Source organism: Grampus griseus, assembly GCF_964374135.1.
Source record: "Grampus griseus genome assembly, chromosome: 2".
Classification (NCBI taxonomy): Eukaryota; Metazoa; Chordata; class Mammalia; order Artiodactyla; family Delphinidae; genus Grampus; species Grampus griseus.
The window spans coordinates 8351838-8640195 of NC_139018.1; the positions used below are offsets into that span (position 1 = coordinate 8351838).

The window sequence follows — 288358 nt, forward strand, 5'->3', positions numbered from 1 at the left end:
AACTCAGAAAGCTGTGATATTCATCCCCATGGTTAGGTGTCTGTCAAAGTAGAGCAAGTGTGGCAAGCTCTATCCTGTAGGTGTTAACAATGGCATCGAGGGTGATTTTTACAGTATTTTCCCTCTTACTGAATAGTCCCAAAAGTTAAGTGTTATTTTAATAAAAGGTTATTCTGCATTGCTGTCATATATTTTTACATATACTAAAGGTATTAGAATTTGGAATTTCAGGAATGAAAATATGCACAATTGCATGTCCCTTGAAATAACCTAACATAAGGAGGTCCATCCCTCCATTCAAAGCATTTAAGATAACCATACTGAAAAGCTGGCCATCACATGCATACAGAGCAGTTCATTCCTAACCCTGCTAACCCACAGTTAAGTATGTTGACCATTTAAGGGTTTAAGAAATGTAGAATCTGATTTGCGTTTAGTAAAATGAGAAACAGAGGATCCTAAATTCACTGAAAAACAACAGTGCCACCTGCTGACATTGGAGATAAAGCACCAACTGCTTTGAAAACCGCCAGCTCTGAAAAGGAAGCATATCAACAGTACACTGTCTACATGCATGGAATAAATACAAAGAAAAGATACAGTGTCTATATAAACAGAATAAATATTTTGAAGAGTGGGTCAGTTAAAAGTTAATTATTAAGTACTACATTCATGTTTTCCTCCCTAATGATCAATTATATGAAAAACAAATACCTGATTATGTGAGATATCAATTAACACTAGGCTGCTGCTAACGGCACAATTAACCAGATATAGATCTTTTCTAAATGTAACCAAAGTAAATTCTTTCGCAAATCTTCACTTAGAGCTATAACTTACAAGTAGAAATAATAATATCACTGAAAAAACCAAAAATAGTCAAAAGAAACCAGCCAACTGTGGGATTGTGCTGTTTTTTTTTTTTTATTGTGTTTTCAATGGAGAAATACATCATCTGTTTACAAAATAGCTCTTGAAAAATACAAGGAGTACAGATACTATAAAACAAAGCAAACTCCAGTCATGAGACACTACGTACATCATGCGAAAGCAACAGTCTGATCTCCAAGTTATGAAAACTAGAATTAAAAAGTCACTACACAGAAAAGGTCCAAGTTCCCAGCTTGGCAAAACTTGGGTTCAGTTACATGAAACATTTAATAAACTGAATTCTTTTTCCCCAATGTGTAAACAAAATGACAAGACTAAGTCTGTGCCTGGCAATTTCAATCTAACTCTGAAGCTACACAGAACACACAGACACCTTGTAGACCTCACCTGTTAGTCTGACCATCTTTTCTTCTTAGGTGGTAGGAGGAAGGGCAAGGTGACTGTGCAGAGCAAAGATGTGGGAAGTAGAAGTACTGTATACTAGACATTACAAAGTATGGTGAAAAGAAAGCCTCAATTAATGCATAGCCTAAGGGGGAAAAGACTACACTCCAACTTCGGAAAATTAATTTAGAAGGATAGGGGAAGAGTTTAAGTAATTGCAGTTTAACATGAAAAATGCACGTGTGATAGAATGGAGCACAATGGAGGATTCATAAAACATGCTCATCAGAAAAATCTGTTAGGTTTGCTTTGTCCAGATTAAGAAAGAATAACTAAGCTTATCAACATCTGGCATCCCTCATATCCTGTAAAGATGAATGCTCTGCTGCTTAATTATGTGGAATTATTTATTGATAGGATAAAACAAAACGAAAAAAGGAGTAGAGAGCTGACTAGATGTCAAGTGCTTGCTAGAAATGATTTTTAAATGTTTCTACATGTAAAATTTACTGACAAATTTTGGTCAACCATTTAAAAATAAAAATTTGTTTAAAATTCTTGGAGAAAATGCCTTTTTGCCCACGTGTTTAAAATTGAAAATCAACTTTACTATGGTCAGGAGTTCTGTGGAGTGTACAAAATTCCTCATATTTAGAGATCAAATGGCCGTCCAAGATAGATATCATGTTTCACAGGCATTATTTTTAGTCACCCTAAAATTTCAGCCATGGGACCAAAATTTAGTGTTCTGTGCCATGTGGCCACAGGGTCACTGGTTTCACACCATGGCTTAAGAAAATACTGGCATTTTGTTTTTTATGAAAGAAGTCCTACCTTATGCATACAAGCAGAAAGGGGAAAAGAAAAAGAATGGGGAGGGAGCGAAACCTTTGTTTCAAAGACAAGATACTGAAGGCAAAAGAATACGGAGCTTTAACAAGCTCAAAGAAAAATATTCGTTGGCTGATCGCTGATTTGTATGCACTCTAAACAATTCTATAAATAAAACCAATATAGCATTTCTTAATCATGACCCCCATCAAAACGAAGTATCTCCTAATTATTCTTTCAATGTCAAATATATACCCTAGAGTCGACATTTCATTTTTAAAGGTTACAGCTACCTCATAGATGTACTCTTATCCTTTCTCTGAAGTATAACAGTACACCACTGCACAGTGGCATCCAATTTGAAGACTAATGGTAAAGGAAATTCTTCAGGAAAAAGTGAAAATCCATCAAGCTGAAAATCTAAAATTAGTTCTACTTTCTAATAAAAAAAAATACATAAAAGTGCATCATCACAATAAGGAATTCTTATGCCAGTTTGTATTGCAAATTTTCCAAACAATGCAGCAAACATAAACCCAGTCCAGATGTCAATTATGAATACAAATATAGCTTGAGGTTTTTTTTTTTTTTAAAGGCAGTAATTTTTTGAAATAGTTAATGTAACTGTTGCTAACACAATAATAATAGTACTCCTGGCTTCACATACTAACCTGGACTTCCGATCAAGTGCTGATTAGCCCAGTAAGGGAGGTCACAAAAAAAACCTAAATCCATTTTCAGTCGTGTCTAGTCTTGTACCCTCCATTCTCCTTTCTTAGCATTTGAAGACAACAGGTTGAGTTGGCAGATATTGTTTATGGACCCCTGAGGTTGTTTTTACCGATTCAATCTCAGTTTTATTGAATTCTTGATAACAGGAATAGGATTTGCAGGGAGAGCAGGGATATCAGAAAGGTCTGTACTGGATGTTTTCTGAGAATAAAAGCAAAGAACACAACATTGTTCAAAGTACTATAACTTAACAATGAGATTTACTTCCCACTGCTTTACTTCCTAAGAAATAGATAGGACCTTAACATAACTATTAAAAATTTAAAGAAAAACACTCCAAAATGTTTTCAAAATGGAGTGTAAATAAACATGCCTATTACTATGAAATTGTTTGTTCTAACACTTGTAGAAATTTTCAAGTAAGTAGCAATATTTTAGTAATATTTTAGCAATATACAAAAACTAATTTCAAATACAGCTTTAATAAACACACTCCTCCAACAACCACCTATAATATACTTATTAAGTTCATGTTAAGTTACGTTTACTTGTAATAACACTAACAGCTGTAATATTAACTGGCATCGGAGCACCCCCATGTGGGAGAATACTTAAAGTTCACCTTACACACAGGAGCAGCAGTAGCAGTTAACAGTAGGGAATGTATTATTTTCTGACCCTGTAAATTAAAAATTAAATCTACACAACTGAGCAATAATTTGATTATTCAAAGTTTAGGGAGGTTTTATTATGTTAAAAACAATTAAATCACAAAGCCTTCTTTAACATCCAAAAACATAGAGATGGCATTTTTAAGTGTTTTATTATGGAAAATTCCAAACATACACAAAAATAAGAGCATTATATAACGAACATCTATGTATTCATTATCCAACTTCATCAACTGTCAAATCAAAGCCAATCCACAGTCCTCACACCTTCACTCCCAGATTATTCTGAAGCAAATCCCAGAGATCCTATCATTTCATCTGTAAATATTTCAAGTTTATCTCAAAACAAGGATTCACTGTTAGACACAGTCACAATATTATAATCACCTCCCCAGAAATAAATATGACCCTTATATCACCAAATATAGGGATGTATTTTTTAAAAACTTTTTAAATCAATATAATCATTCCTTTTATATTATATAACTGGGTGATTTTTCTCTCAATGGCTCTAGGGATCTTTTCATTAGAAAGAAAATTCTAATTCCTTATAAAAATATCTAAAAGGCAAACACCCACGGGTACGAATCATGATAGTGATGAAGTCAATAAGACAAACTGTGAAAACAGTTCCCTAGAGATTAACGTGGCAAACCAAAAGGCATGCAATTATAACCACAGAACTTAAGTTTGACAAACAAGTTTGTCCATGTATCAGTATCAAGCACAACACTTCCTAATGTTGTTGGGAGTTACTCCACCCCACAAAATTTTTATTTGGTAAAGGCTATGAAAATAAAAGACATTTCAGAAAGTAGTCATAATATTTATATCACTAGGGACTATGAATGTTAACAGCCAGCAAAAACATGTTGTAAAATGATCACATTAAAATAACTCTGAACCACAAAGCAGCACAGTATCACTGTATCATCAGTTCAGCAGCATCACTGGGCGGCAGTTGTCATCTCAGTTATTTTGTAACCAGTCTAATGTCTACTTAAAGAAAATATTTCCTTTATGTCAGAGTTTGACCTAGACTTTGGAGTGTATTTAATTTGAAAGGATTCAAGAAGAAAACAATTATTTCACAAACAAAATGAAGGTTCACAAATCAATGAAAAGAGTCCAGGTGCCTACTGTATGCAAGGGACTGTCACAAGTAGAATTTCTAGGACAAATGAAAAAATAATTTTAAAGAACTATGGATTACACTAAATTAATAATTGAAAATCGGAGGTGAAAAGTGAGGCAGAAGCACATTTTGAAAATTAAAAGGTATTTTTTTAAAAATCCATGAAGAATGGTTTTAAGTTCTGACTTAAATTTCACTCTCTGACCTACGAACAAAACCTCTCCGTGAAGACTACACATTGTGCAGTGACAATTTAAATGATCTGCAATATCAAACAGCACGTAAGGGGAGGAGTTAGCATCCTGACAGTGCGGAAGAACGGTTCCATCATATCCAGTGCTCTACCTCTGAATACAATAAATACATCTGCAGGCTGGCAATTACTTTCACAAAGATAACTTTATTCAACTTCTGGATATGCTCATTTTAATTCATTATACAACACTAATCTTAACAACATTTATAAAATTCTCCTTGCTTTTTGCACTTAGTACCTGAGAGGCCAACAGGGAAGCCGCTGTCTGAATGGTTTCTGATTGAGTTGTACTTGTCTCTGTATCAAGTTGTTCCTGTGAGACAAAGAGGACGGGGGAGGAAAGAGACTTAAAAAAGGATAAAAGAACATAACTGGGTTTGGTGGCTAATAAAAAAGACAAATTGGAAGACAGGAGGGATCAAGAGAAAGATATGACTACATTACAAAATCATCTATCATCATCAAAGGGTTAATCATCAAAAAAAGCCTTGTAGGTTACTTAACCATTTCAGATACACATAAATGTCTATTTGCCTACTTAAACCTTATAAGGCATGGTCAAAATATCTCATGACTTTTCCAACCAACTCCAACTTGGACATTGTAAACAAGCACTAATTAAAGACACGTACATGCATATTATAAAACGTTGCCCAGACAATAATTAACAGAATATAAACCCAAGCTCAGCTTTAGCTATGTGGAAAAAATAAAACTCATTCAGTATTATTAAATAAAACTACCCAGAAGCACAAAAACGGCTCCCAGGCCTTTAATTAAAAGTAGAAAATGTCTCTAAAACATTCCTCCTTCCTTTTGGTTTCTCTTGCCCTTCTCAATAACCAATGCACTGATTCTACTCTAAGAATCATCAGAAAATACAGGGTGAACTGTTGTCATTCCACTGCTCTAACCTTTTTTAAAGCAGTGCCCAAAAATAATACATATACACACACACACAAATGAAAATAAACATACAAAAATTTGAATTTCTATAAAACTATATAATAATAATACAATGAAATACCAAATTTCTCCTATGAAATTGAAAAGGGTAAACAGTGTACTAGAAATGGAAGACTGCAGTCTCTCTGAAGCACAACTTAGCAATACATATTAAGTTTTAAAAGCATCTATTTGTCCCAGTAATTCCTCTTTCATTAATTTATCCTAATAAAATAAACATAAATGGATGGCAGGTATTTAGCTACAGCCAACGTTACAGTAGAAAAGGGCAACTTCCTTTTTTAACAGAAACAACTGCTAACAATAGGGAACTGGTTGAATAAAATATGGTAACAGCCTTAAGACAGCATTCCATGCAGCTATTAGTAATATTTGTCGATTATTCAATAGCATGAACAATTTTTCTTGGTTTACAGAGTGAATAAAGATTTGAAAGCAAAACGCACTGGTATATATATGCACACACAAAATCTATAAAGACACCAAAAGAATACTTGCTAAAATATCTATCATGGAAATCAGGATAATTTGGGGAAAGGAGGAAGATTTCCAGTTTTTCTTCAACAAGGACAAAAAAGTTAGAAGTCTTCAGTACATTTCAGTTTCTGAAAAAATGACGTTCAAAGTCTAATACGTTGGCTAAACCAATCTTTCCTACCCCATTTACCTTGATTCAAGCCCCTTGCGCCACAGCTTCTAGCCAGAACTGTGTGCCAAAAACTGGTTCTCTAAACATACCACACTCTTACCCCAATAGTGAGACGAACTTCTCATCCTGTCCTACCCCAAATCCTCTGTATCCTTCAAGGACTACCCCAAATCCTATGTCTTCCTTCTATGAAGCCTTTACTAATTCTGCAGTCTTGCCTCTCACCATCCCCACCATCCTCAATTACTTTTTCTCTGATAACGTAATTAACCACTTCTACCCCTTATCTTCTCTACTTAAATATAAGTTCCATTGAAAACAGGAACATCTCACTCATCACTCTATTCCATTTGGTATCCACCAGATAACCCCGCATCTAGTAGGACCTCATACACTTGAGGAATTAAATTTCAGTGCTACAAATTAACACTAAAAAGGGACAAACACTTCTCTAAAAACAACACTGAAAACCTAAAACCTATAGAACGAAATACAGTGCAATATTATAGACATTTCTATCACATCTCTGTACTCTTAATTGTGTATGTATTCCAAGGCTAAATTAGTATACCTTTGTTTCTGTTTTATCATGTCCACTCAAAGCAAGACAGTTAGCATCTTCACTTGTTTCATCCTGTTTTTAAAAAAAAAAGCTTTATTCTCTAAAATGAAAATTTAGATTATTTGCCAATCAATGCTTTAATTTATAAAATTTTTTAAAGTATAAAAATAATTAACCTGTAAGATCGATCAAGTATGTCCTTAAAATAGGTTACTGGTTCACTTAAATTTTTTTTTTCATTTTAACCAATTTGGCTTCAGTTTCTACCAAAATTTTAAAAAAGAACACGAGGAAAACTGTTATTGTTGATCATCACCACCTGAAGTATATTCCCCAAACCACTAAGTTCATAAAATATTTTTTGTAAGGAAGAGAAAAAAAAGAGTTCCTTAATCAAACAACTTAGGAACTTGGAATACTATCACCCCCTTTCTGGGAGATTCACACACATTAGCACATAAAAGGTTCTGAGAAGTTCTAGAAAGAATCTTTTAACTTTCCTAAACTTAACCACAGAATCCCCTGGCTTAGTATGTCTTATTAACATCCTGAAGGAGGTCTGAAAAATGTTCTCCTCAGGTCTTATTTTTTTGATTTATTATAATGCTATTTAAAACAAACAACATATTTTTTTGGTAAAGAGGGAAAATGGGAAACCAAAAATGGTTATACTTTCCCATTCCTGCAGTGACTTGCAATAAACATCACTTTCTTAAGAAAAACAATTTCGGCACTAATTTCTCTGCTCTCTTTACTAGGTAGAACTAAAATTTAATTTTAAATGTGGCTTTAAAACAAGACATAGAAACCACGGCTAACCTACAGAGTAGAAAAGATTTAACACCAATATCAACCAATTCCCATAAGAACTTTATTTGTATCCTGCAAACATACAAACTTAAAAAATACTAACATAAGTTACAACTGGGCAAATTTCAATACCGACTGGATATGTGACACTATGGAATCATTATTAATATTGGTACATATACTGATCGGTGTATACATACACCGATCAGTATATGTACCGATATATAGATCACACACAAATATATATGGTGATAATATACTGTAGATGTGTTTTTGAAATATTTATGGTTGAAATGACATGCCTGGGATTTGCTTCATAACAATGGGAAAGGGAGTAGATTTACAGATGAAAGAAGACTGGCCTTGAGTTGTTAACCATTAAAGCTAAGTGATGTAAATATAACTTGTTCATTACAATTCTGTACATGTTTGAAATATTCCATAACTTTAAATATATATATACATACATATAACATCATTTAGCCATATAATTCAGGTGACAAGGCAAACTTTTTTTCTATTTTTATTTTACATTTCTACCATCTATATGTATTTGAAAAGCTTTAGTATGTGATAAAAATTAAGTAGAACTAAAGTACTTGACAATACCTGAAACTCTCCTATCTGTATACATGTTAGTATATTATTAATTGAGTAGGACCAGTGTTTCTTTCTGGTTTACTAGAATTTTAATACCAAATACTCATTAACGGAGAATGAACGACCCACTAGGAGACCTTCAAAATCAGAATATTTGTAATAATCTTCTTCAACTTTAGCACCATGAGATTTAGGCCTGGGTTCTAATCCTGGCTCTGACTTTAATTAGCTTTGTAAACAGGAAAGCTATTGAACCTCCAGTTCTTCTGGGAAAGGAGATTAGTCTATGAGATAACCTAAAGTCCTAAGATCCCTTACATATCTTAAAATGCTATTTTTGTTAGTCAACTCCATGGAGCTGCCATAAGCAGGACTCAAACTGTGAGAAAATACATAGCACAGAAGATTGCTGGGGGCAGGGGGCGGGGAGTGATGAACCTATATTTTTAAAGATACTTAAGAAACATGAATCAAGGATCTTAATTTACTTACAGATTTGAACAAATAAAAACTATTAAAAAAAAAAAAGCAATGACATAATCAGGGACATTTGAGCCCTGACTAGATATTTGATATTAATGAATTGTTCACTTTTTTAGGTGGGTTTACTTTGTTTATTCTTTTCTCTTTGTAATTATTATCTTTTAGATACACGATTTTAAAAATACTAAGGAAATGATATGACTGAAGTCTGGATTTTGCATCTAAATAATGCAAGTACAGGGAAAATGGAAAGGAAAAATAATTAAGGGTATAGTGGCTGAATTCACTATACCTGAAATTGCATGATGGATACATGGGTACATGAAATGATTCTCTTCTGTATATTTAAATTTTTCTGTACTAAGTTAAAAAATCCTATATTCCTATTGCCTCTCTAAACTAGACATGGAACATGAGTGTTTTCTACCAAGGTAAGTGCTAACGAAATTATAAGCATTGTACTGATATATATTTTGGAACTCTCACAGGGTAAGGAATAAAGCCATTAACATTAAGGAAACAGAATGACAGGTATCTAGAGTTATGCTTACATATACCTTACTAAGGCAAAAAGAACGTGAATTCTGAAATGCTCTGACAACTCCCAACAAATATCAATAAACAGAAAGTGGCATTACACCAAAACTACATTCTTAGGTTGCTGTACAACACAATCATGTAGAATGGGGGCTTTTAATAAAAGATTACTAGGCCTGGAGAGTCTGATTCAGTGTATCTGGAGGAGGCCCTAAAATCTGTATTTTATAAAACAAAAACAAGGGCTTCCCTGGTGGCGCAGTGGTTGAGAGTCCGCCTGCCAATGCAGGGGACACGGGTTCGTGCCCCGGTCAGGGAAGATCCCACATGCCGCGGAGCGGCTGGGCCCGTAAGCCACAGCCGCTGGGCCTGCGCGTCCGGAGCCTGTGCTCCGCAACGGGAGAGGCCACAACAGTGAGAGGCCCGCATACCGCAAAAAACAAAAAACAAAAACAAAAGAAAAACAAAACAACAAACCCTGAAAAACTAATTCTGATGTACAACTGAGGTTGAAAATCACTGCCTTAAGAGATAATTACAGAGACAAATGTATTTCAGAATACATGGTGTAAGATATGATATACTATGCCCATTTTTCATTTGCATTTAGCATCATCAGAGTGACAAAATTCATTAAATTATTCCTGTGTAGTTAACAGTGACTGTTTCCAAAAATCTAAAACAAAAGGATTCAGAATAAGCTAGGAGTAATACTTATAAAGACAATAATCTTTCACTATTAAAAATCAAAACACTGCGTAAGATACCTAGTTTTTTCCACCATTCTAAAGAAACCTTCATGTAATGCACAAATTCCTAAATAAAAAATTATCAACCAAAAATCACAACAAAATTGGTGTTTTTTGGGCTATCATCTCTTGGACAATGGTGAAAGTTTAATTAATAGAAAAACACAATGAGAGTGACTCCAGGAAACAATGAAAGTGTGTTATAAGGCTACTTCTATTTTAACACAAACATCAAAATCAGTGTACACTTTTAATGGTTTTCCTAAAACTATCTGAGACTTTGACAAGGTAAACCAGCCACTATAAAAAGTGGAAGTATTGTTAGAAAATTTCCTGAAGGGCTGGAGGACACAATCATTCAAGGTACCAAAACTAATCTGACTTCGCAGCTTATGGTCAGTCATTCAATAAGAATTCCCTGAGAACCTCTCATATTCAGTGACCCCGTAATATCAAGTACAGTGTAGAGGCTCCAAAACTCCACCTGGATCAAAGAAGCAGAAAACTGTGTCCAAAGGGGCCACCAAAGAATTGGTACACATGAAACATACAGTTATGAGAGAATAATAAATTAAGATGAGATGTAAATCCATGCTAAGTTGTGTTACAGCCTAGACATGCTACAGAAATTTAAACAAGAAACACAGCTTTATGAAAGAGTTAGACACTGAAAAGAGTAGAAAAGGGTGAAAAGAACTCTGGCACTAAAGCACTACCTAAAAATAATCTAAAAGCTTTCCTCCATGCTGCCTCTCAACTTGGGCTCACAAAGGTTTTCTTCCACTGGATTTTAAAACAGGTAAGGTGGTATTCCCATGGCTAACTAACATATAGATACCTCTTCTGTTTTGGTTTTCTTGGGACTCTCCTCTTTATGAGGTGAGGATGTCCTCTTGACTCCTACTATAGGATTAGGTGTCTTTGTTGCTGCATTTCCTGAAGGTCTTGGTGGTGGGTTTACCAGACGTGTTGAAGAAACAACTCTGGAGACCGTAGGCTTTGGTGGTGACGAAATGGCTGGTTGTGTGGCAGTCTGAGGAATGCTTTCACTCGATGTACCTAAGTAGTAAGTACATAAATACATAAAAGTTAAATCATATCAACATCAAGTTACAAGCTTTTTTATTTTATTCATAAGTTTACAGGTAAATAATAAAATGGTATTAAAAAACTGAATTCAAGCTACTTAACTAACGAAGCCATCTTTCAAAATGAAGGCGAAAACCAAATATAATGCAAGTATTTTCAAATCTGTCAATCTCCTTACCCCCTGAGCTTTCACTGGAATTTACTTGTGGCACAGAAACTTCAGTAGCCTGTATGTTGGTCACAGATGCTGCTGTTACAGCTGGAGCAGGACTGTTTCTGCTAAAAATGGGGAAAAAATTAAAAAGTGAAAAAAGCAAAGAGAGATGTATAAAATTCAATAATAAAATGTAGTATGTGCAGAAGTTATTCTCTAAAGTAAATGATTCTTTAGTTTTACTTCTCATACATATATATACATCAGTAACTAACTTTATTTCATAAAATATAATCAACAATCAAAAACACAGAAACATTCTAAAGCAGTGCTAGTCAACAGAACTTCCTATAACTATGACCTATATACCTACGCTACCCAATATGGTGGCCACTATATAGATGTAGCTACTCTACACTTGAAACAGAACTAGTGGGAAATGGAATGTTTGATTTCATTTAATATTAATTACGTTTAAACTGCCGCATGTGGCTAGTGACTAACGTATTTGACAGAACAGCTAAAAAAAATCTGTTCTTATTTGACTTGGGGTAACTGACTTAAATGATTTGGGGTATAAGAAAATACGATCAAAATCTGTGCAGAAGAAAATGGTCTGAGAATTAGAAATAAGTTTCTGCATACAAAACGTAAAGGTTCATGAAACCCTAAAAGCCCATCCAGTGGCCCATATAAACAACAAAGGATCTCAAAACCCAATCCCTCCTTCAATGTTCTGGATCCCACTCACTCCTGTCATCTCAGGAAACTCAAATCACCCCTCCTTCACTGTCCTATCCATTCAACTTTTCTGTCTCAAATAAATCCTATACATTAGCGTTTAAATAATCTCATTTTTATTATCTCCTGAAAGAAAAAAGCGAAAAGTCCTCTGTGGTTATTCAGTCTCTTTCAACTACAGCTTATTCAACTCCCAACTGTTGAATGATGATGCCATGAAAAGGTGGGCAAAGCTAGAGGACTTAGATTTTTGGTGCATACATGACATTCACAAAGCTCCACAGAGCTTTGGAGCTCACTGGTATATGGAAGTAAATGAGGTCAAGAGAGTGGGTGATGCCACACCCCCAATAATACAAAGAAGGCATAAAGGACTAACGAGAGAGCCCCGAAAGGCACAAATATCTAACGATTAAACAGAAAAGAAGAACTGGTCAGAGAACAACCACAGATTCAGGAGAAAACCTGAAATAGCAAAGCAGCTAGTACATAATAAATACTCAGTATTTGTTGAGCAAATACACATCTATTTTACATTCATGTGCACAAACTCAAAAGTACAGAAAGGCTTTTATATAACTCCCAAAATTCTTGTTAAAATTTTTGCTTCACTCAAAAAAAAGATGATGAAACCATTAAAAATAAAAACCTAGAAGCTAATGCTGTACAAATGAAGAATTGTTTTAAAACTACAAGATTTAGGGGCCACGTTGATGCCTAAAGTCTTCGGGTTACATATGACTGGTCTAAAAACATATCACACATTCAAAGTCCAAGAGAATAAAACTAAATTCATCATCTACTGCACCTCGGCATGTTCTATTTCATACGAATCCAAAGATTCATCCCAACCTTCATCTTTGCCATTGGTTATACTTTAACAATCCAATTTTTAAAACTGCTTTTTTCAAAACATTAAAATATAACATGCATTCATAAAAGTGTTCATGGTTTAAGTATCAACTCATTGAACAAAGGGATGGGCATAACCGTCACAATTTAAAATAATAGCAGTACCACCAGAATCTATAATAAACAGCTCCCTTTGAAAATACAGTAGTATATCCATTAAAAAATAAATCTGCAATGATAACACTATAAGGATTTATGGAAGTTAAAGATAAATATGGCTTTTTGTGTTTTAATTTTTGCCAACATAGGCCATGTTTTTCTTTCGAAATAAAAATGTTTAGCTGCTTTAAATGTTCCTAAAAAGACACTTAATTCTTCAAAAGAAATTTCCACTAAAACCAGCCCACATAAATCTCACCTTCTTTAGAAGACCCCTAATATTTTTCATAGATATTTTCCCCCTGCTACACAGGTAATAAGCATCTCCAGGACAGAAACGTGATCTTGTCCCTCTTGTCTGGTTCTCCTTAGCACACCATACAGTTCACCACAGGCAGTAGGTATTTCAACATATGAAACTGGAAGGGTTATTCAAACAGCCACTCCACTTCCTTTCCCTTTTTCCTTACCCCTGAGAGCTGCCAGAACTGTTCAATGGACTGGTCTTCATAGCACTGGTAGGTGAAGGCACAGACATGCTGTTATCACTGTCCATAGACAAGTCGAGGCTGCTGTCATTCAGAGGTGTCAACCTGACACCTTCTGTTGAATGCTGCAATTAATAAAATATTTAATCAAATATACCTTTATTTTATCTAGACCTTTTAAAACATAAACATCTTTTACTTAACTGATAAATGATTTCTACTAAAGAGCACAAATCAATATGTTTATGATAATCAGAAGTGTCATGCTGACTATAAAAGGTGAAGAGCTGGGACACACATACTTCCTGACTTCTAAGGATGCTCAACTTAACCACCGTTCTTCAGTGGGAGAAAAAGCGAGGAAAAAATGCTATAATAAACCTACACACTGAATGTAAAATACACTGCAAATTAAAAAGCACTTTAATATGAAAACACATGTATCTTAAATCAGAGGACTATTAATACATACACACACTCACATATATATATTAGAAAAAAAGTCAATGGTAAAACACGATAGTAACAATGAGTATCTCTGGCCAGTCGGATTAGAAGTAATTTTTTGTTTATAGATTTCAAATTGTTTTACAATGAAGATAAAAATGTAAAATTTCTAAAAAAACTATCACGTAGGTACAATTTAGTGCCACTCCTAGCTATTTGTATGAGTCTCTCAAAAGCAAGAGATTTCCAGTGCTCTATCTGCAACTTAGGATTTTAACATGGTACATTTAATAGTGTTAACTATCCTGTTAGAATAAAAGCAAAACTAATTTTCTGAAAACTAAACTTCATGACCACATATAAATCCTAATGTTGGTCCTGCTTCTTAAAAATCAAAGCACTCAAAACCAGTTACATGGTGCAGGAAAAACCAAAAGCTAAAAAACTATAAATGGTGCTATGGGATAAAAGTTGATTTCTAAATTGACCAAAGTTTCTGTTTTTGCAATCAATGCTATTATAACATCAAATTGATCTCTTCACCTTTTTTTTTCAGAACACTTTTAGTTTCAAGTGTTCGCTTACCTACAAAAACATTTTAATGGAAATAATTTGCATTATTAATAAAAACCCATACCCCGTGTGTGTGTGTGTGTGTGTGTGTGTGTGTGTGTGTGTGTGTGTGTGTGTGTGTGTGTGTGTGTGTGTGTGTGTGTGTGTGTGCAGGTATACACCCACACTCCAATTCCCCAAATGACAAGATAATCTAAATCTTTGAGTTAGCACTACAGAGACACCACCTGCGTACATAAATCAATATTAATCAAATGGGGAAGATGAGATTTGGGAGAAGGGAGAGGAGAGAAAGGAATGCCTTTCGTCTATGAAGTCAGCTGTAAAACCAGTTTTCTTAATATTGTAAAATAAGCATCTTTCCTATGCAAAAAGCTACCACTCTCTCTCCCCACCAGACAAAAAATTTGTTCAGTGAGTAAATTATACTCCATTTCACACAGTTACCTGCCTGACCAGGTGATCAAAAAATAACCTGTGAAGTAACAAGCCAGTGTTGGGGATGATCAGTGAACATGAAGGTTTTAACTGGTTGGTCTGAACACATAACCTTCAAGCTGCTTTGCTTTGCCTCTGTGTCTATATCAAGTTTGGCACAAGAGACTTCAATGCCACAAAATCATAAATATTCTATCAAACTTTCTAATAAAGACAAACAAAGACAGAACATACTACAGAGAAATAAACACACATTCTTTGCATGCAGACTTAGGTCCAATTCACATCTCATAGTACATGACCCTGGGCAAATGTTTGAATCACTCTGTTTCTTCTATAATAGAGACAATAGCTACAGGTTACTGTATCATTAAATATAGAATACCCATCTTCTTTACTGGTACAGTGCTTTGCAAATAGCAGTTAATAAAAGGAAACTATTAATAAGAGTGCAAAGAAAAGATAAGAGTGCAAAGAGCATTTAGTGTGTGCCAGGCACCCATCTAAACTACCTCTTACAGGCACTGGCTCATTTTAACCTCACAAAATACATAACGAGGTAGGTAAAATTAGAATTGTGATTTTAAGGCAAATCAAGAACATGATATTTGTAATACAACTTGCCAAAGTCTCACAGCTAGGATGCAATGGAACCTGAACCTGAACCAGGTAGTCTACTGCAAAATCCTTGCCCTTGATTTAGCTACTTTTGTATCATAATATATTCTATGTTTTAAGAAACAAAACATTATGAAGTTATATTAACTTCATTCCTCTCCTCCCAATCCCAGCCCCAGATAATGAACCATCATCACAGAATGCAGCAGTTTTCATGCTCTAATGCATACTTGTATTTCATATTCTATCTTAAAAGATATATTGTAAACTTTATATAAAAGTATCAAATGATATATATTTATCTGTACTTTTTTTTTTTTTTTTGCGGTACGCGGGCCTCTCACTGTTGTGGCCTCTCCCGTTGCGGAGCAACAGGCTCTGGACGCGCAGGCTCAGCGGCCATGGCTCATGGGCCTAGCCACTCCACGGCATGTGGGAACTTCCCGGACTGGGGCACAAACCCGTGTCCCCTGCATCGGCAGGCGGACTCTCAACCACTGCGCCACCAGGGAAGCCCTATCTGTACTTTTTAACCCAATACATTCATATATGTATCTCTAACTCATGTATTTTCACTGATCTAAGTATTCCATTTTAAGAATAAGCCACTTTTTCGGGTTCAAGCCCTGGTCCGGGAAGATCCCACATGCCACGGAGCAACTAAGCCCATACGCCACAACTACTGAGCCTGCACTCCAGAGCCCGTGAGCCACAACTCCTGAAGCCCAGGCTCCTAGAGCCCGTGCTCTGCAACAAGAGAAGCCACAGCAATGAGAAGCCCGTGCACCGCAACGAAGAGCAGCCCCTGCTCACCACAACTAGAGAAAGCCCACGCAGAGCAACAAAGACCCAATGCAGCCAAAAATAAATAAATAAAAGAAATAATTTTTTAAAGTTATAAAGAATAAGCCACTTTTGAAACCACTTAAAGTAAAAATACTATTGTTATTATTTATTTCTGCACTAAAATTTCAATACAATTTCAAATTTAAAAGTCCAAATAAGAAAATCATGGCTAATAAGTTATACAACAGGAAGCATCAACACCAGAACATCATACTTGAGGTTACCACTGTCAGTGATCTTATAGCCAATAACTTTTAATTTTTAAATAATATACGTGTATAATCCTTATGAAACGAAAATGATTTTCATTCAAAAAGTCACACAACTTACTTGATCCACATATTACCTAATTGAACTTTCTTTACCTTTAAAAGGAAAGGAAATTACATACTGATGTGGGCTATTAAATGGATACCAATAAGAGACATTGAAAAGAGAATATAAATACATATAAATTAAGGATATGAAGCGTTGCCACTAATCTGAAGTCTGAAGGAAGTGTGTGCAAGAAACCTGATTAGGAGCAAGGTTTCACATAATGGAATTTCTCCATGTAATAGGTTTTCAAAATGCTGTGATCTATTTCAAATATGACTTATTAACTCAGCCTAAATTCTGAAATATTGATAGGCTGGATACATAAAACATTATGTTAGTAATGCTTTTTAAAGTACTTTCTCAATTTACCTTTTTCTTTTTCTGAAGCACATGATTAGGCAGTAGTTGATGGAGTTGCTTTCTTCTTACATGCATTGCAGCAATTTTCATGTCAACCTCAAACATCTTGCTGTTTATTGCTTGCCTATAAACTATACAATTAGGAAATTGTTACAAGAAATAGAAACATCTTCATAAAGGCAGTTAAACTAACCCAGGAGAAGCTATTCTAAAGTACGGATCCGTTTTCCATCAATATTGCCTATCTATAAAATTATCAGGTCAAAACCTATCTCACAAGTGTCTCTTACCACAAGGTGTACATAACGAATAAGAACACATAGTATATTAATTCTTCCAGTGTAAAAACTCTTCAAGTAATAAAAGAGTTAACTCCTTAAGAAATGACAGAACTGGAGGGCTTCCCTGGTGGCGCAGTGGCTGAGAGTCCGCCTGCCAATGCAGGGAACACGGGTTCATGCCCCGGTCCGGGAAGATCCCACATGCCGTGGAGTGGCTGGGCCCGTGAGCCATGGCCACTGAGCCTGCGCGTCCGCAGCCTGCGCTCCGCAATGGCAGAGGCCACAACAGTGAGAGGCCCGCGTACCAAAAAAAAAAAAGAAATGACAGAACTGGACAAAAGAGGTTTCTTAAATTCATACTTATTTATGCTACCAGTATAATTTAAAATTCTAGCTCGAGTATGTAACAACCACAGCAAAACAACAAAGTGGAAAATTTCATTCACTCAGTCATAAAACGATTTACTGGGCACCTATACTGTATCACGTGTTCTAGACGTGGGGGATATAGCAGGAAATAAGAGATCAAAAACTTCAGAGTCCACATTCTAGGGGAGAAACACAACAGAAAAAAAGGTAAAATATTCATATCAGATCGGTGATAAGAGCTATGGAGAAAAAATTTGAGTAGGGAAGACGACAGGAAGCTCAGCCTGGAAACTGAGATTACAATTGAGTGAAGACTCAAATTAAAGTGAGTAAATAAACTGTGAGTACCTGGTGGAATCTACTCTAGGAAGAGCAAACATCAAGGACAAAAGGTCCCAAGCATGCCTGGGATGTTTGAGGAGTAACAAAAAGGCCACGGGGAGAAGGGAAAGTAGAAGATCCATAATCCCTTATCTGCAATTGTAAAATCCCCAAAGCTCCCCAAAATAGAAGTTTTTCCTAAGATTGGCACCAAACCTCAACTGGCAACAAACCCTGATTTGAACTATTTGTAGCTATTTAATCTCTCTACCTATACCTTATGTAAATATCTTACAGAAATGTTACGGCCTTTGACTACCAAATGTCACTCCAGACCCCACTGGGAATATTATTTACTAACTTTGTTACCTTACTGGCCTCAAGACATATGGATAAAGGATTCTGAACTTATTAAGTTTTATATATGTCTATATATTTCTGATTATCAATATAAGAAATGAGGTCAGAGACATAATAAGACGACTAGATCACATAAAGGCTTGCAAACCACAGTAAAGATCTGGACTGATTCAGAGTGAGATGGGTAGCCATTATAGGTTTTAAGCAGGTGAGACATGATTTGGCTTAATGTCATTTTGGATGCTGACTAAGAATAGCTGAAGGCAGAACAAGAAAACTACAGAAATGACAGTAATCCAAAAGACCAGTGATAAGTGGCTTGGACTAGGGGTATAAACAGCAATTGGTAGCAGAAATCTCAACATACTCTGAAAGTAGGGACAGGAGGATTTTTTAATAGATTAATACCAAGTATGGGGAAAACAGGATTCAAGGAAGACTGCAAGACTTCTAGCTTGAGCAACTACAAGGACACAGTTGTCACTGCCTGAGATCAAAAAGATTTGAAGAGAAGCTAGAGGAGACCGGGAGTAAGAACTTTGAGTTTTCAACATGTTAAATATGTTTTATTAGAAAATCCCACAAAGTATTCCATTAAAATGTTTCAAGATACAGGACAACTAAATATTTCCTTCCCCAAATATCTGAAAGTTGCTTTAAAATCTTGACGGTTCATTAGCACAATCTTTGATAAGCAGTTCAATTAGGTATAATGTCCAAAACAAATTTTCTAGTCTAAATATCTCTACATGATTTGTTAGTTCATAAATAGTTTAAGTTGACATCAGAATTTTTACTTTGGAAAAAACCGCTACTCTGGTGTTCAGCAAGTGGAGTTTTCACACTCCAAATCACATCCTATAAAATCTGTATAAGTGCTTTTGTTGTCATAATGATTAAGGGCTACTACATGATAGAGACACTAAATATCCTTGAACGTGGACAGTTCTTTGCAATGCACTGTACCATGTCCTATTTACATTCCTAAAAATGAAAAACCTACTTTATCAATTATTTGAATAAGAACTCAACTCAATTTTACATAAAAACAAAGTATTTTTAAGCTGAATTTTCTAGGAAAATTCATGTCACCAATGGCAATGCTGCTGATGGTCTCTGAATCACAACAGGTAACACCTGTATCATAGGAATTCAGCTACCACACTGCTAGTGATTCTACATATAGCTGCAATTACCTACTTAGGTATGTCTTCTAGTCACTGTACCTAAGCATTTACATACTGAAATACATTCTTTTCCTTTTATTTCTCCTTTACATTTAGTGTATGATACTGACATTTAAAAAAAATGTACCGATTTTTGTCTCTCCTTCTCCAAGGAGGTAAAAAACTTTTACTGTTACGTCTGAATGTCCTTAGGTGAAGACTCCTTATTGTGGACAGGTGAGAAAAACACACACTAAAATTTTTTTAAATGGAAAGGAGAGATGTACGAAAGAAAAAATAATTAGTCCCTAAAGAAGACGCACATTCATCGTTGTCGTTAAGTACATTCACCATTCCCTTGAAAATCTGCGTATCTACATAGAGTCTTAGCTTCTGTCAACTATATCCACCATCTGGTCTTTAGTTAAAACATACTACCTTGTATCTCAGGGTACAGGTCAATCCAAAATGAAGCCTTCATCATTGTATTTCCCACCCATGAATTAACATTTGAGTCTATAAATGACATAGAGGATAAATTTTCTCATGTCACCAGAAGTTTAGCTTCACAAATTTCTAAGGTTCAAGATTATTAAGGCAATCAGACACAGATTCAGTCTTTTAAGACAATCAAATATTCAGGTGGTTTCTAATTTCATAAGTAATCGTGGGCAAATTAAAGTGGTTCAACCATTTAACTTTAGGTCTACCATAAGAGGAAAAAAATCATTTATATATTAGACATGACTGAAACTAATAACTAATCCAAAAATATTAAGGTAATTTTGATGATCATTGTAAAATATTCCCAAGTAATTTTAACAGTTATTGCAAATTCCACTATGGTACACATGAAGACAAATTCAAATATGCAAGTACATGTTTTGATTATCTAAGTAGAGATATACCTGTATCTGTGAAAGACTGAATATCGTAGGTGAGATCAACACTGAGATTTTCAGAGTTTTCTGTTTTTTTAAACACTAACCCAATCACCCACATCGTGCGAAATTCTTCCCTGTAAAATAAGAAGCATATTACTATAGTTTATCAGGATTTCATGAAAACAGTTATCAATGTGGTTGACAACCTGAGATACATGGAAATACTCAGAATACAAATATATAAACAAACTAAGTTCTAAACCAAACTGCATCAAAACTCAAATTCCTCCTCCATACCTGCCCTCTATATTCCTATTGCTATATAGAAAACTGGAGTCCTAGGACAAATATACTCTTCATTATCTATGTACTGACAGCCAATATTCTTAGTGATAATCCTAAGTACCAAAGGCACTGCAGAGAAAAATTATGTTCATACTAATGAATGACATGTTTTACAAAAATTTGAAACAAAGAAAAGTAGTGTAGATATAAAAATTTAACTAGACCTTAACATACATTCCTTAAACTTTTAAACTCAAATGAAAAGGCCACATGTACAGAAATCTGACCGCAGCATAATAATAATGGGTGATTCAGCTACTTTTCAACATTTAATGATATATCTACTGAATAGATCAGTCTTTTAATAATTTAGATCGCAGCAACAAAAAAATTTATAAAAAGCTCAAATGCCAACTCTTTTACATGAATGCAAAAGGAAATAATCTGTAGAATCAGAGAAATAGCTATTCTATTACAGCACAATCTTAAATGATCCATTCACTAATATTGTTCAATCTTTAATGCTACTGCATTTTTTTGAAAAAGCTCACTATTAAAACTCCCCTCACCCTCTAAATAAACCCAAGTGGTTATAGGCAAAGTAGAATTTCATATAGGTAACAACACAGCAACAATCAAACCAGAAATTGACCTACAAAAAGATCCTTAAAAGAATAAGGCAAGGCAGCTTTTAATAACATATCTTCTCAATGTTCCAGAACCTATCACAAATCAAATTTCTGCAAGGTCATATCAAAGCATGTTTTCTTTTTCAAAAAATTAAGATAAAAAGCAAAGATCGATGTTTGATATAGCAGCTATCCTGAAAACCACTCTACAAAAAAGGGGACGTGTGTTCAGAAATGCTAAAGTGCAGACCTACAGAATCTGAACTCAAATTAGTTAATAGGCACCTCATCATTACAACTTATTTCAGGGGTGATTTTTTGCAAAAAAAAAAGTGTTTCTCTTCAGTGTTTCTGATCAGGAAACCCTAAACCATAAATTTCAACTTGGTCTGACCCATATGTAATCAACAGAATAGTAACTTGAGTTAATAAAAATTGCCTATAAAACTTCCATGAGCAAAAGTTGAAAAGGGGATGAGGAAACTGGATTAAATTAGAGGACTGCTTACTTGTCAGGATTTTCTTTGGGTGCTGGAAATGACTGGGGATTCACATGAGCCAGTGTAATAAATTCATTCTTCTCCAAACTTCCAACCAGGATTCGGATTTTTGATTCCACCAAGCCCACCCTGAACAAATGTCACTCATTATTAATGAAAATTCTGGTTAATTTTAAAAATAAAATAAAATGCAGAAAATCAAGTATGTTTGTGTAAAGCTGTAATATGAAGGTCATAAAACACACATATAAGGGCAGTTCAACTGTCTAAACTCCCATAGATAAAATGAAAGCCTTATGTTCTACCCCAAAAATGAAGTGAAAACTGCTGGAAGAAGAGAATCAAGCCACATTTCAAGCCAGGAAGGTTACAAAAGACAACCCCACAAATATTTAAAGAAAAAAATCAGTAAACTAAAACAAAGCACTTTAAATATACAGTTAAGAAATAATACATGGATCTCTATAAGGCAAATAAAAACAATTGTACATATGGATCTCCAAATTCCTACACTTCCATTACAAGCAGTAAAGCTCCATTTATGAACAAAACCAAATGTGCTGTTTTAAGGACTTCCACCTCCTACTGTGTGCTGTGGCTATCTGATTCATTCTGAAGTTTTGTTTTTGTTGTTTTTTGTTTTGTAAAATCTAATCTTATACTCACCATTCTAGGCGTTGTTTTTCAGTTGGTGCACTTGCTAGAAGTACAATATAATGCCTTTGAAGATAAAGACAACATGCTATTTATTTCATTTAAGTGCTTTGTGCTGGATATTAACACCATAATGTAATAAGCTTTTTGACAGTTACAGATCAATTTAGCAAGAGAGAACTGCAATCTCAGTTTGCACATAAAATCATAAATGCTAAATTCCACAAGTTTCTAACTACTGGCAAGTTTAATTCTTCTGAAAAAGATAGTAATTTTATGAATAATTACCCAAAAAGAAGCTTAATTCAAAAACGATGACTAAATATCAACTGATAACTTGGTTCAATGATTCTGGTGGAGTGCTTTTTCTATAAAGAGCTACCTCACTAAAATATAACCTATTAAAGCAAAATTGCTTTGATGGAAATAAAGCACCAAGGCTTTAGCCACAAAAACAGGGTCACTAAATATACACACATCAGTAACTTAAAAAATAGTATCAAACACATCATGCTTTTTAATTCAAAGGTAGCAAAAATTAAACTGAATACTTAAGTTAGGCCTCATGATTTTTTTCAAGCAACAGTATGAGTTTCTATAACAAAGATGCAGACATCATTAATGTGAGAGCAACAAAGAAATGTGATTTCTATGCAGAATCCAATTCCATTCAAATTAGAGCAAAATCAAGTTTTCATTTCAGAAAAACACCATCATGACTGACTATTTTAAATCTTTTTGAAACAAACTATTTACAACTGAAGAATTTCGTAAGACTGAAAAAAAAAAGTCCAATCCAACATACTTTTCTACAAAATCCATTTTAGAAGTGATAGAAATCAAACTTCTCACCAGAAACTTTACCTCAAAAAGCAAACTGATAGTAGGTGGAAAAGTCAGAATTATGACTAAGAATTTTAAATTAACTTCAAGTATTTATAAACTGAAGGTAACAGAGGTAATATACATAAATATGAAAACACGTAGACAGAAAAGTAAATGTGCAGTCCAAACCCATACAGACCAACCAATACTTCGTTTCCTTTACCAGTTTAATCTGTTCAGCAATTATTTAGAGCAAACCAAATATACAGAACAAACACAGCCCAAATAAATAAAAGTTAATAAAAGCACTAAAAGCTCATGCATTTTACATATACAGAAAATGCTCTTGGGGCCCTAAACTCTCTTATAAATCAAACAAAATCCTAATAAGCTCAGTAACCTGATTTCCAGTTCCCTGGGAGTTTGAAAATGGACAACAGATTTTAAAAGGGGGGGGCGGAGAGGGGATAGAGAAAAAACTCTGACTAAAGTATAACAACTTATAAGAGGATAAGACAAAGTATAAAAAGCAGGCATGCACACAAAAACTCAAAACAGCAAAGCTGTCTGGGTTCACCTAATATGAGGACAAAACTCAAGTCTCTAAATCACTCTTTTAGAGAAATGGATACTCTTAATGACCACCTGAGTCTTGAACAAAAACTTAAATGATATATAATGTTCTCTACTTATGCAAAATATAAAATCCATTTGAACATAATCTTGTTGGTAATTCAAAGTTTAAAGTTTTAAAGCTTAGAGTTCAACTTTGGTTCTTACTGAAATCCAGTGGAAAGGGGGGGTGTCTACTCTGCACATCGTTTATGATAAAGACACCTGTTTAAATAAAGCTCAAAGTTTTAAACAGTTTAGCAAGTATGTATGTGAAGTCAAATGTCCTTCACTCAGCCAAATTTAAGCAAATGTGAAATGAGACAAAATACAGTAATCATGTTTAATAGAAATAACCTGTCATTAATTCTTAAGTTACCTATCAGAGCACAGAGACCAAGCAGAAATAGGTCTAAATTTAGACTATTTTGTTGCTGCTCCAAAAAACGCCATCCCCTACTTTACAGTGCCACTATCATGCTTCAGGTACTCAAATGCCTTCATGAAACACTGAAGCCAATTAAATAATGATTAACTTTCCCCAAAATTTAAAGATTATCAGTTTCCAATAAAAAAAATTTAACTATAAAAATGTACCACAGTTGAATTAAAACCTCTTTAAAAGCTTCTAAAAACACTTAATTTAGTTGCTATTATTACCTCACAAATATTTACTCCAAAAAAGCATTTTGTAAGTAGGTTTCCTGGCCATTTCATCACATTAATATTTTTCCCTGGGTAGGTAACAGCTCAGATATGTGCACCGAAAATCTAATTATCTTAGACAAAAATCCTTGCAATTCCATCTTCAAGTAACTCAGGTCCAAGAATTACAGTTCACTATTTTTAAAGCCTTTAAAACATTATGAGGTTAAATTATTCTATACATACATACTCCTTGAAATTATAAATTATTAATCCTATTCCTGAGAACATTTGGCTTTTTTCCCTAATACCTTTGCTTCCTCGTTTCCTAAGGAAATGGAACATCTGAAATAAGTATTCGCATTTCCTACGTCAATAATGATTTATTTTACTTCTGGTTACTTACTTATGTGAGCTTGAATATATTAAAGGTAAAACATGAAAAATATTTTCTTAGAACTATAAAATTTCACAAGGCAGTGTTCTCCCTTCTTCACAAGAACACTGATATCTTCTGAAACATGGTCTGCTTTCTAAGACAACTGAAATTTCCTTCACGGATTCTTCCCTTCCAAGAAAGGCAGGCAGGTACACTATATGACTTGAAATATTTCACATAACAAACACAATACTTTCAGGATATACTTGAAATAAGCTTAACCAACTCTGAATCAAGGCAAAACTAAGGATTTCAGTTCAGTTGTACAGCTAATCTTTGGGGTAATTCATATGTTAAAAGAAAAATTCAAATCTGGGAATACTTGAGTATAATGATAGCAATCACTAATTCTTTAACAGGAAAAATTTTTGAAATAAGTTAAAAACATAAGTAGAATTTGGTATAGGTAAAATTAGCTCATTGTTGTCACGTTTTCAAATCCTTTTTCGCAGGAGTCACAGCTGAAATTTAAATTTTCCTGATATAATTTCCTCTATTTGTTGCTACATCCTCATATCTAATTATGTTTAAAGTTGTTTTTAATAACCTAAAATAATTTGATTGTTTCAAGAGAATTCAGTAAAGACAGTAATCTATAAATCTTTTCATCAGTCAACTGAAAACCTTATATGTACTATTTGGCATAGACTGAAGGACAGCCTAAAAGTTTCAAAAGAAAGATTTAAGCAAGCTTTAAAAAAAAAAAAAAAAACTTCCAAGTTCTAGTTAATACAAATTTATTCAAATAGATGATATTATCAAGGTTTCTTCAATTTCAACACTAGTCTTTCTTAAAGTGAAAGAAACCAGTTAAGTGGGTACTTAGAAGAACTTCATTCTACCCACCTCTTACTCCTACAAGAAAGTGAGACAGGAAAAATTATCTAGCTTCCTCTTAGATTCTCGGGGATTAAGAGATGCTGGCACTTTTCTATGAGACCAACTTCTTTATTCTCCTTACAAGTAATCATGTACTCTTTCATGATGTAGTTTTTAAAGCATCAGAATATGTATTTATTAGTTTAAAAGTTCAAAGGTACTTCCTCAACAGTGGTTAAAATAAAAAACAATGGAAAATTATCTGCCAAATGGAAAAGCACAACTTATGGGGAATAAGTAATAAACAAGAACATTCAATGTTATGCTATTTAAATTTTTACTGACAATGCAGTGCTCCCAGAACACAACAATTAAGCTGGCTCCATTATTGCTTTTTCATGCAAAAGATACAGAAACAAAACACAGAGACATCATGAAGGTCATCATTCTTGTTTTTAATTGGGGAAATAGCATAGAGCAATCTTGCTTAGATTATTACAAAACACAATCCAACACAAGATCAAATGGTCAGGAAAATTTCAAGCATTAAAGAAAAAAAATTTTTTTAAGTGGGACTTTGGCAAGTTTTCAGCTCAGGGCAAATAAAAGTGCAAGTCCATTTTTTTAAAAGTAAGATTTATTATAACTTACAGTTTTCATCAAAACCAACACAATCAGGCTATTAACCTGTACTACGGTATTAAACCATTATACTAAAACCATTAGTAAAAAAATATTACACCCACTGAGATTCCATGAAAATTATCTGTAGAAATATTTGAAGGGGATTTATTAACATTAGGGGGAAATGGTAGGCCAATCATGTGCTGTAACTACTGAAAACATTTTACTGACTACATACACTGACATTTTATTAGCTTTGCCTATGTTATAGAGAATCTTAATGATAAATAAGTTTCCAGAACTGGCTGAAAATACTTACTTAACAGACACCATTAACTACAGATTTTAACAGTTCACTCCTTTGCCAAGGTATACAGATTTAGAGTTTTGGGGATGACTAACAAGCCTTCAGAACTGATGTTGCTACAAGTGTAGAAATTCGGTTACATCAGGCAGCAAAACTGTATGGACTACACTTTACCTTGATAAAGAAATAATAAGGGGTTTACTAAAAACAGTATGCCCTTTGTGACAGGAAGAAAACTTGTATAGAAGATGTTTAAAGGAAAATTCAAGACTACATTAGTCTAGCAAAAAGAGATGTCACGTATGCTACCATTAAACCATTACTTAAGAGAGCAACATGTCCGACATGCCTTAAAATACATACTTGTACTTTTGAAAGAAGTTTGGAGCTTCAAAAAGTTTGGACCACTCTGCCTTACTCAGCAAAATTTCATCTGTGATAGCAAGACCTAAATTAAAAACATATTAAAATGTTTGCATGCTTCAGTCTAAGAATCTATCATTTTAAAGATCTTAAATATACCACATGCATTCACTATATTCCTAAAATCATAATTTTAACATAGCAAGTTTAGTCTATGACTCTAGAGCATACAGATTCTTACATACACTCTTTTCAAAAAACCTGGAGGGTTCCTTTCAGATCCAGTTTTCTGGCAAATTGCCATTACTCTAAAATGCCATGCTCATAGAATGACTCTCTCCTAAAACTGAAGCACTGGAGTTACCCAAGAAAGAAAACTTTCCCATAAGCTTTGCTTCCTGCCTTTCTAAAAAACAAGTTTCCCATAAAAGGATAGCGACACCTTCCCATGAAGAGCCCCTGTAGACTACAGAAAAGAACTTTACACTTCTGAGTTTGACGCTGGCAGTCATACAGCTGATTCTATTTCCTTGACTTGTGTCAAATTAAACAATCCAGTTCTAGCTACTCCCCTTAAAGACCATTTAGCAATAGCTACTCCTTCAAATTAGCAGTACTACTGGGATTCAGAAGTTTAGAGGTTATTCCAAAACAGTAGGCAGTTTGGTCAAAATCCTGCTCAAAGCTCTTTTCAAGTATACTGCCTGCTAAAAGCCTCTCATGTCACCCACTAGAGAGAAACTATGACATCATTTAAAATTTCACATGGCAATAGTATGGAACTAAACCATAAAGGCCCAGCTAAGGATACAATTTTCAATTTTGGTTAATCTTCCAATATATAATCAAATATAAATTGCTTAAAAGAAATTAAACTGAGTTTTCCAAGTTAATTTTCAAATATAATCTGTAATCAATAAATAAACACCAAAATCCACTTCGGTGAATGCTTTCTCCAATTTAATTGAATACCCGACTACGGGGTATACAATGGTATGTAAATCCTTTGTGTATAAAGGAGAGCATAAGGATAAACACTTACCTTGTTTAAACTCCTCAACCATGACCATCCGTGTTGAAACGGACACATTGTACGTGGAGTTCTGTTGTGGGTATGCTGGTGTAATTATAGGCATAAGATGGTACCTATCACTGGGGTTTACCTACATACAACAACAGCCAATCAGTTTCTTCAAGTACATATGCAACAGATACTTGGACTTTTTACCCCTTGTTAAACTGAACCAATGATTAAATTTTATTTCATTTCACAGCTGGAGTTGAGAAAGAAAAACCATGTAAAGAGACACTGTTTTTACAGGAATTCTTTACAGAATCTGTGATTTGGTCTAATGTTTTGTTTCAATCATTTGGGCATGACTGTTTTGGCAATCTTACTAGAAATAGTGTGCCTGTCAAGCAAAAAAAGGTTCTAATTGGGCATCTACTGATGTTTAGTTTTTCTTTTTTCTACAACAGAAATAGGGATGTACACACAATTACACTTTTGAGAAATGTCATAGTATGTTCTGTGTAAAACGAATTTTAAACTTAGTTTTTAATATACCCTTAATTTATCAGGAGTAGAAGCTTATTAACACATGGTAAAACTACTTTATCCATGTTGGTATCATTTTAAGGTATAATGAAATGATTAATAACTATTAATTTTAATCTGTATACTAATGATAAAAGTGGCATATTTCCATAGAGGAAACTGTAAATTCACATCCCTCCAAAATTAAATGTCTTGAGGTTCGGAAAACTTAAAAATTCACAGCTTGATGTCATTAACAAAGCTTAAAACTGACAAAATTTTTGATGTTGTAATAAAATAGCAAATTAATGTAGAAAAATAGAATTTTATAAACCTAGAAAGCCTTATTCAAACCTAAATTTATTTTATCAATTAATAAAGTGCATGTAAAACATTTAAACTGAGTAAGCAGTAAAGGTCGTAACTTCCAAAGAAGCAGAATGGAAGCTCCTCTTCAGCCCAACCATGCTTTTGTAATCTGAATTAACCAAACCAATTTTTACAATTACATCACAGTAATTAAAGTGATATTGCTTAGAAGTTATCTGCCACGGTTAAACATTAAGCAACAGTTTTCCTACAATAACCCAATTTTAACAGAATATTTAGATCAAACAAAAAAAAATACAGGGATTTTTAGTATCCTTTTATTTTTTCTTTTAAGCACAAATGCCCACACAACTTTGACTTACAAGGTAGTTCTATATAGAATAAATTAAAATTAGTGATCTTGATATTATAAACTATGTACAATTAAATGTAGTTTACAGGGTACATAATTATGCTTCTCACATCAGAGGAAAATTATAGTTGAGATTAAAAAGAAAGTGTAATACGAACATGTCCACTCATACGTAACAGGATGGGAAGTCTCCCTGAAGTTTATGCAGATGATTTTTACTTGTTATTGCACAGTGTGAATTTGTAGGGGAAAAAATAATACACTAACCCTTGGGTCCCATACAGGCAAATTAAGATTGCATTCTTCAGGCTGTTTCAATAGGACTGGATTTGGCCATTCCCTGTTTAAAAAGATTGTAGCACTTGATAAGACTATTGGATATTACCATCTACACGTATTTTGTTAAACATACAGCATTTGTGAATGTGATCCTTCTTCATTCATTTTGCACTCTTGGTATATATAATCTTTTATTCCTTTATTCCTTTCTGTCGACGTTAGACTACTTGAATTACATTTCCTCTATGAAAGTAACTTAAACCATTTGGTAGCTTTCTCAGACTGAAGTCAAATATCTTCTCTGCCTCGCAGAGAAGAACTGATAAAGCACTATTCAAATTTAAAAGTACTATTCCGAGACATCTGATGTGTTCACCGCAAACTTGAACAGGATAAAATCTCCCTTGAAAAGACAAAGATCCTGTCTTTAATTCATTATAGGCAAAGGAGCATGAATAATTATAAAAATTGATTAGGAAAATTTTTCTCTATCTCATGACAAAGGTTATTAATGTGAATATGTGTAATGATGTGAACACACTGTTTTCAAGATATGTTTTGTGAGTTAGCTACTTCAGTCCTTTATAGAAGAGATTAAAAACTGGAAAACATTTGCCATCTTTAGTATCAAGGTTAGCTTCTTAAATATATTATTTGCCATGTATGTGTAGCATTAAGAGAAATTCTGACATTTTTCTCATCAAACCTGGTTATATATAATTAAGTGCTATCAAATCCATAATTACAGAATGTGTATTGAAAAGTGTGGCACAGTTCTAAATTATAAATTGTCTCCAATAACTCTAATTTTTATAAAATAACTAAAACTCTTTTTTCAGAGGGAGGAGGTACAGAGGTTGGCACAAATAGGGAAGACAAATCTTTCAGATCAATTTGATTAAAAACCAAGAACTCTAACCTTTTGGGCCAAAGCAACTAATGTGAAATAGCAATCTTTTATATTACTTAAAAGAAATAATGGTTGACAAATGTGACCAGGCTGAAATGAAGGAGAGCATTAAAAAAAAATCTCTCCTGGGTTAATGACTAATCTCAAAGGGATGCTCAATTGCTTTCCAAGCACTTACAGTTATCCTTAAAAGCTTTATATACATTTACATCCTTAACATTCTACCAAAGATAAATGGGCAGCTGAAAGCAAAAAACCACCACAGGAAATTAATGGTCTATAGATCTAGAAGAATTCAAAGAGTAAATTAAAAGAGGTGGTATATATAAAGCTTTATCCAAAGTAACTGATATCCCAACCTACCAACTCATTGGATTTTAGCAGACATTATAGCTAAAATTCAGTTTATTTAGAGAGTAAGTTTACGCATGGAAGTACAAACAGCACCTGCCTTGCTATCCCGGGAAAGCTAGGGAAAAGGAATGGAATTTAGGTTTGCCATTTTATACACAACATGATCTCCCCAAGGCTACCTATACTGCTACATCATGAACTAAAATTTGAATCTGAGACCAGCTGCAGAAATGTCATAGAAATAAGACTAAACTTCAGTGTCTACAATCAATTTTATTTTAATATAATCTAAACACATACCATTTAGAAAATACCAAGAAAAATTTATGTACAAGAGTTGATGCTATTGCATTTGGATAAAGCTGGCAAGTTCTTGCTACTAGCATAGCCCAGGAAACACCACCGAGGAAACCTAATATATTGGAATAGATGTTGTGGCCTGTTGATAAGGGAAAAGCAAAAAGAAAAGTTAGTGTTGAACAAAAGCTTAAACATTTTTAATAAGCTAGCCAACAAATTCGGAACTCACGTTTGGCCCACAGTTTGATAGCTCTCAGGGTTAACCTGAAGTTGTCAATGTTTGGTACTAGATGTAAAATTTCATCGGTTACCCTGCAACCTGATTAATAGGAGTAAAGAAAAAAAAAAACAGAACATTAAATTATCAAAAGTTTAATGATAATATTTCTTTTAAATTTTCTGAGACTAATGTCAAATTAAATAAAAATTTACTTTGTAAAATCAGTAATGTTAATAAAGAGGCAAATAAAAAATATAAAACTTTTACCTTCTATCACAAACACTACTCTAAAACCAAATAATCTGAACTGTAATCTGCTTTATTTCAAAAACTTTCAACCCATAATTAAAATGTGCTCCAGTTCAGAGATGGTGAATAGGGCTTGATCCATTTAAGTTTCCAGGAATTGTTCTTCAAGAGCATATTAACAAAACAATGCTAAAGTAAGTGTTCAAATGTAACCCTTTTAAAAGCACAACAGTTGAAAATGTTACAAAGGTTATCAGGATCAAAATTAATAGAGTTACAAGGTGAAACCTGAGCCACTAGCAATAGAGTACAAACGTCAGACAGTATTTAAACATCCCAGGAAGAAAAGAAATAATAATGCAAGATACCAATGATTTAACAAATTACTAAATGCTCCACTGCAGTCTAACTATTAAGCAAAAAGTTCATTTTATTTGACTCACTATGGATAAACAATATGGCCATTAAAAGCTTCATTATGAAGCTTGAGTTAAAAACTATTTCATATTTGACCAAAACTGCTACTATGCAAAAGGAAGTAGGTTTTTACATACCGTTAAGACTTCTTATGCATCTTATATCTAAATTTTTAAGCAGACTGTCATCTCTTAAGTCCAAGTCTTCTGGAATAGTCTGCAGTGCTAATCTTGCAAACAAAATATCAATCTAAAACAAAAACAAAACAAAACATTCCATGTCTGCCTATTTTTAAGGCATTTCTTTAAAAAAGAAAACACTATTAACTCCTTAAGACCAGGATCTTCTCATCAGCTGTTAACATGACAACACCTCCAAAAGTTCAAACAAAATTCTTACCACAGGTATTTTAACCAGATGTTAAAACATGGTAATACTAAATAAACAGAACTTGTATAAATAGCTACTTGTCATTTTAATCATACTAAGTTTGCTAAATGCAGATATACTGGATTATTTAAAACTGTTTAGTTCTCCACCTATATGAACTGTGAATTATATCCTAAAAGGTGCTCAAATATAAGGCCAATATAGTTACATGTAGCCCAAATATACCTGTCAGTAAAAAGGGAACTTCTTATATTTAAGAACTTATGTATCTATAATATTCCAGTCTGTTTCTCCAACTTAGTTTTGACTAAATAGAAACAAAACAAAAACTGGCTAATTTTGAAGACTTATAGAATGCAACTGACAAAATTTTTTTTTTCCTTTTTTTCAAGGAAAGGCTGGGGGCAAAAGAAATTTGGCACACATTCGGTAATTATTCCTGAGGGTCTGATTTCATGGTTCCAACCTTTGAATGCTGCTAGAGAAACAAGCCTTTTATAAGATCACTTTAGAAATCAGTAGTTTATATTTGCAAACGAAGCAACTGACAAAGGATTAATAAAATATAAATAAAATATACAAGCAGCTCATGCAGCTCAATATAAAAAAAACTGTACAGCTACATGTAAAAGAATGAAATTAGAACACTCCCTAACACCATACACAAAAATAAACTCAAAATGGATTAAAGACCTAAATGTAAGGCCAGACACTATCAAACTCTTAGAGGAAAGCATAGGCAGAACACTCTATGACATAAATCACAGCAAGATCCTTTTTGACCCACCTCCTAGAGAAATGGAAACAAAAACAAAAATAAACAAATGGGACCTAATGAGACTTAAAGGCTTTTGCACAGCAAAGGAAACCATAAACAAGATGAAAAGACAACCCTCAGAATGGGAGAAAATATTTGCAAATGAAGCAACTGACAAAGGATTAATCTCCAAAATATACAAGCAGCTCATGCAGCTCAATATCAAAAAAACAAACAACCCAATCCAAAAACGGGCAGAAGACCTAAACAGACATTTCTCCAAAGAAGATATACAGATCACTAATCATTAGAAAAAGGGAAATCAAAACCACAATGAGATATCACCTCACACTGGTCAGAATGGCCATCATCAACAAATCTTCAAACAATAAATGCTGGAGAGGGTGTGGAGAAAAGGGAACCCTCCTACACCATTGGTGGGAAGGTAAATCAGTACAGCCACTATGGAGAACAGTATGGAGGTTCCTTAAAAAACTAAAAATAGAACTACCATATGACCCAGCAATCCCACTACTGGGCATACACCCTGAGAAAACCATAATTCAAAAAGAGTCATGTACCAAAATGTTCATTGCAGCTCTATTCACGATAGCCAGGACATGGAAGCAACCTAAGTGTCCATCAACGGATGAATGGATAAAGAAGATGTGGCACATATGTACAATGGAATATTACTCAGCCATAAAAAGAAATGAAATTGAGTTATTTGTAGCGAGGCGGATGGACCTAGAGTCTGTCATACAGAGTGAAGTAAGTCAGAGAGAGAAAAACACTGTATGCTAACACATATATATGGGAAAAAAAAGGTTCTGAAGAACCTAGGGGCAGGATAGGAACAAAGACGCAGACGTAGAGAATGAACTTGAGGACACCTGGAGGGGGAAGGGTAACCTGAGACGAAGTGAGAGAGTGGCATGGACATATATACACTACCAAATGTAAAACAGATATCTAGTGGGAAGGAGCCGCATAGCACAGGGAGATCAACTGGGTGCTTTGTGACCACCTAGAGGGGTGGGATAGGGAGGGTGGGAGGGAGACACAAGAGGGAGGAGATAGGAGGATATATGTATATGTATAGCTGACTCACTTTGTTATACAGCAGAAACTAACACACCATTGTAAAGCAATTATACTCCAATAAAGACGTTAAAAAAAATCTGTATTTTAAGAGCTTGCTGTGAAAAATCATTTAAACGTGCACCTACAAGACAGGAAAAGATTGTACATTTACACAAATAAGTACCTGTGGTATAGCCTAAATTTTCCAATGATACACATTCCAAAATCCAGCATCGCTCCTAATTTAGACAGAAATAAAGACTATATGCTCACAGGAAAAAAAAAAAAAAAAAAAACCCAGGTAACTCAAAAAGCAACTCAGTAATAACAAGCACATTAAATATTTCTAGTAACCATTTGACTTTTATCTCCATCCTGAAAAGTTTACACAATTGAGTTGGTTCTCCACCCCAAAAAATCTCCCCTTTGTTGGTTAATGTTCTTTTCGGGAAAAAAAGGCATCACCTACATTATGGTTGTTTTATATTTATTTAAACACTGACAGTAAATCAAAGCTGCCTGAACTTGATAATCCTTTACTAAATTTAACATTTTATGTCTACTTATTAAGATTACTCATATTTCATACAAGATAGAGTTGGGCACCTTATGCAACAATTATAGAAACCACTTTTTTTTGCAGAACAATGAAGTATTATTCTTCCATTTCTGAAATTTTATAACCGTCATTATTACTATGAGTGACTTTCCAGCACCATTATGTATGGCAGAAGTAACATAAATAACTAAAGTTGCTTCAGGGTCAGCTTTGTTACAACTACTTTCATTACACACATTGAAAACATCAAAGAGAACTGCACATCATCTCAAGAACCTGAACTCAGAGCTTCCCAGGTGGTGGCATAGTGGTTAAGAATCAGCCTGCCAAAAAAAAGAATCCGCCTGCCAATGCAGGGGACACGGGTTCAAGCCCCTCGTCCGGGAAGATCCCACATGCCGCAGAGCAACTAAGTCCGTGTGCCACAACTACTGGGCCCGCATGCCCCAACTACTGAGCCTGTATGCCACAACTACTAAAGCCTGCATGTGGAGCCCGTGCTCCACAACAAGAGAAGCCACTGCACCGCAACGAAGAGTAGCCCCTGCTTGCCACAACTAGAGAAAGCCCGCGCGCAGCAACAAAGACCCAAAGCAGCCAAAAATAAAAACAAACAAATAAATAAATAAATAAATTTATAAATAAATTTAAAAAAAAGAATCTGAGCTCATATATCCTTCCCTATCAGAAAATATTTCAGCATACATGACATCAGGTCACAATTTTCTCTCAACTCTTAAATATTTAATTTAAATGAAGCCAAAGTTCCACTTGCAAAAATATAGTTATATTACCTTAAGGAGACTAAAAGCATATAAAATCTGCCTATGGAAAAACTATCAATTAAGCTGTTCTGTAGCAGCCACTTCACAGTCAGTACATTTCTGTCTATATTTTAACTCCTGGTTTCACTAGGCTCTTTTTTAAAAGAGACTACAAAGAATAGGCTGTCACTTCCATTTCAAAAAAAACTTAATTCGTATTAATATCATACCAACTCACCAATTATAAACCTTTGAAATAAATCAAATTTGTAACCTACACCTATCAAAATAACACACAGTAAGAACTGTTTATTTGAACCTTACCTCTATCCCATCAAAACACAGTTTGATAACTGGTACAAATGCCTCTTCAACAGCCTGTGGGAAAATTTAAAAATCAGTCTCTCTGAAAGTATACCTTAGGGCTACACTAGCTTTAGTGCTCTTAAATGAATGCAGTACTGACATAGCTTAAACATAATTTACCACAACACCTGACACAGACTAGGTTCTCAGTAAACAGGTTTAAGACTCGAGAATCCTAAGTCGCACAAGCCTAGGTTCAAATTCTTGATCTCTGCCACTCGGATATGTGACGGTGGCCAAGTTGCTTAATATTTACTTTGTTTGCCTCACTTCCTACTCTGTACATGAGATTACAGATTTATGATTTTAGACTGCTGTAAAGAATAAAATGCAAGCATACACATTAAGCTTAAAAGGGTCTGGCAAATTGCAAGAGTTCAATAAATTAATGGCTATACCATAAAACTCACTCAATTGACTAAACTGATTTTTATAACTCCTCCCCTTTCACTCTGAACATTTACGCACTCTTAAATCTTTTACTTCTTCCTGTAATTTCAACTTATCATAGAACGAGGTGAAAAAGTCACTTCGATCAACATGTCTTGGTGCAACACACAACGCATCAATATCGGCACCTAAAAAAAAAAATTAAGCCCATCAACCACTAGTTACCATTACAAGAAAATTATTTTGCATCTTATCATGGCAGTATTTGATGTTGAAAACCTGTTAATGTTACACTGATGAGCCTCTAAATGCACCCCTCTCCTTAAAAATAAAATTACCTGTCAGTATAAGAAAAACATGACCCTAATCGATGGGATATACTTTTTCCTGCAGCATCTTCTATTTGTAGTGGCCCAGGTGAACTGGGAGTCAAAGGAAGGTGACTCAGATAGGAACTCTTATGGTAAGAGAGGCAATTATGCAAGAATACACCCAACATCTTGGTGTCCTTAGTCACAGCCATGTTCATTAGTGAAACAAAAAAATACAGTTATCATTTATACATTGTGACTGGTGCTTCCAGGCTCCTACCTGCACCTAAATGGGACCTATGCACTTCAAGAAGGACCAATGGCAAGAATCCAAAGAGGCAGACCATGGTAAGAACAGTTGTTATTAATTTAGTGCTTGATAGGAGGCCAGCACTGAGTACATAGGGAGAGCACAAAAAAGATGATTAAAATCAATAACTGGGATCATAAAAAGAAGAGATCAATATGGAATCTGGTCAACATAATCATTTTCCTAAAAGACTCAATACCTGAGGCACTAACTCTGAAGGCTGTTTATCTGGCATATTCATGAAGGGGGAGAAGGGCATACAGTTCACAGGACACATCAAAAGCAAATGTACTACTTCCAGCACAGGGTAGTGGGAGATGGGGAGAAGGAATAATGCCACAACAGAGAGAACCAGAGACTGGCAGATACTTTTAACAGAGGCTAGTGGCTAATGGTTGAAGAGTACAGCCTCAGACTGCCAGAGTTAGAATCCTAGCTCTGCCAGGAGATGGCTGGGAGCAACTGTTCAAGCTGTATTGCCTTTTTAAGTCTCAGACTCCTCTATTTGTTACATAAGAATAAATAAGATTATGAAGACCAAAAGATTACTAACTATGCTCAGTAAAAAAGAAAGAGTTCAATAATATTCTCTGCCATGATAACATTCTTATTGTATATTTATTTACACAGGGGAGAAAAACTACAAATGTAACTAAGAAAGTATTATTAGTGATTGTTACTGTGTTGCAGATACACATTTTTTTGGTTTGTTTTTTCCTTAACTATATTTCACGACTATAATACAGATTTTTTTCAAGCTTTAATTCATTTTTCTTCTGATTTCCAGAAGAAGATATCATTATTTTAATATCATTTTCTTCTGATATTCTTCAGGTAGCGGAAACGATATACAGAGCAGCACTGTCCAAAATGACTCCCCAAGGGGAAAAGTGTACTTCATGCGCACCTTCCAGTACGGTAGCCACTAACCATATGTGATTATTTAACAATGAAAATGTGGCTACTACTACTGAGAAACTGAATTTTTTATTTTACTTAATACTGCACTGGAGGGCACAGGTATGAAAGGTATCATTTTATATCTTTCTTCTTTTACCAAATTTAGGCTCCCTGAAGTCATCTCTTCCATGCAAACCTAAGCTGTATAATACACTGCAAGTAACTGAGATGGATGTGTCATTATAATTTTTAAAAAATTAAAGAAGTATTCCTTCTCAAGATAATTAAAACAATATAAACAATATTTACCTTTTGTATGTACTCCTAATCTATAAGATCCAAATGTAAATATTTTTCCACCAACATTTTCAATTACAGATTGTGGAAGATTCTGTTGAAGCAAACAAAAAATAGTTATTTTGCCAGTGGAGCACAAAGGTAACTATTTCAAATAACACTACATTTTAAAAAAAAAAAACCAAGTAAGATTTCTATGCAAATTTATACAGAGGGTAAACAAACTATAAGCTCTACAAAATACCAGGCCTTCATAGATCAACCTAACTTGAAATTTAAGCAATTTTCAACTTTCAATTAGTGTTAGAATTTTGCCACATTTTTGGAAACTGCTACAAAGACTGTGGTAGAGGAAATCATGTGATTCCACAGAAGCAATGTTAGAATCAGAAATTTTATTCATGATAAGGTGCTGCATAAATCATGAATGTTAGAATATAACAAAAACACATTCTGATTGCTTAAAAGACTGTATTCAGTGATTATACCAAATATGTCGCAGTACATTAGACTATAATTTTACTGTATCTAAAGTGACTTTAAGGCCAATAAGGCTACGTTTAATAGTTTAGTAGGCTTTAGTGGGATGATTTTGAGCAGAACTAAACTTATTGATGATTTCTTAGAGTAAAAACACCAGGAATGAGGAGAAAGGAAAGCACTTAGAAATCATCTTTCTGACCCTGGTATGACTATAAAGTACTATGGAGAATACGTTTAACCACCCTTGGTGGTAAGGATAATGTCTGTCCACAAAAAAAAAAACCCACCAAATCTTAATGTGTGCTAGATCAATGTTTCTCTTTACTTTCTAATTCCTCAGTAAAGTCTTACTCAGTAGCAGAACATAAAAGAGACCACTCTTCCCCACCACCTCCCAAAGTGACATAAACTGTTACTTCATATTCCAACAACCCTAAAAATAAATTGTAAAAGGCTCAGGGGACTCCCTTGTTTTTAAGGGCACACGTAATCATCACTTATAGAAACAGGCAATCTACATGTGCGGCATTACATTTTTAAAAGGAGACGCCACCATCTCTTCCTATGTTTAGATATTTTAGAAACCACCTGTACAGCTGGCTTGGTTATTTAAGTTAAGCCAGCAAGGTGTGTACAGAAATATGCCTACAAAGGAAGATAGGAAAAAACTACCTGAGAACAATGTTCTGTGGACATCTCTAGTAAAATACAAATCTTTCGGATAAGCGCTCTCCAGGAGAACTGTCCAATACAGTAGGCACTAGCTATATTTCACTACCACTTGAAATGTAGCTAGGGTGGCTGAGGAGCTGAATGTTTAATTTTAGTTAATTTAAACTGAAATGGCTGAGTGTGGCTGGTGGCTACTGTATTAGACATTAGTATGTTTATAGCTATTACAGTTGTAATCCAGAAATTAAGATTTATTAATTAACATCACAGAAGAACTTTTCAATTGCAAATCTTTTTTAAGTCTCAGGATATTAGATGGCAAACAAATCAAACAACTTAAATAAAATTCATATTGTATATAAATTTTCCCCAAAATATTATAAATTAATTGTAACTATACATCAAAAACCAGTGGTTCTTAGGACTTTCCTGGTGGTGCAGTGGTTAAGATTCCATGCTTCCACTGTAGGGGGTGCGGGTTCAATCCCTGGTCAGGGAACTAAGATCCCACATGCCACCCCCAGAAAAATCAGTGGTTTGCTACTGATTTAACTGGAGATATTTTTGGTTGTCACAATCTGGGGAGAGCAGACAGGCAGTGCATCTAGTTGGAAGAGTGCTGCTTAACAGCTTCCAGGACAGTCCCTAAAAAAGAAATATGTGAGGAATTCCCTGGTGGTCCAGTGGTTAGGACTCCACACTTTCACTGCAGAGGACGCGGGTTCAATTCCCTGGTCAGGGGAACTTAAGATCCCACAAGCTGCGCGGCGTGGCCAGAAATGAAAAAAATACGTGGTCCCAAAATATCAATAGTGTCAACATCAAGACATCCTGTATCAGGTCTTAAAACCAAGCAGCTGAGGAAGAAATTCTCCCTAGGAAAACAGATATGAAAGATCAAACTTGTAGGGCTTCTCTGGTGGCGCAGTGGTTGAGAGTCCGCCTGCCGATGCAGGGGACACGGGTTCGTGCCCCGGTCCGGGAAGATCCCACATGCCGCGGAGCGGCTGGGCCCGTGAGTCATGGCCGCTGAGCCTGCGCGTCCGGAGCCTGTGCTCCGCAACGGGAGAGGCCGCAGCAGTGAGAGGCCCTCGTACCGCAAAAAAAAAAAAAAAAAAAGATCAAACTTGTAAAGCCCCTAAAGTCCCACTCTCTAACCAATTTACTACCTCCAGAGTTAGGCTACAGAGAAAAGAACACTGACAAATTTGATTAGGAATGAGCATTAATTTCATTAATCCAAATAATTTTTCTTACCCTCAAGAAAACCAGCAGGAAGAACTGTATCAAGAGTTACCAGATAGGGCTTCCTTGGTGGCGCAGAGGTTACGAATCCGCCTGCCAATGCAGGGGACACGGGTTCGAGCCCTGGTCCAGGAAGATTCCACATGCCGCGGAGCAACTAAGCCCGTGTGCCACAACTACTGAGCTTGCGCTCTGGAGTCCGCGAGCCACAACTGCTGAAGCCCACACACCTAGAGCCCGTGCTCCGCAACAAGAGAAGCCACCGCAATGAGAAGCCCACGCACCGCAAGGAAGAGTAGCCCCCGCTCGCCGCAACTACAGAAAACCCACACGCAGCAACAAAGACCCAACACAGCCAATTAATTAATTAATTATTAAAATTAGAATTACCGGTTAAAGAAACTAACCAGGCACTCAATTACTGAAACAAAACTATCAATGAGACAGTACTCGTTTCACATTAAATAAATCTAAGTTCTGGCCTTATAACAGTTTTCAACTTAAATGTCTAAGAAAAAGCCATTAAAAACAAAGCTGTGTTTCCTATGCAAGATTAAAGAATCACTAAGTTCAATAAATGAGTAAAAATACTTAAACCTGGACATCCTTTGCTCAGCTCAAAAAGAAATCCTTTTCAAAATATCATTTTTATCAAAATTCTATCAATGACAAACATGTAGTATACATGGAGTCCCCAGTTTAGAATATTCTGGCTGCTGAAGTTTTAATCAGTTGCTTTAAAATATATATACACTGCTTTAAGAAAACAGTATTATAAATTTGACTAAAGCCAGAAGACTTTAACTTACTTTTCTCCTACCTTGATACCTTCTCTCAGGTTTTCTTCTACCTCTGGTTCTCTTACTATCAATTTTTCAGCTGTATTATAGACTAAATATGCATTTTGTACTATCCTGGAAAAATGACCACTATTTACAGAGTTTTTAAAAAATGGCTTCTAAACACAACTTTACGAATACATTTCCAGAGAACAAACATATGGACACCAAGGGGAGAAAGTGGCTGGGGTGGGGGTGAATTGGGAGATTGGGATTGACATATATACACTAATAAGTATAAAATACATAACTAATAAGAACCTGCTGTATAAAAAAATAAATAAAATAAAATTCAAAAAACCACAAAAAACTACATTTCCTTTACCAGAAGCCTATTCATGGATTCAACAGTTGTATGATATTCTTTTAAAAAGTTATTAGAAACTCAAAGAATATTATTATAAAAAACTGAATAGATAATTCAGTTTGAGTCTAACATCTGAAGGCCTAAAAAATGCTCATCGTTGCAGAATTCCTTAAAAGGTAACAAGATTCTCAAATACTTAATAAACATGTTTAATACATTTTTTTTCCTAAGTGAAGCAAACGTTTTATCGAAATCAATTGTCAAATCACAATTTATCCAAATGACAATGCTACATTGTTCTTAAAAGAGTGGGCACAAATATGGCACAGACACAATCCAGCATCTATCAAAATACCATCTGTAAAGAACCTGACTTATTTCGTGCTGTGCGTGAATGTGGTCCAGCATATAAGGTAGACTCAAAACCAGTCAATTTTTTTTCTTGATAACATGAAAAACATTTCACTACTTTGCCTCAAAATTAAGCACACTCATCTGTCTGTAACAACCGTGTTTAATACATTTTTTAAAGCACCTTTTGTGGGAAACATTATTTCTGTAAAGCGTGTAAGTAATTACTGAGCTTTGAAGTGTTACAACCAAAAGTATTTATAAAATCACTGAATTCAGTTCAGTTTTTCCTGCTTTCAAAATAGCTAGGTACCGGGACCTTCCTGGCGGTCCAGTGGTTAAGACTCTGCCCAATGCAGATGACTCGAGTTTGATCCCTGGCTGGGGGACTAAGATCCCACATGCTGCACGGTATGGCCAAAAATAACCCCCAAAAAAGCTACAAACCAAATACAAATTCTGCTGTCAACAGTCTAAAACACCTTCCGCATTCAAGACTCTAAATACTTATATAAGACAATTGCTGCGTTCAGCTGGCAAATTACTTCCTAGACAATTAAGTCACCTTACCTTGATTTCACTGATTTCTCGTATCCACTCTTTTACCAGGTTATTTAATTTTCCCAAAATTAAAATCCTGTTGATAGAGCAAATATCAATCAAGTATCAAGTTGTTTGTTATTCTAGATCACTACTAATTAAAATGAAAAAGCTTTAATAGGTGGCTTCCTAAATTTTAACCAGTCTTTAAGTTATCAGAAAAGAAGTTTATAGTATTAGCTATATGTAAGCACTGTTACACTGGGTGAGGCATTCCTCTAGCTTAGCAAGGCATTCCCCTTTCTCCTGACAATGCTGTAATACTATACTAACCAAAAGTATCACAAATCAAAATTAAGGGAATAGAACTTTATATAGACGAAAAGTTTTTTCTAGTTATCACTCTTGTTTGAAATAGACATATATTGGGGAGAATAATTCTGACTTGCTGAGTTCCTCAAAACTAGTTTATTATGTTAATAAAAAATTGTAACTTAAAAAAAGATATACATATACACTAATATGTATAAAATGAATAACTAATAAGAACCTGCTGTATAAAAAATAAAATAGAATAAAATTCAAAAAAAGAAAGATATATACACACACTGACCTGCGCTGCAGTTCCTCTTCCTCTTCAAAAACGCCAAAAGGCTTCAGAGTCTCAATTAGTTTCTGGGTAAGTAGGCAGTCAGTCTCCTTGGGGGCTGCTAAGCTGATGGGAGAGGTAATGCCATAGTGCTTCTGTGGCGGCTGTGTTTGCTGTGATCCCTGCGTTGTAACTGGACTGCAAACAGAACTGGATAAAATTACTGTCAAAAAATTTCTACAATTTAAAACTAATCAGATGACTAGAAAAAAATGCTTTAGTAAAATGCATTTCTAAACATAGTTGGTTCCCTGCCTTACCCCAAAAAACTTTCAATACATTTTGTTCGTTTTAAAACAAAAAGTAACACAAAAATTAAGTGATGAAAACATTAGTTCTCCTCCCACTCCAAGGATTTTAACTTTGTCACTATCTAAATATCTAAATAAACTATAAATAAGAATCCAGATCAAGGAATTCCCTGGTGGCAAAGTGGTTAAGAATCCACCTGCCAACGCAGGGGACACAGGTTGAGTCCTGGTCCGGGAAGATCCCACATGCTGAGAAGCAATTAAGGCCGTGCGCCACAACTACTGAAGCCCACATGCCTAAAGCCTGTGCTCCGCAGCAAGAGAAGCCACTGCAATGAGAAGCCTGCGCACCACAACGAAGAGTAGCCCCCGCTTGCCACAACTAGAGAAAACCCACACGCAGCAACAAAGACCCAATGCAGACCCAAAAAAAAAAAAAAATCCAGATCAAATAAATTGCTAGAGAAAATGCAATCTAGGATATAGTGGACTTCTTAGAAATTTTACTTACTCCTTACTTCTTGAAAAGGAGCCAAAGTCTATTAAATTGTTATTTCTAAAGAGATGAGGATATATATAAAAACACTATTTTACCAATACAACAGACTCCCCAAATGGAATTTCACATCTGACTTGCAATGAATAAAACTCTAGATAATGAGGCAAATAACATAAACATAACTTGGAGGGGAAGAACTATATTCACACTAAGCTTGTTACAGAATTTTTGGTAAGAGATTTACACTTCAACAATGACTAATCAAAAGTTTTTCTGTTTTAAGAGCAATTCCTGATTTTTACAACCAATAGGGTTTTAACTGGTGAAAAGGTATGGCATGCTCTAAAGAAAGGTTTTAGGAAATTAATCTGACTCAATTATTTTTTGGTGAAACCAATTCTTGTTTTCTTTTTCTCCCTTTTTAAATCAATGGACAGGGACTCTAAAGATAAGCAGCACAATTATTAACTAAAAACTACCTGGTCAAATAACATACAGAACCAGGTAAGGACTAAGGAAGAAGCTAACATCTGAATCAGTTATTTGCCCCAAATTCTGTTCCTTAAGAAATAATTTATACACACACACACCTACTTTTTTTCAAGTTCTAAATATATATATATATACTTTTAATTAAAGTGCAATAATCTACTAAAGCAATAAGATGCCAGAATCCCATGGCAGGTAAGTCCCATTATGTATTTACTACCTATCCCTGGGTTCTGGTTTATACTATGACTGCAGGACTACGTTTTATATTGTCTTCTGATATCAACAGAAAACCTAAGAATGCCAGGAAGCCCATAGTGTTTGTTACTAATTAGTCACTAGGCTGTATAGCATTTAATCAGTGCTTCCTAAACTAGTTATACATTGTCTCAATTTTAATTCAGATTTTATAGTAACATTTGCTGAATAAATATGAGTCGGATTTATTATCTCTTACAGCAATTAACTTATGTCTCATCACTTCCTCCTACTACTTTAAATTGCACAGCTATACAAGGCTATGGTGTTAATTCAGAGCTGTGGATCCACATGAGCACCAAGCATCCTCAAAGACTAAATATCTTAATGTTCTATTTTTCAAATTTATGTAGCATCTCCCATGATTAGAATATACAAATTAACATTAAGTGTAAATGCATTCATAGTATCTTGGTTAATACATATTTTCGTCAATCAACAAATAGTTATCATCAGGTTCCACCAAGCTGACACCAAAAAGGTGGCCCTCAAAACTGCCTACCATTTCTTCACACCACGCTCTAATAGATTCCAGATAAATTATGTATTAAGTTTAAAAAAATACACTTAACACATATCTTAGTATAATTATATTTTCTTGCATTGTTCATTGCTTCATGTGAGTTTCTCCAAGTAAACTATAGCCCTTCATGACCACCCCAGGATTATGAATACTTTTTATAAATGATTTTAACATAAGTAGAGCCAGATATGAAAACAAGTGTAAAATCCTTTCTAGCTAGACTTGGTTCATGCAAGGAGAGCTTTCAAGTCAAATGTAAATTGAATTCATGTTTTCCTACCTTAAAATAATAAACCTCTATTGGATTGTTTTGTTTTGAGCAAACATCTGCATTCTTTTCCTTTCTGAAGGGGCTAAATTCATTACCAGTTGAGTTTGGATGATCACCAAAATGACTGCCCATTCTCTGTGGGGTTAAGCTTTCTTGCAGATTCCCATTTTTTCTTTCTCAAATATTCAGGTTCTTCATTGTCATACAAAAATCAATGCTTGGCAAGATCCTTGTCTACTTCACCTGTATTACCAGAATATTGGATATAGACTCAGATTTCTTTCTTTTTTTAAAAAATCAATTTATTTATTTATTTTTGGCTGCATTGGGTCTTTGTTGCTGTGTGTGGGCTTTCTCTAGCTGCGGTAAGCAGGGTCTACTCTTCCTTGCGGTGCGCGGGCTTCTCATTGCCGTGGTTTCTCTTGTTGCAGAGCACAGGCTCTAGGCGCACAGGCTTCAGCAGTTGTGGCACAAGGGCTCAGTAGTTGTGGCTCACAGGCTCTAGAGTGCAGGCTCAGTAGTTGTGGCGCACGGGCTTAGTTGCTCCACGGCATGTGGGGTCTTCCCGGACCAGGGCTCGAACCCGTGTCCCCTGCGCTGGCCACCAGGGAAGTCCTAGACTCAGATTTCTAAATTCACACCAAGTTTGTCTACTTTAATTTGAAAAAAAAAAAATTGATGTCTACATTAGTTTCCACATGAACATTTTGATGGGGAAACAAATCATACTCTGGTTGTAAATGTTTATTTATTCAAAATGTAGTCACATCATATAAAACCACATTTACTTGTCCCATCTAATTCAAAACAGAACATTATAGGGGGACGTTCCTGGTGGTCCAGTGGTTGAGAATCCGTCTTGCAATGCAGGGGACGCCAGTTCGATCCCTGGTGGGGGAACTAAGATCCCACATGCCTCAGGGCAACTAAGCCTGCACACCGCAACTACTGAGCGCACGTGCCACAACTAATGAGCCCACATGCCACGACTACAGAGAAGCCCATGAGCTGCAAGGAAAGATCCCGCCTGCCGCAACTAAAAAAAAAAAGAGAGAAAGAACATATGTATCACATATCTCTGTATGTATACATATCTAATACAAATTACATATAGAACATATACTAATTCAAGAACACATATGAAAAGAAATAAAAGTAAATCACAACCAAAAGAAGGAAAGAAACAAATACATGTTTTGAAAGGTACAAGATACCTGTGTCTCCAATAGAAATGGCTTAATCTTACGCTAAGTGGCTAGACTAGGAATTCTAGGCTGCCAGATGCTCTGAATGTCCAAAATGTAGAAATATTAGCTATGATTGAGCTTTAAATGGAAGAAGTCAAAATTTTCCATTTAATTTTTAATATTAGAAATTAAGTAGAGTGATAAAACAATTTAAGGATCTTTTTGTTGCTGTTCTGTTTCTAACAAAACAAATATACACACTCCAGTATCAGGTAATGTGAAGGACTCTGCTTTACAGACTTTCTCCTGGAACTATACACCAGACAGCTAGCTATCAATCCCAAGAATGCAAAGCTCTCCCTCAAATTTTTGAACACGTGAGACACCTGCCCATGTCCGTCACTTTCTAGAGACATTTTTACCAGTATTTAGTTTTCTTCAGACATGATTTTAAAAATAACTTCTACAATGATATAAAACAATGAGAAAAAAACTAGATACGGAGCCACAGTATTTGTGATCCACTGAAATTTCTTTCTGGTTTTCAATTTAAATATCAAGAACAGCTGTGCTTTTCCTGAGTAACTGGCTCATTTTCATCTCATGAACATATCTGTACTTACCTTTAGGCTACTGCCTGAATTCTTAGAGCAAAACTGGTGGCCATCCAGCAAGTTCTCTACAAAAATCCAAAAATCACTGTACTTCTGTAAGAACTGTTTTAGTACCCTAATTTCTTGCTGTTTTATATCTCTATCCTGATTCTCCCTTGTCATCCACCTTTAATGCAAACACCGTGCTAGTTTTAAAATGTGACTAAAGCACTCTTAAAAGTCTCAGTCCTTTCTGGGTCAGAGCAAGATATAAATACCTATACATACAGTACATATACGAATCTTGCCCCCCTCCAAAATTACAAAAGACAGCCAAACACTCTTCCCCCCACCCCACTTTTTTGGGAGTAAGGAGGGAGAAACGAAGAGGGCACAATACTAAATATTTTCAGAATTCTTCTCTCTCTTAGAACATAAGGCATTTTCTTTATAATATTTAAAATAATTTTCATCAAGGCAAAGCTTACCCAGGACATATACCCACCTTTCCTTTTTTATTATTATTATTTTTAATTTCAACAACATTCTATATAACAAATCCATTCCAACTACACTTGTTCTGCCTCTTGGCATCTTGGTCCCACTCTTTCTACTCCCCTGCTATGCCAAACTACCATTCATACTGCTACCAAGTGTTACCTTCCTAACACACAGCTTCCTTAAAAACCCACATGACTTCTGGTACTGGCATTCAAAACTGTCCACAAAAACTGCTCTCAACCCAGAAGCAATCTGAAAAGAGACAAAGCAGGCCTGATTTCACTTCTACTAGTTATACCACTCTGGTTTCACTTCTGCCACTAGTTATGTGATTCTTGTTAAGTTGTAACTCTATGGATTTACCTTAGAATTTATTACATCTCTTCTCTACTTTGGATGGCAAACTAGAAATTTAAATACTATAACATGTTTATGACATGAAAGTCCAGTTCCCAAACACAGAAAGTTTTCAAACCAATACTCAAAAGAAAGGTCCATCCTTTCCTCATGCTAGGCTAAGACCTAACTCTAATTAGTATAAATATTTTGGTACTCAGAAATGGCAACATTTTTGTGAAACTGGCATATGACTGTAGGCTGCTTATTTTGGCCAGATACTTGTTTCAAAAGTTTAGGCATCCAATTTAACCAATACATGTGCTCTGAAATATCAAGAACCACTTTGATTACAGTAACTATAAAGCTAACTCAAATAGTGCAAGTTCCTATGATTTGTAAACTATAGTTTAGTAGCCCTACATTCAAATAGTCGAAGTATGATCAATCTTTGGATGTATCATATTGACGACCACTTCAAGTCAGTGAGGAAAGTTAAGGAATACTCAAATGAAAGACCTATATTAGTACCTGTTTTCACTAAGTGAATGAAATCCAAAGAGGACTTTCACTTTTACGAAAAAAAGGCAAAAAGCAAAAGCACTCTTCGTTTGTTTTGCAAGCGGTTTCAGAGGCAGCGTGCGCCCTGAGTAGCAAGAGCGACACTAACAAGCTTCTTCCCCAGGATATACGTATACTCAGCATCAAACTACCATAGCCTGGAACTGTGTCTGTGAGCAGCAATGCTTTATCTCAATTTATTCTATGCATCTGTTAGCAAGATGTGTATAAGGTAGTTGCTTCTTCATTTTATGCCGTTTTGGCTTACAAAAACTTTCACAGGACCTTTCTACTTTTGGATAGGGAGGGAAACCTGTATTCTTAATATGTTCTTAAATCAACTTCTAAAAGTTTCACTGCAAATCAAGGAAGCACATTAAGACGATCACTTTTTCTGTCAGACTGGAGAAAAACAAAGCTGATGTACATCTGGTAAAAAATGAAAGACTTATTATAAACCTCCAAAAATGAGCACTCTTAGCCATCACAAAGGATGTGAACATGGTATATCATTTTAAAAAGCAATCTGGCAATATTCATCAAATTTTTTTTAAAGCTTATGTCTAGCAACTTCATCTCTAGCAATCTCTTACAGAAACACTAGGACACAAGGACTCAAACTGAAGGTCCTGATGTTGGAAGACATAGCCTCTTTAATTTACAACACATTTTTAGTATATTAAATGTGTACATTAAAGCACAAATTTCTACTGCTCCTGGGGTACGAATACAATGGCTTAGAAGACAGGCCAAATACGGGCCCAAAATCCTGTTCAGCAACAATAAGCTTGAAATGAACAATGTCTACCCCAGCATTATACTTTATAGAGGGAGCATGCTTGGTATTTGTAAATAAATACCTCTCTTGACCCTACAGATTCTGGAATTTGACCCTTATTATAGGAATAATACAAAAGATACCCAAGGCTGTTCACTGGAGCACTGTATACAATGCACCAACAAACTGGAAACCACCTAAATATCCATTAATATGATATAGGACTGGCGAATTACAGTACATTCTTACAACTTAATACTATGCTATATAAAAAGAATGAGGTGGTTATCCCATGTAGTAGCATGGAAACATGGCCACAATATGTCAGGTGAAAGAAGTTGTAGAATATAATTATGATAATAGCTAATATTTACTGAAACCTCAACATATTCCAGTTAGTGTGGCAAGCACTTTACATTATTCCTGACTATTCCAACGACTCTATTCACTGGGTCAGGATATGATCTCAGGCATCTGACTATAATCATAAGCCTCTATACATCTTTCACAACATACAGTCTTGTACCTTTAAAAGTTATTTGTGTATTATGTCTATACATGCATAGAAACACACGAAGCAAAACTGATTGTTGGAAGAATTCCATCTTCTAGGATTTTGTTTCCATTTGTTAAAGTACTTTTAAAGATAAATATTAACGAAGTCATACAAAAGTTGAAAATCATCTAATTCTACTATTCACCATTAAGCTTGTGATAGTAAAGAGACTAAAACCACCCCCTAAAATCATTCCCCAACAGCAAGGGACAGCAAACAAATGTTCAATTTAAATCAATAATTAGCTTTTTGATTATTAGCTTTGTAGTTTATGCTAATCAAAATGTTATTTTAAAGAACTGAAAAGCCTTAAAATGGATTTTTCAGTGTAACGCTCTGTGATTAGAAAATTAAATACAAAGCAAATCATGATTTACAGCTCTAGAAAACTGGTAAAGCACCAAAGCTATCTATCAAACTTCATCAATCCAATTTTCCTAAAAGCACCTTTTCCTCATTTAAGTTATTTTTCCCAGAAAGTATTTTATTAGGCTGAAATTTACTGAACTAGGATCCTAAATATGTATGAAAGACAATGCTAAAATCAGGAATACAAAAATAGTCTCTAACCTCAGTGACAATCTCAAATTTGGTCTGGGATTCAGATCTTTAAAGAACAGATCAGTGCAAAGTAAAAGCTTAAAATAAACATTACAGAAACAAAGAATCAAGGATATACCAAAGGAAAAGGTTAAGGAGGTATGCACTCTAAATGACTTGCAGAAGGGGAAAGGAGCAGTCTCTGCAGATGACTAACACACAAAGGAAAGGACAACAAATCACCAATGGTGTTTTCTGAAATAGTTAATATTTAACGACTTTCTTCCCAATTTAAACAAAGCTCATGCTACTGATGAATCTCTGCCTCCTCACACTGGGCATACAGAATTGGTGGCACGTAGTACTAAAAGGGTCAATTGCCTCAAAATATATAGATCCTAGCCAACAGAAAACACTGTCATTTCTTGCTAGTTTTAGTCAGTGAAGTTAAAACTGAAAGCTTAACTTACTTGATATTCTTCTTTAGAAGTAATCAGATAAATCACAGTAACACTTAATGGGTACATCCCAGGTGGTCCAGTAGTTAAGAATCCATCTTGCAATGCAGGGGATGCCGGTTCAATCCCTGGTCCGGGAACTAAGAACCCACATGCCACAGAGCAGCCAAGCCCACGCTCAGCAACTACTGAGCCCATGCACTGCAACTACTGAGCCCGCACGTCACAACTACAGAGCCCACGCACCACAACTAGAGAGAAGCCTGCGCACCGCAACAAAGAGACGGCGCACCGCAACAAAGAGACGGCGCACAGCAACAAAAGATCCCACATGCCACAACTAAGACCCAACACAGCCAAAAAATAAATATTTTTTTAAAAACCACAGTATGTAATTTGCTGTTCAAAGGCCTTAACCTTAAACGTAATGTGCCCATTCAAATTAAGCAGGAAAAAAGGACATTGAACAGAATAGGAATATGGGATCTCTCTAAAGTATCTGAATATGCATTAAATATTAATTCTTACCAGAAATAATACAATCTCCTCTTTCACAAGAAGTTTAACACATATTTAAATTTTACCTGTAGCTTAGACAAGACAACGTATTTGCTCACTAAGACATTATTCTAAGGATGGCTAATTCACCTGCCATCCTGTGTAACTGGTACTAAACATAGTCAGAACCTAACTATAGTCTTAAAATATGTATTCCAGGTGGATCATCCAGCCAATATTTAGCCAGCAGCAGAGGCTCAAGTATAGATGAAGCAATAGTTTACGCTCAAGGGGAATAAATTATGATGAATCCCAACGCCAAACTTCGGAAATAAAAGGTTGATTATACAGAGAAAGGGTACTTGTTACTGAATTGTAACAATGGCCAGGTTATTTTTCCTTCCTTCCTAAGGGCACTTCCAACTGTCCCTCTGCCCTCTCTCCAAGAGGGGCTAGAAGCAAAAACAAAAAACAGCCAAACCACAGCATTCCTGCATCAGTATTTGTCAAGCACAATTTGAAAATGAAAGAAATGTAACTAGAGAATCTAAAAAGTACAAAAATGTATCAGAAAATAATAGTCAAAAATATATTAAATCATAGTATTATAAACAGGAAATGCAATTTAGATGTTTCTGATAACCAAAATGACAGGAACACTATTCTTAAATAAAAACTTATTTAAAACTATAAAGACTACTGTAAAATGCAAGAAGCTGGTTTCTGAACGAAATATAGAGGGAACAGAAATGTGAGACAATTCTGTGACAGAAGAGGAATAAAAATATCAAATTTAAACTCCTACATTTTTTTCTTCTGCAAATCCTTAAATTTTCAAGTGAGAATGCTATAAAATTCTGCAGACCTGCAATCCAACGACTAAAAAACAACTATCTTCCACACAACTTGATCTTGAAAATTAAGTATACTTAAGACATACAAACAGACTCCCATTGAGCTGATGAAACATAGTTCTCAACAAGATACACAGTAAATGGCACACTACTAGAATGAGAATGAAACATGGAACCCAGAGTTGAATTCGGCTGCAGTCTATAACTTAGCACCCTTAAGACCTTAGAGTGACGACTTTGAGCCTCACTTTACAAGAACTAATATCTCCTGCAATGGTGCTGTTTTATGAATCACAGACTCAGATTGTACACTTATTTAAAAGCTGCTGAATAATCAGAACGATGAACATACCAAATAAAAGACATGCCTCTTCCACCAACCAAAAATGAAAAATAGCTGGGACTCCAACTGGCCTCATTTTGCCAGAGAGTAGCTTTTATAAACCTGCCTAGATGCAACTCAAGGTGAAATTTAATTGTAATGTTAACTTGAAGTAGCTTAGTTACCAAGAAATGGAATATTCTGATGAATCAAAAGTTATATGTTTTCAAGCCAGAAGGCTTTGGGGGGTTGAGGGAGGGGGTGTCAGGGAGTGGGAACTGACTTACAAATTCACTCAAATCCAATTATCTTCCCTCCCAACTTCTCCATCAAAAAGCATGAACCGACAACATGCTTAAAGTAAAATACCACATTTCAAAACCATAACTTTTATTAAGCAGCAAGAAATTCATTACAAAATCTCTGCATCTTAAAATCTGAGAATCAAAATCTCTCAGAAGTTACCTTTCAAAGGTTATCTAATACATTGTTTTTCATTGACAACAAAAAATATCTTTAAATCATGTGTGTGTCCATTCCTCCAGACCATTCAAAAACCACCAGAGATGCTGCACAGACACCACCACTGGAAACAGCGCAGCTTGGGACAGCTGTCAGTTGTTACTATACATCAGTTTCTCGAACTTTTGGGTCTTAGGACCCTTTCACAACTCTTAAAATTTATTGAGGACTCCAATGACCTTTTGTTTATATGGATTATGTCTGCCATTATTTACTACATTAGAAATTACAACAGGGAAATTTTTGTACAGTAACAAGAAATCTATTACATGTTAACATAAATGACTTTTTAAAAAATAACTGGTTTCCAAAACAAAAAACTTAGTGAGAAGAACAGCACTATTTTACATTTTTGCAGATCTCTTAACTCTGGCTTAATCAAAAATAGCTGGTTCCCGGGCTTCCCTGGTGGCGCAGTGGTTGAGAGTCCGCCTGCCGATGCAGGGGACGCGGGTTCGTGCCCTGGTCCGGGAAGATCCCACATGCCGCGGAGTGGCTGCGCCCGTGAGCCATGGCCGCTGAGCCTGCGCGTCCGGAGCCTGTGCTCCGCAACGGGAGAGGCCACAACAGTGAGAAGCCCGTGTACCGCAAAAAAAAAAAAAAAAAAAAAAAAGCTGGTTCCCACATCTGCTTCTGCATGCAATCCCTTTTGATAAGTTGTTTTGGTAGATGCACAGGAATAAAACCTGGCATTACACCATTATAACTAGAAAACAGTGTTCTAATAGCCTTTTCAAATAACTTTGGATATTCTTCTTTGATATTACACCAAAATGCCGCAAGTGGTAATTTCTTAGAGACTAGTTACAGTATGAAAGCAGAAACTACAGCAATAAACCCTTTGCACTCTTGCATTAAAATCGACTGGTCCACCTTGCACTTTAAATGTACCTTTACCCATGCATGATTTTATTACATCATGATTGGTGGTTTGGAAAATGTGGGTTCACTTAAGATACGCATATCTTCCAAATGTTGGCACATTATTATACAAAATCAAAAAAAGTTCACTAATATCACCATCGATCAAATCAGAAACATTTTTAATTACTGGGAGGCTGTCAAGCTCACAATGACAGAAACAAGCATTCTAAAATTCTAATTTTTGCTTGAAAGCTCAAATTTTATCACTGGCCACAAACACTGTCAGTTGTTCTTAAAGAGACAGGCTCCATTTTTCAAGTAAATGCTAAGTAGTCAAGTATGAACATCACAGTTCATCAATTGTTCTTTCAGGTAAAAACAGAGCTCAATGAGAAAAGCACTAGCTTAGCTCACAAATCAATCATACATGTGCTCTTCGCAAAACAACCATCCTACTTTTTAGCATACAGCTTTAAGTGTACTTCCCATTTTATCACAACATACTCAAAAAACTCAAGGGTCAAGACTTAATAAAATTAACATTTTTTATTGCTTCATCAAGGACTTTTTTTTCAAACTGTGTGTGTTTGTGTGCATGTGTGTAGTGAAGTAATACAATGACAACTAGTAGAATACAGTGCCTCTGCCTTGATTCTTCCTAAAGCATCACTACCCACCACTGCTTTTGCACCACTGGTGCAAATGTCAACAGACTAAAAAGACATAACATCTCAATATTATGAAAAGTTTGGATTTTATGTACTCCCTAAAAGGATCTCAAGGACCCCTGACATCCAGGCTTCTACAAATCACACTCTGAGAACCACTGCTACATGATATTACTACCCACCAAAAGGTCTCAGTTCTACCTCTTATCACTACATGAAACTACTCCAATTCCCTCTTTTTTTGTGACAACCCCAAAAATATGGAAGAAAAGCTATTGTCTCCCCCAAGTCTTGCTAAATATCTCTTCCAATAACATTCTACAAATGTGCCATGAATGCTAAGTCACTGATAATGTTTACTCCCCTTAAAGTCTTTTTTATTACCAGTGTGATAACTAGAACTGAGCTGATGCAAATAATGATCTGACCAGCACAGAGTAAGGCAGAAACTGGAATATAGTTCTCATACAGGTCTTATACACTGTATTAATGCAGTAGTTGTCAACAAGATGTTGGCCCCCAAGGTACATCTGGCAATATCTGGACACACTTTTGATTTTCATTACCAGGACATGGGGGGTGGGACTCCCACAATCTAGTAGGTAGAAGTCAGGCATGCTGTTAAACACCCTGCAATACACAGGACAGAATTATCAGCCTAAAATGTGAATAGTACCACCATGAGAAATCTGGTATTAACAGATCCTAAGACTACCAAAATTTTGGAAGCTTAATCACCATGGCTCTTAAACCATACCAGCTTTTCAAAACTATATATGCAATTACATATGCTTTTGGACAATATATGGAGACCTGCTCACAATGTTTTCTAACGACGTAACTTCAGTAATCTGTTTTGATTTCATCCATTCTGACAATTTACCTATACCTTAACCCCCCCACCCACACACAAAGACTTAACAGCCACACCAAACAGGAAAGTGGAAGTCAAACACAATACAGTCTGGAAATCACAATTCAAAACATCAAAGAAATAAAATTAATGACACCAGAACATGAAAAACAAAGAAAGCAAACTAATGAGAAAAAAGGCCTACTTAACTAGGCAGTCTATGGTCTTTTAGTTTACTTTAAAAGGACTATAGTACACATAGGGTTAACAGTAAGAGAAAAGCTAATGAGAAACTGGCCATATTGTTCACATTTCAAGAAACACACTAGAAAGACAATATCCGTGTGTGAGAATCTGCTGCCTTCACTTTGTCTTCCATTTTAAACATCTGCACTAACTTCCAAAGAATGTGAAGCACTTAGCTCTTTAAAGGAAAGGTATACCTCCCTTCCTCAAAGCATGCTGGGAAAAAGCAGGTATAAAAGAACTTTTAATTTCTAAAAAGACATAAATTATTTCTTCATTAAAGCCCTTTAAGGCATACATTTCCTATTACTGATCAATTTTTAATACTGACATGATTATCAGAAACAGCAATAAAATGTGAGCTAACACGAAGAAGTCACATGGCATTACTGCAAACATTTAGGTTTACTTTAATTGCTGCTGAATTGAAAAATGCCACAAAAATCTTGCTTAGACTCGGTTCTCCCAGTAACCCTTTTCATTGTTCCATAAAAGTATGATTCAATTAACAGGGACCTTGCATCTTATAAGATTTTAGGTCTGCTATATTTAATTAAAATTAACAAATATCCTCATTACAGAAATAATATGTTGATAGGCCTCTTAACAAAATGACTAGAGTGGGTGAGAAGAAAGGAGCATGAAATTCCTTTTTAAAATATCGTGTAAAATGGGACAGATGTCTTTAAAGCCTGTTTCAAACTTAGAGCCTCACCTGTAAACAGAGACATACACACATATACACATACATAAATAAAACAGTAAAACTATAATCAGTGATATTTGCAGAAAAGGTGTTTTTACTTAAAAAAAAATAAAATAAGCGTAAGGTGACCGTTAGGTGTCTAGAAACCCCAAAATCTTTATTCTGCGTTCAAGTAAAACTTCAAGGGTCAATTACACGCTTCGGGGCTACAAAGAGAACTCGGCCCCCCATCTCTCACCCTTGAATCTTCAAAAATGGAAGAAATGCAGTCTCACGATTTAGGCCTCTACTCTGCTGTATACACGCAGAAAAAAAGGCTGTAATCTTTCGATCAACAATGAGTTCTCAAGTTACATCCCATTCTTTGAGAGAGAAAAGAAAAGGAAAACTTCTTTGAAATACCCAACAAGGGGAAAAAAGTATAAGATACAGGCCTAGTGAGATTAGAAGGCACAGATGGACTACAATAAGAAAAAGTCTACCATCAGAAGAACAGAAAGTATCACTGCACATGGAAAGACGGAAGCAAGATGAAATCCGGCGACCCTATCGAAACAAAACCGGGAGAGCAACACGTAACGCAACGCCTTTCGACGGGGGGCACCCGGGAAAGTGCCCCTCTCCTGGCAGCCGAAAGGCTGGAGGGAACGGAGGCGGGGGGAGGGGATGTTCGAACAGCTGGACTCGACGCTCAAAACTGGGCTTTTAACTCGCGCTCAGGCAGGCTGGGACGCGGAAGTGGGTTAACACTGGCGTACGAAGTGGGCATCTAGGAAACGTGAGGGAGAGCTAGGCCGGGAACAGAAGCAGCGAAACGAGCCCGAGAGGCGCCGGGGGACGAGCCCGAACCCCGTGTGCAGACCCCGCGAGGAGCAGGGCCTTCCTCCCCGGCAGCTGGGCACCGGGTTCCCCCCCCCTTTCTTTTATCGGACGAGGCGGAGGACCGGGAGCAGTAAGGTTAGAAGCTCCTCCGGCCCTTCCGGAAGGGGAAGGCCCCCGGCCAGACAGCCGCCGAAGCCAGGAAGGGGTGGGGGGAAGCGGGAACCGAACACAAGGGGAAGTGCGGCGGCGAGTGGGAGAGGAAACAGGAAGAGCCCCAGTCCCGCCCGCCTCCCCTCGGGGCGAGGGCCCGGCTCGCGCGCCCCCCTCCCCCCTCCCCCCTCCCCTCCCCCGACGCCCCCAAGGCCCCGCCGGCGTGCGAGAGAAAACAGAATACAAATCACTTACAACGGCATCGTCTCCGGCGCCGGCACCGCCCAGTCACTTCCCCCCCGCAACCGCCGCCGCTGCCGCCCTGGGCATGATCCACTGAGGCGGGAGGGAGGGGGGGGGCCTGCCTCAGCCCTGGGTCCAACCCCACTCCCGCACCCGCTCCCGCCGCTTTAAGCGCTTCTCCTCCTTCCCCTTCGTCCTAACATGGCGCCCGAGCGCTACCACAGCAACGTTCTAGAACCGCTGACGCCGCTACACACGCTATGCGTGCGCCTGCGCAGCAGCCGCCCGGCGCGCCGCGAAGCCTCACGGGAAGGGTAGTTCGTGCGCCGGCAGGCGCTCCGGCGGCTTCCGCCGCAGTGGTGGCCGGCTTCCGCGGCATACGTAGCGGTTATGGGAGGTATCCGATTGGGAGGCTCTGGGCTCGGGGGTGTCCCTCCTGCCGGGCCGCTCTTGTCGCCGATGGGGGCGATGCAGCCCGGACGGCGCGAGGAAGGCCCCGGAGAGGCGCCGCTTCCGGTGCATTGTGAGGTCCCGCCGTTCTCTCCGCCCGAGGTCGCGGCGGCTGCGCTTCCCCTCGGACCGCGTCGGTGCAGGCGCTTGGAGGGGACCGAGGCGCCCACGCGTGACCCGGGCGCTGGGCTCAGCACGGGGACACTGGGTTGTAACAGGTTACTCAACCTCTTATTTTTTGCAAAGTGAGAGTAATGCCTGCTTCCTAGGGTAGTGGCGCCTATTTAATGTGATAATGCAATAAGGGTGCTTGGCACTGCGGGGGACAGAGGGCGCAGAGACGTCACTAGGACTCCCGCCTTACCCGCTAGACTCGGTTCCCCCGGTACGGAGCTTTGGAGTTGTTCTGTCCACTGAGGTGTACACAGGCGCTCAGGAAATATCTGTTGAATGAATAAATTTGCTGGATAGGATTGTGATGACAGCAGATTCGAGAACAGGAGCTAAATTTATTTCTAACAGCTGGTGCACTGGAACTCACTGTAAAGCTGTCATTCAGTAGAAACGTAGGTGGCAGTAAGCCTTGGGATATTAGCAAAGGCCGTTTCGCCCATAGTTTCCCTGAGGTGGTGTTTTGCAACCCCTTCTCTCCGTGGGGTGGGACCTGGGAGTTACCTGCACACCTCCAGCAAAAGTTGAATAAAGAATACCTGAGACTGACTTGACTCTGATATTCTTTCCCTCTTCGAATATAGAACGCGTTCCAAAGTGTCACACAGAAGATTAATGGAGGGAAAGGGGGGCATCACATATGGGAAAGTTAAAGTTCTAAATTCTTTAAATATGCACTTGTAACTCCTCAGGAAATTTGACAAAAGATTTCCATTTTTTCACAGAAAGTCTAGTGGGACTAGCGTTCTAGGACTAATGAGGGGCTCAGTGGGAAAAGCACAGGATCCAAACCCGCATTGTCCAATAAGGTAGCCATTTGTCACATGCGGCTTGCCGGCACTTAAAATGAGGCTCGTTCATTTAAGATGTAAGTTCAAATCACGCGCAGATTTCAGGGATCTTACTATGAACAAAAGAATGAAATACCTCACTGACAATTTTTTTATATTGTGTTTTGGATATAGTGCATTAAAGAAAATATGAAAATTTCAACTGTTTCTTTTTACTTTTTAAAATGTGGCTACTAGAAAAATTTTAATTATGTATGTGCCCATCATTTCTACGGAACAGCAATGATCTGGAGACAGACTTGTATTTGATTCTCAATTGTACTTATTCCCTTACCCTCTTGTGGCTTTAGGTGGGGGCCCAGCAATAGACCTGTCAGTGGAATCAATAAAATATTAAAGCCATGGTCTTAAAAATTGCTCATAAAGATAGGCACTGATGATTGTCAAATACTAACACTGTCCCACTTAGATTCTGTGGGGTGGGAGCAGATAAACACTTGAAGAGGTAAGGGAATTATAGATTGTAATAAGAACCATGAATAAAATAAATCAGATGATAAAATTACGGGGCAGTTCAACTTTAGATAGGGTGGTCAAACTAGGCCTCTCAGAGGAGCTGATCTTTGACCTGAGACCTGAAGCCTTTCTGAGAGATTTGGATTTTATCTTTTTGTGAATGGGGAAGACATTGGAAGTTTTAAAACGGGAAGATTACATTGATATTTGTGGGAAGATAAAAGGGTAGGGAATCAATTTGAACTTCCCAGACAGGATCTTCCCTGGTGGCGCAGTGGTTAAGAATCCGACTGCCAATGCAAGGGACACGGTTTGAGCCCTGATCCAGGAAGATTCCCACATGCCGCGGAGCAACTATACCCTTACGCCACAACTACTGAAGCCGGCGCACTCTAGAGCCCGTGCTCCGCAACAAGAGAAGCCACCGCAACGAAGGGTAGCCCACACACCGCAACGAAGAGTAGCCCCCGCTCTCCACAACTAGAGAAAGCCTGCATGCAACAACGAAGACCCAACGCAGCCAAAAATAAATAAAATAAAAGATAATTTTTTAAAAAATATGCTGTGAACTGCCAGATGTTTTGAAGTTGGAGGAAAGATGAGGTGGCTCTTGCCATATTCAGGTAAGAGATGATGAAGCTTGAAATAAAAAAGAAGGGACCAATTTGAGAGAGATTTAGGCAATGTGGTTAATCCTAGTTTCAAGAGGGGAGGGGAGGAAGAAGACAAAGATGATTACGAAGGTTCTGGCCGGGGTCGGGGGGGGGGGGATTAAATGAAATAGGAAACAAGAGGATAACGGGGCACGGGGATGAGGTTGTGAGAGTGGTTTGATATGGGTTGATTCTGAAGTGCTTATGGGACCTTCCGAAAAGTCTCTGAGGCTATTGAAAACATACTCCAGGAGCTGAGGAGAGAAGTCAGGGCTGGAAACAGAGATTCTAAACTCTGAAAGCAACTTGCTCATATTTCGGAATCCTGTTTCAGTTCTGGAAGGGCCTTACATACACCTGGCCACTACAATCTGACCCAACTCCTGTTTCACAAATGAGTAACGAGCTAGGTGGTCACAAATCCCCAACGTTTAGAACCCAATTAAGGATATAATTTGAGCCAAGGAAAGTGGAGAGTGAAATAAAGCCAGTTACCAGTGTTTTGGTTAAGACAATATCCACGTTGTGGTAGCCTTGCCGCACATGTTCTTAGAGTCCCTGCCCACTCCCTCCAGCTGCTGCTGAGGCTGCTTTATAGCTGCAGACTTTGCCCTGCCCCAGGGCCTGCTTTCCACCAGCAGCTAAGAGAAGGGGCAGATGTTTTCTACTGATATCTGAAGTATTCAGATTGCATTTTCCACACAACAATGTCATAAATAGTGGGAAGATTTCTAGGCTGGTTCTCTTAGGACCACAGTGCATGCAAATCACAAAAATGCACAGAAAATATTTTTGAATCTCTTCACATATTGGGAACTACCTGGATTGTTTCAGTGTCATTTAGGAGGTGATCGTTGGAGATACTGTACGATACGGAGATTTTTATCCGAATAATAAACTATAATGACTCATTTGGCTACTAATGGTACATACTTTTTAAAAATTTCAATCAGGGACTTCTCTCGTGGTCCAGTGGTTAAGATTCTGTGCGTCCGCTGCAGCGGGGGCGGGTTTGATCCCTGGTGGGGGAACTAAGATCCCGCATGCTGTCTGGTGTGGCCAAAAAAAAAGGAAAAAAAATTCCAATCAAAAAGCAGACTTATGAGTCACTAAAGTCAAAATAATAACATAAGCACTTCCATCTAATAGTTCTGTACTCATGAGCTGTCTTTTTATTAAATTCTCATTCCTCTTTTAGATGTTGATGTTTTGAAGAACGTGTCTTCTATCATTTGCATGAAAGGAAGTGTTACCAAAAGCTTGGCCTCTCTGTATACTGGTGCCAAATCAAATCCTGGAGACAGAGTTTTGGGTGAAGTAGAAAAGAATAGCTTTATTGCTTTGCCAGGCAAAGGGGGACACACCAGGCTTCTGCCTCGAAAAACTATGTGTCCCAACCCCAGAGGGTTTGATAAAGGGTTTATCTGACAAGATTCCAGCGTGAGCAAGGCTTGCACTCCCTTAATCTCGTGTCAGGTGGTCTTCTCTTAATCTTTTGTGGTTTTTTTTTTTTGACTGCATTGGGTCTTCGTTGCTATGTGTGGACTTTCTCTAGTTGTGGTGTGCAGGCTTCTCGTTGCGGTGGCTTCTCTTGTTGCGGAGGACGGGCTCTAGGCACGCTGGCTTCAGTAGCTGCAGCACACGGGCTCAGCAGTTGTGGCTCGCGGGCTCCAGAGCGCAGGTTCAGCAGTTGTGGCTCACGGGCTCCAGAGCGCAGGCTCAGCAGTTGTGGCTCGCGGGCTCCAGAGCGCAGGCTCAGCAGTTGTGGCTCGCGGGCTCCAGAGCGCAGGCTCAGCAGTTGTGGCTCGCGGGCTCTAGAGCGCAGGCTCAGCAGTTGTGGCTCTCGGGCTCTAGAGCGCAGGGTCAGTAGTTGTGGCTCGCGGGCTCTAGAGTGCAGGCTCAGGAGTTGTGGCGCAAGGGCTTAGTTGCTCCGCAGCATGTGGGATCTTCCCGGACCAAGGCTCGAACCCGTGTCCCTTGCCTTGGCAGGCAGATTCTTACCACTGTGCCGCGAGGGAAGTCCTTTGTCTCTTAATCTTGATGAGCTTCTCTGGTCCCTTTAATCTTGCCTCAGGTGGTTTCTCGGCTGCTCCTTCCTTGATTAGCAACTGTTCAAATCTGCCCTTTGGAAGAACTCAGGGAAGGTCACGGAGGCTGGAGTCTTGCCTATAAGAAATGGTGGACAAAAGGAGGCCTCCGTGCCCAGGCCTCGCTCGCTTTCAGTACCCGGGGGCCCTCTCTGCCTGCAGGCAGGGAGCACTGGGGGATGTCTTGCCTGCCATACCAACTAAACTGACTTTGTGCCACTCCCAAATACACTCTAAATAAAGAATTTGAATGGTGTTTTGATTAACTTCCTTTTTTTTTAATATAAAGTACTCCAAACAAATTTGATGGGTATTCAACTGGTATTTTTCTTTCCTGAAGTGGATCTAAGGAACTCTATGAACAAATCCATATTTTGAGGAAGAGTTTCTGGGTTTGTTATTTTTTTAACTTTAAGGAAACATAGTATGCTTTAGTATTTTTTAAGGTAGAGTACCAACTCCTTTTTAAAAGATTATTAAAGTACGACTTATACAGTAAAGTTTACAAATACTAAGGCATCTGTGCTTGTTCCCCATCTCTGTAGCACTCCCTACTTAGTGGAATGAAGTTTTATCCATGTACACTCCAATGTAATTATCACTTAAATCAAGATGTAGAAAATGTCCAGTCTCCCAGCAGGCTTCCTCCCAGCGGATAACCCTCTATTGCCACCAACACCACCATTACCTGGTAATCACTCTTCTGACTAGTCCACTATGGACTAGTTATATCTGTTTTTCAACTTCAGATACAGTATTTACCCTTGTATCTAACTTCTTTCACTCAACATTTCATCTGTAAGATTCTTCATGTTGTCAGAGGTAAGAGTCACTCTTTTTCATTTCATTGTGGTACTCTATACTACGATGATATATCTTTCTCCTATTGTAGATACCACAGCATATCTTTCTCCTATTCATGGACATTTTGGTTGTTTCTAGTTTGGGACTTTTGTGAGTAATGTTGCTCTGAACATTTTTGTACGTGTCTTTTTGAAGATATAAGCAGTCTTGGGTATATACCCAGGAATGGAATTGCTGGGTCATGTGTATACCCATATTTGACTTTATTAAGTCCTCCCAAATGGTTTTCAAAGTGAGAGCACCAATCTGTATTCCACTCTATAGGTGGGTTCCAGTTGCTCCACATCCTTATCAACACTTGGTGTTATCAGTTCATTTAATTTTGGCCAAAGAGCAGTATCATAACGGAATCTTATTGTAGTTTTCATTTGTATTTCTCTGATGATTAATGACTTTCAGCCTTTTTCAATAGGCTGATTGATCATTTGGATATTCCCTTTCATGGAGTGGAGACTCAAGTCTTCTGCCTACCTTTAAATTGAGTTTTCAGTCTTATTGACTTGTAGGAGTTTTTAACATATTCTGAGTACAAGACCTCTGTCATTTGTATGTATTGCAAATATCTTCCCCATTCTGAGGCTTGTCTTTTCACTCTTAATGTTGTCTTGAGAAATCTTTGCCCACTCCAGGGTTACGAAGAATTCCTCTTATGTTTTATTCTATTCTAGAAGCTTTATTATTCTGGCTTTCACATTTTGGTCTAAGATCCATCTCAAAGTAATTTTATATACACTGTGAGGTAGAGGTCAAGGTGTTTTTATTTGGGGGGTGTTGTTTGTTTATTTGTTTTTAATATATAGATCTCCTAATCACCTGCAGAATTTATTGACAAGACCGTACTTTCCCCGTTGAATTGCAATAGGGCCTGTGTTGTAAATCAAGTGATTGTAAATATGTGGATCTGTTTCTGGACTCCTTATTCTGTTCCATTGATCTATGTGTCTGTCTTACTTACTGTAGCTTTATAATAAATCTTAATATTTAGAGTGAAGTCTTCCAGGTTTGCTGTTCCTCAAAACTGTCTAGACTATTCTATATTCTAGGTCCTTTGCATTACCATATATATTTCAGAAACAGATGATCAATTTCTACCAAAAAGAGAGAGAGAGAGGAAGGGAGGGAGGGAGGAAGGAAGGAAGGAAGGAACACACTGGGATTTTGATTGGGACTGCATTGACTCTACAGATCATTTTGGAGAAAAATTGAAGTATTAAAACTATTGAGCTTTCGGGGCTTCCCTGGTGGCGCAGTGGTTGAGAGTCCGCCTGCCGATGCAGGGGACACGGGTTCGTGCCCCGGTCCGGGAGGATCCCACGTGCTGCGGAGCGGCTGGGCCCTTGTGAGCCACGGCTGCTGAGCCTGCGCGTCCGGAGCCTGTGCTCCGCAACGAGAGAGGCCACAACAGTGAGAGGCCCGCGTACCGCAAAAAAAAAAATATATATATATATATATTGAGCTTTACAAGCCATTAACAGTATATCTCGGGACTTCCCTGGTGGTCCAGTGGTTAAGAATCCTCCTTCCAATGCAGGGGACGCAGGTTCGATCCCTGGTCGGGGAACTAAGATCCCACATGCTGTGGGGCAAATAAGGCCCAGCACCACAACTACTAAGCCCTTGCATTCTGGAGCCCGTGCACCAAAACTAGAGAGAAGCCCACGTACTGCAACAAAAGACCCTGCATGCCACAACGAAGATCCCACGTGCTGCAATTAAGACCTGACACAGCCACGTAAATAAATAAATATTTTTAAAAAAACAGTGTATCACTCCATTTATTTCACTTTTAATTACTATCAGCAGTGTTTTTAAATTTTCAATGTAGAGGACTTATACATCTTTCTTAGCTTGTCCCTAGCTATGTTATTGTAAATGATACCAGCTCTTTATAAGTAATATAGGAATATGCTTATCTAAAATGTAGGTATATATAATGATGTCTATCAAAATTACAGGTATATAGGACATACTGTACAGCACAGGGAATTATACTCAGTATTCTGTAATAACCTATAGGGAGAAGAATCTGAAAAAAAAATAGATATATATGTATGTATAACTGAATCACTTTACTGTACACCCGAAACTAACACAACATTGTAAATAAACTATACTTCAATTTAAAAAAATTACAGGTATATACAGAGGAGGCTTAGCAGTGACAAGCTGGCCTACTCAGATTTGGGGAGGGGAGGCAGGAATTGACTTCAGAGAGCCTAATTATAAAATGACACAATGGATCAAACCAGAAATATGAAAAGTCACCTTAAAGAAAGTAAATGCCTCCTAACCTACAAAGACCTGGGAGAGTGAATATATTAATATACCTGAAACAAGAACATGTCAAGGGGAGTCACAGGGGTAAACATCATCGCTGCCCATCCAAACGACGTCTGGGAAAGCACATCTTGTCGGCAAGGACTAGAGCAGCTTGGCCGGCACGGCAGGCATGGATCTATCAAGCCAGCCTGCACTCATGCCTTGTCTTGGTTTTGCATTCACCAAGCACTTCTGATCATTTGGCTTCTGCTATAACCTGCTTCCAAGAAGAGAATGTACTGCTGAAGCGGGTGCCAGTCTCAGCTCACTCAACTATGTTTCTCATTGTAAATAAATTGGTACTCTGTCTTCTCTGCTGGTCTCTTAGGAGATTTGTTAAGACATGTCAGCGTCTCAGGGTCCTATCTATCCTTAAACGCTACTGAGATCACTCTTCTAAACTTGCATGGCTGAGGGCCAGACTCCATAGTGAATTCACCAAAATTGATGCCACTTAGTGAAGCATCTTGGTGACCCTCAGAGTTACTTAAGTGTTCTGTCACAGCCATATAGAAATGTAAATAGACTACGGACTTTGTTGAATAACTAGAGATTTGATTTAGTTATAAAAAACATAGCTGTGTAGCAAAATTTCAGCTAAACAGCTTCATGCACTGATATTTATCGTACCTCTACCATGTGCTATGCAATTTTTTAGTCTGTAGAGAGACAGAAAAACAAAACAAAATCCCTGCCTCCGTGGAGGCTACATTTTAGTGAGGGATATAGACAATAAGTACATGGGCATATAAAATGATGTCAAGTGTCAGCAGAGAAAAGGAACAGCGTGGGATGTCATTGGGAGGACAATCTGGGGGGCCTCTCTGAGGAGGTGATATTTGAGCTGAGCCGCGGATGAAGTGAGGGTGAGCTATGTGGATATGTGGGAGCCAAGTTTTCCAGGCCGAGGCCCCAACACGGAGTGCACTTGGCAATGAGGATTTTAGTGAGGAGGCAATGAGGTCACGAGGGGTCAGACTGTATCAGGCCTCGAAGGCCCAGGTCAGGACTTTGCCTCCCCATCCGTGTGAGATCGGAAGGCACTGGGGGGCTTTAAGCAGATCTGACTTGTGTTTTAACAAGATTCCCCTGTTGGGATGTTGAAAGAAGTCACAGAAAGGAGCAGGCCAGGACAGTAATGTTGGAGGGGTAAGAAGCAGACAGACTTCGGATATGTTTTGAAAGTTGGGCCAATGTGACGCACTGATGCATGGAATATGGGGTAAGAGAATAAGAAAAGAACCAGGGATGCCTCCACAGTTTAGGGCCTGAGCGGCTGGAAGGATGGAGTTGCCAATACCTGAGATTGGAAATTGTGGGAGCAGCAGGTGAGGGGAAGGAAGACAGGGATCTGCAGCTAGACTGGCTATGCTAAAGTTCGAGGGGCTGTTAGACGTTCAGGTGAGGGGAAGAGAGGGTTTCAGGAGGAAATGATCAAATGTGTCAGATGATCGGAGAGGGCAAGGAAGATGAGGACTGAGAACTAACAATTAGGTTTGGAAATGTGGACGTCACTGGTAACCTGGCTGTAAGGAGGACAGGAATTTTGGGCCCGTGGTTGGAGGAAGATGTGGAGGTCTAGGAGGGATTTTTCATTTGAATTGGGTTTTTGTCTTGTCTTGTTTTGACGTATGGGAGTTAGTAGGAGAATAAGTTTGAAGCTAAGGGCGATGATCCAGAGGAGAGGGAAAAATCAAGCTGCGAGAGAGAAGGGACGATTACAGAAGAAGAATTGGATTATGTGAGAAGCGGTGGGATTCAGGGCACAGGTTAATCTTAGGTGGGAGCACAGACCGTTCTCTGCAGCAGAAGGGAAGGCAGGGGTAGGTTTGCAGTGGGAGGATGTAGAAGTTCTCTTTCGGTTGCTTGGGTTTTCTCAGTGAACTGAGAAGCAAGGTCACCAGATGTAACCACACTGAAGGCCTGAAAATGTAACTATTATAAAGACCAGTGATTTCAAACTGTCCAAAAGGTATTCTCTTTAGTTACTTAGTGTTTTCGATTAAAATAAGGATCAAAAATAGTGCAGTGAAGTAAAGGAAAAATAGGTAAATTGACTTCATCAAAATTTAAAGTTTTTGTGCATTAAAGGGCATTATCAAGAGAGTGAAAAGACAAGCCACAGAATGGGAGGAAATATTTGCCAATCACATATCTGATAAGGGTCTTCTATCCAGAATATATAAAGAACTCTTACAATTCAGTAACAAAAAGGCAACCCAAATAAAAAGTGAGCAAAGGACTCGAGTATAGATTTCTCCAAAGAAGATACACAACTGGTCAGCCAGCACATGAAAAGATGCTTAGTTACAACGTGGTACTGCTACACACCCACTCGTCTGGTGGTTCCCCATACAGAATTACCGTATGATGATATTTCCACTCCTAGGTTTCTACCGAAAATTGACAACAGGGGTTCAAACAGGAAGCTGTACTCAAATGTTCATAGCCGCTCTATTCACAACAGCCAAAAGGTGGAAACAACTTAACTGTCCATCAACACATGAATGATTAAACAAAATATGGTCTATCTGTACAGTGGAATATTTTTCAGCCATAAAAAGTAATGAAGTATTGATAGATGCTACAACATGAATGAACTTTGAAAACATGCTAAGTGAAAGAAGCCAGGCAAAGAAGGCCACATATTGCATGATTCCATTTATATAAAATATCCAAATTAGACAAATCCATAGAGACAGGAAGCAGATTAGTGTTTGCTAGGAGCTTGAGGGGAGCGGATAATGGGGAGTGACTGATTAATGGGTACAGGGCTTCCAACTGGGGTGATGGAAAAGTTCTGGAGCTAGATGGTGGTGATGAGTGGACAGTATCATGAATGTACTTAGTGCCACCGAACTGTACACCTTAACATGGTTGCAATGGTAAATTTATGTTGTGTGTATTTTGCCACACAAAAAAAGAGTGCAGTTATATTCAGATTTCATTATTTAAAGAAATGAAATATATATGCCATTAAGATCAACCTAAACTGATTTCTCATCCAGTGTAATTCTGGGAATTATAGGATTTTTAGAGCTGAAAAGGCCATAGTGGTAAAGTTAGTTGGTTAAAAATATTTAGCAACTTTCTAATTATCACAGATATGAAAAATTATTCATCTTGTTACATGAATCTTTCTACCAAGCAGTTTAGAATTCTCTCTGACTCATAGGTTGGGTGCTGACCTTGAACTCAAAAAGCAACCTTGCAGAAAACAAACATGTCTGACTTATTGTGACTCAAAAAGCATAAACTGTTCTAATTTATTTCCGTTTCTAACACCACTAGTATTGGGGACATAACAAATCACATAAATTCATTAGTTTACATGTTAGAATAATACACAGTCTGATTTTCTTCATGCTATAAGTTAAATTACTATAAACATTAGTGTACAGAATACTCAGACAAAGAATGAAATATTAAATCAATATTTATCCCATGAGCTATGCACAGATACTTTAACAATTTACCTCTCAAAATATGGTTTTAATGAAGTAGTGACTCGTTGCCATAGAGCTTTTTATAATGAATCTACTTAATAAAATATTTGTTTGCAGGGAGAAAAAAAGAATTTCCCCAAAACCAGAAAATCATTTTTTAAAGAAATTTTTCAAATTACAATGTTAAAGTCATCTCCAGCTCTGTAAAAGTATATGACATGAGATCTTTAAAATTTCACTGCATTTCAGGATTGTTCTTGAAAAGATACTCTGCCTGTAATTGAGAAAAAAGAAAAAAAGTCAACAATTTAGAATGTACTATTAATTTAGAATTAATAGTACATTAATTTGTACTATTAATGTTTACAATTTAAAAATGAAAGTGCACAAATTTTTTCTTTGAAATGAGTAACAAAAACCTTATTATAAAATGTGATGGAGGTGTTAGAGGCTATTTCCCAAATAACCAGACACACAATTTCTCTGTCTCAACTGGCTTTTCATTTAGATTTGGGTATATTTTATTTTCAAATTGATATAAAAAAAAAGCCTTCAATCTCTTACCAGAAAATCAACAGGATCATCGGGTCTGATCTTACAACACTCATTCAGACCTTGCATAAGCGTTGGCATGACGTGGGTCATTAAATAGTTTCTCAAGGGAATAGACTGGGCCTCCAGTAATTCTTTTTCTTCTCTTTTAACTTCCTCTAGTCGTTTACTCTACAAATAGAACATTTGGGGGTGCAATAAATAGATGGAAAAAGAAGAACGGTTTCATACGACTCACCCCAGAGTGCACTAGAAGTAGATACTGCTATAAATGTTCATCATGTTATGATAAAGATGGTATTTCCAATCGACAGGGAAAATATGTAAGTGGTGTTTTAACAACTGCCTAGTCATATAGAAAATAATAAACTGGACCCCTACTTCACTTCTTTTTTTCTTTTTTCCAGCATGATTTATCTTTATTAATCACCCCTTTTGTTCACTTTCTTTTCTTTTTCAACATCTTTATTGGAGTATAATTGCTTTACAATGGTGTGTTAGTTTCTGCTTTATAACAAAGTGAATCAGTTATACATATACATATGTTCCCATATCTCTTCCCTCTTGTGTCTCCCTCCCTCCCACCCTCCCTATCCCACCCCTCTAGGTGGTCACAAAGCACCGAGCTGATCTCCCTGTGCTATGCAGCTGCTTCCCACTAGCTATCTACCTTACCTTTGGTAGTGTATATATGTCCATGCCACTCTCTCACTTTGTCACAGCTTCCCCTTCCCCCTCCCCATATCCTCAAGTCCATTCTCTAGTATGTTCACTTTCTTAATTACTTAGGCAATCCAAATCCCTCTAGGACAGGCAAAAAGATGATGCTGATGATATGATGATGATGATGGTGATGATGATAATGATGATGATGATCCTACCTCACTTCTTAAACCAAAATAATTTCTAGCTGCCCAGATGAAGCAAAGTGAGAGAAAGAGAGAAAGAGAGAAAGAAAGAAAGAAAGAGAGAAAGAAAGGGAGGAAGGAAGAAAGAAGGAAAGAAAGAGGAAGGAAGGAAGGAAGGAAGGAAGGAAGGAAGGATCACAGAATCATAGAAGTGCTAATAGGGACTTCCCTGGTGGCCGAGTGGTTAAGAATCCACCTGCCAATGCAGGGGACATGGGTTCGAGCCCTGGTTGGGGAAGATCCCACATGCCGCAGAGAAACTAAGCCTGCACGCCGCAACTACTGAAGCCCGCGCACTCTAGAGCCTGTGCTCTGCAACAAGAGAGGAGCCACAGCAATGAGAAGCCCGCGCACCTCAATGAGGAGTAGCCCCCGCTCGCCGCAACTAGAGAAAGCCTGCGCGCAGCAACGAAGACCCAACGCAGCCAAAAAAAAAAAAAAAAAGTGCTAGTAGAAACTCTCGAAGGTATTGATCTGGTGGACTTGTGTTATGCTCAGCATACAGCCCCCCTCTCTCAGGACTAATAATTCTAGATTTCCTTTGAGAAATCTCCCTTCTCAGCCTAGTGGATTGGGTGGGACTTAAGCCCATCAGTCCGGCCCACTCCTGGCCATGGACATTAGTTAAATGTGCAGCCAAAAGACAAGAAACAAGATAAAGATATAAAATACATTTACTGCCTTAGGTAGAATAAATGCAAAGAGGGAAATCTATTTTTTTTGTTTTTGTGTTTTTTTGGCATGCAGGATCTTAGTTCCCCCACTAGGGAATTGAACCTGTGTCCCCTGCATCGGGAAACGAGGAGCCTTCACCATGGGGCCTCCAGGGAAGTCCCAAGAGGGAAATTTAAAAGTATAGAAAGGGATAGGGCGTGTTATGCAGTGGGACGGGTGCTGAAATTTTAAATATGGTGTCCAGGAAAGGCCTCATTAGAAAGATGACTTTTAGCAAAGACTTGAAGCAAGGGAAGAAGTTAATCACACAGATGGAACTTTATTTAAATGCACGGAGATGTCAGAGGCAGCCAGGTCACAGAGGACCTTGGGGGCCATGGTAAGGAGTTTGGACTTTCATCGAACAGCGATGAACAGCCTGTGAAGCGTTTAAACAGAGAATGGACGTGCTGAATCTGTATTTTTCTTTTTTTTTTGGCCCCGCCAAGAGGCATGTGGGATCTCCCCCGATGAGGGATGGAACCTGTGCCCCCTGCATTGGGAGCATGGAGTCTTAACCACTGGGCTGCCAGGGAAGTCCAGATCTGTATTTTATTTTTTGTTTTTTTTAAATAAATTTATTTAATTATTTATTTATTTTTGACTGCATTGGGTCTTTCTAGCTGCGGCGAGCGGGGGCTACTCTTTGTGGCAGTGCGCCATTTTCTCACTGCAGTGGCTTCTCTCGTTGCGGAGCATGGGCTCTAGGCGTGCAGGCTCAGTAGTTGTGGTGCACGGGCTTAGTTGCTCCGTGGCATGTGGGATCTTCCCGGACCAGGGCTCAAACCCGTGTCCCCTGCGTTGGCAGGCGGATTCTTGACCACTGCACCACCAGGGAAGCCTAGATCTGTATTTTAGAAGGATCACCTGGCAGCAGCAGGGAAACAGACTGGAGATGGAGGGTGGAGCTGGGGAGACCGGCCAGAAGGCATCACATCATTCTGGCACCCTGGTCAGGAGAAGGGAGCCCTGCAGGTGGATGTGAGTGCTGTTTTAGGAGGCAGAATAGATAAGACTCAGTGATTTGGAGAAGAAGGGTAGAATGAGGCTGACCACCCAAGTTGGATGGGTAAATGGAGGAAAACCAGATGAAATCACCAGGTTGACAGGCAGCAAATGGCACACTTACAACGATGTGTATTGTTAATGCTATGTCAATGGCTAGCTGTTATTATCCTTGTTATTTACCCTAAGCAAAAGACCGGGGCATCTTTTAAAAAATGGTACATATGAAAGAAATTTTAAAAAAAGAAAAAAAAATGGTACATGTGACAAAACAAACAAAAACAAAAAAACAACAAAAATTTGTTTGGGGTATTTCCGTGACATTTCTCTATTAGCCGGATGGGAAGCGCGAGAGGCCGGAATGGTCTTGCCAGCCCCCAGCCCCCATCCCCCACCCACTCCCCCGCCCCGACGCGTGTGCACACACTCACCCACTCCTCCCAGCGAGCAATCTTCTCTGCGGTCTCCGCAGCCTCCTTGTGCTGTCGCTCTGCCTCCTCCATGGCCTCCTTGGCCAGCCGTTCCTCAGCAGCCCTCCGCTCCTCTTCTGCCTTTTCTTCATCCGTTAAACCATAATTGCGAGGCTCCCCAATCTCTTTGATGAGCTGTTTGATAGCAAGTCTGTTCTGAGCGTCTTCGAGTTTTCCTACATCTTTAAAAACCAGAAGAGAGGAAGAGAGCAATACAGACATTTATAATCTGGTCCTGGGGCTTCCCTGGGGGCGCAGAGGTTAAGAATCCGCCTACCAGTGCTGGGGACACGGGTTCGAGCCCTGATCCGGGAAGATCCCACATGCCGCGGAGCAACTAAGCCCGTGCGCCACAACTACGGAGCCCACGTGCTGCAACCACTGAAGCCCACGTGCCTAGAGCCTGTGCTCTGCAACAAGAGAAGCCACCAATGAGAAGCCCGCGCACTGCAACTAGAGAAAGCCCGCGTGCAGCAAGGAAGACTCAATGCAGCCAAAAATAAATTCTAAAAAAATATATAATCTGGTCCTGCCTGCAATCTATTCTGAGTCCATTTTTTGGAAAATTCTATTACTATAATCTTGTGATGGTAGATTGCGTAAACTACCATAAGAGTGTTTCTTTTTTTTAGTTACCAGCACAGTTTAGAATTTCTGGTCTCACTGGCAAATATCAGACTGGTCTCTGGGGGTCACAGGGAGCAAGATTGGGGCTCAGGTCTGAGCTGTGACGGTCGCCGCTGATTTGAGTGGATGGATGGGCGTGTGGACCTCCTCAAAAGGAATGAGTTCTCCACCCCGGGAAGCATTCAAGCAGAGACTGGGGCACTTCACTTGGGGGTTTCCACAGAAGGAAGTCCTGTACTTGGAGGCCGGGCTGGGTGACCTCCAGGTTTCTTTTGTTTTCTGTTTCTGAGAATCAATGATTCTGGGACACTTTTTTTTTTTTTTAATTTATTTTGGCCACGTTGGGTCTTCATTGCTGCACATGGGCTTTCTCTAGTTGCAGCGAGCTGGGGCTACTCTTCGTTGCGGTGCGCGGGCTTCTCATTGCGTTAGCTTCTCTTGTTGCCGAGCACAGGCTCTAAGTGCGAGGGCTTCAGTAGTTGTGGCTCATGGGCTCTAGAGCACAGGCTCAGTAGTTGTAGCGCACGGGCTTAGCTGCTCCGCGGCATGTGTGATCTTCCCGGACCAGGGATCGAACCCATGTTCCCTGCATTGGCAGACGAATTCTTAAGCACTGCACCACCAGGGAAGTCCTGATTCTGGGATTATTATTTTATTTTATTTTAATGTTTTGGCCGCCCCACCCGGCATGCGGGATCTTAGTTCCCGGACCAGACCAGGGATTGAACCCATGCCCCCTGCAGTGGAAACACGGAGTCTTAACCACTGGATCACCAGGCAAATCCCTAGGATACATTTCCAATTCATAAAAAATTAACTGTTTCAGTTAGCCTACTCGAATAGAAAAAAGTCCAAACTCCAGAATATGTGACTAATGTCAATATTAAGACCAAAAGAAGGAGAAGGAAAAGGAGGGGGGAGGGCAGGGGAGGAGTGGAGGAGCTCTAAGCCTCCCAGGACTCCAGGATCCAGATGCTGTCTCAGCTGGTTCTGGGGGATGAAGAGAAGCCTCGGGAGATCCCAAAGGTCAGCCTGGCTGCTAAGCTTCCACCAGGCTAGCAGTTTCTCACCAAACCCAAAGAAGAGGTGTCAAGACCCAGAAAATCAGAAAGGAAGTTCAGGGGCCCATCAAGCCAAGGGGAGGAGAAACAGCTACAGCAGATTGGATTTGGAGGCAGGGACGATGATGGCGGAGGTGAGGCTGATGAGAGATCATATTCACTGGATGCTTGCTGGGTGCTCAGGCCTGAGTTAAGTGTTTACAGGAAACAGGAGGAATGCGATGAAGAGCTATTTGATTTCTGAGTAGCTAAGGGGCCAGCTGGCTGGTCTTAAAGGCCAGGAGCGGCTCTCTGAAGAGCACCAGTGTCCTGCAATGCTAGGGGGACAGGACGCTGCCCCCAAGGACACTGGGGAAATGGCCCAAAGCAGCTGGCAGCAAACCACATATCTTTGAAGTGCCCTTTAAAAAATGCCAATTTGGGGGCTTCCCTGGTGGCGCAGTGGTTGAGAGTCCGCCTGCCGATGCAGGGGACACGGGTTCGTGCCCCAGTCCGGGAAGATCCCACATGCCGCAGAGCGGCTGGGCCCGTGAGCCATGGCCGCTGGGCCTGCGCGTCCGGAGCCTGTGCTCCGCAACGGGAGAGGCCACAGCAGTGAGAGGCCCGCGTACCGCAAAAAAAAAAAAAAGCCAATTTGGTAAAAAATTAAAAATAAATAAAAAATGCCAATTTGGTATTCAACCTCATAATATATCCGCATGTTTTCATATGACAATAACACCCGCCACACCACCAAATCCTCAAGTAGACAACTCCTCTGTCTTATCCTGTGACTTCCCAGGCCCCGGGCACACGGTTACACTGACCCGCCCTGCCCAGCCCTGTGAAAGCGTGCACGCAGTTGGCCGGGGGTCCCGACACCGGGCAGCCCTGCTCCACTTGCAGGTTACCCTTGAGTTTATTTCGTACCAATATGTATCGGATAGATTTCAAGTTCGTCAAAGTAGTTGAGGACAGTCTCATCTTCAGTGTTCCTGTCCCGGTAGCTGCTCAGAGCCCGGAGGAACTGGCCCTGGCTGTAGTGGGTCCCCGCCACGATGCTCTCGGGGAGATTCATCACCCGCTCCTTGAGGAACTCATCTGAGGCATCCAGCGAACAAACGAATTCTGGAGAGAAGGAGAAGCTCGTGAGTTAACACCGTGACTGCGGAGCTTGCAAGCATGTGCTGGTGGACGGGCCACTGCTCGACCGAATGTCTGGTTACCAGGTGGGATCTCCTGTCACGGCAAAGGGCCTGACAAGTTGGCCGCCTTGCTGCCTCTCATGGAGGACAGATGCATGCCAATCACCCATGCTTCCAGAGACCACACTGTGAAGCCCAATCAGTGGGCATTTTGTGAGATCTATTATTTTTCTTTCCCTTCCTTCCTCCCTTCCCTTCTGCTTTCCTTCCTTCCTTCTTCTTTTTATTTTAAATAAAAACAGCAGAAATTGTAAATGCAAATCTCTAATAACCCTATGATACCTGTCATCATCTTGTCACTTTTCCAGTACAATATCACAGGCTCCCAAAGAGACTCAAGGCTATAAGGGAAATACCTTCATGGCTGATTCGCCAACTTAATAAAAATAGAGACTCCCCTGGGATTTTAATTTTCCATGAGTTGAGCTCTTCCCTCACTTCATGCCATGGGCTATGAAACATCTATGGTCAGTAAAACATGGCCAACGCTTATCGAATATTTGATACACGGATCATATTAATGACAGTGATCATTTCACCCACCTGCAATTTTCTTTTAAACTGTAAGAGCAGCTGTTTCTCCAGTGCCTAGCACAAATTCAGTGGATATTTGTGGAGTGAATGAATGAATGAGTGAATAATTAAAGTGTAGATCTGTGTAACAAGCTTTCTAGGTGAGTTACTGTTCTCAGCTGTTCTCAACAGGACCAGAGTACCCTGGCGCCCAGATCAGTAACCAGGTGTATCGAAAATAACTTGCTGCCTATAAGAGCCTGGCAAAGCTTGGGACTGATTTAATTTTTATTCTAAAATTGGATTGGTTTGCCACATAAAAATGCCATTCTCACTTAACTGCATTCTAATAAGCTTTCTTGAGTGGGTGAGAAAAATAAGTGTATCGGGTAGAGTCCATAGTGTGGTGCTGACCAGGGGGCGTGGAACATGTGTGAACTTCATCTGCTTCGTGTGAAAGCAAATAGTGAAAACAAAGGCTGAGGACAGAGCTTACAGAATAAGATCCTATAAACTCATAATCATTGTCTGATATGACCACTCTTCTGACCTATTTTACTTTAATTTCAATGCTCATCCTTCACCATTTGATTTGCACGAGTAGCTATATTTTTCAAAAGAAAGGAGACATCTGGAGCCCCACATGCTGGTACAGTACTTAAATTGAAATTATGTCAATAAATTCACCAGAAATTGAATCTATTTAAGCTCTATGATCTAAGACATGTAGATCAAAACTTAATAATTCTGTTCATAATCTAAGAATTTCATGAGGTAGTACTGTATCTTTTTTTCCAGTGATTGGGGGGGATGGAAGATTCTAGTTAATAAAATATTGCAAATAATAAGTGATATACTTGGCTTCTAATTTTCAGAGTTTTAATATGATGAAATATATTTCCCACTAGATGATATATTTTTTAAAGTCCTTTCTCTTTTGTGATTCAGAAAGAACTTCAAGATTTTGCAGTGTCTCAAGATAATTATTCAGGACATCTACTGTCCTTGAACTGGCTGACTGTAGATAACAAGGAATAGATTTCTGCTTGGTGAGATTGTATATGACAAAGAGGTCTATCTGGAGCCATGTGAAAAATCTATGTCTTAACACATTTTTCCATATTCATCACATAGGTATAGCTTTAAACTTGTCTCCTTCAACTAACAGATCTGAAAAGAATCAAAATGGATATACACTAACAGTGATAAAATGCAATGATTTATCAATGAGAGATAATACCACCTAGGACTGAATTACTGTACAATCAAATGTTTCATCATTCAAATCAAGCACTGATGCTGATATTAAGCATGCTTTTTATTTTCTGTATCTTATGATGTTTTTGCTTACAGACCTAGGGAGAGAATGCCCCTCCCAGGGCTACCTCTGAAGATAGTAAACAATTCATTTGAAATGAGAGCACGCCTCACATATGCGAGCCAACCACGCCCTTTATATAACTCAGATAACAAACCAATATTTCTCCTGCCTTAACTCATCCCAGGGCCAGGACCAGGCAACTAGAGACCAAAGCCCACTGCAACTACTCACACTAGTCAATCCTCTAAAAAAGCTGTTTACTCTGCCCTGCTTTGCCTTTCCCATGGAAACCCCAAGAAAGGCTGTGTCCTCGACTTTCCCCTCCTCCTGACCAAGCCTGGTGCTTCCCCACGTGGCCCTGCATGGTTGCCACACTTCCTTCTCTGGGGAAATGTGAGTAATAACTTCTTCTTTCAATGGCATTAGCCTCACGTGTCTCAGTCACTGCCACAAACTAAAATCCCGCAGCACAAATGAGACAATGATCTGATTTCTTTCAGGAAGATAGAAAATAATGACAATTTCTAGAAAGAGGCTAATTGAAAAGAACAGACTAAACATTCCAAAGAGATTACATCTTAGACATGTTTGGACCGCATCCGACAGAGAGGGCAGCCCAGGGGATCAGGACTAAGAATAATGCACCATTTTACCTCCTGCGTTTCCATTTTCTTATCTTAGGGAGGGGTTTCATTCATTCTGGTTTTTGGAGGCAGTGGCATGAGAAGACCTGAGTTTGAATCCAAGCCCTGCCGTTTACCAGCGAAGCGGACTTGCATTAGTCTCTGGGCTTCAGGCTCTGGATCAAGTAAACATGGGAGTAATTCCTACCTCACAGGCTCGTGGAAAGGCTCAATAAGCTCCCATCTTGTGTGGTGCCTGGTGCATGACAGATGTTGGGTTGGGGTGAATTTTATCCAGCTGCCTCAGGGGGAACGGGAGGATTTACCACGGGGTTTGCAATGAATGACTGTCGCCCAGAAGTGATCAGCTCTCATAAACTGGACAGACCTGGTTATTTAGACTAATCAACTTTACTTTTTAACTTTTTCTGAGGCAAACACATAAATTAATAGGAAATCTAAGACAGCCCATTCCTCCGGCATTTCATGTTCCTGCCTCAGGCAAATGGTAAATATCCATCCCTGAGAATGACTGCTCTCTGATGGTCTCTGCTTCCAGAAGCTTCATCACAAGCTGTGCCTGGACCAGGGGCAGGAGAGGATTACAGCTGTGAACCGACTCTCCTGGGGACTTTGACACGGTGAGCAAGCAGGCCCTTCCGAGTCACAGCCTTGGGCTAAGTTCCTGAAAATAGCTGTTCTTGTATTCACCATATGACCAAAACTTGATTAAACCTCATGCAAACTGATAAAAAAAGAAAAAAACCTTTAAAGTTCATGGCAAAGTCACAAGAAATGCCTGCTCAGCAAATCCTTTTTTGTGGAATAAGTTGTTTATATTTCTCTTTCAAGGGTATGTTGTGAAAGCTCTGTGTAAATATGTAATAGGATAAACTTGCTGTGGAGTTAGGGAACCAAGCAGCTTTTTCCTGCCCAGCCTCAATTCTGGATTCTTTTTTTTTTTTTTTTTTTTTTTGCTGTACGCGGGCCTCTCACTGCTGTGGCCTCTCCCGTTGCAGAGCACAGGCTCCGGACGCGCAGGCTCAGCGGCCATGACTCACGGGCCCAGCCGCTCCGCGGCATGTGGGATCTTCCCGGACCGGGGCACGAACCCGTGTCCCCTGCATCGGCAGGCGGACTCTCAACCACTGCGCCACCAGGGAAGCCCCAGTTCTGGATTCTGAATGTCCTCCAGAAAAGATTATGGCATGGATAGCACCTGAAGCAGAACAGAAAGGAGGGGCAGTGATCTAGTCCCTGGGGGTCTTGCCAACTGACTCAGAAGCCAAGACACTGTACAGTACAGGGAATAGAGCCAATATTTTATAATAAGTACAAATGGAGTATAATCTTTAAAAATTGTGAATGACTATGTTGTACACCTGAAACATATAATATTGTAAATTAACTATACCTCAATTTTTTTTAAATACAGAAAGAAAAAAGTCAGGGCACCAACAGATTGGCTAATCTTTTGCTCTCTTACAGGAAGGAACAGCAGAAATGAATGCTCTCAAAGGGACTTCTGTCCATTTCAGAATTTTAATATCCCTGATATTTACCCCCAGTGAATTCTTTAGTTTGGAAGTTTGATTTTAAGTGTATCGTTTTACTTTGTTCCTAAAACAAACAAACAAAGCTATTTTATTCACATCAAGAGGATTGTTTTGGTACAAAAGAGATATCAAATGGCATTCCTTTAAATATGACCTTGGAGAAGTCTTTTAAACTTACCAGGTATGATTAATTTATCAAAGGGAAACCTTTTGCCTCTGGCTTCTTCCTCTTCCTCTTCCTCTTCTTCTGGTAAAACAAAATATACATCGTCAAGTTTATTACATATTATTACTAAGGATTGTGCAAAAAAATTTAAATACTTTGGGACTTCCCTGGTGGTCCAGTGGTTAAGACTCCACACTCCCAATGCAGGGGGCCTGGGTCGATCTCTGGTTGGAGAACTAGATCTTGCATGCATGCCGCAACTAAGAAGTCCGCATGCTGCAACTAAGAACGGGCCCAGCAAATAAATAAATAAATAAAATTATTTTTAAAATAATTAAATATTTTAACTAGTAGTCACTAATGAAAACTAGCCATAACTAGGAAAACCTGCATTTTAGGTATAGTCGCTCCGATTTTTTTGTTTATTTTAATTGTGACTACTGTTACTCTGAACAATAAAGCTGTGACTTATTTGAATGTAAACATTCAAAATAAAGGTAACACCCACACTTACGGTTGAACAGGTCTTTGGCTTGATCATAGGTCTTTGGGAATCCATCCAAAATGTAACCTTGATTTTTGCAAGGCATGGATTTTAGCTTTTCTCTTATAAATCTAATTATATATTCATCTTCTAGTCGACCTAATAAAAAGAAAAAAATATTACTGTGCAGTCACATTCTACATAACTAAATTGAGTTATTTGTAGTGAGGTGGATGGGCCTAGAGTCTGTCATACGGAGTGAAGTAAGTCAGAAGGAGAAAAACAAATACCATATGCTAACACATATATACGGAATCTAAAAAAAAAAAAATGTTCATGAAGAACCTAGGGGCAAGACGGGGAAAAAAGATGCAGACCTACTTGAGAATGGACTTGAGGATATGGGGAGGGGGAAGGGTAAGCAGGGACAAAGTGAGAGAGTGGCATGGACATATATACACTACCAAACGTGAAATAGATAGCTAGTGGGAAGCAGCCACATAGCACAGGGAGATCAGCTCGGTGCTTTGTGACCACGTAGAGCGGTGGGATAGGGAGGGTGGGAGGGAGGGAGACGCAAGAGGGAAGAGATATGGGAACATATGTATATGTATAACTGATTCACTTTGTTATAAAGCAGAAACTAACACACCATTGTAAAGCAATTATACTCCAATAAAGATGTTAAAAAAAATTTAAAAAGTAAAGTGATCTCAAAACTTCTTGTGTAGTCAAAATTACTATTGAAAATCTCTTATTTTTGCATTAAAGTGAAAAATATGTGGTTTTGTATTTTGAGCACAACACATGAACTCTCATGCCCAATAAAGTAGGAGAACCCAGTGAGCCTGTCTGCAGGAAAGAACAGAATCGGATGCTTATGTCTGCGCTTCCAGAATGTTCTTCCGTGGTCACAACTTCTGGTTGAAGTTGAATGAGGAGTAATTGAAGGGATCCAGGGTGTTCTCACTTGCCAGCAGGATTTACTCAATTCTGTTTTGATATATGCTTCTATAACCTTAATACGTGATAATAAATGCTTCTGTTGTGAGAATTCGGTGGGATAGTATTCATGCGTGCTGATGCCACATGATTTATTTTTATTTTTTATTTTGGCTGCACTGCACGGCTTGTGGGATCTTAGTTCCCCGACCAGGGATCAAACCATGGCCCTCGGGCAGTGAAACCCCAGAGTCCTAATCACTGGACCGTCAGGGAATTCCCTACACACAATTTATTAATAGTAAGTGCCCAATAAATATTTGCTACATTTGAATAAGAATCAACCTTGATCTTGACCCTTAAAGGCACTGTTCTCTTTAAGGCTGCAGAAAGGAGCGTGGCCCCCTCTTCCCTGCCTTTTCCAGTGGGCATTGCAGACCTTCACCCCACTGGACAGTTCCCTCTCCAGCCATGGGCGCAGGGTTCCTGCAGTTGCTCGGGCGGGGGCTGAGGATGGAGGAGTTTGTTCTAAAGCTATCACAGTGTTTCCAAGACAATATGATGTAACTCCTCCAAAATATTCATCTATCATGTAATTGTTGAACAGCTATCATTCCCAAGACACAGCCCTGCCCTTACATGGCTTAGTGTATACATTACAGCAATACAAGCTTGACGAGTTTGAGAAATTGACCTCCAAAGCTCTTTCTAGGGTAGCACTATACTCTCAGTTTATTGATGGGTCTACAATAGAAAATAATTTGGGGTCTCTTTTTATTACTCTGTTAATGACAGTAAAATGATCTCATTAAAACACCTCTCCTTTCTTCTACCTTTCATTGCCACACGAATCATTAGGCAGTAACTAATTCAGAAAATAACTGTGTCTTTCAGAAATTTAAATATTATGGCAGAGACAAAAAAAATAATCAAAGATGTTATTTAACATAATGAAATTCCTTGAAATGATTTGATGTTACTTCTCAGTAAGGTTCAAAATGCTGTAAAGAAATAAAGTCACATTCTTTTCTTGTTTTTTTTTTTTCCGCCGCGCAGTGCACGCGAGATCTTAGTTCCCCAACCAGGAATCAAACCCATGCCCCTTGCAGTGGAAGGGCAGAGTCCTAACCACTGGACCTCCAGGGAAGTCCCTAAACCCACATTTTAAAAATGTCAAGGGGGGACTTCCCTGGTGGTCCAGTGGTTAAGAATCCGGCTTCCAATGCAAGGGATTCAGGTTCAATCCCTGGTCTGGGAACTAAGCTTCCACATGCCATGGGGCAACTGAGCCCGCACCCCACAACTAGAGAGCCTGTGTGCCGCAACTACTGAGCCCATGCGCTCTGGAGCCCATGTGCCGCAACTACTGAGCCCTACTGAGGGATACACTAATATCAAAAGACGATTTTTATTTAAATATTCTATCTTCAATTTTCAAAAGCTTCGTTGGTAAGGAAAGGCACATACTCGGAAATCTAGCTTCGGTCCCCTCCAAGGCATCCTTTGGTTTATATCAGGGAGTGAGCTTTGCCATTCATTTGTTTGTTTTAGAAATAAGTGTTCATTACGCCAGAAGGGAGCTTGAGCGGCAGTTTATGATAACTATGGAATGTGAGTACGCAAAGGGCCAAGCCCAAGCGCCTTTTTCTAGAGAACTGTGACCTCCTGGAGATACACTCGTGATCTTGGCCGGTGGCGTTGAGCATCTCGGAAGGGGATGGTCACTTCTGTTTTAAAGCGAAAGAGCACAGCCCTGCTGGATGGCCTTTAAAACACCACACTGCTTCTTCTTCTTTTTTTTAAATGTTAAGTCTGCCTTTCAAATAACAGTAATGTTTAAAATGCTAATATTAATGCATATTCATAATTACTAAAACTTAGTTTAAAAACAGATAGCTGCAACCAAGGTTTTTAAAATAATCCACACACAGTAGAGACACGATGCTATCGACATAAAAGTTGATACATTCACATACATCCCCCTCCCCAACTTTTCATTTTCAAACTCACAGAAAAGTTGAAAGACTGGTTCAATGATCACCTGGAATCCCACCAACCAGTGGGATTCCCTGCATTCTAGTGCATTCACCGAGTCCCTAGTTTAGCTGAACGGTCAGGGGCCGACGGGAGTGGAATCATGAATAGAAGAGGATACGGAGGTGTCTCACTGTGGGATTGTGAGATCTGTCCTGCTGGACTCCTTAGAATCACATGATGACACATTGGTTCACGTGAGGGAGAAGTGTGCTAACCTCTGCGTCCTCGTTCTGTGAAATTTCTACATAGGTTAATGCCATGGGTTCACAGGTGTTATTTTGTTTAAACATGACCTGGGTCCGTGTTTCTAGTTTCAGGTAAATATGAATAGGAAGGAGTTTGGGACAAACTTGAAGAAAAAAAGTACTTTCCTAAGGTTAAAGGGGACTGACTGCACCATCACCATCTTGTAGGAAGTGGGTGGGAGGGCATACTGACAGTAGGCAGGTTTGTCTCCTTCCCCGTTCCCCTCTGAAGAGAGAGGCTGCTGACCCAGTTTGGCCTCTCTTGCATCTGCGGGAAGAACAGACTCTGCTGCCAAGGACAGGCCCTTCTTGAACTTGGGTGACGCAGTGACTGCTCTCAGTCATAATTCTTGTTCTGTGTGGTCACCTCCCTGGACGTGAAAAGAGCCCAGTCAGTACTTCACGTCATCCTGTTACACGAAGTCCTTGGACAAGACTTTTGGGTCCTTGCAGAGACCAGTTATATGTTCCTGTCAGTAAATGCTGTCCCGTGTTTGTTTCTGGCCCTACGCCCCAGGCTTACAGCGTATGTACACGTGGCCATGTTCACCTGTGGATTCCTAAAACTCCCAGTCCCCTGCCCTTTCATGTGGCCTTGCCAGACTTCCTTCCACAGGTGTCCTCACAATGGAGTGTCTTATTTTGTTTTTTTCTCCTCTCCCAAAAGGTAGGAGCCAGGATGCTATTAAACTCTAAAACCAAGATAGTGATTCCCCAGTGTCACAGGCGAGGCAGGGGCAGTGTCATATCTCAAAGTGTTGATCTGCGTTTTCTGCGTACCTTTTCCTCTGGGCCATTGATCTGGGATTCCAAATTCCATATCCTCCTGGCCCAGCCCACACAAAAGCAGAAACCCAGACTCAGATGATGAGCTGGTTTAAGTGAATGCTCAGTGTATGCAGACAAAAACATTTTCTCCACTCCATAAACTAGATTGGAGTGGCCTGGGGGAAGGAGAGGAAAAGGGGTAAACAGGACTTCAGAGGAGGGTGTGAAGGGATTACTCCTGACGAAGAGCAGCTGGGTCTAAGACTACGCCTGGAGGGGCAAAGGGTGGGGTGCCAGAAGACCCGAGAGGGGAGGGCGGTCCAGAGCGGGGGCCCCAGGGGAATGCAGTGGGCGGTCCTCAGGGGGAGGGCCAGTTTGTACCTCTGTCCTTCTTCCCTGACCCCGACTGGCCCCAGCTCAACCCTGGAGGATCAGAGACAGCCACCAGCAAGATGGGAAAAGTAAGAGGCAGGAAACCAGATGTGCTTGATAGGATGGGAGGGGGGGAAATTCTCCACTGAGTCAGAGTCCCAACTTGCTTACACGTTGGACTGGTTTATAGCCAATGCCAGTATTACCAGTTTGATGGAGGTTCTCAACTATCTAGCTGTAAAAATGAAATGGTTTTATTTTTCTCATAACTGCTGCTGACTGCTTTCCTGATGGGTGGCAAGCTCCCTTAAAGACATCTCAGTTCAAAACTTAGTTTGTGATTGGAATGGACTTCTGAAAGCATGAATAAACAGAGAGCCCACTTACTTATTATCTAAGAGCTGCAGTGGGACCAGCCTGAAATTCCATCCAAGGGTGGGGAAAGAATGAGTCCGGAGCTTGAGTTTAAAGGGACACCTCACTGGGATGCAGTGTTCAACAAACTGGTTCAAATTACCCCGTGGGCAAGAATATTTTTCTATTTATTTGTATTTCTTCCTGAATGAATTAATTATTGATCCAAGTTATTCATCCATTTTTTTCTCTTTGGGGTTTCATGATTTTCTAATTAGTTTGCCGGAGCGTTTTATGCATGAAGGCTATTAACTCTTTGTCATATTGGTGGCAAATACTTTTTCCTGATTTCCCTTTTGCCTTTTAATTAATGTTTTTTGATGCTTTATAAATATTTATGACTACACATTTGATTGTTTTAAAACTTAGGTAATTCTTTCCCATCGTATAACCAATAGTCAACAAAATGTTAATGGGGGGGGTTCCCTGGTGGCGCAGTGGTTGAGAGTCCGCCTGCCGTTGCAGGGGACGTGGGTTCGTGCCCCGGTCCGGGAAGATCCCACATGCCGCAGAGCGGCTGGGCCCGTGAGTCATGGCCGCTGAGCCTGCGCGTCCGGAGCCTGTGCTCCGCAACGGGAGAGGCCACAGCAGTGAGAGGCCCGTGTACCGCAAAAAATATATATATATTAATGGGGATTTTTTCCCCCAGGGTTGAGATAGTGAATGATTTTGTGTGTGTGTGTGTGTGTGTGTGTGTGTGTGTGTGTGGTTGTTATAATTTCTGTACTTTACTTTTAATAGCAAACAAGTAGTTTTTTATAACAAGGAAATCAATCCCACCGTTACAAAAGCAGTGCAGCCGTGTGCTGTGCGGTTACCTGCGTTGTGCTCCAGGCTTTCCTTGATGCCATCCAAGAACTCCTGAGCATCCTCCACGGTCTCCGCTTCCTCCTCCTCTTCACCTTCTTCTTCTCCTCCTTCCCCTACATGCTTAGGTGTAATGATCGCCTCCTACATACCACAGGGATATTCAAATCAGATGATGCCCTGTGTTGATTGGCTGCTATAAATCATCTGGCGAGTGATCCTGGAAAAGGCTGGTACCCAAACAGGGGAGGTGCTCAAGGACAGCTGTGCAAAAGTGGTCAGGATGCGTCTATCTATCTACGAAGACAGATAAGAGCCTGGGGGGGTTTCTTACTCTATTTTAGGAGAATAATCTATTTCTGTGCTAACGCCAGAACTACTTAAGAATCAACACTTTTCTAGGAATTCCCTGGCGGTCCAGTGGTTAGGACTCCGAGCTTCCACTGCAGGGGGCCCAGGTTGGATCCCTGGTTGGGGAACTAATCCTAATCCTGCAAGCTGCATGATGTAGCCCAAAAACAAACAAACAAAAAAGAATCAACACTTTTCCAAGTATCAGGTTGGATCTTACTTGGGGGACACACATTTTGTAGAAATCAAGACTTTGAATAATCATCTTTGGAAATGTACCTCAGTACCTACCATTCCCAATAAAATGATAAAAAGCAGCTATTTAGGGAGAAGGAGGGACAGCAGAGCACAGAGACTTTTCAGGGCAGGGAAAACTACTCGGTATGATACTATAATGGTGGACACATTTCATTAGACATTTGTCCAAACCCATAGAATGTACAACAGCAAGAGTGAACCCTAATGTCAGCTACGGACTTTAGGTGATATGGTACGTGAATATAAGTTCATTGATGTAACAAATGTGCCACTCTGGTGGGGTTTAATGATAATGGGGGAGGCTGCCTGTGCAAGGGGTAAGGGATGTAGGGGAAATCTCTGTACCTTCCTCTCAACTTTGCTGTGAACCTAAAACTGCACTAAGAAAATAGTCTTTTTTTTTTTAAGCTGTTGATAAATGGTCTGATAATACCCCGAGAAACATACATCAAGAATAAAAAAAACCTGGGTATATATCCGAAAAAAACAAAAACTCTAATTCAAAAAGATATGTGCACCCCAAAGTTCATAGCAGCATTATTTACAGTAGCCAAAATATGGAAGCAGACTAACTGTCCATCAACAGATAAATGGATAAACAAGATATGGTGTGTATATGTATATATACATATACACACACGCATACACATACATACAATGGAATACTACTTAGCCATAAAAATGAATGAAATGTTGCCTGCAGCAACATGGATGGACTTGGAGGGCATTATGCTAAGTGAAATAAGTCAGACAGAGAAAGACAAATACTGTATGATATCACTTATATGTGGCATCTAAAAAATACAACTAGTGGGGCTTCCCTGGTGGCGCAGTGGTTGAGAGTCCGCCTGCCGATGCAGGGGACGTGGGTTCGTGCCCCGGTCTGGGAAGATCCCACATGCCGCAGAGCGGCTGGGCACATGAGCCATGGCCGCTGAGCCTGTGCGTCCGGAGCCTGTGCTCCGCAGCGGGAGGGGCCACAAAAGTGAGAGGCCCGTGTACTGCAAAAAAAAAAAAAAAAAACTAGTGCATATAACAAAAAGGAAGCAGACTCACAGATGTAGAGAACAAACTAGTGGTTACTGGTGAGGAGACGGAAGGGGAAATGGGCTAGGTAGGGGGCAGGGCATTAAGAGGTACAAACTATTAGGTATAAAATAAACTACAATAAGGATATATTGTACAACATGGGGAATGTAGACAATGCATTTTAATAACTATAAATGGAGTATAAGCTTTAAAAATTGTGAATCACTACACTGTACAACTGTAAGTTATATAATATTGTACATCAACTATACTTCAATTAAAAAAAAAAGAATAAAGAAACAAATGAAAATGTTCCAGTCAATAGAGAGAATGCAAGATATATTTTGAGCAATAGCTGGAGAAAGACTAAATTTTAAGGGCGACCCATGAAAGACACTTCCAGAGGAAAAGCCATGTGGGTTTCTGTGTTTTCATAATGGAGCCAACAACAAAATCCAATTAAAATAACAAATCTCTTTGTAGGATATGTCATGGAAAATTAGTGATTTCTTAATTATGAGTAAGACAAAGCATTTTTAAAATGTAAAAATTCACAGTAAAGTAGTTAAAAGTGTTACCAGTTTTGCTATGGCTTCGGAAATGACATCCTTCAGTTTAATGTGATGCAGTTTGTAGTATTTGGACAACACTTCAGCGATGCTGGATTTTCCCACAGCAGGAGGACCAAGAATGCAAATCTTGATGGGCTAAAAGAGGAGAATAAGCGTCATACAGGGAGCTCTGAACCATCTGTAGCTAGACAGTGTTCTTTATTTCAAGGGTCGCGGCCCTTTTAAGTCTCGGGATCCTGCAAGCTGACTCTCACTCCTCCATCAAGACCCCAGAGTCACTTCCTCCTGGTGTTCAATGAGCATCCACTACGTGCCCTGAGCTGGGCACGGGGCACACGACACTCAGCAGGATGTGAACCAAGTACTCAAGCATCACATGCTACCAGTTTCATCTTTGTGGTGCTACTCCTGTAAAGACAGCAGAGAAATAGAATTTCTGGTCCACTATACAGGGTGCTTAATTTACTGCCTGATGAACATTGTTTCTGGACTAAACTTGGTCTTTAATTAAACTTTTCTTTTTAAAAACAGTTAATTAAAAAAAAAATAGGGCTTCCCTGGTGGCACAGTGGTTGAGAGTCCGCCTGCCAATGCAGGGGACACGGGTTCGTGCCCCGGTCCGGGAAAATCCCACATGCCGCGGAGCGGCTGGGCCCGTGAGCCATGGCCGCTGAGCCTGCGCGTCCGGAGCCTGTGCTCCGCAACAGGAGAGGCCACAACAGTGAGGGGCCCGCGTAACGCAAAAAAATAAATAAATAAAAATTAAAAAAATAATAAAAAATAAATGAAAACAGTTAATTCATCCTAGTTTTTAAAAATATACTCTTTTTTTACTTTTATTTTTTATTAATCTATCTTATACATATTAGTGTATATATGTCAATCCCAATCTCCCAGTTCATCCCACCACCACCACCCCACCCCTGAACCCCCCGCTTTCCTGCCCTTGGTGTCCATACGTTTGTTCTCTACATCTGAAAAATACACTCATTTTTAAAAAAAGTTTCTAGAAGCTCATCACATTCATAACTGGTGAGCAAATGTTTATTTCTAATAGAAATAAAAACATCAGTGACAAATAGTCATTTCTTTCAAAATGGTCCAAACAGTTGTGAAACTAAAGCCTGGTATTTTGCAAGGCAAATTTTTTAAATTTTAAATTAAAAAAAATTTTTATTTAAATCATGCCATTGAAAAGCATTTCCATGGGCAGAGTGTCCATGTGCTTAAAGACTACATAATTTCATGCACAGAGTTGGTTATTGTTATTATTACTACTATCATTATTATTAATACTACTACTATTGTTATTATTACTATTTGTCAGATGAGGCAGCCAAGGCTGTGAAGGGAGTGAGCAGGGCTACTGCAGTGGTACTGGGTAAGGCGTGGTGGACGTGAATGACCCTGTCTGCTTAGGGACAGGCTCTCTCAGGGTGATGGCAATGACCAAGATGGCGGGCAGTGGAGGGTGGCAGTGGTCAGGAGAGCATCTCTGGAGCTGAGTCTTGATGGACAGGGCTGGGCTCCGAGGTAGGCATGGTGCAGTCACCAAGGCCTGTTGTCCGGCTGTCAACTGGGCAGGTTCATGCCTTGTTTCATCCACACACCGAGGGCGGATCTGTCTCCTGGGGTAAGCTCACCTCATCCGGGTACAAAACCAGAATGGTAGTTTATTCAGTTATAATGAGAAGTAGGGTTGCCACTGAACTCAGAACACTCCAAGTGCACGTGTCTGGCACATTTACCCCTCAAGGCAGACACGTTTAGAAAGTAGCTTGATGAGCTTTGATCAGACCAAGGAGAGTTGGATGGATGGACTGTTGAATGGTATTAGGTCAAGGTGATTGGATGCACCTGTCTCTGCACAGGGATGACTTTGCCTTGCTAAAGGAACTGGAGTTGTGGAGGCCCTTGGCTTGAGGCTCCATCTTGCTGGATGTCGCTGGTGTGGCACTGTCTACATTGTCCTTGGTCGTGTTTCCTGTTCTATGCTGCCAAGCTGACCAATGCCGCCAGGGATGGATAGACTCAGTTTAATTTTTAGATATGCTTACTCCTTCTATCATGTCCTGTCCAGTTTTGCTAATCAGGAACCGTATGGTCTCTTTAAGGTGTCTCGTCCCATCTCTACTCTGACTGGGTGTTGTTTTACGTTGACCCACAAACGACAACACTAGTCTAACCTCTCAGGTTGCTCTGTGCCTCGGGACAGCCTCCAAGTAGAGCCGTCGTGGGTGTCTCAGATGCTTAAAAGGATCATTGTTTCTTTTTTTTTTAATTTTTTAAAAAACTTTTTGGCCATGCCACACAGCATGTGGGATCTTAGTTCTCCAGCCAGGCATCAAACCCGCGCCCCCTACAGTGGAAGCGCTGGAAGCGCAGAGTCTTAACCACTGAACCACCAGGGAAGTCTCCGATCATTTTTTTTTTGTAAAGTGGTACACCTTTTTTTTTTAATTACTTACTTAAAATTTTTTTTTAATTTTCTCTTTCTAGGTTTTAAAGTGGCACATCTTTTACTGCTTCTCAACAAGGCATGCTTTGCAGGAGAATATTGTTCTTAGGATACAATGGCAACTCTACTTGCTTTTACGCAGTATTTCCATGCACGATGGCAATTCAACTATGACGGCACTCATAGACTATAGCTTTCGAAATGGCTTCTCCTGTCACATTCACTCTCATCTTTGGAATGCCTCCCTGGGATAAATCCAAAGATGTGGGCAAGGGATGCATTTACCTGATTTCAGAGACGGGTGTGTGGAGGCTCCCATAGTAAGGCCATTCTAGCTAAGTTGGCATCTTAGCTAATTTGAATCCCTGACTAGCTGTGAGACCTTGAAGAAATTGCTCCATCTTCTAAGCCTTGGCTTCCTCGTCTATATATGTAGATAAGAATATCTATGAAAAGTTGTGGTGATTAAAATGACTGGTAAATCCCGTGGCCAACAAGAAAAGGTCAAAGTAATCATCAGACGTCCCCACCTCCTACCTACCCTTTTCCAGATGTATACCCGGGGTGAAAAAGGCAGGCCAGTAAGGTACCAGACATTTTCCCTTATAGGGACAACTCTGTGACAGTCAGTCTGGGGCTTCCTATCATGTTCAATTCGTGTTAAGCATAACAATCATCTCTGTCAACTTAAAAATTTTTAATATTCAGTTGGCAAGTATCAATAGAATATAGAGGTAGATTTTTTTGGCCTGGGCAATAGGTCAAATTTGAAAAAGAACTTGAGGGAATTCCCTGGCAGTCCAGTGGTTAGGACTCCATGCTTTCACTGCAGGGGGCACGGGTTTGATCCCTGGTTGGGGAATTAGGATCCCGCAAGCTGCGTGGTGTGGCCAAAAAAAAAAAAAGATTGAAAAAGAACTTGAATTTAGAAATTCAGACATTTGAAAAAGTACTTTCATTGGTGTAATTACACCAAAAGTTTCGTTTACTTTGCTTAAATCGGAAGCTTACACAGGAAGTGGTTATAGTTACCAATAATCTTCTGCTTTGCTTGTACTCTTTGAGGATACTGTTGATATTTTCCACAAATCCTGCTTGGGCGAACCATCGAATGTTAAAATTTTCCTTCACAATGAGTGTTTCCATTCTCAAATTGACGAGTAAGTGGTCAATATCCTCTTGCTAAGAGATAAAGGAACATTAGCGATTTGTCCTTTTTTTTTTTTTCCACTTGAGAGTTATAACAGACCCAAATCACTGAAGTTACTGAAGAAAAAAATATGAACACATTCACTAAAGATGGCCGTCAACTAAGGCAGCTCTAAGTTTTGACAGACCACCTGCTGTGAGACTCTGTGACCCTAAACTTCCCTCACATCTGCTCTCTTGTGACGGGCAGCATCCTGGCTGGTACAGTGACACAAGCAACTCAAAGAGTAGGGAGATACTAGAAGCCCAAGTGGAAGGTTTCCTTCTTCCTTTTTTTTTTTTTTTTAACAAATTTTAATACTACCTATTTTTTGAGTAGTGAAATCACACGGTTCAAAATCCAAAAGAAAAAGTATAGGGGAAACTTATACACACGACCATATATACAATAGATAACCAACAAGGACCTAGTGTACAGCACAGGGAACTCTACTCAGTATTTTGTAATAACCTACAAGGGAAAAGAATCTGGAAAATATATATATATATGTATAACTGAATCACTTTGCTGTACACCTGAAACTAACAGAACACGGGAAATCAACTATACTTCAATGAAAAAGAAAAGTAGAGGGGAAAGCACTCCCTGTGGTCCCCATCACCACCCATCCAGTTCTGCTCCTCAGAGGCAACCAACGATATCAGTTCTTTCAGAAACGTGTTCCAATGCACCGTTTTGTTGCAATTTATTCCTAAAAATATTATATTCCAAAACAAGCTGGAAGAATGCACTGTATGACTAAAACTGTACTTTCGGCGCTGCTGTGATGGAATCAGAAATTCAGCCTCCTGTTTGAATTTTTGAAAGAGGCCGAAGAGAGCAACACCCAGTGTTTGTCTAGCATTTTACACATCAGACAGCTTTCAAATACATTTTCTGACCACAACCTCTGAGGGTTTTCAAAAAAAGAAAAAACAGAAACCAACAGGCTCACAGAGGTGAAGAGGAAGTTGCGATAGCTAAGATGGCCAGCTGTGCAGGAGGAGGTGAAATGAACTTGGAAGCCAGGTCTTCTGACTCCAAATCCCTCAAGAACCAACACCTTTAGGACAAGAGTAGAAAAAAAGAATCTCTTATATACTAACTGTTAAGTCCTTTGTTAGGAAAGCATTTTCTTTGGGTACTTTCTGGATTTTCCCAGGGCCAGTACTTTTACTGATGCACTGTTAGAGAAACATAGAATTATTATTTGGTTGACCTGTAAGATTTCAATATAAAATTTCTCAAATGAATATAAACATAACTGAATACAAAAAAAAAAAAATTGCAAAGCAACGGGGGAGAACACTGAGGGTATTCACTGGTGTATTTTTTCCACACGTGGTTAAAGAGCACAGAGATGAATAAGGCCCGATCTCTGCCCTCAGGCAGCCCCCAGCCTGAAAAGGGAGAGACAGATGCTTGTGTGTATTGTCTGATCTAGGCGTCTGGAAAAGAGGGGCTTGCCCATGGGGGAGGTGGGATGGAGCCAGGAGAGTGCAGAGGAAGATGTCTGAGCTGAATCTTAAGAATTAGTGGGGGTGGCCAGGGAAAGGGCGAGAGAAGGCTGCACTGGCTGGGCCAGCTGGGCCATAAGGTGACAGGTGGCTTTAACCAGAGCAGCCCAGATAGGAAAGGGGGCCCTCAGAAACCCAGATCTCCTGGAAGCCGCCAGTAGGTTTGGTGAACTTGACCACATGAGTACTTTGGGGAACAATTCACAGATAGATTTTAGTATCGCGGTGTGTGATTTGTGTGTGTGTGAGTCCTACAGTGGACTTTTTTTGCTCCCCTCTGTGCGTATACTGGAGATAAAAAGATTGTGGTTGTAATTTCCCAATACATATACTGCAGATACAAATAGCAAGCTTGGGTTTAAGGATATTGTATTTTAGGAGTCCCCGGTCTTGTTAGCACTCCTGATTCCATAATTATAATACTTTGGCGGGGCGGGGGGTGGGTAAAATGATTTAAGAGATGCCATCCAGTCTGGCTGGGATGACATGGCTATACCTTGACAAAGTCTTCCAGAGTATGAACTGACTCGTCCACAGCCACCAGGTAATGGAACTTTGGCACGTGGTCTATGACGTTCTGTATCACTCTGCAGACCACCAGGGAACATCGCCCCCAGAGGGAATAAACAAAGGAGATGTAGTAAATAGAATTCCATGGATGCCACCCTCATGGACCAGATGCCAGGTTTGCTGATTTAGCAATTATCTTATTTTCCAACAAGGTCAGGACTGGGATGATGGTCCCTACTCTACAGTGAAGGAAGCTAGTGAAGAGTTAAGTGACATTTCTTGGGCTGAAGGGCCAATGGGAAGGTAGAAGGGCCGGGATTGGAAGCCAGGTCGACCTGGCTCCAGATTCGCCCCAGGTACAAGAGTAGCTGAGCCCCGACAGGACTTGCGTTGATGAAGCCCGCTTACCCAGTGGCTCATTAAAGTCCCCAAACAATGCTTTGGGGAAGGTGTTTCACAAAGTAAAACACAGATTCACAGAAGCTGTGGCTCCTTAAGTCACATAGCACGGAGTGGCTTAGATTTCCTGTCCTGGATTAATTATGAATGATGGCCAACGTGTCTGAGGGCTTAACTCCGTCAGGCCTGTGCTCTGGGCTTTCCAGGTGTTACCCCATGGAATTCTCAGAACAACCCTCTCAGGTAAGGCTATTATCATCCGCATCTCACAAATGAGAAAATCAGACCCAAAGGGGTTAAGCAACTTTCCCAAATTCACACAGCTAGCGAGGGGCAGAACAGGGATTTGAATACAGATGAAAAAATTTCCAGAGAAACAATAGTGAATGGAAGACTGTCACAAGACTGTAGTTTCTACCTCCATCTCAGCTTCCTTTTCAGTCAAACGATAATAAAACAAACGCACCTGTCTAAATATCCATTTCATATTTGTTTTATATTAATTTCACAGAACATTTCCTCTTGTAGCTTCTTTCTTTGTTGAATAGTTGACAGTCTTCAAGAAACTTGTTGGAAAAAAATGCTACCGCAAGGGCCCCCGAGTCCTTGTGTAATGGGAATAATTTAATTAATTTAATAATGTAAGATTCTTTCACAACTTTAAAACCTGATAATGTAATCATGTAAAATCTCTGCAGGAAAAAAGAGTCCGTGTCAGCCCTGCCGTGTCCAGTGTCAATGTTGGCTGGAGCAGATCTCGGTTTTTTTTGTTGTTGTTGCGGTACGCGGGCCTCTCACTGCTGTGGCCTCTCCCGTTGCGGAGCACAGGCTCCGAATACGCAGGCCCAGCAGCCACGGCTCACGGGCCCAGCCGCTCCGCGGCATGTGGGATCTTCCCGGACCAGGGCACGAACCCACGTCCCCTGCATCGGCAGGCAGACTCGCAACAACTGCGCCACCAGGGAAGCCCAGATCCAGGTTTTATGTAGAGTCTGAAGCTCAGACAACTTAGGGAATCCCTCTCTGAGAACAATAATAAAAATGAAGTTTAGGATCGTGGAAGGGACCCATGCAGGGGAGGGTCTTGAAGTTTAAGCTTCATTGTTTCCCAGTAAATCTGTAAATCTGCTTGGGATTGAGACTAATTTAATAGTGGCTGGTGGATGAGAGAAAGAGGGGGGGATCTAGAAACCAGAAAGAATCTCAGAGAGGTGCTGCTCCCTCCTGTGGGGTGAGCTGAGGGGTTGACAGAATAAAGCCCCTGGAACTCGAAAGGTACAAGCGATGAACTGCAAATAAAGTGAACCCTATCTTTGAGTTAGTGTTTAAGTCAGTGTCTGCAAAGAAGGAGAAGGGGACCTGGGGATACTCTGTGAGTCTGAAAAACACGTGTTAGCATCACTTAACAATTGCCAAAAAAAAAAAAAGAAAAAAAGCTTCTGGTTTATAGTTCACAAATTTCTAGAATTTAAGTTGGTGGGCTGGACATATCAATCTCATCTGGGACAAAGGACCAGGTCCCCAGAACGCATATAAAGAGTTCTTTTCCCAAACTGGAAGACATGCTATTCTGCTGGTAAGGTTTCTAAAAGGTGAACTTGAACTTGCTATCAGAAGTGTGGCGCTTTTAGGTGATGGACACAATTTCATCAGATGCAAAGTGGAGATGATAAAAGTACCTTCTGCTTAGGGTCGTTGTGAAGAAGAAATACAATAATACACGTGGGGGTCTTAGCACTCGGTGAGAAACAAACACGGTAGTCAGCTAATTCTCGGGAAGTCATATATCTGGTAGAATACTTACCCTGCTAGATCAAGAACATGAATTGCTGGAATTACATTTGTTCCATCTCCAAAAACTGGTAATGCAGGGACCTCACCCGACCAAGCTAGCTAAAAGAAAGAAAAGCAAAAGCATGTTTTCCCCAGTTATGTGCGCCTGACTATTACAGCTCCCAGACAGAGCCATAGTCAGAGGCATCCAAAAAGATCTGTCTATCTGATGAAATAATAGCCTCCAGAGGTTTTGTAAATCAGTTCTGATGAGATTTAGTTGCTGATCAAATCCTATTAAGAGAAATAAAGTGCAACCTCAGGGCTGAAATACTTTTCAAGAAATCATAATGTCATCAGCTGTCTTTAGTGGTCATCTGTAGAGAAAGAAAATTCTTTAGTATGCACGGTGTCTTTAATTCTCATGAAAGTGAGAATTAAAATTTAAAATTACCCCCACTGGCTGGGGGTAATGATCGTCAGTTTGTAGATGAAATGCTTAGTGCATAAAGTATCCTCCAGGACATTACACTTCCGATGAGTCCCTTTGACTGGATTTGAACCCTGATCTTCAGAGTCCAAATCTTTGTCTTTTCCCTTCATTAAATATTTCAGTAAATAAATAGATAGTCTGGGTACTGTTTAACTGTCATGCACTAGATGATTTTATATTGCTTTTCAAGAGTGAAAGAGGTAGGAGTGGGGGCCACAGCAGACCACTGGATCTTGTAAGATATTTTGGACTTGGGGAAACCTTTGAAGGGTTTTAAGCAGGGAAGTGACATCACTGGATTTGCTTTGGTTGCCTTGTGAAGGGATGATGAGGAGTAAGAGTTTAAATGAAGAGACGGAGGTCATGACAGGTGAGGACAAGAGAGGGTTTTTCCTAGCCTTTGGGTGGGGAGTTGGAGGCGCTGGGCTGGAGAGAAGGCAGATATTGGGGAGGTCATCTCTAGAGGACTTGGGGATCTTGTGATGGATGAGATAGAGGAAGGAGTTGGGTTCTGATTGGTGCAGCTGGGTAGAAGGTGGTCCAATTTCCTGAGGTGGGGCCCTGGAGGAGCTGCGGGTATGGGGGTGATTGTCGATGTAGTTTGGATTTGTGAAACATCCAAGTTGAGGTGATGGATCTGCAGAGTGAGAACTAAGGAGAGGGAGTCCCGCTGGAGACTGATGTTTGAGAGTCATTGGCACCAGTCATGGGATTGAACAGCCCAACCCAGGGAAAGAGCGTAGATGGAGAAGACAAGAGGGCCCCGGGCAGAGGCCTGGAAGGCCAGCATCCGGTGGTCAGTTAGGTAAAAGGTAGCTGAGCACGGGCAAAGAGAAAAAGCTTTCTTTCGCTCATCCTCTTCAGCTGTCATATCTCTTGTATTAAAAAACCAACCAGCCAACACTTTCCTGAAACTTCTTTTGCTAGCTCCTGCCTTCTTTTTCTGCCCCATTTTACAGTAAAATCTCTCAGAATGCTCCTCTGTTCTCACCATCTCCACTTCCTCTCTTCGTGCTCCCTCCTTGAACCTACACATATCAGGCTTTTGTTCTACCCGATTCCAAAAATATCCAGGTCAATCCTCCAGTCTCATCTTACTTGATTATCTGCCGTGTGTGATATGGTTGGTCATTATTTCGTTTTAGAAACACTTTTTTCATGTGTCTTTTTCCACACTCCCCTCTTGGTTCACTGGGAACTCCTCCTCAGCTGCCTTTCCCGACTCCCTCCCATATCCTTGTAAATCTCCAAATATAGGAGTGTCCCAGGACTCAGTCCTCAGACCTCTTCTCTTCTCCATACTCATTCTCTAGGTGATGTCATCCAGTCTTGTGGTTTTAAATTCCACCCATATGCTGGTGGCTTCCAAGGTTATAACTCTAGTCCTGACTACCTCCATAATCTCCAAACACACCTCCCACCTTCCAGTGCAACGTCCAACTCCCTCCCTGCTGAGTATCGATACTTGGATGTCAGCCATCTCAAACTCAACGTGTCTAAGCTGAGCTCCTGAACTTCCCACTGATTGCATGCTTCACCCTAATCTGTCCCTTCCCAGTTTTCCCCATCTCAGTAAACGGCAACTTCCTACTTCTGGTTACTTGCACCAAAATCCTTAAAGTCATTTTTACTTTCTTTCTGTCACCCTTACATCCAAGCTTGGAGCCAATCCCATTGGCCTCATCTTCAAAACATCCCAAATCCCAACATCTTCAGTGTCTCCACCATTTCCACCTAGGTCTTAGGTACGACCCTGCTCTTGGCCCCCTACAGTACATTCTCAACTCAGCAGAAGAACAGCGTTACCCTTGAAAACTTAAGACAGATTAGGCCACTTCTATGCTCAAAATAGTCTGTTCCCCAACCCACTCAGAATAAAAGCCCAAACCCTCACAATGGGCTACAAAGCTGGGATCCATCTGACTCCTCCATCACCTCTTTGACTCCATCACCCCCCATCCTCCAGCACTTTCAGCCACATTGGTCTTCTTGCTGCTCCTTAACCCAGCCAGCACGTTTCTGCCTTGGTTCTTTGTTTTTGGTACGCCGGCCTCTCACTGTTGTGGCCTCTCCCGTTGCGGAGCACAGGCTCCGGACGCGCAGGCTCAGCGGCCATGGCTCACAGGCCCAGCCGCTCCACGGCATGTGGGATCTTCCCGGACCGGGGCACGAACCCGTGTCCCCTGCATCGGCAGGCGGACTCTCAACCACTGCACCACCAGGGAAGCCCCTGCCTTGGTTCTTTGCACTTGCAGTGCCCAGTGCCTCTCCCCAGGAAGCCACTTAGCTGGCTCCCCATTGCCTTTCACTGTCTGCTCAAATGTCACATCATTAGAAAGGCCTTCCTCACATGAAAAGATGCTCAACTAATTACTAGAGAAATGCAAATCAAAACTACAATGAGGTACCACCTCACACTGGTCAGAATGGCCATCATTAAAAAGTCTACATATAACAAATGCTGGAAAGTGTGTGGAGAAAAGGGAGCCCTCCTGCACTGCCGGTGGGAATGTAAATGGGTGCAGCCACTATGGAGAACAGTATGGAGGTTCCTCAAAAAACTAAAAATAGAGTTGCCATATGATCCAGCAATCCTGGGCGTATATCCAGACAAAACTATTACTCAAAAAGATACATGCACCCCTATGTTTATAGCAGCACTATTCACAATAGCCACGACGTGGAAACAACCTCAATGCCCATCGATAGATGAATGAATAAAGATGTGCAACATATATACCATGGAATACTACTCAGGCATAAAAAAGAATGAAATAATGCCATCTGCAGCAACATGGATGGACCTAGAGATGATCATACTAAGCAAAGTAAGTCGGAAAGAGAAAGACAAATACCATGTGATATCACTTATGTGTGGAATCTAAAACATGACACAAATGAATTTATCTACGAAACAGAAACAGACTCACAGACATAGAGAACAGATTTGTGGTTGCCGAGGGAGAGGAGGCATGTGGGAGGGATGGAGTGGGAGTCTGGGATTAGCAGATGCAAACTATTATATGCAGAATGGATAAACAACAAGGTCCCACCGTATAGCACAGGAAACTAGATTCAATATCTGGTGATTAACCATAATGGAAAAGAATATGAAAAAGATTATCTATATATATACATATATATCTGAATCACTGTACTGTACAGCAGAAATTGACACAACATTGTAAATCAACTATACTACAGTAAAATAAATATAAAAATAAAATAAAGTAAAAAAAGAAAGGCCTTCCTCAACCATCATATAAAGACATGTTAACCCCCCAACCCTAGCCCCACATGCTCGATCTACCTTTCTCTGCTTCATTGTTTTCCAGTTTATTTTTCAACACCTGAAATACTCTGTTTACTGGTTAATTTGTTCATTAGCTATCGCTCTTCTTCTCCACCCACTAGAATGTAAGCTCCACAAGGGCAGGGACTTTATCATGTTGTGTTCCCAGTATCTACAGTGGTTCCTGGTACATGGTAGGCACTGGATCAACATTTGCCTCATGAATGAAAGGAGATCCATTTTTTTCTTTATTATTCTGAGAGTGGGAAATACAAGAAAAAGAGGTAGTTATGTTGGACATCCATATTTTCCTTAACTTTCTGCTATTAAATGGGCCTAGCCAGTACATAACCTTCGAATTGTGTAACCTTAGTGTAAAACACTTAAAAAAAAAAAAAGTTATAGTCATGGAAAAGTCATACCTTAAAAAAAGCATGTAAGATGCCTCCTTCCATTCCATACTGAAGTCCGGCAGCAACGACGTAAGTGGCAAATTTTCTGACCTATTGGATAAAATACAAGAAAAAAGCTAAATATATTATTATGAACCACGTTGAATCAGATTATTTTTAATGATTATTTTAAATGAGCACTTCAGTAAGTCTCATCACCTCTTTCAAGCTCCTAATGTACTGTTTAGGACAAAAAGAGTATCTCTTAAAAGGCAGGGAACTCAACCCCACTGACCACTATTAAAATTTAATTGGGACTCAATTAAATGAAAGCCAGAGTTTATTATTGTGAAGACTTACCACCTTTAAGTGCTATGCCGGGCACCTAAAGGCAAAGGAAGATGTAAAAATCTGTCCATCCATGATGGTCTTTAATTACCGAGTGGGGGAGGGGGCATACATAGAACCAAGGAATTTCGTGATGGGCCTTAATATGAGGATATTAATAGACATGGAGTTCCCTTCATCCAGGAGGAGTAATTTAGGGGCTGGGAGAATTTGCCTCAATACTCAACTATTTTTTACTGTCATCAAGGTACTAGCAGCTACGCTGTGTAGAAACAGGCTTTTTGGCATGTTGAAAAGCTTAAGGCAGAGGTAATGCTTAGGGATACCTGGGCACTGATTCTCTTCCTCTGATGCTCTCCACTCTCATAATCCAATAACGACGTGGCTTTGATGATGTTTAATTTAACAATCCAGAGAGACTCGTGCAATGGTTGGTGCAGTTTTTTCTGTATTGCTAATGTGAGGTCCAAGTATAAAAGGTGCAATGACCCACAGAGATCTGTTTAGGTTCCGTGAAACACTGGACTCATGAGCCGTCCCACTTGAGATTTTTAATCTTTGGTTAATTACATTGGGGATTTAATCTAACTCGAGACAGTATGATTTGTGAGCATATGTGTGCTCTGATTGGCCTCTTCTTGCTAATTCTTCATCCAATTAGAACGCTGTAGTTGGTGTCAGAAGTAGAATTATCAATACAGACACCCTCCATCACCACTGTGATTCGATTTGGGAAGGTTGGATGTTGGTAAGTTGAAGAGATAATCATGTACTGAGGATGGAACCCAAGTAGAGACCAGAAAGTCCCCCCCACACACACCCTCATCCCTGATATGAGAGAACTGGGGTCTCTGAGTGAGCTTTTTGAGGAGGAACCATATCATCATAATTGATCTACATTCCTGTACATCTGGACGAGTGGATAAGAGAGGCAAGGACAAGGTGACCCCGTCCCCTGGTTTTTCCTACCTGTCCTAGGGAAAGTGATAAGTGAAAATGCCCCAAAAGATTTAAAAAGCCTATGAACTTGCCTCAAAAACTAAACTGGTCCACCTTCTTGTGTTTATAATATAGCATGTGAATATATATGTGATTACTGCAAATGTGGTGACAGTTGATGAACACTGGACAACCAGCCCCAGGAGGGCAGAGACCACATCTGTTTTGTTCATGGCTGTGAGGCCGACTCTTAGCCACAGTGCCTGTTACATAGCAAGATCTTAACGGATATGAGTTAAATGATTCCTTCCAAGGTTCTACCTATTTGATGAAAAACACTAGGTTACAGAAGGGTTATTAAGATGACCAAGTTGGCCAGATCAACCTTATCTTATTAATTGTTCAGAAAAGAGTGATTAGGAAAGCTTGGGATTAAAAAAAATTTTTTTTGAAATTAAATTTTGATCATATAATTTAGAGCATGGGACATACTTAACGTTTTTATGATAAAATAAAGATATTAAGATGACACTATTTCTCTATTTAATTAAATTTATTTATTTATTTTGGCTGTGCCACACAGCTTGTGGGATCTTAGTTCCCAGACCAGGGATCAAACCCGTGGCCCCTGCAATGGAAGTGCAGAGTCCTAACCACTGGACTACCAGGGAATTCCTTATTTCTCCATTTTAGACTATCATTCACATCTATTATTTTTGCATGTGTGATCATGCTTTCTCAATCAGTGAATTTGAAATAAATGATGAAGAAATCATGAATTTTCTATTTGGGGCAATGTTCAAAGTTTAATAAAATAATATAGCTGTAGGATTTGGAGTTGGAAGAAATTTAATTTTCTAGTCTAACCCCTTTATTTTACTTATTTAACTCCAAAAGTTGAATGACTTGGCTAAGGTCATAAATTAATGGGTAGAAAAGGGACTAGAATGCCTAATCCCATGTCTTTTCCTTCAAATATTTTATACTCACAGTGTTTGTATTGCCAAGTAAAAAAAAAAAATTTTTAATAAAATAAAAACATTTACTAGGAGGACAGAATTTAAGGACCAAGTTCCTACTGTAATATCCTCTGAGACCACTAGGTGTCACCTTAGAACTATCATTACATATCACTATCGTAGGTCTTCCGATAATGGGAAAAAATGCAGTGGATGGAACCTTTAGAGGTTTAGGGGTTCTGTATAAATTCTACCTAACTTAAATGAGGATGATGATGATAGCACTTAATTCACAGAATTGTGAGGATTACATATGAGATATAGGAGGATTACATGAGGTGCTGTAAGTAATAACATCTGGCGCAGTGCCTGGTACCTGGTAAGCAAGCCCTCAATAATTTTTAGTTGTTACTACTTATTCATCACCAGGGCATTCCTGTCATCTATTTTTTTTTTTTTTTTTTTTTTTTTTTTTTCCGGTACGCGGGCCTCTCCCGTTGCGGGGCACAGGCTCCGGACGCGCAGGCTCAGCGGCCATGGCTCACGGGCTTAAGCCGCTCCGCGGCATGTGGGATCTTCCCGGACCGGGGCACGAACCCGCGTCCCCTGCATCGGCAGGCGGACGCTCAACCACTGCGCCACCAGGGAAGCCCCCTGTCATCTATTTTGATTAAAGAGAAATAAAACAATTTTATAATATATGGATTTCAAAATGATAACTTTTGCTGCAACAGAAGGCTAATAAGCTATTCTTTTTGTTTACGTGAACTTCCCAGCTAGAGGCATGTCAGTAATCAGTGACACGGATGTGTCAGGATCAACTCTACTGAATGACGGAGTTTTGGAGTCAGGAGAAAATAAGAACAAAACCCACAGGCTTTGGTATCTGATGGATCCAGGTTTGAATCCCAGCTCTGCTCTTTCCCACAGTGTCTGCATCTGTGAAATGGGAATAATTATGTATGTACACGAGACAGTTGCTGCAAGGAGTAGATCAGACGAGGCTAAGAAGCGCTCAGCACGGTGCTCAGCAAATGCTAGCTATGCGACCTTGAGCGAATTACTTAACCTCTGGAAGTTTCTGTCTCCTTGTTTGTAAGATGAAGTTTATTTTTATTTATTTATTTTGGCGGCTCGGCTTGTGGGATTTTAGTTCCCTGACCAGGGATTGAACCCGGGCCCTCAGCAGTGAAAGCGCTGAGTCCTAATCACTGGACCAGCAGGGAATTCCCTGTAAAATGAGGTTTATATGCACTTTTCAGAGCTGCTGTAAGAAACTAATGAGATAGAGTCTGGAAGAAGGGAAAATGTGGTTCCCTCTTCCCTATTCCCACTCTCAGCTTTTTGACTCTTCTGGACCAAGGGACTCTTTGGACCAACAGACCCCTTAGGAGGTGAGGGCTTGAGCTCTGCTGGGGACTCCATACAAGCCTTCCATCTTAGGGGTCTGGAAAAGAACGTGGGGCAGGACCTGGGACAGTGCCTCTTGGGGGAGCCTGAAGCTCGGAGCTCTGTGGGTATAAGGACGCGGGCACTAAATACAGAGGTGGGGAGCGAGCTGACATGATACACATAGAGTATGTGGAACAGTCCTGACCATGTGCATTGTAAGCTGCTTCCAAAAGAGCTTTTCTTACCCTAAAGGTTCTACTACTCGAGATTTACCTTTTTCCCTAACTTGAGAACCAGTTTTTCAGCATTTATGTGGTCCAGAAAATTAGGATGGTGTTTTCTTCTTCGATAATCCTCTTCAGTAAATGGAATCTCGGAATCACCCTATGAGAGAGAAAAGACCAGACTCCACGTGTTAGAGCTACGGAAACTGCTAAGCCCAAAGATGCCAGGGAGACTATGTTCCTTTAAGCTCAAATAAAGCATTCTAAAAACTACTGCTTATTTTTATAGTGATTTAATTTTCTTGAAAATGCTTTAGCTAGCCAGATTCTATCATTTAAACTTAATTTAAACAAAATAAAATATTTAAATGTCTTCTTTTGTTTTGTAGAGACAGTGACATGTTGTCACTGTGATTCCATAAAGGCATTAAAAAACCCATTTCTTGATAGCTCTTGCGATGTGTGTAGTTTCTTTTTTTTAATGTGTCTTAAAAAATGTTTTTAGTTCTTTTATTTATTTATTTATTTTTAATTAAGTAACTAATTTATTTTTGGCTGTGTTTGGTCTTCCTTGCTGCACGCGGGCTTTCTCTAGTTGCGGAGAGAGGGGGCCACTCTTCGCTGTGGTGCGCGGGCTTCTCGTTGCGGTGGCTTCTCTTGTTGCAGAGCATGGGCTCTAGGTGCTCAGGCTTCAGTAGTTGTGGCGCACAGGCTTAGCTGCTCCGCGGCATGTGGGATCTTCCAGAACCAGGGTTCGATCCCGTGTCCCCTGCATTGGCAGGTGGATTCTTAACCACTGTGCCACCAGGGAAGCCCTCATTTTTTAAATCTAAATTATGTGTGTTTTTTCTCTCTTCCATATTGCCTCTGTCCCTAAAATTCATCCCACATTAATGAGAACATACCATGTGCAAGTTTCTGTCTCAGGCTTTAAAAACTGTCTTCATCGGATAAGATATCAGTTTGTGGGTTTCCTGGTGGCGCAGTGGTTAAGAATCCGCCTGCCAATGCAGGGGACACGGGTTCGCGCCCCAGTCCGGGAAGATCCCACATGCCGTGGAGCGGCTGGGCCCATGAGCCATGGCCGCTGAGCCTGCGCGTCCAGAGCCTGTGCTCCGCAAGGAGAGAGGCCACAGCAGTGAGAGGCCCGCATACTGCAAAAAAGAAGATATCAGTTTGCCCTAAGAATCAGGAGAGAAAAAGAAAAATATATCCGTGTACTGAGCTGTTCATCACTCAGTCTCTCCACAACTCACCCTGCTGTACATTCCTCCCATGGAAGGACAATTAAATAAAAACTTCCTGGAGAATCAAAGGGAGAAACTGAGATCCATGATACAGAGTGATTTCCCCCAAATCCATCCAGATTTAGAGGTCCTATTTGGAGTAGGATTTCTAAAATATACAGTCCAGTCAGGAGCCTTTCAATCACATCACATTGGTATAAGTTAAATAACCAGCCCAAAGCATCTGGGTCCAGGGCTTACACGAAATTAATCAGAGAGGCAGAAGAAACACAAGGATGAGGACCCTGAGGTAGAACAATCATTGCAGATTTGAGAAATGGGAAGAAGGGCTGAAATGACTGGAGCCAAGCTGGGGATTGGTAGAGGAGGGGGTAGGTAATGCCAGGGGACTTCCCTGGTGGTGCAGTGCTTAAGACTCCACGCTCCCAATGCAGGGGGCCTGGGTTCGATCCCTGGTCAGGGAAGAAGATCCCTCATGCCACAACTAAAGATCCCACGTGCCGCAACTAAGACCCAGCACAGCCAAATAAATAAATAAATATTTAAAATACAAACCTTTAAAAAAAAAAAGGGTAGGCAATGCCAGGTTGCCAGGGTTTGTGGACCATGTAAAGGAGTTCAGATTCATTCTAGGAGCATAGAAGGGTCTTAAGCATTTTAAGCAGGACTATAACACAATGTGAATTGTATTTTATTTTACTTATTTATTTGGCTGCGTTGGGTCTTTCTCTAGTTGTGGTGAGCGGGGGCTACTCTTCGCTGCGGTGCATGGGCTTCTCACTGTGGTGGCTTCTCCCGTTGTGGAGCACGGGCTCCAGGCACGCGGGTTTCAGCAGTTGCGGTGCATGGGCTCAGTAGTTGCAGCACGCGGGCTCTAGGGAGTGCGGGCTTCAGTAGTTGTGGTGCACAGGCCTAGTCGCTCCGTGGCATGTGGGATCTGCCCGGACCAGGGAAAGAACCCGTGTCCCCTGATTTAGCAGGCAGACTCTTAACCACTGCGCCACCAGGGAAATCCCTGAATTATATTTTAACAAGATCACTTAAGCTGTTTGTTGGAGATTGGACTGGAAGGAGGCAATGGATCATTTGAATTAATTGGGATTTTTTCCCCTGGAGCTGGGGATAGAGACTTCCTTCCCTGGGTCTCGTGGGCAGCGTGGACACCTGAACAAATCAGGACTCTGATGGGAAGACAGGAGGATGGCTGTTTGACTGGAAAACAGCAGCATCTACCCCAATCTAGTATTCACTTTTCTCTTTCGAGTTGCATTACGAAGTCATGACTCTTCACAAGCTCAGCTGACTTCAGTGAACCATGAAGTATCAGTCAGGGTCCTAGCATGAAAGAAATGGCACACTCAACGTGGGTAATTTGAGGAGGGTTTAATAATAGGACTATTTACAAAGATGTGGGCAGGTATAGGGAAATCACATACCCTGGAGTCAGTAACAGGGTGCTCTGGACCGCTCGAAGGTCCCAGAGTACAGAGGGCGCAAGCGATAATTAGGACCTGGGGGTGAGCAGCGTGGAGAGGGCTGCCTGGCAGGAGCAGTGACTTTGGTTGAAGGGCTCAGCCGGCCAGTAGCAACTGGGCAGAAAGGAGTTGGAGGGGTAATACCGTGACCTCACTATTTTCATTTTCCCCATCCTTCACTGGCGCTTCCCACTGGCCAAACCCAATGGGAAGCAGAGGGCAAGGTTGCTTGCCGATCTAGACGCGAGGTCAGGGCTGGGGGATCACCCCTGCCTCTAGAAGTGGGTACGTGATCCCAGGTCTGGCCAATCAGAGCTCTACATTTCCCTGGCCACAGTGAATGGTTTAGGGTTTGGCCTGTGACCCAAGACCTGGAAAAACAGCATATTCCAGTGCTGGGTTGGGACATGTTCAAAATGGAAAAGACACTCGAAGTTCTAGGGATGTAAGCCTGGGAGCTCCTGGGGGCCAGAAGGAGGGGACAGCTTACCTGAGAATGAAGCCTACTCAGAGAGGAAAAGAAGCAGGTGAATAGAGAAAAAGAGTAGGTGATTTCTGAGAACACTCTTTAAGCCTCTAGATCCAGCTGTGCCTGAAGTCCATTATTGGACTTACCAGTTATATGAGTCAATTAATCCCCATTTCGCTTAAGTCAGTACAAGTTAGTTTATAACTGAAGGAGTGATGACGATCAATCAGGCCAGCAAAATGATCGTCCAGTCAAATGGCCAATGACTGTTTTGTAGCAGACACTTACTAGACTCTTTGAGGGATAGAACTCAACAGGAATAAAATGACTGGCCTGCTCCTTGAGATGATAGCAACCAAATGGAGTAGTAGGTGGGAGAGCTTTATAGGAAAAGGTCAGGAAACCTCTGGTCCCTGCCCTCAAAGACCTCCCAGTCCACTGAGGGAGAGATAATTAAACAAACAAACGGCCTTTGATGCAGTAAGTATGATAAATCCCTAAATATTTCCTTACTATAAATAATGTATTCCATTGAGTCTAACACGTGCATTTTTTTTTCACATTTTAACATCTCTGAAATTAGAATGTGTCTTGTCATCCATGGTTTATCACAATGTAGAGGAGCATCCGATGCTTCAGTCAAGAAGCAACGGTGCTGTCCTCGCTGGAGCCTGGGTCACCTTCAGGTCACCTTGAGCACATACTGTCATCCTTAAACTGAGTTAGGTACTATGCATTTTGGTCTAATTGCCTTTCGCAGATGTCTTTAAAAAGATTAGAGTGTGACTCAGCACTGAGATGAAAAGGTAGTTCATAGGCACAGAGGCACTGGGGCAGAGAAGCAAATGGAAATCTGGTCTCAGGGGAGAAAATAAGCAATACTAGAAGAATGACTCTGAATCCATATTTTTTGCAAAATGATAACCATGAGCTTTATAGGAAACTACCTAGAGATAAATGACATGACTCAGGTTTTATACTAAGTTATTGTGTGAAAACAGACAGAATGCAGGTGTGATTCAGAGAAACTGGACTCTGAGTTTGAAGAAGTTTGGGGAATACTATAACCACCGTATTTTGCTTATATTTTTCCTTTTAATGTATGCACAGGAATGTATATGACAAAGATATAGGTCTAAATAAGTCTAAAAGAGAGGGCTTTCAATACATTTAAAATAAAAAGTGATAAGCATTGTTATACTTGACTAGGCGGCATTTTCTTCTTTTTTCTAAGGGTCATGTAAAACAATGTGGCCCCTTAGAATGGAGTGTTCTTTGAGCCTGTGAACTCTGCAGAGTGTTTATTATGGGGTAGGGTTCAGGAGTGTAAGAATACACCATCCACTGTAGAAAGTTCTCGCGTGCAGATTACAAGGAATCGGGGGTGAAATGTTGCATAAAGGAAAAGCCGGCACACTACTTACTGGGTCCAGGGGTTTGGACCGCGCCCAGGTCATCACCGTGGACACTAAAATAAACACCTTCCGCTTTTCGAAATGGCTGATTTCTTCATTCAGGGCTGTAGGGCCAAAAAGCCAAGCAGTTACTTGGATCCATTTAGAACGTGTTTTAAAATCATGTGTACTTTTAATTACCAGCGGGACTAGAAGTGACTCCTCTTTCAAGGAGTGGCTTTACCCCAGGGGGGCATCCCCTCTGATGCTGCCCCCTCCCCATCTTTGTCCCTGGCTGCCCCCCTCCAGCTACCCGACCTCTTCTGAGCCCAGCTCAAATCTTCAGCCCCTTCCTATTTCCTGGCCTGCAGCGGTGTGCTTTCACTTTTGGGGAGGGCTCGTGATAATAGCTGACACGGATGGGAACAGTTCATGGGCTTTATCGAATTCTCACCGTCAGGGGATAGATACTCTCATCTCTGTTTCTACCTTCTAAGGGAGCTGAGGCACAGTTTGCCCAGGATCACGGAGTGAGGTGGTGGTACAGAGTCCGATCCAGGAAGCCTGGTTGCCCGGCCTATGCACCCCCTCCAGCTGCATGGAGAATGGAGTGGGAGGCCCCAAATCAGAAAGCAAGGCCCTCTGTTTCTTTTTTAACCATTTAAAAAAATTAAAGTATAGCTAATTTACAATGTTGTGTTAGCTTCAGGTGTACAGAAAAGTGATTCAGTTATTATCTATCTATATCTATATCTAATATATTCTTTTTCAGATTCTTTTCCATTATAGGTTATTACAAGACCTTGAATATAGTTCCCGGTGCCATACAGTAAATCCTTGCTCTTTATCTAGTTTGTATATAGTAGTGTGTATATGCTAATCCCAAACTCCTAATTTATCTCCTTACCTTCCCCCCTCTGGTAACCATAAGTTTGTTCTCTATGTCTGTGAGCCTATTTCCAGTTTGTAAATAAGTTCACTTACATGATTTTTTTCCATTTCACGTATAAGTGATATCATGTGATATTTGTCTTTCTCTGTCTGACTTACTTCACTTAGTATGATCATCTCTAGGTCCATCCATGTTGCTGCAAATGGCACGATTTCATTCTTTTTTATGGGCAAGGCCCTCTCACGATTTCACATAAAGCAGTGCTATTTAGCCTAAGCGCTTGCAGAAGGAAGTAATTCCCTCCCCCTCCACTCCCCCTGGCTGGGGGAGAGCAGCTTATGCGTTGGGGGCTGTGGGCTGTGTGTGGAGGGAGGGCTTTGGTAACACTCCGATGCTTGATTAGGAACCATCTGCAGAGATGGGAATTTAGAATAGTGGTGGCCTGGACCTGGGAGTGTTTGGTTTCCAAAGGGTTTGTCATTCCCCAGGAGGGCTCCCCACACATTTAAGCACTGAATCTCCTTGAATACTTTCTGGCATGTGATTCCACTAAAATATTTTTCATAATGTATAACTTTCCAGGAAAAAACAAAAACTAAAATGAGATATACTTAAATTGTCAGAGGATCTAAGCGACACAGTAGTCATGGTAAATTTTAGTCTCATGAGTTGATTTCTCGAAATCAATCTCGAAACAAAAAGGAAAACAATAAAATACTGATATCCTGAATCTAATAAACTCATGGAATCCAACGGTAAGGTGAGAGAGTATTATTGAATTAAGTCTAGGAACACTATGTCCACAGACCTACTAGAGAGTGGACTTGAGGACACGGGGAGGGGGAAGGGTAAGCTGGGACAAAGTGAGAGAGTGGCACGGACATATATACACTACCAGACGTGAAATAGATAGCTAGTGGGAAGCAGCCTCATAGCACAGGGAGATCAGCTCGGGGCTTTGTGACCACCTAGAGGGGTGGGATAGGGAGGGAGACTCAAGAGGGAAGAGATATGGGGATATGTGTATATGTATAGCTGGTTCACTTTGTTATAAAGCAGAAACTAACACACCATTGTAAAGCAATTATACTCCAGTAAAGATTAAAAAAAAAAAAAAAGAACACTATGCCCACATATTAATCCCAATGAAATGTTAACTTTAGTTTCTATTTTTATTCTATTAACAAAAACCGCCTCTTCAATTTAATTTTGTTCTTTTCCCTTCCTGCTCTGCTGTGCCTCAGATTGGCCTATTTTGTGAACGCTTGGCACACTCAGAGGTCTTCTAACTGGGTTATCCTTTTTTAATGGGTCTAAAATGATCTGCTTGTTCACTTGTGAACGAGCAGCACATTTTATCCATATATGCAAATGCTTTCTTGCATTTCTTACACTTCATTTCTTTCTCCAGTTTTGCCTTCCTTTGATAGTATCTGTGAAGGGCAAGGTAGAGGACTTCTTTTATATTAAATATTTGAAAATAGTTCCATAAAACATCATTAAGAAGTAACACATATCCACTGTAAAAACAAAAAACTCCCCAAATCTCAGAAAGTACATGAGGTAAAGTGAGACAGTTCCCTCTACTATTCTCTCTATAGCCCCGCCCACCCCATGTCCTCCCCACTCACCCAGTCCCCCATGACTGACCAAGGGCTATACTTTCTTACAGACACAAACACTTTGTATCCCAAAAAAGAGGTAACATATTTAAAAGTTTTTCACCAAATAGAGAATAAAATTGTCCTAATTATTTAAAGCTCTTTATTAGAATGAAGAAGGAAGCAATACAGAACATACTCTACATGTTAAAGCTCATGAAAGGAAATGCAGTGTCAAAGTTTGAGAACTACTATCTTCCCTTGATGATTAGTGGGAGACATCCTATTAGGTGCTGAAGCTCATCTGTCATAGCAGGAGCTCAGTGGTTAATGTCTAAAGTTCATAATCGGAGGACATCAGTGCAGGCATTTTTGTGTATTAAAAGGAACAAGTGGGTTAAATGAGGTTCCTTTTTTGTTTGTTTGTTTTTGCGGTACGCGGGCCTCTCACCGCTGCGGCCTCTCCCACTGCAGAGCACAGGCTCCGGATGCACAGGCCCAGCGGACATGGTCCACGGGCCCAGCCGCTCCGCGGCATGTGGGATCCTCCCGGACCGGGACACAGATCCCCAATCACTGCACCACCAGGGAAGCCCGAGGTTCCTTTTGAACAGTAGAGATGGGATGGAAAAGAAATGCAGGGAATTGTTGCTTTTTATTCTAAATCCTACTGTGCTTTTTAACTTTCAAAACATGTCCAGGTTTTATTTCAGAAAAAAAATTAAAATGTAAAGAAAATTGTGAGTATACATGATATAGAAAAAAATCAGTTTCCAAAGACTGGCACAAAATAAGAACTCAGTAAACATTAGGTCTGATTATTATTTTAGGTGGTGAAATTATCTTAGAAAGTGCAATTACACATCATCTGTAAATATTTGCAAAGGGATAAACATGTGGACAGTAGGCGTTTAAAAAGCTCTGTTTCAAAAGATGACACATTGTTCATGTTATTGATTTGTCTCTTACTGAATGAAACTTAGGCCCACAGGGATAAATGAGAAATCAAACATTCTGAGCTCCTGAGGACTCCAGCACATCCACAGAGAGTACTTTTTCATCATGATTTCTCTGAATATGGTACAGACATGACTGAGGCTTCATTCCATTTCTCTGAACATGAGCCAAAATATAGCTTTGCTATTGGTCTTATTCAGGGGTTGGCAATGTACCGCCTGTTTTTGTAAATAAAGTTTTATTGGAACCCGGCCCATTCATTTACATGTTGTCTATAGTTGCATTCTTGCTACAACAGCAGAGGAGTTGGCTTGAAAAGCTAAACATATTTACTATCTGGCCTTTAACAGAAAAAGTTTGCTGACGCCTGAACTCATCTGCCAAAAACCAACATACTGAAGTGTAAAAAATACTGCAAAGTAAGGTGCCTGTGTCTTTTTGGCTGTCCTCCTAGCCTAGAATGGCAATTCAAGTAAGCTGATTTGCTCTCTCCTTTGATCCGGACTTAATAAGGGGATGAATCACAAAGCACCAAATTGCTAAACTTCATCTTGTCCCTTAGAGTTCATTACCTTTTTCAATGCATTTAAAATATGAACGTGTTCTCTGCGACCCCTTCCTGACCCTTGCTATTGGGGAACGCTTGTTGAACTGAATCAAATCCTCACAGTTAGAAATAATTCCTTTTCTCCTGGGGTTTCCCGGGTGGTGCAGTGGTTAAGAATCCACCCGCCAATGCAGGGGACACAGGTTCAAGCCCTGGTCTGGGAAGATCCCACATGCTGCAGAGCGACTAAGCCCGTGCGCCACAACTACTGAACCTGCACTCTAGAGCCCGCAAGCCACAACTACTGAGGCTGCACGCCACAACTACTGAAGCCCGCGTGCCTAGAGCCCGTGCTCTGCAACAAGAGAAGCCACTGCGATGAGAAGCCCGCGCACCGCAACGAAGAGCAGCCCCCGCTTGCTGCAACTAGAGAAAAGCCACCGTGCAGCAACAAAGACCCAACACAGCCAAAAATAAAAAAATTTTAAAACTAAATAATTCCTCTCCTCCTAAAGTCACATCCATCTTGTGATAGCTTTTGTGTCAACATGTCATTCTCTGCCCTGCATGAAAGTTTCTCCCGAGTCCCTTAGCTCTCTTGTGGGCCTACAAGAGCCTTGAGGGTATCTTTTTTTTTAAATTTGTCTTTGTATCTTCCCAATACGTTCAACCCCACCTCCTTAAGCCATGCCTGTGGAATGAATAAAGGTTGAATTTTGAAAGTTAATGTTTCTTTTAATGATCAAAAATATTCTATTCTTTGGACACATAAATCAATGGAACAGAATAGACAGCCCAGAAATAAACCCATGCACTTATGGTCAGTTCATCTATGACAAAGGAGGCAAGAAAAGACAGCCTCTTCAATAAATGGTGTTGGGAAAACTGGACAGCTACATGTAAAAGAATGAAATTAGAACATTCTCTGACATCATATACAAAAATAAACTCAAAATGGATTAAAGACCTAAATGTAAGACCAGAAACCATAAAACTCCTAGAGGAAAACATAGGCGGAACACTCTTTGACATAAATTGTAGCAGTAGTTTTTTGGATCTCTCTCCTGAAGCAAAGGAAATAAAAGCAAAAATAAACAAATGGGACCTAATTAAATTTAAAAGCTCTTGCACAACAAAGGAAAACACTGACAAAATGAAAAGACAACCTACTGAATGGGAGAAAATATTTGCAAATGATATAAATGATAAGGGGTTAATAGCCAACATATATAAACAGCTCATACAACCCAACATCAAAAAAACAAACGACCCAGATTAAAAAATGGGCAGAAGAACTAAGTAGACATCTTTCCAAAGAAGACATACAGATGGCCAACAGGCACATGAAAAGATGCTCAACATGGCTAATCATCAGGGAGAGGCAAATCAAAACCACAGAGGTACCACCTCACAACTGTCAGAATGGCCATCATCAAAAAGACAACAAATAACAAGTGTTGGCGAAGATGTGGAGAAAAGGGAACCCTTCATGCACTGTTGGTGGGAATGTACATTGGTGCAGCCATTGTGGAAAACAGTATGGCGGTTTCTCAAAAAACCAAAAACAGAACTACCATATGACTCAGCAACTCCACTCTTGGGTCTATATCTAAAAAAATGAAAACACTAATTCCAAAAGATACATGTACCCCAATGTTCCTAGCAGCATTATTTATAATTGGCAAGATATGGAAGCAACCTAAGGTCCATCAACAGATGAATGGATACAGAAAAATTGGTGAATATATATACAATGGAATACTACTCAGCTATAAAAAAGAATGAAATTTTGCCATTTGCAACAACATGGATGGACATATTATGCCAAGTAAAATAAGTCAGACAGAGAAGGATAAATACTGTATGATATTACTAAAAAATACAACAAACTAGTGACTATAACAAAAAAGAAGCAGACTCACAGATATAGAGAACGAGCTAGTGGTTACCAGTGGGGAGAGGAAGGGGGAAGGGCTTTATGCGGTAGAGGATTAAGAGGTACAAACTATTAGGTATAAAATAAGCTACAAGGATATGATGTACAACACAGGGAACAGGCAGTATTTTATAACAACTATAAACGGAGTATAACCTTTAAACATTTTGAATCACTGTACTGTACACCTATAACTTATAATATCGTACATTAACTATATTTCAATTTAAAAAATTCTATTCTTCGGAAGCTCCTGTTGCTAAATTAATTAAACAAGGAAGCCATTAGATTGAGGTGGTCCTAATAGCTTAGCAGCATAAATAAGCAAACCCAAACCTAAGAACAGCTAATCACAAACAGTCCTAACCACTGGACCGCCAGGGAATTCCCAATATGAATTGAGTTTTGTTCATATAAACTCTTCTTTTTTTTTATATATAATAAGAAACACTGTCAAATGCAGTAAACATCAACTTTATTTTTATGTATTTATTTATTTTGGCCACCCTGCACATTATGTGGGATGTGGGATCTTATTTCCCCAACCAGGGATGGAACCCATGCCCCCTGCACTGGAAGCACAAAGTCCTAACCACTGGACCACCAGGGAAGTCCCTCACATAAACTCTTACATATTTTCATATGCCTCCCTTTATGTTTTAATGCTATCCACAGGCGTATCCACTAGTCTGATTTCACTTCCTGTTTTAGGTGAATTTCAGATCAGTTCTTCCACGGTCCTAATTTGCCTAGTGTTCCTGAGATGACTCTTAGGTAAAGTAAAAAAGTCCCGTCCCTGGAGATCAAGGGTGCATCTCACTGACCAGAGACTGCCCAGATGGCTTCCTCCACTTGCTGGGGGTTCTCAGTGATGTTATAAATGATAACATCACACTCCAGCAGGTGCATGAGAAGGTCTTCTCGAGAGATAGCCTGAAAAAGAAAGTTGACAGTCATTTGTTGCAAGAAGCGCACAAAGTAACCTTAATATTTAGATGGGAGTGACAATTTCCAAATGAGATATGTTGCCTGGAGAGTCCCACAGGAAACATTCGCAGAAGGATTTTTTTATTTAAAATGAAATTTTGGCTCTCTTCTGTGTGTAGTTTTCAAGTAACAAAGTTTATGTAAATAGCCTGGAACAGATGAATAAGAAAATTGCATAATGATCTTAGGTACTATTTCTGCATGCTGTTTAAACCCCGATTCAGGAAGAAAGAATTAGAACACACTGGAAGAAAATGTGTGAGGCATTTAAAACAAACTCAAGCTCTATGCAAGATTCTTTGAGCAACTATAGATCATGAATCACTCAGAAATGCTGATAAGTGATTAATATGGATTATTTCAGAATCCTCAAAATGGAATTAATCTGGTCTCATTCGAGATGTAAGGTACCTTATTACAGTTGACAGCAGGGAGTATTTTAAAAAAAACAGAAACTTTTAATGGTTAAAAATACCAAGTTCTTATATGGGATGAAAGTAACTTTGGTGATCACTGTGTCCAAAGGAAAACACGCACACTTGGTAAATCATGATTGGAATGATTGAGGATGAAACAGGCACGTTTTCAAGAGAATGGTCATCCTGACCAGATATTGAGTGACCATGATTGTGCATTCATTTGTTCCCCCAGTAAATATTTGTGGGCCCTCATTTTCACCCCAAGGGGAAAGGCAAAATAAATAATGTATGATTGTTGATATTACAGATTAGCGCGCGCGCATGCGCGCGTGCATGTGTGTGTGGGTGTTGTTGGCAAAATTTTAACAAATAACTAGGGTCTAATGTGGACGAGGGCGCAACTAAGCACATATGAAGCCTTTGTACAAATTAGAAAAAGGAAACCTGCTCTTGGTGGAAAAATTATAAGGCACCCAGTCTGGGACACACTGTAGCCAGCAGAACACATCACTTTTCAGCTCCTACCCATGCCCATAGCTGGGCAACCTTGCGCAGTGTGCAATCTGTACAGCCCTACGTGGCAGCCCCCAATGTAGAAAGGGCTATCATAGAAGTACATTTGAGGTTTGATGGACTAGGTGAAATATGGGACTATGGCTCATAGGAGTTGACATTTGAGCTGCGCTGAAAGGGTGAATACAAGCTCACTCAGCAGAGCCTGGGAAGTTCACGGACTAGCAGGCCATTTGCTGAGCCAGGCAAAAGCACCTTTGACAACCTGGACCAGCCTAATGTTTTTCCATCCTCCATTCTCTCTCACCTTTCATGCCACTCTTGCTTCTTCCCCTTGGCTGCCCAGAACCCAAGCTCTAGCTATACCGATGCTTTCTATTCCAAAGCACACCATACACTTTGCCAGGTGCCCCCTTGTGTGTCATTTCCTTGTCCTTTTATCTGCTTGGAAAGCTCTATTCAGCCCTGGAGGTTCAGCCTCAGTCCCAGCATCACCAGTAGACCCCAAGCTCCCAAAGGAGGGCCAGCTGTGCAGAATCTCCCGATCAGAGGAGGTTCGGGGGTCTTGCTCTGTGTGGCAGGGAGGCGTCTGAAGCTCCGTTTGCCTGGCTCTATAGATAAGACTGAGAATTCATACTGCCCTGTTCAGAGCGCTCTGGACGCGGCTGTGCGCACACCTCTGTCATCATGTCACTGTCCTGCTCTGGAGTCACTAGTTGACATTGCAGAGTTCCTGCTAGGCTGTGAGCTCCGTGTTTTTCTGTGGGTCTTCAAAGTGCTCAATACTCATTCACTGAATCAAATTCAGGTATAAAGAGTGATCAGTGATGGAGATCTGAAGCAACGCAGATAGCCAGGAGAATGGAAAGTAGGCATTCTTTCGAAAGCGATTAAAGACACGAGCTGAGGCCTCCCTTCCTTCAGCTGCCGCTAAGGTGCTCCGTCCTTCCAAGGAAGCTAAGGCCGCGTTGGGGCGAGGCCCTCACTTCATCTGTCCGGCAGCCCCCGCCTAGCACTGGCCCCGCACCATGGCCTCCATCTCGGAGCTCGCCTGCATCTTCTCGGCCCTCATCCCGCATGACGATGAGGTGATGGTCACAGAGGACAAGATCTATGCTCTCATTAAAGCAGCCGGTGTAAATGTTGAACCTTTCTGGCCAGGATTGTCTGCAAAGGCTTTGGCCAAGGTCAACACACAGGGAGCCTCATCGGCAGTGCAGGGGCTGGTGGAGCTGCCCCAGCAGGAGGTCCTGCCTCCTCCACCGCTGCTGCCCCCGCTGAGGAGCAGAAAGTAGACGCAAAGAGAGAAGAATCTGAAGAGTCTGATGATGACAGGGGCTTTGGTCTTTTTGACGAAACCTCTTTAGTGACATGTTCAATAAGAAGCTGAGCTCTTCAATTTGAGGTCAGCAAGGAGGCCCTCTGTGCTCTGGAAAAATCTGGCAGGAAAGGACTTCAGACAGACATTTGCAGGAGAAATGTTTATGAACCCAATATCGTGTGTCTTCTCGTACCTAGAAAAGCACCAAAGTCATGACTGGAGAGATCTGCTCCTTGTGACCAGAACTGACCTTTTGCTGAGACGTGTACTTGCTTGCACGTGGCCCCTTCACCCAAACTATACGCGTACTGACTCCCCACACCCCAACCTCTTTGGAGCAGTTCCTCAGAGCTCTCTGAGAGGCTGTCCCCCAGGCTATAGCCCTCAGTCAACCCCAAATAAAACTGAACGCACAGCACTCGCAGTGTGTGTGTGTGTGTGTGTATGTGTGCGTGTGCGTGTGCGTGTGTTTTCCAGTCTATACTGGGAAGCCAAGAGCCCACAGCAATGCCAGGCTTGCAGCTGTGATGGGGGCAAGTGTGTGATGAATGGTGTAAAGGACACTCTGGCTTGTCTACAATCATCCATCTCCTTTTCTTCTTTCCCAACAGAACCCCAATTTTGTGCAGATACGCCCCTTCTCAGCCTGTGGGAAATTAACTCCACCTTCTAGTTTAAGGGATGGGCCTTACTGATCTCAGGGTAAGTGATTGGTTCAGGAATCAGCAAGTGACTCAACTCAAGACACTGAGATTCAAGGAGATACCTGTGGGGTGCTGCTGGAATGTTCATCCTCCTTTTTCTGAGAACTTCTGGAAGTTCTCTTCATCAGAGTGTTGCTGCGTTTGTGTGCAAAGCCCTGGAATGTTGCCGCCTTGCTGCCAACCTGAGGATGAAGTCCCTCCCAGAGGAAGACAGAGCCCAGAAAAGGGCTGGAAAAGGAGCTGCAGCCCCTGGGTCATGCCAGGCCTGAAGCAGGTGCTTCCTTGAGACCACCAGCCACATAAGTTGATGAATTCCTTATTGGTTACTGATTTGCATTGTCTTTTTTTTTTCCTATTACTTGCAGCCCCAAACAGCCTAAACTGATAATAGACAGCAAGGCCCTTAATACAAATTAGGGCAGAGTAGTGTATTTTTTTTTGTTTTTGTTTTTGTTTTTTTTTTGTGGTACGTGGGCCTCTCACTGTTGTGGCCTCTCCCGTTGCGGAGCACAGGCTCCGGACGCGCAGGTTCGGCGGCCATGGCTCACGGGCCCAGCTGCTCCACGGCATGTGGGATCTTCCTGGACCGGGGCGCGAACCCGTGTCCCCTGCATCGGCAGGCATACTCTCAACCACTGCGCCACCAGGGAAGCCCCAGGGCAGAGTAGTTTTGTAGAGGAGTGTGAGAGACTTCATCCTGGGTAAATTGATATAGAAGTGCTGCAGGACATCTGGGGGAGTGGACTAGGAAGCAGTTGGATGTGCAGGTTGGTCAACACGGCTGGAGAAGGATTTGAAAGGCGTTGGCTTGTACAGGGGAGCTGGAGCTATAGGACTGAATAAGATTTAGAAAGGATGCCTATTAGGAGAAGGGAGGGAGCTCTGAGAAAAACTGCATTTAAAGGGAAGGAGTGGATGCGTAAGGGCAGTCTGCCAGCTGCTGCTGCTGGGAAGCAGGGAAGAGAGGCCCTTGGTAATGAGGGGCTGGCTGGTGACAATGGCCAGGGCATCTCCTGTGAAGGGGTGGGGGCTGGAGAGTGCAGGAGTGAGGCCTGCAAAGGTGGCTGAGCCCTCTCTCAAGTTCAGTGGTGGCAGGGGCCATGGGCAGAGAAAGAGGCAGGGAGGCCAAAGTAAGAGTGTGTGTGTGTGTGTGTGTGTGTGTGTGTGTGTGTGTGTGTGTGTGTGTGTGTTTCCAGCGAGAAAGATGTGAGCATACGTAGAGGTGGAAAGAAAGAAGCCAGTGGCGAGTGAAGATCCAGAAGAGGGTAAAAGGGGGTAAGTGGTGAAGAAAGTTCCCAAAGATGGTAGGAGGGGACTCATTCATTCATTGACAAATACTTATTGAGGGCCAGTGCTGTCCGTCACCGTGCAAGGATACACATGAGAATAAATGGGGTGCTGTCTCTACTCTCAAGGAACAGATACTAATAGTGTGACCCACAATAGACAGATAATAACAATGGGGTGAGAAAAGTGTAAGAATCTAGGCAGGTAGAGAGCTCAGAATCTAAACTGGGAGTGGGGAATCATGGAGGGCTTCCTGGAGGAGAAGACAACCCGAATTAAATCGTGAAGGATGAATAGGGCTGGTTGGAGGAGGGAAGAGGGAAGGCTATTCCAGGGTACAGCATGTGCAAAGCTGTCTCCTAGGATCTAGAGGGCTGCAGGCAGGGTGATGGGAGGAATTAGGCTGGGAGGGTCACCCTTCTTGCAGGTATTTAAGTCCTTGGATGAGGACTGTGTAGAATTTGTCATGTGAAGGCAGCAGTATTTCTCAGTAAGACAGCAATATAATGGTGTTATCCTTGAGTGGCTTATTACCCGAGGAGATGTCTCTTTCACAGATTGCGCCGGCCATGGCCCAGAGCCATGTTGGGGTGGTGCAGGGCAGAATACATTCTAAATACAGGGCAGAGAACTTTATGAGTCTGAAAGTCCAAATGAGATCCATACTTTCTAAGAATATCTCATTTAAGTTCTCTGCTGCAGGCAAGACTTGAAAGTGGAGAGACAAGGGTTGTTCATTTCCATCGCAGGAGGAAGACCTGCCCTCACTTCTCTCCTCAACTTCCCCACCTTCTCACATTGGCAGGAGAGAGGAGACAAGGAGCAAACACAGTGGCAGGGCATCGGAGCAGGGGGTGGCCCTCCCCTTCGCCCCCTCTCAGCAGTCCCTCTGGACTTACATAGTAGGTCTCCATGGCAAAGTTGGGGCAGGGGGTTTCGAGCGTGGAAAGCGTGCCCACTATCTGGAACGTGCCTTCCTTCAGGTTGGCTGAGGAGGCTTCTGGCACGGCTGATTTATCTTCATCGTGCTTTTCCTCCTCTTCAGTAATTTCTTCAAGTGAAGCCCCGACCACAGAGGTAGAGAGAAACTGCAAGCAAACAGGAATTTCCTGAATACTAAGAACAACGGAGAGTAAGGCCAGTCAATGAATGACGATTCTAAAACGTGACCTTTACTGAAGGCTTGCTAGCGGTGCCACTCATGCTTTGTACACCGGTATCTCATTGAAATTGGTTTAATTCCCGCAACGACACAGTGAAGTGTCTATTCACTATTATGACTCCCCATTTCATAGGCGAGGAACTCAGGCTCGGAGAGCTTAAAAGCTCGTTAAGGGTATTATCCTTCCCTAGCATCAGGCAGAGCTGGGCTAAATTCACGATGGTCGTTTGTGTCTAACAGATAGGTAGAAATGTAATGCGATCAGCTTAGGTAACTTAAATTTGCTAGTACCACATTAACAAAAGGAGAAAAAAACAGGTGAAGTTAACTTAGGTAAAGTTTAAATTTTTAAAAATTTAGGTAACATTTTATTTAACTCAATATATCCAAAACATTATCAGTTTAACATGTCATCAATATAAACATTATTGAGATATTATATATTGTTTTCTTTTCCCATAGTAAGTGTTTGAAATTTGATGTGCATTTTACACTTACAGTGCATCTCCATTTGGACTAGACACTTTTAAACGTTCCATAACCACATGGGACCAGTGGCTATGAATAATGAAATAGAATGAGGTTGGCAAAGTTTCTTTTTTTGGTTTTACAAAAGCTGTCTTTGTGAGTTGTTTATGCAATGTTCATGGGTTTCATATATAAAGAGAAATAATTTTAATTTATATATTAGACATATAATTTATAGTTTAAACATGTGTAAATAATCATGACGATATCACCCCTTGGGAGTAAAAACACAACAGAATGCCCCACCCCCTTTATTTTGATAAAAAAACAGTCCAAGTTAATAGACAAGGTGTCAGGTTCAATCTCTTATTGGAATCTATTTTTCCCAAGTATGCCATATATATTTTCATTTACCTCTCAAACACACATATTCAATTTATTATCCCGTTTCACAGATGAGGAGATTGAGGCCCAGCAATAAGTAATTTGCCCAAGATCGCATAGGCAGGAAGGGGTGAAGTTGGACCTTCTGATAATGACACCCCAGCTGTACAGGTGCCCCGCCCTGACACACTACCCAGAGACCGGGGGAGAAGGGGCTGTGGTGGCATTGCTCAGCTAGGCCTGAGGACAAGAGACATGGTTTCCACGTTTTTTTAGATGCTTTATATTTCTACTTCCATATTGCTTAGTGCAGACAATAGCAATTACTTGGAATTTGAGAAAGTCAAGTCCTGGTTTGTTAAGGAATAACCGGAAATTCTGTTATTGATAAGCTTTGGAAAAAATCTCTCCCAACAAAAAGTTTTATTGTAAAAATATTACGTCGTAAAAAATAATCAGAGATCAAAAGGGGATAAAGTAAAAAGTTAAATTCTCTTCCCTCCCTCCCTCCTAATTTCAATCATGTCACGTCCCTTTTTAAGTACTCCAATGGCTATCAATGGATTTAGAACATAAATCAAATTCCTGACCAAAGCCCCACAAGATCTGGGCCTTTGGGCTTGACTCTGCTTTGCTAATTTACACAATAAATATCGATGAACTGCTGACCACGTGTGAGGCACTGTTTAGTTGCTGAGCTGGGCCACATTTTGACTTTCACAGCCCCTTTCCGCCAAAAGTATATTAAAAATGATATTTTATGACTGTATATCTATAATGACACACTATCTTTGACTGTAAAATTTAATTTGCTTCCTTCCTATTTTAAGAGAAATTATAACATTTGTGCGGGCCCCAAAGCCACATGGGTCCTGGGCATGGTGCCTGCTGTCCCCTGGAGCCTCTGGTTCACTGCAGCCTCACCACTCTGTCCTCTGCAACCTTTGCCTTTGCCGTGCCCTCTGGGAACTATTTCCTCGGGCTGGACCCTCATCTTGTGTGTGTCAGATTAAATGTCACCTTTCAAGAGAGCGCTTTCATGCAACTCTATTGAAAGCAGCTGCGCTCTTCCCCAGTCCACCTCTTCTATTCTCTTTCCTTCAGAGTACTTATCACCTATTGAAATATCTTGTTTATTCTAGTAATTATTTATTGTCTGTCTCCTTCCAGAGGGGCAGGGTCTTCAAGGGTCAAAACCTTTTTTGGTCTTATTTACTGTGCCAGCCTTTTAGTAGGAGTTCATGAACGAGTGACTCCCATCCTCCAGAGGTGATAACGGTTAAGTGTCTTGTGTATCCTTTGAGACGTTTTTCTGTATTTAGGTTGTCTATCTATCTATCTATCTATCTATCTATCTATCTATCTATCTTCTCTATATTTGTATCTATCTTTTTAAAAGACACAAGTAAGTTCATACTACCCCTGTCTTTTTAATGCTTTGCTATTGCATTTAGTTTTGGACTTCTTTTTCCGTCAGTTGCCTGATACAGACGAGTTGGCGGGAATGGAAAGAGAACCCGGTTAGGAGGTCGGAGACCTGGCCCTATGTCCAGGTCCTGCCCCCAACTCGCTAAGTGATCTTGGGCAAGCCCCTTTCTGCCTCGAAGCCTCAGTTTCCTCTTACTAACAGGGGAGGAACCCCGGCTGGAACGGAGATCTCCAAACACCTGGGCTTCCAGGTGGGGCGCTTGTCTAGCCTGGGTGCAGACTGGGGAGCAGGGGGCATTGGCCGTGCCCAGGACGAGGGAGGGTCCCTTAGGGGAGGCCCTGATAGCGTCCGGTGGTGCAGGCCCTCGCTGGGTTCCGGGGCTGGGGCGGGGGACTGGGAGTTGGGGGCTTGGGTTCTCCTGTCAATCACCGCCGCTCACCTTCCCGATGTTTCTGCTGCTGTATGAGTCCAGCAGGTTTATAAACACCCTCTGGATCCGTTTAACTTTCTCCGTCCGGACAGCAACTTCCTCTTCTTCAGCCATGGTGGGAGCCTCGCTGGTTGCTAAGGAGAAAGCGTCCCTTTGGTTGCCAAGGAGATGGAGCCGCGGCCCTAGGACCGCGGGGCCAGGCTGCCCTCCGGGGTTGGGGCTAGGGCGCGGGGCGGGGCGTTCCCGGGGCGGGGGGCGGGGCCTCCGGTTTCCGAGGCCAGGAGGGCTCTCCCTGCCCAGGGCGCCAGGCAGGCCTGCGTCGCCGCCCGAGCCCCACTCTCCCCTGCTTCACGCCGGGGGCCCTCGGGCAGGGCGCATCCTCCGTCCCTTTCCTCTCGTTCATTCGGTAACTCCGGAAACACGTCCCAGTGTCCACCTGACACGGAGCACTAAAAATGCTGATGAATCTGAGGAAAAGGTAAAACCGCAAGCCTAGGCTTCCCCTGAAATGTCGGAGTGAATTAACGTGCCCCTCTGGGGCGGTCTGACCGGGCGGGCGTGACATAATCCTCTACTGTAAAGAAGGGCTGTTGCCATGGAGTTTCGGGGTCATGGTGTGGTCCCCACTGTGCTGCCAGTCGCTGCTTGGTCCACTGGGCTCAACTGGTTTAGCAGTTCCAGGGCTGGGGTGGGAGTGACTAGCAGCCATTTGTGCTGGGGATTCACCCCCATTCACAAAGGGATAGAATTCAGACTTTGCCCTTTCCAAATCAGGTTAGACACGCAGTTGCCCAGATAAACCGACAAATTAAAAGATGCCATTCGATTTGTCTTATCACAGAACCACAAAGGTCACGGTGGACTAGATATATATATATCCTGTTATCTTAGAATAGTAAATATTTTTGTGCTTTAAACATTAACTTGTTGAATGTACATATTTAACACATGGATCGACTGTGTACCTTTTTTTTTTTTTTTTAAATACTGATTGCCTCAGAAATTGGAGATGGCCAGGGAGCTCCAGACAGCCTGGAGGTTCTGGGCACTCAGGCATTTGGGGGACTAGGCTTTGACTTCCAGCTCTGCAGCCATTTGTGGGAGACTGGGGCCAACCTTTTAACTTTACCCAAGCTGTTAAATTGACTGTAAAACAGGGGTGAAACCACCAACCTAACAGGGCGGTCAGGATCAAACAAGATATACGAAAGCACCTTCAGAAGTGGTCTCCATAAGTGAAATTGCTTTTTTTCTGCAACGCTGAAGCACGCTTCTACCAATGGGAGTTTTTCATTCCTTTTTTCGTCCCCACGCCGACTCCCTTTCCTTTTATACATATGTCTCATTAAAACTTGTTTTGATAAAATAACACTTTGAAATTTTGCAGATTTAATTTGGGAACAGCTTGCTCACAGCAACATTCTTTTTTTTAGTATCAACAAGAAATTGCTGTCAATTTAAATGTAAAAATACTCATGTAAGACCAGTACAAAACTTGATGGAGTAAGTACTCTTCAGCATTCTTTCAAAAGGTCTATTATATCAAATATTCTAGAGTTCACTAGTTGCCTCATTTCCAGATTTTCAGTTTGACCCTACTGACACGCAGTTAAGCAGGTAAGTACTTTTATTCAACCGGTCATGCTACTTTAACTCATTTTTGTTTCATTCTTGTTCACATTACTGATAACATGTAAATGAGCTAGTTACAAGGGGATGGCTTCCAGAGAATTTTGTATCATATTGGTGTGTTAGGAAAGGAGATTCTATTGATCAATTCTATTATGCCAACTAAGGGATCTTTCTTCTGTTATTCCTTTCCTCTTTAAAATTTTTTTTTATATTTTAGTTTTCATTGAAGTATAGTTGATTTACAATGCTGTGTTAGTTTCAGGTGTACAGCAGAGTGATTCAGTTACATATATAGGTTATTACGAGACATTGAGTCTAGTTCCCTGTTCCTCTTTCAAAATCAGCTTTCATGTAACCACAAAGTTCAGGGGATGCTTTTATTGACACATATGGGGATGGTTGGCGGAGTCAGAAGACTTGGGTTCTGACAGTACCCTCCTGCTCACAGGTGGGCTGCTGAGCAAGTGCCGCAACCTGTCCAAGTCTCAGCTGGACACGTCACACACAAAATGAAGGGGTAAAGGGTGGAGTTCTTATGTCAACCTGGCACATATCAGAATGTTTTCCTACCCTGTTCCCCCTTAGCAATCAAACCACACATTTCATGTTTTTGAACACTGGCGAGAGAATAGTGCAGTGTTGTGATGGGGGAAGGGAATGAATGCTCAGTACCCCAGTAGCTGCTGATTAGCTGTGTGGGATGTGTAATGATTGATTCTGGACCTGGAGGGAAGGTGGGGAGCATGTCATCGTGGGAAATGAGGTGTGCATTCTCTTCATAGTCATACTGCCGCTTCAAGGATCCTGGGAGCAGGCACAGCTCAGCACAGATTGGTGCTTTTGCTAGAAAGGGATGTTCTTCAGCTGGTTTGAACACCGTTATCTATTGCATTTCCCTTCTCTAATTAGTATATAAAAGCTAATGTAGAAAATATGAAAAAGAAAATTACTTATCTTACCACCTAGTGATAGCTACTATATTATTTCATTTTTCCTTCTGTTACATATAAGATTATTTTTCAAGATGTAGTTTTAAATCCCTTTTTTCCTGTAGTATAATTTTCTCCAATTTTAATGGCTGCATAGTTTTCCATCAGGAGGATCTGGCATAACTTAACCACTTTTTAGAGCCTTTTCAATGTTTCATTAGCGAAAATGACATCCTTGTATATCTTCTGCTGAATCATGTCACTATGCTAGATTTCTAGGCTATTACCAGCACAGAAGTTATAAGCTTTGTAAAGGCTTTATTACCACTATTTTCCAGAAAGGTTTCACCAATGTATCTTCCAATAGAGTGTAACTATGCCTCTCACTAAATCTTTATTGATATAATTATATTTAAATAAGAGAAACTATTAAATTATTAGGTAAAATGGCTCAACATAGCTAAGCCTATTTTCCTTTCTTGAATTACTGGTCTGGTCGAACATCCTTCAAGTGATTACTGGACATTTGTATATTTTTCTGAGTTGATCATATTATTTGCCCCTTATTCTCATTTTTTTCTTACTGACTTATAAGAGCTACTTATTTGGAGGTTCTTTCTTTTTCTTTTGGACGTGAAATCAAGGGTTAATTTATCTGGTTAAATTCTTTTACAAATCTAGGTAAAATGAAGGTTTTAATATCTAGTGGAGGTTTTGATATGTGTAGTTCTATTAATGTCTTCTCTCTCTGTTGCTCTTTCATAGTAATAAAAAGAGCAAATCACTTCACACCGAAATGGAACAATACAGAATTCAAAAATGGAAACGGAATCTCTCGGAATCAAACGTTTATCACAAAATGAACGCTTTCAATTTTTAAACATACAATCACTTTTCTTCATACTTAACTCAAAATTAGTAAACAGAATTTTATTCAGACTTTACAAATATCCTTTACATTCAGCCTGAGATTAAGCATGAGAAAGTTCAACCTGAAGTTAGACTTCATTACCCAAACACGTCAGCATCTGAAAATAAAGCTGAGGATGAATGTTCATTTATCAGACATAATTTAAGCATTCCAATAAACTCTGACAATGAAGAGTGACCCAAACCAAACTTTAACTTGCTCTGGTCTACATGATCTTCAGAGCCTAGAAGTACCTATTATTTAATAATGATTTTAAAAAGTCTTCAAATGACAAATTATGAAGGTGTGTCCAGATGTGGAATTTTAGTTCAACATTTCTATAGTTGCTGCTTTAGACTAGTATTAAAAAAACAACTCCCCAGTCCTTATTATTCAACATGTACTTGAAAACATGTAGCAGCACGGTATAGTTTATTTTTATAAATATTAGTACCTGTAATAAAATATAAAATACAGAGTCTCCGTTTTTCAAATATTAAGTCTCTGAATGCTTCATTCATCCTTTGGTTTCAAACCCATACGATGCACTCATATGACATTGCAGATTTAGCATTCAGACAGAACACTGTACATCTGTTGGGGAAGGAGGGGTGCTGTGGGAATACCAAAGCGCTACATCATAGAAAGGAAACGCTGAAGCAAAAATACTTTCTGAATATATACTGTACATTATGTAAACAAACATTCATAATAAGAATCAACACAGGCCAAAATATTGTTTTCTAGGAAATCAGAGTCTTTTTTCTTTTAAATCACACACACTGAAGATGCTTTTTGTTAGGAAAAGAATGGAGCCTGTTCCTATATTTGCTTATGTGCTTAAATATCTTGGAAACAAGTAATTGTTGCATTCATTTGCTAACGGTTTGTCCTCTTACTTGGCTGGCTGTTGCAAACAGGAATACAGTACTATTTCAGTACCTGTTCTTCACGTAATACTAGCTACGTAATATAGAATTAATTCATCTTTATCAGTCCATATTAATAATATAAATAGATTACATGAAGCAGTGAATTTCAAAATTTGTGCAGGAGAAACTAGTTGATAATTTGTTTCCAATAAGGCTAGTAGCAAAATAATTACTACAAAGTCAGTCCAAGCTAGTAGCAAACCCCTGATTTAGCAAGCTGAATCAAAGTTTGAAGTTAGTTTACTTCCTATATTACTGTGCAAATCTAGAATTTCCTATGTAAGAGAGAGTGCTGGCAGCATCAAAGTCCTGCAATAAGAGAATGAAATACTGATTAGGTTTTCAGAATGCCAGAGATACTATATGAAGAAATCTGAATGTCTTAATGATGGTGTCACAGCAATGGCCTCAGGATTTCCTTAATGAATCACAAACTAAGAAAGACAATTCATTAGTCAATAAAGTTCTCAATCAAAAGCCTAAATGTGAAGCAAAAAATCATAAAGACACAAAATCAAAGATGCATTTTCTACTATGACCACCTGGAAGAATTTCAAGCTTTAGGTCAACATTGTGTACCAGCAGCAGCCTCTCTAACAGGAAAAAACTTAGTCATGACTGTCCATCCCTTTTCAAAGCTTCCAGTCTTTGAAGGAGTGCATTTCCAAATGCTTCCCGGTAGGCAGGGCTAAGTGTATCCAACAAGGAGTAGACTGTTTCATGGTAGGGAGTCTGTAAATGATCGTCCACCTGGTCAAAAGCATAACCTACCACCTACAAGAGAAATGCAGTAGTGAATAAATAATCAGATTTCATCTTGGTACAGAAAGCAAAAAAAACCCCAACTTTTTACATGGGTCATTCTCTGACATTATGTGTTTCTCCATCAATAGTTAGAATACACATATTTTTAATACAACCTGTAATATTTAAGCAATTCGTAACATACAGGAACACCACCAGCAAAATGCTCTCGTTATAATTTTTTTCTCAAAATTTAAAAGGTCTGTTTTACCTACTTTTGATCCTAAAGGAATGTAAAATACAGAAAGAATTTAAAAAGCTATACAAAAATAGTATTTCATTTTCATGGTCTAAAACATACTTCTATTTATTTTGGGTTTTTTTTGGCTGCACCACACGGCATGTGGGATCTTAGTTCCCTGACCAGGGAACGAACCCGTGCGCCCTGCATTGGAAGCACGGAGTCTTAACCGCTGGACCGCCAGGGAAGTCCCCATGCTTCTATTTAATTCCACATACATTGAGGGTCTTTTTATAAAGGTACTATAATAAATAATTATACTTATTATTACTACAGTGTTATTAGTCCATATTGTTATAATTTATGTGATTTGGACTTTGTATAAAGAATTCTAAAATTTATTTGAAGTTTTAATTCTGCCTTATAATTAGTTATCTGAAATGCCACTTTCATTACTAATACATTACTTATCTGCTCAACTCTGTGAGATAAAAGGGAATGTTATTCTGTGTGCTTCTCTGTGTGTTTTTTCCCCTTAAACACAGCTAAAGCTTTTTTTCTTCAACAGGATTATAAGACCTATATCATGGTTCACCAGCACAGTGTAGGGCAAAATCAACTTAGGTTTTGCTGACTTCATGAAAGCTTGTGAACTTCCCATATGAACCCCACATTTTATGACATCTATTCAAGCCATAGGAGAGGCAAGTTTCTGCTAGAAGCAGAGTTGTTATTGCACCACTTCGGGACCATGCTCTGTCCCAGCACTTTCTACAACATATTACAATTTTGTTTGCCCCTCTCTTATCCCCACTAGACTGTGGTCTACCTGGGGACAGGGATCATGTCTTATTCGCATGGTTTGATTTCTAATTCCTGACACAGGATAGTTACTCAGTAAATGTTAACTGAATCAGACTGAAAAAATAAATATTTGAGTACTTACATGTCAGGTTTTATAACTGATCCAGATCTTTCTGCAAACTTTATTCACATAACCATCCCCCAAATCCTTTTCAGTTTTTTTTTTTTTAATCTCCAACTTACAGATAAAGAAGTAGGGACTCAGGTTGACTGACTCACCCAAGGTCACTCAAATTCACATGTAAGACTTCTGACTCTCATTAGAACGTTTCCTACCTCACCAGAATTAAACAGTGTCAGACAGAATTAATTTACCTGGGGTCATTTATCTCTACTTTCGATTTGCCTATTTCTATTTAACATCCACTTCTAAAGATTGCAAGTTTTTGGTACAAATTTAGGAAGGGGAGCACAAAGATTAGTTAATTCCGGGACTACTCCCAAAGCCAAGCCTCATCTGTTGGGGAACTAAGGGTAGTGACGATGCTGGCCTTGCAATCGGCTTCAATGTAAGTGATCCTCTATCAAGGGATACACAGAACACACGATCACATACATCTTAGGTAAAATGAACCTAGTGAAATAAAGAGATGTTCATGTGCTTGTTACCACATGACACTTTTACTTGCTTAAACCCTGTGCTCTACTTCATGATACTGCGTATCTTTGGGAGAACTATCTATAGAAACAGAAAAGTCAGAGATTTTTGACCAAGACAGAAGGTTATTTATTTATTTTGGTTGTGCCGCACGGCCTGCGGGATCTTAATTCCCTGACCAGGCGTTGAACCTGGGCCCTTGGCAGTGAAAGTAAGGAGTTCTAACCACTGGACCTCCAGGGAATTCCCTCAAGTATGTTGTTTCAATAGAAGAGACATTTATAAGAGGTGGGAAAATATTCAACACAGTGGCTGCAAAACTCATCCAATGCAGAGAATGCATTATTCTGGTAAACATATTTAGCTAGAGATAAGAAATAAGTTAATCTGGGGGGTGATGGTTACAACAAAATAACTCTGCAAATCAAATCTGTTTCTTCTTTTTCAAAAAATCCAATTTTCCCATGTTGGCTGAAAGACTTTAGTATTAATAAAAATTCCTAGGGAAAAAAGCTTTCCTTAAAAAAACTTAGAAGCTACTGAGTGTCAAGTTCTCATCTAACACTCTTTCCCACTTCCTGACTCCCTGCCCTTTTTGATTAAGTGGTAAAGATGTAATTTTTTTTTTTTTTTCCTAAAGAGAAAATGACTTACCCTGAGCCCGGCTTCAGTGAGCTCCAGGCAGTATCTATTCCTTTCTCTTGTTTCCACATTGATATAGGCCACATCGTCTGCACAGCGCAGGGTTTTTGAGACAAACATGGTGTTAACAGCAAAGAGAACATCATTTACAACTGCTTCAGCTTCCAGTCTCATGTCTTTCATATCTGTTCCTTCAAAGCCATTAAGCTCTGCATCTTCTTCAAATCCTGACACACTGCTCAGCTCCATGGGATTACAGTCTGTTTCCATTCTGCAAAAATCTGGATATAAAACTGGCTTATAGAAAGACACTCCACATACTAATGTTTGATTAAAAGCAGTTATGCCTTACAACTGCTACTTATTGGAAAACATTAATGAGTTAACAACTTTTAGGGAAAATATTGCCTAAAACCATTTTCAGTAGTTTTTCACAGCAAAATTACAGATACCTATAGATTAAAAAACCCCCCAAAAACAAAAACTCTTGTTCTCCACTTCTCCTCAAAAGGTTAATCCCCATATTGGTACGAATTCAGAATATCAGTTTTTAGCTATTTCAAACAATGCCAATGTAAAACTCCTAGTACCTACTTCTTTTTAAATGTATTATTATTTTTCTAGGATAGATATTTAGAACTGGAATTGCTGAGTCAAAGTATATACTCATTTTAACTTTTAATAGATACTGCTGAGTCACCCTTCAAAAAAGGCTGTACTGACTGATACTCCACCAACAGAATATGAAGGACTGTGCTCTTTTTCACCACACCCTTTCCAACCCTTTTTAACATTTGCCAACTTGAGAGGCAAAGAATGATGTCTCATTGTTTGAATATGTATATCCTTGATTAAACAACCTTTGGGTATTTATAGGATATTTTTAGTTCTAAGATCATACAGCTATTAAAAAAAACAAATAAAAATGAACTAAGTAGTCTGAAATCAAAGTTTAAGTCTTTACCTACTAAGGTACACCCTCAATAGTTCCTTTTATGACTTCTCAATTTGGGGTTTTGCCTAAGAAGCAATCTTCCCCATTCCACGATTACATTTTAAAATGCTCTAAATTATCTTTTGAATTCTCATTCTCTATATTTAACTCTTTGATCCGTCTGGAATTTATTCTGTGTAGCTTTATTTTCCAAGTGGATAGCCTATTGTCCCAACACCACTTACTGAATAACTCTTTTTACTATTTACTTGAACTGGCTCACGTATTATACACTGAAAAATATTATTTCTTGTGCTAACTTGACCCAATATTACCGCCAGTCTGCTATGTAGTTCTTGCTTCTCTTCTGTGACTGGGGGAGCAGTTTTGTTAAAAATTCTAAATGTATGGATGAGAAAAGTTAATAAATGTGAGATTGCTTTGGAATGTAAAAACAGCTTTTCAGAATAAGATATACTTTCTTTTTACCTGTAGGCTTTAAAAGTAAATTAAGATTTCATTTCTCTGGTATGGATTAAGCACTCACTGTCCTAAATGCAGGACGACTGTTCAACTTGTTATGAACATTTATTTGTACTGTTTGTCTATTACCTTACAAATTCCATCCCTTTTTCTAAAGTTACCAACTTGTGCCCTATCTGTGTGATGTTCAAAATCCTTTAAATTAGTGGTCCTCAATTGTGGCCAAAAACCCCACCTGAGAAACTGAATCAAAACCTCTGGGAGATTTTTCTGGGTATTTTTTTCAGAGTTTCTGGGTGATTCTACTGTACAGCCAATGATCTGAATTATTAGCAAAAATCTTAAGGTGCTAGAGTTCCTATAGCTGCAAGTCATTTGCACATTATAAAAGTCAAAACTATTTGCTAAAGGCAACTTATGATAAACTATGTAAAGCTCTTTCAAAAAACTACATAGAAAACTGGTACAAATAATATAATCCTCCAATCCTATTTCAACTAATGATACGTTTTAAGGGTCCTTTATCTTGTCTCCCACAGCACTTCATAGGATTAGTCACTCACTACTAACAATACAAGTTAATTATAAATTTATCAATTATTGCTGGAGGAATTTGTCAGGTAACTGAAATCTAATATTGACTTAGTATATATGAAAGTGAAAATATTTGATTTTCTAAAAATGTCTACCTTCTCTAGAAATAATCATTATATTCCTTAATATTACACTTGGTTTTATGTATAAGAAATGAGACCATTTTATTTTTTTACAAAGTCAGTTCTGAAGATTTTGAAATGTGACTGTCTACCATAAATCTCTTAACATCCTGAATGGCAAACATCTTTATTTTGCTCAAGTAATCAAGTACCTTAACTACAGATGACAGAAATAGTAACTGTTACATGAAAAAGATGTTTATATGAGAAAGCTTTTAAAGAAAGAGCCTAATTCATTGCAACTAGGACCATAGTGATATGATAAGCCAAAGAATCCAATACTAGAATATAAGACCTCACAGGTCAGTAAAGCAGGTCATCAAACTGTGGGTAGTAGTTAGCACCAAGGGGCAAAAAAAGAGAAAGACACCTTTCCTGAGACTGTGAACTTTCAGGAGATTTTTCTCTGAAATGCTTTTGAATGATGCATTAAATAGCAGACACATCCAGAACCTCTGATGATACATAAGAATTGACAGATTTTAGTACTGAAGCATTATACAGGTTAACATTTTAAGCTATCAGTATTTTAAGGTATTATTACAATTATCTTTTGTTGGTATGACAAGCTCTTGATTATTTATCAATACCCTTTCCCCTTCCTAACAGCACCCAGATTTTCCAAGAGGAATCATAATACCTCCCCTTCCCCTATTTTTTTTTTTTTAAGTTTTTGGCTGCACCCCACGGCATGTGGGATCTTAGTTCCCCAACCAGGGACTGAACCCACGCCTCCTGCATTGGAAGGAAGAGTCTTAACCACTGGACTGCCGGGGAAGTCCCCCCTTCCCCTATTGAGTAAAGTAACCAAGCAATTTGCATGAGATTGACCCCAATCCCAACTGAAGACTGTCCTGAACTTATCAATACACTGAATTCTTCCTAGTCATTTTATTTTTAAAATTTATTTATTCATTTATTTATGTTTTGCTGCGTCAGGTTTTAGTTGCAGCACCCGTGGTCTTCATTGAGGCATGCGGGATCTTTTGTTGCAGCACGGGCTTCTCTCTAGTTGTGGCATGCGGGTTTTCTCTAGTTGTGACGCGCAGGCTCCAGGGCACATGGGCTCTGTAGTTGTGGTATACGGGGTCCAGAGTGCGTGCACTCTGTAGTTTACGGCACACAGGCTCTCTCATTGAGGCACGCAAGCTCAGTAGTTGTGGCATGCGGGCTTAGTTGCCCCATGGCATGTGAGATCTCAGTTCCCTGACCAAGGATCAAACCCATGTCCCCAGCACTGGAAGGCGGATTCTTTACCACTGGACCACCAGGGAAGTCCCTTTTCTTTAATGCAGAATAGTTTACAGCACACACTTTAATGCAGAATAGTTTACAGCACACAGCCCCGGCTGTCCCTGGTAGCCATCCCAAGATGAGGGAAACTCAAGGATGATGCTGACAATGGGAAAACAGAGCCAAGAGATTCACAGAGAAATGAAGCCCGAGCCCTGACAGCTGCCCAACCTTTGCACTTTTCAGTTATTGCAGCCAATAAATTCATTATTTTACTGGCAACTGAAAGCATACTGAATTAGGAGTTACCTAAAATAAAAAGCACTCATTAATCTCGCTCTTCAACAGCTTTACACAAGAGGTTTAAAAAAAACGGAACCATGATGATATTTTTGTGTCTGTCATGTAGAAAGTGCTTAATAAAAGCTTTGTAGACTGAGTATCAACATGTGTATTAGTTTCCTATTGCTGCTGTAACAAATTACCACAAACTTAGTGGCTTAAAGTAACATGAATTAATTTTCTTACAATTCTGGACGTGAGAAATCTAAAACCAAGGCGTTAGCAAGGCTGCATTCCTTTTGGAGCCTTCAGGGGAGAATCTGTTTCCTTGCCTCTCTAGCTTCTGGAAGCCTCCCGCATTCCTTGGCTCATGGTCCCTTCTCCCTCCACCTTCAAAGCACATCACTCCAATCTCTGGTTCTGTGGTCACATTATCTCCTTTTTCTGACTCCTGGCACCCGCACTCTTTTATAAGGACCTTTGTGATTGATTATATTGGACCCACTTGAACATTCCAGGATAATTTCCCCATCCAAGGCCCTTAACTTGAACAAACCTGCAAAGTTCCTTTTGCCATATAAGGTACTGATAATACATTCACAGTTTCTGGGGATTAGGACATGGACATCTTTGGGGGGGGGTCATTATTCTGCCTACCAGTATCCATATCCTATCAGCAGGGAAAGGAGTATAAAGGTAGTCAAAGAGACTTCATTTTCTGACTTTCCTTTTTGGAACAGTCATAGTTTACTTTTAAAAGGAGGTCCAGCGTACTTGTCAAGCTCACTGCCTTCTTTGGAAAGGTTTCTTAGTTACAGCTTTCATGATTTGTATTCTGTAACTCCAGCACCGTGATACAGCGAAATGAACTGGATTTGGGTGTTATAATTAAAGTCACCATTTCGAGGCTGGCAAGGGGTTTATGAATTGTCTTGAATCAAGAGCTCTGTCCAACTACCCGATTCTGGATGGTGACTGGTTCATCCAATCAGATCCTCTTTTGAGGAGTATGAACACAGAGCCAAAAAACATGAACTCAGTGTGTGATGAAAGGAGCTACAGAAGCAAAGCAGGGAGCAACTGGGTAGCCTTACCAATGGGGCACTAGAGAAGTGGTTTCTATACTTTGATTATTCATCCCAATAACCAAAAATATTTTGAGCAGATGCCTCATCATATGTATATTTATTTACATATCACAATTAGCGCATCAAAACACATAAATATGAATTTAAAGAGAAGGTAAACTACGAAATATAAGCTTATTTTCTTCTTACTTCTCAATGGATTATCTTGTGTACCCAACTGTAGAAGCCTGCACCATTGAGGATGGGGACATATACGTCCATGGTGGTGAAGGGACAACTGCTAAAATTACTAATGAAACATTAGAGATGCTGTCAGGTTACCAGAATGGTTGACTCATCAATGTGACTCCTGTAAAAATCCCTGGATTCTTCTGTAGGCTAAACAACTTATCATTGTATGAGAAATTCTAGACCAGTAGAACTCTGTGCAATGATGGAAATGTTCTTTATCTATGCTGTCCAATACAGTGGCTACTAGGCACACGTAGCTATTAAGCACTTGAAGTTTCGCTAGAGCGACTGAAGAACTGAACTTCAAATTTTATTTAATTTTCATTCATTTAAATTTAAAAAGCTAGTGGCTACTGTATCACATAGCACAGGACTAGACCTTTGTGAATACTTGTGGATAATATAATGAACTGAGTTTATATTACTGTTGAAAACAATCAAGATATAAAGGTACTAAATTCAGCTTATTTTATATGAGTACCAAGATTTGGAAATAGGTATGTTAGAAAATCTATTTTGAATCTTAGCTAATCTATGGAGGGAAATTAACTGTCAGTGTTTCATTGGTAAAAATCAATGAATTACTTCATTTTTTTATCTTTTCAATTTAGACTCTAAGTTTATTTATCTAGCACTTTTCTAAGCATTAGAATACTAATTAAGTATGTTTACTGGTAGTTTACAGCCTAATTTGAGAAATAAGACAGGCACATGAAATACGTACACAAATATTAATGCCACGCACATGAATCATAACACACAAAATGTATAATTAGAGAAAACAAAATGTCTTGGTCCTACTACAATCTTACCACTCAACTTGTATAAACTTGGGCTGGCCATGTAACCTCATTGGTTTTCTCACTTACAGAATAAGGGGGAATGAATGGGAAATTCTTTACTGTTCTTGAGAGCTCTGACATTCCATGATTTATGACATAATTGTTAAGTTACTATGGGGCTTGACTCATGGAACAGGTCAGTCAAAATTGGGCTTGAATGAGCACAGATGAAAAGTTATGGATAAGCAGAGAAGACTTGAGAGTTGTGAAGGATTCTTCAGAGGGAACAATGCATAAACAAGGCCCAGGGTGTGGCAGGAATTGTAAGGAAACTGGACTAGGTAGTCTACTACAAGGAAAATGCTAAGAGAATAACAGATAGGAATGGTCCAATGTGACAAGGTGCTAATACCTAGACAACAGAATTTGATTTTAGTACAACAGGCTGTTTTAAGCTCTTGAGAATGGGAAGAGCAATGTCTTTATATTTAAAGTAGGTTCCTTGTAGGCAGTATATAGTTTGGTCCTGCTTTTTCATCCAATCCGATAATCTCTACCTTTTAATTGGAGTGTTTAGATCATTTACGTTTAATATGATTACTATGATTATTGATATGATTACTATGATTGATGTGGTTACTATCTTGCTGTTTGTTTTCTATTTGTCCCATCTGTACTTTATTCCCTTTTCCTTATTTTTCTGCCTACTTTTGGACTGACCACTTTTTAGGATTCTTTTTTTACATCCTTTGGTGGTTTATTGACTCTTTGTTGAACGTTTTTGGTGGTTGCTTTAGAGTTTATAATATACATCTTTAATTTATCACACCTTCAAGTGTTCTTATACCACTTCATGAATAATATAAGAACCTTACAAGAGTATATTATACAGTCTTTGTGCTATTTTTGTCATACATTTTACTTCTACATATGTTAGAAACTTCATGTTATTTTTGTTTCATTATTATTGTTTTTAACAGTGTTTTTTTGTTTGTTTTTTGGCTACACGTCATGGCTTGTGGGATCTCAGTTCCCTGACCAGGGATTGAACCCAGGCTACAGCAGTGAAAGCCTGGAATTGTAACCACTAGGCCACCAGGGAATTCCCATTATTTTTGCTTTAAATAGCCAGTTACTTTTCAAAGAGACTTAGGTAGTAAGAAAAATGCATTTTATATTTAACCATATGGTTACTATTTCTGATGCTCCTCATTTCTTTGTGTTGATCTACATCTATAATCTGTATAATTTTTCTTCTGCCTGATGATTTCCTTAAACATTTCCTGTAGTGTAGGTCTGCTGTTGATGAATTCTTTCAGCTTTTCTATGTCTGAATAAGTCTTCCTATCACTTTCATTTTTTTTTTTTATAAACTTATTTTATTTATTTATTTTTGGCTGCACTGGGTCTTTGTTGCTGTGCACAGGCTTTCCCTAGTGGCGGCAAGCAGGGGCTACTCTTCATTGCAGTACACAGGCTTCTCATTGCAGTGGCTTCTCTTGTTGCAGAGCACAGGCTCTAGGCACATGGGCTTCAGTAGTTGTAGCACGCAGGCTCAGAAGTTGTGGCTCATGGGCTCTAGAGCGCAGGCTCAGCAGTTGTGGCACATGGGCTTAGCTGCTCCACGACACGTGGGATCTTCCTGGACCAGGGCTCAAACCCGTGTCCCCTGCATTGGCAGGCAGATTCTTAACCACTGTGCCACCAGGGAAGCCTCACTTTCATTTTTAAAAGATATTTTTGCTGGGTATAGAATCCTAGGCTGACTTTTTTTCTTTCAAGAAAAAAATGTTTCCTTCAAGCAAAAAATCAAAGATGTTTCTCTACCGTCATCTTATTCGCAGTTTCCCGTGAGAAATGTGATGTCACTGTTATCTTTGTTCCTCTTGGTGTAGTTTTTCTTCATGTTTCTTTTGCTTGGGGTTCATTGAGCCTCTTCCATCTGTGGGTTCATAGATCTTAGCAAATTTGGAAAAATTTTGGCCATTATTTCTTCTAACATTTATTTGTCTCTCCTCTCTCTGGAGAGTCCAATTTCATGAATATTAGTCCAAGTGAAGTTGTCCTACCCCTATGCTCATTTTTTCACTCTTTTCCTCTTTGTGTTTCACTTTGAATAGTTTCTATTGCTATTTAAAGTTCTTTTCTAATCTTTTCTTTGCTGTATCTAATCTCTTATACTTGGATTCTTCTTTAAAAAACATATTTTTATGTATCTACTTCATTTGCTCAATCTTTTCTCTAATTCTTTTAAACATATGGAATAATTATAATAAATGTTTTAATGTCACTGTTATTTCTGGGTTAGTTTCAATTGACAGATTTTTCTAATCGTTATGGGTTGCATACTGCTTCTTTGTATGCCTGATATTTTATGATTGGATGCCAGACTGTGTGGATTTTACCTTGCATGGTGCTTGATATTTTTATATTCCTATAAATATTACTGAGTATTGCCCTGGGATGTAGTTAACTGGGAAAAGCTTGATCCTTTCAGGTCTTGCTTTTAGGCTTTTTAAGGCAGTATCAAAACTCATTTAGTCTCTGGTTAATTTTTTTCCCAACTACAGAGGCAAAACCTTTCTGAGCACTCTACCGGATGGCCTATGAATTATGAGATTTTTCATTCTGGGTGAGAGGAACTGGAACTATCACTGGTCCTGTCTGAGCTCTGAAAATTCCTCTAATTCTTTTGGGTAGTCTCTTCCCCAGCCCTGGGGAGTTTCCTCACAACTATGTGTTGATCAGTATTCAGCTGCAGACGGGAGGGGGATCCTCTGTATTTATCCACGGCTCTAAGAAGCTCCCCTCCTTCTAGTACTCTGTCCTAGCTGCCTTGGCCTTCCTGGAATCCTAGCTTTTTATCCTCAATTCAGGTAGACTGCCAGTTCTACCTGGGTTTCTCCTCCCAAGGCCATGCCTAGAAATTCTCTCCAGGCAATAATCTGGGGCAACAGTTTGCATCTTGTCTCTCAGGGATCACTGTCCTTCACTGCCTGATGTCCAAAGTCTTAAAACCATTGTTTCATGTATTGTTGTCCACTTTTTTTGTTGTTTCAGGTGGAAGGTTAAATCTAGTCCCTGTTACTCTATCTTAGCCAGGAGTGGAAAGCTTATTAACCAGTTTTCAGCTAATTTTGGAATCTTATTTCATCAGTTTTTCTTTCATTGATTTTGGTCTCTCCTATATTATTTTGAATCAACTTCACCATCTTGTTGGTTCTTTCATTAATGAGTTAAAAACATTTTTGACACATGCTTACTATATGTTTGTATAAGACTCACTTTTTTACTTAAAAAATTAAATTTTGACACTACTTTCAGACTTTTAATCCTTCCAAATTCAGTTTGGACACATCTGTTTCAGGATTCTGTATCTGATCTCAAGGTAGAGTTAATCACTATATCCTCCTTCCTTAGAATTTGTTTTGATACTTCTGTACTTATCATACCTCAGTGCAAATGAAGGTCTGTGGTGTCCATATCACCAGCACAGTGTCTGGCATAAAGCAGGTCTTCACTGAATACTTTCTGAGCGAATAAACCAAAGAAAAATTACTAATTTTCTGCTTCTCAAGCTGTAGTACTCAGCTCTGTGACATGGGGCATACAAAGCTACAGGATAAACATGATAGACACTCCTGGAAAATACACATCACTGCTAGAGTAACAATATTATGAAGTATGATGCAAAATTATGTACAACTTTAAAGCAAATGGCAGCCTCAAGCCATGTCCTCTTTAGGTTATGTTTCCCCACCCCTAGGGTTTCCTTTGCCTCTGACTGAAATATATGAGTGAAAAATAAGTAAGAGAAAGACTGCTTTAACTCAAGGAATTAACTAAAAAAGCTGAAAATTCCAGGCACTGGGTCTGGGGGTATAAAGTTAATAGGCAGAGGTTGCAGCTGGTGGAAGAGTGGAATGTTAGTACTGGGTTGGACCTTCTCTAAGTCTTTATAGCTCTTCCCACTTCGGTTATAATAATGCTCTTTATTAAAAGTTAAGGTAATTATTGATAGCTCTTACTTCTGTTGGTATAATTTGGGGGCTGTGTTAGTGTTTTTGGAGGATTCATGACACTGGTTATCAAGATATTGATTACTAAGTCCTTCATTCTCTATTTCTTAATTTTTTATATTCTAATTTTCTATGGCAGAAAAATGTATTATGTTTGTAATAAGACAAAAAACTTTAAAAAATGTGATGTATTAGAAAGTATGAGGTGTAGGAAGCAGACACATTTTTCTTCTTAGAGAAGCCAGACTACTTAGTGTTTTGTTTTTTGGCTGCGTTGGGTCTTCGCTGCTGTGTGCGGGCTTTCTCTAGTTGTGGCGAGTGGGGGCTACTCTTTGTTGTGGTGCACGGGCTTCTTGTTGCAGTGGCTTCTCTTGTTGTGGAGAATGGGCTCTAGGCGCACGGGCTTCAGTAGTTGCGGTGCATGGGCTCAGTAGTTGCAGCACGTGGGCTCTAGGGTGCATGGGCTTCAATAGTTGTGGCACGTGGGCTCAGCAGTTGTGGCTTGTGGGCTCTACAGTGCAGGATCAGTAGTTGTGTCACAAGGGCTTTGTCGCTCCTCAGTATGTGGAATCTTCCCAGACTAGGGATCGAACCCGTGTCCCCTGCACTGGCAGGCAGATTCTTAACCACTGCACCACCAGGGAAGTCCTAAGACAGTTAAAGTAACTGGCAGCTTCAGTTTCAAATGAAATGAGAGCTTTGAATTTATCTGAATTTCAAACTACTGTTTTGAAAGTAAAGATGAATAAAGTTGATTCGCAACATTTAGAATTCAGGCAAAGCTAAAGCTAGTTTAAACTTTATTTTCTGTAACACATAACATTTAATGTTTTCAATAGCTCTGAGATGCTTATTTTGAAATTAAAAATTTTAAATCAGAATCATTTGCAGCATTACAGACATACATTATTTGTAATTCAAATAAAAAGGGCTTATCTTTCCATTTGTACACTGGTTTATAAAATTACTCTGTACCCCACTTTCAACAAAGACACACATACACAACCTAGTAATAACAAATCAAGCCACCAGAATTGTATTGTGCTTCAGCTGATTAAAGAGGGGAAGAAATATATGATGTTCATTTGAGAAGTCTTTTTTTTTAAAGATTTAATTGGCTTTATTAGGTAGTTCATGAATCGGGCAGAATCCCATCTGGCAAATAGAGCGGTACTCCTGGAGAAGTCTTTTAAACTGTAAAAAATAGGCAAGAACACTACAACCCTGTAAACAACCTTTCCTTTGAAACCAGAAATAGTAAATGAGATTCCAAGACTAAAAAATTGAATGCTTAAGAACTAAAACCAAAATAACTCCAGGAATTAGTTTTTTGTTTCTATATAACCCACTAGGTTATATAGAGGATTTGGTATTATATTTAATATAAGGTACATTCTAACCAACATAAATCAATATCTAAAGAGATATGAAATAGAAAACCTCTTTGTTTTCCATTTAAACTCTAAATTGGCTCTCTACCAGACTCTGAGCAATATTCTGTTGCCAGCACCTTCAAAAATTGGAATACCTTATGGTTGCTTTTAGTTATTCTGGTAGATTGCATCACCTTGCAAAAAGTTTCCAAATGATTCCTTATAACATCATCCATAAATTATTTAGGAACCGCTCTTACTTCATCTGTTGGTATAATTTTTGGACTGTGTTAGTGGTCTGGGGAGAATTCATGAAACTAGTTATCAAGATATTGTTCACTGAATTCTTTATTCTCTACTTCTTAATTTAGTAGACTTTGTTTTGTTTCATCACAAATTTACAGCATTAAAGAGCTAGCAGAAGACTAGATTTGTCCTTGATGACAAAAGAACAGGCGTAGAAAGACATACACGACTGTCTGCATGTCTACAGCATGGCAAAAGAACAGAGCCAGAATGACTTCAAGAGCAGTATACAGAGGTCAAATTTACATTTTGAAAGAAAGTTAGATTTTTCAGTTGCCATTACAACAGTCAGCTGAGGGTTAGAACATAATATCTTAATGATGATTACAGCTGACCCTTGAACAACATAGGTTTGAACTGCACAGGTCCACTTACGCATAGATTTTTTTCAATAGTAAATACTACAGTATTACACTATCCATGTTGATTGAATTGGCAGATGTGGAACTGCGTATATACAGGGCTGACTACAAGTTACACGTGGATTTTCAGTTTTGGGGGGGGTTGGCGTCCTTAACCCCAGCGTTGTTCAAGGGTCAACTGTACTTTTATTTATATCATACATCACAGTCTGGAAAATCCTCTCAACATGAATAAGAAGTCGCCATATGGTGTGATGGTTAAAGGGCTCTTTTGAACAGACTGATGGGGGCTAGAGTCTCAGTTCTGCCACTTACTCTGCGACTTGAGGCAAGATATCTTAATCCCTCTAGTCACATGTTCCGCCGCCCTAAAATGAAGCCAACAAGAGCATCTACCTTAAAGGGATCCCAAGAGAACTAAATGAGTGAATATATGGAAAACGCTTAGCATGGTGCTGGACACGCAATAAGCTCAAGAAATATTATCTGTTAATTGTTAAAAATAGAGTATTTAAATATCTTTAAAGAAGAAAGAGTAAACTCTGACCTAAGCCCTTTGACTCCAAGTTCCGTGCCCGTTACAGTATGTGGAGTGGCTGCAGCTGCGGCCTTCCACGGCTCTGAGAAGCATGAGACGCAGGAACACTATTATCTTATTCCTGTTACCTCAGGCACAAGTCTTAGAAGGACAAAAACATCTCAGCTTTTTTTTTCTTTCACATGTTAACATGGATTTCTTTCATGGATGATTTTTTGACATGACCCATTCAGCCTCTGGTATATAGCCTCTAACCTGTCATTTCAAATCTTTTCTAGAATTTTTTGGAAGTTGACAATGTTTGGTTGGTAATTACCTTCATCGTCCTCCCTTAATTAATGTTAGCTGTTAACATTTTGTGATAGTACTTTGTCTTTGATAAAACACAAAACACTGTTAGGATGAGTCTGTACTCTATTTGAGCTAGAGGTATAATAATGACAGATCCCAAACCTTAACAATTTATGCTGAATTTCTCCTACAAAGCATAAAGCGTACCCGGCAACACACTTAAGACTGTGAAGGGAGCATGTTTGTTTTTACAAAATCTTCTAATTTTTATTTCCCTTTTCTGATATTTGAAATTTCACACATTCTACGGACAGTCTGAATGTAATTCTGTATTCCAAAAGCAATCACTTACTTAACATTTCAACCTGAAAAGAAGTCAACTGTACTCATTCATCAAAAGTCTGGTTCAAACCTCCCAAGGTCTAGTCTAACTCCCTGCCAGATTGGATCCCAGTTTCATACCACTTTGTCTACACTCCTTTTATGGTAAGCATTATAATTATTCATAAACATGACTTATTATCTTCCAAATATATCCAGAATCCAACTGCTTTTTCCCATCTTCACTTCTATCACTCTAGTCCAAGCCACTGTCATCTCTGCCTGTATTACTGCAATATCTTTCTAACTGGTCTTGCTTTTTCTCCTTTGGTCCTCTCCCCTCCACAAGTCTATTCCCAACACAGCAGTTAGCATTGATCCTGTAAACATTTTGGCCAGATTATGGCACTACTTTCCTCAAACCCATTCACCGACTGAATAAAAAGGCAAAGTCCTTATAGTGGCCTACAAGGCCCTTATATGACCCCCCCCCCCGCAAACCCCCAGCTTCTCCTCTTTCCTTCACTCCCTCCTGAGGTTCCTTGTACTTGCTAAGCACGCTCTTGCCATGGGCCTTGCGTTCTGCTGTTCCCCCTGCCTAGAAAACTCTTGCAGGTATTCACTTGCCTTGCTCCCCAGCTTTCCCTAAGTCTCTGATAAAATGTCACCTATTAAACAAGAGAGGCCTTCCTTTATCCCCTATATAAAAGTGGCAAGGGCTTCCCTGGTGGCGCAGTGGTTGAGAGTCCGCCTGCTGATGCAGGGGACATGGGTTTGTGCCCCGGTCCGGGAGGATCCCACATGCCGCGGAGCGACTGGGCCCGTGAGCCATGGCCGCTGAGCCTGCGCGTCCGGAGCCTGTGCTCCGCAACGGGAGAGGCCGCAACAGTGAGAGGCCCGCATACCGCAAAAAAAAAAAAAAAGTGGCAAATCTCTCTGCTCTCCATTCCCTTTATATTACTTTATTTTTTTCTACAGCACTTATCACCACATGGCATATGACATGTTTGATTACTGTTTGTTTCCCCTCCCTTCAATAAAATGTAAGCACTCCATGAGGGCAGGGACTTAATCTGGTCACTGCTGTATCCCCAGTACCTAGAACAATCCCTGGCACATAGCAGGCAATCAGTAAATATTTACTGAATAAAGGAGTGACCCCTTCACTATAGAACATAAGCTCCTTGAATGCCTCTTTACCTTTTTCACATCACCAACTGTGGAGACTTTCATTCAAAGGACCCTTAACAAACATTTAAACATGCATGAAGAGCAAGGGAACTGAAGTTACCAAGAATGCTTGCAAGTCTACAAAGAATGAGGGGTAGCAACAATCCCAGCACCTACGTACAGTGGAAAGCACCCCGGTTCCAAAATGAAAAGGTGGAAAGGGGAACCAGAGCTTTCTCCATTTGCCAACACTTGTGGGCTGTGTTAGTATTTCTAAGGCACTGGTGAAAGTTATCAGCATACAAACAAAATCTTCTTAACCCGGTCGTCTTAATTCACGATTTTTTTTTTCTTTCGACAGTTTCATTTATTAACTAACCATGAACCTTTTTACCCACAGATAGGATAAATCAACAGTGTTGGCAAATTTAAAATCATTTACTAAATCTTACTGAACGGGGCCTTGAGGCAAACATCCCCACTTTTAAGCTCTCTTCTAATGAGGTGACAGACTCAATTATTTGGTAGAAATACCAAATAATTTAAGCAAAACCGGACGGCTAATAAAATTTACAACTTTAATTAAACTTTCTACACTCCGAATACTAGAACTGCTTAGTGACAAACTCCACAAGACTTTCCAGTAAGCTTATTACAGTTTGTTTCGTCTGACAGGTTACAAGACAAACACCCAGTCTGCTTGAGTTTTAAAAGGGTATTTCCTTTGCTTCCCCGGCATAACCAAGAAAGACAGGAGTCCAACTGGTAAAGCGAAAGTCGGGTTTAATTAACTATTCTTGATTAAACTGGATGTATCGGGACTCCGCTGGTTCCCGACGTATATCGTTTAAGTTTCCTAACAATATTTGGAGATAAGATATTACTAATGTGCTCACAGTTGGCGAAGACTCCGAGAGGTCAGCGGCCGCTTCGAGGGGGCTCGGCTAATGAGCGCCAGGGGCGGGATTCTAACCCAGGACACTTGGCTTCCGGGCCACGAAACAGCGGCACGCAGGGCTTCTCGGGGGTGGACCAAGTTAAGGGCCGGCTCCGCCTCTGCAGGAGTTGCCTCCTAAAAGGCAGAAACACGGCTGCGCAGATTCCCAGAACCGCACAAGTACTTTGCCCAGGTTTCCGCGGGGTCGGAAGGTTCTGGTATCGATCAGAGAGAGCAGTTCTGCCTAGAAAGCTCAAGTGTCTTGGTCGCTGGCGCAGCACACGCAGGATAAATAAAGCACTTTGGAAACTGCAAGCCTCTAGACAGACAGCGAAGCTGAAGCTCCGGAAAACAATACCTGAATGAGGCGGGCGACGAATAACTTGCTGACTATGGGCACCGGCCAATACGGGGGGTGGGCGTGGGGGGGGAGAGGGATGCTCGAGAGGGGCTGCAGCCCTCCCCGTAGAGCCGGCGGCGTCCGATCGCCCGTTTCCGGGGTCGGGGTCTAAGCTGCCTGGGACGGCCCAGGCCGGATCCGCCCCCAACCCCACCCCCTCTCAGCCCGGGAACCGGGCCGCTTCTGCTGTCGCCCCTCACGGCCCGGCCTGCAGAGCCACGTCCAGCTCAGAGGACCCCCAGCTCGCCCTCGAACCCCCCTCGACCCCCAGCCGGCCTCTTGCCGCCGGCCCCGCGACTGCTCACCTGCGCACGCCCCGCGTCCTCCTCTCATTCCCTCCCCAGGCCTCTGGAAGCGACCCGCGGCACCACCCCATCTCCTCCCCGCCCTCGCCCCGCCCCCTCGGAGCCGGAACTGCCCCCTTCCGGGTCCTTTTCCCCGCCTCCTTCGGCCCCCTGTGTGGCGTCACTTCCGCCTTGCCCGGCCGCGCGCTGGAGTCCGGGTCTCGCGGACGCGCCGGTAGCGTCCCGCAGTCGGGAGCGCGCCCCGTGGATGACAACAAATTCGTCGCGCAGCGGCGGTGGAGGTGTCCGCCTCAGCTCCGGCCTCAGGCCTTTCCGTCTCCTCGCGTGATCTCTTGCATCCTCTCTCTGGGCCGACTAGGACCCCCTCGGAAGCCCCCGGACTTGGGGTGACGGGGACTCCTCCGCGCCTTGTCCTCTCCAGGCCTAGCGCGAGCGGCGCGGCACAGGTGATGGGGTCTCCCTGAGGGATTCCCGGCCCCGAGCGGGCATGGAGGGGCCTCCCCGGGCTTAGGCTTCGCCGCGGCCTGGGCTCGCCGGCCGGGACCTGAGACGCCGCTGCAGCCACAGCAGCGGCCTGGAGCCGGAGCCTGGACCCCCCAGGCCGGAGCAGTCCGCAGCCCCCGCCGGCCCAGCTGCCAGCCCTCGTCATGCCTTGGCCGTTTTCGGAGTCCATCAAGAAGAGGGCCTGTCGGTACCTCCTGCAGAGGTACCTGGGCCACTTTCTGCAGGAGAAGCTGAGCCTGGAGCAGCTCAGTCTGGACCTGTACCAGGGCACCGGGTCCCTCGCCCAAGTTCCCTTGGACAAATGGGTAAGAGCTGCCGGCGGCCAGCCGGGAGGGACTCAGTTTTCTCTTTAGCGCGATTCGAACGAGTGTCACCCAAGATTGGTGACGTTCAGTCCCTCCCTGGGGATTGTTTGGCTCCAGGTGGGGCAGTACTCCGAGAAATGTGTTCAAGTGTCGTGTAATCTGTTTCTAGCAAGTTTGCTCTCCCAAATCACGTGTTCAGAAACTTAACATAGGTAATGGAGTCTACCCTGTGGGAATCAGCGGAGTCAGTGGTTTGGGCGGGGGTGGGTGTCTGTGAATCTGGCTGAAAGGGGTCCATGGAAGGAGGTGATCAGTGCTGCCCCTTTGGGGAAGGACGGGTCTCGGGGTTCTGTGCAAACAAGTCGTATTTCATGGGATGACACTCTGGAAAGATTAAGGATGAGGAGGACCTTTGGGGATGTCAGAATGCCTAGGTATTCATTTATTTACTTGGGGTTGGTTACTTGCACACCGCGGCCTCCGTACAGCGTTTGGCATCTGGAAGAAAGTTAGGCGAAGGCCTCCTCTGCCGGTTTGCCTGCTTTTGCTTGATACTGTGTGTAGAAGGCCAGTCGGTGAACGGTAGTGTGGCTCTAATAGTGATGCTTGGTTGTGCCTGTTTGCTTCACGTGACAGATCATAACAGCGGGTGTTGCAAAAGCGCTGAAGCTGCAGCGTTCAGACATTTAAAAACCTGTTTTCCGCTTGTCATCCAGAGGTTGTGAGTTGACTCGTCTTAACAGGTGCTTCATGTACAGTTGAACCTGCGTCTGTATGTTTTCAGTGCATAGTATTTTACTTCATGTGTATTCAGCCTTGAGTTTGGCAAGAATGGAGTGGCTCTCCCACTTCCCCCAACTCTTATTTGTTCCACTAGAGTTTGTGGCTTACAGTTTGTGTTGGTTGTACCATTCTAAAGTATTACTATTCTGAAAACATTCCAACACGGTTTACATTTAGGAAATCATCAATATAGGTAACTCTCCTGTGGTAGCTGGGTGAAACAAAAGGAAACATTTTTTTTTCTTGATTTAAGCAGTGTAAAAAGCTTGTGGGTTTTTTTTTGTTTGTTTTTCTTTTATGTAAAAGTATTTTAACAGAGTAGAGACTTCTTTAGCCGTAGAAACCTGAAAAACTCAAATTATGCTGACACCTTACTATGACCCTTAAATTAATTTGTACTGGTGTAAATAAGCATGTAATTTTATCAGCAAGTGGATGACCTACACTAGGGAGAGTACACAGGATAGTGGGAAAAGCCTTGGCTTGAGTAGCAGAAGGACCTAGTTCCAACCCAGGCTAGCCCATGCTGCCACAGTTAGCCAAGTGACGTTGGACATAGTAATTCACCCGAGTTCAGTAAACATTAATGGAGTACCCACTCCATGCCAGGCACTGTGTCAGGGTACTGCATCGCTGTAATTCTTACCAAAAGATAAGGATTCTGATGGGTATTTTAAAATTCATTGACCCATAAGTCTATCCTTTGGGTACAGTTATGAATAGACCGTCTTTAAGGAGGAGGGTTGGATATTTATTAACAGTCTTTTTTGGGTTGAAGGACTTATTTATTGAAGTGTAGTTGATTTACAATGTTGTGCGTATGCATTATTCTTTTTTTTAAAATTTATTTATTTATTTTTGGCTGCGTTGGGTCTTTGTTGCTGAGCGCGGGCTTTCTCTAGTTGTGGCAAGCAGGGGCTACTCTTCGTTGTGGTGCGTGAGCTTTTCATTGCGGTGGTTTCTCTTGTTGCAGAGCATGGGCACGCAGACTCAGTAGTTGTGACTTGCCGGCTCTAGAGCACAGGTTCAGTAGTTGTGGTGCACGGGCTTAGTTGCTCCGCGGCATGTGGGATCTTCCCGGACCAGGGCTCAAACCCGTGTCCCCTGCATTGGCAGGCGGATTCTTAACCACTGTGCCACCAGGGAAGCCCCTGCATTATTCTTTAATGACTTTTCACATTAACCCTATAAGGTGGGTATTATATCTATTTTACAGATGGAGTTAAATAATTTGCCTCAAGTCACACAGCTAGCAAGTGGTATAGTGAGAATTCAAGTCTCACTCCTAAGCCTGTTATTTCTTTATTAATCACATGGCTTCAAGCCAAGGAAAGAGCAGTTAATGTAACTGAGCATTTGTTTATTTCAGGCACTGTACTAGGCACTGTTATTTACGAGGTTTTATTTAATCTTCATGGGAAATCAGAGGTGGTAATATTTCAGTTTTACAGTTTGACTTCAGGATCATTGGAAAAGTAACTTATGGTTGGACTTAATCTGAAGGTTATATTTTGTTCTGCTTCTTGAAGGTGAGGGATATGCCCAGCCAAAATGATGTCAAATAAAGTATCCAGTAAACATTGGCTGTTGCTGGTTTCTTTATTTCATTATAGTGTGCTGTGTTTATGACTAAGATAAATCTTGGTGTGACGTTTAGATACAACTATTTAAACTTCTGATTGCAAATTCAGTTACTTTTGACATTTGATTTGAAGGACTTTCATGACAGATAAAAAGATACCTCACAAAGATTCATAGATCCAAACGGGAGAATCCTATTATTGACAACATTCCTAATGTTTCAAATCTCAGTCATCAATTATGCGCAGGATTGTGTTGAAATCGCCTGTGAGATTCCCTTCTTCCTTGATCTCAGTCAATTATTCTTGCTAATTAATTGGGACATGTTGCATTTATATATATATATATGTGTATGTGTGTATATATATATATATATATACACACACATATATATATAGTTAACTTTAAAACTCCTTTTAAAAAACTGTTTTAAAGGGCTTCCCTGGTGACGCAGTGGTTGGGAGTACGCCTGCCGATGCAGCGGACGGACGCGGCTTCGTGCCCCGGTCCGGGAGGATCCCGCATACCGCGGAGCGGCTGGGCCCGTGGGCCATGGCCACTGGGCCTGCGCGTCTGGAGCCTGTGCTCCGCGGCGGGAGGGGCCCCAACAGTGAGAGGCCCGCATACCGCAAAAAAAAAAAAAAAAAAAACTGTTTTAAGAAGACTTTAAATTTACTGAGTTAATTTTTCATGTTTTCAAACCTTTGTAACCTGTGTAGATAACGACTTAAAAAATAGTGTTTTTAATAGACATTTTTTCAGCAACAAGATCATGTAACAGTGGAAACATTTCCAAATATAATTTTTCAAAATGTCCTCTCCGTAGTACAAAAATCCTTTGAAAAGCAGCTACTTTTCTCACTCATTAATAAAGTGGTATCTTTACTTTGAAAAGACAGATTAAGTGTGTTTTGTGTTTTGGATTATACCTGCTAGGTAGCATGTACTACTGATAGCCATTTGTCATCACATAAAAGGTAGGCATATTTAAAATTCTAATCTTTGTGAAGAAGAAAATTACTTATTATCTTTAAATTCAACTCCTAAATGTTTGGTCATAAGAAAACCCAGGAAATCAGAAAGTTACTGTCATTTTCTGTCTCTCACAAAGATTCAGTTTAAAAGTCTGTTTTTCTTATGTAGACTGTATGCTCAAGTGTCAGTGCACTGAAATGGACCATCCAGCCAAAGGTACCACCCTTCCCACTGTGGAACTGCTAGTCTTCTCTTTGTTCCAGTCTGATGTATGGCCTGAGTGAGAGTGCAATGCCCATTTGTACATTAAGTATAGTACGACTTTTAAGTCTGTTTTATTTGAACTCTTACGCCTGGGCTTAAACTAATAAGGATGTATTCTTTTCCTAGTTAGTCTTACGGTATCAAAAAGAAGCGTATAACGTAATGTTTGCTTTTCTTCATCCTGCCAGGCACACCTTGAATTCCTAGTAGTGCTCATCATTGTACTAGGTAGGCACTGTGGAAGACAAAGAAAAATAATCAGCATTTACAGAGTGTTTACTTGGTACCAGGAACCATGTTGGTAGCTTTACACGTTATTTCGTTTACACTCACAATAACCTTAAACTGGTAGTATCGCTATTTTATGGATGAGGAAATTGTGACTCAAGTTAAAACCTTGTCCAAAGCCACCCAGCTAGTAAGTGACCAAGCTACTGTCTTTTAAAAGACTGTGTTTTAGAAGACTATTCTTCAAATATGTTTGCCCAGTTTTCTTTAAAAAATTTTTGAAACACTAACATATTCCTTGTACATTTTAAAATCGACTTTAAAATGTTTTCATTATAAGTTTAAATAGTTGTAAGGATAATGTAAATACTGATATAATAAAAATATAGTTTTTTTACCCAGTAAGATCTAAATACCTGCCATTATATATTTAAATATGCTTGAACAAGGTCACCATTAATAGTTGGAAATTTAACATTGTATGTTCTCCCATTGAACTCATATGTCCGTCCAACTTCCTCTGCAAGATTTTATCGTAATTTGCATATTTTATGCTTATATCTTTTATTGATCATGCTGTTATTTCTCTATAATAAAAACATGTAACTAAATTGAAATCGATCATACTAAAAATTTGTGTCACAATTCAACTTTCTTTTGCATTAAGTGAATATTTTCTAGTGTAACTTTTTTTTTTTTTACTGCTGTGGCCTCTCCCGCTTTGGAGCACAGGCTCCGGAAGCGCAGGCTCAGCGGCCACGGCTCACGGGCCCAGCCGCTCCGTGGCATGTGGGATCTTCCCGGACTGGGGCACGAACCCGTGTTCCCTGCATTGGCAGGCGGACTCTCAACCACTGCGCCACCAGGGAAGCCCTAGTGTAACATTTTAATTCCCATAATGATTTCTTCACTATTGATTTTTTTTTTGAGTTTTTTAGTGGTTGCTCTAGGGCTTTTACCATATTGATCTTATCAGTATCTCCTTCACATAATCATTGGGTTTTAAGTGAATTTTTCCCCTGGATTGTTCTGTTATTACAATGTTAAGGGCAGTTGATCAAAACAATGTAAATATATTATACATTTGAATAACTAAACATAAAAACTTATTGGAAATATATTTATTGATGTTATGGGTGTGTTTCCCCCTCTTCCCTGATTTGTTCATGTATCCATAGATGAATATACTTACAACTAGAATTTGATAGGGTTCAGCATAAATTTCACTCTAAATTTTTAAAATAGTTATAAGCTTGAGAAACACTGCTGTCCTAAATAAGTAGATGAGAATTATAGGGATTTTGCAGTAGCAGTATCACTTAGTTCTTTGAATTTCTTTTAATGGCAATGCCAAAAATACGTATAAGGTGAGGAAAGACCAGAAAACTTATTGCTGGTCCTGCCTGAAGATTTTTATATCCTAGGCAGTGCGTAAGGGAGGGTTCAGGAAGGGAAAAAGATATGCCATTTTTGGCTCAGTGGGAGAAGGGAGACTGTACAAGGGAATATGGGAAAGGAGACCCAACATGATGCCAGTGCTTTAAGTACCCTTCTCAGGAAGGTCCATTTTAGGAAAGAATATATTTGGAGATTGGGGATCTGGAATTTTATACCTTAAAACCATCCATGCCCATATACTCTTTAGGAAGTCTGTAGGATCACGCAAACACCATTGTGAAGAAAGTCTATTAAAATAGTAACTTCCAGTGACTTCCCTGGTGGTCCAGTGGTTAAGACTGTGTGCTTCCATTGCAGGGGCCACGGGTCCCTGGCTGGGGAACTAAGATCCTGCATGCTGTGGTGCAGCAAAAAAAAAAAAAAAAAATCAAAGTAGTAACCTCCAGTAATAGAACGTGAGCCAGTCTAGATCTCAATGTTCAACGTTAGGTTTGTAGACAAAGAATTACAACACTACCCTTATGCAACATAGCATACAGGAAGCACATTACGTGTAGGCTGGCATTTAATAAATTTTTGTTATTTTAATTTAAAAAGTATATTGTCTGTCAAAAAAAACCCATTTAATGATTCTACTAACTGTATTTACATCCGTCTTCCTTTTGTTGTAGTTAAAACTTCACTGAAATTGCTGTCAGTGGGATCACCTATACGCTAAATGTCACTAAATTCAGTGGACATTTAAAAATCTTTGACTTCTTGTTAGTTCTCGTTGCACTTGACCACTCTTTATGTTGTCTTTCCACAATTTTCTGGGGCAAGAGGCTCTTGATTTTCTTTCTACTTCTCTGTTTGCTTTTTTTGTTGTTGTTGTTTACTTTGCAGGTTCCTCTTTCTTAACCTTCTTCTTAAATGTTGGTGTTTATCAGGATTCTGTCCTAAGCCTCATCTTTTTACTCTACATTAGTTCCCAAAGGCTGTCTCTGCTCACCCCTGTGGTTTCATTTACCCTCTGTGTTTATAAAGCCCTTCTGTATTATAAGCCCAGATGGCTCTCCTGAGCTCTGAACCTCCTAGACATCTCCACCTTGATGTCTGCTCAGATATTCTCTTTGGAACTGAATTCTTCATCTTCCCCTTACCCTGTCTCAGTATATGGCGCCCCTATCTAAGCCGTTGCCCAAGCCAGCACCCAGCGAGTCATTCTTCATTCCTTCTTGTCTTTACCCCTCATGATGACAATTAATTCTACTTCCTAATATATTACAGAAATCCATCTTCCTCTAACTTGCCTCATTGCCACTATCCTTGCCAAACCAAACTTTAGTTTCTCTTACTTATAACATCCTTTCTGCTTGAGTTTTGCTTTCCTCCAATGCATGCTGTACATGACAGCAGGAGTGGCTCACTAAAAGTTCTATCCTCATCATGGCGCCCTTGCTTAAAATCTTTCACTGGCTTCACGTTGCCCTTGAGATAAATTTCAGACTCTTTAACATTAATTACAAGGCTTTTTGGATCCCATTCACCCTTATCTATGTAGCCTTATCTCTGGCTCATCACCCTGGCATGCTCGTCACCCTGGCATGCTCGTCACCCTGGCATGCTCGTCACCCTGGCATGCTACAGGAAAGCCTAAAGCAGCTTTTTCCACACCTGCCCCCCCACCCCGCCCAAAACTCTTGTATCTCAAATATGTGTGCTTGTACACTCTGACGTCTGCCTTCTTTGAATCCTTCTACATGCTACTGTCTCTCTCTGGACCACTGTGTCCAGTTAACTCCTCAGCCTTCTGGTCTCAGCTTTAAATAGCACTTCCTCAGGTGGCCTGCCCTGTATCTCTAGGTTAGGTTCTTTTACACGTTCAAACAGTACAGTGTATTTCCTCTGTCAGGCAACTTATCCCACTTTAGTTAAATGTGTCTTTCGTGGTAAGCTGTTTTGTCAGCTTAGTGAGGGCCGAGAATCATCCTTATCTTGGTCTCTGCTTTCTTTATCCTTAGTGCCTGACACATGCATGAGCATATGTAGCATCTCTGAATAAGCCAACAATTTTAAGTTCTTGTTCTTGTGATTTCAAAATGCACTTTTTTTTTTGTCTTTAGTGTCTCAATGAGATCCTGGAGTCAGCAGATGCGCCTTTAGAAGTCACTGAAGGATTCATACAGTCCATTTCTCTGTCCGTTCCATGGGGCTCCTTGCTGCAGGATAATTGTGCACTGGAAGTGAAAGGGTTAGAACTGGTCTTCCGACCTAGACCTCGCCTAGGTAGGTGTATATTATGTGTTTGTTTGTTTCTATTTTTAATTTTCAGAGATTGGGAAAGTAACCTGATGGCGTTAAATTCAGTATTAATTTTGCATTGTATTTGTGAGATTTTCAGTAGATAAAATATTAGGGCGTGGTCCATGTGGGGGGCATGTGATTGTATCTTCAGAGTTATTTCTGTCTCTATTTACCTACAGGAACTTTAGTATATAATGATTGGTTTAATTGTTTGTTACCAATTATCTAAAGTGACTTATGCTTTTTTTTTACTTGAAGTATAGTTGATTTACAATGCATGGCATTGTACAGCAAAGTGATTGTTATACATATTTTTATGTTTATATGTATATATATTATTGTTCAAATTCTTTTCCATTATCAGTTATTACACAATACTGAATAAAAAGCGACTTATGTTTTAAAGATTCAAAGTATTGTGCCAGAAAGCAAGGAGGTGCTCCAAGATTGATGGAGAAATGTTAAAAGGATACAGGATTGGGCTTGAAGGGGCTCCCATTGGCCAAATCTGGAAAACTTGGGCATCAAAAAGGATAATGAAAATAATGGATTATAACACACTAAATAAAAACAACCCCTAAGTCCATGTCAATACAAATAAGTATGTAAGGGGGGCAAGGAGAAGGGAAAGCTCTTCATTGCTACTACTTAGAAACATAAAAAAAATGGTGGAATATTCCCATGTTTTCAGCCACCATAGTAAAAATTAATGGTATCAAGATCATCAATGAACGCTGATACCGTTCGGTGAAGGGTTGTTGAAAAACTGGATAGATATTTAGACAGTATCAGAATATCTCCCACTGTTTACATATTATTTGCAGAGGGAAAAAGTTTCTTTTACCGTGCAGAGAATTGACAATCACCACCATAACTGAGTGATCAAGCTTAACCTCATCAATAATGGGTTAACCTGACATCATGTGTGTCCTGACTGAGGGACTGAGAAAGACGTGATCACTTATGTATCATTCCTGCTAAAAGTGCTTAATCTGAATCAAATCACGAGGAAGCAGTCAGACAAATCCAAAATAAGGGAAATTCTATAAACTAACTGGTTGGTACTGTTAAGAAAATGTCATGAAAGACAATGAAGGTAGAGGAACTGTTTAGATCAAAGGAGACTAAAGACACGAATAACTAATTGCAGTACATACTTCTCTTTCTCTCTCTTTCTTTCCTTCGAAGGGTGTTATTGAGGCAGCTGGGGAAATTTGGGTATTGAATGTATGTATGATATTTTGTCAATGTTACGTTGCTTGGGTGTGTTAATGGTATTGAGCTTTTGCAGGAGACTGGTCCTGTTCTTAGGAGTTACATGCTGAAGTCATTAGGAGTGAGTGTTATGATGTCTGCAGTTTACCTTCAAATAGTTCAGTGAAAGTTTGAGAGTGTGTATGTAATCTTTTTTTTTTTTTCCTGGCTGCACTGGGTCTTTGTTGCGGTGTGTGGGCTCTTTGTTGCCGTGCGCGGACTTCTCTGGGTGTGGCATGCGGGCTCCAGAGCACGCGGGCTCAGTAGTTGCGGCGTATGGACTCTCTAGGTGTGGCACGTGGGCTTAGTTGCCCCGCAGCATATGGGATCTTAGTTCCCCGACCAGGGATTGAGCCCACGTCCCCTGCATTGGAAGGTGGATTCTTAACCACTGGACCACCAGGGAAGTCTCAGTGTGTGTGTAATCTTGATGAATCTAGGTGTAGGGTATGCAGGTGTTCACTGTACACCTCTTTCTTAGGACTGAAAATTTTCAGAAGAAAACTTTGGGAAGGAAAAGATTTAAACTGGTAGCAAGTCATTGTTTACAAATATATGCGTGTGGTAGCTTTAATTACACATATGATGTTTTCTGATTTATCAAACATGTATACTGTGCTTCTTGCATGCCAGATACTGTTCTGGGTGGTTTACAAGTACTATCCTCACAGTAGCTCTTTGACATAGATACTTTTAATTATCTCCATTTTGCCGAATAGGAAATTGAAGCATAAATACTAGGTTTAATAACTTGTCCAAGGTTATAGCTAATTAAATGGAAAAGATGGGATCTGGATCTAGGCAGTCTAGTTCTGGAGCCCCTATTCTTAACCACTGTGCTATGTTGTGTCTTGGATTGTCTACTGCAAAGAGTGTGTGTTTATGTATAAGCTAGTAAAGTCATGATGGTGAATCATGTTAAATTATGAACTTAAATTCTTTCAGTGACAAGTGATGTTTGTAAAGATATATTTGAAGAATTATGATCCCAAGTGCTGCCTGAAACACCATTTAAGTTATGCTTAGTAAAGTTTAGTATCTGTATTTTTAAAATTGGTAATCTATGCATGGAAATTCTTAATAATCTGGTATTTAATTAACAAGAATATTTTATATTTTAACCAAGCTGAGTAGATATAGTAATACTTTACTAAGGAAAGTCAAATATTTTACCCTTATTTTAAAAATATTTCATTAAAAGGACTTTTAATTTTAGAAGACAATAATTCTAGTAATCTCTGTCAGTTTGTTTTGAATAACATAAGGAAGTGTGGTGGAATTCTCTCATAAGGGAGGATCTGGAAAGGACTCTTCGCAGTTCGTGTGTTCCTTCTCCAAGGATGCTCTTCTGTTTTATCTACATTTATAGTAACCTTCTGAAGCCTAGGTCAACTGCTATCTCTCCTTTCCTGTGAATTCCCTCAGCCAGAAGATTTAGCCTCTTCTCTTAGCTAGCATAATATTTTCTGTTGACACTCAGTAGTTGGCTATTAATTCTTCTTAATTTTATCTCATTTCTTCTACTATCTTGTAGTCTCTTTGAGGGCAGAATTAATAATTATTTTATTTTTCTTTCTTTTATAGCAGGGTCAGCTAACTATGGCCTGCACACCAAATCTGGTCTGTCATCTGTTTTCGTAAATAAATTTTTATTGGAACATCACCATATATACATATTCATTCATTCATTCTCTCTGGCTGCTTTTGTACTAGAGTGAGAGAGTTGAGTAGTTGTGATAGAGACCATATGGCCCACAAAGCCTAAAATACTTACTGTCTGATCCTTTGCAGGAATTTTGTTGACCCCTGCTCTACAGTATTTTGAACAGTACCACTCATATAAAATATCCATTAAATACTTGAATGAATATGTGAATTAATATTTGTCAGATATGTATCATGTAATGAGAACATGTGTCTCTGGACTTCTATCTGTGATCTTTTTTTTCCTTCTCAGTTATTATAAGGTGATGTTTAAATCTTAGGAGTAATTTCTAGACTATTGTATCCCTGGGTGACACCATGATGCTGAATATCTCTTGGAGGATTAAGAATTTATCTGCTTGAAATGTGTGATTTTAAGAAATGGCTTTGTTGTAACTGTGAGAAGTTATTTAAGATTAATCTATATTTTCTGCAGCAACTGGTTCTGAGCCTATGTATTGGTCAAGTTTCATGACCAGCAGTATGCAATTGGCAAAAGAATGTCTTAGCCAGAAACTAACAGATGAACAAGGAGAAGGATCCCAGCCTTTTGAAGGACTTGAAAAGTTTGCTGAAACCATTGAAACAGGTTTGGCATTATTGAGTATTTTCAAAAATTTTAGATTTTACTTAGTAGTAAGGCTTGTATAAGAAAAACTCATTTGAATGATTTTAAAAGAATTGTTATTCTTACTTCAGAACTTTAGAATTGAGGTTATTTTAAAAATTGTACAGTAAATCCCCCACATACAAACCTTCAAGTTGCGAACTTTCAAAGATGTGAACCTGCGTTCACATGTCCAATCACGTAAGTTAGTTCACGTGTCTGGTGTACATTGTCACGTGTGTGCATCCTCTTCAAGTGGCTGTGCTTTTGTGTACTTTACTGCACAGTACTATATAGAGTACAGTAATACAGTATCTTTATTTCAAGCCCAGGATGTCTGGAAGCAAGCATAAAAACAGCAGTGATGTAGCTGCTGGTACTACTACCAGCCCCTGTGTGCCAGTTGTTGTGCTGGACTACTGTACTTTTCAAGGTACTGTACTGTAAGATTAAAAATGTTTTCTTTATTTTTTGTGTTTGTTTTTTTATGTATTATTTGTGTGAAAAATATTAGAAACCTATTACAGTACAGTACTATATGGCCAATTGTGTTAGTTGGGTACCTAGGCTAACTTTGTTGGACTTAGGAAAAAATTGGACTCGCTCTCGGAACGGAATTCGTTCATATGTAGGGGACTTACTGTATTCAATTAAATTTCATGTTCTTTTTTACCCTAGTTTCTCCTCTGTTTATTTTATTATGCTTGCATAATGAAGGGATTAGAATTCAACAGATAGTGTTAGTCATTGCCCAGGTTGAGATGTAACATGGGTAAGTGCTCAGCAAGGCAAAATATCTATTACAAAGCTCAAGATTTGGGGATTTTTTAAAGGAAAGAAATTCAACTTTTATTTTGTAAGTTCTTATTAAACTAATTTAGTATTTATTCCTTTCATTAGAAGTTTTTATTTAGTATACACATGGTCTCATGTTGATGGTTACCTGTTTACTCTAGTACTAAGAAGAGTAAAAGTCACTTTTATAGACACTGTCTTGAGAATTGAACATGTGCCAGAAAATTCCAAAACTGGAACTGCACTTGAAATTCGAATAGAAAGGTAAGACTTCTTATATCTGAAAGCAAATTACCCTGTTCTTTTCTTTGTAAATAATAAAATCTGACTCTCGTTAGATTTCAGGATGCTTTTGGAGTTTAGAGGTGCTTGTATTAAGTTAATATATTACATTATTTCTGAGTAAAGTGCTTTTCTCCAAGTTGTGTTCTAATCCCATTATTGAAAACTGAAAGTACCAGTTGGGGTATAATTGTATATAATATAATGCTCTGAATATTTGATTTCACAAAGCAGGTAATTCTCTTTTAGTTAATATCAAATCGAAATAATGACTATTTGAGTGGTACTAAATTTAAGGTACTCCTGTTGGAGAGTTTCAGTTTTTTCATATGAACAATGTACTATTTAGATGTGTCTCATTAATGTGATAGGCTTTTTTGCTTTGCTTTATTTGGTCTATGTGCTGCTTTAGGCTAAGACTGTTGTTTTCTTTGAAGATTCTGTGAAGGTATTTTAAGGTTAATATGTACAATAGTGATTTACTTAAAAAGATGTAAACACATCACTTTTCGTTTTCTGTGTTTGCCCACTTGGAGCACCTATAAATAGCTCTAAAACAGGGACTGATTTACATACCCACTACTGAGTGTTGTTTTGAGGTAGTAACTCTTCACCTGTGTCTTAATGCCACATGAGCTGCCAGCAGAGATAAGCAGAAAGAAGTAGGTACACCGAGCACCAAAGACACTTTGTATGTGGATCTGTTGGGGGCCTTTATTGAGTTCTGGTCTCTTTCACAAAACATAGCTATTAGTGAAACAGTTACTGTTAACAGATCTTTGAAATTAGGTTGCATTACCTTAAAATGGTATATTTAAAAAATTTCTAAAATCTCATGCATTTAGCACAACAATATTTTACTTAAGCTGAAGATGAGTCATAAGGACTCATAGAATAGTTACAGGAATTCAAGAAATGTCACGTCAGGGGCTTCCCTGGTGGCGCAGTGGTTGAGAGTCCGCCTGCCGATGCAGGGGACACGGGTTCATGCCCCGGTCCGGGAAGATCCCACATGCCGTGGAGCGGCTAGGCCCGCGAGCCATGGCCACTGAGCCTGCGCGTCCGGAGCCCGTGCTCTGCAACGGGAGAGGCCACAACAGTGAGAGGCCCCCGTACCGCGAAAAAAAAAAAAAAAAAAGAAATGTCATGTCAGACTTGTGACTTGGAGCCAAATGCTGTCCCTGTTAACCAAGAGATGTTTGTGAGGGAGCACAGGAGTTGTTTTCCTTGAAACTAACTTCAGGAAGTTATTAATTTTTTCCCCCAAATTTAGGAGCCTCAAAACATTACCTTGTTGGGCTTAATGTCTCTTCATGAAAATATTTACTGTAGTAAAGCATGGTAATGCTGACCCACCTTTTAGATATATTCTAAGAAGAGCTAACACTTGAAAAATTCCTTTAACTTCAACAGCGATGTGCATTTCTTATAATTGCAAGTAGGTTTTCCTAGGAGTTTTATGCAAATGCTCTTTTTGTTTTTAACTTTCAGAACCATGTACTGTGATGAAACTGCTGACGAGTCCTCAGGTATTAATGTACATCAACCCACAGCTTTTGCTCACAAGTTACTTCAGCTCTCTGGAGTGTCTCTCTTCTGGGATGAGTTTTCTGCATCAGCAAAATCTTCCCCAGTTTGTTCAACTGCACCAGCGGTAAGGAAAACAAAACAAAAAACCAAAAAACCAAGATCATAGATTTTTGAAAGGTTTACATGAGGGTTTTTAAAATTTCCTAGGATATGTAATATGTACTAATAGGTTTCCGTCTGATGTGAGAGTTAACACAAATATTCAGTAATGGGGGCATATATTTTGGAGATTTAAGAATACTCACATTTATAATTAATGCCGTTTCTGCCAGTTTGCTATGTATTACTTAGATAAACACTGGATTCTGTGTCTTAGAGGGAAATGATATATTAACATCTAATACCCTTTTTACAGTAAAACATAAAATCAAGTAATGTTCACATTTACCTTACATGCTGAATGTATTACTGAAAATGTATCTTACAAGTCATATCTTAAAGAAGTTTTATAATTAAGGAACTCTTTGTTAATCCCTTCTAAGATTGGAGAGTCCTTTTATAAATTAGTCACTCAATGATTTATCTTTTACTTTATTTCACAAATCTTATTTTCTTAATTATAGAATGTCTATTAAATTTTCTTATTATGGAACTTGAACAGAGACTGTGCTTTATTCATAAAGTCCTTTTCCATGATTTGCCTTTATTAAGGTACTGTGCTGTTTCATGGTAACTCTACAATACTGGTTTATCCATTGTCACATCATACAGTTTTCATGTCAAATACTTTATTCTTCTTAAACTGACAATTGTATTTTGCATTTCAATTTCTTTACATTAAGGTATTTTAAAGAATTGCTTTTTTTCGTATTGCCTTACTGTAGGAAGCTGAGCCAAAGCTGTCCCCTAGCTGGAGTCCCAGAATTGTTTATGAGCCACACCCACAACTAACTAGGAGTTTGCCAGAGGCAGCACCCTCTGACCCGGTGCAGATTGGAGGGCTAGTCGGTAGTTTGGGGTTGAGTCTCACATTGAAACAGAATGAGGTACTTCCTGGAGCTAAGGTAAGTATTTGTTCTATTTTCTGTAGATAAAAACAGAGGAAAGCCACAGGCATCCTTTACTCTATGCGGGGACCCACTGATTGGTTGCTGTAAATTACCCTGTGACGAGGGGGCCGTGGTCTTGGAGTCAGCGTTTTTACTCTCAGCTGGTGCTTCTGTCTGTAGGTGACAGAGTTCGGGTGAAGACGGGCTTTCTGCCCATCTGCTGCAGCTCAGGATTTGAAGCTGTCTCCTATGCTTACTTTCCTCCACTTTCAGAAACATTCATTAGTTCAGATAACTGGGAATATCTTAAAGAATCTCTATTATCATCAAATGATAAAGTTAAAGGAAGGAGAGATTGGGAAAGCAAGTTGACTGAAGGGGATGTTTAATCACATGTATGTAAAACTATCCACCTATGTGTATTTTGAATGGAATGTCCATTTTTATAATACTTATGAAAAGAGATTGATTTTTTTCATGATGTCTCATAGCTTTTTGAAGACAGTGTAAAGACAACTGTACTCATTTCTTAGGGAACAATATTGAACAGTCTGGAGAATCAGGAAACTTGTATGTATTTAGTCAGTTAACAATGTGTCTGTCAGGTATTATTTTCAGACTCTGAAAACTAATCTTCCATATAATCTGTGTAAAATGTAGTTTGAGAAGATATCAGGGTTTATTTATTTGTATATTCACTTATCTAACTAGCTCTAGACATTTGAGTGACTACTGTATGCCAGACCCCATACAAGTTCTTGGGACAGATGCAGAGATGAACGGAATGCAATCTTGGTCTTAATAAAAGATAAAATAAGGGCATAGACATGGCTGTGGGAATGTGGAAGAGGGAGCCACTGAGTACATGTGAACATACATAGAAAGGTTTTAAGTTCAGCATATAATCAAAAAGAGATCTTCCCACTGTCCCCAGCCTTAACTCCTTGTTGATTTATGGCCTGGGATGTCAGCAGTCAGTAAGGAGGCCCCATGAAACCAGCACTCCGCGGGTCAGCTTAGCTTAAAATCCTGGCTCTGGATCTGTTAGATGGCCTTGCGCAAATCACTTAATCTTTGTGAACTGTTTTCTCATCTGTAAGACCGGAACAGTACTAAGAATTAGAGGAAATAAAAGCATCTAACACAGTGCCCCAGTACGCAAAAAAAAAAGTTGGTAATAATGATTATTATTATTATTGGAGAATGTATTATTTTATTAGTTAGATCATGGAAATTTCTCAAAGTCACTATGTAATTTATTTTATTTTTTGTTCTTACAATCAGAAGAAATTTGTTTTTCGCCTGGGAAAGATGCCATTTCCCAAATATAAGTATTTTCTTAATTGAATTATTTTTAAATTGTATAATGGCATAAAGATAATAGGAGTCCGTGTTAACATTAAAAATAAGAGGAGGTGAATGAAAAGTAAGGCGAGCATATTCAACTTTCCAGAATGTGATGTAGAGAACAGGGTAATTGCTTTTGTTAGCGTATACGCCAAAAGAATCAGGGTGAGAGTGGGATCGGGCTTTTATTTCTAGAAGGAAAAATGGACAGGGAGTTGGAAAAGAGAAGGGAATTCCACATGAGCCCCCTCTTTCTGCTGTGGCTCCATGCCCAGTGGAGAGTGGGCTTTGTGGAGCACAGAGGGCATTCACAGGGACACACTGTTGATAGAGAAGGTCCTTGCATGTTCTACAAAGGAGTGTGATCTGTGGGCAAACTTATGAAAGCCAACTTTATTTGCTCTTGGCTTGAATCAAGCTTTAAAGATTATGGTTTGGGTCTTTTGAAATCATGATGGGAATGATTACTCTGTTACCGCTATAGATATTCTTTCTTGGAGACTGTATCTTAAGGCCTCCTCAAATACCTTAAATACTCAGAAAACTCAGAGAGACACAAAGTATGACATTGGACTTGCCAACATGGAATTTCTCAGGAGGATTTTCCCTCTTAAAACAACAGTTGTTGGCCTTATATCTTTTCATTTAGATTGTGTGGATTAGTAGAGAGAACCTTAGGTAAAGGAATCCAAGGCTAAATGATCAGTATTCCTCTTAGTGCATTAAAATGTACTGGGATTTGTCATGATGAGTTTATAAAGAGTATTCATCCTGAGTAGTTTTCTTCTTTTTTTTTTCAAGTTGGATATTGATGGACAGATAGACTCTATACATCTATTCCTGTCGCCAAGGCAGGTGCACTTGCTTTTGGATATGTTAGCAGCTATTGCTGGACCAGGCAAGTATAACTCTGTTGTTATTTCTAATTCTTTAAAACTTTTTAGCTAAAATGTATAGCATACAAATAGGGAATTGTATTACCATATAGGAAATGTGTGAACTTAAAGCTGTATTGTAGGGACTTCCCTGGTGGCACAGTGGTTAAGAGTCCGCCTACCAACGCAGGGGACACAGGTTCGATCCCTGGTCTGGGAAGATCCCACAAGCACGGAGCAACTAAGCCTGTGCACCGCAACTACTGAGCCTGCGTGCTGCAACTACTGAAGCCCACGCACTCTAGGGCCTGCATGCTGAAACTACTGAGCCCGTGTGCTGCAACTATTGAAGCCCACATGCCTGGAGCCCGTGCTCCGCAACAAAAGAAGCCACTGCAATGAGAAGCCCACGCACGGCAATGAAGAGTAGCCCCTGCTCGCTGCAACTAGAGAAAGCCCGTGCCTGGCTTCCTTTCAACGAAGACCCAATGCAGCCAAAAAAGAAAAAAAAGCTGTATTGTATTGTGACTAAGAATCCTCAATAGTTAAATTTGATTGGATCTTTCAAATTGTATTATCCTGGCACAAATTGGGGTTCAGATTCTTTGTATCATATACATAACATTTTCAGAACTGACTGGCTTACTTCCTTGGTTGGGGGTAGTACTTCATACAACTGAGAAGGTGTAATTCTTAAACACATTCAATAGCACGCACTTAAAATTTTTAATGACTTATCTATCAGAGATCAGATCTTCTGATTCCTAGCTGGCTGCTTAGAGCTATTGCTTAGATCTCCAGTTAATATTAAATAGTGCTGGTTTTGCACTGACTGTGGTACTGAGTTGCCCTTGATATTGGATAAGTGGGTTGGGAGAGAAATGATTAATTAACTCCAAATTTATTTACTGTTTTGCTTTCCTTTTGTATACTTGTAGAAAATTCAAGCAAAATCGGGTTAGCTAATAAAGACAGAAAAAATCGACCCATGCAGCAAGAAGATGAATATCGAATTCAAATGGAATTAAACCGGTATTATTTGAGGAAAGATTCCCTCTCTGCGGGTGTATCCTCAGAGCAAAGCTTTTATGAGACAGAAACAGCTCGTACACCTTCTAGCCGGGGTAAGCAACTCAAAAAGTTGACTTCAGAATCATACATTATCATCATAGAGCAAGGTAAACTTAATTTTGACTGCTGTAAAATGGAGTTTAGTAATGAAAAAACTGAAGATCCAAGAAGGTTTAAATTTATAAGTTGATCTAACCACAGCCTTACAGTGATGCACTGGCACGCATGTGCTGCAGTATCCCTTTTGATTGTATAGTTTTGTTTTGTAAATCATGATTTATTCTAAGGAAAGTCAATTAAAAATGTGGATTTACACAGAAGATAAATTGGGGGTAATTATTCATTTTGTCAAATTCTTATGTGCTCACATAATGATTTACAGTAGTTTTCTTTACATAGAAACCTTTGTCCATTAATCTTTCTATCAATTAAATGTAAATATAATCTTTATCCAGTTTACTTTGCATTTCAGAATGTGTAAGCACTAATACCACGAATAATAAGAATCAATTTAAGTATGGAATGTTGAACTAAATAAAAAATTCAAGTCTACTCAAGAAATTTTCGCCATAAGAAACTTCATTTGCATGAGGGTAAAACAGTCTCTAGAAAGAAGTAAAACATAAATAAAATTCTAAATAAAATATTCAACTCTTTTTTTTTTTAAGAAATAGCTGTATCCATATGAAGCCAGAGATTGCAAGATATTTATACTATTTAAAAATCTGGATTATTTTAAAATCATATGACAGTTAATGACATTACATCATACCATGTAATGCAGCTTATCATATATTTTTTTAAAAAGTTCACCAGTGGGCTAGCTTAACCTTTTGTTAATCTATATTCAGTTGAGTTTTTACTATGACATTAATATCTTGGTTCCAAAGAAATTACCCCATTTGAAGTAACATAAAATTTAGGACATCACTATATCTCAGATAACCTGAGGGAAGAATATGATATTAATATATATGAACTTATTTAAAGATGTGAATTGGAATTATAATAAAACTGACAAAGTTTAATTCTGTCTAGAAGAAGAAGTTTTCTTCTCCATGGCTGATATGGACATGTCCCATAGTCTCTCTTCTCTTCCACCCCTTGGGGAACCCCCAAATATGGACCTTGAGTTATCATTAACTAGTACATATACAAACACACCAGCAGGATCTCCGTTAAGTACTACTGTGGTAAAGTATTAATTAATTTTTGTTCTGTTCTTGAAAAGTTGCTTCTAAAATTTTGCACTTTATTCATGTGCTTTAAAAAAATTATTTTATAGCTTCAGCCAACTTGGGGAGATTTCCTTGATCATCATAAAGAACAGCCAGTAAGAGGGTCAGCATTACCATCCAGCCTAGTTCACCCAGCATCTTTACAGAAGACTGGTAAGTAAAAAAAAGACATCTGTTGATAGTTTCCCCTGGAATTTTTAAAAACTTAAAAATTAAAAAAAATTGTTTTTAAAAAATGCCATTCTATTCTTTTTCATAAAATTTTCTTTGGTCTAGGCTATTTAACAAAATTTAGAAACAAAATGAAGCATTGTTGAACAATTCACTGTGAAGTGTTTCAGAATAGGTGCCTACTTATTGTATTCTTTGTGTATTTAAATACTTAAATATTTTTAGTAAAAAGTACACCAGAAGTTTCTTATTATTATTACAGTTTAGGGGTCTCAATCAACTATCTGATTTTTGTTTCACGTTTACACTTTCCTTGAAAGAGAACCTCAAGTTTCTTTTCTGCAAAATTTAATTGAAATAGACACAGGCTTAAAGGAAAATTTGAAGAGCAGCTTTTGGTTAATCTCTGACTTTTTCCAATACAGTTTTATTAATGCAAAAGTTTTGTTCATATGTTTCCTATTGTAACAATTTTTTTTTTGTCCTTCAAGTATCAAGGATCTTGGATATAAAATGCAGAAAGATTAGTTTATTTTACTCGTTTACTATCACTCAAAATGTGTGATCACATGTTTTTTGAGACTAAAACCTCAGGTTTAATTTTAAAATTAACACACGAGTAAATGTTTTATAATTTTGATATAATGGATTGTTTTAACTATTAACTTTTTTATGAATATAATTTTAACACATGTATTTCAGCTCTCCCCTCTAGATCTGTTTCAGTGGATGAATCCAGGCCTGAATTTATTTTTAGACTAGCTGTGGGAACTTTTTCAATCTCTGTGCTTCACATCGATCCTTTATCTCCACCTGAAACATCATTGAACCTTAATCCATTGACACCTATGGCGATAGCTTTCTTTACTTGTATAGAAAAGATTGATCCAGCAAGATTTTCAACAGAAGATTTTAAGTCTTTCCGAGCGGTATTTGCAGAAGCTTGCTCACATGATCACCTTAGGTAAACTTTTATATTTATTAATGATCCTTGAAAAAGAACCAAATGTGGACTTTTCATTTATCTACAATACCTACCTATCTCCATTTGTTTTTCCAATTCACATTTTAAATATTTGTAAATGAGTGGAGTGAGTGTGGTTTTCTTGCAGTGCTGCAAAGATGTTTACCATAGAATCTCTCATTCAGGTTATTTGGCATGTGAAACATTCAGATATAAGATCTATATAATTTGGGGTTGTCTAAATTATCTTTTCTTTAGTTCCCTGCCCTGCCCTTGCCAAGTTTCTTTGCCCACATTTTGCCTTCATTCCCCACTGACACCATTATGATCATAAAAATAGTTCTTACTGTCACAGGTTTGGTAGAGATGGCAGTGGTGGTGAGCGTAGAATGGGCTAATGCAAAGGGACTTGAAGGTGATTCATACGCTGCTGGCCATGGGGAGGGAATTGATACCAAGGCTCATCCTGAGCTTGGACGCTACATTTTCAACTTCTGCTTAAAAAAAAAAAAAAAAATCAAAGCTGTTCAAATAGCCACTGATCTTTTTATGGGTTGAGTCCTAATAGATGAGGAGATAATTAAGTTTGTAAGTACATATAATATTGTTAATGTGCAAATACTATTCATTTTAACATGAGAGTGACCTATAAATTGTCCATTCATATGTTATTTTATGTAATGGCTTAGGCACATATATTCCTATTTTTAGAGAACGCTTTGGGCTTTCATTTTAACTTTAACTTTTTTGAAGTATTAAAATTAATATACAAAGTAGTTTTTATATCTAGCAACAGAAACTCTACAGGTTAGGACCATAATATTTATTATAAAGCTGCAAAAACATTTTTTCTTCATATTTTTGATAAGGTTTCAAATATCTGCCAGTAGGAAATACAATAAATGCAACAAAAACTAGAGGTAGACCTTCATTTGAGCTCCACTGACTAAAGTTTTAAAAATATTGCATGATCCTTCTAGATAAGTTTAAGAAACTATGTACATATATTTTACAGATTTGAAAGATTTTATCCACTGAAGCATAAATTTTTTTTTTTTTTTTGTGGTACGCGGGCCTCTCACTGTTGTGGCCTCTCCTGTTGCGGAGCACAGGCTCCGGACACACAGGCCCAGCGGCCATGGCTCACGGGCCCAGCCGCTCCGCGGCATGTGGGATCCTCCCGGACCGGGGCACGAACCCGTGTCCCCTGCATCGGCAGGCGGACTCTCAACCACTGCGCCACCAGGGAAGCCCTGAAGTGTAAATTTTAAAATGTAGAAGAGGGAAGGGCAGTGTTGGGAAATACGTCCTGGGTGATTTCTTATCAGCAGATCTGATTTCTTTATCTTATGTCAGGGAATGGGGAATTTGAAGCAGTCTTTCTGGTTAATATCATTAAGAATATTAGTTATTACTAACAATTTGAACTTGTCAGAACAGGTAGGTATTAACAGTTGTGTACTATTCTTTGACACATTGTTTAATCTAGAAATATATGGATACTCTTAAATGATGCATTTTTTTTATAACAGATTTATAGGTACTGGCATCAAAGTATCCTATGAACAAAGACAAAGATCAGCTTCTAGATATTTCAGTACTGATATGTCCATAGGGCAAATGGAACTTTTGGAATGCCTGTTTCCGACTGATTTTCATTCTGTTCCTCCTCACTATACAGAGGTAAATGCTGATACTTTTCTTTTAGGATTAGTCTTTAAATGTCTTGCTTGTTAAGAATTGTGTGAACAGCAATGATTTTCTTTAAAAAGGCATAGGAAGTTGTATAGGAAGAAGTTTTTTGTGGTGTTGGCATTTATATTTTGTTGAAACAGATTTTTAAAAAAATTTATTTATTTGGTTGCAGCAGGTTTTAGTTGTGGCAGGCGGGCTCCTTATTTGCGGCTCCAGGGCTCCTTAGTTGCGGCACATGGGTTCCTTAGTTGCGACAGGCGGGCTCCTTTGTTGTGGCATGTGAACTCTTAGTTGCAGCATGCATGTGGGATCTAGTTCCCTGACCAGGGATGGAACCTGGGCCCCCTGCATTGGGAGCACAGAGTCTTACCCACTGCGCCACCAGTGAAGTCCTGAAACAGATTTTTAAGTGTGGCCTTTAAGGCCATTATAAGAGTGTGTTACATTTTTAGAGTTGACTTGTTTTAGAGTCAGTTTATGGGACAAATGACTTAATTTCACTCATTTTCCAAGCACTCTTAATTTCAGAAGAATTCTATTATTCAACAAATAGTTATTGAATGCCTACTATGTGCTAAGCACTGTTCAAGATAAGTGAAATGTCTTGTGCCCATTTATCGTTAATCTGATTTTTTTCCTATCCTAAAAGCATGTCCTAGAGAAACTTTTAAAAGCTATCAAAATGACATTTTTATTGCTGTTACTTTGCCCTTGTGACTTATTTTATTTTCAAAGCGCTTTATTTGAATCCTCACATACATTTTGCAGATGTGATACTAAGTATTTCAGAAGTTAACTAATTTGTCTAAAAGTCACGTTGCTAGTAAGTGACAAAACTAAAGCTTAAACCAGCCTTTCTGACTTCAAAAAGCTCTTTCCGCTATTATATTAGCTCCTCTATTAATTCATGTGATTAATTATAGCTTAATATTGTACATTTCATTTATCTTCATCTTTGTTTTTAAGCTTTTAATGTTCCATTCCAAAGAACAAACTGATTCTCACCCCCCTGTGTGTCTTCAGCTTCATTATAAGCATTCTGAGAATAAAGGACCCCAGGTAAGAGATCTTTTTGTGTGATTAGCACCTGTAAATTTTCATTTGATGTATATTTTATCACAATCACAAGGTTTTAATTTAATTTTATAGAATTGTTAGTGATCATATTAATGCTTTCTTTTTCTTTTTTTTTTTCTTTTTAGGGTAGTCAGGCAAGACTTAGTTCTGTTCCTCAGAAGGCAGAATTACAAGTTAAGTTAAATCCAGTGTTTTGCGAGCTGGATATCAGTATTGTGGACAGGTTGAATTCTTTGCTTCAACCACAGAAGCTCACTACAGTAGAGATGATGGCATCACACATGTATACTTCATATAATAAGCATATTAGTCTGGTAAGTATTTAAAAAGTTGCAAACACACATCGTGATCATAGCTAGCTAATAGGCTTATTGGATGATTTCTGAGCTGAAGTATTCTTACTAGGTTAAATAGCATACGTTATTAAAACGGCATCATTTGTAATAATGAAAAAAGGAGGCATCTTTAATGTCTACATAGTAGACTAGCTAAATAAGTTGTGCTAATGTACTGAGTGCAATTTTATGCTGCCACTTTAAATGATGGCTATAAAGAGGGTACAGCAACATGAAGAAGGCTCATGAAGAAGTATGAAGTGAAAATGTAGAATATATTATTCCACATAAACTTTTATTATAACTGTGTAAATAAAATTGTATAGAAAAAGACTGGATGGATATATACCATTTGGTAGCATTGATTATGTAAGAGTAGTAAAATGAGATTTCCTTTTCTGTGTTTATCTGAATTTTATAAACTGTGACTATAATATCTTGATAAAACTTTATTCACACATATAATGAACTAGTTGAATCTCCTGTAAAATGCAGCCCATATAATGTAGAATATACTCTTGAAATTGGGAACATAATTTATCATATTGTGTTATGGAGCATCACATTGTATCACTTTTACTTAGATCTGGTACCTGGAGTCTTTTCTAAGCTAATCAAGTAAGTCAGGTTTGTAAGGTGTCTGCTAGGAATTTTAGGATTAGGCACAGACAGAGACAACTTTGTCTAAAAAGAAAAGGGAAAAGATATTTTTCTACATATTTGCCTCTCCCTTAATTAGTGGTGAGTATTCACATTAAATCAAGATTCTTTAATTTTTATTGTCAACAATTGCTATTTTAAGTTCTGTGGGGCAAGTGTTTATATTTGCTGTTACCCATAGATGTACTGGGATGATGATTTTATCTCTTGAGCAATTTTTGCTGAGAGTGGGGGTTAGTATTAGAAAGTCAAATAAGGGAGAGAAAAAATAGGATCCAAGTCTTAGCATAAAAATGGAACTTTCTAATCTAGGTGGTTAGAGACTGATCCGTGAAATTGAGGATTGTTATCACCTACACTGTACGCTGGACTAAAGCTTCATAAGTTTTAATTCATTTTAGAGAAAAAATAGAAATAGACTTTTATCTGAAGGGCATGTTCTTTGACCCTTTTATTATAATGTGGCTTTAAGTAACTGGTGCATACGTGTTTTGGTTTCTAAGAGTCATTTGATGGCATCATACCCTTGGGTTGGATGGGAGCTCAGAGTGAGCCATTTAGGGGGGAACTCAGAGTGAGTCATTTAGGGAATATTTATTTAGAACCTGTGATGTGCCAGGCCTGGGCTTAGTCCTGGAAATACAAAGATGAGTCAGGGATGGGCCTTTGCACTTGGTATAATTCATCGGATTTCACACTGAAGTCTTTAAGTAGCATGTTGGTGGATAAATTCTTCAAATTGAATGCTGGGTACTATAGTGATTTTTAACCATATTGAGATTGTTGATAAGCTAATTTACACATTATTCTTTATAGTCTGTAGTAAGATACATATACATGTATAGCACCTGTGTCTTCACTTTGGTTCAGTTTTTATTTTAATTAATTTTTTTATGTGAGGATTTAACTTTTGCCAGTAGTTTTGACTTTTGTCAGTAGCTGTTGCATTATAAAATTTCATTACACTAAATTAATATGATAGTAGTTAATATGAATTGTGTGTTAATACATTATCCTGAATGAGGAAATAGTGATTATGTATATTGTAATGTTGAATACTAGTGTCATTTATGTTTATTTGCTTAATTTAACATTTTGGCATATTTTTGTTGTTTTAGCACAAAGCTTTCACTGAAGTATTTCTAGATGACTCACATAATCCTGCAAATTGTCGGATATCAGTACAAGTTGCCACGCCAGTATTAAACCTTTCTGTTCGCTTCCCAATACCTGATCTTCGCTCAGATCAAGAGAGAGGACCATGGTTTAAGAAGTCACTTCAGAAGGAGATTCTTCATTTAGCATTCACAGATCTAGAATTTAAGACTGAATTCCTAGGAGGATCAACCCCTGAACAAGTTAAATTGGAACTTACCTTTAGAGAACTAGTTGGTAAGATTGACCATGCCTGTAAAAGAGCCAGACTAGAAACTAACAACTGCTACTGAAACTTACATTAAGAAAAGTATATGACAGCCCCTCAATACAATAAAATTAAAGAACATATGTTAGAAAGCAGGTGTAACAGCTTTTTTCTAATACTGTATGCAAACGTGGTATCTGTCAGTTTTTGAAAAGAAACTACAATGCGTGATGACTTACTCACTTTGAGAATGTAGTGCTTTAGCCTACATTTTAATACGACCTACTACTTACTTGTTGTAGGGCTAATAGTAGCCAAAATTTATTGAGTGCCACTCTATGTTTGCTGTGTGCTGAGCACTTCACACACATTATCTTGTTTCCTTTAATCATCATAGTTACGGTAGGCTTATTATTTCCAATTATTCTTATCGTTTATAAGTGAGGAATCTGTCGACTTCCGAAGAGCTACGTCCCAAGGTCAATGTAGTAATAAACGGTGGAATCAAGATTCAAACCCAAGTCTGACACTAGATGGCTTTCAACCATCATATTAGTAGTGACTTTTCTTTGTAAAATCTGTTTTAAGTAACCCTCTCCTCCTCTTTCTGCTCGCCTCCTTCTCTGTAGGCTGCAGTTTTCCTTCCCTTGTTTTCTCTGAGTTTTACATATCATTAGAGGTATTTAAAATTGACTTGCCAGTTATGATTTCATGGAAAGGCCTTTAGGGGTTATCTGGAATCTTCCCTTATCTCTAGTGATAAGAAACTCATTATTCTGGTGGAAAGTCATTCTTTGTAAAATGGAATGAAAAAACATATATGGGGTTATTGTGAAGAAGTAATTCTTACAGTGCATGGTACAAAATAGACATTTAAGAAATGTAGTTATTTCTTAAAATAACTACATTAAAAAAATCTGTTCCTAGACTAACTGCATAAACTTTTATGAAGAATAATCACTAAGTGGCACTCAGTAAGTGGTAACTACTATATTTAATATGTTATGCTTATTTATTTATTTATTTATTTATTTATTTGGCCGTGCCATGCGGGATCTTAGTTCCCTGACCAGGGATTGAACCTTGCCCCCTGCATTGGGAGCACGGAGTCTTAACCACTGGACTGCCAGGGAAGTCCCTTATATTTAATATGTTATGATTATGCACCTTACACGTTGAACATTCATACCTAAGAATTTGAGTTTGAGCAGAAAACAGCATTTAATTTAATTTATCTGCTTATCCTGTCTCCCCACATGTACACGTGCAGCAGGAATAAATGAATAAATGTTGTAGAACTTAACACTGCATTATGTCCCTGATTTAGAGGATCTTTGCTCCTCGAAGGAGGAAAGTATCTTTTCTCTTAGTGTTGGAGAAGAAGTGCATCTCCATGAATCAGTCTTGTTTTATTAGGGTCATTCCAGGAGGATAAAGGAGAACCATCCATTAACTTTTTCCACGTGACTAGTGGAGGAGATGGAGACACAGCGTCATCAGATGACTTTGACTGGCCGCGGTGAGTAAGCAAATGGACATGATACATACATTTAATGAGACTTTCCTTTCAGAAACAAGTTGCTATAGCTTTTTTGACTGACATTTTGGCTATTAAATTTAAGCTAAAAATATCCAGCCTTGATGAGAAAACCCTGAGGAAGATGGAAAAATTAAATAAAAAATATGTACTACTTTATCAGAGGTGCCTGTGAGATACTGACAGAGATGGACATATAAAATGTGTTCTCCGGCCTCAAGTTACTTAGCCTAATTAGATGGACAAAAGAATCATAACCATTCTAAAAGCAGTTCATTTTTGAAAAGGGCTTTAGTACAAGAGGTATCATACAGCACCATTTGGTTAATTATCAGATGAACTTTATAATCAGTGATTGTTTTAGGAAAGTATTTTCAAATCTGGGGAGCTTTTACAAAACACTGATTCTTGCGCCCCACGTTGAGATTCTGAGATAGAACCTGGGCATCAGTATAGTTTAAAAATACACCAGGTGATATGTTCATAGCAGCACTATTCACAATAGCCATGGAAACAACCTCAATGTACACTGACAGATGAATGGATAAAGAAGATGTGGAGCATATATACGATGGAATACTTCCCAGCCATAATAAAGAATGAAATAATGCCATTTGCAGCAACATGGAAGGAACTAGAGATTATCATACTAAGTGAAGTGAGTCAGAAAGAGAAGGACATACCAATGATATCATTTATATGTGGAATCTAAAATATGACACAAATGAACTTAACTAGGAAACAGAAATAGACTCACTGACATAGAGAACAGACTTGTGGTTGATAAGGGGGAGGTGGGATGGGGGAGGGATGGAATGGGAGTTTGGGATTAGCGGATGCAAACTATTATATATAGAATGAATAAGCAACAAGGGCCTACTGTATAGCACAGGGAACTATATTCAATATCCTGTGATAAACCATAGTGGAAAAGAATATGAACAAGAATATATATATATACATGTATATGTATAACTGAATCACTTTGCTGTAAATTAACACAACATTGTAAATCAACTATACTGCAATTAAAAAAATGAAACTACAGTAGGTGATACCAATGTGCAGTTGGATTTAGAGAACCACTGCTTCAGGATTTCTTGGGCAGGAGAAATCATTCTTTAAATTAGCCTGATAGTGGGCTTGGATTACATTTTTTTTTTTCTCTTTTTAAAAATTTATTTATTTGTTTTTTGGCTGCGTTGGGTTTTTGTTGCTGTGCGCGGCCTTTCTCTAGATGCAGCGAGCGAGGGCTACTCTTTGTTGCGGTGCACAGGCTTCTCATTGCGGTGGCTTCTCTTGTTGTGGAGCACGGGCTGTAGCGCGTGGCCTTCATTAGTTGCGGCACGTGGGCTCAGTAGTTGTAGCTCGCGGTCTCCAGAGCACAGGCTCAGTAGTTGTGGCACACGGGCTTAGTTGCTCCACGGCATGTGGGATCTTACCAGACCAGGGCTCTGAACCCATGTCCCCTGCATTGTCAGACAAATTCTTAACCACTGCGCCACCAGGGAAGTCCCTTGGATTACATTTAAAAGAACTTAGTTTACCCAAAATAATGATCCTTTATTATATTGAAAACTGAGTTCATGAATCCTCTCTTAAGAATTAAAGTGATCTTTCTTGTGCCACTTTCTACCTGCCTTCTTTTACACCCCCGTACCCTATGTGTCAGACCTATCAGACTCCTAGGACAGGCCTGGTCGGCGCACAGCTGATCATGAGCAGGAGTTTTCATCATAAGAAACGAATCTACTTCAATTAAGTAATTTGAAAGCACAGTTTACATTAGGATATCTGTAAATTAGGAAACAGTTGTTTTAGTTTATAACTAGAACCAACTGGCAATACCTTCTTAGGAAAAAGAAAGCTATTATAGATGCTACACAGCTGTTTTGTTTGAGCGTGCCATGTCTCATCATGACGGCAGGCTGGTGGGATGAAAAGGAGGCTACAAAGCCTTGTGCTAGTGACATGCTGCAGAGAATTAGGAAAGGGCTGGCATTAGTCTGGGGCAGAAGCTAATGTCATCAGAGGCTCTTAGCTCTTGATATTTTGAGTTTGTAGCTACAAAACACCACCAATAACACAAGTCTTTTATTATTGAAATTCCTGAAGGAAAAGATTACTTTGTTGTTGCAGTTCTGAAAATATTCTCTAATCAAACTCTCCTTCTTCCATTTGGACAATTTATATAGCATGAGGTTTCTTAGGTATGCAAGTATTTCATAAGCCGAACAGCTGGAATGTAGAAGGATTTGGTTTAATGATAATAAATAGAATTCTTAGGTAAAACTTGCTCGCTGTTAATGAAATTAAAAAAAAAATTTGTTTAACTGATGTATAGTTGATTTACAATACTATGTTTCTGGTATATGGCAAAGTGATTCAGATATATATATATGTATGTGTATATGTATATATGTATATATATATATTACACATACACACACACAGACACACACATTCTTTATCATATTCTTTTCCATTATGGTTTATTACAGGATATTGAATATAGTTGCCTTTGCTATACAGTAGGATCTTGTTGTTTGTCTACTTTATATATAGTAGTGTATATCTGCTACTCCTTATTTATCTCTCCCCCACCCCCTTACCCCTTTGGTAACCATAAATTTGTTTTCTACATCTGTGAGTCTGTTTCTGTTTTGTAAGTAAGTTTGGTAATGAAATTTTAAAATAGCCCTTTTGTTCTCAAAAGATCAGATTTTCCAGTTATCCAAGTATAAAATGTTAATGCCCTTCTTTTATTTGCTTGTTTCATCAATTCCACACTTTTAAGTTTACAGCATGCTCAGGAGTGGGTTGCGTTAGATATAATTAGACTTTGTAGAGAAGTTGACGCCTATCAGTAATGATTTAATCAGCGGGCTTTCTATTAGTTTGTTTTTGCGGTAGGTGGGCCTCTCACTGTTGTGGCCTCTCCCGTTGCGGAGCACAGGCTCCAGACACGCAGGCTCAGCGGCCATGGCTCACGGGCCCAGCCGCTCCGCGGTATGTGGGATCTTCCCGGACCGGGGCACGAACCCGTGTCCCCTGCATCGGCAGGCGGACTCTCAACCACTGTGCCACCAGGGAAGCCCTGTATTAGTTTGTATACAAGTTAGTTTTGCAGTTTACACTTAGATCTTGATTTTTAAAATTGTCTTTGCTATCAGAATTGTACTGAAAGTAAACCCACCAGCCATGCATTCCATTTTGGAGAGAATAGCAGCTGAGGAAGCAGAAGAGAGTGATGGCCACTACCAGGAAGAAGAGGAAGGAGGCGCTCATTCCCTGAAAGACGTTTGTGACCTGAGAAGACCAGCCCCGTCTCCCTTCTCTTCTCGTAGGGTGATGTTTGAAAATGAACAGGTAAAGTAACAGTGTGAGCAAGCAACAAAGGAGTTACCCTCTATCAGATAGCTCTTAATGCTTTCTCTTTAAAAACATACTTTGTATACTGTTTTTTGCCATATTTTTAGCTCCAAGATTGAATAATATCTATTTTTTTCCCTTGGTTAAAAGTTACATGCTTATTTATTTGCCCACATACAAGTCGTATGGGTCGGGTAAGAAGATGCTACTACTATTTTAAATATAAAATGGTTATTTGATGCTTTTTTTCTTCTTTTTTTTGCACTAAACTGTTATGTTTTAGATGGTGATGCCAGGAGACCCTGTAGAAATGACAGAGTTTCAAGATAAAGCAATCAGCAATTCTCACTATGTGCTGGAACTTACATTACCCAATATTCATATAACACTACCTAATAAAAGCTTTTATGAGAAGCTTTATAATAGGTGAGTTTAAACTCATTTAGTTGAATCTTTGGGATTGAACTTTCCTGTCTAACTGCCTCTCTACTGTCCTATCTCCTTGTTTTCCCTCTTCCTCCTTTCCTTTCCTTGTTTTAATATTACCAACTATTTCAGTGTACTTTGTATGGTGTTGATTATAGACCTATTACCGTTATGATGAGCTATTGTCATAGCAGATTTTCCTAACCAGTGTGTCTGGTAACTGGGTTTCTTGTGTGTGAGATGTATTCCCTCGATCCTAGGTTGGCTGGTTGCCCTCTGTCACCTTACCACAGAGTACTGAGAAAGTATCTCTTTGTGTATAATGACATGAAAAGAGTTGGGATATACTTGTATAGAGGGCCAGGAGATACTGGTGTAAAGTCAGAGTCCTAGAGTCTTTGTACAAGGAGCATCCCTTCTCAGAGTGTAAAAAAAAAGCATCTTGTTAGAATTAGAAACTCTATCTTATAAACTTGTCTATAAAAACTTAAATTTATTACATTTAAATACCCTTAAACATATATACCAAGAAAATATGTTGAAATAAATGGCATTCTAGAGTAGAAAGGTCATAGACTCTGAAGATCTTGGACGATTTACCTAGTCCCCGTGAGCTCCATTTCCTCACATATAAATTGGAGATGATACTTGTACAGGCCTCAGTGGGTTGTTTGGAGCATTAAATGATATAACCTTTGGGAAAGTTCTGAGAACAGTGCCTGGCGAATAGTAGGTAAGAATGTTATCATTCCTACCCACTCTGGCATAGCTGAAAGGTGGTCATGTGGGTTTCTGGAAAAAGACACGTCCTTAGTGTCTGTTATTGCTAGCTTCCCACTTGTAGACAAGTCATCGAAATTTTTGTTAATCTTCAGAAACTGCAGACCGTTGTTCCTGCTGTAGATTTACTTGGTACCAAATAGGATTCGGATTTATACAGGAAACCACTGATCTCTAGACTGCTCTCCTTATTTTATAGTTGAGGGATATCTACCAAGAGCTAACGAATGTGCAAGGCTAAGACTGAGCAAAATGAAACAACTAGTTCAAGGTCCATCCCAGAGGTCAGAAGGGCTTCGTCCATTTCTTTCTCCTTATGCATTGATTGAACAGGTGGCTGTTGGTTAGATTGCAACATCAGAATAGTAAAACATACCTTAAACGTTCCATTTATGAATGAATATATGTTCATTTACCACTTCTTTTTAAAATATAGGACGGGCCTTTTTTTGATTACAAGCCACTGGTTAGAATTTTTGCTTAATGTATACCCAGAAGGCTTTGTCTGCAATTCTCAGTTTCAGTTTCTTTGAAGTGGAGTGAAAAAATAGTTTCAAAGCAGTCTGAGTGCAGAATCCTTCCAGGTTTTTAAGATTTTTTTCTCACTTCAGTGTATATACTTAAAAGTCATCAGTTAGCACAAGATTGAATTAAACTATGCTTACAATAACATACAGCTGGGATGAGCAGATTTGGGGCCAAGCACGATTTACCCGTGGTGACTATACAAAACGTATAATTCAGCTGGTGGGAGCAGAAGTTCTCAGGGGGGCTAGGGAGTTGTCTACCAGCAGCAAGCAGGTGGCATGTGGGGGACATCAGTCAGTATGGCAGGCAGGGTAGCTTAAATCAGGGAACTGGAGAGCATCTGCTCATCTGGGGAGCTGGTTCAGGGGTGTTGCTCACGAGAGTTTCTGTTCTCTCTTACCCTGCCCACTGCTCTGTGTCTCAGGCCCCTAGACTTATATAAATACCGCAGTGTTCCCCGGCTGTGGGTCATATAAATCATATATCTAAGTTAGCATGTGAATTCTTTGCCCTCTGTTTGGCTTGGTCTGTATATACATATACATACTTTTTCTTTTAATTTTCAGACATTCTCAGACTTATAGGTAAGTTGCAAGTACAGTACAAAGAACGTTTTTTCCCTGAACCATTTGAGAGTAAGCTGCTGACTTGATGTCCCTTCAGCTTTGAGCAGTTGAATGTGTATTTCTCACAAACACGGACATTCTTATATATATGACCATAATTCAGCCATTAAAACAAGAAAATTAATATTATACATTAGCATCTAATCCTCAGACCCCATTCATGTTTTGCTAAATGTCTTAATAATACCCTTTATTATACATAAAATTTACAAGTATCTTTCTGAGCAGGAATTATAACCAATTCTGCCTTTACTTCATACATTTGAAATATTGGTTTATTTCTTCATCAACTGGCTCTTTTCAGAAAGATAGTCTCAGGTACAGGTAGATTTTTTTTCTATGTCAAAAATCCTTTAGAATAGAATATAAAAAATATTCTACCTGGTTTTATTAAATCAGATATCTTTGAGCTTCTATAATGTTTCAAGCTCATCGGCACAGAATCATGGTGATGTGTCCTTAAACATCTTAAGTGTTTTTTTTTCTTGATATTAGAAACGTCATTCAGTGTTTTATAGTATTATGGTATCAAGACTGTGTTTAGACCAAAATGTAAATAAGGAAAAATAGTAAAATCATATGAAACATATTTGCAGGTCATATACCATGAACTCCAGGTTTTATTTAAAGTAATAGTTTCTCTTTAACCTGTGAAGATAAGAGAATGGTTGGAGGGAATAAGGTAAAGAAAAATTTCCTGAGAAAATTCTTCATTTTATACTTTCACTATTTATTCATATAGGAATTTAGACTAAGATCTGAATTTAGACTCTTGTTTCTTTTTTTTCAATAAATTTATTTATTTTTGGCTGTGTTGGGTCTTCGTTGCTGTGCGCGGGCGTTTTCTAGTTGTGGCGAGCGGGGGCTACTCTTCGTTGTGGAGCTTGGGCTTCTCATTGCAGTGGCTTCTCTTGTTGCAGAGCATGGGCTCTAGGCACGCGGGCTCAGTAGTTGTGGCTCGTGGGCTTAATTGCTCCGCGGCCTGTGGGATCTTCCCAGACCAGGGCTTGAACTTGTCCCCTGTATTGGCAGGCGGATTCTTAACCACTGCGCCACCAGGGAAGTCCTAGACTCTTGTTTCTTTGTTCTGTGAGTGATACACCCAAGAGGCAGCGAGCCAAATGAGTACCACACAGTTCTGGGCATCGCTGTCAGTGTGTCTGAGGCGAGACATGCGTCTGCCCTGTGTCCCTGGTATTGTTCATCCAGTGATGCTTCCAAAAAGAGACCTTTTGGGTGGGGATTACAATCTACTGAGAGTGACAGTACTCAGTCCTCGTTTATACTTTCTAGGCCCTCAGAAGCTCAGGAATTGGCCCGGGAAGTTCCTAAACAAGTGGCTTCTCACAGGAAGGGGCCAGGGCTACATCATCGCTTGGCACCTTGATTGGTGTTCACACTAGGCTTTATGACGAGTCTGTGCTTTTGGCAGTCCTTCCATGTGAGTCATCCACTGGTCCTTTCTTCAAACCCTCAGAGCCTGCTGTGTGACAGCCACTGTGCTAGGCACATATAAAGATGACTAAGACACAAGTCTTAGTCTAGGAAAGGGAAACAAGAAAATGGAGTAGTGTTATAGGTGCAGTGATTGCATTATGCATGTGAAGGATATGCTATGGGTCCAAGCCTAACAAAGATCTTTGTAGAGAACATTGTAAAGTCTCAGTTTTCATGATAACATAGAGGTGAGTGGTGGGGGTGGTGGTATCTGAGAAGGGACAAATATTTCTTTGAAAAAATAGGATGTGGTGGTGGCCTAGCTTGACATGTATCACCCCAGTGGTCACCAGTATTGACTTGGCTGTTTGTCTGTTCCGTTAGTTAGAAGGGTTTCCTCTCTTTATTTCCTGTTCTGTATGCTTCTTTATCTCATGCAAGCTTCCCAGCGAAGCTGTGCTTTCTGTGGAAGAAAGAAAAAGCAGATATCCCTAGGGAAAGTGAGTAATGGAAGAGAACTGAATTGGGAGCTGGACATAATCTGGGCTCTGGTTCCACTTCTCCCACTAATTAGCTGTGTGACCTTGGGCGGGTCACTTAACCTTTATGATGCAGTTTCTTCCAAGTGTAAAGTGAGAATAATAATTCTGCCTTGGCTTCCCTAGAGGATTGAGGGGAGTCAAATGAGACAGTGCATAAGCTATTATAGTTTATAGAGTGTTCTCATATACGTGAAGAGTCCTTTTGTTCTTTATGGGTTTTATTTTTAATAAACCTCGTCCTTTAAGTGCATTTAGATGTATGTAATTTGATGCATATAACACTGGTGAAACTAGGAGGATATCTAATTAGGTATCTAATTGTCCAGATTCCTTTCTCACTGCCCTGATAGCCATAGCAGTTATTTTTCCATTGAAAGAAATTCCATTTCACCATTTGGAAAATTTATTATTCATGTGATTTCTTAAAGGGATATTCTTTAGTTTGCCTTCAGTTGAAGTAGGAGTTATGTATTTATTTTTCAACTTTTGTCTTTATAGGATCTTTAATGATTTGCTGCTCTGGGAACCAACAGCTCCTTCACCAGTAGAGACATTTGAAAATATTTCATATGGTATTGGGCTTTCAGTAGCCAGTCAACTGATTAATACCTTCAACAAAGATAGTTTTAGTCCATTGAAATCTACAGTTCACTATGGTAATATATTTTAAATTTCTTCTGAATTAAAATGCTTGGTTTATCAATAAACAAAGTAGTAACCTTTCAAATTGATGGATTTAAAAATGTTTCTTTGGCGTTTTCCATTTATAACTATATTTTATAATATCTTTTAGTAATTTACAGTATTTCCCCACTTCTAGCTATTTTTTAAGAGTTATTAATTAAGTGTTATTTTATAGTATATTCATTGTCTGAAGTTCAGTGGTAAAGAGAAAGACAGTACATTTTTATACCAGATTCTTTGTAAAAATAAACAGGTTGTAAAATAAGTAAATATTCTTGTGATAACGTTCAAGGTTGAATGCTGTTTTGTGTTAATAAGCTGTTAGAACAGCTGTAATTGTGCAATTTATTTCTCATAGATGAGGAAAGTGGATCTGAGGAGGAGACTTTGCAGTATTTTTCCACTGTTGATCCCAATTATCGTTCTCGTAGGAAGAAAAAACTAGACTCTCAGAACAAGAACTCGCAGAGTTTTCTCTCAGTTCTTCTGAGCATTAATCATGGATTAATGGCAGTGTTTACAGATGTCAAGGTAAGGATTTACAAATCCAAAGTGATTTTTCAAGTGCATCTTATTATAAATCTAGCATGATATACGCATTCAATAGTTGAGGTAGTTCGAGGTTGTTTCAGTGACTGATGATGAAGGTCAGTTTTCTGAGGCACACCACGATGACAGCAGCTTGGGAAATTTAGCTTTCGTTGCAGATCAAAAGACAAACATTACACGGACCTTCTTTTGGAAAACGTGCTGGTCCCACTCCTGCGGTGGTAACAGTAATTTATCTATTCCAAAGGGTGATGAAGTACCAAGGTTCATTTGGCAGAAGAGGCCCGGCCTAGTGTTTAATTATGCAGTTCTTAATACCACCATGTTGGATGGTTCAAGAATCAGACCGCTTTGCTGCAGTGTGGGAGATCCTCCTAACCTGAATCAAGGAGGAGCATCTCAAGGGTCGTTCTTACTTTTCTGTTTTTAATTAATGACTTCTCTGTTTTTTCTGATCTTCTTATTAGCAAGATAATGGAGATCTGTTGGAAAACAAGCATGGTGAATTCTGGTTAGAATTCAACAGTGGTTCGTTATTTTGTGTGACAAAATATGAGGGTTTTGATGACAAGCACTATATCTGCCTTCATTGTAGCAGTTTCAGTCTCTATCACAAAGGTAGGACAAATGTTAAATATGTGTGTTGTTCACTTCTGGTTAGACATGTTTAAATTTTGCTTAATAAAGAAAATCTACTGAGAACAGAATTCTTTTTTTTTTTTTACATCTTTATCGGAGTATAATTGCTTTACAATGGTGTGTTAGTTTCTGCTTTATAACAAAGTGAATCAGTTATACATATACATATGTTCCCATATCTCTTCCCTCTTGCATCTCCCTCCCTCCCACCCTCCCTATCCCACCCCTCTAGGTGGTCACAAAGCACTGAGCTGATCTCCCTGTGCTATGCGGTTGCTTCTCACTAGCTATCTATTTTGGTAGTGTATATATGTCCATGACACACTCTCACTTTGTCACAGCTAACCCTTCCCCCTCCCCATATCTTCAAGTCCGTTCTGTAGTAGGTCTCTCTCTTTATTCCTGTCTTACCCCTAGGTTCTTCATGACATTTTTTTTCTTAAATTCCATATATATGTGTTAGCATACAGTATTTGTCTTTCTCTTTCTGACTTACTTCACTCTGTATGACAGACTCTAGGTCCATCCACCTCATTACAAATAACTCAATTTCGTTTCTTTTTATGGCTGAGTAATATTCCATTGTATATATGTGCCACATCTTCTTTATCCATTTATCTGTCGATGGACACTTAGGTGGCTTCCATGTCCTGGCTATTGTAAATAGAGCTGCAATGAACATTTTGGTACATGACTCTTTTTGAATTATGGTTTTCTCAGGGTATATGCCCAGTAGTGGGATTGCTGGGTCATATGGTAGTTCTATTTGTAGTTTTTTAGGAAACCTCCATACTCTTCTCCATAGTGGCTGTACCAATTCACATTCCCACCAGCAGTGCAAGAGTGTTCCCTTTTCTCCACACCCTCTCCAGCATTTATTGTTTGTAGATTTTTTGATGATGGCCATTCTGACTGGTGTGAGATGATATCTCATTGTAGTTTTGATTTGCATTTCTCTAATGATTAGTGATGTTGAGCATTCTTTCATGTGTTTGTTGGCAGTCTGTATATCTTCTTTGGAGAAATGTCTATTTAGGTCTTCTGCCCATTTTAAGATTGGGTTGTTTGTTTTTTTTGTTATTGAGCTGCATGAGCTGCTTGTAAATTTTGGAGATTAATCCTTTGTCAGTTGCTTCATTTGCAAATATTTTCTCCCATTCTGAGGGTTGTCTTTTGGTCTTGTTTATGGTTTCCTTTGCTGTGCAAAAGCTTTGGGGTTTCATTAGATCCCATTTGTTTATTTTTGTTTTTATTTCCGTTTTTCTAGGAGGTGGGTCAAAAAGGATCTTGCCGTGATTTATGTCATAGAGTGTTCTGCCTGTGTTTTCCTCTAAGAGTTTGATAGTTTCTGGCCTTACATTTAGGTCTTTAATCCATTTTGAGCTTATTTTTGTGTTAGGGAGTGATCTAATCTCATACTTTTATATGTACCTGTCCAGTTTTCCCAGCACCACTTATTGAAGAGGCTGTCCTTTCTTCACTGTACGTTCCTGCCTCCTTTATCAAAGATAAGGTGACCATATGTGCGTGGGTTTATCTCTGGGCTTTCTATCCTATTCCATTGATCTGTCTTTCTGTTTTTGTGCCAGTGCCATACTGTCTTGATTACTGTAGCTTTGTAGTATAATCTGAAGTCAGGGAGCCTGATTACTCCAGCTCCGTTTTTTGTTCTCAAGATTGCTTTGGCTATTCGGGGTCTTCTGTATTTCCATACAAATTGTGAAATTTTTTGTTCCAGTTCTGTGAAAAATGCCAGTGGTAGTTTGATAGGGATCGCATTGAATCTGTAGATTGCTTTGGGTACTAGAGCCATTTTCACAATGTTGATTCTTCCAATCCAAGAACATGGTATATCTCTCCATCTATTTGTATCATCTTTAATTTCTTTCATCAGTGTCTTATAATTTTCTGCATACAGGTCTTTTGTGTCCTTAAGTAGGTTTATTCCTAGATATTTTATTCTTTTTGTTGCAATGGTAAATGGGAGTGTTTCCTTGATTTCACTTTCAGAGTTTTCATCATTAGTGTATAGGAATGCCAGAGATTTCTGTGCATAAATTTTGTATCCTGCTACTTTACCAAATTCATTGATTAGCTCTAGTAGTTTTCTGATAGCATCTTTAGGATTCTCTATGTATAGTATCATGTCATCTGCAAAGAGTGACAGCTTTACTTCTTCTTTTCCGATTTGGATTCCTTTTATTTCCTTTTCTTCTCTGATTGCTGTGGCTAAAACTTCCAAAATCATGTTGAGTAAGAGCTGTGAGAGTGGCAACCTTGTCTTGTTCCTGATCTTCGTGGAAATGCTTTCAGTTTTTCACCATTGAGGATGATGTTGGCTGTGGGTTTGTCATATATGGCCTTCATTATGTTGAGGAAAGTTCCCTCTATGCCTACTTTCTGCAGGGTTTTTTTTGTTTGTTTGTTTGTTTGTTTGTTTTCATTATGCGGGCCTCTCACTATTGTGGCATCTCCCATTGCGGAGCACAGGCTCCAGACGCACAGGCTCAGCAGCCATGGCTCACGGGCCCAGCCGCTCCACGCATGTGGTATCTTCCTGGACCAGGGCACGAACCCGTGTCCCCTGCACCGGCAGGCAGACTCTCAACCACTGCGCCACCAGGGAAGCCCATCTGCAGGGCTTTTATCATAAATGGGTGTTGAATTTTGTCGAAAGCTTTCTCTGCATCTATTGAGATGATCATATGTTTTTTCTCCTTCAATTTGTTAATATGGTGTATCATGTTGATTGATTTGCATATCTTGAAGAATCCTTGCATTCGTGGAATAAACCCCACTTAATCATGGTGTATGATCCTTTTAATGTGCTGTTGGATTCTGTTTGCTAGTATTTTGTTGAGGATTTTTGCATCTATGTTCATCAGTGATATTGGCCTGTAGTTTTCTTTCTTTGTGACATCCTTGTCTGGTTTTGGTATCAAGGTGATGGTGGCCTCATAGAATCAGTTTGGGAGTGTTCCTCCCTCTGCTATATATTGGATGAGTTTGAGAAGGATAGGTGATAGCTCTTCTCTAAATGTTTGGTAGAATTCGCCTGTGAAGCCATCTGGTCCTGGGCTTTGGTTTGTTGGAAGATTTTTAATCACAGTTTCATTTTCAGTGCTTGTGATTGGTCATATTTTCTGTTTCTTTCTGATTCAGTCTCGGAAGGTTGTGCCTTTCTAAGAATTTGTCCATTTCTTCCAGGTTTTCCATTTTATTGGCATAGAGTTGCTTGTAGTAATCTCTCATGATCTTTTGTATTTCTGCAGTGTCAGTTGTTACTTCTCCTTTTTCATTTCTAATTCTATTGATTTGAGTCTTCTCCCTTTTTTTCTTGATGAGTCTGGCTAATGGTTTATCAATTTTGTTTATCTTCTCAAAGAACCAGCTTTTAGTTTTATTGATCTTTGCTATCGTTTCCTTCATTTCTTTTTCATTTATTTCTGATCTGATCTTTATGATTTCTTTCCTTCTGCTAACTTTGGGGGTTTTTTTGTTCTTCTCTCTCTAATTGCTTTAGGTGCAAGGTTAGGTTGTTTATTCAAGATGTTTCCTGTTTCTTAAGGTAGGGTTGTGTTGCTATAAACTTCCCTCTTAGAACTGCTTTTGCTGCATCCCATAGATTTTGAGTCGTCGTGTCTCCATTGTCATTTTTTTCTAGGTATTTTTTGATTTACTCTTTGATTTCTTCAGTGATCACTTCGTTATTAAGTAGTGTATTGTTTAGCCTCCATGTGTTTGTATTTTTTACAGATCTTTTCCTGTAATTGATATCTAGTCTCATAGCGTTGTGGTCGGAAAAGATACTTGATACAATTTCAATTTTCTTATATTTACCAAGGCTTGATTTGTGACCCAAGATATGACCTATCCTGGAGAATGTTCCATGAGCACTTGAGAAAAATGTGTATTCTGTTGTTTTTGGATGGAATCTCCTATAAATATCAATTAAGTCCATCTTGTTTAATGTATCATTTAAAGCTTGTGTTTCCTTATTTATTTTCATTTTGGATGACCTGTCCATTGGTGAAAGTGGGGTGTTAAAGTCCTCTACTATGATTGTGTTACTGTCGATTTCCCCTTTTATGGCTGTTAGTATTTGCCTTATGCATTGAGGTGCTCCTATGTTGGGTGCATAAATATTTACAATTGTTATATCTTCTTCTTGGATCGATCCCTTGATCATTATGTAGTTTCCTTCTTTGTCTCTTGTAGTATTCTTTATTTTAAAGTCTCTTTTGTCTGATATGTGAATTGCTACTCCAGCTTTCTTTTGGTTTCCATTTGCATGGAATATCTTTTTCTATCCCCTTACTTTCAGTCTGTATGTGTCTCTAGGTCTGAAGTGGGTCTCTTGTAGACAGCACATATGAGGGTCTTGTTTTTGTATCCATTCAGCCAGTCTGTGTCTTTTGGTGGGAGCATTTAATCCATTTACATTTAAGGTAATTAGCGATATGTATGTTCCTATTCCCATTTTCTTAATTGTTTTGGGTTCGTTATTGTAGGTCCTTTCCTTCTCTTGTGTTTCTTGCCTATAGATGTTCCTTTAGCATTTGTTGTAAAGCTGGTTTGGTGGTGCTGAACTCCCTCCGCTTTTGCTTGTCTGTAAAGGTTTTAATTTCTCCATCAAATCTGAATGAGATCCGTGCTGGGTAGAGTAATCTTCGTTGCAGGTTTTTCTCCTTCATCACTTTAAATATGTCCTGCCAGTCCCTTCTGGCTTGCAGAGTTTCTGCTGAAAGATCAGCTGTTAACCCTATGGGGATTCCCTTGTGTGTTATTTGTTGTTTTTCCCTTGCTGCTTTTAATATGTTTTCTTTGTATTTAATTTTTGACACTTTTATTAATATGTGTCTTGGCATATTTCTCCTTGGATTTATCCTGTATGGGACTCTCTGTGCTTTCTGGACTTGATTAACTATTTCCTTTCCCATATTAGGGAAGTTTTCAACTATAATCTCTTACAATATTTTCTCAGTCCCTTTCTTTTTCTTCTGGAACCCCTATAATTCGAATGTTGGTGCATTTAATGTTGTCCCAGAGGTCTCTGAGACTGTACTCAGTTCTTTTCATTCTTTTTTCTTTATTCTGCTCTGCAGTAGTTATTTCCACTATTTTATCTTCCAGGTCACTTATCTGTTCTTCTGCCTCAGTTATTCTGCTATTGATCCCATCTAGAGTATTTTAAATTTCATTTATTGTGTTGTTCATCGTTGCTTGTTTCATCTTTAGTTCTTCTAGGTCCTTGTTAACTGTTTCTTGCATTTTGTCTATTCTATTTCCAAGATTTTGGGTCATCTTTACTATCATTATTCTGAATTCTTTTTCAGGTAGAGTGCCTATTTCCTCTTCATTTGTTAGGGCTGGTGGGTTTTTACCTTGTTCCTTCATCTGCTGTGTGTTTTTCTGTGTTCTCATTTTGCTTATCTTACTGTGTTTGGGGTCTTCTTTTTGCAGGCTGCAGGTTTGTAGTTCCTGTTGTTTTTGGTGTCTGTCCCCAGGGGCTAAGGTTGGTTCAGTGGGTTGTGTAGGCTTCCTGGTGGAGGGGACTAGTGCCTGTGTTCTGGTGGAAGAGGCTGGATCTTGTCTTTCTGGTGGGCAGGTCTACGTCTGGTGGTGTGTTTTGGGGTGTCTGTGGACTTACTATGATTTTAGGCAGCCTCTCTGCGAATGGGTGGGGTTGTGTTCCTGTCTTGCTAGTTGTTTGGCATAGGGTGTCCAGCACTGTAGCTTGCTGGTCGTTGAGTGAAGCTGGGTGCTGTTGTTGAGATGGAGATCTCTGGGAGATTTTCGCCGTTTGATATTATGTGGAGCTGGGAGGTCTCTTGTGGACCAGAGTCCTGAAGTTGGCTCTCCCACCTCAGAGCCACAGCACTGACTCCTTGCTGCAGCACCAAGAGCCTTTCATCCACACGGCTTTCTCAGGGCCTTGGCACAAACTGTTCTTGACTTGGAATGTCTCTACTTGGCTTTTCCCAAAGCTGTCTCCTCATTTTCTTGACTTCAGTTTCACCATCACCTCCTCAAAGTCATTTTCCCTGCTGGCTCCACCTCTCTACCCGGTCACCCCCATAGCCCCGAGATGTGGCACCCACAACTCACGCTTCTCTCAGGCCGGGTTCCGGTGGGGTCAGTGACAAGGCCAACGTGGCGTCCACGTATTGCTCCAGCCCCCAAACGTTGGGTGCGTGTCCTGGCTCAGCCTGCCCCCAGGGAACAGAACTCTGAACATTAGAAATTATTTTCTGTAGGGTGTTCTGATTCCACTGGCAAGGTAATAATTATTGTAAATTAGAAGTTGACTTTATGTTTTTGTTTGCAACAACTTATATTGAGATATAATTCACATGCCATGTAATTCACCCATTTAAAATACACATTTCAGTGCTTTTTAGTATTCCACAGAGGTGTGCACCCATCATCACAGTCAACTTTAGAGCATTTTCATCAACCCCTCAGAAGAAGTCTGCATCTTTGAGCTATAGACCCCGAGCCCTGCAGTCCCCTCTGGCCTCAAGAAACCACTGATTTACTCTCTGTGTCTATGGATCTACATATTCTGGCTGTTTCGTATACATGGTTTCATACAATAGAAGGTCTTTTGTGATTGGCATCTTGGCATGATGTTTTCAAGGTTAATCCAAACGTATCAGTGTTTTATTCCTTTTTATTGCCAAGGAATTGGATATACCATATCTTAGTATACATTGAGCAGTTGATGGGACTTTACATTCTTTATTTTCTCTTAAGTGGTGTTTCCTTTTGGTAACAAATACAGAATTTGCTCTTCTTTGAGCACATTCCTTGTGTTACTTTGTGAATAGAAATGAGATACTTGCACATTCTTAATGTTTATTAGATTTTCCTATTTAAATTTAACTTTTCTAGCATTTCAGATCTCAAATTTTTTTTTTTTTAACTTGGATAGTCACTTATACCAACATTAGTAGAGGAGAATGAATTATTAATGTCAAGCTGGTTCTTGGTCATTTTGCCTCCAGGGTATGTTATATTCAATGGAAGTACATGGATTTTCATTTTGAGTTATAGAAGTTCGTGAATTAATTTCAAATAATCATTTTGTTATCTTGTCACCTCATTGTGGATATAGGCATAGTGGATGGAGCAATTCCTTCTACAGAAACACGACTGCCCAGTTCAACCCGACCACATTGGTTAGAACCTACTATTTATTCCTCTGAAGAAGATGGCCTCAGTCGAGCTTCTTCAGATGGTGTTGGAGGAGACACTTTGAATATGCTCTCTGTTGCAGTTAAAATATTGTCTGATAAATCAGAGTCCAATACAAAGGTGTGTGTTTTGTACTTTTATACCATTAAATACTTGCTGCTGATTTGATTACTAGTTAATAAAAATGATTGCATAAATGTAACACATTTATTTTCTTAGAAACTTTTCAAGTTTTGAGCCAGAGGGTTATGTAGGTGATAAATATAATTCTTCGTGTTGCTCTGTAGGAATTTCTCATTGCTGTGGGACTGAAAGGAGCCACTCTCCAGCACAGAATGCTTCCTTCCGGGTTTAGCTGGCATGAGCAGGTAAGAGAGCTGTGATGTATATTTATTGATTTATTTTTTACTTTATGTTAACATATAATACACATAGTGAAAAGTTCACAAATCATAAATATTCGGTGCTCATCAAATTTTCATGAAATAAATACTCCTATATAAATACCACCTCTTATGTTAGGAAATAGAACATTATCACCACCCCAGAATGTAATTGATTTTTTACCTTAAAGTTTGGTCCTTAAACATCTCAAAGACAAAGTTATGTTTTATCATTAAAGGGAAGGGACCTATCGAGTGCCTGGCATAGAGGAGAATAAATGAGTGTTGACTTGCACTTATAACTGTATATTCTTTAAGTGCCGTAATTTCAGAATTATCCCCTAGGCCAACAATATACACTGAGGCATTTATAAGGAATTCTGTAATTAATTTCCGGTGTAATAACTGTATTTGGTTAATTACATTTTTTCAAAGGAAACTTTGGGTAAGAAGTTAACTCTTCTTTATATGAGAATGAAAACTAGCACACTATGATTCTTGTTCATTTTCCTTAGAAAGAGAAACCTTTTCTTTGTGCTTGGAAAATAATAAATTATTTTAAACTTGAATGCTTTCAGAAACATTTTGAAACATAAAATATATATAGAGAGAGAATGAATGGAGCGGGGGGTAGAGAGATGGTTAGTCAACTGGCTGGCTGTAAGGGAGAGATTTAGCCTAACTTTTTTATTTAGATAGAAATATAGAGTAGATGTTGGTGAGAAGGACTGGTTTTCAGACAGATCTGGGTATAAATTAAGGAACAGGAACTTCTCCCAACAGTGGATTTTATAGAAAACCAGATGGAGAGTTTTAAACAGTCTTCGGCAAAATTTGTTTTTTTCAAAAGAATTATTCCAAGCAAAGTAATGTTGAAAGTATATTATACATACTTTGTTAGTTTCATAGGATATGATTTTTCCAAGATCTCTGTAGCATTGCAGTTGTTACACGGGCCTCTTCATTTCAAATTCTAGTTATGCAAATACTTTTTGAAATGAATTCCTTCAAATGATGATTTTCTTTTAACATTATGATTTTCCACTAAATGGTTGGTTTTTTTGTGAGCTATTTTATTTCATGTTGGTATTAAGGATATCATATCAAAACTTTTTTTTTCTTCTAAAGCAGGGCATTTTATATTTTTGTGATTATAGATTTTATACTTCTTGAATATTGCTGATGAACCTGTTCTGGGATACAATCCTCCAACTTCATTTACAACCTTTCATGTTCATCTCTGGAGCTGTGCACTTGATTATAGGTTAGTTCATAAATGGAGCAAAATAAAGTTTTAGTCTTTAAAATATGTACTAAGTTTTGAGGAAAAATATGTAATTCAGTAGAGTTAAGGTTCAAAATGCTCTTTAACGGGAGTTTCTTTTCTTTTGCAGCAGACTAATGTTCTCTTGTTTCTTTGTGGTAATAGGCCTCTTTATTTGCCAATCCGATCTCTTCTTACTGTTGAAACATTCAGCATTTCAAGTAGTGTTGCCTTGGATAAATCATCTTCTACTCTCAGGTACCGTGTTAAGCCTCTCTGTCTACTAAATGCAGCTGTTCAAAACATACTGACAGAGCTTTATCTCAACCCTTTGATTAAAGTCTCAATCTTTGTTAAAAGCAACATGCTTTTACTATTAGTCATGTTCCTTTATTCAAGTTTTCAGTTTTTCTTTCTCAGATGATCCGTCCCACCTCTTCAATTCATTACTGTATTTCATTTTTAGGGAGGAAATTAATTCTTGAGATTATTGGCTAACTTTTTAAAACATTTATATGTAAACTTCCCATAATACCTGATACACTTCATTTTCCTAATTTAAACCTTGTGAATTTGGGCATCTGTTAAAATTGCTGAAAATTTAAAATTGATTCGAGCAGATGATTTAATCTCATTTATGCCATTTAAATGTTTCTAGTACTCATAAACAGTGAGTTTTAAAGAAATGTTAGGGCTTACCTGGTGGTCCAGTGGTTAAGAATCTGCCTTCCAATGCAGGGGACATGGGTTCAATCCCTGGTCAGGGAACTAGGATCCCGCATGCTGCGGGGCAGCTAAGCCCACACCACAGCTAGAGAGCCCACGTGCTCTGGAGCCTGCACACCACAACTAGAGAGAAGCCCACGCACTGCAACGAAAGACGCCGCATTTTGCAGTTCCCGTGTGCCGCGACTAAGACCCAACACAGCCAAAGATAGATAAAAAAATAAATAAATATTACAAAAACAAAGAAATGTTAGGTGACATTTGTAAGTTAGAAACTGCATATGACTTTGATCATATTTATATCAGAAAGAATGGTACAGCTAAGTATATAGTGATCATGCAGCATATATTCAAGGTTAGTTTTTTAGATCTTGATTTTATCTTTTTTTTGCCCAGAATAATCTTGGATGAAGCTGCTTTACACCTGTCTGACAAGTGTAATACTGTCACTGTAAACCTGAATAGAGGTAAGAGTTAAAAAACAAAATCTGGGATAGATGAATCCTCTTTTATTTTTTGCATCTGAATATTTTTAAGCATTTTAATTCTAGAATAATGCCAGTGAACTAAGGATCCTATCAGTCTGAATATTGTAATACCAGTTTGTAATATCAATAACATTGGTGAAATGCATCAAATTACATATACTCTGGTTTATTTAATAGAAGGCAGATTTTGTTTCTAATTAAAAATAAAGTGAACTGTAGGATTTTTGTAGGATGAAACTATGTTTCCATTACATTATAAGTATTTGTACTACTACCTGCCATGAATTTTAAAGAAACACAAGTTTTATTAGGTGTTTGTTGGATAAGCATTTTTTGAAAGTTATACTCAGATATTTTATTAATTACTTAAAACAATTTTAGATTATGTTCGTGTGATGGATATGGGGCTTTTGGAATTAACCATAACTGCAGTGAAGTCTGATTCTGATGGAGAGCAAGTAAGTTATTAAAATAAATGGATATTTTTTTAAGCCCTTTTTTTTTTATAGAAGAGACTAAAAACATACTGAACTTATTGTAAAATTATTTTTCCAGTTACCTAATTTTAGTCAGAAATAGATAAAATATTTTAAAGTTAAGATTGAGTTATTATAAATGCATGTTTCCTGTGGCAAGACAAATTATCATATTATATTTTATTTAATGTAAACCGATGCAAACATTTTTTTCTCTTGTTTTGGTAGACATTTTTATCCTTTTTTCCGTGTCCTGTCCAGACTGAGCCGCACTTTGAATTACACTGTTCGAGTGACGTTGTCCATATTAGAACGTGCTCGGACTCTTGTGCTGCATTAATGAATCTCATTCAGTACATTGCAAGCTACGGGGACTTACATGTGGCTAACAAGGCGGACGTGAAGTCCGGAGCCCCGCAAAGAAAGATGAAGGTACAGCCGCCAGCCTCATTCATTAGAACTCACTCAACCCCTCCTCATTCCAGACATGCGAGTGACCTGTACATTGGCGAGGTCTTCTTGACAGTCATAGGGTAGAAAGGCAACTTTGAATAATCATCTATCTATTCTTACTTTCAGGGTGATGGGGTCTAGAAAGGTGATTCCATGGGCCTTTTTGGAAAACCATTCTACTGTTTGATGCTCTCAGTTTCAGAACATTAATATTCTCAACCAACATACATTTTCCCAGACTTAAGTTATTTTCATATGTCCTCAGGGAAGAAAGAAAACATTTATCATGTGAGAGTCTGTTATATGCAAGTTGTATGTAAAAATGCTATGAGAAGGTGGCAGGAATTAGTATTATTACCAGAAGACTTATTTATATGACATTATCTTTCATATTTGTTATCTACAATTCTATCCAGTTTTCAGTATACTTTCTCATATGTGATTTCCTCTTACCCAGTGCAGTTGAGAGGTTAAAGGTTATCATCTCTGTTTAGTAGATGAATAAGACCCAGAGAATTTAGGTAATTTGCCCTAATTAGTAGCAGCAACAATATGCAGGTATTTGGATTTCCAGTTCATTGCTTTCTTATGCCCCCAGCTGTCACCTCTCTGCCCTCTCATATGTCCAGATAGAACAATGTCCAGTTTGTTTAGCATTTACTTTTTATCAGTCTTTTTATTCTTCTTCATGGCCTCTTCCGTGAACAGAATTCTCAGTCCCCTTAGGTCAATGGATCCTTCAGTAAGGGTCTGACAGGCCTTGCATTATCTTTCGTTCACGCTGATCTTACACCTCATTTGTGTTACGCTTCTGTTTTTGTTTCCTTGCTCCTGCTGTATTCTCCCTGATAATGAAGTGATTTATGATACTCTCTCTCTACTGTTTCTTCTCTTTTATTCTCCAGTTTATTAAAAGTTATTTTAAATTATCCCTTTCAAATGAGATCTTTCCATTTTAGAGTCATGCTGACATTTTATTTATTTATTTTTTATTATTATTATTTTTTTGCGGTACGAGGGCCTCTCACTGTTGTGGTCTCTCCCGTTGCGGAGCACAGGCTCCAGACGCGCAGGCTCAGTGGCATGTGGGATCCTCCCCGACCGGGGCACGAACCCGCGTCCACCGCGTCGGCAGGCGGACTCCCAACCACTGCACCACCAGGGAAGCCCCATGCTGACATTTTAAAAGCATGGTTTGGATTTAATGAATCCACGATTCACTAACAAAAATGGTTAAGCATCAGTGTTGGAATTGAACTCCACAAATCACCTTTTAGTAGATTTCCCCTCTCACGTGTACCCGCTACTGTCTTTAGGTGTCTATTCGTTCCAAGAAATGAGGCTCTGCCTACAGTGGCTTTGTCTCAGAGGGTGGTCATGGCAGCCATCAGGTTTGAGCAGATCGGACTCTTTACAGAGAGACCCCCCTCTCCCCCAGCTTCACTGCAGTGTTTTTCACCTTCCTTCTTTTCGAATGTATTACGTCTTCAAGATTCAGTTCACTGTGTCGGCTTTGAGATGATAACACATTTATTTCTATTTACCTGTAGTTGTTGGGGTGAAAATACTAAAGACTTAAAATGAAAATGTAACACCTGCTGAGAGAATATAGAAAAATGAATGTGTTCCTGTTTTTGATGTTTTTGTGAAATGTAGTATATTTCTAGGACAAAATAAACGTTGAGTAATTTGCTTTTTAGATCATTTTCAAGTTGATTTTAATTAGGGTTTTTGGCTGTAGGTAGATTCCGCTGGTCGGTCATCCTCACGTGGTCCAGTGCTTCCTGAAGCAGATCAACAAATATTACGAGATTTGATGAGTGACGCTATGGAGGAAATTGACACACAAGAGGCTGCTGCGTCTGTAAAACCACAGTCTAATGGTGAGACAGACCAGGACTTCTTCCTGGGAGCTGTGATGTTGTAGTTGAGGCTGACATTGTTTGTGTTCTTACAGAGTCCTCAGTAAGCAGCTTACTAAGGAAAAGACAGGTCTGAGTTTTGATGGGTATTTATTAGTCAGTCAGCTTGTGTTCATTCAATGTTTAGTAGATAAATAATACTGGCCAGAGTGTTGGGGGGCGGCGACAAATAAAGTGGAAGGCAAGGCTTATGTAGCTGGTAGCTCGTGGTCTAGTGCAGCAAACTGGCCCTGAACCAGACTGAGGCTAGTGCTTAGAACCATCCAGAGGTGATATAAGAAGACACTTCAGAATGTAGTGTACACTCTAATCACTGGTCGGAAAGGATTTGGAATCCCTTCATTAGACTTCAGTGAAAATGAGATGAGTTGGCTTTTAAAAAGTGTGTGGAACCTAGGCGTGTAGAGGGGAGAGAGAAGATAATCTTGGCAAGGTCACTAACATCAACAGAGGCCCAGAGGCGTGTATGAGCCTTAATGATCTAGTAACTCAGGCTGTTAATACTGGAACAAAAGTTCCCTTCTTGTCGAAAAGAATTAGGCAGTAATGTTAGATAAGCAGGGAGGAACCAGACAGTGAGAGAGCTTTACAGCCAAGTGGAAGCATCTAAATATTTTGAAGTATCTATCTAAAAATATTTTTTTTCTAATTGGCTGAACATAGCTATTTCTATATGTTGTGAGATCTTAATTTTTAAAAATTATTTCATAGTGTTATAGAAGTTTAGCATTCAGTGTTGCTTTCATTCTAATTTAGAATAACTTAGAGCTCAGGAAGCAAATGGGAACTTTTAGCTCCCTGTGTACTAACATTATTTGTAATAAACGTTAGCAGCTAACCTACTCATGTGGGAAAGAATGTTTAATGAATATTTACCGAGCAGCTTCAACACACAGGACTCTGTACTGTACACTGAGCACTTACAAGGATGAGTGGGTTCAAAGTACTGCCACAGGAGAATGTCTAGTCTGAGAGCCTTCCGGGCTAAGATGTCACCGCATTCATCGTAGTATTCTTAGTTCAAATCACAGGGTTTGGTTTGGATGAATGAATGGAGAAAGAATTAGTGAATCTGTGGAATTCCCTGGCAGTCCAGTGGTTAGGACTCCATGCTTCCACCACAGGGGGCATGGGTTTGATCCCCGGTGGGAGGAACTAAGATCCCGCATACTATGCAGTGCGGCCACAAAAAAAGAAAAGAAAAGAATGAGTGAATCTAATATATAATATAAATGTATAAAAAAATATATGTTCACGTACAGATTTTTGCACACATGCAGCCTTTTGTGAACTTCATATTGTGAGAGCTACCTGAGAACAGGTGTCCCATTTGGGTATCCAGTGCCCCCAAGGAGTCTTTTTATTGCTTGGACTCATTCCCTGGCCTAAGACATGCTTGGCAACTGTTTCCCCCACCCCTTCCCCGAGCAGAGATTTCCTATAGTTTTAGGTGAGACGCTGCTACATGTAACTATTTCCCCTCTCCTTGCCATATTGTCCAAGGAGTTTCTTCTAGAACTCCACCTACAGCACATAATTGTCAATATGAAATTCTGGCTAAAATGGAACTCCAGTCCTCACTAACTAGCTGCTGCTGAATTCCTGAACTTCTTTGACACTGAATAACTAAGAGGAGACTGTCTGTAACTTTATGAGTCCATCATTTACTGTTTCTTAGAAAACTTCATACTTACTAGTCTTTTTATTAGTAGTCAGAAGGTTATTGTAAGAAATAAGTGAGATACTGTTTTTTAAAAATTTTTGGCTGTGTTGGGTCTTCGTTGCTGCGTGCAGGCTTTCTCTGGTTGTGGCGAGCGGAGGCTACTCTTTGCTGCGGTGCGCGGGCTTCTCGTTGCGTTGGCTTCTCTTGTTGCAGAGCACGGGCTCTAGGTGCGCGGGCTTCCTTGGTTGCAGCACGCGGGCTCAGTAGTTGCGGCACGTGGGCCCTAGTGTGCATGAGCTTCAGTAGTTGCAGTGCAGGGACTCAGTAGTTGTGGCGCACAGGCTTAGTTGCTCCATGGCATGTGGGATCTTCCTGGACCACGGATTGAACCTGTGTCCCCTGCATTGGCAGGCGGATTTTTACCACTGTGCCACGAGGGAAGTCCTAAAATGCTTAATAAATGTTATTGTTGTTGATGTTTAAAATATGCCAAAATTGAATGTTGTAATCTTTTCACCTAGGTGTTTTGGATGAAAAATCTCAAATTCAGGAGCCATGTTGTTCAGACCTCTTCCTGTTTCCTGATGAGAGTGGAAACGTGTCCCAGGAGCCTGGACCCACTTACGCCTCATTCACACACCACTTGATGAGTGATGCGGTGACAGGCGTGCCCACAGAAAATGACGACTTTTGCATTCTCTTTGCACCAAGAGCAACCATTCAGGTAATAAATTGATGATATAATTAATGTCTTAAAATAGTGTTATAAATTGAATTGACCAAAGGGCACCTGAAAAGATTCTTTAGGTTTTGTTAACTCTTTACAGTTCAGAATTACTTCCTTTTGTAATTTACTCTTGAGACTTTGTAAGTGTTTGTTATACTTTACTCTTTTTATGAACATCTCTCAGAGACTCTCTACTTGCAAAGTCTCCTGCATTGTTTATTGAACTACAGAGTAAGTGTGTAGTAAGATACCTCTTCAGGGTTGTGAAATTAAATGGCAGAAAGGAGTTCTGTACAGAGTTGTTAACACCAGAATTGGGAAAGATAAGATGTGATTTGTGAGAAGGCTAATGCTTGGTTAATGTATATATAATTTCCTTTTTAGAATCATGCTCACATTGAAAAAGCATGGTCTGGATTTAATGAATCCACAGTTCACTAAACAAAATGGTAAAGCATTGAATCTGTACCTTTTTATTGTCAAACGAGTAGTAAAAGCCAAATCGTAGACTATGAAAAATTCTTATGGAGTGATTCACATAGAAGAGAGAGTTCATTTTATTGTTAATAAAGCAGAGTATCTTATGCGGTGATTATCGTCAGTATTTATTATTCCACTATATATTGAAATTATTAGAAAGAATGCAGAATCAAATCCCCTTGAGATGCGCACCATAATCAGTGGTTTCTACTTAAATAAGAGAGTATGTGTTACCTCTTCCTTTGTCTTAGGAGAAGGAAGAAGAACCAGTTGTAAAAATAATGGTTGATGATGCGATTGTGATAAGAGATAATTATTTTAGTCTGCCTGTTAAGAAGACAGATACGAGCAAAGCCCCGTTACACTTTCCTATTCCTGAAATTCGGTACCTGGTTAAAGAAGTCTCTCTTGTCTGGCATCTTTTTGGAGGAAAAGATTTTGGAACAGCCCCTCCTGCTTCTCCAGCTAAAAGTTATATGTAAGTTAATTTCTACATAAGTTTATTTGGCGGACCAATATACTCTCTTTGTTGTGGCGCACGGGCTTCTCTAGTTGTGGCGCGTGGGCTTAGTAGTTGTGGCACAAGGGCTTTGTTGCCCCGCAGCGTGTGGGATCTTAGTTCCCCGACCAGGGATCGAACTCGCGTCCCCTGCATTGGAAGGTGGATTCTTTTTTTTTTTTTTTTTTTTGCGGTACGTGGGCCTCTCACTGTTGTGGCCTCTCCCGTTGCGGAGCACAGGCTCCGGACGCGCAGGCTCAGCGGCCATGGCTCATGGGCCCAGCCACTCCGCAGCATGTGGGATCTTCCCGGACCGGGGCACGAACCCGTGTCCCCTGCGTCGGCAGGCGGACTCTCAACCACTGCGCCACCAGGGAAGCCCATGGAAGGCGGATTCTTAACCACTGGACCACCAGACCAATATATTCTTTTCGCTAAAAATACATAGAATTTATCCTTTTAAGAATTATTAATAAGTAATATTAAAAACTGTAATTTAAATGTTACTCTTTTAATGTTAAAGTTTTGCATTTGAAAACTTGTTTGCATTCTTTGTATTTTTTTCCTAAAATATGATGACTTAAGGCATTTCCATTCAGCAAAATTTTTCGGGTACCTACCATGTGCCAGAGCCTGTGTTAGAGGCACGTTCATTAAAATGAATACGACCCAGACCCTGTCCTAAGTTCAGAAGGGAGAGAGAGTTACGTGAGCCAGTGAGGGCAATGAAGTGAAGTGTGTGCATCAGGAGGTGGGGACCACGCGTGCCCCTGATTCTCTAGCACCCAGCAGGGTGCCCAGCACAGAGTGGATGCTGCTGAAGTACCTGCTAATGAGTGCCTTATTCCATGGTTCTAGAGGGAACTGGATGGAAAGATGAGGCAGAGACTAAGGGTAAACACTCTCAGTGGGGTGGGGAGGGTCAGGGAAGGCTTCACGGGGTAGGAACCTTTGGCATAGCATTGTAATGACTTTTTCTATTTAAAAGTGCTTTTAAAAAAACTTATAACTTTACTATAATTCTTTTCTGTGTTAATTGGAATTTCTAGGACTTGTCTTCTGACTCACAGGGGTTTCTGAAGTAATAAGGAACTTACACGGAGGTCTCATTTCTAAGTCTATCTTGTGATATGCACACCAACATCATAGTTAGCGTTTTCTGTAGTTTTAAATATTTAGCAAGTAGATGATTGCTGTAACGGCAGTAATAACATTTATGTTCTCAGTGTCTCCAAGAGATAAAAGATGCGGTTTTGATTTATAGCAATACAGTTTGTGGCAGTGTTTTGCTAGTTCTGTAATCTTTTCTTTTTTCATCCTGTTATTTTTTCTGGTGTCATTCATTGCCTTTCTTTGACTATTCCTTTAACAAAAGGTTTTATTTTTCATTTATAGTAGTCCCCACAGCTCACCTTCTCACACACCTGCAAGACATGGACGTAATGTGGTATGTGGGGGAAAAGGAAGAAACCATGACTTTTTAATGGAAATACAATTAAGCAAGGTAATGTGACATTTTGAAAGGAAAAATCCACCGAAGTAGGAGCATTAGTGGGTGTTCTTTGGTTACTCCCTGTCCCCTCCCCCATGTGGTCTTGGGGTGTAAGAGGAAAAGTGCAGGGATCTTGTATAGAAACTCTTGCCTCTTTTTCTTTCTCAAATACTCTAAGAAAATTTAGGGGTTTTGTTTTTGTTTTCCCAGGCTACCCCTAGAGCAGTGTCTCGCAGAGTTGAACAAGCATCAGAATCCCCTTGAGGGCTTGTTAAAACACAGGTTGCTGGGCCCCAGAGTTCTTGATTCAGTAGGTCTGAGGTAGGGCCCATGAATTTGCATTTTTAATGAGTTCCCAGGTGATTGTGATACCACTTTACCCAGGACCGTGCTTGGGGAACCACTGCGCTGGAGCCTGTCTCTGGGAAGGCCTGCCATTGGATAGCACACAGGTCTCAGGTCCTTTGTGAGCATCTAGAGACCAGTAGCCCAGGCTGCCAGTGCCATTGATGCAGTTAATTCTGTCAGCTTGTCTGGGATTGTGCCAAGGGTCGAATATTAGGGCGCTTATCATAGAAACAGTGCAGTGATGACAGCTCCATATACTAAATTGTATCCTTGCGCCCTTTTGGAACTTGAACCTTGCCTCCAAGCAGTTTCATAGGTATGCAAGATAATAATTTTATGACTTATGCCTATTGAGCGTTTTGCTTGAAAAGGATAGGGATTTTACCAAGGTCAAATAAGAAATGTCAGTCAGGCTTTTCCTTGTATGGTCCTGAACACGTGGATTAATAAATAAATACGTGAACAAATGTAGGAATGTTATGCTGTTCTCTGAAAGTGGAATCGAAAGCTGAGAATTCAAAGAAAATGAGTGATGTGTTACATTTTAAAGAGAAAATCTGATTTAAATAAAATGTAGAGATTGTTCTGTGTTCTTTCTCTTCTGTAAAGGTGAAGTTTCAGCACGAGGTCTACCCCCCATGCAAACCAGAATGCGATTCTAGCCTCTTGGAACACCCGGTCTCCCGGCAGGTGTTCATCGTGCAGGATCTTGAAATTCGAGATCGTCTGGCAACATCACAGATGAATAAGTTTTTGTACCTGTATTGCAGTAAAGAAATGCCTCGAAAAGCTCATTCCAACATGGTAAGATTTAAAACTTCATATATTTTGTTGTTGTATTAGTTTCAGAAAAGTATTTTTATTGTATCTAACTGCAGAAGATTTATTTTAGATTAGGGAAAATTATGGGATTTTTTTTCTCATTTTTATATGAAAATCCCTTTTAAATACGCTGCTTAAAGTTTTATGTTTTAAAAATTATTTTGCATGTTGTTTCTATAATTGCCAATATATCAATACCTGAGGAAAACCAGAAGTCCATAGTGATCTACACAAAACACTTACACAAGGAATTCCCTGGCGGTCCAGTGGTTAGGACTCCATGCTCTCACTGCCAAGGGCCCTGGTTCGATCCCTGGTTGGGGAGCTAAGATCCCACAAGCCACGCGGCATGGGCAAAAAAACAAAACACTTAACACGAAATATTTAAACGAAATTGTTGGCAGTATTCCACATTTCTAACTTTTAAATTTTCTTAGAATAGAAATGATCAGCTCAGGACTTGCAGAAGAAGACGTCACAGAAGTTGTCTCTGGAGTGTGGGTCTATGGATTAGCTCCTGGGGCTTAGCAAAGTTCTTTGAGACGCGAGTACAACATTATCATTTGCGTTTTTTCCTCTAAAGAGAATTTATATCTTTCATCAGATTCTTTAAAGAGTGTGTGACCCAAAAAAGTTAGATTCAGGATTCTAAGGGAAGAGGGTAAACAGTTCCAGTTTTTGTTCTGATATACGGACTAGATATAGGATTTTTTTTCCTCTTTTTTGCTTTTCTTTTTTTTAATGAAAACAAGGTCATATTATCACTAGGGAAAAAATGTGTTTGTCTGTCTCATCTCGTAGCTGACAGTGAAAGCATTACATGTGCGCCCGGAGTCTGGCAGGTCACCACAGGAATGCTGCCTCAGAGTGTCACTAATGCCACTTCGCCTCAATATTGACCAGGTTTGTATTACAAGCATAAGGCATGGAATTATGTTTAAATATATATCCCACATTCAGAATAAGAGATTTAATTTAGTAGAATTATGTTTATTATTATTTAACTTTTATGGAAGTTGCATAATTAAAACAGACTTCTGCTGGTAAAGAATAGGGCAAATTCATTAGCTGTTTGGAATCTGAATTATTAGTGAATAAACGTTATTAGATTTTGTCCTCCAGTTTCCTGCGCACTGTCTACGTGACATAGCGCTTAATACCTGCTTCTCATGTTCTCTGATCTTTACATACGTACTCCTAATGCAGATATACAGGTATTTTCAGAGGATGAAGGGACTCCTCGATATACACTACTGAAAGATATAGGGGATTGTAATCACAGCATCTGGAAGAGAATTCCCTGCCCTGGGCACAATGACAAATTAGTAAATTGGCACTTGAACAGGTCACAAACAAAGCAGAGATTTATGGAAAGAGGTAAAGAAATCCACTTTCCTATATCCTAGCAAGCACCCCATCAGATGATCCTGGGTTTTGCCTTCCCAGAGAGCTGTTTAAAGCATAGTTGGTGTTTTACAAGCTTTGTTCGGTGTATGAAGATGTGATACTTGGTAGTAGTGCAGTGTAGTGAAGAGTGTGGGTTTAGAGTCAGACCTGGGCTTAAATCTCAGTTCTCTTTTACTAACTGTGTGGCTTTTGGTAGGTAACTTAATTTCCCCAAGCCTCAGTTTCTTCACTGGTAAAATGGAAAAAGTAATAGTACATGTAGCGTCTTTTTTTTTAAAATGAGGATTAAAGGAGACTGGTGTATGTAAAACATTTAGCTTGGTGCCTGGCACACACTGTTAGCGAGCAGAAGTGTTAGCAGTTATTATTAACTGAAGCATATAACAACTACAGAAAATAAGTGGAGTTTTTATAATAATCTGCTTTTGAAATAACAAAACCCTCCCCTTATACCTTACATATTGGTGTGAGCTCAGGTTTGGAAGTGGAGTATATGTGGGGTGGTATTATTTGTTTGATTAAATAACATTGATTGAATAATGTCAATTCATTATTTAAATAAGTAATAGATGTATCAGGGATAATCTAAAGTAATGTTTATATTGTAAACAAAATATAGGAATATCTCAGAGAAGATGTGTTGTGAAGCACAGAAGTTTAGCACAACTTTTTGTTAATATTTGTAGCTTCTGAGCTGGGTCAGTCTTGCCAGTGAGTATTTTAGATTTATGTTTTCTCATTATGAGAAGAATATCTTTTGAAGCCCATATTTTAATTTAATTTATCCATATTGGCCTAGTAGGAATATGAGGAAGTATTTATGGGAAATTTGATCTGTGAAGATCACCAGTGTGAGCAAGAATTCGAGATTTGTCTTTATGGCATGACTTCACCAGACTTATCAAGCCCAGTTTTCTTTGATAGACCTTTTCTTTAATATTGAGCTTAATTTCTTCTTTAGAACTATAAAGCATTATGATTTTAAAATGGAGGAATATTAACCTTAGCAAAAACAATCAGAGAAATAAAAGTTATGACTAAACTGAGAAGGAATGGGAAATAATTCCCCAAGGTATGGGATCGAGGGAAACAAAGCCATGCTGCAAATACGTATGCCTTAACTAGGAATATTATGATACAAAAGAGTCCTTTCTAGTTTGTGTCTTCTAAGATTGACATACCATACCAAATGGTCATCTGAATAGAAAGCCAAATATTTGTGTTCTTTAGTTTTTCTTTTGAAAACGTATCAGTTGATGAATGAGAATGCTTTGAGTAATGTTTTTCTTACCAAGCATATCTCTGACTTTATCTTCACTGGATCATAGACAGTAAGTATGAAAGCAATGTGTTGTTTTCTCTTGTTTCTAAGAAGCTGCATTGCTGTTGAAAGTCGGTGCAGTTGCTTGTGAAGCGCAGCGTACCTGTAGGGCAGGCAGGACACTAGGCAGATGGAGTGATTGCCATGTAGGGAGCTAAGTAGATGATGGAGGTTGTGTAACTAGGCGATTTGAGATCCGAAATCTGAAGGGGCCAGATTTCCTGGTCTGATGTTCATTTTAGTATTGAACTACCTGGAAATCTGTGTAGGAAAATATGTTAATTCCAAATCATTTGCTGAATGCCACCCTTGTCCCAGGTCTGAAGTAGGATGCTGGGAATACAAAGAGGAAGAAACATCCCATCCTCAGAGATCTCTGTTTAGTGGGGGAGACAAAGAGACAAATGACTTTAACACCCTGTGATGAAGATAGGCATGAAGATGTGTCCCACCAGAAGAGGGCTCCTAAGCCGGGCTGGGAGTTTGGAAGATGAGGGGTGAGCAGTAAAGGCTTTCTGGAGGAGGTGACAATCGAGCTGGGTCTTAAGGGTCATAATAAAAATTATGAATTTTTGTAAAGGCATTGAGAGCCTAATTCAGGTTGTGAGATGCAGTGTGAGGCCGTTGGGTAGGACAGGTGCTTGGCTGAGGTTGGAAGTGATGAACATGTAGCAGTGCCAGCTGGCATGTTTGTGATTCTTTTCAGCATCACCTGAGCATGACATTGAAAGCATTTCTTTCAATACCTTAAGTCATATCACACTGTTAATATCCTTTACCATGGGACCTTAAAGCTAGAAATAACTATTTTATAGTGAAGTTTTAACAAAAATAATAAACCATATTTTTTAAAGTTAAAAATTGATTTTATTGAAGTATTATTTGCATATAATAAAATGCAGAGATTTTAGGTGTACAGTTTGAGCTTGACAAATATTTCTTGTTTTGGCTCTTAATGAATAAAGCTGCTATGAAATCTGTGTACAAGTCTTTTATGGACATAAGTTTTCAGTTTTCCTGGGTAATTATACACCGAATGTCTGGGTCATAGAGTAGATGTGTGTTTACCATCATAAGAAGCCGCCGAATAGTTCTCCACAGTAGTTGTACCATTGTAGGCTCCCATCGGGAACAGATGAGGGCAGCAGCTGCTTCACGCTCTGACCAAACTTGGTGTTGTCTTTTTAATTTTCGCTACCTTACTTGGTGTTCATTTTGGTTTTAATTTGGATTTCCCTGATGACTAATGATGCTGAGCATCTTTTCGTGAGCTTATTTGACATTTGTATATCTTCTTTTTTTGAAGTGTGTGTCTTTCTAGTTTTTTTTTTTTAAGTGATTTTTTAAAATTTTAGTTATTTATCTTTGGCTCTGTTGGGTCTTCGTTGCTGCGTGTGGACTTTCTAGTTGCGGCGAGCGGGGGCTACTCTTTGTTGCCATGCGCGGGCTTCTCTTTTTGGTGGCTTGTCTTGTTGGGGAACACGGACTCTCGGTGTGCGGGCTTCAGCATTTGTGGCTCGCGGGCTCTAGAGCACAGGCTCAGTAGTTGTGGCGCACGGGCTTAGTTCCTCCGCAGCACGAGGGATCTTCCTGGACCAGGGATCAACTCATGTCCTCTGCATTGGCAGGCAGATTCTTAACCACTGCACCACCAGGGAAATCCCTGTGTCTTTCTAGTTTTAGAGTTAGGTTGTTTGTCTTATTGAGTTGTAAAGAGTTCAGCATAAATACCAAAATTAAAAATTTAGAGAACATTTTGAAAAGCTGATGATCAGTATCCCTTTGTCTGTTGTTTGTAGTAAAAATGTGTAAAAACCACTGTCTCTTTAGTCTTCCCTTTTTTTAAATAAGGGCACATTTATACCTGGAATTTTCTCTTTGTTTTTTTTTGGAGGCAAAACATTCATAGTATTAAAATATCGCCATCTGGTGGCCAAAGGATAACATTTTATATACTATTAACTGTCAACATGTAATATTGGATATATGTAAATATACACATATATAGTGATTTATAATAAATGTATGTAGTGTAAATAATATATAAATATATACTTAAATACGTATGTGTAAAGCATAATAATATAGTGAACAATTCATGAACTTACTCCCCAACTGCAGATCCAGAATATTTCTAATACTGTTGAAACCGCCTGTTTGTTCTTCAGTCCTAGCCCTCAGTCTCCCATATGCCATGTTATCTAGAAAAATACCTTTCTAACTTCCATCATTTATACTTCTGACAAGTGTGATCAGTAGTAGATCGGATCCTTTGGAATTGCCAGTCAGGCACTTGGTGTGCTGCCACTTACTGTGACCCTGTATTTCACTTTCACATTGCGGTTTGGTACAATATTAACGTTTTATATTAATTAAGGTTTTTTAAAATGGGAGGGAAGAGTAAGAAAGAACAGGCTCTGGTATTTAATTTTCATATTCTCCAAAATGGATTTGTCAGTCTCAGTAAGGCTTAATGAAGCTGCTAATAATGGGCAAATGTGGCTTGCATACACAGCACCAAGAATGGTCCATACCATAGAATTTCAGAAAAGACCACACTGATTGGGTGATTTTATTTATTTTCAATTTTTATTTTGAATATCATGTCTAATGAAGAAAATGTTTAAGGCAACATAACATAGTGGTAAAGGCAGAAATAAGACATTAAGAACTTTTAAGGCACATCTGAGTATCCAGTACATGCTAGCTGCTGTTATTGTTTAGTAATATCACTGCTACCAATTCAGAGTGAGAACTAATGCCAAATTAAGAATGAGACTACTATATTTCTAAGAAAACCAAAATGTACTTTGATTTAGAAATAGCAGTTTAATTTCTAACTTATCTGTCGTAATTTCTGCATCTATAAATTAATTTTCTCCGAGTTGTGAGAATTAACAAGGAAGTGTATGTGTGTGTGTGTGTGTGTTTATGTGTGAGAGAGAGGGAGAGATTGAGAATAGGAACAATGCTTGACACAGAGTAGGGACTGAATAAATTATAGCTGTATATGAACAATGAGTGAAATATAAGACTTCAAGACACTTCGTTTCATAGTTTTAGAACCCTTTAGATATAATTACATCTTTCAATTTTAGGATGCCTTGTTCTTCCTGAAGGATTTCTTCACAAGTGTTTCCACAGAAGTAGAGCTTCTCATGGCTCCAGATCCAGAAGGTATTAAATATGTAGAGTTTGAAAAAGTCTATAACAAGTACTTGGATTGATTTTGATTGTTATGAGGCCTTTTTGAGAATGTACTTACAAATCTTTATTCTCATTTATATAAATGTGTTCTGTGCTCATTTTTGTTAAGTTGTACAAATGTAGTTTATGTAAAAGTACAGGAGTCCCCCCTTATCCTCCAGAAGTACCTTCCAGGACCCCCAGTGGCTGCCTGAAACTGCAGATAGTACCAAGCCCTAAATATACTAAGTTTTTCTTTCTGTACGTACATGCCTATGATAAAATTTAATTTATAAATTAGGCGCAGTAAGAGATTAACAACAGTAACTAGTAATAAAATAAAACAATTATAACAATATACTGTAATAAAAGTTAGGTGAGCATGATCTTTCTCTCTCTCAAAATGTCTTGTACAAATTTAATGCCTTTTCCGTCTTAACTAAGCACTTATCTTGCACTGTGGCTGTAACCTTTGAGGTACGACAGCAAAATGAGTGCGAATTTCTTTTTCCTTCATCACAGTTTTACAGATTTGTTCTTACTGTAGATCTTAGCGGCCTGAGCATACAATTTTTTTTTTTCCTTATTAAGTCAAGAGCTTTCACCTTTTCACTTAGAGGAAGCATGCTGCGGCTTCTCTTTGGTGTATCCGAATGGCCAGCATCGCTGTTCTTGTACTTTGGGGCCATTATTAATAAAATAAGGGTTACTTAACACAAGCACTGCAATACCCCAACAGTCGACCTGATAACTGAGATGGCCACTCAGTGACTCACTGGTGAGATATGCTGGACAAAGGGATGATTCACGTTCTGGTGGGATAGAGTATGACGAGGCAAGATTTCATCGTGCTACTCAGAATGGTGTGCAGTTTAAAACTTAGGAATTGTTTATTTCTGGAATTTTCCATTTCATATTTTTGGACCGCAGTTGATCTTGGAAAGTGAAACTGAAGATAAGGAGGGACTACTGTAATAATTTAAAAGGTGAAAGGTTTCTCTAGCAGTAGCTGTGTTTATTAAACGAAATGTAGCAAAGCAAGTTAAGTGTAGATTGACTTAAATTGTTGCTTTAAAGACGTATAGCTAATTTTTCAAATGTGCACTTTCAGTTAAAAAGTCTCCTGGAGCTGACGTCACCTGCAGTTTGCCAAGGCATTTAAGCACCTCAAAGGAGCCAAATCTAGTTATTTCTTTCCCTGGGCCAAAGCAGCCTTCCCCAAATGGCAGTGCCAATTCAGTGCAAGTGGTCAATGGGGAAGAAGAGAAGGACTTCTCTGCTGAAGAAGCGTCGTTTAGCGATCAGCCTGTGTTTTTTAGGTAAATCATTTAATTTTGATAACAGATGAAGTTATTGTAGAGTATGAAGGTTGTTCTTTCATGTGTCTGTGTGCGGGAGATCAGGAGGTCGCGTCAGCGTCTCTGTGCACTGGCAAATCATCACCCGGTGTATCTATTTGTATGCGGGCCCCACCTGCTTGCACCTCCCATTTATACACATCGCAACCCTGGCTCAGGATTCATCCTCCTATTGATTCTGTAGCAGGAATTTTCTCTTCCCCTTAGATTCTTCCTTCTGTTTTCCTTCACCTGTCCCTCGCTTTCCAGTCACTTATTATGGCCTGTTTGTGTGTCCTTGAGCGTGATGCTGTCCTTTTCCCTCAAACGCCTCACCTTCAGCATTCCTCCCTTTTCCCTTATGGGGATTTTCTGTCTACTTTCTCTGCCCTTCTCTATCACTGTTGTGTCCTTCCTGACCCGCCGCTAACTGGCTGAGTTGGAATCACCAGGAAACCCATGTCCCTGTTGACTACAGCCAACAACTAGCTGGTTGTACATTGGAGTTTATCCTCATTTCCAGATCCATTCATTCTAACCGTTTTCTTTCTTTCCCAGCCCTTGATGGTAGGGATGGAGCCTTGGCTCTATTGGAAGGAGAGAGGTTGAAGATCGAAACCACCTGTGTTGTGAGGGACCGTTAGCTCCTTTCCCTGGTTTTCTATAGTCCTCTCTTGTTGACATCAGTGGTCCCCAAGTTCTGTCTTTCTAAGTTCTCAGTTTAGAATGTGACCCAAAGTAGGCAGTATAACTGTTTTAAAGTGTTTTCATGTTTTAAATATCTTGTATATTGATGAAAATAGTTAGAAAATAGAATGTGAGAATTGGAACGATCCTGGGAGAGAGGATCTCTGGTGGTTCTAAACTTTTCTACCATAAAAGAAGAATCTCTTTTATTATTTTCCCACATTTCTTTTTTATTTAAAAATTTTTTTCTAAGAAAAACATTGTGTATCTTAAGTAATAATTTGAATTCTCATTTCATATAAGCTACCAATTTGGTTTTTGTGAACACTGGATATCCAGTATAAAAGAAATTGAATTGTTATAATTCTGGCCTGAAAGCACAGAAATTTGACACTTTTTAGTCAGACTACGTAACCTCACTTACTTAGGTAAATATTTGTTTTTTTCCATTTAGACTACTTAAAATAGCTTGTAGATTTCTGTTTCTACTCTCAAAAGCTCCTAGTGTATCTAGGACCCTGGGGTGGTACTTGGTGATATAGTTCAAATTACTCACTTTACAGATGAGGAAGTTAATGCACAGAGAGGAGAGGTGACTTGCTCAAGGCCACACAGTTAGTTAGTGGCCAAGCCAGGACTAGAACAGAGGTCTTCTGAATCCCAAATCCAGTGCGTTTTCCAAGTAATGGCATAGTAGTCCCCTCTCCTGCAGACATTTATTCATCCCACGGATATTTATTGAACATTTATTATATGTATGTCAGATTTTGTTCTAGGTGAACAAAGTAGAGAAAAATCCCTGTTTAACTGAGCTTATAGATAATAAAAATATATGAGTTGGCCTATTCCATACATGCCATGGAGGAAAGAGTGAGAATGGAGGAGGCAGATGTCGAGGGGCTGTCGCCCAGAGAACCCAGTGCAGATGAGTGTTCGGAAGATGAGGGATGACCTGGGAACCCAGACTTCTTGTAGTGATTGACATAAATACAGCACTTCCATTTTACTGTAGGTTAAATGGACTTCTGTGGGATGACTTGGGATGACTTAGTATATAACCACCGACATTAATTCTGTAGTAAAAATGTGTTTCAGCTTCCAATTTACAGTCCAACTTTTGGAAGCCAACTGCTTTTGTTTGATGTGTACCATCAATGTATAATTATAATTTCACTTAGAATTCCCAATATTTGTGTGTCAGTGTCCTATTTGCAAGCGTTAATTTCATGACTGTCCACTAAAATTCACCAATGTAGATGGCATTTAAAAATTTACTGATGAAGACATTTAGGCTCAGAGAGTTTAAGTTACTTGCCTCGACTGCATCCCATGTAACTGATAAAACTAGGGTTCATGTCTAGGTCTTCTGGATCTTTCTGCTCTATCACAGAGCTAAAATGAATACCTTAGCCCTTTTTTACTTTTCGGTAATGATTATGTCATTTGGTTTAATCTTGAAAGTTGTCTTTATTAGTTCGTTCTCTGTATGAATGGAATATGTGCCAGAATAAATTTTCCTAAGATAAACATTGTTTAGTAAACTAGGAAAAGGTTTTTGTGAGAAATTTAATATATAATGAAATAAATAAGATTTATAAGATGATTAACATCTGTTTAGTCGTTACATTGCCTTAAGAAAAGGTAGAGCTAAAAGACATTCTCTTTTATTTAGGCCTTAATATATTCACATTATTTATTTTGTGGCTTTGTTTTTATTCTCCAGTTGAACAAATTCATTTATATCTAATTTCAGCTCTTAGTAATTTTGCATATAAATAACTCCCCTCCTTTCTTTATCTTTAGAGAATTTAGATTCACATCAGAAGTTCCTATTCGACTTGATTATCATGGCAAACACGTATCAATGGATCAGGTCTGGAAACTTTGCACAAATATACTCTACAAAATTATCTCATTTGTGGACTCAATTTTTTAAAAACTTTTTTCCGTTATAGTTTGTATATGTGAAATGCAGTGTAAGATTTTAAAATTTAATTCTGCTTTTAAAGTAAATTAAGTATAATTTTACTTAAGAACCCATGAGTAAAATTTGATATAAATTGGGTCATATAAAATACATGTACTTTTTTGCTCTAAGTATTTTAGGTGTTTTACCTTTAATAGCGATTTTTTTTTTAATTTAAAGGGTACGTTAGCTGGGATTTTGATTGGTCTGGCCCAGTTAAACTGCTCTGAACTGAAGCTGAAGAGGCTTTTCTATCGGCATGGGTAAGTTGACTTATTACATGAGACTTTAAGATGTAGTTACTAACGTTAGTTTACAGCAAACTAAAAATTGAGTTTTCTTAACAAGCATACATAATTTATTTTACAGTGTTGTTTGCAGAGACCTCATTTTTAGAGGATTTTTACTGGCTAGGGACTAATTTTTATTCTGAGAGAATAGAAGTAGTTTGAAGAGAGTAGTATTTTTCAAAAAACAGCTATAGTTAGGATTTTTAAATAATTTCCCGAAGTTATAAATTAGCCTATTCAGTGAAAAGACTGGAAGTTCACAAGGTAAACGGTTCTTAGTAGCTAAGAACTGTCTGGCGATTTATAGACACTGAGTCAACCCTGTGCCAAAGCTTTAGATGTTGAAGAAGTAAGAACAGTGGAAAAGCACACTTATATATACTACCTAAGCCTTATATAGAAATTATTAGCATTATAAGTGCTAAATTATTAGCACTTATATATACTGCCTAAGCCTTATATAGAAGTGATTAGCATTAGCATTGGGTTAAATGTATGTGTATACATAGATATATTTATATACTTAAATTGAAAATCTATAAAATTTTGTCCTTATAATTTGTACGTTTTCTTTTTTGTCTTTTTTTTAATAAACTTATTTATTTATCTATTTATTTATTTTTGGCTGCGTTGGGTCTTTGTTGCTGCACCACGGGCTTTCTTTAGCTGCGGTGCGGGGGGGCCACTCTTGTTGCAGTGTGTGGGCTTCTCATTGCAGTGGCTTCTCTTGCTGTGGAGCACGGGCTCTAGGTGCGTGGGCTCAGTAGTTGTGACTCGCGGGCTCTAGAGCGCAGGCTCGGTAGTTGTGGCACACGAGATTCGTTGCTCTGCGGCATGTGAGATCTTCCCGGACCAGGGCTCGAACCCATGTCCCCTGCATTGGCAGGCGGATTCTTAACCACTGTGCCACCAGGGAAGCCCTCTTTTTTTGTCTTAAGTAAAAAAATTCCCCAAACTTGTCTAAACCTATAAATTTCATTTTCCTTCCTGTATACTTACAGTCATTTGCTCTAGTTTGCTAGGTGTTGACAAATTATTCTCATATGCAATCACTGAATGGCTTACTGACATTAAGAAGAACCAGCTGCCAGGAATTCTGGGAGGCGTTGGGCCTATGCACTCACTAGTGCAATTAGGTGAGTGTTCTTTTTTAATTAGAAGATAATTTATTTTGCCTGATCAGTGATTCTTAACTCTTTTGGGGTTATGGATGCCTTTGAGAATCTACGTGAGGATCATCTTTCTAGAAAAACCTACATGTTAGTCGTACAAAATTTTGCCTCCCATTTTAGGAGTTAAAAACCCGAGGGTTGGAATGATAGCAGAGATCTAAGCTCCAGCACGCCTCTTGATTTCTGTGTGTTGGCTGCTGTTCTAGTGCAAGGCCTGAAGGACTTGGTCTGGTTGCCAGTTGAGCAGTACCGGAAGGGCGGCCGCATCGTCAGAGGGTTTCAGAGAGGCGCTGCCTCCTTTGGCACCTCGACAGCGATGGCTGCTCTAGAACTCACGAACAGAATGGTTCAAACCATACAGGTATCTTTCCAAAGACCAGCTTGATCTGTACAAAGAGGAAGAGCTGTTGTAAGCAGTTGGGTTATTTTGTTCTCAAAATGTACTGTGAAAGTGTATAAAATATTGAGAATATTTTATTTGTAATGATTTCGTATCATTAACTTTTTTTTTGATTAGCTGTCCAGTGTTAAATAAGTAGTTAAATAATAAAGCAGTGGACTACAGTGTCAAATTCGTTTGCCTCTTTCAGGTAGATTATAACTATTAAGTTAGCCAAGGATTTATTTCACCACATTTATGTGAAAAGATCATAGCTGAATGTAAAGAAGGCATTAGAGATCTAATAGTGGTCGTATTAAGGTTTGTTATATTAAGTATTAAGCTCCATTTGGCCTTATCCAGTTGTTCACAGACATGCATTCTTGTCTAACCTTGGTAACAGGGAGAGTGTTCTCAGAAGGCAGAGGAGGGGCTGAAAAATTCAGCTCAATCCAGATATGAGTTATTAGTGTACACTTTAACATTCTTGTTATAAAAGTGATACATTCTTGTAAAGAATTCAAATGCTGCAGAAGGGCCGGTCTGAGGGTGTGTGAGTCCCTCTCCTCTTCCTCTCTCCCCGTAGGAAGTGCACTGTTGGAGCTTAACCCTCCAGACTTTCTTCTGATTCACTTTTTTGTTTTCTGATTCACTTTTCACTCTCTGATAAAATGATCCAGGCGGCGGCAGAGACTGCTTATGACATGGTGTCTCCTGGTACCCTTTCTATCGAGCCCAAGAAGGTCAAAAGGTTCCCTCATCACCGCTTAGCCCACCAGCCAGTGGACCTGAGGGAAGGTGTGGCCAAGGCCTACAGTGTCGTGAAGGAGGTGAGTGGGCACCCGAGGGGACAGGCCAGAAGCAGTTTGCGTGCTTTCCTGACGTTCATCTAAAGAGCAGCGGCACTTGGGCTTTGTCCCAAAGAAACCCCTGGGGTGGACTTGGGACTGTTCTGTCGCTGGTGAGTGCAAATATCTGCATGAGGTAAGAGAGGAGGCTGTGTCCTGACCTGCAGGCTCACGAGAAGAGTAGTGATCTAGTGGGAAGACTGACCTCTTTACATACAGAAGCAAACAAGGAGTAGTAGAAACACGCCACGGACTCACCAGTGGAGTTAACACATGTTTATATTTTGCTGTATTTTCCGCAGATTTGTTTAAAAAATAAAATTTTTCAGGTTAATCACAAATGCTGACCCCATTCCCATGCCTTCACTATCCTGAAGATGGTAGATATTTTTTCTGTGCATGTTTTTTATAGTTTCATGTAAGTATGTATTCATAAGCAAATAATTGCTTATATTTTAAAAGTTAACATAAATGGTATCATCTGTACCATTCTGTAACTTTTGTCTTTCAAGATGTATCCACATTGATATATGTAGATCTAATTTAAACTTTTATAGTATTTCACTGTATGAATATAGCATAATTTATTTATCTTCCTATTAGTGGACAGTTTCCTTTTTTAAAAAATTAATTAATTTATTTACTTCTTGTTGGCTGCGTTGGTGTTCGTTGCTGCGCGCGGGCTTTCTCTAGTTGTGGCAAGCGGGGGCTCCTCTTCATTGCGGTGCACGGGCTTCTCACTGCAGTGGCTTCTCTTGTTGCAGACCATGGGTTCTAGGTGTGCAGGCTTCAGTAGTTAAGGCGTGTGGGCTCAGTAGTTGTGGCGCACAGACTTAGTTGCTCCATAGCATGTGGGATCTTCCTGGACCAGGGATTGAACCCATGTCCCCTGCATTGGCAGGCGGATTCTTAACCACTGCGCCACCAGGGAAGTCCCAGATTCCATTTTTTTCCCTGAAATACGGCTATTGGAATGTTCATATAAACGCCCCTTTGTTTGTATGTGCAAGAAGTTGTTAAGGGTGGAATTGGTGATTTGTAACTATTTGAATCTTGACACTTATTAAGCATTAACAAATTGTAATTTAGTTGCACCAGTGAATCCTGGTTCTTTATGGGTGTTGACAGGAGCATTCCTTGTCTTTTTTTTCTTTCTTTTTTTTTCTTATTCAAACAAAGTCACAAAAATCATAATCATCCTCATCAGTTCACTCAGTCCCATGTAATTAATTTGTTTTTCATCTTGATCTTTTCTTAGCACTTTTGTGAATTCATCAGTTTTCCATTAGAGTTCTGAGAATACTTATTCATTCAATTCAGCAGTATAGTCAGTTACCAGAAACCTGTACTTGTCAGAGTCTTTTCCATGAATTCCTTGAAGGTGAAACCCTTTTATAGGAACATTTTTGCAAAAGCATCAGAGTACACCCAGAACCGTCTGTAAATGACAAAAGACTTAAAAATGACCACGGTTAAAGATTTGACGAAAGTTCGTAATAATGCAATTGACAAGGAAATTTAGTTATTTCTGAGATATACATTTTAAAATAATAACTAGAATTATGACTTATAACGTTATACCAGAACATATAAGATTTTTAGGAATTTCATGTAATGTCTGAAACATTAATATTAACATATTTCCATACAAATAACCCAAAGAAAGTTTAGTATTAGTTTTTTTTCCTTTTTTTAGCATTCCTTGTCTTAATCTTTTTTTTTTTTTGACATAGGACATGAAGTTTGAGGTCATTTTACTTATGATTTGTGTGTTAAGATTTCATTAATGATATTTTTCCCTGTCATATTCTGACAGGCAGAAGTGCCTTAGGACAGTCTTTTACGTGACAAAAGAAGCCCATGTGGTCCCAAGTGGTGGGAAGAAGACTGAAGTGAGGCCCCCAAGAAATGTGTTAGTGGATAAATAAAGGCAAGACCACGGATCACCTCTCTTAAAAAGAGGTTTAGAGAATAAAGAGAGATAATTACCAGTCAGACCTGTTCCTACAGATGTCAGGATTGGGCCAGTAATCAGCAGACATGTTAGAAATCAGGTTTGTAAAAATTATCCTGGGCTTCAAGGCGTAGCAGGGGCAGTTTGCAGCAGGATATAATAGCACTTGGGTACCTAGCACTTTGCAGTTTCACAAAATTCTTCCCTAACTTAATCTATGCTCATTTAAATAAAAGTATTTGTGTGCTTACTCTGTGCCAAGAGGATAGTAACCCTTAAAAGATAGGTGGTTTTCCTGACTTAGAGATGAGGAAACGGGGTCAGCAAGAATGGCTTCCCCACTGTACCGTGGCGAGACGATAGTGGAGCCTGGATCGGAACCCAGGTATTTGGGTCTAATGTTTAGTTCTCTAAAACCATCTGTGTGAAGAAGGGAGGAAGGAAGGTGAGCATGATTTGATATGGTAGGTGTGCTTGATTAGACGGAGTCTGAATTCTGTATTAGAAAACTTTTAAAATAGACGTTCCTAGGTGGTGATAAATACTATCTCTTGGGCTTCCCTGGTGGCGCAGTGGTTAAGAATCTTCCTGCTAGTGCAGGGGGCACGGGTTCAAGCCCTGGTCCGGGAAGATCCCACATGCCATGGAACAACTGAGCCCGCGAGCTACAACTACTGAGCCCGCGTGCCACAACTGCTGAAGCCTACGTACCTAGAGCCTGTGCTCCACAACAAGAGAAGCCACCGCAGTGAGAAGCCCATGCACCACAATGAAGAGTAGCCCCCACTCACTGCAACTAGAGAAAAACCCGCGCACAGCAACAAAGACCCAACGCAGCCAAAAATAAATAAATAAAATAAATAAATTTATAAAAAAAATACTGTCTCTTTTCGTATTATATGTTGGTAACTCAGAGATCAAGAGGAAACATCACATGTGTTTCACAAGATCAGGGGTTGGCAAATGATAGGTCTCAGGTCAGATCTGGCCCATGCCTGTTTCTATATGGACCGTCTAGTAAGAATGATTTTTACAGTCTTAAAGGCTTGTAAAAAGAAGAAAACAAGAAGGAAGAAGAAGAGTATATGACAGAGACTGTGCAGCCCGCAAATACTTACCACCTGGCCCTTTGCAGGGACAGTTTGCCGAGCCCTGCTCTGCATGATCAGGTCTCGTGGTGGTTGGGGAGCAGTGGTGAGGGAAGTAGTAGTTGTAGGAGCTGTTCGGTGAGCACTTAGTACCTGCTGAGTTGTACCGGGCTCTTTAGGTGCAGTATTTCATTTAACTCTAACAATCACTACAGCATTTTCATTCCCCTCTTAAAGCACTTGTGTCAGGTCACACAGCTAAATGATGGAGCTGAGGTTTGAATTTGCTTGGTGGTGCTGATCACCACGTTCTGACACACTAACAGCGACTGTTTGTGGGTTAGGGAGGGGACCTGGGAGCAGGCAGGAGGAGGATGTGGGCAAATGTGTAAATTGTAAGCATCTTCACTGTGGTGACGGTTTTACTTGTTGGCTGTTATTCTGTAGATAGTTTGAACAATAGCACTTACATTTTTTTTTTAGCTCTTCTGTAACCCCCTCCCCGCCACGGTATTACATGTTTTTTGCCTGCTGTGCTGTGTAAAAATGATACTCGCATCAGGTTGTCAAAGTGAGGGCTAGACTTTGGACTAGGGCAAAGCTCCTTGATTTCCCTGGAGAGCCCAAAGTTCCTCTCATTGTGCCTGTCACTGAAATGGTCACAGTGGAATAGTGCCTCGTGGCCCCTAAGGGATTTTGAGTTAGACAAATGGTAGAGATTTGAAAGTCATGTATGACGTTTTACCACTCTGGCTTGACCTACTCATTTACATATTCAGCTCTAAAGCTCAGCAGTCATGATTATTTTAATGTTACACAGTTAGAAGAAAGATGAAAAATGCTGCAGAAGCTTTGTTTCTAATTATTAAACATGTTCCTGCTTTATGTTCTCAGAATTTTCTCTGTTTAATCCAGTAAAATGTTCTATTTAGCCTTTTATCTTAATTGAATGTTCCACAGTTATCTCTTCTAGTACATAGCCAGTAATTTAAAACAAATTAAATTATTTTCTGGAGCTTAGTCAAATTAGGTTTTTTGTTACAGTTGAATCACAGGTGCTATCACCATATTCATTTAGTGATTATATTTATTCAAGAAGCTTTGTTTGCTAAGTTTGATTTAACTAGAGTGATTACTGGTGCCAGAAAAGCTGCTCTTGGATTATTGACTATTTCTGTAAGCTTCCCCACGTGAAATTGTAGTTTACAATTGTAGTGTACACAACTGTCACAATAAAATGCTAAATCATAATAATTGCATCTTACTTTCCCTTATAATTAGAATTGTCATAAAAATAATTATCCTGGCTTATCTCAAAAGTACAGGTTCTGTTTTGTTTTGTTTTTTGTCTAGTTACAAACCTGCTGTTGATTAACTCGACTAAAGTGTGTATTATGAGAGAATTTAGAGAGTTTTCTGACCAGTGATTTGCTCCCCTTCTCTCCCCTCCCCCCTTTCAGGGAATTGCAGACACGGCTCAGACCATTTACGAAACCGCAGCCCGGGAGCACGAGAGCAGAGGGGTGACTGGCGCCGTGGGCGAGGTCCTGCGCCAGATCCCTCCAGCCGTGGTGAAACCTCTGATCGTTGCCACAGAAGCAACATCCAGCGTCTTAGGTGGCATGAGAAACCAAATCAGACCAGACGTTCGGCAAGACGAGTCACAGAAATGGCGCCACGGAGAAGACTGACGTTTCAGACGTGGTTCTTCATGAAGATAATGAGGGTGGAAATAAGGAACAGAGTATCCCACTGGCAGCTTCAGGGGGAACTCGCTTAATTTTATTGTGCTCATCTCAGGAACAAAACCATTTCTTAGTGAAATAGTTTAGTATCAAAACAACATGCAACCAAAACCTTTTGACATTTTAGGGCTAGTTTGGTACTTGCCTGTAGAATAGAAACGTTTGGTGGCTGGTGTCAAAAGTCCAGGAAGCATTTGCTGCCCAGTTAGTGGAATGTTTGCTTTTATTAAAATGACTGTACTTATCCGTGTTACAGACAGCTGTCATTGGAAACCTCCTTTTACAGTACAGAGTGCTCAGAAACATTGGAGCACTTTGAAAGCACTATTTACGTTGCTCTAAGGAGTTGATTTTTCTCCAGGTTTGAAGAGAATCACAGCTTCGAAACTTTCATTGAGAATGAGAGACAGAAGCCACAGGGAAAGTAAAACAAATAGGATTTTCAATATAAATACCCGTGAGGGAAAAATAACCTAGTCTGTTGGATTTAGTGTTCCCGCACTCGCGAACAATGTCGTTTCCATTTGCTCAGAAGAGCCTTCTGTGGGAGTTTGAGAACGTGAATGTCGCAGACTTGTTCTGTTGTGTTGCACTTTATTGTGTGTGTGTGTGTCTGTGTGTGTGTGTGTGTTTAGATTAATACAAGTTATGTGCTATATTCTACGTGTAATTTATAGAGTTACACAAAATATAAAGAGGGGTAAGTCTGAAGGTTTTTGGCAAAGGAAGGTAACTCAAATGTAATAACTTTCATTCATTCTGAGTGTAAATGAAAATGTGCATTCTATAATGAACTGGGGCCCATCTAATTGTTTATATATTCAATTTTAAGCAGGTATAGTGCAAGGTTATTAGGAATGTGTGGAAAGGGAGATTGAAAGTGGTTTTTACTCTTTTGAAATTAACCAAAAATCCTCCAAATATGCCCTAGTCAGCTATTTCGAAGTACCATTTTTACTTGGTTAACAATGTACATTTTGATAATCTGTCAGGAATGAATAAAATATTTTTATTTAAAGGTAAAATTGTTTTATGCTTCCATGAATATTTTGCTTCTCTTAGAGCATATTCATAGATGCAATACTAGAATTTATTCCAAGACCCTTGGGAACACTTTCTCAAAATTGATTTTGGTTAATATCAAGTAAATCATTACCTAGGAGTGAGAGGGAAATTGTTCTCAAGAACTCAGCCTCTAACTTTAGATTAATCTAGCAGAAAGAAAATATAGGACTTTGTATTCATCCACTGTTTAAAGTTGCACGATGTACATCCTCATTTTCTAGAGTGGGGGGATGTCATCGAGGTGAATTTGGATTTCACAGCTGCTTTCACTTTGGGGTTTGGAAAATGACGTATCAATTTCATTCTCTAAACTTTCTAAACAAGAAAGCAAATGTAAACCAAAAATCTGAACATTTAAAATTTATAAAATGATGTTAAATAGCATTTGATTTAATTTTGTTTTCTGTTTACTGCTGAAAAACTTAAAAGGATAGTGCTCAGAAAACCACCTGTTTAAGCATCACAGGACCGTTTATTACTCGGCCCTAGTTAGATGGAGTCCACCTAGAACGTGGTCCTGAACGCTAGCCATGGCTGTTTATTATATGAAGCTTCAGCCTGCTTCCGGGGTGCTTTCCAGGCACCCTCGCATTGACACCAGTATTTTCCCTTATAAGGGAACATGCTGTGTGTGATATCTGTGATGATTAATCAAACTGGAAAACACTTGCTCAAATTTAAAAATATAAAATCTCTTTATTAAATATATTTTCCATACTACATCTCATTGAACTTAAATAATTAGTATAGGGAGAAATAATCATCCTCTTCTTTGTACTCTGAGTTGCAAATGGATCTGTTTTTTTTGAGAAATTGGGTTTATAAGTCCCATTTAAACATATGTCTTTATAGTGTAATTTCCATGGCTCTCTGTTCTGCCCTCCTGCACCTGCTTTTAATAGAATCCATGTTTGGGAACAGAAACCTTGTGTCTCAGAAAGATTCAGTGTCAGGGTCTAGTCATTGTCAGTTTAACCAAGATGCTCTTTACTTGAGATGTTTACATAGAGGTCCTTTCTATATTTGAATACTTAGGCATTGTTAAATGTCCTTAATTTTTTCTATAGTGTCTTTTCGAACTTTTACGTCACCATGACACAGTAGAGAGTGTTGGCAGGATCCTCGTGTTGCCAGATCTGTGACTTACCAAGTGGATGCTTTTGCCAAGACATTGAGTTTCTTTGTGCCTCTGGGTCCCTCTCTGTAAATGAAGGGGTTTCTTACGACAAAGCCCAACAGAGATTTTCGGATGAGTAGAGCGTGTGTGTGTATGCATGTGAATGATGACGTGGGATGTGGCACTCCGTTGAGTGCCCCAGGCCTCTGGCACCTGGGACGGGTGGTGGTGTCGAACGAGAGCACTGGCCACATCACACCCACAGTAGCCACGGCTCCTTCAGATCTCTGATCTCTTAGAGTAACGTGTCTCTGAATGGCCATGGTGCCTTCAAGGCTGACTTCTGAATGGAGCAAACTGAGCATGTCCATGTACTGCTGCATTGAGTCCACGTTACGTTTCTCCCCGAGGGGTCCAGGTCAGCGAGCTTGATCAGGATACGTTTGTGAGTTTCAGAACCTCACAGTGTTGCAGGAACATGTTAAGACCACTTTACGTTATACAGGCAGCAGAGGCCATGGTGACATCTCCTCTTGATTAGGATCCCCCAGTTTCCCTTCCTGTCTGTCCACAGATTGCTGTTATTTACAGGTAGAATGTCCGCTCAGCATTTGCCTTTTAGGACAGATAGGATGCAATGTTTTTTTCTAGACATCATAGCGAAGACTTTCATTTTAGTAAAGCTTGGGTCCAATTTGGAGTCCCACTTAAGCACATATATTTAACATCAATATTTTTATAATGCAGAACTCCCTTTAAGAAAAAAAAAAAAAATCTTCCCAAATAGCAATGTGCCTAAAATGAGAAAAAGACTAAAAACCAGTATTTCCTGCGACATGCTATGCGTCACTTCCCTCTCCTTTAAAAACTGTGTTTTGTAGGTTTGGTGCCTTTGTTCAGTTCCCAAACAGTCCAAACAACTACGTCTGCTCCTCGGGGGCCGCTCGCCACCCTCGGGTACTGTTGATTCAGGTTCTGTGCACCGTGTGTGCTCTCACCAGAGACGGGAGACGAGAGACAGAGGGCAGAGGCAAGTTAAGCAGTTTTAAACGAGGAATCCACACTTGCACTAAGTAGTTTTAGGATTAACAATTAATTATCTTACCATGAATTTAGATCTTGTATATGTAAAAAGCTGCATGACTCAGCTTAAGAGAAATCATTTACCTTTGCCCCGCCTCAGTTTTCTCACACCTGAGTGGGGTGCAAATGAACTCTCAGCTTGTGGCAGTGTGGCAGGGCTAGTGGCCCGTGGTGAGCAGTCTGTTCCCTGTTTCCCTTCATATCCTCTTGACCTACTTAAGACACGAGAGAAAATGTCTATAAAGGTCTTTAAGCGTCGTGAAAGTAAGGGCCTGTGCAGATGCAAAGCGATACTTTGCATCTGCAAATGCATCAACTGGACATACCCATTGGTACTAAATTGAATAACTCAAATATCAATATAAATTTGTGAGTCTTAGGTTAAAAAGGAAGGTTATTTGGGTAGTATATAGATAATGAAGGAAAGAAAAATTTTGTTCCATTACCAAGAAATCTTATTTCTGTGTCCCGGAAGGTATAGTCAGTCTTTTCATTGAGAATAACTGAGTGCTTTAATGCCAATTTAGTTTTATCTCAGAAGTTTCAGGATCATGCTAGGCATTGCTCCCTGCAGTAGACTTTACATGCACAGTGGCAAGTCAGCTAGTTTTAATCAGAAGTATTTTCCTTTCATTGTAGTGTCTGCAAATCAGAGAGAGAGAAGGCATTCTAACACACCACGATCGGCTTCTTTGGGGATACGAAACTTGAGTTTCAACAATTCATATTTTGAAATGTCAGCAATTTTTAAAAACAGAGGTGTTAGACATTTTTGCTTCCTGTAACCAGTGTTGGCCCCTTGGTTTCAAGCATATTGCTTCATAAAAAGCACCAGATGGCTATCTGATGTATTTCAAGAGATTGTAGATGTGATGTTGGCTGACTCAGTGACATCTCTAATGCTCTGGGGGTGTTGAAATAGCAGCCCCTCCTTTAAGAAACATGTTTACTTTGCTGTTTCACATGTACTTTGTGTATATGAAATGGCAGCTTCCAATTTCTAGTTGGATTTGTCTTACATTGTTTGTGTAACTTGCCGGTCACACAGGACTGTTTGCTTTTTCATTGCGAAATTTGGTAGGGACGCCAATTCAGCTCTTATGTTAATCCATCCTGATTTATTTTAGACATTGAATTGATCTCACCAGAAGTAAAAAGCATATGTTGTATATGTTGACTGTCGTTGCTAAGTTTCCTAATTGAGGTAATTATGGATATGAATACTTTAAGAATACTGATGCTATATGAGTATTTTTGTGGAAATGTTAACTTGTTAGTGTGACTATTATGAATTTAAGAATATTCTTGAAGAAAATTAAAATATTTACTCTTTGGAGTTTGCTCTAAACACTATTGTCTTTCACCAAGAAATGTTCCCTGTATAAAAAGCCTGTATAAAATACTTTTTGAGGCAGAGGGCAGGTCTGTGTCAGATCCTGTTGCTGTGAAATGGTGTTCTTATGATCCTGTGCTGATAAGTACTTCTAATAGCAACTCTTGTAGCTACCTGCTGCTGCCTTCTGAGATGTATAGGGCATATAATGTTAGAATTTGCCACTCCTTCCCCTTTTGGGATATTAATCACTGCATTAGTTATCTTATCTCCACAATGTAGACTTGCAGCAAACACATCTTATAGTTTTGGTCTTAGGGACCTAGATAAATACTTGAAAAACCTGTTCTTTTTGGAGGAATATTATTATTTATAAAAGGAATATTTAAAAGAAATATTTATTCTTAAAGACAGTACTGTAAAATAAGTTTTGATGTGACAGATGTCATTATATGACCATCCACTGTGAGCAATCATGGAAAAATCGTGAGTCACAACACACTTCACACATGACTCTTGTGAGAGAGGGAAGGGAACCTTTGTGAGGTGCTTGCTGTGAGCCAGGTTCTTTATATAACCCCAATAGCCCCTCTGAGGGGTGCGTGTAATAATCCCTCTTTTCCAGAGGAGGAGACTGAGGTTCAGAGAGGTCAAGGAAGTTTCTTAAGGTCCCATGGTTTGATTCCCGAAGCCCATGCTCATTCTAGGATTTTATTTTAAGAGGAACTTGTACCGTTGTCTAAATTAGTGACAACTCTTCACTAATTAGGAAACCAAGAAAGGAGTTTTGCTAGAAAATGGAGATTATAGGCTCTCAGAATACTTTAGTCAGACAAACTTGCTTATCTTGCATCTCCACCCCTCTCCCCTCTCCAGGCTGGGCTCCAGCCACAGTCGTTAAGTCTGGGAGCAGGGCTAAGTTAGATTCTCTCCACTTTAGAAATCTTACCCTTGGGGCTGGATAAGCCTTTGCTGTGGGGCTGTCCTGTGCACTGTAGGGTGTTTAGCAGCGTCCTTGGCCTTACCCAGTACGTGCAAGTAGCACCCCGTCCCCACTTGTGTAAAAACCAAAAATGTCTTCAGACACGGCCAAGTGTCCCCTGGGTGGCAAAGGTCCCCTGTGTGGCAAGAGCCCACTGGTGCAAACCACTGGGCCAAAAGCTCCCCTGGTGAAAATCATGTGCGGCATGGAGCGAGCACAGCGCGTAAGAGCCTCCCCACATTCCTTTCTGGAATATTCTGCCTGGTTCCTCCTTATCTCAGCTTAAAGATTACGCTTCTCAGGCCCAGCCACCCTTACGTCTTTATTACCTCATTATTCATTATAGCACACACTCTTCTCAACAAACTTTGTGGCATTTCTCTCATTTTAAATTCAACATTTGTTAAGTATTTACTGTGTGATTACTACTTTGTTCAAACCTCAACAACATGGCATTCACATTCCGTACCAGCCAGGGTCCTGGCAGGAAGCAGATGGCCGGCCACTGGGGCGACTGAAGGAGGTGTAAGGAAGGGACTTAATTTAGCACAGGTGGGCAGGGGCAAGGGCGATCCACTGGCACCTCGGGAGCTGGCTCGGCCTCAGCTCTGTGAGTCAGTGGTGGTGTCTGACTTTTTCCCGCTGACCTTGGACACAGGAACACGAGGCCGCTCCCCCTTTCCCATCCCATCTATCAGGAGACTGAAACAGTGCTAAGCCTCACCACAGGCCTGAGGGGACAAAGGGATAGAGTGATTCACAGAACCCGTAGCTGAAGGGGAGGGCTGCCTGATACAGCTGTGGCCTTAGGTGGAGCCAAGTAGCCAGAGGGGCCCAGACCGCTAAATCCCCAGCCTCGGGCTCCTGCTTTCCCACCTCCTGCTGGAGCCTCCCATAGGTTGAGCCTAACTTACTGCAGTATCTCAGGCTCAGCCTCCCCGGCAAAGAGCAGGGGAGAGGGGGTAGAGAGTGGATCTGGAGGGGCAAATGAAAGCTGTCACTCGGACATGATTTGTATTTGTAATATTGTCTTCATTCTGCAGATGACAACACTGAGGCTTAGGATAAGTGACCTCCCCAAAGCCACACAATGTACTAGTTAAGGAACACTGGTCACTGATGACAGATAAACCCCCGAATCCCAGCAGCTTAACAAAAAAACTATTTCTCATTTACATCAAGTCCAGTCAGTGCTCCTGAATATCTGGCAGCTCTCCCCTAAGTGGTGCTGGAATAGCCCAGGCCCCTTCCATCTTGTGGCTCTGCCTCCCCATTCAGAATCTGCCTCACAGGAAAGAGGACAGCCTAGTGCTGGAGACTTTTGCCCACATTCTATTGGTCAGAATCCTGTCACATGATCACACTTGGCTTCAAGGGAAGCTGGGTAATGTAGTCTTGCTGTGCGCCTAGGCAGGAAGGAAATGGAGGTTGGTGGGCACGTAGCCAGACTCTTATCCACTGGAAAAAATAATGCACAACCTCAAAGTAGAGAATTATGTTTTATTTGGCAGTCTTTCTGAGGACTTCAAGCCCAGAAGACAGCCTCTCAGTTAGCTCTGAGGGACTGCTCTGAAGAGGTAAGGGAGGAGCCAGGATACATAGGAGTTTTTGCAGTGAAGACCAGGTAGTTGGACTTCAAAAGATTACTGTTAATTAAAGAAAATCAGGTATCTCAAGTTAAGGACTTCAGCACTTTTCTGTGTATGGGAAGATGCAAGAGTCTGGGCTCCTTGAAACCATTCCTTTGATGTGCACGTCAGCTATCTGGGACCAGTATCCCCTGCTTTCCCATCCTGATTCCCCTCAGGGTACACCACTGGGGGCAGATGCCATGGCTGAGGGCTGGCAGCGAGGTCATTTGTTCCCTCAGGGCTCACCATCAGGGCAGCTGTAGTGGCTTGGTGGCTGCAACATCCTTTGTTTAGTAATATGGCAGGCAACATTTTCCACTCACACTGTTACGTGCAGAGATGTTAATCCAAGAATGTCTTGACTCCAGACCCATGCTCTTAGCACAGACTCTGTTGGAATTACGGTCAGTTACACTCCAGGGTAATTTGATACAACCGAAGTTTGGATATTATTTTTTCCTCCTTGTTTGTTTACATTCCTGAAAGCAGGTCCTGCGGTGGCAAACATATTCAATTCAGCAAGCATTGCTGAGTAGTGAGGCAGGATAGTATAATGTAGTGGTTCTCAAAATGAGTCTCAAAATGAGTCTCAAAATCAGCTGAGGAGCTTTTAAAAATTCCAAAACCCATACCACACCCGAGACCAATTAAATCACAATATAATGTATTAAATGTACTTTTTGAAGGTGTACTTTTGAAGCTCCCTAGGTGACTAATTGCAGACAAGTTGGGGAACTGCTGGTATACTGGCTAAGAATATATATTTTTGAGTCAGACTGCCCGGGTGTGAACCCAGGCTGCATTACTTGTTATCTGTGTGGCCTTGGGGAAGTTGCTTAACCTTTCTGTGCTTCAGTTTCCTCCTCTATAAAATGGAGCTAATAATAGTGTTGTTATGAGGATTACGCGAGTTAATCAGAACAGTGTCTGACACAGAGTAAGTACCATCTAAGTGTTAGATACTGTTACTGTTTCTCGAATGCCTACTATGAGCAATGCCCTGGGCCAGAGATGAAAGATATGGTCCTCGATTTGGGGGAACTCAGAACCCAGTGGGAATACATCAGACTCTAATATAAAACAGCTTAGACACAGCTAATCATTCCAGCCATTTGTTCCTTATAAATGGAAATCAATTTGTTTTGCTTCTGGGAAATTGAATGGCATTTTAGGAAGCCGAGGAAAGGAGCAGAAGCTGCTCAGAGCAGTTTTAGAATTGGAATTCCTGGTTTTGAAGACACCACCTGGTCTCCTCTTTCACTGCCATCCAGACATCTGCTTCCCTGGCGTTAAACACAGATCCGGGGCAGGCTTGGGAAAGCTGGGGGAGCCGCTTCCCTTTTTAGCCTGATGTTCAGGATTGACTGGTTACAGGGAAATTTGAGTTGAAGGGGACATCTTGGGTAGCATCTGGAAATAAAAGTCAAGGAGGGTGCTGGAGGCAAAGTCTTTGGGGTTTTGGGTTTGCTGAGAAAAATGAGTATTAGCACAACCTTACAGTAAGAATTTCTAAGGCTGTCAGAAGAGGGCAAAACATTCTTTTAAATTTAGATTTCACTGAGGTATAAAGGAAAACACGACTGCTCGTTGCCAAGTACTACCATTGCTTCCAAAACCTAATGTGAGCATTTGTCAGCCCAGATGTGGCCCATTTATTTTTAGAGTGATGGACCTCAAGGCTACAACTCAAAAAACACTTAACATTTAGTAAAAGTTAAGCACAATACCGCCCCCCCCAAATATGCTATTTAAAAATCAGTATCAATGTCATAGCTCTATAGTTAGACATCCTCTTTCCATTTACAACAAGCACTTCTAAGGCCAATTAAATACCTCCCTTCCTTCTCCATTTCAGTTTAAACTTAAGCTTTACTTACTTCCCCTCACCCCACCCCCATTTTCTTTAAAATATTCTTTTCTTCAAAACCCTCCTTAATCCTTCATACCAGATTTCATTTTGAAAGCTATCTTCTTAGTCTTTATGTCTTATTTGCTGAGCTGGGGTTTCAGCCAACTCGCTACCCCAAGGATTGACCTTGAGCAAATCACTGAACTTGGCTCCACCTCAGTTTCTCAGTAGTTTTGATACCAATCAGGGTTCTTGGCCTTCTCCAAGCAACAGAAATTGACAAGAGGCCAGACAAGAAATTCGGGCAAGGTTTATTGGGGCCCATGTGGTCACAGGAGGGACTGAGAACTAGTAACAGGTTCCCTTGTTTGCTCCCTGACCGGAGGCAAGCTCATTCCTTACATGCGGTGAGGGTAGGGTTGTGTCCAAGGGTCAGGCTAGAGGGTGGCTTAGGTGGGTTGCCCACCCCTTTGGTGGTGTTGAGTGCAGGGGGCAGTACCCTGCTTTTGCTCCCAGTTCTTCAGAAGTGGCAGTTGGGTTTTTTGGTCTTTTTGTATCTTTTGTCCAGAATTTGCCCCAACTGTGCACATCTGCAGTTATTTTTTAGTCTCTTATAGATTCTTTGTATTTTGTAGCTCAAGGAGATGTTTGTCCAGGTGCAAGCATTGCAGCACAGCAGCAAAGGGTCCCAGGTTCCAGCCTTGAGGCAGGAGATAGATGGGCCCCCGGGGCAAACAGTTTGAGTTTGGTCCTGTGGACCTATACTCCGAGACAAGAATAACAGGACAATTGAGAGAGGAGGCTGGGCCCTGCCCAGACAGAAGTTAAGAGACCACATATTCCTCATTCTCAAAGTCAGGAGACCTCCCCAACTACATATGGACAGAAAGGCTCGTTGGAGTTCAAAAGGGAAGTGATGCTAAGTGGCTAAATCTACCCATAGTCCTCTTCAGTAGAATCCATCTTGGCTAAGAGATGCACATGCACACGTGGGAAGATACTGAGATACACCAAATACGGACTTTTTGAACTAAGCAAATCAAAATGATTGGCAAAAGGAAACCCAGAAGAAATGCCCCATAAAAGTGATTCAAACTGCCACAAGGGCACGACTCTCTCTTGGAGCCTGCCTGTGTGTCTATCCACATGTACTGTACATTTTTTTCCTAATAAATAATTTACTTGTTTCACTACTTTCCTTCTTTGTGGGAATTCTTTTTCTGCAAAGCCGTAGGGCCAGGGCCTTGTCGCTGACCACTGGTCTAGTGGCTAGGATTCGGTGCTCTCACTGCCGCGACCCAACCTCAAGCACTGGCTGGGAACTGAAACCCTGCTTCAAGCCGCTGCTGGCCGAGGCCACCCAAGATCAGCCTGTCTCAGTTTATCTGTTGGATGGATCACTACAAGGGGAAACACTGAATCAATGATATGTGACACCCATTTAAAATTGGAGTGGCTCTTACCAACTGCCCTCTTATAGAAGTTGTACCTACTGACGTACCCACCAACAGGGCTCAAGAGCAATTGTTGCCTTTCCACGTTTCCATGTTTTGTTAAGCTTTGTAACCTATCTGTTGTAACCCATTCAAGGACCTGCTTTGAAATTTTGTGCAGAAACATTTCTGGGGAAAGAGCACTCTTCCTTCGAGGCCAGCAGGAGGCGCCCGCTCCCCTCCTGAGTGGAACTTTGGTTTCCAGCATTTACCCCCTACAAAGCCTCTGCAGCCCGTCTGAGCCTGCGCAAATTCTGACCCCGCACACGGTGGGAAGGTTTTGGAAAAATCCTATCCCTACCCTTTCGCAAGGCTAGTCTGTGGCAGCGTCCTCTTGGTCGAGGAAGTAGCTTAAATTTAAAATGAAAATGTCATTTGATTTCACAATTAATTTCTCCCTGTAAATACTGGTTTGAGCGGTAAAGCACAGCCAGCCCCCTCTCAATCCCCGAGGCTTGTGAAAGTTGCCCTGGTGCAATTTTCACAACAGGTTGATAAGGGAATATTTGGGACCTGAGACAACAGAAATGTGCTTTATATTCAGATAAAGATTTTTTTTTTTTTTTTTTTTTTTTGCGGTGCGCGGGCCTCTCACTGCTGTGGCCTCTCCCGTTGCGGAGCGCAGGCTCCGGACTCGTAGGCTCAGCGGCCATGGCTCACGGGCCCAGCCGCTCCGCGGCATGTGGGATCTTCCCGGACCAGGGCACGAACCTGCGTCCCCTGCATCGGCAGGCGGACTCTCAACCACTGCACCACCATGGAAGCACCAGATAAAGATTTCTGTTGTGTTTTCCCAGCAGGCGGTATGTAAAGGTGAGTCTGAAACAGAAGCCTATTTAAGCTTCTCTGCTAATTCATTCCTCTACTGGGAATGCAGCCCCAGCCCTGAATCCTGCCACTCAAGGCTGGGGCTAGGGTGTGGCGGCTGAGGCCCTCGCCTTGGGCACAAAGTTTAAGGAAGGCGGGGTGAGTACAGGAGCACAGCAGTAGTCAAGATAATAATTCAATGCAATGCTTTTCAAAACTCAAAATGAATGCCAAACACCCATGATGAACAAAAGAGTGACATTTTAAATAAAGACAGGATGACCCATGCACCTCCATGCTCATCTCAGTGGCCTCCCTCTCGGCCAGGTCTGCTGGACCCTGTCTTTCCTTAAAATGTGATGTTTTGCTCATTATGACTGAATCACATTCTTCCCTTTGCTCCCTCTTTCCCAGTCTTACCCGCCCCTCCACCCCCATCACAAGGTTGGCTATAGTATCATGTGGGGAAAATAACATTGGAAGAAGCCACAGGGCGAAGGTGAGGGGTATTTATTGTTAAACACTGGGAATGATGCCAGAATCAATGATGGCTAGTTGCTATAAACGATGTCACTGTTTGGACTGGAGGAGAGCTTCTGCTGATATTAGCAAACATTTATTGCATGTACAATGCTGAGTGATTCTCTGTGTTTGGCTATTTAATCATTCCAACTGCTGTTTGTGCAGAGTCCCCACTCCCCACCGCCCCATCTCCAAGCGTGCCGGCCTCCAAGCCTCCCTTTGCTCACACTTTCCTAGCGCAATGGCTTCTCCCCTTCCCTTTGTTAAGTTCAGTCCTTCAAGGGCTGAAATTCTACCACCTCCAGGAAGTCCCCCCAGATCACTAGCCTTTCCTAGAGGTCTTTGTTGAGTAACTGGATCAGATCAGCCAAAATGTGGTTCTCAGCTGGGCATGGGGGATGATTTGCTCCCAGAGGACATTCGGTCGTATCTGGAGACATTTTGGTCGTCACACTGGGGGAGGGCGGATGCTCCTGGCGTCTAGTGGGTAGAGTCCTGAGATGCTGCTAAACTTCCTACAACGCCCAGGCCAGCCCGCACAACAGAGAGCTATCTGGGCCCAAATGTCCTCAGGGCCAAGAACCCTGCATCAACCTTGCTAAGGTATTTTGTGAACACTCAAGAATCAGATTTGCATTTCACCAACAGGCTTTCATGTTTTTATGCAAGATGTTTGGAACTTGAGTCCCGTGGAGTAAGGGATGGGCAAGGTAGTAGGAGCTGGGGTTTGAGGACACTCCTGTCTTCCTGCCTCAGTTCTGAACTAAAGGAGGCAACAGGGCTCAGCAGATGGGGCCACCACGTTATCTTTTTTTTTTTTTGCCGTATGCAGGCCTCTCACTGCTATGGCCGGACACGCAGACTCAGCGGCCATGGCTCACGGGCCCAGCCGCTCCGCAGCACGTGGGATCTTCCCGGACCGGGGCACGAACCCGCGTCCCCTGCACCGGCAGGCGGACTCTCAACCACTGCACCACAAGGGAAGCCCGTTATCTTTGTTACTGAGAAGAACTCACTTGGACAGTGTCACTCAGGCATGTGACAACAATGGGCTTCTTAGTTCTGTATCCCAGGATCAGGCTGACTTACCCACACAGGCCCAGAGAGTGCTGACAGTTTCCCGCCTCTGAGGAAGAACCTCATGGCTGAGAGAAGCCCGGGGTCTGCAGACAGCACTTCCCAAAGAGTGAGTACGGAGGAGGGAACTGCACTCTGTAGGCTCAGTTCTTTTTTTATGAAACTGATCAATCAGATAAATCACTTTTCTTCCTTGGAGAGGAGTAAGGGGTGGGCAAGAGGCCCAGAGTTTAGGGAGCAGTCCCTCCTCATTGAAACCTGCTGAATCAGTGAGGATGAGCTAGGTTCTGCTGCAGTAAAAAACATCCCCCAACTCTGTAGCTTAAGAGCAACAAAGGTTGATTTCTCACTCATGCTGCATGTTTAACACAGGGGCCCTGCTCTTCTAGTCCTTCAGGGGTCCAGGCTGATGGGCTGTACATCTTAACGACACCACGGTCTTGACACAAGTCCCCAGGGTTCGCTATGGCAGAGGAAAGGAGGTCACAAAGAATTCTGCTCTTAAGTGCTCCTGCCTAGAAGTGACACACGGGTGCCCTCACATTGGCCAAAGAAGTGCGAAGGCAACTCTTAGCTTCAACAGGGTGAGGAAGTTCAGTCCTCCCACTTCCCAGAAGGACAGGGAACTAGAATTGTTGGAGAGCAGCAGTCATGTCTCGCGCAGAAGAGTGACGAAGGGTTTCCTGCCCCTCCCACTGCCTCCATCAACACTGGTCAAAGGCACTTCCATTGGAAAGACAAGGTTATCTCAGGGAGTGTTTTCCAGGGAGCCACTTGACAGGGCTGGAGGACTAGACATGGCAGGAGAAGAGCTGGCCCTGATCCCAGACCCCACATGGGTGGTGTCACCTTGGGACGGGCAAAGCATTCTGGGCCTCAGTTTTTCCGTCAATAAATTGAACAGGCTGCACTGGCTGATCTCTTCCACATCCTGTGAACTCTCCGAAGGGACCAAAAGTCTTATTTACTCTGCACCCCTATGCCTCGCACAATACCCGCCCTGGATTGAACACTCAGTATGTGTAGTCAAAGCACTGAATGAATTAGCTGCTCTGATTCCATCTGAGTTTGGGAAGGTCACGGTTGGGGTGCTCCCAGCCCACCATCATTACGCCTATCCCACTGTGGTTTTTAACTCTATCCAAGGTCAGCTCTGTGCCTACTGCTCCCCCCTGCTCGACCCCCAGAAGCAGAGCCACTAGCTGACTGGCCGCTTATCGCAGGTGGGTGGGTGAACCCAGCCAAGACCAGCGGAAGAACCGCCCAGCTGAACCCAGCCCAAGTGGTCAACTACGGAACTATGAGCTAAGGTGCTTGTTTTAAATCATTAAGTTTGGGGGTGGTTTTTTTTCAGCGATAGATGACCGATACGCTCTTCAGGCTATCGTCCATGTTCTAGTGAAGTGATCTCTCTGAAACGCAGGCCTGAATGTGACACTCCCCTGCTCAGAGCCTCCATTGACTGGCATGGCCTTCTGATACTTTTCTGTCTCCCGAAACTCCTGGAAAGTAAGCCTGGCCTCTTGCTCATTGCCTTAAATCCAACCCCAGACACAGGGAGCTCTGCCACCATCAAGGCAACTCAAATGGTGGCGTCCCTGGCACTCAGGTCTCTTCTCTGAACTCCCAGCCTCGTGGGCATCCCTGGTCTGGACAGAGCCCTGCCCCAGGAGTCCAGCTCACTGGGTAACCTTGGGTAATTCTCCACCCATCTCCGGGCCTTGGTGTCCTTGTCTGTGAAATGGAGGGGCTGAGCTTGATGATATTTTCTTTTTAAAACTTGTTATTAGATTCATAGCTCCCTCGTTCTCTTTACTCAGTATCCCTCAGTGGTACTGTCTTACCTCAGTATGGTACGATGTCACAGCCAGGAAGCTGACGGGATATAATTGTTCAGCTTTTATTCAGATGGTACCAGTTTGACATGCACTCATATTGATGATATTTAAAGCCTCTTCTAGGTCATAGGAGGGAAATTCCCACCTGCTCTTTATCAAACTTGTGACTCACCTCCGGAGAACAAGAAACTGCCTGTGACACCGGGGAGTCTCCCCAGGCTGGGAGTTAGTGGGGCTTAGCGCTTCTCAGTGCCCGTGATGGATGGGATGGTGGATGCGGCAGGGGAGGGAGGCCAGCAGCCGTGGACCCACATGACAGGCCCAAAGCTGAAAGTGGATTGGAGAAGAAGCTCCATGTCTGTACTCGGCCCTTCAGAGAGAGAGAGAGAGAGAGAGAGAGAGAGAGAGAGAGACAGAGAGAGTGGGAGCTGGGGCGCTGGAGCTGGCGATGCCTGGAGACCCTTTGCTAACCCGCCATGCCAGGTGTTCGTTAGCCCTACAAGGTGAGGTCTGGGCCTGGAACCAGGTGTGAAATATTCCAGGCAGGCACGTCCACTCATGGGAACTCAAAAATATTAATGTCTCCCTCAGCATTGATCCTCTTAACCAAGGCAGGAATTTCCTCATCTGCAAATGAATAATTGACCTTCCCAGTGGAAGAACAGAATCCTAACTGTGGGGTTTGCCAATTTCTGTCCTGCTGTAGGACCGTGCACTGTGCTTTGGTAAACGTGACGGGCATTCCATAAGTCAGGTGTTTGCTTATCAGAGCCCGTGTTGACAGTCTACTGTTGAACTTCAGGCCGACGAGCGATGTTCTGATTTCTCAGGCCAGCACACTCTGCTAGAACGTGCAAGCCCTGTAAGGATTGTTGTAAGCTACAGCTTTAAAGCAGGGGCTGAGAAGGAAGGAAGGAGGGCATATTGGGGTCACTGCGCAAGAGACGATGTTATTTTCTCTTTCCAACTCTCTCTTCTTGCCGGATGCTTCTGCCTATTCTGGCCACTTTGCTATGGGGCTTTGCTCACTGGATTCCTGTGCAGGGGCTCAGAAATTGCACTGCGCTGGAGGCAAGCAAGCCCAGTGAGTGCAGCCTCCGCCCCCGGGGAAGAGGCTGATCTGTCAGCAGGGGCGCTGCTCCTCGGCTCCCTGGGGAAGCCCCAGGAGGTCAGCTCCAAGAGGACCAGGGATGCTCCTCTGTCTTGTGTCCTGCTTAAGTTCTTTACTTAAGTGCCTGGCAAAAGCAGATGCTCAATAAATATCAGATGAAGGAATGAGCGCAGATTCAGCATTGCCAGAGCTTCCAAGTGTTCAAGGGAAGCCCCGAAGATGGATTTTTAGTATGGAATTTAACTATTTGTTAAACCCCGTGTGGTCCAGAGTAGATACGTGTGGAGGCGGGATCCTGCTTGTTGACCTAAATCCAGGCCACCTGAGCCTCTCTCTGCTCTCCAGGAAACCTACAGGGGCTGGGGCACTGATCAAAGTGTTGTCCCTGATAGCTTATGAGGGCCTGGTGGCCCAGCCCCGCCAGCTTCTCCATCACCAGGCTCCAGCAACACCGGCGTCCTTTCCATTTCTTGAATGAATCTGGGTCTTTGCTGCTATCGCATAAGGACAAGTCCTTCCCGTGCAGCAGGAGAGGCGGATCCTCCCCCGTCCCGCACTGTTCCGTGGAGACTGGCCTTGGCACCTGGCCTACTGGCCTCTCCTCCCCAGGTCCTTCCATCATCTTGCCTGCCTGATAACCCATCCCTCACCTCGCTAGTCTTTGACTGTCTTGTCCTTCTATTCCAACCGTGCATTGCCATGGCTGTCCTTGGTCCTTGTCATCTCCTGGGATGGCCCCACCTTTGGAAGGTTCTGTGCAAACATTCTTACTTGTGGCCACAGCCTCCTATTTTTCTTGCCCTCTCATCTAGGTATGCCTGCTACGCCTGTTCTTTCACCATATCAACAGTACTCCGCTTCCCTCATCTCCTATGTTCATTTTCTTCCCCAATTGAGCCACTTCCCATAGTATAACCAGAATCCCCAACACCCTTGAACGTTGGCTGCCCATCTGGCAAATCGCCAACTCTGGAGCAATCCACTGTCTACCGTTCTTGGGCCCACTGAGCTTGGCTAGAGTAATTCACATAAGAAATGCATGCCTCCTGGCTCCAGCCGGGCCCTCAAAGCCGCTGGAAGACCTTCAGGCTTCCCTCCCTGCCCTTGACCATCATGTATCCTCTCAACACCTGCATCCTCCTCAAACCTCGAATCCTTCCAGGGCTGCCTCATCCTTCCTTCCTTCCTTCATCCTCCTCCTTAACCTATGAACCATCCTGTCTCCGGATCTGATTAGTTTCTTTTCTCTGGAACACTCCTTTCCCCCATTTTGCTTGTCCTTTGGGACTCAGCTTCTATGTCTCTTCCTCTGGGAAACCCTCTCGAGCCGTCCCCTCCCAGCACCCCAGGCTGGACACCCCTTCTCTCTGCTCCCAGAGCACCTGCTCTCACCTGACACTGGATCACCCTACTCTGTGACACTGTCCTAATTATCGTCCCTGTTGCCACGGCCTCCTGGAAGACAGACTTGCTCAGGTTCACTGCTGGGACCCTCGCAGCAAGAAAGATACTAAAGCGTTAAGTGTTCAGTAGATATCCCTTCACCTGCAGCCTACGCGTTCTACCTGTGCATGCGGTTCTGCCTCTACCGGCCCTTCCTCCCTCTCTCCATGTACCAGATTCTAACCCCTGTCAAACTCAGCTCACAGTTCACTCCCTTCACAGCCTCTTTTTTATTTACATCTTTATTGGGGTATAATTGCTTTACAATGGTGTGTTAGTTTCTGCTTTATAACAAAGTGAATCAGTTATACATATACATATGTTCCCATATCTCCTCCCTCTTGCGTCTCCCTCCCTCCCACCCTCCCTATCCCACCCCTCTAGGTGGTCACAAAGCACTGAGCTTATCTCCCTGTGCCATGCGGCTGCTTCCCACTAGCTATCTATTTTACATTTGGTAGTGTATATATGTCCATGCCTCTCTCTCGCTTTGTCACAGCTTCCCCTTCCCCCTCCCCATATCCTCAAGTCCATTCTCTAGTAGGTCTTTATTCCTGTCTTACCCCTAGGTTCTTCATGACATTTTTTTTCTTAAATTCCATATATATGTGTTAGCATACGGTATTTGTCTTTCTCTTTCTGACTTACTTCACTCTGTATGACAGACTCTAGGTCTATCCACCTCATTACAAATAGCTCAATTTCGTTTCTTTTTATGGCTGAGTAATATTCCATTGTATATATGTGCCACATCTTCTTTATCCATTCATCCGATGATGGACACTTAGGTTGTTTCCATCTCCGGGCTATTGTAAATAGAGCTGCAATGAACATTTTGGTACATGACTCTTTTTGAATTATGGTTTTCTCAGGGTATATGCCCAGTAGTGGGATTGCTGGGTCATATGGTAGTTCTATTTGTAGATTTTTAAGGAACCTCCATACTGTTCTCCATAGTGGCTGTACCAATTCACATTCCCACCAGCAGTGCAAGAGTGTTCCCTTTTCTCCACACCCTCTCCAGCATTTATTGTTTCTAGATTTTTTGATGATGGCCATTCTGACTGGGGTGACATGATATCTCATTGTAGTTTTGATTTGCATTTCCCTAATGATTAATGATGTTGAGCATTCTTTCATGTGTCTGTTGGCAATCTGTATATCTTCTTTGGAGAAATGTCTATTTAGGTCTTCTGCCCATTTTTGGATTGGGTTGTTTGTTTTTTTTGTTATTGAGCTGCATGAGCTGCTTGTAAATTTTGGAAATTAATCCTTTGTCAGTTGCTTCATTTGCAAATATTTTCTCCCATTCTGAGGGTTGTCTTTTGGTCTTGTTTATGGTTTCCTTTGTTGTGCAAAAGCTTTGCAGTTTCGTTAGGTCCCATTTGTTTATTTTTGTTTTTATTTCCATTTTTCTAGGAGGTGGGTCAAAAAGGATCTTGCTGTGATTTATGTCATAGAGTGTTCTGCCTATGTTTTCCTCTAAGAGTTTGATAGTTTCTGGCCTTACATTTAGGTCTTTAATCCATTTTGAGCTTATTTTTGTGTATGCTGTTAGGGAGTGATCTAATCTCCTACTTTTACATGTACCTGTCTAGTTTTCTCAGCACCAATTATTGAAGAGGCTGTCCTTTCTTCACTGTACATTCTTGCTTCCTTTATCAAAGATAAGCTGACCATATGTGCGTGGGTTTATCTCTGGGCTTTCTATCCTGTTCCATTGATCTATATTTCTGTTTTTGTGCCAGTACCATACTGTCTTGATTACTGTAGCTTTGTAGTATAGTCTGAAGTCAGGGAGCCTGATTCCTCCAGCTCTGTTTTTCGTTCTCAAGATTGCTTTGGCTATTCGGGGTCTTTTGTGTTTCCATACCAATTGTGAAATTTTTTGTTCTAGTTCTGTGAAAAATGCCAGTGGTAGTTTGATAGGGATCGCATTGAATCTGTAGATTGCTTTGGGTAGTAGAGTCATTTTCACAATGTTGAATCTTCCAATCCAAGAACATGGTATATCTCTCCATCTATTTGTATCATCTTTAATTTCTTTCATCAGTGTCTTATAATTTTCTGTATACAGGTCTTTTGTCTCCTTAGGTAGGTTTATTCCTAGATATTTTATTCTTTTTGTTGCAGTCGTAAATGGGAGTGTTTTCTTGATTTCACTTTCAGATTTTTCATCCTTAGTGTATAGGAATGCCAGAGATTTCTGTGCATTAATTTTGTATCTTGCTACTTTACCAAATTCATTGATTAGCTCTAGTAGTTTTCTGGTAGCATCTTTAGGATTCTCTATGTATAGTATCATGTCATCTGCAAACAGGGACAGCTTTACTTCTTCTTTTCTGATTTGGATTCCTTTTATTTCCTTTTCTTCTCTGATTGCTGTGGCTAAAACTTCCAAAACTATATTGAATAAGAGTGGTGAGAGTGGGCAACCTTGTCTTCTTCCTGATCTTAGTGGAAAAGCTTTCAGTTTTTCACCATTGAGGACGATGTTGGCTGTGGGTTTGTCATATATGGCCTTTATTATGTTGAGGAGAGTTACCTCTATGCCTACTTTCTGCAGGGTTTTCATCATGAATGGGTGTTGAATTTTGTCAAAAGCTTTCTCTGCATCTATTGAAATGATCATATGGTTTTTCTCCTTCAATTTGTCAATATGGTGTATCACGTTGATTGATTTGCATATATTGAAGAATCCTTGCATTCCTGGAATAAACCCCACTTGATCATGGTGTATGATCCTTTTAATGTGCTGTTGGATTCTGTTTGCTAGTATTTTTTTGAGGATTTTTGCATCTATGTTCATCAGTGATATTGGCCTGTAGGTTTCTTTCTTTGTGACAGCCTTGTCTGGTTTTGGTATCAGGGTGATGGTGGCCTCATAGAATGAGTTTGGGAGTGTTCCTCCCTCTGCTATATTTTGGAAGAGTTTGAGAAGGATAGGTGTTAGTTCTTCTGTAAATGTTTGAAAGAATTCGCCTGTGAAGCCATCTGGTCCTGGCCTTTGGTTTGTTGGAAGATTTTTAATCACAGTGTCAATTTCAGTGCTTGTGATTGGTCTGTTCATATTTTCTATTTCTTCCTGATTCAGTCTTGGCAGGTTGTGCATTTCTAAGAATTTGTCCATTTCTTTCAGGTTGTCCATTTTATTGGCATAGAGTTGCTTGTAGTAATCTCTCATGATCCTTTGTATTTCTGCAGCGTCAGTTGTTACTTCTCCTTTTTCATTTCTAATTCTACTGATTTGAGTCTTCTCCCTTTTTTTTTTTTTGTTGTTGTGGTATGCGGGCCTCTCACTGTTGTGGCCTCTCCCGTTGCAGAGCACAGGCTCCGGACATGCAGGCTCAGCGGCCATAGCTCACGGGCTCAGCCGCTCTGCGGCATGTGGGATCCTCCCGGACCGGGGCACGAATCCGTGTCCCCTGCATCGGCAGGCAGACTATCAACCACTGCGCCACCAGGGAAGCCCCTCCCTTCTTTTCTTGATGAGTCTGGCTAATGGTTTATCAATTTTGTTTATCTTCTCAAAGAACCAGCTTTTAGTTTTATTGATCTTTGTTATCGTTTCCTTCATTTCTTTTTCATTTATTTCTGATATGATCTTTATGATTTCTTTCCTTCTGCTAACTTTGGGGTTCTTTTGTTCTTCTCTCTCTAATTGCTTTAGGTGCAAGGTTAGGTTGTTTATTCAAGATGTTTCCTGTTCCTTAAGGTAGGGTTGTGTTGCTATAAACTTCCCTCTTAGAACTGCTTTTGCTGCATCCCATAGGTTTTGGGTCATCGTGTCTCCATTGTCATTTTTTTCTGGGTATTTTTTGATTTCCTCTTTGATTTCTTCAGTGATCACTTCGTTATTAAGTAGTGTATTGTTTAGCCTCCATGTGTTTGTATTTTTTACAGATCTTTTCCTGTAATTGATATCTAGTCTCATAGCATTGTGGTCGGAAAAGATACTTGATACAATTCCAATTTTCTTAAATTTACCAAGGCTTGATTTGTGACCCAAGTTATGATCTATCCTGGAGAATGTTCCATGAGTGCTTGAGAAAAATGTGTATTCTGTTGTTTTTGGATGGAATGTCCTATAAATATCAATTAAGTCCATCTTGTTTAATGTATCATTTAAAGTTTGTGTTTCCTTATTTATTTTCATTTTGGATGACCTGTCCATTGGTGAAAGTGGGGTGTTAAAGTCCCCTACTATGAATGTGTTACTGTCGATTTCCCCTTTTATGGCTGTTAGTATTTGCCTTATGTATTGAGGTGCTCCTATGTTGGGTGCATAAATATTTACAATTGTTATATCTTCTTCTTGGATCGATCCCTTGATCATTATGTAGTGTCCTTCTTTGTCTCTTCTAATAGTCTTTATTTTAAAGTCTATTTTGTCTGATATGAGAATTGCTACTCCAGCTTTCTTTTGGTTTCTATTTGCATGGAATATCTTTTTCCATCCCCTTACTTTCAGTCTGTATGTGTCTCTAGGTCTGAAGTGGGTCTCTTGTAGACAGCAGATATATGGGTCTTGTTTCTGTATCCATTCAGCCAGTCTGTGTCTTTTGGTGGGAGCATTTAAATCATTTACGTTTAAGGTAATTACCATTATGTATGTTCCTTTTCCCATTTTCTTAATTTTTTTGGGTTTGTTATTGTAGGTCTTTTCCTTCTCTTGTGTTTCTTGCCTAGAGAAGATCCTTTAGCATTTGTTGTAAAGCTGGTTTGGTGGTGCTGAACTTCCTCCGCTTTTGCTTGTCTGTAAAGGTTTTAATTTCTCCATCAAATCTGAATGAGATCCTTGCTGGGTAGAGCAATCTTGGTTGTAGGCTTTTCTCCTTCATCACTTTAAATATGTCCTGCCAGTCCCTTCTGGCTTGCAGAGTTTCTGCTGAAAGATCAGCTGTTAACCCTATGGGGATTCCCTTGTGTGTTATTTGTTGTTTTTCCCTTGCTGCTTTTAACACGTTTTCTTTGTATTTAATTTTTGACAGTTTGATTAATATGTGTCTTGGCATGTTTCTCCTTGGATTTGTCCTGTATGGGACTCTCTGTGCTTCATGGACTTGATTAACTATTTCCTTTCCCATATTAGGGAAGTTTTCAACTATAATCTCTTCCAATATTTTCTCAGTCCCTTTCTTTTTCTCTTCTTCTTCCGGAACCCCTATAATTCGAATGTTGGTGCATTTAATGTTGTGCCAGAGGTCTCTGAGATTGTCCTTATTTCTTTTCATTCTTTTTTCTTTATTCTGCTCTGCAGTAGTTATTTCGACTACTTTATCTTCCAGGTCACTTATCCGTTCTTCGGCCTCAGTTATTCTGCTTTTGATCCCATCTAGAGTATTTTAAATTTCATTTATTGTGTTGTTCATCGTTGCTTGTTTCATCTTTAGTTCTTCTAGGTCCTTGTTAAACGTTTCTTGCATTTTCTCCATTCTATTTCCAAGATTTTGGATCATCTTTACTATCATTATTCTGAATTCTTTTTCAAGTAGACTGCCTATTTCCTCTTCATTTGTTAGCTCTGGTGGGTTTTTATCTTGCTCCTTCATCTGCTGTGCATTTCTCTGTATTCTCATTTTGCTTAACCTACTGTGTTTGGGGTCTTCTTTTCACAGGCTGCAGGTTTGTAGTTCCTGTTGTTTTTGGTGTCTGTTCCCAGGGGCTAAGGTTGGTTCAGTGGGTTGTGTTGGCTTCCTGGTGGAGGGGACTAGTGCCTGTGTTCTGGTGGAAGAGGCTGGATCTTGTCTTTCTGGTGGGCAGGTCCACGTCTGGTGGTGTGTTTTGGGGTGTCTGTGGACTTATTATGATTTTAGGCAGCCTCTCTGCGAATGGGTGGGGTTGTGTTCCTGTCTTGCTAGTTGTTTGGCATAGGGTGTCCAGCACTGTAGCTTGCTGGTCGTTGAGTGAAGCTGGGTGTTGGTGTTGAGATGGAGATCTCTGGGAGATTTTCGCCATTTGATATTATGTGGAGCTGGGAGGTCTCTTGTGGACCAGTGTCCTGATGTTGGCTCTCCCACCTCAGAGGTACAGCACTGACTCCTGACTGCAGCACCAAGAGCCTTTCGTCCACACGGCTCAGAATAAAAGGGAGAAAAAGTAGAAAGAAAGAAAGAAAGAAAGAGGATAAAATAAAATAAGGTAAAATAAAATAAAGTTATTAAAATAAAATAATAATTATTAAGAAAAAAATTTTTTAAGTAAAAAACAAAAACAGACGGATAGAACCCTAGGACAAATGATGAAAGCAAAGCTATACAGACAAAATCTCACACAGAAGCATACACATACACACTCACAAAACGAGGAAAAGGGGAACAAATAATATATCTTGTTCTCAAAATCCACCTCCTCAATTTGGGATGATTCGTTGTCTATTCAGGTATTCCACAGATGCACGTACATCAAGTTGATTGTGGAGATTTAATCCACTGCTCCTGAGGCTGCTGGGAGAGATTTCCCTTTCTCTTCTTTGTTCGCACAGCTCCCAGGGTTCAGCTTTGGATTTGGCCCCGCGTCTGCATGTAGGTCGCCTGAGGGCGTCTGTTCTTCGCTCAGACAGGACGGGGTTAAAGGAGAAGCTGCTTCGGGGGCTCTGGATCACTCAGGCCGGGGAGAGGGAGGGGTACGGAGTGCGGGGTGGACCTGCGGCGACAGAGGCCATCATGACGTTGCACCAGCCTGAGGCGCGCCGTGCGTTCTCCCGGGCAAGTTGTCCCTGGATCCTGGGACCCTGGCAGTGGCGGGCTGCACAGGCTCCAGGAGGGGAGGTGTGGAGACTGACCTGTGGTCGCACACAGGCTTCTTGGTGGTGGCGGCAGCAGCAGCCTTAGCGTCTTATGCCCGTCTCTGGGGTCCGCGCTGTTAGCCGCGACTCGCGCCCATCTCTGGAGCTCCTTTAAGCAGCGCTCTTAATCCCCTCTCCTCGCGCACCAGGAAACAAAGAGGCAAGAAAAAGTCTCTTGCCTCTTTGGCAGGTCCAGACCTTTTCCCGGACTTCCTCCCGGCCAGCCGTGGCGCACTAACCCCCTGCAGGCTGTGTTCACGTCGCCAACCCCAGTCCTCTCCCGGCACTCCGACCAAAGCCCGAGCCTCAGCTCTCAGCCCCGCCCGCCCCGGCGGGTGAGCAGACAAGCCTTTCGGGCTGGTGAGTGCCGATCGGCCCTGATCCTCTGTGCGGGAATCTCTCCGCTTCGCCCTCCGCACCCCTGTGGCTGTGCTCTCCTCCACGGCTCCAAAGCTCCCCCCCCGCCCCCGCCACCCACAGTCTCCGCCTGCGAAGGGGCTTCCTGGTGTGTGGAAACCTTTCCTCTTTCACAGCTCCCTCCCACTGGTGCAGGTCCCATCCCTATCCTTTTGTCTCTGTTTATTCTGTTTTCTTTGGCCGTACCCAGATACGTGGGGAGTTTCTTACCTTTCGGGAGGTCTGAGGTCTTCTGCCTGCATTCAGTAGGTGTTCTGTAGGAGTTATTCCACGTGTAGATGTATTTCTCATGTATGTGTGGGGAGGAAGGTGATCTCCGCGTCTTACTCTTCCGCCATCTTCCGAGTAGAGTCCACAGCCTCTTTTTTGATAACCCTAGAAGGAGATCATCCCCTTTCCCTCTGAATGCTGCAGGTACTGGGTCTGTATCACACGCATGCGATTTCTCATTTACTTTTTTTTTATACTATAATTATTTCGATCTACGCAAGCTCCTTGTGGATAGGCTCTCTAGCTAGGTCATCTCTCTAGTCCTAGCAGTTAACTTAGAACATTTTGGATGGACAGGCAAGTGGAAATGTAACAAGAGATGCTTACTGGAAACTTGTTTCCTGCCGCTGTGACAAATTAACCATAAACTTGGTGACTTAAAAACAACACAGATTTATTATCTTCTGGTTCTGGAGACCAGGCATCACTGGGCTGAAATCAAGATGTCAGCAGGGCTGGTTCCAGAAGGAGGCTCCAGGGAGGATCCATTTCTTTGCCATTTCACGTCTCGACAGGGGACCTGCAATTCTTGGCCTGTGGCCCCTTCATTGTATCCCTCCAGCCTTCTCTGTCTCTGACACTTCTGCCTCCTCTTTTTATAAAGACCCTTGTGATGACATTGGGTCACCCAGATAACCCAGGATAATTTTCCATCTCAAGATCCTTTGCTTAATTACATCTGCAAAGTCCCCATTACCCTATACACATTTACAGGTTCCAGGGACTAGGTCCTGGTGATCTTGGGGGACCATCATTCAGCTTATTACAGTAGTATTTATTACGTCAGTAATAGTTGATGAGGAAGTCACACTTCTTGGCTCCCTGATGCTTACTTTTTAAAATAAATTTATTTATTTTATTTATTTATTTTTGGTTGCGTTGGGTCTTCGTTGCTGCGCGCAGGCTTTCTCTAGTTGCGGCGAGCGGGGGCCACTCTTCGTTGCAGTGCGCAGGCTTCTCATTGCAGTGGTTTCTCTTGTTGCGGAGCACGGGCTCTAGGTGCGTGGGCTTCAGTAGTTGTGGCTCTCCGGCTCCAGAGCGCAGGCTCAGTAGTTGTGGCGCACAGGCTTAGTTGCTCCGCGGCATGTGGGATCTTCCCGGACCAGGTCTCGAACCCGTGTCCCCTGCATTGGCAGGCGGATTCTAAACCACTGTGCCACCAGGGAAGTCCCTCCCCACTGTTTTAATTCCGCCAGAAAAGTTGAAGGATTTCTTTTCTATGGGACGTGGATATTGGAGTCAGTCATCTAGGGATGCATCGTTTATAAAGTTCCCAGACCTTGGTCCTGAAAAGCCGGCCCAAAAAGACATAAATCACTGGATTCAGGCAGCTGTTCATGAAAGCAAAGAAGTTGGCCCATTGCAGGCCCAGGTCGGTGAAATTCTCCCAGAAGCAGCCTCTGACAGCCCGCACCTCGAACAGGAATTCCAGGAAGGCAAAGAAGTGGTAAGGGGTCCAGCAGAGCAGGAAGGCAGCCACAAGCAAGAGGATCAGGGCCGTGGTCTTGCCATCCGTGGGCCCCCCGTGCCTTGTCTTTCTGACCTCCCCCCGCCCTCGCAGGGCTGCCAGGATGTGACAGTTGAAGAAGACAATTGCAACCAGTGGGAGAAGGAACCCCAGCACGTTTAACTCCACCATCCTTGCAAAGGGCCAGGCCTCGCTGGGGTACAGCAACACACAGGCGGAGATGTTCAGTTCCGGGACAGCTTTGACGGAGCGCAGCAGGAACGTGGGGATACTTAGGAGGCCCCCCATGGCCCAGATGAGCACGCAGGTGGCCTGAGCCCACCGCCGTCGCCGCCGCCTCCAGCTGGCCATGGGGTGCACCAGCACGCGGTAGCGGTCCTGGCTGATGGCCACCACCAGGAAGATGCTGATGAAGAGATTGGCCTTGATGACACCGTTGACCACGCGGCAGAGGAGGGCTCCAAAAGGCCAGTTGAATTCCTTCCAGATGTTCTCTGCCCAGAAGGGCAAGCCCAAGATGAACACCAGGTCGGAAGCCGCCAGGTTGGCCAGGTAGATTTCTGCCGCGTTCAGACGCCGTCGGGCCAAGAGAAAGATGGACAGCACAAAGAGGTTTCCCAGCAGCCCACAGAAGCAGATGGTGATGATATATGTGGGTAAGACTCTATGCAGCAGGTCCCAGGCTTCCTGAGCGCTGTCGCAGGACGTGGCATTTGGAGGCGGGAGCTGGCTCTGGTTGGAGGACTGGAACTCCAGGAGGGTCCGGGAGGCCATCCACGGTGACCTGCAATGAACATCACAGAGCATCACACGGGAGGCGGCCATTCTAGCCCGCAGCCCAGCCAGTGTGTCCCCAGTTTTGGAAAATAAAGTTTTATTGGCACACAGCCGCATCCATTCATTTACCTTTTGTGTTACAACAGCAGAGTTGAGTGGTTGCAACAGTGGCCCTTTGGCCTGCAAAACTGCAAATACTTACCCCCTATTCCCTTAGAGGAAAAGTATGCTGACCCCGGGTATAAAGGAAAGGACCAGGGCTTTTGAAACCCGAGTTCAAATCTTGACGTAACTACTTGTTGTGGGCCACTTAGACCAACTGACTTTTATTGTCCTTTTTGAACATTGGACCTAATTGTATCCCTCTTGTGGGATTGTGGCAAGGACTGGCGAGTGTATCTGTGGAGAGCTTGGCCTGGTCGCCTGGCTTAGAGGAAGCGCTCAGTGGAAAGGGAGGACGAGTCTTACTTACAACCATACCATTATTATCAGCAGTGTTTCATTACACAAAGTACTGACACAAAGTAGGTGCTCGTGTTTGATTGAAGAAGCACCTACTTTGCGCCAGTACTTTGCCAGGTGCTGGAGATCCGGGGAATGGGGCCCAGCCCCCTGGAGGTGCTCACCATCTAGAGGGAGGCAGACATGGAGACAGTGGTCGATGACCGAAGATGGAATGAAGCAAGGAAGAGGCCCGGCCCTCAGGGATGCTGATTCACTGGGACGGGGACCAGTCAGGTGGAGGAGGTGAGGGCAGTAGTAGAAGGTGGGGGATTTCTGGCACTCCACACCTAAAATCCCTCCTCCCACCTGGATGAGTTAATATATGCAAAGTGCTTCAAAGGGTTCCTGGCTCTTTGTAGGCACTTGCTACCCGTTAGCTACTGTTATCATCATCGTTATCCTTAGTGATGCCTAAGAGTCCTTCCCTTCAACTGGGCGAAACTCATAGCATCCAACACAAGATATTGCGTAAGAGAGCTGATCTTGGGAAAACCTATTCGGCTCTGCAGTCTTAGGCAATCACTTTGTGTCTCTGAGCCCGACTTTCCCCATCTGCGGAGGACGTGATGACCTTCTCGCTGTGACACCTGCAACCCACACACTGTGCTATTCACATTGGGTAAAATCCACGGGTCCCTCCATTCATTCATCCACTGGACAAGTATGTACTGAGCACACCATGTGCTAGGCACTGTTCTAGGTGTTTGGGACATAGCCGTGAATCAAACGAGCAACACCCCTGCCCTCAAGGTGCTTCTAGCCTTATGGGAGGAGAGAGGCGATGGCAATAAGTATACTGAATAAACCTGTTAGCCGGGGAGGGGCAGCCATGGAAGCGGTGAGATGCGATCAGGCTCTAGGTATGGTCTGAAGGTAGAATCACCATGATTTCCAGTCAGATATGGGTTATGACAAAAGGGGAATTGCATGAAGCTTAGATGTTTGGCCTGAGCCCCCGGAAATAGGAAGCTGCAGTCAACTGAACTGGAGACGACAGAGTGACGATAGAGCAGGTTTCTTGGCGGGGAAGATGGGGGGTTCACATCTGGACATGTGAAGGCTGAGCCATCTGTCGGACATCAGGTGGGGATACTGGGGCAGTTGGCTACACAGCACTGGTGTTGAGAGACCACGTCTGAGACAGTGATACATCATTGGGAGTTGTAATCACATGGATGGTATTTGGTATTTAAAGCCACAGGACTGGATGAAATCACCAAGGGGGAGTGCAGGCAGAGAAGAGAATCAGCTGCTGGGCTGCCAGTTGACAGGTCAGCAGAGGACACGGGAAATGAAGGGTTAGGAGGCTATGACATGTCCGTGGCTTACAGGGTTCTGACCCAGAGCATATGGAGGAGAAAGGACACTCTTCTTCTGTCATTGATTTCAGGGCATAAATCCACAATGAAGTATTTATTTTGTTATTTGGCAATACTTTTCAATTTTGCAATGAGTCCTTCTGGCAACAATGAGCAAAAAAAGAACGTTTAATGACAATTTAAGTCCTGAACTTCTGTCTCTCAGGGAAGTCAATGATGAATGTGTAACTTTGCACACACAATTTGTAATTGCATATAAACGAGTTTCAGTATTTTACCAATTGATATGGAGGTTATATTTGACAAGATTTACAAAATCCTAAAACATAAGATTTGTAGTTCAGAATTACTGAGCTATGAACTTTTGTGCTGAAGTTGATGAGGAATTTTTTTTTGGCCGTGCCGTGAGGCTTGTGAAATCTTTGTGAAGTTCCCCAACCAGGGATCAAACCCATGCCCTCGGCAATTAAAGCACAGAGTCCTACACACTGGACCGCCAGGGAATTCCCTTGATGAGGAATTAAAGCAACTCTAGCGTGCATTTTCTTTCTCTGCCGCCCATCGTAAATCAATTTCAGAAGACACTAAGTGCTGTAAAATGTTACTCAACTATTTGTTACAGCAGAGTTGAGAAATTTTGTAGAATTTTGTTCCAAATCGATGAGGAATCTTCGAACCAGTATTCAATGAGTGGAGCACTGAAGCAGCAGCTTTTAGAGCTTTTAGCAGATTGTAGTTATTGAAAACAAAATTTTATGCAGAAAATAATCGAAATTTATAGCTAAAAAGGCAAGGGAGAAAATGATCAAACTAAGCGATGAGTGGTCAAATGGTGCACAAGATTTAATTGTTGAATTTTATAACGAGCTTTGGAATGTCTCAATTTGTGGGAAGCATCTTTTCAATTGGAGAAGTTCATATTTTGTACAAAATTGAGATGAAATTGGGACAGTCCCTGATCTGCCACATCTAAATTTGACAAAGCAATCAAAACTTATAAATAGCTACAACTTATCTGAAGAGTTTAATGTGGTGAAAATATTTGTTGAAGGAACTCGAACTAAGGCAAAAAGACAGCACCCGTGAAAATATCTGGGCTGAAATATTTACATAATTCCATATGCAAAGAATTAGACTTGAGAATAGCCTCTGCTTGGCAGAATTTGCTCAGAGTTTATCAGATACCTCAACACCTGCAGAGAGAACATTTTCTTCATTAAATATTTTCTAGTCCAAGAGGAGAGTCGATTGAAGGTGCTAATTTAAATTTATTAACCATAAAATTTGAAGGAGAAAAAGTTCAGGCAATTATATGGAACCATTAAAAATAATAAGACCATATTGAGAGAAAAATACATTCTCTGGAAAATGCCAAAGACATATGAGAGTCAGGTACAAGCCCAAGAAGCTAATGGTAGCACTTGCATATGTGCCCAAACTAACTATTTTGCTTATGTTATTTTTCAATGTTCAGTTAATTAGCATAAAGAAAATCTTTCATTTTGCCTTAATATATGTAGATGGATGAATATATTTAGACTTTTCTGGAAAAAATATTTTTGACTAGAGCTGCTTTATAGCCCCATTAATGTAATATAACCAATTAGTTGGGGGGTGTGTGTGTACATATGCATACATGCATATATAATTAAATATACATATTTTTTAAAAATAGCTTTTGATTAGAACTACTTGATAACTCCATCAATATAATATAATCAGTTTTAAGTGTCTTGTAGTAATTTGCTTTGGCAGCCACAGGAAAGCAATACACTCAGATACCTCCACGCCCCCTCCCCCTGGCAGCCCCCTTGTACTACACACACATGTGGGAACTGCTTCCTAATGGCCAACTGCCGTTGGGCCTCATGCCATTCCTTCCTGTGTGCTTCTCTGCACGTGCTAAGGAAGCTCTATGTGCCATGGAAAACCCGAGCATCTTCGTCTCGGCCCCAATCTCCCACCGACGCTGGGGCTGCAGAGTAAGCCCCTGATGCCAGATCCGACCCTTCACTGAGCCACACCTGTGATCTGTGGGCTGTGCTGGGCTTTAGGTAACCTGATCCTGACAACATGCCTGGGAGGAGGGATGGCTGTCTTGTGCCCATTGTACAGATGGGCAAACAGAGGTGAAGAGAAGTAAAGTGACTTGCCTACATTCATACGGCAATAGGAGCCAGTCTGTTTATACATGGCTCTTCTTCCAGGCCCAGCTCAGGGTCAGGCCTCTTTTACCTAGCGTGCTATGACCGTAAAGAGAATGGGCCTGGTGTTAGGGAGCCTGGGCTTGGGTCCTGGGGTCACCAAACTGTGATTCTGGGCAAGTCAGATAACTTCTCTGAGCCTCAGTTTGTTCGTCTGTAGAATGGGAATAACGGCAGTTATTACAAAGAGTCGTGGTGAAGCTTGAAGGAGATTATACCTGTAGAATCCCCTTGTAGGCTGCAAAGCATCAACTATGAAGCTCCAATGATGATGACCACCACGACAATAATAATGGTGATGACCACGGTAGTAATAATGTGACGATAAAGTGTCCTGGTCCCTCCGAGTGTAAGCAACCTCTCCTTCATGTGGGCTACTCTGGTGTCGGAACACGAGGTTGGAAAGTACCAAGAGACCCCTTTTCTGCTCTTCCTGAGCTGCGGAACAGTTCAGGGATTACCTGGCACCTAACACACTAGGAAACTAAGGAACTAAAATTCCGGAAAGCCGAGTTCCAGGAGGGCCTGGCTTCTTGGCAGTGGGATTCTCGTTCGCCTCCAGCCTTGGAGCTTTCACCACCAGGAGGTTTAAGGAGAAGCTGGAAGGAGGGGAGCGGTTCGTTGTGGATGCTGAGACAGACCCCGGATGTGGTCTGCTTTGCTTCCCTCCCTTTCCTCCTCCAGGTCACCTTGAACGTGTGAGACAGGGGTCGAGTCCCCTCTGAAGTGTGGGTGTCTGGGCAGGAAAGGGTGGCTTTGGGAGGCAGTGGAGGGGGCCCGGCTCCTGTGTGCTCCTGAGGGACCACAGGTCAGCAAGAGGCAGGGGCTGCCCGGGCACCGCCAGACCAAAACATGGGCTGTACCCCAGAGCCGTGCAGTCGGCAGAATGATGGTCCCCAAAGGTGTCCACATCCTAGTCCCTGGAACCTGCAAATATGTTCCCTTACATGGTAAAGGGGACTTTGCAGATGGGGTTGATGTAAGAATCTTGAGATGGGGAGATGATGCTGGATTATGGAGGTGGGCTTGACGTCATCACGAGTGAAAGTGATTTCATTTATAAGTAAAAGAGGGAGGTAGGGGGCGGTCAAAGGCAGGAAAAGAGTAGAAGATGCTATGCCATTGGCTTGGAAGATGGAGAAGGCGCCATGAGCTAGGGAACACTGGCAGCCTCTAGAAGCCAGAAAAAGCAAGGAACGGCTTCTCCCTTCGAGCCTCCAGAAGGAGAACAACCCTAGCCAACACCCTGGCTTTAGCCCAGTGAGGCTGATTTTGAACCTCTGACCTCCAGGAATATCAGATGACACATTTGTGTTGTTTGAAGCCGCTAGCTTTGTGCTAATTTGTTACAACAGCAACTGGACAGTAATACACGGGTCAAGGCTTCACCCTGCCCAGGAAACCAAGAACTGTCACCTATGCCACCAGCAGAAACCTCTTACTTCAGCTCGAATCTGATTGGTTCAGCAGACACGGCCCGCCATCCCATGGGACCCGGCTGGGTCTGTGGCCACGGCACGTGTTTGCTCCAGCCGAGCCTATTTTCAGGAGGTCGTCTTTACCAGCTGCTGCCTGTGTTTACGTAAAGTTGGCCAGAGAGGAGAAAGCTTCCTTTGTTGGTTCCGAGTCTTAGCTCTGATATTTGCCTGGCACGTAGTACATGGTCAAAACCCAGCAGCTATTGATATGATTAGTCATATTTGATCTTATCTGAAAAAGTCAAGAGTGACATTGGGCAAGTCTACTAGAGATGATGGATTCTGTAATTTCTATGTGATACTTTCTGACTTCTGCACATGAGAACACTGGTGCGTGCTACTTCTTCAACAAATTAGCCTTCTTCAAATTAATTCCAATTTCAACAGTGAGGTGAGGATAAAGGCATTTGAAATACAGACATAGATATTAAAGGATGTCAACCCAATCACATCATAAGATACTGTTTTCAATCCACAAATAACCCAACCAGTTATTAGCATTATGAAATTTTGTAAGCAATCCTGGGGAGACCAATTTGATTTTTATAAATTGGAATTTGTAGACTGTAACTGGTCAGAGTCCACACGGAGCTCTGATGACTGTATTCAGCTTCTCCATGTTTCATGTGACCTTGAGGTAAAGAGCTGCCGGAGGTACTCTCCTGTTTCAAACATCCTTCCTCCTCCTCTTCTGGAAAAGCATCTAAAACCCAAAGTAGTCATGGAACACAGTCTCTTAAATGGATTCAGGATTACAACAACAGAAACAACAGAACAGAAAGCTGAAACAGAAAGCTGAAAACTCTGCCAATATTAGTTGTAAAAGGAAAATTTTTTCCCCTGAGATATGAATCTTCTCTTATATTTTACTCTGATAAGAGAGGAAAAAAAGATGGTCATTTACTTACCCAGACAAAGTGAAAGAGGTCACAACTTCAGCTGGGCTTTCTGATGGTGAGAGTGGCCTCTGGAGGTATCTTCTGTTCTGGGAAGCCCTGTGGAAGTGTGGTGGTCTTAAATTACATAACTCCTACTCCAGTGATGTCATCGGCTGGACTGCTGAAAAAATGAGTCTTTCAGACAGAGGAGACAAGCTGGAATTTTGAAAGAAAAACAACTTTGCACTTTAGGGCTGAAAAGTGATTACTCAACTACCATCTCCATCTTTAATTTCGTAACATCTGGGAAGGTCCCGCGATCCTGCCCAAGAATGATATGGTGACCAACATGCCCTTAAAACACATTTGGGCGTCGCTGAGTCCCCACAAGTCTGAGTGATGACTTTACCCATTCGCACTGGGGACCTGAATGCTTGGGGCTCTGCAGCAGCTTTTGTGGGAGCTGACTTGAATGTCCACTTTTGAATTTGGGTCACGAAGGGTACATCACCAAGAATCCATCACTGTGAACCCCATTAAACAAACAGTGAGCCACAAAGAGCTTGACTCATGCAACAGGCAGAGCTGAGTAAGGTCAGATGCACTTTTCCATCATCTTCCCTGGCAGTTCTGAAGTCTGTTTTTGATGTAAGTCTGCGGATATCAAGTTGGACCACTCAGGGCCTCGTGTTCAGACAGTCTGACATTTCTGGCCTTTTTGAGAGTCAGACCTCAAGAGCCTTTGACCGGATGCCGCCTACTTTCTATCTTAGCCCCTAAAAATGAAGATGTTCTAATCTCCCTCCCTAAGTGCAGGAGAATGCTTCCACACCAGGGCTTGATTCCAGCTTCTGGAAAGTGACTCCCAAATCTCAGGCCTCTGTCCTCCCTACACCCTAGTCCTGCCTCTTGGACGCTCTGCTTGTATTTCTTGATGTCACCTTGAGCCTGGCGTGTCTGGAGCAGAAAATGTCCCCTTTGTCCTCAGAATCTGGCCTCCTCACCATGTTTCCCTTTTCTATTACTAACACCTCCCTGGAGATAAACTGCACTTTTGAATTTCCTAGCAGTTTTCTCCCATTGCTGGACATCTTAAAATTGTGGAAGCAGGTTGAAAAAAAAAAAAAGGACACCCCAAGGATCAGATGTGTATTTTAGGGAGGAAGCTGGAATTTATCTCTGGGGAAGGGCCCTTCGTATCAGGAGAGGTCGGGGACTTTTTCAGTCATGCAGATGTTAGGTGAGTGCCTGCCATCATTTTGGGGTAGATTTTAACTAGAGAAATGTCTCCAAATCCCAGTCGTCAGTCCTTCCTAATTAGTAACGTAGATCAGAGTCTCACCAGCCAGACCCGCCTTTGCAGAAGGTGGTTGGCTTTTCTCCCTTTGATGTGAGTTTATACAGGATTGTTTCTGAGAAGTATCTGCTCTCAGGAGATGTCTGCCAGCTCCAACACAGATTTACCCACAGGATATTATGACTCCAGCCCTGCCGGGAGGTGGGGTGCACAGGCCTGACCTTGGCTTTGCCTCACGTGGAGGACAGACTGTGAGAAGTGGCCTGTGCGTGGCAGGGCCACGTGGCCAGGACTGTCAGTATGTCACACGCCACTAGTGAGGGCTGAGTAAGTGGCACTGTGACAGCCCTGCCGAGGCCTTGGGGAGCCCCACCCTGTGGTGGAATGGAAAGTTCTCTGAAGAAAACGGATGCTTCCACTGTTGCTTTCCGGGATGGGAAAAGGGAAGTGGGCCTTGGTGCAGGGAGGAGAGGGTCTCCTTCTGCCTCTGGGGCTGTGGGGTGTGGGAGCCTGAATTCTGGGGTCTGAGGGCAGGGTGAGGGAACCCCACGTGTAGGAAGGGACCACAGATCCCTGGAACGTGGAGAAGATGGGAGGAGGCTGAGAGTGACATGGCAAAGGCCTGGTGTGAGCTGTTCTGGGTGGAAGTCCCCTGGGCACTGGGACCCTTGTGGGGAGGTGGGCATAGGTATTCATAAAAGCAATAGATAGAAGTCACACATATTAGTTGACATGGCTGAAATGAAGACATCTTCATAGATACCCAAGAAAAGTATAGTAACCCATCCCTAAGAGGTAGTAAAAGTAATGTTCATCCACGTTTACTAAATAATTAGGCCCCGTTTTGTGAACCATAGAAATCACAATTCTCCGATCATTATACCAGAAGAAGAATGCCTCCGAGTTCCTGTGAAATCTGTATTCTGATCGTACAGTGGACTGTGAAATGCTTTGTTCACTAAGTATGTGAACTTAATATACGTTAGTTAATAAAACTGATTTTTTTTAATTTTTTTTTTTTTTTGCGGTACACGGGCCTCTCACCGTTGTGGCCTCTCCCTTTGCGGAGCGCAGGCTCCAGACGCGCAGGCTCAGCGGCCATGGCTCACGGGCCCAGCCGTTCCGCGGCACGTGGGATCTTCCCGGACCGGGGCACGAACCTGTGTCCCCTGCATCCGCAGGCGGACTCTCAACCACTGCGCCACCAGGGAAGCCCCCTAAAGCTGTTTTTTAATGCGTTAAAAATTATTTTAACAGATTTAAAATGATTATTTTAACTAATTTAAAATGATTACAGCAGAGACCGTTATAAGGCACAAAGAGGTGGCTAGTGGAAGAAACAGAGGACAGCCTGGCCAGCTGGGCGGGACAGACCGACCCTCCCTGAAATTGCCCTCAGTGTTAACGCAGCAGGACCCCAGGCAGGTACGGTTGGGCTCGGACTATGCTCGATGCAGATTCAAGGAAAGGATGCGCCGGAGTTGTAGGAACTTGGGGACGCAGAGGTTATGTCCCCACTCTGGCATTCAGGATCACTTTCCGGCTCTCCAGCCGCTAAGCCCTGGAGTCACTTGGTCTCTTCTCCTTTCTAGTCACATCCAGCTGCTTCTTCAAGGTCAAAGGCTCTGGTATATTTCATCCAGCGCAACTCTACGAATGATATCTATATGCCTAGCCTTTTGCACGGGGGTGTGGGCGAGGGTCCTACTCAGCCCTTAAAATAGCTGGCATCTCTCTTACAACCTCCACTGCAGTTAGGGAAAGAAAACTACTGCGGGGCGACTTCCCACCAGGATGAAAGGCAGCATTTTCGTTTCCGTCTAGCTAGTGCTCTTCCCCTCTGCCCAAGCCTTCCTTCCCATCTTGGTTTTAGACACTCATGCAGCAAATAAGCCTGCAACAAAGAACCCCAAACCAATCTCCTTGCTTTCTGATTTTTTCCCCTTCAGTTTATCCTTGGGCTAGATGAATATTCCAGAAAGACTTGGATTTTGTCACTTCAACCCCCCTGGAATTCACAGACTCCTTGGCAGTCCTGCTGTATCACCCAGAGCCACCTCTACCTGGTTCTTCCATTCTGGCTGAGAGGGAAGTCCCATGGGCCTAATGCATCTGGACTCACCGACCTGTGAGCGTTCGCTAGCAATCACCATCCTAATCCTCTCTTTCTGCTTCACGTGCATGCATCATTCAAATCCCATTGTAAGCTCTGCTGCTTTGTAAGCGCAGGTCTGAACGTTTTTCTTCCTGTTTTGCGAACACGTGGGGAGCAGCTCCATGGGGCCAGGGGCGAACTGGGGGCGGGGGGCAGAGAGGACGTCTCAGCATCCGTGCTGGGCCACTCACGCTCGGGTGGATCTAGCAGGTGAGCAAGCAGACACCTGCAGCCCTGTGTGGCAAAGGCCACGGCAGAAGAGCACCGCACAGCTGCAGCACGAAGGGGGCAGGGCGGGGCAGGGCTGGAGTAACGGGTCATGATGCCAGAGAGATAAAAATAAACTCCTCCGTGTAGGTTTAACAAAGCGCAAAGATCCAGAAATCAACAGGGAGACAGCTGCCAACTTGAGTGTGTCCTGGGCATTCAGGTGGTGCAGGCACTGCCCTGGCCTGAGTTCATGGCCGTTTAGAAGCCAAGGGTTCTTGGGGCCTGTCACTCTGCAGAGAAAACTCCGCTGGGACAGGGGTTCCATGGACCACGGAAGTTTAAGAAAGTCCACAGAAAACTCTCCATCCCCACGTTGGTCTTGCTCTGGGAGATCAGGTTTTCTCAGCTGGGTAGTGGGCTCACTAGAAACCTCCTCTTAGGGAAGCTGGGAGGATCCCATGAGCTAACACAGCCTGGAGCTTGGCACATGCTGGCACTCAGGAAATGCCCCCCAGGGGCAACACTCAGAAGGGGTCTGCCAGAGGATGGTCAGCCATGTTCCTCGGTGTTCCACTGCCTAAGTCAGACCATGGCATGTCCTGTCTCGGGCCCAGGAGGACACTAAGATTGGACAGTGGCCCTCAAGGCCACAGCGCCCCACCCCCTGATGCATTTCTGAACACCCCTTTCACTCTTTCCACCTGTTCCCTGGCCTCCTCGCTCTCTTTTGAACAAGCCGTGCTGTCTCCTACCTCAGGGCCTTTGCACTGGCCATTCTCTCTGCCTGGAGCGCCCTTCCCATAGGGACCTGCACGCTCACTCCCTCAGGTCCTTCTGGTCCCCACACATCCCCCCCCTTATCAGAGAGCCCTCCCCTGAAATAGCCTTCTCTCCGCCTGCCCAGCTTCACTGTTTGTTACAGCCGTTATCATCACCTGGATACGTTCGTCCGTTTATCTTTTACTTCCTGTCTCTCCCAGCAGAATGTGAGCTGCACCGGGCAAAGGATTTATCTCTTTTGATTAGAGTCATGTTCCCAGCTCCTACAACAGGGCTCACATGCTTAATAAATATTTGCTGAATGACTTCATAACTCTATTTATTTATATACAAGAATATCAACAGCTTGTCTCTGTATCAACATGCATGTCCCAAACCCCTTGTGGGTGCCAGGTCCTGTGTGGGCACTGGAGGGACAAAGGTGAATGCTGTCCCCTTGAGCAGCTCTTGGTCTGGCTGAGCACAAAGACAGGCAGACATCCAATGACTATACTTTGTGGAATGCAAAGTGGCAATGAAGTGCCAAGCTTCTGTCTGAGTGTCAAGACTGAAAGGATTTAATTCTGCTCAAGGCAGAGTTGGGAAAGTTTCATGGTGGAAGGATATTTGAGTGGGGTTTTGAGAGACGAATAGGAGTTTGTAAGTCAGGCAAGCTGAGAAAAATATTGTAGATGGACGGACCCGCATGCATACCATAAACACACATGTGCACAGATGTGTTTGTGGAACACTCACTTGGAACTTGCAGTCAGAAAGCCCAGGTTCTAGCCGTTCCCCTACCCCGCCCCATTTAGTCTTTCTTTATGTGAGATCACATAGCTCCTACCCTGGGGCAGGCCCTGTGCAGGTGTGCCCCCAAAGGCTCTTGGTTTGGTGCAGGAAAGGAATTAAACAGTTTCAGATCTTAGAGAGTGGGTACAGAGGGGGAGGCCGTCCACCTGCAATGCTCCTGGAAGGGAGCTGGGTAACCCACACAACCCTGGGAATGCTCTGACCCTCGGTTTCTTTATCTGAGATCATGCCCTACTTTGAGAGCAGTTCTGAAGGTCATACACATGCATGGAAACTGTCAACATCACTTTATACAGATGTTCACAGGGTAAGATGAATGTTTATATATTGATGTAGTTTTCCCACTTTTATGACTTTTCTCTGTGTAATCTAGGAGAAAGTACCCATTTTCTAGTCAGCCTAGATGCCTAACTGGCCCACATGTACCACAAAAAATGGGACCATGAAGTAAAATTCCTCTTCCTTTGAAACCAGTAGTTCTCATAGGGTGTATTTAATGGAGATGGAATTGATGCTGTGAGCGTTTGTCTTTAACATAGATCATGTTGGCCCCCATGATGGGGGGTGCTTCTTTGAGCTGCAGACTCTGGGTACAGGGGAACTGAATGCGGAAGATAACTTTTACCTTTCCTGTAAGACTCAGGGTCACCCTTGACAGACAAGCAAACAGAGAAAACCACCTGTGATTGTAATTGTGGTGCGTTCTATGAAGAAACAGCTCAGGATGCAGTGTTCCACAAAACAGAGAGGGTGTGAGGGCTTGTACCAAGGGAGGTCAGGGAGGCAGAGGGAAAACTGGGAGCAACAGGAGAAACCAATTGCAGAGCCAGAGGAGCTGAGTGAGGGCAGAGGGAACAGCATAAACAAGGGGCCTGAGGCTGTGACAGCTCCCTCTGCCTGAGGAACTGAAGAAGCGAACACAGAAGGTGGAAGGGCTGGAGCGGAGGTGGATGCTGGGCAGGGCCAGACCAGACGGAGCCTGGGACAGCGGCTGGTGGAGTTTGGAGCTTCCCAGGTCCAGTGGCATTGCAGGGTGCAGGAGGTCCAAGGGATCAGGACCTGTGAGAGTAAAAGGAAGGAAGGATCTGGGGCAAAGGGAGAACGGAGCTGCAGCGTAGTCTTAAGAGAAGCCTCCGAAGACCTGTGAAAATTCCTGGATGGGATGACCCTTCAAAGCTGTCTGAGTTGGGGCAAGGTGGCTGGGCTTCCTACCTTCTCTCAGCCACTGGATGCAGGATGCCCTGGAAGAAGTAGCGCTTAAGGTAAGCACTACCTGCCGGCAGCTTCCCTGGCAGCTGGGGTAGGAGGTCCCTCATTCCCTAAGGAGCGTCCGGGTGGCACATCGACCAGAAACAGGAAGCCACCAAAGGGTTCTAAACATCTAGAACGGTCAGCCTAGCTCTTGTGTGGCGGATGGGCTGGAAGGGGTCAAGGCTGGAAAGGGAGCCAGAGATGGGGATGGGTCTGAGATGCTGTTTGGAGGTAGGGCCGGGAGTGCCTCGTGGTGCATGGGGCAGAGGGAAGCGTCAAAGATTTTTCTAGGAGTAACTGGGTGGTACCATTAACCGAGATGGGGGAGATGAAGGGAGGAATATGTCTCTTAAAAAGAGAATCAAAAAGGCTGGTTTGGGACTTAAGTTGGAGATGCATGTGAAATACCTAAATGGCTTTCCAGTAGGCATTTGGATCAGAGAAGATTTTTCAGAAGAGAGTTGTTGGCATAGATGTGTATCAGTCAGGGCTCTCCAGAGAAGCAGAACAAATAAGATCTATCTATCATCCATCTGTCTATCTATCTATCTATCATCTGTCTATCATCCATCTGTCTATGTATCTATCTATCATCTATCTATCTATCTATCATCTATCTATCATCTATCTATCTATCTATCATCTATCATCCATCTGTCTATGTATCTATCTATCATCTATCTATCATCTATCTATCTATCTATCATCTATCTATCAATCTATCATCTATCTATCATCTATCTATTTTTCTATCTATCATCCATCTGTCTATGTATCTATCTATCATCTATCTATCATCTATCATCTATCTATCATCTATCTATCTATCTATCATCTATCTATCATCTATCTATTTTTCTATCTATCTATCATCCATCTGTCTATGTATCTATCTATCATCTATCTATCTATCATCTATCTATCATCTACCTATCTATCTATCATCTATCTATCATCTATCTATTTTTCTATCTATCATCCATCTGTCTATGTATCTATCTATCTATCATCTATCATCTATCTATCATCTATCTATTTTTCTATCTATTTATCATCTATCATCCATCTGTCTATGTATCTATCTATCATCTATCTAGCTAGCTATCTATCATCTAACTGTCTATCTATCTATCTATCTATCTATCTATCATCTGTCACCCATCTGTCTGTCTATCTATCACCTATCATCTATCTATCTATCTATCATCTATCTATCACCCATCTATCTATCTATCACCTACCTATCTATCATCTATCTATCTATCATCTATCATATCTATCATCTACCTATCATATCTATCTATCTATCGTCTATCATATCTATCTATCTATCTATCTATGGATTTATTTCAAGGAATTGGCTCACATCATTGTAGGGGTTGACAAGTCCAAAATCTGTAGGTCAGGTCAGCAGGCTGGAAACTCAAGCAGGAGCTGAAGCTCCAGTCTTGGGGCAGAATTTATTCTTTTTCAAGAAACCACAGTTTGGGCTCCTAAGCCTTCCCACTGCTTAGAGGAGGCCCACCCACATGATCGAGGATGATCTCTTTTACTTAAAGTCCATCGATTGGAGATGTTTACCACATCCACAGAATTCCTTCACAGCAGCACCTAGATTTGTGTTTGATTAAATAACTGGGTGCTGGAGCCCAGGCACGTTGACACATAAGACTAAGCATCACAGATGATATTTGGAGTCATGGTCCAGGCTGGGATTAGTTAGGTGGGCCATGTAGAGAGATGAGAAGAGGGCTTAGGATTGAAGCCTGAGGAATTCCAACCTTTCAACTTCACATGGAGAAGGAGACACTGGGCAAGCAGAGTAGGAAGGAGTAGGCAGTGAAGACCAGGTTCTGTGCCCATCAAGTCCGGGAGCCCATGGGTTAGACAAAGCCCTGCATTAGACAAAGCAGAGTGACTGACCTCTTGCCTGCAGGTCTTCCCAGGGCCTTTAATATGCATCTATGCAGCCCCACAAGAAAGATGTAGTAGTTTCATTTCTCAGACTTTTTTTTTTTTTGAGGTACGCGGGCTTCTCACTGTTGTGGCCTCTCCCGTTGCGGAGCACAGGCTCCGGACGCGCAGGCTCAGCAGCCGTGGCTCACGGGCCCAGCCGCTCCGCGGCATGTGGGATCTTCCCGGACCGGGGCACGAACCCGTGTCCTCTGCATCGGCAGGCGGACTTTCAACCACTGCGCCACCAGGGACGCCCTCTCAGACTCTTTTGAGCAATCAGGAGCCAGACTCTTCTGTTGTTGTTTTTGTTTTTGTTTTTTGAGAAACTTTCGGAAACTCTGCAGAAGGAAATAATGGCATCAAAAGAGCTTAAACATTGGAAGGGGAGCCCTGCAGCTCTAGAAGAAAACGAGGTCAGGACTGAGTGGAAGAGAAAGAATTTGGGCAACTAATGGAGTGGGGAGGGGTTGCCAAATGAGAGGTTCTCTTCTTCCCGCTGGAGACCGAGGGGGAGGGGTCGGACTAGCCCAGAAGGCCATTCAGCTGTCCAGCTGTCAGCGGTCTCACTGCTTCGTCTTCCTCAAGGGGACTGGTCCTTTGTGAAAGAATCTGATTCCAAAGCAAGACCCTGGTCCTTGAGGTCTGTTGCGGAAGTCAGGGTGGGCAGGTCTGGCCGAGGAACCACGTCACGGGGGTTTAATCCCAGCTCCATCACGGTTGAGCTGGGTGACCTTGGGCCATTTTTTATACCATCTCCTGGGGCCTCGGTCTCTCCATTATTTTTTTTTCTGGATATTTAAAACCGCTTTTAAAAATTGAAGTATAGTTAAATTACAATGTTGTGTTAGATTCAGGTGTATGGCAAAGTGATTCAGTTATACACATAAATATGTCTATTCTTTTTCAGATTCTGTTCCCTTATAGGTTATTACAAAATACTGAATATAGTCCCTTGTGCTATACAGTAGGTCCTTGTTTTTTATCTATTTTATATACAGTAGTGTGTATATGTAATCCCAAACTCCTAATTTATCTCTCCCCCAGCCCCCCAAGGAGACCCAGTCTCTTAATCTGTGAAGTGGGCCTCTTCTCCGAGTTTGGGGATCAGGTGAGATGGCGATGGAGCAGGCCCTTGGTCAGCAGCCAGCAGGAGGTTTCATCACTTGGTCGTTGCACAAGGCGGCGGTGGTGTGAGCACAGCAGGGTTACGTAAGCTGTCCTCTGCCTTGGCCAGGACTGGGGAGGGGAATAGGCAGGCATACTTGACTGCCCTGAGTGGGCCGTGCGGTGACTCAGCGTGGAGGGGGGCGTCCAGAGGAGCCTCAGAGCTCCATCTTGGGCCATTTTTCAGGATTGTTTATAAACAATGTCCCACCAAGGCGGGCTTGGCGGTGAAGCTGTCAGGAAGCTGGGAGCTGGGCCCTGTGGCCTCTTCTTAAACTGGTCTGAGACTCCTGGAATTGGCCTGCCTTAGGGGGAAGGAGAGAAACAGGGCAGCCCCAGCCCTGGGTCGGTAAAGATGGTGTGTCGAGGCCTGTGGTGCACACACTCTGGGGGCCTGGGCAGCCCCCAACACGCTATGTTACCTTGAGAGAGGCCTCAGTATCTTCCCTGTGAAGAAATCTCTAAAATTCTGTAAGATGGTGTATCCCATTCTTTCTTAGGACACCTTCTATCACCAACTAGCATCTCTAAACCCCAGGAGACCCGAAGAAAGTGTCTGGTTCCCTCCTCCATTGCTGGGGGAAGGAGTGTGTGTTGGGACTGTGACGGGCACCTCGTGGGTGAGCACACACTCAGAATTGTTACAACATCTGTATTCGTCTCCTAGAGCGGCCGGATCAAAGTACCACAGACAGGGTGGCTTAAAGGAACAGAAATTTATTCTCTCACGGTGCAGGAGGCCAGAAGTTCAAAAGCAAGGTGTCTGCAGGGCTGGTTCCTCCTGGAGGCTCTGAGGGGGAGTCTGATCTCTGCCTGGCTTTGGGCGGCAATCCTGGGCATCCCTCAGCTTGTAGAAGCGTCACTACAATCTCTGCCTCCATCTCCTTATGGCCTTGTCTCTGTGTCTGTGTGCATCCTCTTCTCTTCTTATCAGGATCCCAGTCACTGGATTTAGGGCCCATCTTTATCCAGTATGACCTCATCTTAATTACTTCTGCAAAGATCCTATTCCCAAATGAGGTCATATTCTGAAGTTCCAAGTGGATGTGAATTGGGGGAGGGAGGGGACACTATTCAACCCATGAGAACACCTTTATCTCACTTAATCTTCACAAGGCCTGGATCCTCACTTTATAGGCAACACCCCTGCCACCCAGAAACTCAGAGATGTTAACTGATCTCGTCCAAATTCCCACAGCCAGGAAGCGGTAGGGCTGTGAACCAGGCACCTGGCTCCAAGTCCAGGGCAGTCCCTGCCACGCTGGTGCCACCCTTTACAGTTTACAAAGCCCCCTTTCCAGAGTCATTAGCTCTGTGCGACTCAGGTATACTTATTGTATTATCTGCCCATTTCACAGATGAGGAAACTGAGGCCAAAGGCCGGTGTGGGGGAAATGAGTCAAGTGGTTTGTAAAGATCAGACGGTGAGTAGGTGGCATGGCAGGGACTCAAAGCCTGGACTCCATGGTTCTTCCCCTCCAATTCAATATTATATCTCCGTGTGGGTCAGGTGAAAGACGCCAGACGCAAAAGACACATATTGTGTGATTCCATCTCTATGAAACGGTCAGAATAGGCAGACCTAGAGACAGAGAGAAAATGAGTGGCTACCAGAGGCTATAAGGAGGAAATGACTGCTCATGGGTGTGGAAGGATGAAGGTGTTCTGGAATTAAGGGGCAGTGATGGTTGCACAACCCTGTGAATACACTAAAAGCCACTGGAAGGGGCAAGGCACAGAACTCCTATCTCAATAAAGCCGCTCTAGTAAAGATCTCACTGGAAGGTGTCAGCCCCCCGCCCCTGGAGATGGTTCTTCAGGAAGCAAGAACTCAGAAGCCCCAGAAGATGCAAAGTCTGCCTATCGGGGCAGAAACAGCCCAAGCCGAGGCCGGATGCTCTTCCTGCAGGAAGGCACCTTGGGAGCTGCTTCTGTGGCAATTTGCATCCCCCTGTTAAGGCACAAACACACAGAAAGCAGGTGGGCTTCTGACCACACTCCTGCAGAACCGCATGGCCTTAGCAGGTTATTTCCCTCTCTGGGCCTAAGTTCCCACATCCCGAACTGCCAATGATACAGGCATCTCCCTACATGAGTGGTCGTGAGGGTCAATTCCAAAAAGAGCTCAGCAATGGATAAACAACAAGGTCCTATTGTATAGCACAGGGAACTACAGTCAATATCCTGTAATTAACCATAAAGAAAAAGAAAATAAATAAATTAGAGCTCAGCAGAGTGAGAGATATTTTCATGGAGCCCCTTTGACCTCAGCCAAAAAAACCCCACGAACAAACCATTAAACTTTCAGCCACGGCTATTGCCAAATTGTGTCCTCCTTGCTCAACCCTGACGCCAACATTCTCAGGGGCTTTGCTCAGAGGTCAGGGCTGTGTGGGGCTCTGCAGCGGGCCCGGGGGTTGAGTAACGAGGAGGTATGGCGTGTGCTGTGCGGGTCACAGGTGGAGACTGCACCTTTGAATCATTAGTGGCTGCCTCATCGGCGGGAGCCTGCATCACCAGCACTAGCTCCCGTTGGGGCACCTGGTGGGCAGTTGGCACTCCTGCACTGGGCCCTCACCCGCTCTGGCCAGGACAGACTCAGGAGCTGGGCCCAGCGCTTGGTTCTGAGGCCACCACAGGCCCCTCTGGGCTTCTCCCCATCTCACCAGCTCGCTGGGGCCAAGGAGGGTCAGGAGTTGAGGGCCGCTCGTGTTGCCTGGCTGGGGTGGGAGGGAGGTAGGAGGGAGCTGAGAGGGAGGCCTTCCCAGCCTGTTTACACCTGGTGAGAGCCCCGCTCAGACTCCTCCAGATTGCAGACTTCCCTGAGTCATGCCCCATCCGTGAGCGAAGTCCCTCGGATGAGTTAGCTCCCTTGCGCACTTGTGGGCAACTTTCTTCAAGCTCAAGGCCTTGGTGGGGTGCAGGCTGGATGGGAAGTGTGGGCACTGGACAGAGAACTGAATATCTACCAGGCACCTGGGTCCAATGCGGCTGGAGGGTAGAGAATGAGCCAGGAACTGGAGAGAGGGAAAGAGACAAGGCAGGGGCCAGCTCGTGAAGGGTCTTGCGAGCCACCTTATGGAAGTGGAGCTTTATCCCAAGAGTGGTGGGACACTACTGAAAGGCTTCCTGTTAGAGAGGGCCATCATCACCCTCACCATCATCTTCATTACAGCCATCACCTTCACCACCACCATCATAACCATCACAGCCGTCATCATCACCATCATCATCACCATCACCAACATCATCACCATCATCATCACCATCATCAACACCATCATCATCACCAACATCATCACCATCATCATCACCATCATCATCACCATCATCATCACCATCACCAACATCATCACCATCATGGCAGCTCATGCCTGTTGACTGCCAACTCTGTACCAAGCTAAACACTTTCATACACTAATTCTGCTAACAGTTCTATGATGTGGATGCCATTACTATCCTCATTTTACAGATGAAGAAATGTAGACTCAGAAAGGATAACTGAGATGCCCAAGACCACACAGCAAATGAGTCTGAGCCAGAAGCAGAACTGGAATCCAGGGCTGCCTGATCCCAAAACCTTTGCTCTTAAACACTGTTCTTTACATGTTCTTTAGATGTATAGCTTCCCTATCATTGTCTTTGCCTTCTTAAAAGACGTCATTGGCTGCAGAGTGGAGAATAAGAATTGGGAGATGGTGGTAGTTAATATCAGAGATGGGGAGACCAATAAGAGATGATGGTTAGACATAGAAAGAAGCAGAGAGATCCAGGAAACACTTAGGTGGAATGTAAAAGAGGTGCTGATTCACTAGGTGTAAGGAATAACAGAGAGGGCTATTTCTCTTTACCATGAGCCCCAGGTTTCTAGCATGGATTGATGGGTGTGGAGACAGAGCAGTGTCATTTCTGTAAACACAGAAAGCAAGTTTTTTTAAATGAACGAGTGAATGAATGCATGAATAATGAAGGAACCTCAAAATGGAGTGGGTAATGAGTTCCCCATCACTGGTAGTATGCAAGCAGTAGTTAGACAACTGTTTGATCTAGACCTTGTCAAATGGAAGGCACCTAATAGATATATATCACATGCACGGATGATTGAATTACAGTCATCCTTATGATTCTAGGGCCTCATGGGACCTCATGCACACATGATGGGTACTTGGTAATGAGTCCCCAATGTAGGAATATGGGATGGGAGAAAATATTCAAACGCTGTTGAAATTTCTTAGATTGTACTTGAGTATATTTTAGAGTGTACCTTTTAATACATGTAAATAAGTGTACATATTGGGTACGTATAATCCAAATTTTTTTACTTATATGAATATGCAATTACAATAGCTTGGACACCACTGATTTATAGGACAGAAGCCCTAAATTAGGTTGAGTGGAAATAAATGGAACCCCCAGGCCAAAGACTTCTAACCGCCACGGCAGTGTCTGTGACAAGACTCAGGTTTTCGGGAGCTGTAACAAATGAAAGAACTACACAAAAATGCCTCATCCCTTTATTACGCTGGAAAAAACACATGTTTACGCCGTTCATCCATTTCTCCTTGTTTGTGAAATGCTCCCTCTTTACAATGTAGTAGCTCTTTGGACCTTTCACAGGACAGATGTTCTTTATCATGGTACCAACACAGCCCACGGGGCAGCTCCCTTCCCACAGACCGATTGCTCCTTAGCCCACGGGTCGACCCTAAATGACCATTAGGGGCCCAGGGCTGTGATGCGGCTCTGCTCGTAGGAGACCTTCAGACCATACACACCCACTGATGAATGAGTGGTACACAGTCCAAAGCCCAGCCTCCTTGTGTGTTACCCTACTCACAATATGCACATGGTTTAACTTCATTCTAATACTAAGTGGTTCCTACTTCGTTCTAATGCGAAATGGTTCCTATTTCTTATTTCTTCTGTTTTCTTTCTCCAGCTAGAAGTGTGTATGTTTATTTGGGCAGAGGGGTATGCGTAGCAGAAAACAAAGGCTGGGATGGGGAAGAAATCTTCTGTGACTCTTTTTCTTTTAAAATCCAGAGCTGGATTGGGCAGTATTTATGGGCTCTTTGCCATCTAAATCCTCCTGGTCCCACAGGTTCTATGCTCTCCAGAGACGGCCCACTAACAAATCACCCATTTACTGATCGAGTGAGCGCTTCCAGGGCGCTGCCTGCATTACGCGTCCCGAGCTCCATTGCTACTGAGCGTGCCTCGCTGCCTTGGCTCTGAGGGCTTGATGTTGGCGCCTGGGTGGTACGTTCTCCGGTATCTCCACGTGGGCCGGCCACAGAAGGCAGATTATAAAACGTGTAGAAAAAGAAGAAACGAATTCCGCCTGGAGGACCTCGGGCTTGGGGCTAAGGCTGTGTCTTAAGTCTCTGGCCAAGGATGCTGGTCCAGCTTCATCCTGCCTGACACCTGATACCGGCTTTCCGCCCCGTCCATCACTGCCCACCCCGCCCTTCGGCACAACGACCCGCCCCTGCCCCGCCCACAGGAGGCAGAGCCGCGGACCCCTCTGCAGTTGCTTCTGGTCTACGGGTTGGGGAGGGCGTTCTGCCACCTCCACTGAAGATGCTTGTGTTTGTGCGCGCGCTCGCGCGTGTGCGTGTGTGTGTGCGTGTGCGTGTGTGTGTGTGTGTGTGTGTGTGTGCACGTTGATGGGAAGGACAGGTGGTGGAAGAGAGCTAACATATTGAGCACCTAGGATGTGTCAGACACTGATGGGTGCTTTACACCCCACCATTAGCTACCGATTCTCCTCTACGGACCTTTTGCTGAACCTGTGTCTTTCTCCTTATAATAAATTTATTCCTGTTCTGTGGGCGTAATAATGCCTCACATTTATATAGCACCTTTCATTTGTCAAAGTACTTTTATGCCTGTTAGCTCCTTTAATCCCCCAACAGCCTCGTGTTACAGAGGAGGAAACCGAGACAGGGACACAGCCACGTGCAGCCAGTTATAGGCTGAGCTGGGGCGGGCTCTCCTCACCCCTCTGCCCTGCCCCGCCCACAGTGCCTTGCTTGACCGCGGCTGCAGGTGCTGACTTATCCCCACATGAGTCTGCGAGTTCCTTCAAGGCCGAGACTGTACTTTCTTTTTCTTCTCTTACCCACAGTGCTCAAGGCTGCGTATACAGCAAGTGCTGGATAAGTGCTTATTGGGTTCTTCTTTGGCACAGACCACTTGTCTTTCCATGAGGGGAATGAAAGAATCCTGGTCTCCGGATTCACACCACGGAGCTCTCAGAGTTTAACCTTCATTAACCTGAGAAATCATCCTCCAAAGTCCTAGCTGAGTGGATTAAAGAAACCCAAGGCAGAACTTCAGCTGAGCCCTGCGTGGGCACTCAGCAGCTGCACCAAAGCTGGGTGGCATTTCTGGAGATCTGAGCTGTCGTGCTGGGGCAAGGTGGGACACCACATGGGAGGGAAGCTCGGTCACTCCTGTCCCTACCCCCAGGCTCCCTCCACTCCTGGGAAGCAGCAGACTGGTCTAGGGGTGGCAGCAAATAAGAACAATAATACTCTTGTGTTTCTGGAGCCCCTGGCTGTGTACCAGATCACTCCAACCTCACAGCCTTGTTATCTGCAACTGGAGCCGGGAAGGAATTTACTGGAGACACCGGCTCACTGTCCAAGGTCACACTTGGGATTCCTTCCATTCCTCCTGGGTCACATCCTGAGAATCACTGTCCAATAATCGTCACCCGCGTTAGTAGCCCTGGTGACATCTGCTCACTGGCTGCTTCCCACCCACTACGACAGTTTGTGAATCTGGCGTTCCACTGAGATGGAGGTCCGCAGTGTGCCCATGGAGGTCTCCGTCTGGCTGGGCTCTGCCCCGCAGCACCCTTGCCGGCACAGCCGCCCGTACACCTCCCGCGACTTCTTGCGGAAGCTCTTGCCCACGATCACGTACACCAGCGGGTTGAGGCAGCTGTTGCTATAGGCCACGTAGGACGCGATCTGCGTGAAGACGTCGACCACGTGCTCGTCCCAGCAGCTGGAGAGGATGCCGAGGCGCTGCAGCGTGTCCAGGAAGGTGCTGAGCTGGAAGGGCAGCCAGCAGACGACGAACAGTAGCAGCACGGCCAGGACCAGCACAGTGGCTTTCCTCTCCGTCTGGATCTCCTTGAACTTCTGCATCTCGTTGTTGCGCAGCACGCGTATGATGTGCACGGTGCAGAAGGTGATGACGCTCAGGGGCAGCAGGAAGCCCACGGAGTTCAGGAGGCTGTTGGTGAAGACCTCCCAGCTGCGGGACGGGTAGATGATGATGCAGGCGGTGACGTTGTGGCCCTCGGCCCCGTACTCCCGCATGGTCCGGAAGACCAGCATGGGCAAGCTCAGGAAGAGTGAGCAGCCCCAGATCACCAGGCTGTAGAGTCTGGCCCAGCGCACCCCGCGCATCCGGCCCATGGACATGGTCTTCACCAGGGCCAGGTAGCGGTCAATGCTCACCAGCATGAGGAAGCAGATGCTGCTGTAGAGATTCATGTAGAGCACGGTGTTCACCACGCGGCAGAGGACTTCCCCAAAGAGCCAGTCGAAGTTGTTGGCGATGGTGATGGCCCAGAAGGGCAGCCCGCAGGCCAAGAGCAGGTCGGCCGCGGCCAGATTGCCCAGGTAGACCTCCGCCACCGTGCAGCTGCTCCTGTGCAGGCAGAAGACGCTGAGGACGAAGGCGTTCTCGAGAGCTGCCAGTATGAAGAGGACCCAGAGGAAGGGGGGCTGGATGGTGTTCAGCGAGCTCCACCAGTCGGAGTGGACGCAGCTGCTGCTCTGGGGAGGGGTCCCGTTGAGAGCAGGTTCAAGGTCTTGCAAGGTGACGTTGAACATTTTGGCGCTGCAAGAAAGTGGAAAAGAGGCAGTTACACCTCAAGGTCACAAGAGGAAGGAGAAACAACTGGTGCAGAAGGAGAGGGGGATGCTTCCAGAAGGCAAAGTCAGGGGTGAAACCCAGACCCTTTCTGTGCGGTGTTCAGAGGCGGTTCAGGCACACCTGTGTCCCCAGGGGCTTAGAAAGGCGCCTCTGCTCCTTGGACTTAAACTGGGAGCTCTTGTTCTTCGCCTCCAGGCTCCACTGAGATGTGTACTTGACCAGCATCCGTCACCCAGACTAACAAGTGTGAGCGTTAGACCCTGGACCTCCTCGAAGCTTCCATGATGGGAGGATACACAGCATATTCCTTCCTTATCACAGGCCCCCACCCCCACAAGGGCGCTGGTCTCTTTCAGCCTCTTGTGGCCTGGCCATGGGTGAGCAATTTATTGGAAGAGAAAAGTGATATCATGTCAGACAGGGAGATTCCAACCTGGCTCGGAGACCACAGTCCATCTGCCCACTCCCTGTCTCCTTCTGGCAGAGGGCAGCATCATGCTTCCATACCTTCCATCAGCGTAGCATTGATGATGAGCAGAGGTTGCTTGATGAAAAGGGAGGGGAAGGGGCTTTGGAGCCAGACAGTCCTCTGGGTTCAGTCCTGGCTCATTCATTAGCTGTGTGACCTTGCGTAAGTTAATTAAGCTCTCTGAACCTTAATGTTCTACCTTGTAAAATGGGAATAACAAAATCTTCTCAGGGCTGTGGTGGGGACCTGAGACAAGGTGCAGAAAGCCCCAAGCACTGTACTTGATTCAATAAACATGAATAATTACCTGTTTTTTGTGAACTTATTAAAATAACCAATGTCAAACTCCAGCACCACTGCTGGCAGATTCTTGCTCTTATATTGGTGATTCCATCATTAACCCACTGGCTCCTCTTTCACTCTGAGACTCAGGCCAGCAGTGAGACTCAGCCCAGGGGGCAGTTCACTTTCTGGGAGTTCCTCTCCGACTTCAGCAAAGAGGCATGGGGTTTCGATAGACGTTGGCTCCAACCCTAGCTGTGCTGTCTTGGGTAAATTGCTTGACCTTTCTGAGCTTCCACCTTATTGTCGTAGAGTCTTGCTCTCTCCCTGGCTTGCCTTGCATGGCTCTTGCAAGGTTTAAATCAAAGAGTAGGTATGAAGACACATTGAAAAACTAAAAGCACAATGCAAAGGGCAGGACTAATTGGGCACTTTCCTAGTGCTCCGTGGGGTGGATGAAGGAAGGTGGAGGTGGAGGGGCTCTTCCTGGGCAATTGATTGTTGGGTAGGCTCGTGGGGGAGGAGCTGAGCAATAGATCATGGGAAAGAATCTGCTGATCGTCTCTGGGATTTCCCAGAAAACGTCCTGGAGCAGCTGGCTGGCTTTGAGGGGCCAGACTGGAGACTGTGATGAACTCATTCATTGATGCAATTTATCTTTAAATGCTTCTTGAGCTTCTCCTCTGTGCTGAGCTCCACCTTGGCTCTAGGGACCTGGAGGGGAACCCCACACGTCTCCTGCCCTGCCCGAGCTCCCAACACCTGCCACCCAGTGTGCGCGATGAGCGCCGAGGGGTGGGAGGAGGGGCAAGGGACACAGATGTCGGGGGAGGAGGTTGGAGGTAACTCTGGAGCTGGGTCTCAGAGGATGAAGAGCATGTCAGCAGGGGCCAAGAAGGACGAAGGCAGATCAGGCAGAAGCAGCAGCTTGAGCAGAGGCACAGAAGTGGGGAAGCCGCTGGTGTTCTGGCAGGTGGACTAGATGTTGGATGGGGAGGTGGGAAGTGGCAAGTGATGGGGTTGAATAAGGGGATAAGGACAGTCTTCAATGGGTGCTGAGAAAGTGAGGCTTTGTCCCTATTGGAAATACGCTCCTAGTGGAGGGTGGTTTTAATATGTCCACAAATTCTTCGATACTCCTCCTTTCAAAGGGTGGAGTCTAATTCCTCTTCCAGTGAATGTGGCCAGACTTAGTGACTTGCTTCCCACCCATGGTGGCAGTGACAGTGTGTGACATCCAAGACTAAGGCATAAGAGGCTTCGCAGCTCCCTCCTTGGCCTCTTGGGTTGCTTACTCAGGGGGAGGCTAGCCGCCATGTTGTGAGGACACTCAAGCGGCCACATGGAGGGGCTCCATGGAGAGGAACCGACTTGCCACCTTGGTCATGGAGCCTCCGGCCCCAGTGAAGCCTTCGGTTAGATTCTGTTCCCTCGGCCTGTGAGTCTTCCAGCTGAGGCCCCAGACATCACAGAAGAGAGACAAGCCATCCCCACTGGACCCTAAATTTCTGACCCATGGAAACTTGCAGGCTTCTCTGCAGAGCCTCTGAAAGTAAGACCTCCCCTACGTGGTCCCCTTGGTCCAGGCTTTGGCCCGATTTCTGCAGGCACAAAAAACTTGTTTACTTAGTGCCCCACACCTGGGGCGCTGCTGTCTCTCATGGTCCAGCTCTCTAGACACTCAAGTGTCACACCACATGCTGCTTGTTAATTTCCCCCACAAGGTAGCCCCTAGCCAACAGGATGGCACCTGGCCCATACCTGCTCTGAGAAGCCACAGGATCGTTAGAAGGTGGCCTGGGGAGTGCTTGACTGGGAGCTATAGGGCTCGTGTTCTATGGCCCCAGCTGAGATGGCCATCTGGTCATGTCCATAGCAGGTCACATCTGACACAGGACCTAGAGGCCCAGCTGGGCCCAGCTCCCCCTTTGTCTTCCTAACACTGCCCCCCTCAGGACTGACTCTCCCTTTCCTCTGCTTCCACTCGGGATCAATTCCCCCCACATTCTCTCTTTAGAGTGTTCAGACCTTCCCCAGAGGTCAGCCTTGTGTTGAGACGTCCCGTCTCCATTGGAGACATGCCACATCTCTGTCTGATTTCTTGTGTTGACTTCAGAATTTCAATCTTTCTTTTCACGTTCACCTGGGGCCATTCACACGTGACCACCTGTGTAATGTGTGCTTCTCCTCCTGCACACCCCTCCCTCAAACAGAACAATCCATGCCCTCCGCCCCCGACAGGCCTTTGGGGATTGGAACGCCAGCCTCCCCAGCCCTTGAGAACTTTTGTCTTTGGGTTTAACATTGCCTGGTGCTTCACGTGTTGTCCCGGAGAGGAAGGGCATGCTCTCCCAGGTGTTCTCCGGCTTGTCCCCTCCCCTCTGCCCCATAAATAGTAAATCGAGGAATCCCTTTGACTCAGCTGAAAGACGCAGTGGTGGGCACGGCGTCCTCATGAACAGATTGGATCATTGATCTCTTCCAGGCAGAGAACACTTGGACTCAGAGGGGGACGTGAGTAACGGGCTGCCCAGGCTGACTGGAGGAGAAAAGACAGTTAGGTGGTGGGACCGGGGACCATAAATCACACGCATTCTCCACTAGGGGAGAGAAATGGAGGCCTTCACTTAACAAATATTTATTAAGCATCCATCACACACTGGGTGCCAGGACGTAATGTGAGAACAGGCACAGCGTCTGTCCTCCGGGGGCTATGGTCTCATGGAGAAGCCAGACATGACCCAGTCACTAAGTTACCGAAAACTGACATAAATCCTATGAAATAAAATGCAAGGTCCCGTGACAGCATGGAAGGTGGGGTTCTAATCCAGCTACGGGCAGGGGCTGAGTGGATATTTATTATGAGACCCGAGGGTGAGCAGGAGTAAGCTGGGTGAAAGGACGGTGGTGGAGGATGTCTGGACAGAAGGAGCAGCAGGTGCAAAGGCCCTGGGGCAGGAAGACGCTGGGTGCGGATGTGTGTTAGGCCCTGGTGGCTGGATTGTGGGGGAGCCAGGGGCAGTTGCTGCCTGTTTTTCTAGGCACAGGATGATGGAGACTGTAGAGGATCGATTCCAGAGGTGTTTAGGGAGGAACACTGACATGTCTGGAGCAAAATTGGAACATGGAGAGGTTGGAAATGAGGGTAAGGAAGGGATCAAGGATGCTGCCACCCCCGTCCCGGTGCTGCTGTCTCCTATGAAGGGGATGAATGGGAAGGGCTAGCTTGGAGAGACAGGATCATGTGTTTAGACTTGAACCTGTAAGGTTTGACGTGCTTAGAGACTTGCACGTGGGTCTGGAGCTCAGGGGAGGGGGCTGGGCTGGAGGACAGGCTCGCCCTGATGCAATGGAGATGAATTAGACACAGGATCTCCGGGACCTTCGAGCCTAACAGACAAATACAGAGGAGTGTTTCCAATCCACAGCTCTGGTCAGTGCTGCGACGTGCTCTCAAGTTCTGAGCCAGGTCCTCACCTGAGCCCCGGGGAAAAGTGACGGCCTTTCTGCCCCGTGGGGCTTGCGCTGATGCAACCTCCCTCACCCCCTTCAAGTTCAACTGCACTCTCATCCAGGGAGGTAGGCATTGGCTGTACGCTTGCCTTGCAGAGGAAGAAACGAGGTGCAGAGAGGTGGGGTGACTTATCCAAGTGCCGTTGCTGGTAAGAGGTGGAGGTGGGACTTCAACTCTTCTGGTGCCAGACCTGGAGCTCAGACCAGTAACCCACGTGACCTCTGGCTGTCTGGGAAGGGTGTGAAAAGCTGGGCGCATGCACGCGTGTGTGCGTGTGTTTAGCCACAGATCTGCCCTGCCCTAGTTTTCAGCAGCTTCTCCGCTAGAGGAGTCTGTGCAGACCCTGCGCACCCGGCTTCCAGAAGCCCAGCTCTCCCAATGCAGTTGTGGGAGGTGGAGATCAGTTAGCAGACAATTCTGGAAATTTGAACACATTAGGAAAAATAAAAAAAAATAAAAGACTGGGCTGGTAAGCAGGAAATAAAGCCAAAGATCTTCAGTTAACGCCCAGAAAAGGTTTCCCCAAACCCCCAAGCTGAGCTGAGGTCAGGATTTCGAACTTGCAACAGACGCAACGCACAGCAAGTCCTTTTGATTTTTCGAGGAGGGGCGTTAGGGGAAGGGAAGGAAGACCTGGTAGAATGCTTTTCTGAGGGGCCCAGCTGGGCCCAGGGAAAGGAAATTCAACTAGGGGTCAGAGGCCATGTATTCAGGTCATTCATTCCTCAACAGCAATTATTCAGTGTTTTTCTGGTGCTGGAGATTAGGTGGGGAAGAGTGAAGCTGAGCTTCCCCTGCCCCAAGGGGCTCTCTGTCCAGCCGAGGGACCTCAGCCTGCCTGCTGAGGTCACCATTTCCACCAAGACAGCCGCATAGCTAACCCAGGGTCTCCCAACTCGGTCACCCTGGGGGGGTGGCAGCCCTCCCTCACTGCCCTCTGTTACGGGTCTGCACGGCCAGGTGTCCCCAGATCTGGCAGGATCAGCCCAACTGGACCCTAATTGTTTGCTAATGACTGTCAGCATTGCTCTCCCGTTCAAAACAAAGCTGAGGGCTTTTCTCTTTCAGATGTGCAGAGAGCAGGCAGTTTGAGGACCAGGGAGAAGGTAGGAGTCTGAGGCGACTCTAGATTCTCTGCATCTGCTCCACGTGTGGGAGCATCCTTCGCCCCCTGCTTCTCCCCAGCCCTGTCCCGGGAGCGCGGGGACCACTCCCTGGGGATGAGATGGCTGCCATCTGGCTTCCCATGGGTTTTGGCCCATGGGGGCACCAGCAGGAGGCCGAGGGAGGGAGGAGAATGAGGATGGGGTGCCGGCTCCCAGCTCCCTCCTTTGGGGGCCTCCAGGGGCTGGCTGGGCCTGGCCCGATTCACAGCTCCTATCGGGGCCCTTTCCAACTCGCTGTCCAGTGATGCTGATAGATGCCACCTCCTCTTGCCACTCAGGCCTCAGGCCCGGAGGGAGGGAGGGAGGGACGAGTGGGTCGTCTGCCGAGACCTCTGCTGCTCTAGCTCTGAGGCCCTGGCGGTGTCCCCACGCGCTGTCTACAGGCAGAAAATAGACCCTCTGTTAAAATTCCCTTCCGCTAACCAGTATTAGCTGGTTTGAATGTGCCCTCTCTTTCCTACTGGACGCTGACTAATATATCTTGGGATTATAAACTCAGATGTCAGAGAACTGTTTAAGGGACCGTTGGGGGGAGGGCGCAGGCGTGGTGTGGCGGGCACATCGGCACTGAGGGTGGTGGCGATCAGGTGTGCAGTTCTGGGTGTTATTTGAGGGAGTCCCTTTAGCTCCCTGCACCTCGGAGTCCTCATCGACACAGCTGGGGGTGGGAGCGGGGGTGGGGCGGGGAGGATGGACCCATGCAGCCTCCCGCCTCTACTCTGATCCTCGTGTCTGGGTCCGGGCGCTGGGCCGATGACTCCGCAGCTGGGCTTTCCCCTTGTTTTGCAAACTGCTGCTTTAGAAGAAACATCTAACATTCTCCCTCAAAACTGGTCCAAGAAGACTTACTTCAAAAGTATTTCCTTTGGTTGAATCACATAAACACGGGCTCTTGGCGCTGCAGAGAGCACTTCCATTTCAGTCTCGAGGGAGTCTGTTCTGGTTCCCCAAGAATCCATGTCTGAGGGCTCTGCGGCTGTGGCCACCCCAGGACACACAGTGTCACTTTCTCAGGGACCAGGATTCGCCTTGCACGGAGCCCCTGATCCTGTAGCCAACTCGTGCTCCGTGTTTTGTGGCGGTGTGCTGGAGATAGGAGGTATTTCCCAAAGCGAGGGTTGTGGACTGGATGGTAAATAACCTCGAATCGTTGAGCCACTCCTCTGGGTTAGCCCTGGAGAAAGTGTCTTCAGCACCTCTCTGGTGTTTATAACCCACCTTTCAACAAAGACAGCAGGCCCAGCCCCTGGGCTGGGCCCCAAATCTAACCAGACTTTAACCGGAGTGTTTATGGCCCACTGTATTTATTTTTACAGGCTTTTTTTGGGTGACAAATGATACTCATTTTCCATTTAAGTTGGTGATATGGAGTTACCAGTTCAGAAGTGAGTTGCTATTAAAGAATTAGCTGTACAGGTGACATAGACGTCAGAGCCTGTGCGTGGAATGACCGAACGAGGGAAACACAGCCCGAGGAGTCTAGCTGGAGACTCACGTCATAAACGGGAAACCCAGCCCCGCGGTCAGGCTTACTGGCTCTGGAACCAGACCTGGAATTGGGTCCCCCTCTACCGGGTCATTATGTAACCTCGTGGTGCCTCGTTTTTCTCAACTGTAAAAAGGGGGTTAGTATAAAAAGAGCCCTCACCACCTAGGGCGGCTGTGAGGCATAGATGAGTGAATCCATGTCCAACGCACGAAGCATGCGGTGAACGTGTCCAGGATGGGTACTGCTTCACCCCCGCTCCCCAGGGGGGCCCGTCTGCTGCAGGAGCCCCCCACGTTGCCTACTCTCCCACCCACAGCCCAGCTGAGGTTTGCAGACACAGTTCCACAGCTGGATGGAGAGATGAGTGTGTCGCTGGGACATCACCAGCCTGCTGCTCCAGGGGAACCCTTGAGACCACAGAGTTCTATCCTGTCGGGAGGGCGGTCCCCTTCCGCCTTTTGCATCCCCTCTCACAGTGATAGCCTTGTGTGTGTCTGTGTGTGGATGCACGCGTGCTCCTGTCCCGTTATATTAAATACACCTGCCTTGCTCGTCTTTCCACCCTCCGCCGTGCCTGCTGCTGTGTTTTGCACATCCCAGTCTCTTGGAAAACATTTACTCCATAAATAAGTAAAATCTCTCAGACCACCCAGCAAATTGGAGTCAAGGCCAGAGCTACAAAGAACCAAGGTCTCCCGAATCTCAGCTCAGAGCCCTTCCCTGGACTTCTCCCCGGAATAAATGTTTTCCTCTAAAATCTGCCTTTATGTGATCACTGAGTACGGATGCTGTCTGTAGGGAGAAGTGTGGCCTGAGTTCAGTTTCCAAGGGGCTTTTTCTCCTTTTCCCTGAGAAAAGGTCCGAGCTGTCTGTCGGGGAAGGATGGGGTTCTGGGAATTCAACCTAGGTTCCAGGAACACCTAAAGAGCTGAATCAGAAGATTCATTCAACCTTAGACATCCACGTGGGCCCTTCTTGCGTTTGGACACTTTGTGGGCCTGGAATGTTTTGGAAACACTTACGGGGGCAGAGGTGGGGTGGCGGGAAGCAGGGGGGAGGCTTGAGAAGCGGAGCCCCTCTCCCTACCTGCTTTCTGCAGCCGAGGACGGGGTGTGCCTCCCTGACTGTTCCCCCTCACACACCCCGGGCTCCTGCTGGGCTTCATCTGTTTCTTGTTTCTTACTGTTCGCTTATTCTGTTCAGCACATCCTGTTTCCCTCACCTTGGATTCTGTAGTTTTAACAAATGAGCAACTTTATCTGATATCCTAATACCAATCCTTCCCCTTAAAAAAAAATAACATCTCCCTTTTTGTCTTAAAAGATAATATGACCACAGTAAAGAGCATTTAAAAATACTAGAACCTTGGGACTTCCCTGGTGGCACAGTGGATAAGACTCCACGCTCCCAACGCAGGGGTCCTGGGTTCGATCCCTGGTCAGGGAACTAGGTCCCATACGCTGCAACTAAGAGTTTGCATACCACCACGAAGGAGCCTGCCTGCTGCAACTAGGACCCCATGCAGCTAAATAAATAAATAAATATTTTTTAAAAATGTTAGAATCTCTCAGAGTTCTATCCCCAAACAGCTCTTTTTATATCCACACTCAACCGGCTTTTCATCTCCTGTGGTTTTGCGTAGAATATCGCATCAAGGGGATTTTTCCATGTTGTCCCATTGTTGTCATAAGGATGCCTTTAAAAGAACGCATCGTATTGGTACATTGTGGTTTATGAACCTGTTCCTCGATTCCGATCCCTTCGTACGTAAGGTATTTCCATGGGGCTCCATCGGGATCATCCCAAGGATATTTCCTAGGTTCCCACCACTCCTGCCTCTGCTGGGGCTGCCCCTCCTGCCTGAGTGCCCTTCTCGGCCCTCTGCCTGAAGGTGACACCAGCTGAGTCCCCAACCCTTCCACGGAACCTCCTCCTTAAGTGCCCTACCATGGCCGGTGTTATGTGTCAACGTGTCTAGGCTACAGCCCCCAGTTATTCAATCTAATACTGGTCTAGGTGTCGCTGTAAAGGCTTTGTGGATGTTATTGAAGTCCCTCATCAGACTTTAATTAAGGGAGATTATCCTCCAGTATCTGGGTGGGCCTGGCTTAATCAGTTGAAAGGCGTTAAGAGCGGAACTGAGGTTTCCCAGAAGAAGAAATTCCACTTGGGGACAGCAGCTTTAGTGCATATCCAAGAGTACTGGGCTACCTCTCCTGACCACCTTACCTATGGATTCTGGACCTGCCTAGCCAGCCCTGCAATTAAGTAATCCAGCTCCTTGCAATAAAGCTGTAAATACATTTCTCCCACTGGCTCTTCTTCTCTGCTGAACGCCCTTGAGCAGTAGAGTTCTCTTCCTTCTCTTCCCCCCTCCTTCTCCGTGACATTCATTTAGGGCAGGTCTGTCAGAGATGCTTATGTTGCTTCTTCTTTTCTCTGTTCCGTGCCCGATGCCTATTAGGTGCTCAATAAATGATCATTGACTGACTTGATAGAGGGCAGGGCAATCCCTACTTTTCTTTTTCTCCCCAGCAGACACGTCTGCAGGGTAGAGGCGAAGGGAAATGGAAGAACGTACTGTGTGCCCTTCCTGCTACATCCTCAAGACTGTACTGTGTGGTTGATACATCATCATTCCCATATACCAGACACGAAGGCAGAGGTTTAGCTAGGTAACCTGAGATAGTTCAAGTTCACAAAGCTAGTCAGAGGCAGGGCCAGGATTCAAACCCAGGTCTGCCTGACTCCAAACCCCGAGACCTCAGAAAGCCCCTCCCCGTCGTCGAAGTTCCAGGTGCGAGGCCCCCCACCCTCGGAATAGTTGAGGGATTAAGTGGGCATGCAGGCTTGGCTGTCCCTGGCCTGGAGGGGGCACTGTGACTTCATTCCTCAAGGGAAGAAGTGTTGTGCAGGCAGCTGCAGGCGGGCAGCTCAGACGAGGGCTCAGCTGGCCATGTGGAGGTGGCAGGGGGATTCGCACAGGGCTAGAAATGGGCAGTTCGTGGGACTCGGTCCCTGGGACCTTTTGGTAATGCGGGTTTTGGAGGCAGGAAACCTCAGTGTCTCAACCTCGCCAGTCACTTGTGGCTTGGACCTTGATTGGAACTGCAGAGGGCAAGACACAGTGTGTGTGTGTGTGTGTGTGTGTGTGTGTGTGTGTGTGTGTGTGTGTGTGTGTGTGTGTGTGTAAGAGCATGGGTTGGGTGCCCCGAGATGTCCCTAAGGGGTTGGAAAGACAAGGGACCTGGGGTTTCATGACTGAGATACAACCAGCTCAGAATCCCAATCCCAACACTTACTAGCTGTGTATAACCTTGGACGAGCAGCCCAACCCCTCAGGGTCTCAGCTTCTTCATCTGTCAAATGGGAAGCTAAGAGCACCCACTTTGTGGGGTTGCTGTGAGGATAGGAAGGTTAATGAATATTAAGTGCTTAGAACAATGCCTGACACACTTTAAATGCTCTATGCATGTCAGGGTTTCCTTCCTCTCTGCTCTGTATTAGGTTTATGCAAACAATTTTATTGGGAAAAAAGTTCTACTTAAAAAGAAAATGTTCAGTCTACCTCCAACCCCTCATGACAAAGGGGGAAACTGAGGCTCAGAGAGGTGAGGAGACGCCTAAAGCCACACAGCGAGTAAATGCCAGCCTGCAGAAAGAGCCACGGCCTGGCCTGTCTCCCCCTGGAGTGGCCTTTTAGGGGTCTCTTCCAGGCCAGAGGTGACCAGGGGTTGGGACACACTCACAGGTCTGGGGCCACTGGGGACAGAGCCCAAGTGGCCGTCTTAATGGAAGCATGGGTTCCTATACCCAGCATATTCCTCCTTCCTTCTCCTGCTCCAGAAACCCCTCCTGGGTTAACATGACAGGATCCTGGAATATTAGGGTGGGAAGGGCTCTTGGACACTGCTTCATCAGGCCCCTGTTATATAAGTGGGCACGGAGGCCCAGAGATGGTGGACATTATCCCAGGACACACAGCCAGTTAGTGGCAGAGCTCGACCTTGAACCCAGGTCCTGGAATTACGGTATCTAAGCCCCCTGTGTTTTTTTTGTTTGTTTGTTTTGTGTTTTTTTTTTTGTTTTTGTTTTTATCATCCTACAGCTGCTCCCATCCCATGTAGAGACAGGGCTGTGTGCTAATGTCTGATTGTGAACATGTTCAAAACCCCAAACTCATACCCACAGCCCATGCAAAGGAATGGTGAGGGCACACACCAAAACGTTACGAGCTGCTGCCTTTATGTGATTAGAAAGATGTCCTTCTGGGAGAAAATATGTGCAAAACGATGTGACCGACAGGGCTTAATCTCCAAAGTGTACAAAGAGCTCATACAACTCAATAACAAAAAACAAACAACTCAATCAAAAAATGGGCAGAAGACCTAAGTAGACATTTCTCTAAAGAAGACCTACAGATGGCCAATAGGCACATGAAAAGATGCTCAACATCACTAATCATTAGAGAAATGCAAATCAAAACTACAATGAGATATCACCTCACACAGTCGGAATGACCGTCATCAAAAAGACTACACATAATACACGCTGGAGAAGATGTGGAGAAAAGGGGACCCTCCTACACCGTTGGTGGGAATGTAAGTTGGTGCAGCCACTATGGACGACAGTATGGAGGTTCCTTAAAAAACTAAAAATAGAGTTACCATATGAACCAGCAATCCCACTTCTGGGCATATATCTGGAGAAAATTCTAATCCAAAAAGATACATGCTCCCCAATGTTCATAGCAGCACTATTTACAATAGCCAAGACATGGAAGCAGCCTAAATGTTCATTGACAGATGAATGGATAAAGATGTGGTGTATATATACAATGGAATATTAGCCATCAAAAAGAATGAACTAATGCCATTTGCAGCAAAATGGATGGACCTAGAGATTATCATATTAAGTCAGAGAAAGACAAATATCATATGATATCACCTTTATGTGGAATCTAAAAAATTATACAAATGAACTTATTTACAAAACAGAAACAGATTCACAGACATAGAAAACAAACTCATAGTTACCAAAGGGGAAGTGGGAGAGGGATAAATTAGGAGTTGGGGATTAACAGATACACACTACCATATATAAAATAGATAAACAAGGTCCTGTTGTATAGCACAGATATTCAATATCTTATAATAAACTATAACAGAAAATAATCTGGAAAAGGAAATACGTATATATATATATATAACTGAATCACTTTGTTGTACACCAGAAACTAGCACAATATTGTAAATCAGCTATACTCCAATTAAAAATGTTTTGAAAGAATGATGTTCTCTTCCCACTTTCCTGTATGTTCTGGGGTTTCTGTTACAAGCATGTAAATAATTTATAATGGGAAGAAATAGAAATCTTTGCAAAAGGGTAAAGGAGAAACCATTCAGGGTCCAGCGGGAGTGTGTTTTCCAGAAAAGCCTTTGCTCAGGAACGGCTCGGACTTGGTGAGCTGAAGATGCTCATTTCCCCGTAGACACTCCAGCTCCTTGAATGTCCTGGTGGCCCCGGGGGTGGCCCTGGCCCTGCTGGGGCGGGAGGAGAGGGTGGCTGACCTGGGGCTTTGGCCACATGCAAGTGTGTGCCATGACCTGTCTTCCCATCCAGCCCAGTTTAAAAAACATGGGGGAGGAAAACACCATGGAGCCTCTGAGCCAACCACAGAGAAAAAACTCCTTTGTGGCATGAAGGGATTTGGGTCCTGCCTAAGATGCGTGCAAAAGGAGTGGTGAACACCATATTTGAGGCAGGTGGAGTTTTATCCCTTCCTGCACAGGGTCCCCACAAGATGCCCTTGGCTCCTAAGGGACTGGTACCTGTTCAATTCCCGGGAGTGGCCTTCCTGCCCATTCATTCATTCATTCATTCAGTCAACAAACTTCTATTCCCCATGTGTTTGCCATGCTCAGTGTAAGATATCATGGGAAGGGTACAGGCATGGTGGGCAGGACAAAAAGAATTTGGACATCAAGACACAACCTAGTGCCATCCTTCAAGGACCATCTCAAATGTCACCTCCTTTGAGAAGCCTTCCTTGACCTCTCAGCCAGCAGAGATCTCTCCCTTGTCCGAGACTCTATAGCAAAGAAATGGAAGGGTGCAAGCCTCTGGGCATCAGAGCCCTGGGTTCTAGTCATGCCTCCATCACTGAGTGCCACATGTGACCTTGGATAAATGCTTTGACAACGCTGGGACTTCATTTCCTCATTGAGAGAATGAGAGATTGTACTAGGTGGTTCTGGAGACCTTTGTAGAACCATGTCCCTAGAGGGGAAATGAGCTGCTGTGGGGAAGCAGTGAGCTCCGCATTCTAAGAAGCATGCAAGCAGAGGCAATGTTGCCATTTGCAGCAACGTGGATGGACCTAGAGATTATCACAGTAAGTTAAGTAAGTCAGAAAAAGAAAAACAAATACCATATGATATTGCTTATATATGGAATCTAAAATATGATACAAATGAATTTATCTATGAAACAGAAACAGACTCACAGACATAGAGAACAGACTTATGGTTGCCAAGGGGGAGGGGGGTGGGAGATGGAGTGGAAGTTTGGGATTAGCCGATGCAAGCTAGTATATATAGAATGGATAAACAACAAGGTCTTACTGAATAGTCAGGGAACTATATTCCATATTCTGTGATAAATAGAAAAGAATGTGAAAAAGAATGGATATATATGTATAACTGCATCACTTTGCTGTACAGCAGAAATTAACACAGCATTGTAAATCAACTATACTTCAAAAAAAAAACCCAGCCTTGCCCTAGCCACATGACTGCTACCCTCTGCCCAATTCCACTGAGGGAGGCTGATCTCCTTGGAATCCAGGGAGTCAACCTTCAGAATTCCAGAGCTCTGGGCTCTGTCAGTGGGAGAGGTACATATTTCTTAGAGTTGATCTGCAGAGCTTGGAATTCCCCAAGAACAGAGAAGTAGAGAGGAAGGGAAACGTTGGGCCCATGTCCCCAGCTCCGGCACTCACATCCTGCCTGGACGCAAGAGCTAGACAAGCCTGGGATGTGTCTTGGTTTTTGTCTGGCTGGACGACCTGGGGCAGCCGACGTAGCCTCTTGGTAAAATGGGCATAGCTTCCCCTGAAAAGGGTGTTGTGAAGACTGGCAGCAATGTGTAAAGTGCCTGCCACTTTGTTTGCATGTTTCTAAGTACATTATAGAGTGACCTCTGCATGTAGGAACTATTATTATTAACATCCCTATTTTACAGATGGGCAAACCGAGGCACAGCCTGCATGGTGGAGCTGGGATTTTAAGCCCAGGTGGTCTAGGCCAGACCCCCAGATTTGATTTTTGATTTTGTTTTTTAGCTTAGTATTATGGAAGTTTTGAATATGCACACAAGTAGATAGACTGGCATCATGAAACTCCATGTACCTACCACTCAGCTTCAATAATTGTCAAGTCACGGTCAATCTTGTTTCTTCCATACCAAACCCCACCCCAGCTCTTCTGTATGATTTGAAGCAAATCTCACATGCCTGTCATTAGCCTGTACATCTTTCAGGGTGCATCTCTAAAAGATAAGGACTCTTTTTTTCAAAAAGCATAATCGCATACCCCTTATTCCATCTAAAAGAAATCAACAATAAATCCTTAGCAGCATCAACTATCCAGGCAACTATTCCAGTTTCCAGTTGTCTCACTCTGATTGCCAAGCAGCAGTCTAAGTGCTTCCCATGAATTAATTCAGGTGATCCACACCTATCTTAAATGGAGGTACTATCATTATCCCCATTTTACAGATGAGAAAACAGAGGCATAGACAGGTGAAGTGACTTGTCTAGAGTCACACAGCTAGTAACTGGTGGAGCTGGGATTTGACACTGGAACCTCACGACACTGTCTCTGTGGTGTGAGGACAGTGGTAAACGAGAGCTGGCACCTGCCCTCAGGTGTCTCCCAGGTGACCGGGAGTATGCCCAAGGGTGGGAGCACGGGAGGATTCCTGGGGAAGATTTGGACCTTGCCCAAGAGCACCAGGTGATCTCAACTGTGCAGTGCTGATATACAGCTCTGTTTCCTTGGCTTCTCTGCTAGGACGCCTGACACAGCCAAAGCATGACGTTGTTGATGGGTGACTGGCACCATCGCTTTGGCTGCGATGAGGGGTCCGGCTAAATCTGGAGGCAGGGATTTAGAGGCTGTGGCAGCCAGGTGGGAGAGGAGACGGTGCCTGAGATGGAGGGGGGATGGAGGGAGGGGGAGATGCAGGTAGGAGGAGATGGAGGGAGGGAGGATGGAGGGAGAGGGGGCTGGAGGGAGTGGGGGATGGAGAGAGTGTGAGAGAGAGGGAGGGGGAGAGGGAGGGAAGGGGAGATCCAGGGAGAGGGGATGTGGGGGGGGTGGAGGGAGGGGGAGATGCAGGTAGGAGGAGATGGAGGGAGGGAGGATGGGGGGAGGGTGAGAGAGAGGGAGGGGGAGGTATAGGAGGAGGAAATAGAAGGGGGATGGATTCCAGAGAAGGTGAAGCATCAGTAGCCTTGAAAAGGGTGGAGAGAGGGAGGGCAGAAGAGTGGAGGGAAGCCTTCTGGGTCTGGGGTTGGTACCTCCAACTGCAGGGTCTCAGGTGATCCCCAACTCCTCAGAAGGCAGACAGAAAGACCTTAACGGTTTCTCTCATCCCCAAGCCTCTGCTTCTCTTGAGAAGCAAAGGTCTGTCAGCTTCCTTTTTCCTTCATTTCTGCCTTTTGTAGTTGATGTACAGCACCCTGGGACTATCTGTCCTGGCGTGGAAAGCTCGTCCCCGAGAGCCGCATTCATGACTCCTTCACCACCGTTGAGCCCCTGGCACGGGTGGACTCCTGGTAAACGTTTTTTCCATAAACACTCTGGTGTTCCCTCGGACTAGCCCAGGACCAGCGCTCACAGGAAGGAGCTCCTGCTGCCCTGCGTGCGCCCTTGGGGACCTCTGGGCAAGGGTGGGCTTCTTCAGGCCGACCGAGTGGAGGAAGAGGCAGTGGTGTGCCGGCACATGTTACCAACTGGACCTCGTTGTGGGGAAAAGCACTAACTGGTAGCATCTGCAAATTTCCATGTTGTAAATATTCCCACCGTGGCTGATTTCAAGCCCAGTTGAGCTCATGAAATTCCTGACAATGTGACAGTTGATTCCCGCCTTGCCCTGCCCAGAGCCCCAGCAACCGTGTCTCAGGGCCTTGTCTCCCTGCCCACCCACCCCGCTGCACAGGGCAGGAGCCCGTCCAACTCCTGGTCATCCTTCAGATCTAGCTTAACATCACCTCCTCCGGGAGGCCTTCCTGGACTCTGAGGGTCTCTGCACAGAGGCCCTTAGCTTCTGTTCTCTCATGGCTCTCAGTACATTTATGTAAATAGCTTGTTTAATTGGTTCTCTCCCCACCAGGCTGGGAGTGCTCTGACTGCAATAAATGTCTCAGTCTTCCCTCCACTGTATCCCCATCTCCTAGCGCTGGGCCTGGCCAAGGGCAGGTGCCTCAGGAAGTATTCTGGAAAGGATGAATAATGATGATGATGA

The 288358-nt window shown here is 41.4% G+C and overlaps 6 protein-coding genes and 1 pseudogene across 16 annotated transcripts; 2 read left to right on the forward strand and 5 right to left on the reverse strand.

The window, feature by feature from the left end:
* Positions 1-913: 913 nt before the first annotated feature.
* On the reverse strand, positions 914-58350 carry PAPOLA (poly(A) polymerase alpha). 4 transcript variants are annotated; one of them, XM_082647118.1, is made up of 22 exons: positions 58145-58350; positions 43548-43721; positions 42965-43031; positions 38510-38591; positions 36758-36867; positions 36248-36301; positions 32508-32619; positions 31714-31803; positions 31485-31623; positions 29909-29981; positions 28465-28585; positions 27423-27507; positions 22801-22854; positions 22144-22263; positions 20745-20854; positions 17349-17470; positions 13722-13864; positions 11524-11624; positions 11095-11315; positions 7087-7149; positions 5139-5213; positions 914-3039 (listed from the first exon to the last, which is right to left on the reverse strand). In XM_082647118.1, exons 1-22 carry the CDS (start codon positions 58150-58152, stop codon positions 2944-2946), a joined length of 2220 nt encoding a protein of 739 aa, XP_082503244.1. In that variant the 5' UTR covers positions 58153-58350; the 3' UTR covers positions 914-2943. The 4 variants fall into 4 exon arrangements, with proteins under 4 accessions (XP_082503244.1, XP_082503243.1, XP_082503245.1 ...); XM_082647117.1 differs by having other exon boundaries at positions 43548-43733; XM_082647119.1 differs by lacking the exon at positions 7087-7149 and having other exon boundaries at positions 43548-43733.
* An 11314-nt stretch (positions 58351-69664) lies between these two features.
* Positions 69665-124029, reverse strand: AK7 (adenylate kinase 7; the record flags this gene model as incomplete). 4 transcript variants are annotated; one of them, XM_082648680.1, is made up of 18 exons in its annotated part: positions 69665-69703; positions 69994-70152; positions 73040-73260; positions 75676-75873; positions 80142-80210; positions 80644-80772; positions 86210-86342; positions 88415-88543; positions 91899-92048; positions 93162-93239; positions 94069-94159; positions 96286-96374; positions 100462-100542; positions 104343-104453; positions 108909-109003; positions 115636-115744; positions 120942-121130; positions 123925-124029. In XM_082648680.1, the coding sequence occupies 18 exons, from the start codon at positions 124027-124029 to the stop codon at positions 69665-69667; spliced, it is 2175 nt and encodes a 724-aa protein (XP_082504806.1). The 4 variants fall into 4 exon arrangements, with proteins under 4 accessions (XP_082504806.1, XP_082504808.1, XP_082504807.1 ...); XM_082648682.1 differs by lacking the exon at positions 93162-93239; XM_082648681.1 differs by lacking the exon at positions 80142-80210.
* Positions 117759-118120, forward strand: LOC309818471 (large ribosomal subunit protein P1-like; annotated as a pseudogene). Its single transcript has one exon. The product of its transcript is annotated as a large ribosomal subunit protein P1-like (transcript).
* Positions 124030-127309: 3280 nt separating the features above from the next.
* Positions 127310-147273, reverse strand: GSKIP (GSK3B interacting protein). 4 transcript variants are annotated; one of them, XM_082649530.1, is made up of 3 exons: positions 147179-147273; positions 131420-131688; positions 127310-129092 (listed from the first exon to the last, which is right to left on the reverse strand). In XM_082649530.1, exons 1-3 carry the CDS (start codon positions 147204-147206, stop codon positions 128931-128933), a joined length of 459 nt encoding a protein of 152 aa, XP_082505656.1. In that variant the 5' UTR covers positions 147207-147273; the 3' UTR covers positions 127310-128930. The 4 variants fall into 4 exon arrangements, with proteins under 4 accessions (XP_082505656.1, XP_082505655.1, XP_082505658.1 ...); XM_082649529.1 differs by having other exon boundaries at positions 131420-131678; positions 147179-147266; XM_082649532.1 differs by having other exon boundaries at positions 131420-131764; positions 147179-147209.
* Positions 147274-147825: 552 nt separating this feature from the next.
* ATG2B (autophagy related 2B) lies at positions 147826-225501 on the forward strand (the record flags this gene model as incomplete). Its single annotated transcript, XM_082647880.1, has 42 exons — positions 147826-147987; positions 155322-155484; positions 158897-159049; positions 160024-160126; positions 161636-161798; positions 162559-162738; positions 164872-164968; positions 165884-166069; positions 167055-167209; positions 167302-167407; positions 168128-168389; positions 169922-170072; positions 171051-171143; positions 171287-171475; positions 173275-173548; positions 174936-175038; positions 178230-178425; positions 178712-178854; positions 183266-183423; positions 183810-183982; positions 184468-184618; positions 191757-191956; positions 192124-192204; positions 193377-193483; positions 193649-193741; positions 194606-194676; positions 195079-195155; positions 195435-195605; positions 197368-197509; positions 199733-199935; positions 200670-200896; positions 202313-202421; positions 203367-203561; positions 204381-204482; positions 209406-209484; positions 210605-210812; positions 213321-213390; positions 213664-213746; positions 214788-214909; positions 215152-215306; positions 216005-216154; positions 220675-225501. The coding sequence occupies 42 exons, from the start codon at positions 147826-147828 to the stop codon at positions 220903-220905; spliced, it is 6237 nt and encodes a 2078-aa protein (XP_082504006.1). The 3' UTR covers positions 220906-225501.
* A 21526-nt stretch (positions 225502-247027) lies between these two features.
* BDKRB1 (bradykinin receptor B1) lies at positions 247028-248041 on the reverse strand (the record flags this gene model as incomplete). The annotated part of the gene is made up of 1 exon (XM_082647055.1): positions 247028-248041. The coding sequence occupies exon 1, from the start codon at positions 248024-248026 to the stop codon at positions 247028-247030; it is 999 nt and encodes a 332-aa protein (XP_082503181.1). The 5' UTR covers positions 248027-248041.
* Positions 248042-270604: 22563 nt separating this feature from the next.
* On the reverse strand, positions 270605-275133 carry BDKRB2 (bradykinin receptor B2; the record flags this gene model as incomplete). Its single annotated transcript, XM_082648716.1, has 2 exons — positions 270605-271874; positions 275084-275133. 2 exons carry the CDS (start codon positions 275131-275133, stop codon positions 270785-270787), a joined length of 1140 nt encoding a protein of 379 aa, XP_082504842.1. The 3' UTR covers positions 270605-270784.
* Between the last annotated feature and the right edge of the window lie 13225 nt (positions 275134-288358).

Bases quoted from the DNA above. Each gene is read 5' to 3' on its own strand.
- PAPOLA (XM_082647117.1), bottom strand. The intron at 31,624-31,713 runs GTGAGTTCCGAA...CCTTATCAACAG, and splicing joins TATCAAACTGTGGGCCAAAC to GCCACAACATCTATTCCAAT. The intron at 11,625-13,721 runs GTAAGGAAAAAG...CCCCATTTTTAG, and splicing joins AGTTCTGGCAGCTCTCAGGG to CAGAAACAGTCCTGCTCCAG.
- GSKIP (XM_082649529.1), bottom strand. From the start codon at position 147,249: ATGGGGTGGTGCCGCGGGTCGCTTCCAGAGGCCTGGGGAGGGAATGAG. The intron at 131,679-147,178 runs GTGAGCAGTCGC...AGATTTTTGCAG, and splicing joins AGGACGCGGGGCGTGCGCAG to AATGGAAACAGACTGTAATC. The intron at 129,093-131,419 runs GTAAGTCATTTT...TTTCTCTTGTAG, and splicing joins TCACTGAAGCCGGGCTCAGG to GTGGTAGGTTATGCTTTTGA.